Below are 258,959 nucleotides of genomic sequence, written 5' to 3'. Positions count from 1 at the left end.
CCTGAGGAACGCATGCAGGGCGGGGGACCACCGCTGGAGGGGGTGTTTGGGAGCCAGGCTGAGGCTGCTGCCTCTCAGGGGCCTGGCTTGGCTTTGGTAGAATTGCTTTAAAGTCTTCAGGCCAAGGGTTATTTATTTTTTTAATTTAACTTCTTGGGTCCTGGTCTGTCGGGTGAAATTGTTCGCGATCAAGCAGGGGAAATAGCCAGCTTCTTATGAGAACAAAACCACAAAACCACTAAACAACAACAACAACAGGAGAGCCGCAGAGAGCCGGCGGCGACGGGCTGAATTGTGGGCAGATGCTTCAGTGGGAAAAGCAGGACGTGGGTGGATGCAGCCGCGGCTCCTGCGTGGGCGTCGTTAGCTGGGTTTATTATTATTATTATCATTATTATTGTATTGGTTTGAGGGCTTGAACTCAGGGCCTGGGTACCATCCTTTGAGCTTTGTGTACTCAAGGCTGGTGCTCTACCTCTTGAGCCACAGAGCCACTCTGCTTTTTGTTGGTTCTTGGAGATGAGAGTCTCACTGGCTTTCCTGCCTGGGCTGGTTTCAAACCACAATCCTCAGATCTCAGCCTCCTGAGTAGCTGGGATGACAGGCGGGAGCCACCAGTGCCATAGTTTTATTTATTTTTGCAGCAAACTCACAATTCCCTACATTTACTAAGTCCCCAAGAAGGCGGTTTAGATAATCCGGAGCTGTGTGGTTCTGTGGGCCGCTGGTGCACCCCAAAACCTGAGCCAGAAGGAGAGAAGCTGTTGGGGGCCGGGGGGGGTGCGGCCTTCTCTCCAGGCTGGGGACAAGGGACCCAGAGTCTGATGCCAGGTGGGCAGTGCAGAACAGGGAACTGCCGTTTCCCACCTGCTCACTGCAGCATCCATCCACCCATCCACCCATCCACTCATCCACTCATCCACCCGTCCATCCATCCACCCGTCCATCCATCCATCCACTCATCCACCCATCCACCCACCCACCCATCCACCCATCCATCCACCCATCCACCCTCCACCCATCCACCCATCCACCCATCCACCCATCCACCCATTCATCCACCCACCCACCCACCCACCCACCCATCCATCCATCCATCCACCTACCCACCCACCCACCCACCCATCCACCCTCCACCCATCTACCCATCCACCCATCCATCCACCCATCTACCCACCCAGCCATCCATCCACCCACCCAGCCACCCACCCACCCACCCAGCCATCCACCCACCCACCCACCCATCCACCCATCCCATCCATCTACCCATCCATCCATCCACCCCATCCATTCATCCATCTATCCACCCATCCACCCACCCACCCATCCATCCCATCTACCCACCCATCCATCCTTCCACCTATCCATCCTTCCATTCATCCAACATCCACCCATCCACCCATCCACCCATTCATCCACCACGTTTCCATCCATTGAAGAAGTGTGTATTTCCTCTCCTCTCCTCTTTTAAACCTTTCCCTAGGATAGAGGATGCAGCCAGAGCTCACAGAAGACAGATACAGGGGTGGAGCATTATCCATCACCGCCGAGCGAGTAAAGGCTGTGTGTGGAAAGAGGCCATGGTGCCCCGTGTGCTGGTCCTGAACTCAGTGCTCATCAGTGGGGTGCTGGTCCTGAACTCAGTGCTCAGTGGTGGGTTGCTGGTCCTGAACTTGGTGGGTGGGGTGCTCGTCCTGAACTCGGTGCTCATGGGCGGGGTGCTGGTCCTGAACTCAGTGCTCATGGGCGGGGTGCTGGTCCTGAACTCGGTGCTCATGGGCAGGGTGCTGGTCCTGAACTCGGTGCTCATGGGCGGGGTGCAGTGTCCTGGGGGTGGTGATCATGCTGTTCGCAGCCTGTGTCTCCCCGACTTCTCTGGCTGGAGGATGGAGGCTGTGTGTTCTGAGGAGCTGGCTGGGGTCCTGTGGGCTCCTCACCAGAGCGTCCTCCCCGGCCCCCCCAGGCTGAGCTCAGGTCCCGGCTTGCCAGGCGGGCGCTCTGCTGCGCAGCCAGGCCCCCGACCCGGCCCTGCGCCGCTCAGCTTCGGGGTGGGGGCTCGCGCTCTGCGCCCAGGCTGGCCTTGAACCGCCGTCCTCCTGTTCCCAGCCTCCCACGGAGCGAGGGTCGCAGGGCTGACCCCCAAACCCGGTGACTCCACCCTACAATCCCAGTGGACAGAGCGCACCTGCTCACATTCCTGTCACAAATGATCTCCGACACGTGCATGTTCCTACTGGTTTCTGGTTCCTTCTATTCCCCGCCCCCCTCCCACTTCGCCATCGAGGAAAAGAGGGAAGGAGTGGGGTGGGGGAGAGCTGAGCTTTCTAGAAAGATCTGAGCAGGAGTGGATTGGCAGATTATTTTTAAGAATTCTAGAAGGACAGGAGGACAGGGGAGGAGAGCAGAGGGCGGAGGCCACTGTGGTCCATCTCCCCAGCCTCCCTCCACCTGCCTCCACCGCGGCTCCGTCCCAACAGAGCAAACCCCTCTCCTTCCCTCTCTCTCTCTCTTTCTGTTTGTTAATAACAGCCATCTATTTATAGGCTTTAAATTATACATCGCCAAAGCCTCTGAGAGACACAATGTGTTATTTGGCTGCCTGAAGGAAACCGAACAGGGGGAAAATCACAATAAGAAACAGCTTCTGGGTTCCTTCCTGCCTTTGCCTCATCCTTTCTGTCCTCGGCCTGAGACACTCGCTCGCTCGTTTGCTTGCTTGCTTGCTTGCTCACAGCCGCCTGGGCCCCAGGGAGGGAGGGAGGGAGGGTGGGCGTGGGAGGGGAGGGAAGGAGCGAGGGCCAGACCGTGGGAGACGCCATGCACGGGAGACCACCTGCAAAGGGCAGGAAGATCAGGAGGTGCTCGGTACTTGTTAGATGATGAGGGTGGTGGCGATGGGTGGGAGGGGAAGAGACCAGGACTTGATCCTCCTCCTCCTCCTCCTTCTTGTGATGGGCCTGGGTGTCTGGCTTCCTGGCCGCCACTGAAGACCCGGGAAGTCCTGCCCGGGGTCTGTCCTCCGCTACCATCCCTCCCAGTCCTGAGGATGGTGGTGGCGTTCTACCCTGTCACACACACACACAAGTTCACACACACATGTATGTTCACACGTGCAATTTACCAGTTCCTATATGCATATACTTTTTTTTGGGTGCCAGTCCTAGGTCTTGAACTCGCTCTACCATTTGAGCCACGGTACCACTTCCAGCTTTTTGCTGAGTCTCACAGACTTTCCTGCCCAGGCTGGCTTTGAACCGAGATCCTCCGATCTCAGCCTCCCGAGTGGCTGGGATGACAGGCGGGAGCCGCCATGGGGTCCGGGCTACCTCTCGGCCGGCGTTTCTGACCTCTCGCCTCTGCTGAAGTAATCATTTGCTCGCTGGCTCGGGCACCAACGCTTTATTTCCCCAGGTGCTACTCGCGGTGAGGCTCCCGCCTCCAGTAAGGAACATGGTGCATTTTCCCAGAAAGAAATCAGAGGCATCCCTGCTGGTGGAGAGAGCAAGCTGGGGGGGTTATTTTTAAGGAGCCAGAGGCCCATTTCTTGGGCCTTCCAGGTTGCCTGGCGAGCAGGGCGGATCTCTGAGGTGCTGTCAGGGCTGTGTGCAAAGCCTGCTGTGCTGGCCGGGGCGGGAGGTCGGGGCGGGAGGCCAGGGCGGGAGGCCGGGGCGGGAGGCCGGGGCAGGAGGCCAGAGCGCGGGAGCAGCCCTGCGAGAGCTGTGAATTCTCACGGGCCAGGGTTTGCTCACCGACGCTGGGTTTTATAGCCACGACGCAGAGCCATAAAAGACGCTTTACTTTTTAAATTCCCGCAGGACAAATATAGTCTTTTTTATTTTTTTAATTTTTCCTAAGCTGAGACAGAATTGCTCTAATCGCCAGCCGTTCAAAGTCTTCTTCTGATCATCTGCCTGCCTGGACTCCAGAGTTCTCAGCCGCAGACAGGAAACACTGTTGTAAGAGCACCTGTGTGTGTGTGTGTGTGTGTGTGTGTGTGTGTGTATATGTCGGTCCTGGGACTTGAACTCAGGGCCTGGGCGCTGTCCCTGAGCTCTTTCATTCAAGGCTGGTGCTCTACCACTTGAGCCACAGCGCCACTTCTGGTTTTCTGGTGGTTTCTCGGAGATAAGAGTAGGAGATTAGAGTCTCATGGACTTTCCTGCTCAGACTGGCTTTGAACCCATTTGGCCTCAGAAGCCACGCACTACTACTAGCGTCTGTTTGTCACCTGATTTTGTCCTAAGGAGGCTGCAAAATCATCTGTTCAGATTCTTCAACCTGAATCTATTCACGTGAAAAGCAATCAGACAGCCGGGCTCATCTAAATTCTTCCAAATGTGAGCCAGGAGGCTGAGATCGGAGGATCATGGTTCAAAGCCAGCCCGGGCAGGAAAGTCCATGAGACTCTCTGATGCCAATGAACCACCAGAAAACTGGAAGTGGCGCTGTGGCTCCAGTGGTAGAGCGCCAGCCTTGAGCTGAAGAGCTCAGGGACAGCGCCCAGGCCCTGAGTTCAAGACCCAGGACTGAGGGGGGGAGGGCGGGAGGAGGGAGGGCGGGCGGGCTGTGCAGAGGGGCTGTGGGCTCTGAGCTGGCGTTTCCCAGCCCTGGTTTTCCCCAACCCTTCCTGTCTCCCATTGCGTGGCTCCGGGCACCGCTGCCGGGTGGGTTTTCCCCAGTGGGCCCCTGCCCTGCTCCCGGCCTGTGCGGTGGCAGGCCAATGCTCCAGCGTGGCTGAGGGGATGGATCCCCGTGCCGGCTGTGCGTCTCTCCCTCCACAGCGGGGATGGAACCCGTAGGACCCCGGGGGGCAGTGCACCCCTCCCCGGTACCCCCGTGAAAACTCACCGCGGGAGGCGCAGGGCCACACCGGGCCTGTGGCACGCAGCGCTGGCTGCTTCGGCAGCGGGATCTCGAGCGGTGGCCATCTCCGGGGAGGGCAGGGTCTGGAACCCCAGGGCGCCGGGTGCGGGGCCCCGGGCCGCGCCGGGGACTCTGGGCCCAGGGACAAGGCCCCAGGGCCTCCATCAGGAGAGCAGACGCGGCCCGGCTCCTCATAGAAAGATCTAGATCTGACTTCAGGCACACACTGCCCTCCTCCCTTCCCGGACTGTCCACCCCGCACACCTTCATCCCGAGGCGGAGGCTCACAGTCAGGGTTCGGTTTCTGAAAATGAAGCAGTGCTCCCTGCAGGGTGCTCCCCGCCCGGCTAATCGCCCCGAGAGCGGCGCAGAGATGAGTTCAGACAATTCTAATCGAACAAGAAAGAAGAAGAGAAGAGATATGCGGAAGGGTAGAGAAGCGGGGCGTCTTGGAGGGGCCCCCGTCCAGCACGCCCCCCCCCCCCCCCCCCCCCCCCCGCGGCGCTGGCCCGCGCCCGGGGCGCCGGGCTGATGTGGACTTTCCCCCTCGGTGGCTGACGCCGTCTGGCAAAGCGGACACCGGACACGGGTGAAACCTTGGCTCTCCCCACGGGCCGGGGGCCTTTCACCTTCAACCTCTGCCCTCTTTGAATGAGGAAAGTTCTGGAACATTCTAGAAAAGTTCTAGAACGTTCTCAAAACTGAAGGGAGCCACTGGCTGTCCCCATTTCGCCTGGCCTTCCGATGGCCCTGTGGGGGACAGGGAGACGGAAAAACCGCCCTGAAACCTTCTGCCCAAGACCCGGTTGTCACCCCCTCCAGCGTCCACCTTTGCCTCAGTTTCCTCTTTCTGCTGGACTCGGGTGACCCTGCCTTCACCTACCTGCTTCTCAGCGTGACAGACTTCCGTCTGGGGGTGCCGTGGGTCTGTCCACGCCGGTGCTTCTCGTGTTTGGGGGTGACTCTGGGTTCACGAGGTGGGGGTCAGCTAATGGAAACCCCCAAACCCTCTCTCCGCCTCTCCTTTCCCCCTGTGCACCCCATCTTTCCTGGGCCTTAGTGCTCTTGTGCCTATGGGGGACCCCCCCTGGCAGGTTCTCCCAGGAGGAGAGGGGGGGGGCCCCGAATGGGTCTGAGGGACGCGGGGCTCGTGTCTCTGCCGTCCACACTCAGAGCTGTGTGTCAGTCCACGCGTGAGCTGGGCTGCGGGCCGGGGGGCCGGGCCGGGAGCGCGGGGCTGGGATGAGCACGGCCATGGTGTGTGGGGGGTGAAGGCTGGGGCTGGGGGGCCCCTCGCTTTCCCACGAGGTGGTGGCAGGGCCGCGGACACGGAGAGACCCCACGCACCGGACAGCCGACCATGGCCTGGAGAGCGGCTCCGATGCCAGGGACGGAAGACTGTGAAGGCCAGGGGCGAGAGGGGGGAGGCAGGCGGGGGTGGCGGGGGTGACAGGCCACACTGTGCACACAGCCCCCTCCCCCCCAGTCCCACCTGGTGTCTGCCCTCCATCCCCCATGCTGCTCCTGAGGGAGCGAAGCGGGCCGCAGGGTTTGGATTTCTGTGGGAGCCACCAAATTATATTATATATTATTATTATTATTAATGATTATTAATTGAGCATAGATAGCTGCTTCCTGCCGTGTGCCGTGTTGCGGTGTCAGGAAGAAAGGCCGGACCTGAGCTGCACCGGTGAAGCAAGCCCCGAGTTCCCTAGAGGGGGGTCACAGTGGCTGGCGGCTGGTTGGTGCTGAATTAGAAGTAACTCTGGGTCATCCTGCACCGGTGGCTCACACCTGTCATCCCAGCGACTCAGGAGGCTGACATCTGAGGATCATGGTTCAAAGCCAGCCCGGGCAGAAACATCCGTGCAAACCTGCTGTTCTGTAACTAACACACTGCAAGAAGGTAAATATACATATATATATATAATATATAATATACTATATATAATAAATACACATAATATATATTTATATATACTGCCTGAATAAACTTCAGAAGCAGAGGGTGGTGTGGAAAATCCACGGCTTAGGGTCTGACCCCTCTGGAAAAGGACACTACGTAGGAGGGAATAAGAAGCTCAGTTAATACACAGCGGCCCTAAGGGAAACATGGATTTTTTAAATGTCCTGACAATATCAAACCTTTGTGTTTAGAAAGGCAGAGGGAAGGCTTCGCTTCAGGATGGGGGATGGGGAGGTGTGGCTGGGAAAAGACGGGCTGCCAGCTTCGCTTCCTAGTTACGAGAGTTGCGTGTTCGATACTGGCCCCGTTGGCTTTTTGAATATATTAAATATTGTTTTCCATCTCGCAGACCAGTCGGTAGTTACGTAATACTTTAGCTGTGTGCCAGTGCTTCGCACTGCAATCCCAGCTCATCAGGAGGGCAAGAACCACAGGAACGTAGTTCGATGCTGTCCTCAGCATCGAAACCCATCAGTCGGGAGTCATGGCTCACGTGGTGGAGCACCGGCTGTGAGTGAGCCAGGCTCTGAGTTCTAGCCCCGTGCTACGCATGCACACACACACACACACACACACACACACACACACACGAGCATGCGCACGCGCGCACGCACACACACACAGAATCCTTTAAGTGTTGTTCTTTGGTCATGATAATTATTTAAACTCCTCCGACTGATAAGGGAAAGGCTTTGGCCTTGAGTCTCGGGGAGCCCCAGCTCCGTTCCCAGGGACCCTCTCCCCAACCCTGCACACAGCACCCCCAAAAGCACACGGAGACCAAGAAACCACTCCGATCCTGGATTATTATCATCATTATTTTTTTGTACCCTGATAATTTGTGGTAGGTTTCTTTATTTTTTTTGAATATAAAGTGACAGAAATAATTTTGCCATTAGAAAAGAGAAAGAATCTTTGACTATTTACAGCTTTTATACATCACAAAGTTTTTCTTGTTTTTCTGTTGTCTGTGGTTTTGTGTGTGTGTTTTAAATTCATATTAATTTTTTTTTTGTGGTTGTTCCTGCATCGTTTTGAACAAGTCCAAACTGGAAATCTATACAGCTCACAAAAATCCCTCCGCCCAGCTCCCTCCCGCTACCCCCCACCCCGTGAGAAACAAAAGAACCGAAAGAATGAAATCAACCTCTTTCTTTTTTTTTTTTGTTTTTTTTAAAGGTAAGTCATTTGCTTATATATATACTTGTAAGTATGTTTTTTTTTTTTTCAAGTTCAAACATCAAAATCCAAGAGAGAGAGAGAGAAAGGAAAAAATCAAAATAAAAAGACCCAGTCATCCGCCCGCCCCCCCAACTCCAGAATCTCGACCGGTCCCTGCATGTCCAAAATAAGAACTTTATATTTACAGAAAATGAAAAACAAACAAACAGAAGACCTAGGAGGTGGATGGGCTGGGGGGAGGGGTGGGAATGTGAGCGAGGGAGGGAGGGAGAGAAAGAAGGGAGGGAAGGAGGGAGGGAGGGAGGAAAGGAGGGAGGGAGGGGGATCCGGCCATAGAGGTGAGCTTGGGTCAGGGTTATATCTCCTGCTGTCCACTGGCAGGGGACATCTGGGAGCAAAAGCCGTGACCATTTGCTCCTTTGAGGCCCAACATCCTCCCAAACACACACACACACACACACGCACACGCATGCACGCACATGCATGCACATGCATGCAAGAACACGTGTACGCCCGTCGCTGTGGCTCCGTATGTGGGACCCGGCTGTGATCGGCCCCGATCGGGTGCAAAGCGATCGATCTGTCCCGGGATTCGAACTCCCCTGGCTCCCCGCTCCCCCGGCCTGAGGGAAGGAGAAGCCGCGCTGTGGGCCTGCTCACTGTCACCTGGCTGGACGTCCCCAGGTCAGGACACCAGCCAGCCCCAGCCTCCCTTCGCCTCCTCCTTCCTTCCCACAAGACCCTCCCGGTCCTGGGTGTGTAAATCCGTGGATGGCCGTGAGCAGGGTCTGATGGCGGCGGTGGGGAAGAGCGGGCTGCCAGGCGGGGAACCCAGAACCAGCCGAGCCATGCTGCACCAGCACTGCGTACCGACCCCGGCCATCCGGAGAGCGGGCCACCGGCGCCCCAGAACCCCCAGGGGCCCGGAGATGGGCCAGGGTGGCCATCACGGTCGGGGGCCAAAACTCCCAATACTGAACGAGGATCCGCTTTCCCTTCCCCTCAGCCTCCCTCGGCCAAATGGTTTTATTTTTCCGGGTGTCCTCAAGTTCTCACCCCCTTGTGCCACTCCAGATCCTCTCCACAACCTGCTCCTCGTCCCCCAAGGTGCTGCCAGGCTTTCAGAGACCCTCGTGCCTCTCCGTCCACAAAGACCAGAGGAAATAAGATGGCCGTCAGAGGAAATGTTCGTTTGGTGTGGTCAGGCGGGAAGCAAAGCTGCTTCAGGTGTGTGTGTGTGTGTGTGTGTGTGTGTGCCGCGCGTCCTGGGTCTTGAACTCAGGGCCTGGGCGCTGCCCGTGAGCTCTTCAGCTCAAGGATGGCGCTCTACCATTGAGCCACAGCGCCACTTCTGGTTTGCTGGTGGTTCACTGGAGATCAGAGTCTCAGGGACTTCCCTGCCCAGGCTGGCTTCGAACCGTGATCCTCTAGATCTCAGCCTCCTGAGGGCGCACCAGCCACGGGTGAGGACCTCACTACCTGCAGGGCCGGTCCCGCCCCCACGTCCTGGCCTTGGCTCCGCCCCCCCCTGCACACAACCTCTGCTACTTATAAAGACAAATCCTCACGACCCCACGCAGACGGACAGACGGAGACCCCGAGACTTATTCCTTCACTGGAAGTCGTCCCGACAAACGCGCCCCACCTGAAGGTTTTTCTGGCATGAGTGGGATTATTTTCCTCCTCCTCCTCCTCCTCATCTTCATAATTAAGCAGGATCTCAGGTCTGTCATCCACGAATGGTCCCTCTGGTGTGAACGGGTTGAACATTTGGGAGGATTCACACCCGTGTCGTCCTCCGTGGGCGTCTGAGGCCGCGTGCTCTGCTTGCCTTCTGGGAAGTTCCGCGAATCCTCACTCGGGACGAGGCCTGGCGGGGAAATGTCTGTCTGTGGCTGCACCTGCCCGCTGTTCCTGGCGTGGCGGCCGTCGGGTTAGAAGCCGGTGTTTCCTGGGGCTCCGGGAGGAGGTATAATAATCGTAATTAAAAGATTTTTTTTTTTTTTTTGTCTTTCAGCGGTGACTTGACTAGATAAGCCACAACCTCACGCATAAAGAACATCAGGTCACAATCGCACCAAGAGACTCTTCCACGCGGGACACTGGGCTGGAGGTGGGAATCGGCCCGTGGGGGCCGGGTGTGTGGCTCAGGGCCATTTTTCCGGGGGAGCCCTGCTCATGCCAGGGAGCCAATGCCAGTGCAGCTCTTCCTTCTGCAGGACGGGGAGCCACAGGGCGCCTCCCCTGTGCCCCGACCTCTCCATCCTGCCCGGCTCCTCTCTGCCACTTCCCGGCTCAGAGCTCAGAGCCTGGGTCCCGGCCGGGCCTGCTGTCCGCTGGCCACAGGGCCCCCGTGGCCATGCGGTGGCCATGCGGCTGCCCAGTGCAGAAACTGTCTCCTCCTGAGCCGAGAGTGGAGGGCAAGGTCTCATCCCCAGCACCTCCCCCATCACCTAGATCTGTGCCCTGGAGAGAGAGAGAGAGAGAAAGAGAGAGAGAGAGAGGCCGAGAGGAAGAGCCTAGATCTGTGCCCTGGAGAGACAGGGAGAGAGAGAGACAGACATGGGGGTCTCTAGGGAACCCGGGCTGGAGCGCATGGCCGGTGGATGGCCCCGGGGTGAAGCCTTGGACCCCGGCTTGCCATCTGTCCTGGCCTCCTTCCCAAGAAGAAATGCTGAGGAAACCATGAGACGTGCATTCCACCGCCCAGTCCTGGAACCACTGCGTAAGCCTCCACCAGAGCCGGGGTCGGTGCGGGGGGCGGCAGAGGTGGGGTGGGGAGGAGGAACTTCCCGCTGTTCTCCACGATCAAAACCCACAGTGATGGCTGAGGCAGATATTTTGATTCATTTCCCGCCACAGTGATCACGCTTTCTGAGCACTGAAGACGCCGTTCGTGTGGACACAGCGGCCGCAGGAGCGCGCCGGGCCTGCTCCTCTGGGGATTCCCGTCCGGGCAAAGCCAGGAGGCTGGGCCTGGAGCCGGTGGCCGATCCCAGCTCGGGGCCAGCCAGCCATGCGGTCAGCAGGACCACGTTCCCCCGTCCACAGCTCACGAGACACAGCCCAGACTCACACTGGCTGGGCGCACTCCCAGACACTGCCCTCCTGGCCCAAGGTACTAAGCACCAGCACTCAGATCTACTCCAATGAAGATGGTACCCAGAGCATTATTTTTTTTTTAAATAAAGAGAATCTCAATTTGACTGCTGGTCTTTTCTTTGCTAGATATTGGCTTTTCTTCCAGAAGCTTCTTCTGTGAGACTTCGTTGGGCTACACCACAGATCACTATGTCTGTGGGTGACCTTTTTTTTCTTCTCCATTTTGACCTTCGTGTTTAATCTTTAATTATTTAACATTACTATGAAGTAATAAAACTAAATAACTTTCTGTGGCCCCCCCCCACTCCACAATTACTAGTTAATGGGGTGATCCCAACATTCTCAAACCACCTTGTGTCTTAGTCTTAGAATTGGGCTGGGTTTGAACTTGACTCTACTAGAATGAGATTCTCAAACCAGGAGACGCTGAGACTGGCCTCGACCCTCTGAGCGGACCCAAATGACAGACATCTCTGGAGAACTGTGACACCTTGCACAGGTTCCTAAGGCTCTTTAATTCTGGAAGACATCACCTCGCCTTTTCTTGAATCTTTTATTCACACCAATTGTGTTTTATATAAAACAATTTAACTAATAATAATTATTCACAATGTCTTGGTCCCACAAAACTCATTTTTATTTGGCTTTCGTCCTTACAGACACTTTTCTACCCCCTCCTTTATTTTTCCTCTTCGTCAAAGTCCTGCTTGGTTTTCTTCCCCCTTTTGACTGGTCTCTGGGTACTTCATGTGAATGTGTGTGCATGTGTGTGTCCACTCACGAGTGTGCTTGTGAGGATGAGTGTCTGGGAAGAAAAATTTCATGGTAAAGATTCGGCTAAATCAGCTACCTGGCTTTTGTCATTTTTGTTGTTCAGTTTTAGGGTGCTGAACACTTCAGACTGAGGAGGAAAGGTATGATTCCCTCCGCGTGGGACTGAGGGTTGGAAATTCAGACCAGTTTTGGTTGCCGCAAGGATCTTCGGGAGCACCTTCCCACTTCTGGTTCACTCTTACTGGCCTTGAGCTTCGTAAAACACTCGGTCCTGAGAACGGTCACCGTGGTTCCATATGAAAGAAGGCATGCAAAGATGGACGCCAGGCGAGAGGAAGAGATGGCGGGTGAGCGAGAGGTGAGGAAAGGAGGAAGCCTCGGTGAGCGGCGGGGTGAGTCCGGGACGTCGGGGCACAAACCTGTCGCTGAGCTTTTCTCATCTGCAGAAAGATACCCATGGAACTTGTGCCCGCGGCAGGACGTGGCCAAGACTGTGTGGCGTTGCTTTCTCGCTTTGGGGGAGTGGAGAGACGACCCGATCTGAACTTGCATCTGCGGTTAGGAAATGCCTACCGGGAAGAGTCAACTGACACATTCACTTTCGGAGGAATGATCGATGCACCAAGGATGAGGGGAGGCTGGAGAAGCCTCCCGGGCGTGATGGGCGGGTCACCCGCATGCCCAGCGGGGACACTGCTGGCCCCTCCTCACCCCCCCCCCCATGGCCGGAGAGGAAGCAAACACAGCCGATGGACCCCAGGGACCAGCAGGAGCCCCGGAGGAGAAGGCGGGAAGATACAGAAAACACGAGGGGGTGGTGAAAAAGGCGGTTTTGAACCCGTAGCTCTGGGATGTGTAAAAATGTCAAAAAGAAGAGATCTGGGCTTGGCTATGGTGTAAGAGAATGGAAACTCGGTGTCTCACCAAACCAGCAAACATCAAGCCCACAGGTGTAATCCTATCCACAGACGCACACCTGCTCACCTAGGATCCCCACACGTAACGCACACACATCGCATACGGAGGCATTTACGTATTCTACGTAATACGTCTAAAAACGTATTCATCAGTGGACTGGGACCACCCTGCCTTCCAATGACACATAGAGAGAGCTTTGGTGCTAAGTGAGGAGGCCACACTGCTCACCCTTCACCACGGGCTGACGGCTGCACTTCTGAAACCATAATCACCACGCTTCTTTGCCGGAGAAGAGACTGCGCACCATGAGAAACTCGACTCCTCCACCCCGCCCGCTCCCCACACGGGCCTCCTGACACGCATCAAGCACACCAAAAAGCATTCAGCGCAGATTGGCACCAGCACTTTGCCCTGTGGCAACTGGGAGCTAAGTGTCCCCAGCACCATCCATCTCCCCAAAGCTTGATGGTAGCAAGGACTTCCGTGGACTTTTGTGGCAGCCTCTGTCTCTGGACTAGATGGGCGGTCTGTTCTGAGTCGAAGGACTACGGATGGCAGTCATGGGAGGAGGGGGGTGGTCAGTGCGGGCAGAGGTTCAAGGACATCTCGGTGAGGAGAGGCGGTGAGGGATACGGGACAACTTGGTGAGCCCAAGAATCTAATGGAAGCCAGCCAGGAAATGGCTCACCCGGGTCACTTTCAAACCATGCTGTCGGTTCAGCTCTGCCTTTGTGGCCACCCCTTCCGGTGCCCTGGGATGGAGAGACCTCAGCCTTCCACTATCTACAGGAAGCGCCACCGGCCCTCCAAGGCCCCACGCAGGACTGGGACGCCTCGGCCCGTACGGGGCCTGACCCTGTCTCCCCAGCCCTCGCCACCCTGGCCCGCGTGCCCCCGGACCTCTGAGCATCTTCCCGGGAAAAGCAATGAGAATGCTAATGTAGTTAGGTGTTTCAATGTACAAATCCCTAATATGGCTTAAAAAACGTCGCTTTTCCCAGGAGGACGTTTGTCGTCCGCAATGGCTGAGCCTGCGTGTGGGGTGAGCCCGTGGAAGTCCCTGTGAGGATCGGGAGATGGGACCACGGACACCCCCCACCCCCAGCCGGCCACGCCGGGGCCACGTCAGCAGGATGGCCACGCGTGCACACGGTCACCCCAGGGGGTGAGGCGGGGCGGGGGGCACCCTGGTGCACATTCCTTATATGGCTTTGAGTCCAGAGAGCAACAGGCAAGGTGCACCCCTGACGGCACTGGCCCACAACACCCGCACCACCGCACACCCGACTCACTCCCCCCCCACGAGCACAGACCCGCGGGGGTGCCACGCAGGGCCGGGGCAGAGACACGGAATTTCAACGTGAGAGAGAGAGTGTTCAGGAACAGCTTTTCCAAAGGTGATCGCTCTGATCCTTCCGTCCTTTAATCTGAAAGGAACCCTAAGCAAACCAACCAAACAAAACCCCCCAAAGGCAGAACAGAAAGAAACGAGAACCCCGGTTCTCGGGCGCGGTGTGCGGGTGGCCAGCACCAGCACGCGGGGGGTCCCCGGGCGTGGACGCCCCGTTTGTCGCGCCTGGCACACGTGCTGTGGGTGTTACGGACGCCGCCGGCGTCGGATGGGGTCATACGGGGCTCCTCCCCCTCTCCCCCCAAATTCACGACATGGCTGCGGCCAGTTCAGGGTGTGTGGGGCTGGCGGGGGGGGGGGGGGCGGAGACAACGTGAAGGGCGGTTCTGGGCTCTGGCTGAGGAGACACTGTGAGAAAGTTCCGGAATGATGGGCTACTGTACAACCATCCCCCCCCACCCCCCACCCCCTCCGGCGGCCCAGGTCGGACTGCAAGAGACACACCCAGGACCAAGGGGAGGCAGGAGGAGGGAGGAAGAGGGGAGGCTAGAGCCAGGGAGCGAGGGAGGGAGGAGGGGAGGAGGGAGGAGGGGAGGAGGGAGGAGGGGAGGAGGGAGGAGGGGAGGAGGGAGGGGGGGAGGAGGGAGGGAGGGGAGGAGGGAGGAGGGAGGAGGGGAGGAGGGGAGGAGGGAGGGGGGGAGGAGGGAGGGGCAGAGAGCGAGCGGGAGGGGGGCTCCTGAACGCCTCCTCCCTGGGCCTCCCCTCCCAGCTTATTCTGGAAGGGACAAGGTTCACCGCCCCCCACATCCCGTCTTAGGCCTCGTGGGTTGGCCTTGAACCTCTGACTCCTCCCAATTCAACCATCTGATGGGGGGGGTGCAGGGAGAGTGATCGGTTGGGACCAGAGAGATGGGGGCGTCCTGGGGCTGGATGGGAATCACGGCACGGGTGTGGGGCGTGGGGCGCGGACCTCACCCTGTGGGAGGGGAGAGAAGACAGGATGGAGAGGAGAGGGACAGGGAGAGGAGGAGGCGAAGGAGAACAGCGTCGAGGAGGAAGAGGAGGGGTGGGGAAGGGAGAGGGGAGGGGAGAAAGGCCACCACACCACACCGGGCCAGCAGTCCGGCCAGAGGCATTCTGCGTGTCCAGTTAGTCCGACGTCAGGTTTCGAACACCATCCTTGGGGCCCACAGGCAGTAACGGGACGGGCGGATACAAAGTCGCCCTCATTGAGGGTCCTCGCGTCCCCCCCCCTCCCCCGTGGACCAGAGCAGCCAGCCGTCTTTTCTAGAAAGGCGCGCACATCTTCACCACACATTCCTGGACACAGAGGCCATCCACACCGTGACAAAAAGCCGAGTGGGTGGACATTTTCCCCTCCTACCTAGAACTCATTAGAGGTGAGAAAGGGGTGTGGCGGGGGGAGCTGGGGACCTGGGGCATGGGGGCAGGAGGGTTCTTGTTCGACATCAGGGAGGCTGGGTGGGAGAACCCTGCAAGGACGAAGCTTCCGGAAATTTCTCAGCCACGCCAAGAGCGGATGGGAGGCGATTCGACGTCATGTCCGGTTTGCAGCCCTGTGCGGGCGGGTTGTGACCCAGCTCCCGCTGTCCATCCGTGGTCCGTCTACCGGACCGGGGTCAGCCAGGGTGGGCGTCGGGCCATGGGGTCCCCCCCTCCCGAGGCCCAAGGTTCACGGCCAGTAGGAAGACTGTTTTGGGGTGCGGGAAAGATGGACGCCAGAGACTCTGCCCTGGGTTTTAACCCCAGCGGCTTTCGTGGACGTTCACGTGTTTTGATTTTCCCCAGACACTCGGAGGCAAAGGCCACGCAAACAATTCTCCCAGGGGGAAATGGACCAAAAAAAAAAAAAACAAGAGAGAGAGAGAAAACCCCACAAAGGAAACACCCCCTCGTGAATGAGAAACGCTTGGTCGCCCTCGGTCCCGTCCCCACCCACCCTCCACTCGAGCACTTACAAGAGAACGATGTAGCTATACAAAAGAAATCCATTAGAAAACAGAAATATTTACACAGGAAATAAACACCGTCTCCCTGCCTGTCACCCGCGGAGACAGACGCAGCCCCGTGTGCGTGTGCGCGCGTGTGTGTGTGTGTGTGTGCTGGGTGAGTGGTTGGGTGTGGTTTTTATTTTGAAAGGAGTGAGTGAGGTAAGAGGAGAAGTGAGGCGTGAGCCCCCCCGCACCCCGGCCCGGGTCAGGGTGAAGCAGTGTTCCTACGGCCCTTTTCGTCCTTCCTCCCGGAGCGGCCTCGCGCCCGCCGTCCTGGCTCCGATTCCCCGACGGCCACAGCCCTTTGCCCCCACGCGCGCGTGTGGGAAGAAAACACGGCCTTCGGTCGGCTTGCAGATGGAGGGTAGTGGAGGTAAAGGTGAGGGGGAGGGGGGCGGGGAGGGGAGGGAGAGGCGGGAGGGCGAGCTGGAGGGCGTGGCGGCTGTCTTGCGGGGAAGGGGGGCACCGTTCTGGCTTGCGTGTCCTGTGCGTCACATGGCGATCCTGCCATCCAGCGTCCACAGTGCCCCGGCCCGAGGGAGGGCAGGGCAGCGCCCAGGGGGTCTTTCCCAGAGGGGTCCTGCCTTCATCACCACCCTGGTCTCTGGAGCTGCATGGGTGCACGCACGCGCACACACACACACACACACACACTGCACGCACGCTCATGAGTATCGACTTGCAAGGGGTGCAATCAGAGAGCGGAGGGAGCTGTTGCTAGAAGGGTCACGGGCTTCTGCCAGGAGCGGGCCCTCCCAAGTTGGGGGTCCCTCCTATCTACTCCCCTCCACTTCCATATCTCCCCGCTCTGTCCCTGCCTCTTGCCTATTCCCCCCACCCCCCCGTCTCTTGCTGTTGGTATTTCTTGGGGAGCGCTCAGCCTGCTCTTCCAGCCCCAAGTGGAGTAAGAGGGGGTGAAGGCAGTGTAACCCTGACACCGATGACAACAGCCTCCATCCTTGAGACCCCTCCCAGAGCTTGGCCTTTGACCAAAAGCTTGAGAATTATCTAGAATCCATTGCTCTCAAGAATTAAAAGCTGCTGAACTCTTTCCCCTCAGCTTCCCGAAAGTTCTTAAATCAGCTGCAAGTACTGGCATGTCACTAAAAATCAATCAATCGATCACGCTCACACCTTGCTTTTGTGGGACCCCCCCCCCCCCAACCCCGGAACAATCTTCTTCACATGTTCCTTCCCCACTCACTCAGAAAGGTGGCGGGGAGAAACCCACAAAACTCTGGGGAGACGCACACACACGCGCACACACACACGCGCACACACACACACGCGCACACACACACACACACACGCGCACACACACACTCTCCCTCTGTACCCTGGGACCCAGTCTCAGAGCAAACTTTCCTGACTTGTTCCGGAATCCCCACCTCCACTGCGGCCTCGCCTGCCTGGTGGGTGGAGTCACGGCAAACCCCTCCCCGTCTGCCTCATCTGTGAACAGCCCACCCGGCCCTGGCCTGTTCCTCTTGGCCTCTGTGCCCTCCCCCAAACAGAGCGCCCGAGCCGCGACGCCACGTTCTGTCGCTTGGTCTTTTGCCCAGCCCCCATGGGAAGGTCAGTCTGGGAAAAACTAGTCCTATGTGGAAGCGGCTCCTTTTCCTTTACCCCTGGGAACCTCTCTGTGAGCTCTTCCTTCCTAGCAGGCCACCCTCAGCTTGGGAGAATGTCCATTTCTGTCCTCTCCTGGGAACAGGGATGGAGGAGGGAGGGAGGGAGGGAGGGAGGGAGGGAGGGAGGGGGGAAAGATGGCACCTTCATGGGCTGCCAGGACCCCGCACGCACCCACGAGGGAACAAGGAGACCGAGAAAGGAGCCGACGGGCAGCGAGCTCACTCCGGACCCGCCCCCCCAGGCCTTCACATGCACCCCGACGCCCCTGGCCCCGTCCCTCCCGTACCCACCTCTCCGCCCTCACTCACACATCAGACTCAATGCTAGACAGTTTTTCGTACACATGACCGTTGCTGGAGCCATTGAAAGCCCTGGGGTTTTTGTTTTTAGGCACGCAGGGGTTGGACTGGTTCCCTATACACATGTCCTTCTGGAAGTGACCGGCCGCCACCCCCGGCTTGCCGGCCACCAGGCCGCGGAAGTCCGGCCTGGCTTTTGCCGCTGCCCCGGCCACCGTGGGCTGTCGGAAGAAGTGAGATTTGCTGCCGTGGAGCAGGCACTGGTCATCTCCGAACGTGGGGATGAAAGGGTTCTGGGTGACCCGGTCGGGGTACAGGGACTTGCTGAGCATGTAGCCGCCGCCGCCGGGGTTGTGGTGGTGGCCGGCGGCGGGCACCGAGGCTTTGCTGTTGGCGAAGCCCCCCTCGCCGGCCGCCATCTCGAACATGTGGGCGTAGGGGCTGCCGTCTAGGAAGCGGCTCTTGTCCTTGAGGCTCACGCTGCGTGGGGCCAGGGCGGCCTCCTCCTTCTGGAGGTCCACGAAGGTGTCGTAGGAGTGCTGGCGCCGCAGCCGGTTCCGGTTCTTCTTCTGGGCCTTGGCGTTGGTGGGGCTCTGGGGGTACTTGGTGGACGGGGCGGCCCCGGCGGGCACGGGGGTGGGCCCGGGCTCCAGGTCCTGCAGGGAGTTGTCCTCGCTGATGTCGTAGAGGTTCCCGGCCTTCTTGCACGCCTCGCAGCGGATGCACGGCTGTCGCCCCGAGCTCTGGCCCGGCACCACGGCCGTCGCGTAGTTGTGCAGCTTCGACGGGCAGCTGCGGCAGAAGTTCCCCGTGGACCGCTCGTCCCAGTCCACGGAGCTCAGGCTCTTCTCCCACGGCGCTGGCACGCCACCCACCACGTGCTTGTCGCCGCCACCGCCGCCGCCACCGCCGCCCGTCGGATGTTTGACGTGAGGCCTGTTGGGACACGAGCCGCCACCGCCGGTGCTCACCGAGTCTCGCTTGAAGCCGTCGCCGCCCCGTTCCTTGTAGATGTCGGTGAGGTCCACGTGCTCCCAGTGCGGCGAGCTCTCCTTGGGCCGGAACTGGTCCAGGTAGAAGTCCCTCAGCCCCTCCTTGTCCCTGAAGTAGCGCTTGTGGTCGGGCGAGCGCGGCGGCCGTCGGCGGTAGGCCAGCTCGATCTCGTCGAACTCGCGCCGGGACTTGGCGGACGCGGGGCGCTTCTTCAGGCTGTCTTTGTACTGCTGCTTCCGGCGCTTGGCGGCATTGCCCTCGATGTTGCCGTAGGTGACGGTGTGCGTGGAGATGTCGGAGGCGTCGGAGCGGATCAGGTCGTCGTGGCCGTAGCGGTCGCTCTTGAAGGAGAACTTGCCGTACAGGTCGCCCAGCTGGCCGTGCTTGGCGGGCGGCGGGCCCAGGTCCAGGGGCTTCTTGCCGAGGGGCCGGGGCTGGGTGGTGAAGGGCGGGTTGTCGCAGTCGTACAGGCCGTCGATGGAGCTGGTGCTGCCGATGCTGTGCGGGCGGTGGTGGTGGTGGTAGTGATCCTGGTACACATTGCTGTCCTTCAGCTGCAGGTTCCCGAACGTTCGCTCCACCTCGCTGATGTAGTCGCTGAACAGGTTCTCCTCGCAGGGCGGGTTGTAGGACTTGCAGTCCGAGTGCGTGAAGCTGCGCCGGTGCTCCGAGATGTCGTAGACCGACGACTCGCGGCGGATGAAGTCCAGGGCGCTCTGCGGGGAGCCGTTCACCCCTGACAGGTTCGCCATGTTCTTGGCCGTGCGCAGCAGACGCAGGATGTTGGAGTGCGTGTTGTTCATGGTGGCCGTCGGGGAGTTCATCACCGACTGGCGCTCCTCAATCGCCACCCCGTGGATGCAGCTGTAGATGCCCTGTGGGTGGGTGGGGGGAACATCAGAGAGGATGAGTTAGGTTCTGGAAGGTTCTGGAAGGTTCCAGAAGGTTCTGGAGACCAAGAACTGCCCTCTCCCGCTGGGAACTGCCTGGCTGGGGAGGAGAACATCAGAGAGAGAGAGAGAGAGAGAGAGAGAGAGAGAGAGAGAGAGAGAGAGTGTGTGTGTTATGGTCCTGGGGCTGGAACTCAGGGCCCAGGCTCTCTCCCTGAGCTTTGCTGTTCTTCTAGTGGAACCCTGTGGTGCAGGGGCTATGACCCCCCCCCCCCCGCCCCAGTTCCCTTCTCCACGTGGCCTCAACCCATGGCACAGCTAAGACAAGACGTGGAGGGCCGGCTCTCCACTGCAAAACCAGCCCAGGCCCAGAATGCATGAATCTGCTGCCCCGGTCTCCCGAGAGCTGGCTGGCAGGGCCTGGGCCACCGCGCCTGTCTGACAGGCTTTTTTTTTTTTTTTTGACTCCCTGGACTTCATACATGGTTAGAACACAGGCGGAATGAAACCACCAACAATATACCTCTGCACGTTACAGCAAGAGAGCTAGCCACAAGAAGCGCAAGCGTCTGAAGGAGGACATGATTAATGCGGCCTCCGTGGAATCAACTAGTGCTGATGAAAAGCACTGGGGACCAAGCCAGGATTTCCGTTCCCTAGACCTGCCAGTTCTTGTTGAGCACCAAATGTTCCCGTCCCACACTGTGCGGGGCTTATCTCCCTCTCTCTGAATAAATATGAAATATAATATCACCCACTCTTTGTTTTTTGGGTCAGTCATGGGACTTGAACTCAGGGCCTGGGCACTGTCCCTGAGCTCTTCAACTCAAGGGTGGCGCTCTACCACTTGAGCCATGGCTCCACTTCTGGTGTTCTGAGTGGCTTATTGGAGATCAGAGTCTCACGGATTTTCCTGCCCTGCCTGGGTTTGAACTGCGATCCTCAGATCTCAGCCTCCTGAGCGGCTGGGATGACAGGTGTGAGCCACGGGCACCTGGCCTATCACCCATTCCTGAACCACTGGAACCACATCACACGTGCTCCCAGGGAAAATGCATGCAGCAGCCACGCCAGGCCAGCGCTTGCGCCCCCTAGGAGCCGGGTGTTCTCATGGTGTGGGGCCACGCTGCCTGGGGAGCCCCGGGCATTGACCCGGAAGCACTTACTCTGCTGATGGAGAAGACCATGCCGGGCTTGCCAGAGCAGACGCCCATGAAGCAATGGCGGAACTGCCAGTAGAAGAGGTGCTCGCAGATGAAGGTGATCAGGCTGAGGGCCATGGCCGCCCCTAGCATGTAAAAGACGCCCGCCATGTTGTCGATGTCCAGCTGGCTGCTCATCACCTCGTTCTTCTCATTGTGACAGATGCCGGTGAGCCACAAGGCTTCCAGCTCCTCCATCTCCCCTGAGGACCGGGCGGCGGCCGGAGAGACAGACAGGGAATGAGGGACCATGGGAGAGGGGGAGAGGGGAAGGGGGAAACAGAGGGACACGGAGGAAGACAGAGAGAAAGATAAAAACATGAGAAAAAGCCAGGGAGACACAGAGGAAGGAATTGCGTCCACACTCATTTTATTACCATTAAATGTGACTCAATATTTTTGTGTGTGTGGCCAGTCCTGGGACTTGAACTCAGGGCCTTAGCACTGTCCCTGAGCTTCCTTTGCTTACGGCGGGTGCTCTACCACTTGAGCCACAGCACCACTTCGGACTTTTTCTAGGTAGCTAATTGGAGGTAAGAGTCTCATGGACTTTCCTGCCCTGGCTGGCTTCGAACCGTGATCCTCAGATCTCAGCCTCCTGAGTAGCTAGGATGACAGGCATGAGCCACTGGTGCCCGGCTCACTTGGTCATTTTATTAATATGGTCATATATGAATCCATCAGCGTGTCCAGCTGCTACTCCATGGAAATCTAAGAGGAACCTGCGGGCAATGTGAAGAAATGAGAGGTGCACACTTCCTCTCTGATGTGGTGCAAACAGCTTTGCAAAGGACCGACACGGCTGAGCTCTTCGCCATGCAGGTAAGAGGCCCGGCCAGTGGGGATCATTGTGTGGCTAGTGTGGTCAGTGGGTGTCCAGGAGGGACGGGGGCCTGGTGAATGGGTGGATTTTAATTTCTACTGCAGTGGAAAGTGACAAGAAGAGGACAGTCAAGGGGGAGCTGCAGGCACACATAAGGCTCGCTGAGGGGAAGGGTGGAGAAGAATCCGGCCAGGTAGCAGTCTGCAGATGAGGTTGAACAGAAACGCTCCTTTAAACAGATTGGGTCAGGGAAAGACAGACAGAGAGGCGGAGGGACGGAGTCCCTGGATTGCAGGAGTAGGCCTGGATTAAGAGCCAGCCCACCCAGACCAGACCTTTCTCTTTTTCTGCCAGCTTTGATGGCTTCCGTTCGGCCGGGTTTCAGTGTCCTTTGTGCACTTGGGTGGAGCTGGGGACGTCAGAGGCAAGAAGGAGACGGAAAGGAGCAGGTGCCATGGGAGAACTCCGAGGAAAGAAAATCATCTCACGAGGAAGGCTGCCCATGCCGAGGGTTCCAGTCAGGTTAGAAACTTTGGATGCACAATCCGATAGGGGTCCCTGCCCCCCAAGGCGTTCGCGAGGCGTCTCCAGCTCGCCGGTGACCTTGGTAAAACCACGGAAGGGCTCACGGCAAGCTGACTTGTCACGTCACCAGCCGTTTCCCTTACTCTTTTTGACATCAACCCAGTCTCTTTCTAACTCCTGTCTTTGATCAAACAATGCTTTTTGTTTTACTCTCTCTCCCTTCGTCCAAACTTGGGCAGCAGCCACTTCACCTCCAATCTGGAAGGCACCCCGGGTCCTCCCAAGAGCCACGTGCGCGCACACACACACACACACACAAGATGTCAGAGTGAAGAGAAATGCGGAAAACCAGAGCACAAGCAATCAGGAGAGATGACTTCCTGTTCTGTCTTCTAATGGAGAACATGGGAGATTCTTTCCTTTTTGGTGTGTGTGCCGGTCCTGGGGCTTGAACTCAGGGCCTGGGCGCTGTCCATGAGCCTCTTGGTACTTAAGGCTGGCACTCTACCACGTGAGCCACAGTGCCACTTCAGGCCTTCACTGAGCGGTTTATTGGAGATCAGAGTGTCATGGACTTTCCTGCCTGGGCTGGCTTTGAACCACGATCCTCAGATCTCAGCCTCTCCTGAATAGCTGGGATGACAGGCGTGAGCCACCAGTGCCTGGCCCTGTGAACACTTAAGATCCCAGACTCCAAGCCTCCAGAATTACCAGGCGACAACCCCAGGCCATGTAAGTCGCCCGGCTTAAGGCCGTTTGTCTTGGCAGCACTAGGAATCTACCCAACACCCCCTCCCCCCCCATCTCTGGTCAACTAGGGTGACAATGAATTCTAATTGATTTATTGATTGATTTGGAAATGCACAGATTGGAGGCAGGGATTGGGAAGGCCGGGGTTCCGGGCCGGCCCCGCCTGCAGTGCAGGCCCGTGATCCTGTTCTTGGACTCACCGTCACCGAACAGCTGCAGGATGGCCAGGTCTATCTGGCGCTTCCAGCCCGAGTCCTTCTGGATGGCGATGCCGTAGCCGGTGGAGGCGAAGACCTTGCCACTGCCGATGGTCACCAGCTTGCAGCCCTCATCCCGACCGGCCATGTAGTTCAGCACCGCTGCGTCGTAGATGAACGCGTCTAGTTTTCTGCACGAGAGAGAAGCAGAGGGGCCGGGTCTAGAGGAGGTGTTTGACGACCAAAATGACCCATGGCAGGGGGAGGGCAGGAGTGGGGGAGGGAGTCATCGGGAAAGCTACAGGCAGGGCCCAAGGGGCTGCTCTGTTCTCTGTGGATTCTGGGTGAAGAGGAGGGGTGAGAATTCTATAAATTTTTTTCTTTCCATTTCTCAGCTTATTACAGCCCAGGGTGGGGAGAAGGGTGTGGGTCCTGGCTTCAATAGGTGCTATTATTATTATTTTGTGTGTGGGTTCTGGAAGGTTCTGGAAGGTTCTAGCCTTCTGTGCTGGGCGGGGATGGCGTAGGCTTGCGTAAGGGGCAGACACGAGCCATCACGAGAGAGGGAGAGACTCAGAGCTCGCACACCCCTGTGTGTGGAACTACATGGGGAAGGTGGGCATTGAGGGCGTGCTCAGAGGCCAGGCTGCAGGCAGGCGCCCCGCCCAAGCCCAGCCTTCACCTCAAAGCCACGCACGCAGCAGACAGATTCGGGGGAGCACGCAGCAGGCAGTCTCCCCAGATTTCCACGAGGTCAGCTGCTTGGTCATGAGGCATGGGTGGATCTCTTATACAAAGGGCACAGCCCAAGTCCCCAAAGTTGCTTTCTTGGGTGTCTGACTGGAGATGAGTCTCACAGACTGGCTAGGATTTTCAGGCAGGAGCCACCGGTGCCCGGGAGCCGCAGAGCACGGGCCGGCTACCCCGGGAAGCGTCACCCAATTGTGTGTCCAGGTCCAACGTGGGCCTGTCTCAGTGGAATGGTTTTAGGGCACCAGGTGTCTGACCCGGTGGGCACCGGGCTCCCCGGGCTCGGGCCGGTGCTTACCCCGTCTTGAGGGAGAGCAGCGCGTCGTCCACGCCCCTCTGGTTGAACTTCCCCATGTAGGCGTGCATCTCCGCGTAGTTGTTCCGGATGTTCCGCTCCGTGCTGCCGTTCGGCACCGTCCCGAAGCGGAAAGGGGGTGAGAAGTCATTGGGTCTCTGGAACTGGGGGGAGAGAGGGGGGAAGGGAGGGGGGAGAGAGAGAGAGAGAAGGGAAGAAAGGAGAGAGAAATCCAAGAGGAGGGGGAAGGCGAGGGGGGGGGAAAGGAGGGAAAGAAGGAAGGAAAGGGAGAAATCAGAGAGAGAGAGAGGGAAAAGAGAAAGGGGGGAAAGGAGGAGGAGGAGAAAGCCGAGGAGGGGGGGAAGGAAGGAAGGAGAGGGAGAAATCAGAGAGAGAGGGAGAGGAAGAAAGGAGAGAGAGAAAGCCAAGAGGAGAAAGAGGGAAGGGGGGGGGGGAAGAAATCCAAGAGGGGGAAGGGAGGGGGAGAGAGGAAGGGGAGAGAGAGGGGGGAAGGAAAAATCAGAGTGAGAGAGAGGGAGAGAGAGAAAGGGGGAAAGGAAGGAGAGGGAGAAAGCCAAAAGAGAGGGGGAAGGAGAGAGGGAGGGAGAGAAGAGAGAGCGAGAAGGAGGAGAGCTGTCAAGTTGGTATGAAAGTCAGTTTCTCAGGATGGGCAGGTTCTCACCAGAAATGGGCTTGAAGTCCACTTCATACACATTGCTAGAAGTTTCTATCGGCCCAGCCCTGGACCTCCGGCGACGAGCCCCGCGTGCGCGTCTGGGCTGGTGGCACGATGCGGAGGGAAGGCACTGAGGGCCGCAAGGCGGTGCCATTCGTGTCCTTTCTGGAAGTTGCACCCTGGCCTCTCCGCCAGCGGCCGGGGCGCGGCCTCTGCGCAGCGAAGGCCCGGGGCCCCGGCGGTACGAGCCGCACACACTGGGCCCCGGAGGGTCACGCGTGCTTCGCTAACGAGTTTTCTCTGGACCCTGACACAAGACACAGACAGGATCTGCTGCCACACCAAATAGGACTTTAATTGTGTGCCTCCCCTTGCTAAAATACTCCGTAGATCACAAACGCCTGCCATGAGACACTGAAATCTCTTGAATTCTCACCCCTATGATCTCAGCATTACTTCTTTGCTTTTTGACCAGGACTGGAACTCAGACTCTGAGGCTTTCACTCACCGGAGGATGCTCTACCGCCTGAACCATGCCTCCCGCTCCCCAGGTTTCTCTCACAGATGATAATCTGTGGCCAGCAAGTCTTAATTTTGCTTCTTTGTATCTCCCAAGTCATGCGTGGTCTGTCTCCCGGCACAAAGTCACCTTTCCCTCCAGGATCATTCACGACCTTCATTTGAACACGTGGAATTCAGGCCGGTGGTTTCCCTGGGGGACTTTCCGTGGATTCTCTTTTCGATCGCGTTTATCCCAGAGTGACCAGGAGGTGGCTCCTACTGTGGTTTCCACCAGGTCCCAATCCACGTGGCCCACTCGGTCCCTCCCACCAGGCACTGACTCGACGGTAAGCACGGACCTCCTGTGTGATCAGCCAGGTTGGGCTTGAGGTTGAAATGGACAGGGCTGAACATCAAGATGGACACACCCTGGGCTCTGTGTGTGTGTGTGTGTGTGTGTGTGTGTGTGTGTGTGTGTGTGTGTGCGTGTGCCACCTGCCACCGTCCAATGTAACACCCCAGATATTTTCAGCTAGCCATCCTCCTGATCACAAGCAGAATCCGCCGCATTGCAGGCAGCGATGTTTCTGGATAAACGCCCCTTTGGATTGGTTGAGTTCCCGCTTTGCTGGGACAATGGTGCCGGATGCTCTCAGAGCCAGAGTTCTCTCCGAAGCGTCAATGGAGTTGTAATCATGTCCGATTCAGCCCTAAAATAGACGGCTATACTCTAATCTACTCATTTTTTGGGGGAAAAAATTGGCGATCTACACAAGGTATGTGACGCGCTGCTTGATTAGGCAGATGGAATCTCAGAGACCAGGGCGGCACTTCCTGGCCGAGCTGCGTCTATAGATTCCAGATGCTGAGTCAGGAAGATCCAGAGAAAAGGCGGCTTTGGAAAATGAAAAAAACAAAAACAAAAAACCCCACCGTGTGAGGAACTTCCAGAAAGCCACAGGGAGCGGAGCGCGGTCCCAGGGATCGGAAGGTCGTCGGGTCCCCAGTAGCCCCCGTGCCGGGCACAAGGGTGGGCTCATCTCCAACAGACGCCGTGTATGAAAAGAGGCCTTAGTCCACTCTCACGTCGGCACAGAAATCAACCCCACACAGACCACAGACCCAATGTCACGCAACGCCAAAGACGAGCCAGCCCAGGCAGGAAAGTCCGTGAGACTCTGATCTCCAGTGAACCACCAGAAAACTGGAAGGGGCGCTGTGGTTCAAGTGGTAGAGCGCCAGCCTTGAGTGAAAGAGCTCAGGGACAGCGCCCAGGCCCAGAGTTCAAGCCCTAGGACTGGCCCTCACCTTCTGACATATCAGGGAGGTTTGATGACAGGGCTCTGGGGATGCTGGGGACCCATTCCCCAGGCCTGCCCACCGAACCCCAGCAAGGAGGAAGGGAGAGGCCGCAGGGGAGGGAGGACTGCATGCTGTTTCATTATTCAGTGAGTGCACGTCGATTTTTCAGATGTAGAAGGCACTACGTGTTCATTAACGATAGACGCTGCGTGTGAATCGAAGTGCATCAATTCACTTGGCAAATATTTACCGGGGCTCAACTGGGAGAGGACCGGGTTAAGATAGGAAAGTCCTGCGAGCTACTTCATTCTGCTCTCCATGCGTGAACATCCCCTTGTTCCTCGGCTCCTGCACCCGCCCCCTTGCCTGCGCCGCCGGGGGCGATCAACGAGCATGTATCGGTATATAACCGCACAGACAAGAACCTGGGTGCCAGGTGCCCAAATGCCACCCTGCCCTTCCAGGCACCCAGGGGAAATGTGGGAGCCGTACGTCGGACATCTGGGTCTGCACAAATCCCTGCTCACTCGTCCACTGGCCTGACAACACCCTTGCCCCTTTTGTCAGTTGTGGGTCTTGAACTCGGGGCCTGGGCGCTGTCCCTGAGCTCTTTTGCTCCAGGCTGGAGCTCTACCACTTGAGCCACAGCGCCACTTCCGGTTTTCTAGTGGTTCCTTAGAGATCAGAGTCTCACAGACTTTCCTGCCCAGGCTGGTGGCTGTGGAGGAGTTAATTTGTCCTCAGGGCATTTGAGGGCAAGCTTCTCAGACACATTTCCCTCCTTCCCACCCTCCTCCCCCTCCCTCCCTCCTCCCCCTCCCTCCTTCTCCTTCATAAACTCTATCTGCCCCGAGCTCTCCTGAGAGCCTGTCAGGTTTGGGACTTGACAAGGCGTGTGAACATTTCTTTGGCACCAAGAGTGTGACCGTAGTCAGGGGCGATTAGGAGGCCGTGGAGGCCGTGGGCTGGTGGGGGCGGGGGGGGGGGCCGCCAGGCTGTCCACCCCGTCCACCCATCCCTCAGCCACGTACGGCCCAGCCGCCTACTTGTGAGCAAGGCGCTATTGTACCTTCCCTGCCTCTCAGAGTCCCAGGACAGTGCAGGAGAATGTTCCAGATTTTTTTTTTTAAGCTGTGGGTGGGAGTCAGGAGAAGGAGGCAGTAGACAGATGGAGGTCTCTCCCTGGGGGTCCTGGGGAGTCAAGCCCCGCATTGCTGCGTGTGGGGTCTTCTGTGGGGGCTGGTATGGCACAGGCTCTGGGGAGAGCTTAGTGGTCGCTGGTTTCTTCATTTATTTACCTCAGTCATTCCAGAGATTGTTGATGTCACACACCGGCTTATGCATGTTATCTATCTATCTATCTATCTACCTATCATCGATCCATCCATCCTACCATCCATCCATGCACGCATGCATCCATCTGTCCACCATATCCTACAGTAAAGTGCATTTATCAGAGCACAGAACACATAAGAAATCAGCTATCCTGCTACGCGCCAATGGCTCATGCCTGTCAGCTGCTCAGGAGGCTGAGATCTAAGGATCTTGGTTCAAAGCTAGTCCTGGGCAGGAAAACCTGTGAGACTCTTATCTCCAATGAACCAACAGAAAATCAGAATTGGAGCTGTGATTTAAGTGGTAGAGCACCAGTCTCGAGCACAAAGCAGGTCAAATATGGTGCCTAGGCCCTGAGTTCAAGTCCTGGGGCAGGCGGGCACACACACACACACACACACACACACACACACACACACCACACACACACACAACACACACACACACACACACACACACAGCCCACAGAAACTTTGAAAAAGAAATGTTATTCTGCACGCACTGGACTGTCCTGCACCATGCCCATGTCACTGGGGCTCAGCTTATGTCGGGGTGACGATGCTCTGGGGGTTCCTGCCCATGCCCAGGGCCAGAGCTGGCTTTCCCTCTGCCTGATACCTCCTCAGCTTCTCGCGGGGCCTCCTGGGCTGCACTTTGTCTCATTCGGCAGTGGGGCGGAAGGCTGAGTCGTCCTTCTGTGTTTGAGACTCGATCTGCGGGAGGCCGCTCACGTGGATGGCAGGGGGAAGGGGTTTGGACGTCACTGGTTTGCAGTTGCTTTGAAGCGCTTGCAGAAGGACTTGAGGAAAAGGCCAAAAATGGCTCCATGTCCTGAGATGAGGCCCCACCTCTGCACGTGTGCGCATGCGTGTGCGCATGCGTGTGCGCATGCGTGTGCGCATGCGTGTGTTCTCCACTCCCCAGAGCTTCTCTCTCCCGGAGGTCCTGGGCCGCAGCATCTTGCTGTGAGCCATCTTCTTCAATGGCACTGGTGCCAGCCTCAGAAATCACGGCGCTCTCTCTTCAATACCAAGATGATGATGCCCAGCCCAACATCGCTTTTGATTCTGAGCCAAAAAAAGGCTGCTTGCAGCTGTCTCAGCGTCTTGCTGGCAATCAGCAAAAAATGCCCCCAAACAAAAGATCCTTTAACTTTATTCAAAACTGGCTGCAGAGCTAAGCCAGGAAATGCTAAGCCAGGAGATGCATGCGCATATCAGCGTGGCCCAGAGCTCAAGCCTCCGGGCAGAAGGTTCTCGGGCAGTGGGCATGTTGGCTCCTCACAGGGTTTCCCCGGCATGTCCTGGCCTGGGTTCCCTCCTCTTGTTTTGTTCTATGAAAGGGAAGGTTCTCGAATGCCCAAGCTGCGACTCCCACAGCATCCCACGTGCCTCCTGCTCATCCCTCCGGGCGGCAGATACTAAACAAGGAGCTTCAGGACGGGGCCTCGCCAGTGGGGATGACGCTGCTTCCCCCGGCCCAAGGTCGCACACCTCCTCCTCCTCTTCCTCCTTGCTTGCTCTTGCAAGGATCTTGCTGGCTCTGAGCCAATGCCTCTGACACCGTGAATGGATGGAGGGAAGGCCGGAGGCTGCGGTCTAGCAGGCTAGAAACGGCTCCCCACGCCCCGGGCTGGGACATCTGCACGTGGAATCACAAAGGAAGCAGTCTCTCCAGACTCAGTCCCACGTGGCCTCCACGCCCAGTCTGTCACGAAGCTTTCCCGCCCTGACATGGGGCTGAGATGGAGGGCAGTGAACCCCATGGAAGCCCAGGGCGGCACCGCATGCACCACACGACGCCCTGGAAGATGGTGCATTGTAGGCCAGGTCACCTGCCACGTATAAACGCTCACACCACGTTCATTCATCTCCAAGGAGGCTGCTGTAGGGGCCTTGAATGAAACGCAAGTTCTTAATACACTCGAGGCCTGCACATCAGGATGGAGAGGGGTCGAGGCCTGGTCTCCGGGGACTGGCACTCTTGTTTACGACTTTTGGCTTTCATCAAGATGGAAGAGGGTGACGGGAGAGCTCTCTTGTTCCTCTCTGATGTAAACAAACTGCAGAATGGAGACTTTACCACAGATGCATAAATAGAATACCTGGTTTTTCTAGAGCCACAGACACAACTGTAAGAAGACACACTCGGAACACAGACACACCCAGATCTAACAGCTCAGAGCAGGGGGCCTAGAGCACTGAAACCCTCCCCCATCCAGAACACCGAAGCCCCTTCCACACCTAGAATACCAAAGCCCCTCCCACATCCAGAACACCAAAGCCCCTCCCACACCCAGAACACCAAAGCCCCTCCCACACCCAGAACACCAAAGCCCCTCCCACATCCAGAACACCGAAGCCCCTCCCACATCCAGAACACCGAAGCCCCCCACACCTAGAACACTGAAGCCCCTCCCACCCCTAGAACACCCCAAGCTTGACAACTGCATCCCACAATACGCCCTGAATTCTGTTAACTAAAATAGTTTGCTGCTTGTTGCCGGTTCTCAGTTTGATGGACTTTCCTGCTCGGGCTGGCTTTGAACTGCAATCCTCAGACCTCAGCCTCCTGAGTAGCTGGGGTGGCGGGTGAGCCCTTGGCGCCTGGCTCCGGCTTTATTTTCACAGGCCCAACTTCTCTGTGTGTTTCCTCCTCTCCTGTGTTCACTCTTCCTGCTTTTTTCTTCTCTAATGAGACACGGAGGTCAGGTCCAGCCTCCTTCCTGGTAATCCGGGCTGACCTCACCTCGAGATCTAGTTCTGTGTCCAGAAACCTTTGTTTGAATCAGGCTACCATTTCCAGAGTGTTCTCTGTGGGGGCTGTGTCTGTGGGGTGCCACCTTCCAGGCCTTGGAGGACTCCAGAGGGGTGGGCAGAGCGCATGCGAGGTCAGGACACAGGTGTTCCTTACGAGGAGGGAGAAAGGGGCACAGAACGGAGAAAGAGGAGTACTGGAGCTCAGAGCTCAGCGTTCAACATGGGTGGATTTTCAGCCGGGCCTGGAGGGGTACACGGCAGAGCCCCCCAGGTACTGACTGACCAGAGGGGACCCGGGAAGTCCTGTGCTACAAAGGAACCAGAGAGGAAGCTGTAACAGGTGACATGGTGTTCAGACCGGGCCGGCCAAGGCCCCGGGGGAGGTCTGCTCGATGGCTGGGGCCGTGTTCCATAGAAAGGGCCAGATCTGTTTTGCTAATTCATAATTTTACCAAAAGGAGCCAGGCGCGTGGCTCACGCCTGTCATCCCAGCAACTCAGGAGACTGAGATCTGAGGATCACGGTTCAAAGCCAGCCCTGGACAAGAAAGTCTGTGAGACTGATCTCCAATCAACTACCCACAACAAGTGAGAAATGGAGCTATGGCTCAAGGGGTTGAACACAAAGAGGGCTCACGGACAGCATCCAGGCCCTGAGTTTAAGTCCCAGGATGGGCCCCAAAAAATAGAGGGAAAAGGGCTGGTGTTTGCTGGCCTGACTGTGTCTAGACACACCTAGGGTTCTAGAAGTTTTACTGTCCTGCCATTCCCACCCATCCTTCCTTGGGTCAGCCATTTCCAAAGGACACAGCTCTCAAGAATCAAAGTGGCCTGAGCCCCGGTTCTTTGTTGGGCTCCCTGGATGTCTGACCCCGGCCCTCGCGGTGGGTCAGCTATGCACTGGATTCAGACGTGTGTTCCCTGCCAAGCTATCTTCAGCGATCTGACCAAGAGGACCTGGGCCCAGCCCCAGGCGTGACGACGGGTCGGGCTGGAGGTTAGTGGTGTTCCCACCGACTTCCAGCCCAAAGTTAATAGGGCAGAGAAAACACGTTTGTGCAGCCGAAACCCTGGCCCCGTTTTCCTCCCACGTGCTCCCGTGGCACCCACGCAGAAAGGAACTCGGGTGTAAGCTGTCACGCAGCGTTCTGATTTTGTACCTTGACATAAATGACATCTCGGCCACAGCAACTAGAAACCCTGTTTTCACAAGCCTGGACTCTACTGCTCACGCCATGGTACTGTTCCCAACCCAGGGCCTGGGCGCTGTCCCTCAGCTCTTTCACTCAAGGCTGGCGCTCTACTACTTGAGCCACAGCTCCACTTCCAGTTTTCTAGTGGTTCATTGGAAATGAGTCTCTCAGACTTTCGTGCCCAGGCTGGCCTTGAACCGTGATCCTCAGATCTCAGCCTCCTGAGTTACTGGAATTACAGGCGTGAGCCACTGGCGCCTGGCTATACTTTCTAAATCTTAATGAAAGGAACAGTAGATCTACTGTAAGTGAGCATCTCCTAAACTTTAGGCTCTGAGCTTGCTTTCCACAAAGACAGCTCCTCGATCTTAGATCTTAGACCACCCTGGGTGCCCCAATTTCAGGGGCCAGACTGCCGTGGGGCGGAGGCCCCCGTTGGGTAGATCTAGAGAATTGCAGGTATTTACAACAAACTGTTCTGTCCTCATTGGGAACAGAGGGCGACCTCGGTGCAGACGCGACCCGCCTCCTCCTCAAGCACCCAGCCTGTGCCCGGGAGACGGCGCGCTGCCCTTGGCACAAGCAACTCAGCCGTAAGCACCACGCAGGGGGAGGGTGCAATCGTCCAGCTAAGCGACAGTGGCTTCCTGCTTCCTGTGAACCATCGACCCTGGTGCGCATGCGTGTGTAGAGACACTGACGGTGAGCCCATGGCCCGGGGCCACGGGGCCGACTCCAGGCCCACGCTGCTCAGGTCCCCAGCGCAGGCCCTCTACCCACATGCCCAGCAGACAGCCGGAGCCAACGACCACCAGCCACCGGCCACGTGCCGCCAGAAGCCCGGGGTGCGCCCGCCCCAGACGCCTGACACTAGGAAAACCGATTCCCAGGCCTGTCCAGGCTGGAGATGGTGGAAAAGGGGGCGGGTTCTCAGCAACCGACAATCAACCTTTCCACTGTGGCTGGGCGCAGGGCAGAGGGGAGGATGGAGGGGATGGAGGGGAGGACAGAGGGGGATGGAGAGGAGGACAGAGGGGGACGGAGGGGGGCAGAGGGGGGGACAGAGGGGGAAGGAGGGGGATGGAGGGGAAGACAGGGGGGGACAGAGGGGGAAAGAGGAGGGGGACAGAGGGGGACGGAGAAGGGGACAGAGGGGGACGGAGGGGGGGACAGAGGGGATGGAGGGGGAAGGAGGGGGATGGAGGGGAGGACAGAGGGGGGACAGAGGGAGAAAGAGGAGGGGTAGAGGGGAGACAGAGGGGGACGGAGGGGGAAGGAGGCGGGTAGAGGGGGGACAGAGTGGGATGGAGGGGGGGCGGAGGGGGGACAGAGGGGGAAGGAGGGGGATGGAGGGGAGGACAGAGGGGACGGAGGGGGGCAGCGGGGAGGATGGAGGGAAGGACAGGGGTGTATGGAAGGGAGGATGGGGTCGGAGTGGGGATGGAGGGGAGCACAGAGGGGAAAGGAGGGGGGCAGAGGGGGACGGAGGGGGGGCAGAGGGGGAAGGAGGGGGGCAGAGGGGGATGGAGGGGAGCACAGAGGGGAAAGGAGGGGGGCAGAGGGGGACGGAGGGAGTGGCAGGGAGGACGGAGGGGGACAGAGGGGTATGGAGAGGGGCAGGGGGGATCAAGGGGGGATGGAAGGGAGCACAGAGGGAAGGAAGGAGGGGAGGACGGAGAGGGGATGGAGGATGGGGGACGGAGGGGGGATGGAGGGGAGGACAGAGGGGAGGATGGGGGACGGAGGGGGGATGGAGGGGAGGACAGGGGTGTATGGAAGGAGGATGGGGGGTGGAGGGGGGATGGAGGGGAGCACAGAGGGGAGGATGGGGGACGGAGGGGGGATGGAGGGGAGGACAGGGGTGTATGGAAGGAGGATGGGGGACGGAGGGGGGATGGAGGGGAGGACAGAGGGGAGGATGGGGGGTGAGGGGGGCTGGAAGGAGAGGAAGGGGACGGATGGAGAGGGGACGGAGGGGAAGGTGGGGGGGGTCAGAGTGGGGACGGAGGGAAGGATGAAGGCGGAGGAAGGGGACAGATGGAGGGGGGCTGGAGGGGAGGATGGAGGGGGGAATAGAGGGGAGACGTGTCTCTTACCTTCTTATCACTCAGCCCAGAAACCTGGTCCACATACTCCTCCTGGATCATGAAGGCGGCGAGGTTGGCAGTGTAGCTGGCCAGGAAGATGACGGCGAAGAAGGCCCACACGGACACCATGATCTTGGAGGTGGTTCCCTTGGGGTTCTGTACGGGCACGGAGTTGTTGAACACCAGGCCCCACAGCAGCCAGATGGCCTTGCCGATGGTGAAGGACGGGCCGCCCGGCTCTGGCGTGGCACACGGAAGAGGGGACAGGGTGTCAGACCCGGCCCCGGCTCCCCACGGGGGGAGGGGGGCAGTCAGGAGCCAGAGCCTGCCAGAGTCTCCCACGGACCCCCCATCACCCGAGAGCGCCCGGCCTGCCCCGGGGCCCGAGGAAAAAAGGAGGAGTGCTGGGATGTGTGTGCACGTGTATGTGTGCACGTGAGCGTGCATGTGTGTGCACAAGTGCATGCTCTTTCCCCCACTAGTAGTCCCTGCCTTCATTGATACGTAGAACACCTGGTGTGCGTGGAAATGGCGACCTAGGGGTGCATCCTGTGACTCGTGGAGGGTTTTGTTTGCTTGCTCGCTTTGTTCTTCCTCCTGGAGCCCCTGGGGTGGGAATCTGGGTCACTGCGTCCAGCTGACCTCAACGGACCGTGGGCATGGGGCTACTGCTCCCCAAAACACACACTGAACAAGGCCGGTCTGCGCCGGGAGGCCCGTGGGCGCAGACAGGCTTGGGAACCCGGTGGAGGCTTGCGGGTCGCTTAATATTATTTGTTATTTATTTATTGTCAGTGGTACGCTCAGCTCCATCGAGACTCAAGTGGATCAGAAAACGAGGCTCTGGTGGCTCAGTCCATAAAGTGTTCCCTGGGTCAATCTTTCTAGCTGCCAGGGTTATTATTACTCTTTTGTCTTGGAAGTATAAGTCTGGGGGAAGGCTGAAAGGAGAAGATGAATAAATCTGTATTTTTTGCCCATCCTGGGGCTTGAACTCAGGGCCTGGGTGCTGTCCCTGAGCCTCTTTGTGCTCAAGGCTGGTGCTCTACCACTTGAGCCGTCGTGCAAGTTCCGGTTTTCTGGTGGTTCCTTGGAGATCAGAGTCTCACAGACTTTCCTGCCTGGGCTGGCTTCGAACTGTGATCCTCAGATGTCAGCCTCCTGAGTGGCTGGGATGACAGGCGTGAGCCATGGTGCCTGGCAGCCCTGAGGTTCTTAATGAAATTTTAGAGGCTCTGTTTACCAGTTAGGGCCACGCACCCCACCTTGGGCCATTCTGTGAGTGACCAGGCCGTGTGAGCTCAAACGCTGGCAAAGTTCAAGCCCCTCTCGCCTGGCAGCTCAGGAACTCGGACCCCTGTGTGTGAGTTCTCCTCCGGGGCCGACTGATTTCCGTTTATTATTCTCCAAGCATCTGTCTCCTATGAGATCTTGTACTTCAGTAGGGACTCAGTCAGTGACAACCACCAGCAACAGCCTGGAGGAGGGGACCCGTGCTCCCTTATTCTTGGCTTGACTTGGCTCTTCCCATGTAGATGCGCGGACACACGTGGGACATGCGGACACAGCTCTTTATCCCCTGCTGTACTTCTCAGACCCGGATCCTGGCCCACATGGCACAGGCTAACACGAGCACTTTTGTGGGAGTCTTTGTTAGGTGTTACTGAGCTGCTGGCCCCAGAGACACATTAAACCACAGACAGGGAGAAAGAGGGGGAACACAGAGAAACGAGGATCGTGCCCCCCAGGCCTTACCTCTGCCGTCCGCCAGGCACCGGTTGTAACCCACGGGGCTGAAGTACTCAAACACGAACACGGCCACGGCGGACACGATGAGCAGCATCACGAACATCATCACCCACACGTCCGCGCTGAACGGCTCTGCGGGGGGAGGAAAATGGCAGTGGGGTCAATGCGGCGCGCCGCGCTGAGCAGAGATGATCGTCACGCGAACACGCGAGAAAGGCTGCTTTGGGTTGGAGCCCCCCCCTTTCACTACCAGCTATGACGTGATGATGATGATGAAGAAGGGGCAGGCAGAGGGGGCACTGATTGTCACTCCGTCCTTTGAGGTGTGTAAGGAGACTGTGTGCATCGGCCCCGTTATCTGGGTCTCTGAGCCCAAGATACAAGGAGAAGACCCAGCAATGGCGGCGTAAGATGATTTCGTCCCCGTGTTCCGCTCCATGCTCCATGCCCTAGCCGTTCATACCACAAAGAAGCAGCCTCCAGGAGTCACGGCTTCATGGCCATGTTAGCTTTCAACAGACTCGGTGAGCTCTTTCCGAGTTGTGCCAGTCCTGGGACTTGAACTCAGGATCCTTGGGTACCATCCCTTAGCTTTTTTTGTTCAAGGCTGGCACTCTACCACTTGAGCCATGGCTCTACTTGCCTATCTGGGCATTGAATTAGTTGGCAATGATTGAAAACCGACTGAAAACTGGCTAATAATTCCCCCCCGCCCCCAGCCCCATTTAACCTTCCTTAAACTCCTCAGCAGAGATTGATTCCTCCAGCCTGCTCTGTGTGATGTCAGACACCATGAGGAGACAAGAAAGTAAGTCCATGTTTGGTTTTCTTTTTTTTTAACGCACAAAATGACAACATAAATGCCACCAGGTACTAGTGCTCATGCCTGTAATCCCAGCTACTCAGGAAGCTGAGATCGGAGGAGGATCGCCATTTGGAGCCATCCAAGCCGGGCAATCGAACCCTGGGACTCGTGTCTCCAATGAACCAGCCAAAGGCTCAATGTAGGGGCGTTGTTCAAGTGGTAGAGTCCCAGCTGTGAGCAAAGTGGTAGAGCAAGTGTGTGACCCTCTGTCCTCCCCAGTTGTGAGTTAACACAATTGAAAACATGCCCGGTACAGGTCACACGGCTCCTGTTCAGAATGTTTTGACTTCTCTTGTTCCTAACACAAGCTGACTGACGCGTCTCCAAACACAGCCATGGAACATTCTGGGGCTCACGGGTCTTTTAGATCAGAAGCTAAGGTCAGTGTGCATCTGGCAGAGTTCGGGATCCACGCGTGTGTGTCTCTTCCGGTGCCAATCATCCTTTGAAGGAGAATATGCAAATATATTGCATCCCTCAGATTCGCACGCACAAGGGCCGGCTGACAGTCGCCCATGAAATCACCAAGGACAAAAGTGTCTTTCACTATGAATAAGAAGACCGGCCAATGGGACGGAGTAAATTTATAGGAGAGAAAAAAATTCCACTCTGTGTGCATCCACTGAATTGATTCTTCCGCAGATGCAATGTGAGCTGGTGTCCGCCTCTGTCCGCTCTGATGCCATCCACATTTGAAAACAAAGATGCCGGGGTCCTTCAGAGAGACCGAGACTCATTTAAGGACCCAGGAGTTGGCTTGCGACCAACCAGCCCCGTGCTGTGTCCTCAGGGTGATGGTTTATTCGTTTCGCCCCCACTTTGTGCCACAGCCCCCGAGGGAGATAACTATGGGGTGTGAGCCCCCCACGATCTCATCTAATTGAAGTTGGCCCAGGCTCATGCCGTGGTCCGTGGGCTCTGAGGGTTTGGTGTTTAAGATGGCCGGGGGGGGCCAAGTGGGAGGGTGGCAGGGGGGGAGAAAGTGGCAGATCGCAGCCTCAGGAGACCCCCTGCACCCCGTTTTTTTTGGTAGTGCTATAACTCAACTCCCAAGGATAATAATAAAAAAGCAACCGGGTGTATTCCATTTCTGACGCCGGCCATGAGAGGTGCTGGTGGCAGGAGGCGGTCCTTGGGCCACCCCGTGGAGATGTCTTCTTCGTGGATGAGGAAACCGAGTGTCAGGATGGAGCACAGTTGCTCCCCATTAGCTGACGTGATAAGGAAAGGGCTGCAGCAGGCCCCCCGGCGGCCCGTCCGGACACTGTGGATGAGGTGTCGCCTTCTTGTTTCTCTGCGTGTTCTTCCATCTCCATATTTGGGAGGAATCAACACTGAGTCACAGCCAGGTGGACCTCCGGGACCAGCTCCCTCCGGGCAGGAAGGACGGCCGCGGGCCACCGCCGTTCTGCTGTTCTGCCCCCTCCCCCCCGCCCCCCCATCTGCCCACCCCACATCTGGGCAGCGGCAGCCGCACCACTTCCTTACCCAGGAAGGCGGAAGGCGAGACGGTGCCGTTGCTGCGGGACACCATGACGCTGATGCCGGTCTCGATGAAGGGCACAGAGAAGTCCACCACCTCTGAGCGCTCCTCATTGATGGTGAGCGAGCCCACCGCCATGTAGGCCCTCTTCATCACCACCTGTGGGGAGAGCAGTGCCGTGGTCAGAACATTCTGGAAGGCCAGGGCCACCCCAGGGAAGACAGAACATTCTGGAAGGCAAAGGCCACCACCAGCAAGATAGAACATTCTGGAAGGCAAGGCCACCACAGGGAAGATAGACCATCCCAGAAGGCGCAAGGCCAACACCAGGAAAATGGAATGTTCCAGAAGGCAGGGGCCACCACCAGAAAAGTAGAATATTTTGGAAGGCCAGGGCCACCATCAGAAAAACAGAACATTCTAGAAGGCAAGGGTGATCATTAGGAGACTAGAACATTCCCGAAGGCCAGGCCTCCACCAGCACCCTGGTGGGCCTCCCGGGGTGGGAGTGTTAGCTCTGCTTACTGTTTGGTGTTTGTGGGAGCGAATGTGTGGCCGCGCGGAGCCCGAGTCGGGGCGGGTGCGGGCCGCGGGGTGCGTGCGGGGCTCCCGGGCTCACCCCCAGCCCGCCCGCTCACCTCGCCGATCATGCCGTTCCAGGTGCCGTTGATCTTCTTCCCGTGCTTGCCGTTGGTGACCAGGTAGAGGTCATAGGTGAACTTCACCGACTTGGAGATCTTCTTGAGGATGTCGATGCAGAAGCCCTTGCAGCACTTCTTGATGTAGCCCGGCTCCTCGTCTGTCTTATTCCTGGCCGCCAGTTACAGGAGAAAGAAGAGAGAGAGAACGACACAAGAAGCGCCATCTTATGCCAGGCCCGACGGCGGACTTAAGCCGGCCCAGAAAAGCCGCCATCTTACTGTGATCGAATTGCACTCGGTCCCATTTCCTCACACATTTTTTTTTTTTTTGCCAGTCCTGAGCACCGTCCCTGAGCTCTTCAGCTCAAGGCTGGCGCTCTACCACGTGAGCTACAGCTCCACTTCTGGCTTTTCTGGTGGCTCATTGGAGATCAGAGTCTCACAGACTTTCCTGCCGGGGCTGGCTTTGAACTTGAGATCCTCAAGATCTCAGCCTCCCAAGCAGCTGGGGTGAGGGGTGTGAGTTACCTGCGCACAGCTCCCAGAGGTTTCTTAACCCTAACTCCCAACAGGTGTTTCATCCGTCTCCCCAAATCGTGCTGGACCCTCAGACTGGGGGCCCTGCTGGCTCAGCACCCACAGTGACCTGGAGCCCCCCAGGAACTTGAGGCCAGGCAAGGACGGCGGTGGGGACCTTGGCGCAATCGGCGCCCGGGCCACACGCCCCCCCGCCAGCCCCCTGCCTGCGGACCACGTACTCGGAGATGATGCGCTTCTGGCAGGGGACCGTGTTGCGCATGCAGGTGCCGCTCAGGGGGTCCACGCTCTCCACGATGACAAAGGGCGCCTCCTCCAGTGTCACGATGCTCAGGTGGTCGTCCTCCTGCTCCTCCGTCTCGGGGCACATGCGCGGCCACACATAGTACTTCATCTGCAGGGACTTGTCTTTCCACTTGCCCACCTGCGTGGAGTGAGATGGGGGGGGAGGGCTCAGGCATGGGATGGAGGGGGGAGTGAGGCGGGGGGAGGGGAACGAGCCCCCCCCCTTCCCCACCCAGAGCTCACACTGGGTGAGGAAAGCAGGGGTGCAAGGGTCTGTTTAGGGCGCATGGAGCTGTGAGGAAAGCTCATTCTACCTCGCCGAGGGGGCCGGGGGTCCCACCTGTCTGTTCCATTTCACCTTAAGACGCAGGAGAGAGAGCAGGGTTCAAAATCTCCTGCCCCCTCTTTTAATTTTTATATTTAGTCGGTGGTGAGACTTGAACTCAGGGCCTGGGCACTGTCCCTGAGCTCTTTCACTCAAGGCTGGCACTCTACCACTTGAGCCATAGCACCACTTCCGATTTTCTGGTGGTTCATTGGATATTGGAGTCTCATGGACTTTCCTGCTGGGGATGGCTTTGAGCCGTGATCCTCAGCTCTCAGCCTCCTGAGTAGCTGGGATGACAGGCATGAGCCACCGGTGCCTGGCTCTCCTTTTTTTTTTTTTTTTTAATTATGGTGTATCGATGTGTGGGTATACCACAGCGCAACACCCTTGCGTGGTTAATAGATGTTGATAAAAAATTATTATTATTATTTTTTTAAGATAAAGAGCCTTGAGCACAAAGAGGCTCAGGGACAGTGCCCAGGCCCTGAGTTCAAGCCCCAGGACCCGGGACCCGCACAAAAACCAAACAAAACCCACGAAGATCAGATGCTGGTGGAAGACCCAACCCAGGTTGGCGGGGAACGTACCGTCCCGGCAGAATTTGGACCAAATGTCTCTTGGCATTCTTGCCAGCAAGATAAATGACCATACAACCTACTGTGTACATGGACAGATTGAACAAGGGTTTAAAATCTCTATCTACCCCCCTCCCCAAATAAAAAGGAAAGAAAAGGTTATTTAACACATTAGTGCTGACACTAAAGGTGCTCTTTTGTGATCCAGCAGAGGGTCTTTGTTTTGTTCACAGCAGTGACTGCAGAGAATGCTTTAGAAAACAAAACAGGGGTCTAGCTGGCAGAGAGCAGACAGCCCAGGGCTGAAGGGAAAACATGCTGGGCTTTGGATCCACACTTGGGGGATGCTGTGGGTGGGGGTATGGGGGGATGTGGCCGTAGTTGTTGTTAAGGATAAGCATTTGGATTTTTCTTTTGCCGGACCTGGAGCTTGAACTCAGGGCCTGGGCGCTGTCTCCAAGCCTCTTTGTATCAAGGCTGGCGCTCTACCACTTGACCACTTGAGCCACAGAGTCACTTCTGGTTTTCTGGTGGTTTATTGGAGATCAGAGTCTCACAGACTTTCCTGCCTAGGCTGGCTTTGAACTGGGATCCTCAGATCTCAGCCTCCTGAGTAGCTGGGATTACATGTGAGCCACTGGTGCCTGGCTAACATTTGGATTTTTCAAGAGCAAGTTCCTGTTACTAAATAGGAGATGATTCAGCAGTCTATAAAACAATTATCACAAAAGGCAATCTGTAGACAGACTGATGTCTGTGATCAACTTTGCTTTGTGTTCAGCACATGACAGCTGGAAAAAGAGGTTCTGAGCCCATAATTCTGGAAGCCACTCATTTATTTTTGGTGCCAGTCCTAGGGCTTGAATTCAAGGCCTGAGCACTGTCCCTAAGGTTTTTTTGTTTTTGTTTGTTTGTTTGTTTGTTTTTGGTCAGTTGTGGGCTTGAACTCTGGGCCTGAGTGCTGTCCCTAAGTTTTTTTTTTTGGTGGGTCATGGGGCTTGAACTCTGGGCCCGAGCCCTGTCCCTCAGCTCTTCAGCTCAAGGCTAGTGCTCTGCTCTACCACTTGAGCTATAGCGCCACTTCCCCTAAGTTTTTTTTTTTTAACCTCAAGTCTAGACTCTCTCATTTGAGCGACAGCCCCACTTCTGGATTTTTGCTGGTTCATGGAGATGAAGAGTCTCACCAATTCTCCTGCCCAGGCTGGCCTTGAACCGCAGTCCTCGGACCTCAGCCTCCTGAGAAGCTGGGATGACAGGTGTGAGCCAGCGGGCCTTGGTGAAGGGCTTGTTTCTGTGCAAGACTCGTGTATTGTAAGCTGTTTTTCTTTTTCCCCGTTTTCTTGGGGATGACGAGGCGAGAAGGAAAGTTAATAAAATCTATAGATGGCTAAGAGGAGAGATTTTGTTTTGAACTACAACAAAAATCCACTACAAATATCAGGTCCATGCCGGTGGCAAGGAGGCGTGGCGTTGGAGGCCACACTGGGACGGGCTTTTCTCTCGGTCATTCTTGCTGTTTCTCTTTTGCATCGCTGGGGATCGAACCCTGGGTTCGGCATGTTTTAGGCGCACGCTACCCCTGAGCCATGCCCCCGCCTTACATCTCTACAGATTAAAGTAGGTTACAAATAATAAAGAGCTGACGAAAAGGAGGAACGTTTACATAGAAAGAACCCAGCCTACTTGACAAAATTCTTCCTTCGAGGGGAAGGAAATATGGCAAGAATATTACGCATGGAAAAGTCTGGAAGGACAATGAAGAAGAGTCACTAGAGAAAGAGCAGCTTGAGGCGCAGAGAGGAACATTCCAGAACATTTTATCTATAGAATATAGGATCCTGGAAAGGTAGAGAAGGAGGAGGAAATGAAGATCAACAGGGAAGAGGAGAGACGAGAGAAAAAAAAGTGTGGAAACAGAAAAATCAAGTGAAGAACGTTTAATCAAGTGGGTAAATTTATAATCAAGCGGGTGAACTTACAGTCGAGTTTAAAACACGATCAGGGGAAACCAACCAACCAGCGAAAAGTTAAGACAGAACAGGGAGAAATCAACGAGTGTGAAAACACTCGTACCTCCTGGAAGGTGAACGCTACGCGGACTGAACGTCAGACCACAGACTCCGTGGAGGGGGGAAGGAGGGAGGGAGAAGGAGGCTTGTGCCCCGGGGGGGGGGGGGGGGAATCATCAGCAAACAGTGCTACTGCGGCTCCGTCCTTCCCCATGGTGTTTTAGTGCCTGCGCTCTGCCCAGAGCTGGGCAGATTCCAGAAGAATCTGGAATCCGTGGAAGGACAGAGCCGCTGGCTAAGTGGCGTGTGGTGAAAGGGGGGGTCACAGCTTGTGGCGGAAGAAACAGATGTAAGAAGAGTGCTGGGGGGCGTGGGGGGGGGAGGACGCCTGTTTACAAACACGGCTTAATTAATTAGCCAGCCAGAGGAGGCCGCGTGCAGGTGTCAGGCCGAGAATTAATTAACACCCGGACGCCAGCCCCCGGGGCGGTGTCCAGAGCCACGTGGTCAAGTGCCATGACTGAACTCGCCAGCAGCGCTGTTTACTTTGCCTAAGTTGCTCTGGTGGCCTGATGGAAGCTACTGGACTGAGAAAATGCTAGAATGACCATGGGCTTGGTGGATCGCAGTGGGGAGAGGCCGCTGTGTGTCAGGGAACGCCGAGGCCTGCAGACCCGTCACCTTGATCTTCTGAGGGTCCTGAGGTGTGAACTCAGGGTCTTACCCTGGCCAGGCAGGTGCCCTACCCCTTGAGTCACGCCCCACCCTGCTTGGCGCCCAGGCGGCCTCAGACCTCCGTCTTCCCATCTGGACTTCCTTCCTGTGCAGCTGGGATGGCAGGCTGCTCCACATGCAGCTGACTTATTGGTCAACATGGACTCGGTCTCTGGAGCAGTGGTTGGGATTACAGGCGTGAGCCACCCTACTCAGCCTTCTGCCTCCGCTGACTGCTTCCTTTTGTTTCAACGGGCAAAAGGGCTGCTTGAAAAGACGCAGCAGATGCCATCCCCCGCCCCCAGTGGAAAATATACACAAGACGGTGAGAAACACAGCCGGATGGAGTTGGCCGGCCTGGGGGAGGGAGGAGCCAGGGCCAGTCTTGGAGGAAAGGGGTTCTCGCTCTTTGCCCCTTGTGGGCCTTGGTGAGGGAAAAGTGACTTTCAGGGCTGGCTGTTAACCGTCTCCGTTTGTCACGCGTGCGTTCTCTAGCGGGTTCCGAGTGCGGGCGGTGTGGAGGCTGTCCCGGCCACATCTTGGGGTGGGGGGGTTAATGGAGCGGAAAGTGACTGTGGGTCACACTGTAAATAGAACGCAGCAGCAGGGCGGCAGGGGTCAAGGCAGGGCACCGGGGAGGCCGGAAGCCGGGCAGAAGGACGCGTGGACACGGGGACAGACACGGGGTGGGGGGTGGAGAGTCGGGGTGCACCACTGCTGAGCAAGCTGCTCGGACCAGAATCACATGTGAGAGAGGAAAATGCTACTTCCGGTCTTGCTCCAGAAGCATCTGCTCCAGAACGTCTGCTCCAGAACACCTACTCCAAACGCCTGCTCCACAACACCTGCTCTACAACGCCTGCTCCAGAAGCACCTGAGCCAGAACACCTGCTCCAGAACACCTGCTCTACAACACCTGCTCCAGAACACCTGCACCACAATGCTTGCTCCAGAACACCTGCACCACAATACCTGCTCCAGAACACCTGCTCTACAATGCCTGCTCATGAACACCTGCTCCAGAACACCTGCTCTACAATGCCTGCTCATGAACACCTGCTCCAGAACACCTGCTCTACAATGCCTGCTCATGAACACCTGCTCCAGAACACCTGCTCCAGAACACCTGCTCCACAACACCTGCTCCAGAATATCCACACCAGACCATCTGCTCCAGAACACCTGCTTCAGAGTCTTCACACAGGCTCCACCAGGAGAGTCTCTGCATCTCCATATGGAACATCCATTGATAGGAACTTTCCTTCCCTTCCCCTCCCCTTTCTCCCCTCCCCTCCCTGCCCTCCGGTCCCCTCCCTCTTCCTTCATTGTTGGCAGTACTGCAGGTTAGAACTCAAGTCTAACGCTCACAAGACGAGTGCTCTGCCACTTGAACCGTCGTACAAAGTCTTTTTTGATATATATATATATATATATATATACATATATAGTAAAGATACTGTACAGAGAGTTACAGTTACATGAGCAAGGTAATGAGTCCATTTCATATTGAGCATCATTACCCCCTCCTTTGTTTTTCCCCTGCCATCCCTCCCCTCCCCACCTCCCACAGTCTTTTTGCCTTAGCGATTTTTTCACTTCCTGACTTGGCTAGGATTTCAGGAGCCCACCACTAGGGCTGGCTTTAAAAAAAAAAAAAAAAAAAGAATTGGTTGAGACCTCTTGATCCCTCATTGACCAAGCTGGCCTAGAACCAGAATCCTCTTGCTCTCCTCCTGCACCCCCTGCCCCTACCACAAGTAGCTAGGATAGCAGGCTTGAGCACTGTGCCCAGCCAGCCTCTGCACGAGTGCAGGAAATACAGCGGGAATAGCTATACTCTGACGTTCTGAAATCCCAATGCACCAAGCTCTTGAAAAGTTCTTGAGTATGGACACGGATGTCAGGAAAGGGTTGCTCCGGCTGCACCCCGGCACCTGCGAGGGAGACAAGGGGTGAGGGAGAGATGGGGTGAGGGAGAGATGGGGTGAGGGGGGCATGGCTAGAAGAGGAACGTCACCATGTCCCTCAGGTGGCTGAGCTCACAGCTCCGAGCTGGGGTGAGGGAGGGGGGGCGGGGGTCTTGCCAGGCTGGTGGCTCCATGCGGGCTCAGAAGAAAGGTTGTTGAGAGGGGACAGAGGGGTGGCGTGGGGAGAGAGGAGGGGGTGTGAGGGGAGGAAGAGGAGAGGACAGAGAGAGGCGTAGGAGAGAGGAGGAAACAGAGATAGAGAGAGGAGGAGGCTAGGGAGGAAGAGACAGCAAGAGGAGGTAGCGGGAGGCTCTTCTCTTTGGGGACTGGGGTCACCCACAAGCCCAGTGCCAGCCAGAGTCTATGCGACCCGGCCCCCTCCGCCTCTCCTTCCTCCACGTGCCTCTCAGAAAAAAAATGAAAGAAAGAAAGAAAAAGAAACACCAAAGCTACGGCTGTGTTCTAGAATTTTCCTCTGTGACCCCGAAGCAGAGAAGCCGTGGAGAGAGAGAGGGGGGCTGCCTCACAACGCGGCGGGGCTGGGAGGAGAGTCCGGAGATGACTGATGTTATTTCTGGGGTTCTGGTGATGTCATGGGGGGCAGGGACTGGGGGGGGGGTGAAGCCTGGCCCCCCTGGTTTCTTTGCAAAGCAGCTCCAGGGAGAGACTGGAAAACCCACGCTGAGAGGCGAGCGGAGAACCCCTGCGTGGAAGCCACGGATGCCGGGTGAGAGGGCCCAGCCCCGGGGCCGGCAGGGACACGCGTGGAGGGCCCCACCCCGTGGGTTGATTGGTGCGTTTTCAGCTAGAATACACTTCTGGGGAAACAAAGCAAAACAAAACAAAACCCAAGAGAGGCTGGAAGGGACTGGGGGAGCTGGTGTCTGCCGTTTTGAAAGACCCAGGATGAGGAGTGGCCGGGGACACGCGTGGCACTGTCACCTTCGCATCTGCGTGCCCTCTGTGGGGACGCGTGTCTCCTCAGCCTCGTCTCGTAGAGATGGATTAGAATCCATGGAAGGAATGGCAAACCAGACCACGAGTGTGTGTGTGTGTGTGTGTGTGTGTGCGTGTGTGTGTGAGACAGTACACGAGTAACACAATCATTTCCACACTGGGAAGGGACAAAGGAAAAGGCCCCACAAAAGCCTGTCTCAAAACGACGTGACCTTCTGAAGAAGCAGATCATAGGCAGAGACCCCCCCAGCCCTCAGCGCCCCAAGAAGCTGGGGTGACAGGTGTGAGTCCCCTTTCCCCCGCCCGGCTTCTAACCCCCATTCCTCCCTTTTATAGTTATGGAAACTGAGTCAAGACAGCTCACGACTCACCCATCACCCCCCAGATTGACGGCAGAGCCAAGACCCCCGAAGTCCCATTTCTGGAGCTCAGAATTCAGCAAATGGCTTGTTCAATGCGCCACTGGAGGGGTGAGGCAGAGAAAGAAAGCGGGGTGCTTCGCTTTGCGAAGACTCAGAGAATGCTGAATCCCACGATTGGAAAAGGGACACGTGGACGGACAGAGCCACAGAACCCACCAGGAAAAACCCACAGGGAGGCGCCGAGAACACAGTTATGAAATGGTGCCTTGGGGGTGGAGGACGCTGGGAGCCAGCCTGGGGGGCCAAATCGCCTTTTCATGTTCTACAAAGTTCTGGATGCTTCCTCCGGGCGGGAGGCCTGCGCTCATCTATTATTGAACATGGTTAAACGGCGCTGAGGAGGAGTGCAGGGAGACGGATCAGATCAGCAGCCGCGGATCACTAGGGCTGCGTGTGCTCGGGGCCCTGTGCACGCCCCTCCCCAGGGCCACCAGGACATCAGAGATTAACAACGCTGCCCACCCACCATCCACGTGGGCCCACGCACTGCGCAAATGACCACAGGACCCAGCAGCCTGGGTATGGGGCTGATCGCTTCCTGTCTCAGGGCTTTTCTGGGTCAAAAATCCAGATGCTGTCGGATGCTGTGGCTCACGCCTATCATCCCAGTGACTCAGGAGGCTGAGATCTGAGGATCGTGGTCCAAAGCCAGCCTGGGCAGGAGAGTCCATGAGACTCTGATCTCCAATGAACCACCAAAAAGACAGAAGTGGAGCTGTGGCTCAAGTGGTAGAGCGCTCACCTTGAGAACAAAAGCTCAGGGACAGTGCCCAGGCCCTGAATTCAAGTCCCAGGACCAGCACACACACACACAACAAATAAACAAAATATATACAGGCATTTTTTCCAATGAAAAAGTCTTATCCCTGCCAAATTAACTCACACACAGCCGCTCTTGGCGAATGTTGAAACCACTACTAGATGGTGCTCTGCTTTGCTGAATGTTTCTCCATTCCCATCTATGAATATGAAATATATACATTATAAATAGATATATTTGACTTTATATTTATATATATATATTTAACTTATTGGGCCTGCTTGGATTAATCTGCTTCTGTGTGAGATCTTCAGCCTCTTTTCCCTCAGCTAGTGGAGTTCATAAAATATTTGGTGTACTGTGTTCCATATAAAAACAAAGTTAAATTTTCATGCCGCCGTCCTGGGAAGATTTAAGGGCTGCTATTTTAAATTCCCTGCAGTGCACTGGCATCTAGCTGCACCTCCAGCCGATGCCTGGTGGGTGCCCGGTTGGTAGGGTCTTGGGGTCGCGTGGCTGTGGCTGTCGGACGATGGTAGAAGCTTTCCGAGAGGAACAGAGGCTTCTTGAAAACCCCGTGTGAGGGGCCTCAGACCTTTGTCATCCGTTCAAGGCTGGTCCAGGCAGACCTTATCTCAACAAACAAGCAGGGTAGGTGGTGCACTCCTGTAGTCCCAGCTAGAGGGACATAGGGAAGCGGATCAGAGCCAGAGTGAGAGTCCAGCCTTGGCCCAAAACAAACCAACAAACTATCAAGCAAAATCCACCACCACCTCCACAACAAAACACAAGATCCTATCTGACAAGAACCTCAAGAGATAAGGGCTAGGGCGTGGCTCAGTTGATAGAACACCTGCCTAGCGAGTGTTAGGCCCTAAGTTCAAATCCCAGTTCCCCCAAAAATGGAAGTGGGGGGGGGGGGGGAAGGAAAGATAAGAGGAGATTAGGCTCCGTGGACAGTGGCTAGGGCTCAGAGTTTGAGCCTTACGACTGGCAAAAAATAAAAAATAAATAAAAGCCTTGGTTTTGTGTTTTCTTGATGGTGTCCATTCCATTTGATAAGAAAACTGTGACAGGGGTCTGCTGGGAGGGGGAAGAGGAGGAGGAGGAGGAGGCGGAGGGGAGGAAGGGAGGAGGAGGAGGAGGGAGAGAGGGAGGAGGGGGAGGGGGAGGAGGGGGAGGGGGAGGAGGGGGAAGAGGAGGAGGAGGAGGAGGAAGAAAAGGAGGAGGAACAGCGGCTGCGCCTTGGTTGGGTCGCACGCCCCTGAGCTTCTGAGAAGGGCGGGCTCTGAGCACTCGCTGAGCAGCCCTGGTGTCTGCAGTGGCTCTGTCTTCCGCACCTCTCTTTAGCCAAAGACAAAGCTCCCTCTTGGTCTTAGGTGGGCTGTTCTCCTGTCTGGGGAGGAAGCGGGCGGCGCAGGGCCAGGCTGCCTGAGGAGCTCTCCTGTGGACGGAGCACGAGCCGCCCTCACCGTGCTGCCTCTGCCCTCGGCCAGGTCCCAGGCCTTCTCCACGGCCGCGCTCTCCAGCCTGAGTGGAACGGAGCGCGAGCCCCCCAAGATCAAGGCTGGTGCCCTGGACAGCCACGCTGGGCCCGCACCGCTCCTGCCCGGCCTCGCTGGTGTCCCTGGCGGGAGAGAGGCCGGGTGGACACGGCGCCCAAGGGTGGATTCCGGCTGTCACCCCAGCTGCCAGCCCTGGCTGAAGTGCCTTCCCTCAGCCCGACTCAGGGGAGGCGCAGGACGGGGTGCGGTGTGAACAGGCGCAGAACGGGGTGCGGTGTGAACAGGAGCAGGACAGAGTGCGGTGTGAACAGGCGCAGGACGGGGTGCGGTGTGAACAGGAGCAGGACGGGGTACGGTGTGAACAGGCGCAGGACGGGGCGCGGTGTGAACAGGCACAGGACGGGGCGCGGTGTGAACAGGCGCAGGACGGGGGGCGGTGTGAACAGGCGCAGGACGGGGTGCGGTGTGAACAGAGCAGGACGGGGTCTGGTGTGAGCAGGCGCAGGACGGGGGGCGGTGTGAACAGGAGCAGGACGGGGTGCGGTGTGAACAGGCGCAGGACGGGGTGCGGTGTGAACAGGAGCAGGACGGGGTCTGGTGTGAACAGGAGCAGGACGGGGTCTGGTGTGAACAGGCGCAGGACGGGGCGCGGTGTGAACAGGAGCAGGACGGGGGGCGGTGTGAGCAGGCGCAGGACAGGGCGCGGTGTGAACAGGCGCAGGACGGGGTGCGGTGTGAACAGGCGCAGGACGGGGTGCGGTGTGAACAGGCGCAGGACGGGGTGCGGTGTGAACAGGCGCAGGATGGGGTCTGGTGTGAACAGGCGCAGGACGGGGTGCGGTGTGAACAGGCTCAGGACGGGGTGCGGTGCGAACAGGAGCAGGACGGGGTGCGGTGTGAGCAGGCGCAGGACGGGGTGCGGTGCGAACAGGCGCAGGACGGGGTGCGGTGTGAACAGGCGCAGGACGGGGTGCGGTGTGAACAGTAGCAGGACGGGGTGCGGTGTGAACAGGAGCAGGACGGGGCGCGGTGCGAACAGGAGCAGGACGGGGGGCGGTGTGAGCAGGCGCAGGACGGGGCGCGGTGTGAACAGGAGCAGGATGGGGTCTGGTGTGAACAGGCGCAGGACGGGGGGCGGTGTGAACAGGCGCAGGACGGGGGGCGGTGTGAACAGGCGCAGGACGGGGGGCGGTGTGAACAGGCGCAGGACGGGGCGCGGTGTGAACAGGCGCAGGACGGGGTGCGGTGTGAACAGGCGCAGGACGGGGCGCGGTGTGAGCAGGCGCAGGACGGGGCGCGGTGTGAGCAGGCGCAGGACGGGGGGCGGTGTGAGCAGGCGCAGGACGGGGCGCGGTGTGAGCAGGCATCCACAGGCTCCCGTGTGTGCACGTGTGTGCACGTGTGTCTGTCTCACCTGTGTGTAGGGAATGTGCACACACACATGCATTTGCGTGTACATACATATTTGTGAGCATGTGTACCTGTATATGTCGGTGGGCGGGTGTATGTGTGCAAGGGTGCACACGCATGCGTGTGTGTGCGTGTGTTCCTGTGCAGCGACTTCTACACACAGAGAGCAGCTCCCGGTTTCCTCCCTGCCGCCAAGGCTGGTGTTCTCTCCCTGGTGTTCTTCGGTGGTCGCTCACGGGCGCTCTCTCGGACGCCCCGCCCCTCCACGGTCGCTCACTGGCGCTCTCTCGGACGCCCCGCCCCTCCACGGTCGCTCACTGGCGCTCTCTCGGACGCCCCGCCCCTCCACGGTCGCTCACTGGCGCTCTCTCGGACGCCCCGCCCCTCCACGGTCGCTCACTGGCGCTCTCTCGGACGCCCCGCCCCGTCCCGCCCCACCGTGGTCGCTCTCTAGTGTTGTCTCGGAAGCCCCGCCCCTCCACGGTCTCTCACTGGCGCTCTCGGACGCCCCGCCCCCAACGGTCGCTCACTGGCGCTCTCTCGGACGCCCCGCCCCCCCACGGTCGCTCACTGGCGCTCTCTCGGACGCCCCGCCCCTCCACGGTCTCTCACTGGCGCTCCTGGACGCCCCGCCCCCCCACGGTCACTCACTGGCGCTCTCTCGGACGCCCCGCCCCTCCACGGTCGCTCACTGGCGCTCCTGGACGCCCCGCCCCTCCACGGTCTCTCACTGGCGCTCCTGGACGCCCCGCCCCTCCACGGTCTCTCACTGGCGTTCTCTTGGACACCCCGCCCCGCCCCTACGTGGTTGCTCACTGACCTTCTCAGACGCCCCGCCCCGCCCCGCCCCTCCGTGGTTGCTCACTGGCGTTCTCTCAGATGCCCCGCCCCACTCCTCCGTGGTTGCTCATTGGTGTTCTCTTGGATGCCCCACCCTGCCCTGCCCCTCCATGGTTGCTCATTGGTGTTCTCTCGGATGCCCCGCCTCACCCCGCCCCGCCCCTCGGTGGTTGCTCATCGTTCTCTCGGATGCCCCGCCCCCACGTGGTCGCTCACAGCGAGCCCAGCGACGGCGGCAGGAGCAGACATGCGTTGAAGGATCACAGGTGAGAAGAAGGGTTTCTTTCACCTGGATGGCCATGTCTGCCCTGGCACCCAGTGCATCATCACCTCATGCCACATGAAGCGGGCGCCGAGGCCCACGCCTGCCATCCCAGCTACAACGAGGGCTGAAATCTGAGGATTGTGGGCAGCAAAGTCTGGGCGACTCTTATCTCCAATGAACCACCAAAAACACCCAAAGCTGAAGTGGTGCTGTGGCTCCAGTGGTAGGGCACCCACTTTGAACACAAAAGCTCAGGGACAGAGCCCAGGCCCTGAGTTCAAGCCCCAGGACTGACACCCACACACCCACACCCAAAATGGTGCACACAAAGGAGGGTGACTCACAGTCCACATTTGCTGAATACTGACCATGGCCTGATCACTATATACTGGCATTTGCTTCTAAAATCTCATTTAGTATTTACAATGAGCAGCATTATGAAAACCCCATTCTACAAAGGGGAATGGACTCGGGTCATGTCTGTCCAGTTTTCGCTAAGTGTAATGCAGGAAGCCCTGCCCGATTCCCGGATTCCCAGAACCAGACACCACATGGGTCAGACGACAAGTCTTTCCAAAAGAACCGGTTCCAATCCAGTAGCGCCCACCTGTAATCCCAGCTGCTTGGGAGGCTAAGATCCAATGTTCCTTCACATGGAGGCTCTTCAGTAGAGTTGTGAATCCCTGGATGCTGAGCTCTTGACGAATTCCCCAATGTCAGCACTGAATCACAACCCTCCCCGTACCCCCAAAACCCCTGGGTGGCGATCTCTGCCCTCATGATGCAGGAGGGGGACGCGGCCAGGTGTGGCTACTCATGCCTGGAATCTTAGCTATGTGGGAAGCTAAGGGCAGGAGGAACACAGTTCATGCCCGCCCTACGAGGAGGAGCTAGGGAGACCCCATTTCAGCAAACAAGGTGGGTGTACTGGAGGGAGGCTAGGAGAGGACGGAGGCCCGAAGTCAGCCCGGAAGAAAAGTGTGAGGCTTCGCCCAGCCAGTAAGAAAATACTCCTCCATCTCAGCCAGTCCACGGGCGCTTTCCCCATATACCAACTTCCTTTAGTAGATTCCAATGGGGACCTGTGCAAATTCATTCCACATTAAAAACGTGTAGCCGGGCGCCGATGCTCACACCTGTCGAGGATCACGGTTCAAAGCCAGCCTGGGCAGGAGAGTCCGCGAGACTCTTATCTCCAATAAACCACCAGAAAACCAGAAATGGTGCTGTGGCTCAAGTGGTAGAGCACCAGCCTTGAACAAAAAACAACTCAAGGACAGCGGACCAGGCCTTGAGTTCAAGCCCCAGGACTGACAGACACGCAAACAATAACAACAAGCCTGGCGCAGTGACTTTTCAAAAGTCAGCGCGATGCTCAACCCGGGCGTCTGTGAAGTCACGTCCACGCCCCCCCATGTGTGCGACTACACCCCCCTCCGCCCCTCCACCACGCATGCTGCTGGTGCACCTGCACACTCCCAGTCCAGCCAGCTCAGGACCCGAACGCCATCGCCACCACCGAGGCTGGGGCGCACTCCACGGAGAGCTCACCGGAGCGCAGGGCACACATAGTCCCTGTGGGGAGAATGCACTCCCAGGTCCCCCCCGCCCCCCAGCCTGGCCTGGGAATCGGGGTGATGATGTCCTACCCGCTCCCACTTCCTCTCCTTGTTGAGCAGGATGATCACCAGCTTCGGGTGCATCTGGTACCCATCCTCGCTGAACGACAGGTTTCTCCCCTCGAACGTGACGTTGATCAGGTACCTGCAGAGACACAGACGTGCGTGTTAAGGAGCGCGAAGCAGGTGGAATGGGGCTGGGGTGGGGGACCCGACACGCAGCCATCACGGGGGAACACACCCGCCCAGGGGGAACCGAGGAATCCGCATCTTCCCCATCGCGGTGGGAACCACAGCGGGAAGAATTAATACAGTAACTGAAAAAAGAAAACACAGCACTAGGTTGGGGTTCTGTCTACAGCTCCGAGTTTGGCCCCCACTACTGCACACTGGAAACCTCAGCATCCCCCCCACCCCGTGTGCAGAAAGTGGGGTGATAAGGAGAGAGGCTTCCACAGGAAGAACTAAGTTAAGCACTCATCACGGTGCTTGGGACGTATAAGAGCTAAGTTAAGCACTCACCATGACCCATGAAGCGCTTGCTCACAATTCTTTTTTTTTGGGGGGGGGGAGGTCCAATTGTGGGGCTTGAACTCTAGGCCTGGGCGCTGTCCCTCAGCTCTTCAGCTCAAGGCTAGCGCTCTACCACTTGAGCCACAGTGCCACTTCCGGCTTTTTTTCTTTTTGCTTATGTGGTGCTGAGGAATCGAACCCAGGGCCTCATGCATGCAAGGCAAGCGCTCTGCCACTGAGCCACCTGCCCAGCCCCTCGCTCACAATTCTTAACTCCAAAGAGGTGAAGGGAAAGAAAGTGAGCGTGCACCCAACCAACACAAGCACACACATCTACCTGCATGCACACGCGTGCACACGCAGGCCACATGCACACACATGCACACGCAGGCCACATGCACACACACGTGCACGCCCCACTCTCTGAGAGTCCGGCACAGCCCCTATTCCTAAGCAGTATCAGAGGAATTCGCTGCACAGACCAGATTCCACTGCACAGACCAGAGTCCCGAGGCCCTGCCCTCCCCCTGGGGAACAGGAAACCCCTGGGGGTGGGAAAAGGGGAGGGAAAGGGGCCATTTCTGGGGGGCTGCAGGCATAAATGAGCAGGAAGAGGGAGATCAGTGCGGTCTCTTTTGGCCAGCCGGAGTCCCATACCCAAGCAGCCCAGTGAGCAGTGCGATGTGAGCGAGGCCCCTCCCGGCGCCCGCTCCCTGGGGAGATGGTCAGGGTCATCTGCCTGGGAGCCGCGTCTCTTTGCTAAGCTAACAAGCAGGGGGTCGGGGGGCTCTGATAACGGCTTGGGGGGTTTCCCAGGGACATGGGAGCTTCCTGGGTTCCTCCAGGTGCTATTAGGTTAATGGAGGTCAGGACGCTGGAGACCCCCCCAAAGGGGAGAGAGCCCTAGAACCTTAGGACGGACAGACTTTGGCAAGCACCTGGCTGCCATTTGTCACTGCTAGAGACTTTCTCCCTTCATCTTGAGTACTTCCCTCCTCAGGGCTACTCAGCACAGCACCCACCCTCAAGGCAAAGCTTCCCATAGCCAGGCGGCTTGGTCTCACTTGAAAACTGGGTTCTACTTTCTACTCCTCTGGAACCTTTTGGTCCTCGTTTTCCTCTTTAGATAGCTCGTAGCCTTGGTGAAATTCCTTCTTCCACAAGAGAGTTCTTCAAGCATCTGAAGACACTGATCATGTAACCCTTATAATTTAAGTGCCAGTCCTGGGGCTTGAACTCAGGGTCTGGACAGCACTGTCCCTGAGCTTCTTTTGACTCAAGGCCCTACCATTTAAGCCACAGTACTACTTCCAGCTTAAATTTTTTTTTGTTTTGTTATTAATTGGAGATAAAGAGTCTGACGGACTTTCCTACCTTGGCTGGTTTCGAACCAGCAACCCTCAGATCTCAGCCTCCTGAGTAGCTGGGATGACAGGTGTGAGCCACCAGGCTCCCGGCTTCACCACCTATTTTGATTTGGAAAGAAACTTCAAGCACCAAAGGGTTCAATTATTTGTCCCATGTTCCATTCCCAATTGGGATTAGAGGTGACACTTAGCACAGTTCCCAGTTCTCCCCTACCCACCCCCCACCGGGCTTCTTTCTGATCACGTGGGTTCCACATCCATTCCTCCACCTGGACCCCAGTCATGGCCTCAGGTCCCTCCTCACCCCGAACACCCCCAGTCCATAAAGCATGGCCGCCCATATTGGGCCTGGAACCCCGGCCCAGGAGTCTCCTGAGCTCTCTGAGAGACCTTTCACCCCGAGATCCCAGCCCAGCATGAGCTGGAAGGAAAGGACCCAAACTCAAACCGAGAGCTCTCTAGAACTCAACCCAAGAAGCATAATCACCAGAGTACCAGACATTTTAAACTAACAAACCACACTTTGAGGTGCTCGGTGCTTTTATCTTGGAAGAGATAATGGCCCTGGCGCTAACAGTAATGGACTGTGTGGAATAATTTCTGGAGCTCTTCAGAGAAAGGTTATAAAACACAGAAAAGAATTCAGCCTCATCTCATTTTTTTTTTGAATGAACAAAAAGAAGACAGAAGGAGGGTGGAAGTCAAGAAGGAAAGAGGGAAGGCGAAGGAGGAAATGAAAGAAGGAGAGGAAATGTGTTATCTGGGCTAAACAGCCCAGCTCTAAATAATTCTCACTTGATCAAACACATTTAAAAGACACCGTGCGTGGCAGAAGGCAATGGATTGGTTGCAAGAGAGAAGTTTCGATCAGTGGTGCACACGGGGCGTGTATGCGTGTGTGGAGGGAGGCGCGTGGCATTGGCGCGTGGAGGTTGAGAAGTTTGAGAGTTGAGGAAATGCAGTACCCTGGTGGTTCTTGTTCTAGAATGCAGACACTGTCCTTCGTTCTGGAGTGTCCTCCACCTCCCAGCTCCGTGAGGTCATTCCCTCATATCCAAACACATCTCAGAGTATTTTAAACTTAACCGATCTCTAGGTACCATCTCCTGACGACGTCCAGGACATTCTTCAGCAAAGCATCTTACAGTGTTTCTACCCTTCGGCAACAGACAGATTAATCATGCACAGTGTTTTTTTTTTTTTTTAAACTGAGTGATTAATGTCCTGTGATATGACACTATTTAGCTATTAGTGAAGAGCCTGAAAAAAAATATATGTATTAGCCTTGGGCAAGGATGCCCTTCCAAAAGTAGAACAAGCCAGCCCAATAGCTGGTGAGGAAGACTGGGCAGCCGTGAAGTGGAGGAGGTTACTTTTCTCGTTTTTGTTGGTCGTGGGGCTTGAACTGGGGGCCTGGGCGCTGTCCCTCAGCTCTTCAGCCCCAGGCGAGTGCTCTACCACTTGAGCCACAGCGCCACTTCCGGTTTTCTGGTGGTTCATTGGAGATCAGCGTCTCACGGCTGGCTTTGAACCGCGATCCTCAGCTCTCAGCCTCCTGAGTAGCTGGGATGACAGGCGTGAGCACCTGCTCCCAGCTGGAAGTGGTGACATCTGGATGTGAAACGTTGGCCCTGCATCTCAGAGATCTCTCTGTTGGAGGACGATACGGTTTCACTCTCCCTGCCTTGATGACCAAATGAATGAAAGGATCCTGGAAAGAGTACGTTGGCATGACCTGAGTATCTAAAGAACAGAAACTGACTTCGTTTTGAGCCTTGGTGAGCGAAAGGAAGTACTGGAGAATGGGGTCCCTGGACGGGGAGGATGCAAACGTCATGCTCATCCACTGAACGTTCCAGAAGACCTGGAAACAGCCAGCTGTACTTAGATCTTGCTTTACTTGTGCAATTTTGAACATTCAAGTCACAAAGCTGGGTGTGGGTGGCTCACACCTGTCATCCCAGCTACTCAGGAGGCTGAGATCTGAGGATCACGGTTCAAAGCCAGCCTGGGCAGGAAAGCCTGTGAGACTCTGATCTCCAGTGAATTAACAAAAAGCCAAACATGGTGGAGCACCAGCCCTGAACTCAAGCCACAGGATTGGCACAAAAAGAAAGAGGGTGGGGAGGAGAGAACATGCACAAAACGGTATGTAAATTGCTGAATAGAGTTAAGATCAAAAGCCCCCCTGGTAGTTCTGCACTTCTGTGAACACTTCTTCCTCCCGTGCACAGAAGCTCTAGCTCCCGAGGACACAAGTTCCGCCCAAGCACAGATTCTGAAATCTTCCCACCACGGAGCGGGAGGGGAGGGCAATTCTCCTGGACCAGTTCTTTTCCAAGGGAAAAAGGCCCAGGCTTTGCAGTTTTACCAAGATGCGATGACAGGGCCAGGAAGAGATAGGCCCCACTCAGGGCCCTACTACGGTGGCGACTTCCACAGCTCCCCTTCTTGGTTTTTTTTTTTTTAGCTAGTAAAAGTTAACTGGAAAAGGATCAGGGCTCTAGGAAGGTGGATTGAATTTGCCACCCTCAGGTTACAAGATTTCTGCCTCTAAAGAAAATGTCTAACCCTGATTCTGGGTGGCATCTTGGTGTAGGCCTTGGAGGCTCGTATCTGTGAAATGACCAGGCTGGCTTGAACCATCTCGTTTGTCTGACATGAGAAGCAACAGGGAAGCTGTTTTGACTCATTGTGTGTGTGTGTGTGTGTGTGTGTGTGTGTGTGTGTGTGTGTGGTCCTGGGGGCTTGAACTCAGGGCCTGGGCGCTGTCCCTGAGCCTCTTCGTGCTTCAGGCTAGCTCTGTACCACTGGAGCCACAACTCCACGTCTAGTTTTTTGGTGGTTAAATGGAGATAAGAGTCTCGCAGGCTCTCCTGGGTGGGCTGGCTTTGAACTGCAATCCTCAGATCTCAGCCTCCTGAGTAGCTGGGGTGATAGGCGTGAGCTACCAGCGCCTGGTTTAAATGACTTTTTATTGTGTGCAGTTGAGGCGTACAACATGATGCTATGGGTCATGTACAAAAAGCTGAGCACAGGAAGTTCATATATCTGTCAGCTCTCCTCTCTTCTGGTTAATACTGAGGTAGTTATTATGTTACTGAGCTCCAGCATCTGGTAGCAAGCCCAGGAATCTTTCTCTTAGGGAAGAGGGGGCACGCCGGTAGACACTACAATTACTTATACTCCTTTTCTCTGGAAACAGCAAAGACAATTTCCCCTCTGGATGGGAAATGATAGCCTTCAAAAAACAATGTTTGAAGCTACCTAATTAGGGACCGGTGTTAAAGGAAAGAGACGCGAAGTCATTTTATAAATTAGATGTCTGATGCTATGGTTTGCGTCTGCCATTAGAGACGTCCGATTGTTTCCGAACTTAATTGATAATTACCAAGATGAATCCTACATGAGCAACACAGCGTACCGATGGTCAACACAGTGGGCGATGGGGGAGTGTCTGGATTTCCTGATGGATTCTTCTAGAACCAAAGCCAGGAGCCGGCCCGGCCATCAAATACCCTGCATTGGAACTGATGAAGAGGCTGAGATGCCTTAAAATGCCAGAAGAAAATAAGAACAGAATAAAATAAAGCAAGAAGAGAAGAAGACACACACACACACACACACACACTAGTGCAGTACCCTGTCTATGAGTAACAGCTCTGGTCATGTGACCTCTGGGCTCAGGCGCTGGGCCTGTCATTGGCTCAGGTGCGTGTGACAATCTTCCCATGGCGATGAATTATTTGATCTTGTCTCTCTGCAGGCGAAAGGGATTTGGAGGTGATTTTAAATATTTCCTTTGAGGTGTCATCCGTAACCAGCATTAAATCATACGTGAGACAAAATAATTAGAAATACTAGGTTGTTTTTTTTTTTAAGCTGTTCTCTTATTTTAGGCAAAATGACATATAGTTGAGAAGCTGGGGAGAAGAGACTTAAAGGGCAGACTGCAGGATTAATTTAAAATTACTTGAGACGGATTAAAAATAGTTTGTCTTCCAATGAGTTAAGCCTTTCTGGCTGGAGCGGTTTTGCTATCGGCAATTTATTTTGCAAGTCATTCCCCATACATCACAGAAGGTTCCAGTCTGGGCCGGTCCATGTTGAGTTATTCAAGTTCTAAATTAGCGGAGTTACGTTAATGAGATATTGAAGTGTCCTGAAAACTGACTAATAAACATTTCAGATATTGCTTCTCCTGCTAGTGAGGAATGCATTTCACTCCAGGAAGATGGGCTGAATTGTATGTGTGTGTGTGTGTGCGTGTGTGCGTGCAGGTCCTGAGGCTTGAACTCAGAGCCTGGGCACTGTCCCTTACCTTTTTGCTCAAGTGCTCTACCACCTGAGCTACCGCACCTTCTGGTTTTCTGGTGGTTCCTTGGAGATAAGAGTCTCACAGACTTTCCTGCCCAGGCTGGCTTCAAATTGTGATCCTCAGATCTCAGCCTCCTGAGTAGCTGGGATGACTGGTGTGGGCCACAGCACTAGCTGGAATTGCATTTCAAGGGCTGTGTGGTTGATGTGTCTGTCGATTCACCATTTTTTTTACAGAGGAAAAAACCCTCTTCAGTCTCCTGGATCTAACAATGAAATATTTTTTTCCCTAAGAGTGCTAACTTGCCTTCTGCTTCATGAGTGAATGGCTTGAATCCATTTTACTGGAAATGAGAGAAAATGGAGGATTTTTTCCCCTCTTTTGACACTCACCCAGCAAGCTTAGTTTGGCACACATAAGAAGGCAGAGAATTCGCTTTCCTCCAGAATGACAGGCCCCTAGCCGGGGGACAGGGATGTTTGGGGTCCCCCACACCCCCCAGAGGTCCATCTAGGGTCAAACCCACTGGTCAGGCCTCTTACACAGAAGAGTGCAGAAAGGCTGGGCAGTACCCCGAAGGCTTGGGAAAGCAAAGGAGAGACAGAGCGAGTTAAGTGACGGGTGTGTGTGTGTGTGTGTGTGTGTGTAGGGTGGCTACAGAGGGCAGAACACACACATATACACACACACACATGGCTACAGAGGATAGAACTCACACACATGTATACACATGCTCACACACATGGCTAGAGTATAGAACACACATGCACACACGCACACACATGGCTAGAGGGTAGAACACACACATATGTGCACTAATACACACATACACAGGTGCACACACACACACACACACACACACACACATGCTCAGGCAGTGCAGTGGTGCATTGCTTCCGAGCCAGCTACCACTGAGATCCCCAGTTCGAATCCTGCATCAACGCAGCTGTGTGACTTTGCATGGTGTTTAGTCTCAGTTTCTCTCCTCCCCTCCCCTCCTCCTCACCTTCCCCCTCGTCTACTTATTTATTATTTATTCACTATCTTTGAGTAGTTGTACAAAGAAGTTTCAATTCAACATATTGGTTTTTGTAAAACACAAAAAACAAAGTAACTACAACAACACAAAACAAATAAACAAGTGAAGCCAAGCACCAGTGGCTCACACCTGTCATCTGGGCTACTCAGGAGGCTGAGATCTGAGGATTGCAGTTCAAAGCCAGCCTGGGCAGGAAAGTCCCTGAGACTCTGATCTGTAATGAACCACCAAAAAACCAGAAGTGGCGCTGTGGCTCAAGTGGTAGAGCACTCGCCTTGAGTGAAAGCCTCAGGTACCAAGTTGGAGTTCCTATCTCCGGCCCCCCCCAAAAAAAAATTCCAGGCAAGTCGAAGGTCAGCTGACCACCTACCAGGCAGGACATGGCACCTTCTTTGCGCCTATGAGAAACTTTAGGGTACAAGCGTCTCTGCGTGATGTTCATTTTTGCTCCCGGGTTGCCAACACCACTTGGGAGTTCTGCCAAAACCGGCTGAAGAGCAACTGGCAGAGATTTCTCTAGAACATTCAGCTTTGACCAGACGCCTTCCACCTGTGAACTCTCAATCGTATTAAAAGAAACCTTGCATGTGTATACACCTTGGCGGGAAACCAAGGGCCCTGGGTCCAATCCCAAAGAAAAGAAATAAGGACCTTTTCCTCTTCACTTCCATCTTCTGCTTTCTCAAAATGCTGCCTGTCTAGACATTTTCCTCCCAGCCCCGTGGCTGGCTGACCCTTGGGAAGTTGGTTGGTTTGCTGTTTCCTGACCAGGGAAACTTTCATACAGATAGCAAAGGTAAGCTCACATTTCCCTCCCATCTCAAAGAGCCCCCATTACCCCATTCCTCCCTGGGGAGCCGCTTTCTACTCCTCCTCATCTCATCAATAAAATCAACACGTGGCAAACACCATAGCTCCGACCCTCTTGGGAGCTATTATATGCTAATGTCACAAATTCTCCCTAAGACAGCACTACTAAAGTGGAGGGGGAGGGGCAAAACGCGGTGAATGGTTCTGGGGTGAGTGACAGCTTTGGTCAGGGAGAAGGAGTAGACACCTGGAAGAACTGTCCCTCTGGGGAAAGGGCAGTTATAGCCCGGTCTTCTGGTAATTGGTAGAGTTCTTCAAGAAGAGATTCCTAAGGGTGATTACAGGGCAGGTGGAAAGCAAGAGGGGAAAGGGAGGGGGAATATTCCAAGGGCAAAACAAAGTTGTCCCCAGAGGACCCAGGATGCCCCTCGGTGTTTAGAGATGGCGCCACAAATGCAGGATAACACGAAGGACTTTCTCTGACGGAAAACCCAGTCTCTGAGATAGAACACTCGTGTCAAGCACACAGAAGACCAAGGCTTTGAGCCTCAGTAGGACAGGAAATACACCTCTGAAAGCAAAACTTAAGTCTTTAGTCAGGAGCCTAGGATCCTCTAGGATCCCAGGACAGACCAGGGCAGCCGGCAGGGGAAGCATCGAGGGCGAGTGGCCCTGAAGAGTCTGCACGTGGCTTCGCCAGTATCGTGTGCAGAATGGGTGAGGACTCATCTCCCACTCCAGGGCTGGGCCTCAGAGGCCAGGGCAGGAAAAGGGATGGACTGAACTGGAAACACTGAGCACCGAGCCTACAGCACCATAGTTACACAAGCAAAGGTGCCCAGAGTGCATTGGCCAAAGCCTCGGGTTTCCGGAGCCTCTGAAAGAAGCCTTGTTTGAAAGCCTAGTCCATTACAGCACCCTGTCCCCAACCGGATGCGCGTGGAGAGAGAAGAGATCAGAACGCTCATTCATTTACTTGCTAGGTTCAAGACACCCATCGACTTCCCCCCCATATTCTATGGGTGGTTGGTGTTTTCTTTTCCATCCCACCCCGCAAAAGACAGCCCTGGACCCCAACCCTTCTTCACAGGGAGGTGGAAAGAAACACGTAATCCTGCTCCTTGCAGGGAGAGGGAAGGTAGAGCTCAGCTGTTCCTGATTAGCCATGGGATCCTGAGTGTTAGGGCTTGGCTGGTTTCTGATTGGTCACAGCCAGGGGCTAGAGTTGAGCTGGGTTTTGATTGGTTTGGGTCAGGGGCTAGTTTCTAATTGGTCGGGGGACTCTGGGGTGGGGGAGCGGCTAGAGCTAGGCTGGTTTCTGATTGGTCAGAGAAGGGCTTGGCTGTTCCTGATTGCTCAGGGTTGGGGGCTAGAGTTGCGCCGGGTTTTGATTGGTCTGGGTTGGGGCTAGCGCTGGGCTAGTTTCTAATTGGTCAGGGTCAAGGGCTAGAACTAGACTGTTTCTGATTGGTCAAGGGACCTGGCTCTTTCCCTCCCTCTGTAGGTTGATGTTTCCATGGAAACCAGCTCTTTAATGCTTCTGAAATTACTGTATTTTATGCCATTAACTCTTTGTTGACCAGGGACAGTTACAGAGTTTTTTTTTTAACTCCTCTGAAGAACAGTTCCATTTTCTACCTGTTCTTAATTCTTAAAACAGAATAACTGACCTAGGCCGTCTCTATTTTCCCACCAGACACACTCCTTCGTCCAGGTGATCTTGGCTTTTGCTTCTGCCTTTCTACTGAGACTTTTCACAGCATCATCCATAATCAAAGCAAAGTCACCAGAACAGAAATCAGGAGTATGTCGCCCGTCACTACTCGTGACATTGTACAACTTCAAACAGCAGACACTCCCAAGTTTATTGGCCACTCCTGTCCCTTCCATGCGTGAAAGATGACGCGCTGGTTTTCCTCCTAGACCTCGGGTCAGCCCTCTCTTTCTGTTCATTTAAACTCCATCTTCCCTAATTTGAGCCCATCAGGACTCAATCTGGAGCCCGAGCTTCTCTCTGAGTTCTTATCTGGCAGCCACAGCATCCGTGATCATCTTCCAGGTCAAGAATTTGACAGCCCTGAGCAGGGTCCTAACCTTCCTCAGGCCCTTTGGTTCAATATTTCTAGACTGTTCTATCATAATGTTTTGGTATTGAGTCAAACTTAACCATGTGGGGTCTAAGCTGGGTTCCTCTGTCTGTTGCCTGATGCCTCTCGGAATTCTGGTACAGTGTGACGCCTCCCTTTCTGCTGTAATGTCATCTGTAACACATGAATGAAAGGAGACTAAACTTTCTGCTCCCAGAACCAATCTGTGAAAAAGTCAACAACACATTAGCATTATCCACAAAATATGCTGAGCGACATCTCTCTCCTACTCCCCAGCACACAGCTCCCGACTCTGTCTCCCCAAGGTGAACGAGGCTCACAGCTCACTACCACATCTATGAGATGGCTTAGAAGTCGTATTTCAGCTCTGCCCGCATAGTAATAATAGTAATAATAATAATAATAATAATAGGAAGAAGATCTCCAACAACGCTTTCACCCACTCAACATTTGCTGAGCTCTGTTCTGGGTATTTTACATGATTTTAAATCCTCATAGCAGTGCTATAAAATAAAATGAGAGTGTATGCTATGATGATTATGTAATAGCTATATCAAGGCGAACTCCCGGCTGTCAACCCTGGGAGGTGAAGCCACACCTATTTCTGATTGGCTCTGAAGCTGTGTCCCCTCCTTCCACAGACTTCACTGCCAAGAGAGGCCCACGGTCGTGGGAGAGGAGAACCCCCAAGACCCGTGGATTTCTAGTATGGTGGAACTAAAACTCCAAACCCCAGCCCAAAGGCCTCCAAACCGGGGATCACGATCGGTGCTTGCATTTCTATTTACCAACCAGGGTTCCATCCACTGCTTTTCATCCTCCCTTGGGCCCGGCAACAATGCCGAGGTCTGCGAGGAAAACACACTAGAGCACACGTTCTCTCTGTGGCCCCAAGAGAGAGACTGACCCCACGCTGCCGGTCAGCAGAGACACTCACAGAAAAACAAAACAAAACAAGAAAACCCCCTCCTCCAGGGGCTGCTGGCCTGTCATAGTTCACAGGGATCAGTCCCCCAGAAGTGAAGAAGACATGGAATTCATCTGCCTTATAGGGAAACCAAAGTCAAACCTTGTGGGACCTAAGTAGTAAGCTGACCGGACTTACAGAAGAATTAGCTCTCAGATCACACTTGGGAAGGAAATCACTTACAGAGTTATAATCCTTGTGAGAGGCAGAAAACAACAGCTTGGATGTTTTCTTTGGCTCCGTTAAGAGTTTTTAGGAGGGCGAGGCGAGTTTATCTTGGTTTGGCACAGAATGCCCAAGTTTATTCTCCGGACTTAAAAAATACAAAATTAAGCCGGGTACTGGGGGTTCATGTCTGTATCTTAGTGACTCAGGAGGCGGAGATCTGAAGATCGCGGTTCAAAGCCAACCCAGATGGGAAAGCCCATGAGACTCCTATCTCCAACGAACCACCAAAAAGATAGAAGTGGAGCTGTGGCTCAAGTAGTAGAGCACCAGGTGTGAACACAAAAGCCTAGAAAGAGTACAAGGCCCAGAGTTCAAGCACCAGCACGTCGGTGTATAGATAGATACATATTATCTATGCATACATAGAATGTACACATAGTGAATATAATGACGTCGATATACAATAAACACAATGCCTATGATACATAAAATATATTGCATGCACATGCTAAATTAATGGATGCTTTAGCGCTCTTTACCAAGGTAAACCCCCTTCATTTGGGAACAAAAAGCAATGGAACTTGTTTAGTTTCTCACACTGAGATACGATAACTCTTTTCAGAAAAGAAGCCAGGGCACACGAAGGGGTCCGGTATGGATTTGTTTCCTAGATCCTTTTTTTTTTTTTCTTTTTCATTTTTTGAGAAAGGAAAGAAACATCTCTCCAGAGAGGGGGGAGGGAGGGGAACGGCTTTCTATGGTCGAGCCGCCCCCCAGCCCCCTCCCCCACCCCGGGGGGGGGGAGGTCCCCACATCTGGCCTAGTCCTGGAGAGCCTGGGTGGCAGTTTTCTGAGGCCTACCACCAATCATTTCCTGGATGATCATGAGGGTGGGGGGGGGGGGGAGAAACGGGTCCAACTCCAGTTTGCAGGGAACGCCTGGACACGGGTGGATGGATGGATGGATGGACAGACGGAGAGCCAGTCTGGGTGGAAGCCAGAAAGGCGTTGCTAATACATCTTTCCGAACCTCGGCAAAGGCTTAATCCCCGGGAAAGTGTGGTGGAGTTAATTTGATGAGCGCCTGCTTGACTTCCCTCGGATTCCTGGGTGCCTGGGCAGAGCCAGGGGTAATTAGCATTTGAGGCCTTGTCCTTGCCCATCCGCACCCCCCCCTCCCCACCAGGCGGCTGTGATGATAGGAAGTTAAATCTAAAATACCCACATATTCCTTGTAATTGAAGGAGAGGGGTAGAAAAGTAGCTGGAAGAAATGCCACGTTTGGTGTCTTCCAATTATCAAAGGGGTTGGAGGAGGGGGGGGGGTAGATCAAACTCTGGGCCGCCCGCCCGCCACAGGCTGGGTGCCGTCTCCATGACAACCCCCCAGCACACTCAGAGAACAGCCAAAATAAGTCAAGATCCAAGCAAGTAGGTGTTGGTGTTGGTGGAGGAGAGCTAGGCCTGGACAGAGAGCGGCGGAGGGGAGAGGCGTTCTCTCTGGGAGAGGGTAATGCTCTCTCCATTTTCCTAATGCACAGCTCCAGCTTTCTGAGCAGGAAGCACCCAGTACCCAGCACCCAGCACCTAGCATCCAGCACCCAGCTCTGGGCTGCTGAACAACTCCTGTGGCACCCAAGTAGGGTCTTGGGACAGTTGGGGGTCAGTGAGGCCCTGATTAAAGCTAAAAAAACATCTGAGTGGGTAAAAAACCAAAAACGTGCAAGCAAACCAAACCCCCCAAATGTTCCCCTGTATCCATTAGCTGATTTCCCCCAACTTCCTCTCAGCCATTTGTACAAAAAGAAGTAACACGGGTGTTCATTTCCGGGTCACTGGGGGAAGGAAAGGGAGGAAGGCAATGGTGACCAGGCATGCAGGGACATTCTGTGCGGAGAGACCACGTGGACGGGCTCCATGGCCCACTCCTGACCTGGGTCCCTGTCACACTGGAGATGTCCTGGGGACGAGGCCAAGCGGTTCAAACTCCGTCTGTCCTGAGACATGGAAGGCACGGGGAAGTGGGGAAGTGGGAACGAGAGCAAATGAACTGTGTCCGCACCGTCGGGGGGGGGGGGGGGCCCTCCCACAGCCTCCTGTGGGGCGGAGCAGGGCTGAGGGGAGAGGGGCAGACAGGGAGGGGGAGAAAAGGGGGAGAGGCTGCCGAGGATCCCCTGTGGATCCTAGAAAATGAAGGGGAGGGAGGGCAGGGGAGGGGGAGAGGAAGGGAGAAGGGACGTGGACCAAGACACACTGCCTTCATCAACCGCTTCATTCAATGGAACTCTTTGTGCAGCTACTTAAAAGGTACTAATAATAACGATGGTAGAAAGTGTGGCACACCACCGTGACTCCTGCCCACGCCTCACAGAGACCAGGACCGCAGGCTGCTGGGGTCCCCTCGCCCCCCTAGGTGACACCCAGAGACTGAGCAGGGCCTGTGGAGCCTGGGGAAGACGCCACTCTCTCTCTCCTTCCTTTTCCTTCCTTCCTTCCTTCCTCCCTCCCTCCCTCCTTCCTTCCTCCTTCCCTCCCTCCCTCCTTCCTTCCTTCCCTTTCTTCCTTCCTTCCTTCCCTCCTTCCTACCCTCCCTCCCTCCTTCCTTCCTCCCCCTTCCTTCCCTCTTTCCTTCTTCCCCCTCTCTTTTTTCTGTCATTCTATCCCTCCCTCCCTTCCCTCCTTCCCTCCCTCCCCACCTCCTTTCCCTCCCTCTCCTTTCCCTCTTGTCCCTCATTGTCTGCCCTCCCTCCATCCTTCTCCCTCTCTCTTCTTCTTCCCTCCCTCCCTCCCTTTCTCTCCTTCCTTTCCGGCCTGTCCTCCCTCCCTCCTTCCTCCTTCCCTCCCTCCTTCCTTCCTTCCTTCCCTTTCTTCCTTTCCTCCTTCCTTCCTTCCCTCCTTCCTACCCTCCCTCCCTCCTTCCTTCCTCCCCCTTCCTTCCCTCTTTCCTTCTTCCCCCTCCCTTTTTTCTGTCATTCTATCCCTCCCTCCCTTCCCTCCTTCCCTCCCTCCCCACCTCCTTTCCCTCCCTCTCCCTCCTTTCCCTCATCCCTCATTGTCTGCCCTCCCTCCATCCTTCTCCCTCCCTCTTCTTCTTCCCTCCCTCCCTCCCTCCCTTTCTCTCCTTCCTTTCCGGCCTGTCCTCCCTCCCTCCTTCTACTGTCCCCGCCACTGTGTCTCAGGAATCCAGTTAAGCCCGAAATGACCCCCAGGGTCAGAGCACAGCCCCCCCCCCCCCATGGCTATGGTTTCAGTACTGGGTCAGTGTACAAGAAGCGGAAGTGGAAGGGAGGGTGGTGTGGCGTGGGACACGTCAGATGTCGTGGGGAGGAGCCGTCCCAGTGGGGCCAGGAGAAGGGGCAGGCTGTGGGCAGCAGAGCTGGCACTGGGGTGGGTCTGCCAGGACTCTGGGGTTGCAGGGCCAGGCCAGGCGGAAGGCAGCTCAGCAGAGGCTCAGGCCCCAAAGAGAGGAGGGGCGGCTCAGAGACCCGCCACCCTCGGCCTTATCTCTCTGAGTGCGCATCTAAGGAAAGTTTTCCAATAGGGCAGATAAGTGATCCAATTAATTTTCTAATTAATTTCCTGTTGTTGTGCAGAGATGTAAGAATGCTCAGCCCAGAGGCAAGTTGAAGGACTCCAGGTCCAGATAAGACACGGCGCGAATTCAAACCATCAAACGTTGTGGTGGGGTGGCAGCGGAACGTCCAAGGGGAAAACACGCGTGGACGGCGAGCGGAGCTGATGGCGGCTATGCCACGCACCGGCTCCTCTCAGTCAGGATCCCACACCGGCTCCGCTGCGGCCTTCGGGCTACTGGGGAGGACTGATAAAAACCAAGAAGGGAGCCGGGCACCACCGACCACGCCTGTCATCCTGGCTACCCAGGAGGCAGAGATCTGAGGCTCGAGTTCAAAGCCAGCCTGGGCAGGAAAGTCCATGAGACTCTGCTCCAATGAATTAGCAAAAAGCTGGAAGTGGTGCTGTGGCTCAAGTGGTAGAGCACCAGCCTTGAGTGGAAAAGCTCAGGGACAGTGGCCAGACCCTGAGTTCAAGTCCACACACACACACACACACACACCAAGACAGGCTGTGCCACACTCATTTTCTATGTTGGGGGCACAGCAGAGTTCAACACTCCCCCTTCAAATACGCAGCAGAGGTCATGGAGCGACCTCGGGTCTGCAGGTGTGCAGCCTTACGACCTCTTGCCGGAGTCGTTTATCTATTCTTGTCACTCTTGCTCATTAACTCTCAGGCCCACCTCCATCTTTCTGCAGTGAGTTCTAAGATTATGGCAATATCTGTTTCCCCCAAACCATCCCTTGAACTTCTCTCAAATGCTGGCCTGAAAATCACCTCAGGTGATGCTAGAACCTACTCTGATCACACTGTCACCTCAGCTGACCTGGTGTCACTCGGTCGTCACCTTGTCCTCTGACAACCGCTGGTGAGGGGAGAGAAGCCAGCCTCAACACGACTTGTCAGTCAGGTCCTGTGGGCGCAGGGTCCCCATGGGCCCGCAGCGTCTCCTACACCTGGCCGGATGAGGACGGGGGGGACCCCACCTGCCTTGAGCTGCCCCCAGGCCTCCCCCACAGGTCAGATCCTCCAGCTGCCTCCAAGCCTCCCAAGTGCTAGGAGTTGAAAACTCCTCCCGCTGCACCCAGCACACCGCACAACTTCAGGTCGTCATGGGTCTTCATGCCCACTATTCCTCAGTGACAGGTGGAAGTCCTGCTGGCCTACAGGTGGAAGTCCAGGTGACCTACAGCTACAGGTAGATGTCCTGACAACCTACAGGTAGAAGTCCTGACAACCTACAGGTAGATGTCCTGATGACCAAATGGTTGAAGTCCTGGTGACCTACAGCTACAGGTGGAAGTCCTGGTGACTTACAGGTAGATGTCCTGATGATCTACAGGTAGAATTTCTGGTGACCCACAGCTACAGGTAGATGTCCTGGTGACCTACAGGTGGAAGTCCAGGTGACCTACAGCTACAGGTAGATGTCCTGACATCCTACAGGTAGACATCCTAATGACCTAGAGGTTGAAGTCCTGGTTACCTACAACTACAGGTAGATGTCCTGACAATCTACAGGTAGATAGATGTCCTGACAACCTACAGGTGGAAGTCCAGGTGACCTACAGGTAGAAGACTTTATAATATACAGGTAGAAGTCCTGCTGACCTACAGGTAGAAGTCCTGGTGACCTACAGGTAGATGTCCTGATGACCAAGTGGTTGAAGTCCTGGTGACCTACAGCTACAGGTGGAAGTCCTGACAACCTACAGGTGGAAGTCCTGGTGGCCTACAGGTAGAGGTCAGGGCAAGCTGGAACATGACCTGTGCAAGCTGGAGGGGTGAGTGACAAACAGGAGACCTGGGCAGCACAGAGTGGCTAAGAGTGGCCCCCATGATGGGGTGGTGGGAGCCAGGCCTGGCTGGTAAGGCTGACCCCCCCTGGCCCAGAGCAAGGAAAACCAAGCCTCCCACCAGTTCACTGCAGGATGCACATTCTGGGTCACCATGAATGATACCACCCAGGGGAGAGGAAAACAGTGGCCAGCACCTCAGTGTGTGTGTCGTGTGTGTGCACGTGCTGGTCCCGGGTCTCGAACTCAGGACCTGGGTGCTCTACTCCCAGCTTTTCAGTGGTTAGAGATACCAATCTCACAGATGAGCCAAGTGCTGGTGGCTCCCACCTGTGATCCTAGCTACTTAGGAGGCTGAGATCTAAAGATCAAGGTTCAAAGCCAGCTCAGGAGGAAAGTCCGTGACTCTTATCTCTAATAAAATGCTCAAAAAAGCCATAAGTGGCGCTGTGGCTCAAGGGGTAGAGCGCTAGCCTTGAGCTGAAGAGCTGAGGGACAGCGCCCAGGCCCAGGGTTCAAGCCCCAGGTCCAGGAAAAAAAACAAAAAAAAAGGAATCTCACAGACTCTTGTCAGAGGCTGGCTTTGAACCTTGATTTTCAGATGCCAGCTTCCTAGGTAGCTGGGATTACAGGTGTGAGCCACCAGCCCCTGGATGGTTCTGTTGTCTTCAAAGACAACATTTTGTGGATAGAAATTTCCTTCTGAGGTGTAACCTTGGACGATCTTTTCCCAGTGAGAACTGGGGAGTATGAGGGAGCACAGCCTCCCTGCCCAGGACATCCCCTCCTGCCCCACCCTCCCTCCCTGTGCCCTGTCTGCACAGCGTCACTGTTAAGTGAGGTGAATCCCCCTCCAGAGGCAGAGCTATCCAGAGGAGAGAGCCAAAAGAGGTCTGGAAGTGGGTGCTGCCCCAGGCTCCTGGGTGGGGAGGAGGGGGAGGAAGAGGAGGAGGGGGAGGAAGAGGAGGAGGAGGAGGAGGAGGAACATGGCTCAGCTGTGTGCTAATTGCACCATCTGTGGCTTGATAGGCACAATAGACTGTGCTATTTTTTTTCCTCTCTCACATTTAGAGACAAGCTGCTTCCTGAATTGGCTTCATTTTAAGGCGATGGTGACACATTTAAAACGTGAACAGGGAGCTGGGATCGGTGGCTCATGCCTGTGATCCTTAACTTTAACTCGGGAGGCCTTAGATCTGAGGATCATGGGTTAAAGCCAGCCTGGGCAGGAAGGTCTATGAGACCCTCTCATCTCCAATTAACTGGCAAAAAAGCTGGAAGTGGAGCTGGGGCTCAGGTGGTAGGGCACCAGCCTGGAGTATGAGAGCTCAGGGATTGTGCCCAGGCCCTGAGTGCATGCCCCAGGACGGACACACACACACACACACACACACACACACACACACCCCAAGTGGAAAGGCAAGCCAAGGTTCAGAGGAGCAAGGAGACCCCTGGGAGGCTGGCTGTTTCGCCGAACACATCGACTCTTCGCCCTACAGAACACAGCTCGGCAGTTCTCGGGCAAATACTTTCAGTGGTTCACAGAACTTCTGAGACGCGGCTACAGATACAGGCATCAAGAGTTGACCTGATGGGTCTTTTGTGATTTCTGGATCTCTCTCATCTCTCATCATTTTCCCTCACTCACAATCAGGAAACACTCCCCACAGGACCTTCCTCCTCTTCCTTCCTCCATGGCTGCCCCTCTCTTCACAAAAAGGCCTGTGACATGATCCGGTATTAAGCAGGTCCACTGGGATCTCAGCCTGGCACTTCACATGCTGCCCAAGTCCCAGGAATCCTGCTCGGCCCCAGAAGACTGGTGACATCTTTTCTTTTATATCCATATCTATATCTATATCTATGAAGACGTTACATACACCATACACACCTACATACATACACAGATACATATGCAGATACAAGACTCCCTGTCTCTCCTTCTGTTCTTGGCTTCCTTAGCTCAGACACATTTGCGCTCAGAAGAGATGAAGAGATCTAGGCTGGAAACTCTCCTAAGTGGCTCTCCACTAAACCAAGAAGCAGGTCGGCTGGGTGGATGCCGCAAGTCTGGTCACAGGAGCATGTCCTGTCCGTCTGTCCGTCCATCTGTCCTCCTCAGCACCTGGTCGTTCTAGCTCAGGAGGCCGAGCTGTGGTCAGAGCAGAGGCTGGGCAGTAGGAAGACTCTGAAAGCCCAGCCTTCACCTTCCATCTTGTTTTTGCCTCTTCACTCATGTTCCAACTCCCCCCCCACCCCCCCTCCGCCCTCTCCAAACTCATCATCTTCTCTCCCCTCCCATCACAGGGCTTGTGTCCACAGGAACTCGCCCTCCTTGGACAGGAAGCAATGTGCACCTTGCAGATCTCCTCAGACGCCGCTCCCTTGTAAGTGGTATGGCTGCCTCAGTTTCCAGCACCTGCACAGGAAGTGCCTGGAGGGATGATCTATCTCTAGTCTGTACAAAGCTGCCCAGCGGCCTGGCATATTCAGGGAGCCAATTCCACATGCATACGCCCACAGACATTTATCTCTCTTTGCAAATCAATGTGTGAGTGAGCACAAGTATTAGGAAGAGGTTTTTGTGCCACGAGCAAGCTCTTTGTACTTGAAACAATTTGGGTTTTTGTTGTTGCTGTTGTTTTAATTGGTTCTGGGGCTGAATTCAGGGCCTGGAGCTATCCCTGAGCTCTTTCACTCAAGGCTGGTGCTCTACCAATTGAGCCACAGCTCCACTTCCAGTTTTCTGGTGGTTCATGGGAAATCAGAGTCTCACGGACTTTCCTGCCAGGGCTGGCTTTGAACCCTGATCCTCAGATCTCAGCCTCCCGAGTAGCTGGGATGACAGGTGTGAGCCCTGGTGCCTGGCCTGTCCTACAGTTTTTGTTTCGCTCCTTAGCCTTGATTCCCTAATGAGATGGCAAATGGAGTCTCGCAATGCCCGCCAAGCACCCCTGCTAACCAGGGTCTCGCGTGCCCTCCTACACCAGCCAGAAGAGCAGATCTGACTGTGGAATGGAATCAGTCACCCAGGGACAATGCCAGCCCGACCCGGTCCTTCCACCCTCGGGGGAGAGGAGGGCACGTGTGGCGTGTGGCGGGCTGCCTGCGACCCCGTGAGGGCCAGTGCGCCCTCCTCTCGTGTACCATGGCCCTCGTGTGTCCCTGAATCTGCAGCTCAATGATGCCCAAGAGTTAAAAGCGGAGCCACGCAGAGCCAGAGCTGCCCGGCCGCGGCTGGTTTATATAATCTGCATGGTCCCCATGAATAGGAGGGTCCTTCTACGCCGTGCTGCGGGCTCTGGTCCGGAGATTGACCCGTGCGTGGAAGGAGGCTAGTGCAGGAGGTCTACTAAGAACATCCTCAGGCACAGGGCTGTGTCTAGCTCATCCCCACAGGCGTGGACCGGAACTGATGCGTGGAGGGAGAAGTTTCAGAGGCCAGAAGGAACAGGGCGGGGGTGGGGGGGCTGGACCCTAGACAGTGGTGAGATTGCAAATCATGAGCGATTTGGGGGTGTCACCCGGGAGGCCCGCTGCAGAGACGTCCGCGGTGAACAGGCGAAACTCAGAGAGATTGGTGGTTGTTTTCTACAATGTCACCTTTCCAGAACACTTTCGGGCCTCTCTGACCATCAGGGAAGCCAATGTTTTCTATCCATTTTTTGTTGCTTTTTGCCAGTCTTGGTGGGTCTTGAACTCAGGGCCTGGGCGCTGTCCCTGAGCCTCTCTCTCTGCTCAAGGCTGGCGCTCTACCACCTGAGCCACAGCACCACTTCTGGCTTTTTCTGTATATGTGGTGCTGAGGAATCGAACCCAGGACTTCCTGTGTACGAGGCGAGTGCTCTACCACTGAGCCACATTGGGCCCTAAGGGCCAGAGAACACAGGAAAGGGGCCATGGGTGATTTTGTTTCACTAAATCCTCGCCTCTGCGGGTGCTGACGGGTTCAGCCAGGGGCATCCAGTGTGCGCTCTCCTGTGCTGCTCAGCCTGCCACATCCCGGGCAGGCTGGGCCCATGCCCGCTAGAGGCCCAACCTCTGTCCCGAGGAAACAGAGAATCAAATTATCTCGAATGTTATCTGAGTAGCAGTCCACACACATATTCGTCCACGCAGCAGTCAGCCCCCATCTTCCCCACAAAAGGGCCGTTCGTGTTTGTGAGCTAGCCCTGACAGGAGGCGTGCCAATGGGTGGTTCCTTCATGCCCCAGGAAAATTCTAGAAGTGGGCAACCCAGGATCTAGTTTGTTTGGTTTGGTTCCTGGGGCTTGAACTTGAACTCAGGGCCTTGGCGCTAGCTTGAGCCACAGCAGCACTTCTGGCTTTTTCTGTGATTCTTTAACTTTCCTGTCCGGGCTGGCTTTGAACCAAGATCCTCAGATCTCAGCCTCCTGAGTAGTTAGGATGACAGGCATAAGCCACTGGCATCTGGCTCTTCCTTCCTTTCTTTCTTTCTTTCTTTCTTTCGTGCTCTATCGCTGGTGTTTCCTAAAGGTTCCTTCACTTCCTTCTGCGGGCTCACGAGGTTGTTCTGCGGTGGCCCCAAGCGGGTGTGATTTGGCTTCTTCTCTTCTGCTTTGGCAAGGTGGCCCGCCCTTCTCCGGGGAGGGGTGACTCCAAGAGCCCGCTCCTCCCATCCCCCCTCCCTCCCTGAGCCACCGATGGCTGATGGATTGGAGATGTCGGCCTGTCAGCTCGCATTGGGTGCTACCTGATGGGAGCCCGCACGGAGGCAGAAGAATCTGTCTGCCGTCAGCTCCGTTAGTAAGTCCCAGAGAACGGGAGGCAAGCAGATGCGCTGGTGAGGAGGCTTCCTTCCCGGAGTCCGGGGGGAGGGAGGCACGCTGGAGAGGAGGAGACTTTCCTTTTTTTAAAGTCATAACAGCAACACTAAAACTTCTTTCTGTAGATGAATGGCAGAGCAATGGTCCCCCGGGGATCTGGGAGTGTAGGAAATAGTACATTTCTGTGTTCATGATTCGGAGCTGGTCCCAACGCCGGCTCTTGGAGAGCCAGGCTTTGTATTGTCTACGAAGTGGTCCTCATTTCCTGTCCGGTCCTCAGCATCCTGCAGGTTCTGAACTCTGATGGGTCACGTTGACACTGCCTTTAATCTCAGCCCAAAGTGGACTCTAGCCTCCCACCTGTCCTTGCCCTCCTCCCCCAAAAAAAAGATGACAGGAGAGACAAAAGTGCTGAGATTTTCATGTAACTTCACATCCTCAGATCTTCAGAGCATCAAAGCCTCTGTGGAGGCTCCGGAATGATAAATATAGGCACCTTTGAATCATCCCAACCATGTTATGAAGTCCAAACTCGGTGCCTGGACACAGTGGTCCATCTTTTCAGGTAGTACTTAGCACCTAGAACCTAGCTATAGTTTTGCAGAGGTGCTGTGTGCTCAGTACTGCTGAGTGATGGTTGCGGTGGTCCCCAGCAGGTATGGTGTGAGATGCTTTGGAGAAAGCTGTGAGGATCGTCAAAACATATGAAAAGGATGCAGAATTTGTCAAAAAGGACAAAAGTCACAGGGTGGGAGGAGGGGGAGGGGTGAAGGGGAAGAAACATAGGGAGATGTGTTTGATGAATGACATCCTCCCCCTCATTTCCTGTTGGAGGAGGGGACTGCCCTCGGCTGGGAGGGGCTGGGAGTCGCCATGCATCCCTGCCATCCCTGCTTGCTCCAGCGGGCCCTAGAACCGTAGCCACGGCTCCTCATGACCAAGGGAAGGCCTTTCGACCCTGACTACCCTGCCCACCCAATGGGGCGAGATGTGAGGCTCTGCTCCCTCCATTACAATAGCAAGAATGCAGAAAACCCCTAGATCTTGTGCAACCATGGAGGAGGAGGAGGGGGAGGGGGCAGGGGAGGAAGAGGAAGTGGAAGAGGAAAGAAGAAGATGAGGAGGAGGAGAAGGAGAAGAAGAGGAGGAGAAGGAAAAGGCAGAGATAAGAAAGAAGAAAGACAGACAGAAACAAGGAGAAGAAAAAGAAGACAACTCATCCCAAGAGGGCTGGCATTTCCTCTTGGGTCCAAGCCTCTGATTTGGTGACACGTGTAGATGTCTGGGATGCATGTAGATTTCTAGGACACCTGTAGACGTCTGGGATGAGTATAGACGTCTGGGACGTGTGTAGACATCAAGGACTCGTGTGGATGTTAGGGACGCGTGTGGATGTTAGGGACGCGTGTGGACGTTAGGAATGCGTGTGGACGTTAGGGACGCGTGTGGACGTTAGGGACGCGTGTGGACGTTAGGGACGCGTGTGGACGTTAGGGACGCGTGTGGACGTTAGGGATGCGTGTGGATGTTAGGGATGCGTGTGGACGTTAGGGATGCGTGTGGATGTTAGGGATGCGTGTAGGTGTCAGGGAAGTGTGTAGATGTCTGGGATGTGTATAGAAGTCTGGCACGCGTACAGATAGATGTTCGTGCAGACATCGTGGAAGTTCCCTCCACCACTGCGGTCAGCATGGAGGCGGATGGCATCCTGGGAGAGAATCAGCCCCTACACAGCGAGGAACTCCAGCCCCACTGGAATTCACAACCCAGATCTGATTGATCCCCAAACACACCTCAGTCGGGAGAAGAGGTGACGCAGGGTAATAAAAGAAAACCCGATTTGCAATAAAAGCAACTTGTGCAAAACAATGACAAGATAACAACTAGAATCAGACTCGAAATCCCCCGCTTAGAATACCATCTCCACTCCACGGCAGGGAACCCACCCCAGACCTCAGCTCCTCCCCTCACAAAGAGCCACACTGGCCTGGCGCTGGTGCTCATGTCTGTCATCCCAGCTACTCAGGAGGCTGAGATCTGAGGATCGTGGTTCAAGGCCAGCCCAGGCAAGAAAGTCCCTGAGACTCTTATATCCAATGAACCACCACCGGAAGTGGAGCTGTGGCTCCAAATGGTAGAGTGAAAAAAGCTGAGGGACAAAATGCCCAGGCCCTGAGTTCAACCAACCAACCAATCAAAAAAAAGCCACACAACCATAAATGCAGCACCATTCTGAATATGCCTAACTATGCACCTGGGGAGCAGGGAACAGGGGGAAGGGGAAAGGGGGGGGGTCCTGGTGTGGAATCTGCACCCCAGGGGCATTCAGTACATATCTGTTGAATACTAACACGCTAGACATGGAAGAACCCTCAGGAACCAGTGGACGGAGGTCTCCTGCAGACAATTCTGGCTCTGTTCTCCTCCCCTGGGATGGGGACCCCCAGCTTGCCTTGGGATAATGGGGTCTCCCCCCTCCCCAGAAGGGAGGGATCCAGTCCCTTGCTGGGGAAATCAAAGCACAGACGAGGAATTAGTCAGCAGATGGTACAGCTCTGAGTATAGGGAAGAAAGGAAGGAGGGCAGGGAGGAGGTGGGAGGGAGGGGAAGGAGGGGGGAGCAGGGCAGTGGGAGGGAGGAGGGGGAAGAGGGGGAGGGGGGCCCAGGGCTCCGGGTTTTGAGAGGTGCACGCGTTTTATTTCATTTCACCGTCACTGTGCATTGGAGAAATGTTCTCCGGGCACGGACGGCAAAGCCGGGCTCCTGAGCCTGTATTAGCAACCTCTCCCTTTCTTCCACATTCGTCCAGTCTGTCAGGTGCACAGGGAGGCGGCATCCAGACCCTTCCATCCATGTGAGCCACGCACCTGATCCGACTCAGCCTTCCCTCCACTCCCTCCCCCTTCCCAAACCCACCCCCCTACCCACCCCCTCGCTCTTCCATCTTTCCACCTTCACACACAGATATTAAGCATTTTGTCCACTCTTCACTCCAACACCACAGACTGGGCCTGCTTTATATTTCTGCTACGTTTTTGTCAGTTATGGGTCTTGAACTCAGGGCCTGGGCACTGTCCCTGAGCTCCTTCACTCAAAGCTGGTGCTCTACCACTTGAGCCACAGCGCCACTTCCGGTTTTCTGGTGGTTCATTGGAGATCAAAGCCTCATGGACTTTCTCACCCAGGCTGGATTTGAACTGCGGCCCTCACAGCTCAGCCTCCTGAGCAGTGGGATGTCTGGTGCCTGGCTCTGTCATTCTTTGTTGTCATTCGGGGACTGTGGCTCCCACCTGTCATCCCAGCTACTCAGGAGGCTGTGATCTGAGGACCAAGGTTCAAAGCCAGCCTGGGTAGGAAAGTCCGTGAGACTCTTATCTCCAATAAACCACCAGAAAACCAGAAGTCGTGCTGTGGCTCACGTGGTAGAGCACCAGCCTTGAGGCTGAGGGACAGCGCCCAGGTGCCCAGGTGTAACTGGCCGTCCCTGCACATCCCTGCGTGGCTGCGTGGACTCGATTTCATGCTGTATGCCCATCGGATCCGGACTGTGGAAGCGTTTTACCCTGGGCTGTGGGGGGCTTTGCCGTGGGGCGGTGCGGGCTCCAGCTCTTCCTTTCTTCACTGGGAAATCAAGGCTTGTTCCTTTCGCTCTGCCCGAAGCCCCGTGGTTACCTGGGGGGCGGGGGGCGGGCACATGACAGGGTGCACATGCACCTCGTTATTACAACGATGATGGTGATTAGTGCTCAGGTTTGTGAGCTGGAAACAAGGGTAGAGACTCAGGCGGCCATTGTGGAGAGATGGGGTGGCCGGGGCGCTGCTTCGTGCGCGTGGGGGTTGGGGGGGGCTGTCTGGAGGAAGGCTTCAGAATATTCGACTGCCCCCCTATTTACGAACAGCCGGGAGCCGGCACAGCACAGGGCAGAGCTGTAAGAACGAGGGACCGAGGTGGGCAGGAGGAGGAGGCCGAGCCCCGCGGGGGTCTCCTTCCTCCCTCCCGCCACTCCCCCCCCCCGGGCTTTGGTAGAATGCCAGCGTGGCCCCCGTCCTCCTGGCTCTCGCCACCGCCTGCGGTGGGTGAAGCCCGTGTGAGAATTCACCAGCTGTGCCCGTGCCGCCTCTGTGAGTGGAGATTATGCACCAGGAAAAGCTCTTCCGTCTCCACTCGGAGCAGAGCCAGCGGCACGGGGAACAGTCGTTGTTGATGAACGAATGAATGAACGAATGATCCTTCTGGATGAAATCATTTTGCTCTCATTCATCAAGCTGGCTGAATCTTCCTCAGAGAACAACACACTTAGCAACCTCCCCCAGGCCTTCAAGGGTACGGCTGGCTTTCCAAAACAGCTCCCAATGGGAGACTACCCACCCTCACCCCAGCTATTTGGAGGCTGAGATCTGAGGATAGCAGTTTGAGGCCAGCCTGGGCAGGAAAGTCCGTGAGACTCTGATCTCCAACGAACCACCAGAAAACTGAAAGTGGCACTGTGGCTCAAAGCGGTAGAGCACCAGCCTTGAGCGAAAGAGCTCAGGGACAGTGGTCAGGCCCTGAGTTCAAGCCCCAAGACCGGCACACACACACAACAAAGGAGGAAAGAGCTGAGGACGATGGGGATGGAGGGAAAAATGGTGACTAGTGAACCCCAGAGAAAGGAACGCAGGAAGACCAGCCCAACGGGGGAAAGAGGGAGGGGGGGTGCACGGATTGGCCGCTCATTAAAACCTCCAGAGACTTCGGGAGCTATGGGCAAGGGGTTTGAGAAAAGTAATATTCTGTTCTGTGACAAGATCCTTTTTTTTTTTCTTCTTCTGAAGGGAAATAAGCTCCAAGAAGAGAGAGAGAGACAGAAAGAAAAGCAGGAGCAGGGTGGGCGAGGGAAGGAGGGAGACATATGGGGGGGGGAGGAGAGGGGCGAGGAACAGAGAACACGGCGAACGAGCCGCCCCCAGACACAAAATGCCAGCACGTCTGGGTGGAAGTCTCAATTGTCAGTGCCTGCGTCTCTGCTCATCAGAGCAGTCTTTCTGCTTTTCTCCACCAAGATGGGTCTCTATCCCAAAGCCAGGGACAAAAAGAAAACCCTTTAAGGCTGGCGCCGGGGACTCATGCCTGTCATCCCAGCTACTCAGGAGGCTGAGGTCGGAGGATCGTGGTTGGAGGCCAGCCTGGGCAGGAAAGTCCGTGAGACTCTGATCTCCCATGAATCACCAGAAAACCAGAAGTGGAGCTGTGGCTCAAAGTGGTAGAGCACCAGCCTTGAGTGAAAGAGCTCAGGGGCAGCGCCCAGGCCTGGAGTTCAAGCCGCAGGACTAGCACACACACACACACACACACACACACACGCGCGCGCGCGCACGCACGCACACACACACACACACATATGCACGCATGTATGTCCTTAACCTCCAACAACAGAACCCAACTTTGCCTCATGGATCCTGTTCTGAAACCCAGAAAAACCTCTGTGTGCTTAAAAACTAGAACCACCGGACACAGAATAGCGGGGTGAGGACAGAATGAAGGGCGAATGCTCGCCTCAAGTCCTTTCTGGTCCACACCCGAGCAGTCAGCCCCATCTTAGAAGCTGCTTTGAGAACAGCCCGGTGGGTCTCATGGAGAGGAAGCCAAGTGGTGATGATGGAAAAAGGATCAGCTCTCCCACACCCCCTTATGCCATCAGCCCAGGGTGGCAGAAGCCGGGGTCACGGCCCTAAGGTGGGATCTGGCCTCAGAGTTGCCCCCTGCTGGCCGGGGCGTGGAGGCTCACAGCTCCAGGCCTCCATCACTGAATGAGAAGGCGGCCATGTTGGTCGATGGCTGCACGCGGAGAACGCGGTGCTGAGCTGATGGCCACCGAATCGTTTGTCATCACTGCCTTTGGTGAGATGTAACCTGGAGGATCTGCCGTGGTCCTCCCCACAGACAGAATCCACCGATTCTCCCCTCCCTCCCTCCTGTCTTTAATTAGGAAGATGCGCTGCCCTATTGGGAAGCAACGCTATCATTCCTTCTGCGTGTTTTTCCATAGGGGTCTGCAGCTAGGCTTCGAGTGTGCGGCCAAGGCTGGGAACCCCCCCCAAACCCCAGAAATGCCACACATGATCAAACCCACTCACCCCCCACCCCCTGGGGCTCCAAACCCGCTGCCCCGAAGGCGGGCGGCTCCCTGCTCCTGGGGCGATCGGCGCAAGGTGAGGCCGGGTCCCCACTGTCTCTCCCCCTCCCTGCGGCCTCCCTCCTCCCCGCCCCCCATTTCTTGCTCATTCTGAACACCACTCTCCCCTTCCATTCTGCAGCACGTCGGGGAGCAATCCCATTAAATATAATAACAGTGTGGTAATACAAAGCAGGCCATTTTCCAGCGCTAATAACTTGCATTTCAAAACCACTTGTGTGCTCCGAAATTTAGAAAAGCATCAATTTCTCATCAGGACCTGCGCGCGCGCTCATTGAATCGCAAGCTTTCAAGTCTGTGATCGGGGGTGCTGGGGGGTGAGTTATAAATTACACAGAGAGGAAAGTGAGGTGCTGGGGAGAGAGTCAGGGCGTTGTTATGGGGGGGGGGCTGGGGGGAAGGTCCGTGGCTGGTAATGAATAGATTCTCCAAGGAAACATTCACCTCCGTTCTGAGGCAGGCTGGGGAAGGAAGTTCCCCGCCCCCTCCCCCTCCCCCCCCCCCCCCCCCCCCCCGCCCCGAGTGCTGAGTTCAAGTTTACACATCAGCGCCATGGTCACCTTTGAATCTGTCTGGCTTCTGCGGGCCAAACAAATGTAGCCACACCCATGGCAGTGGTTCAAACCCACGGAGGGCCCTGCAGGGTTGGCTTCTCATCCCCACTAGTGTCTGGGCCTCAGTTTCCCTTCTCAGCCCAATGAAACAAGAATGTGTGCAACAGCCCCGGCTGTTGACATCATGACCACATAGGAACATTCTAAAAGACCTTTTTTTTTTTTTTGGCCAGTCCTGGGGCTTGAACTCAGGGCCTGGGCACTGTCCCTGAGCTCTTTCACTCAAGGCTGGTGCTCTACCACTCGAACCACAGCTCCACTTCCAGTTTTCTGGTGTTTCATTGGAGATCAGAGTCTCAGGGACTTTCCTGCCCGGGCTGGCTTCGAACCACGATCTTCAGATCTCAGCCTCCTGAGTAGCTGGGATGACAGGCGTGAGCCACAAGCACTTGGCTCCTAAAAGATTTTTTTTAATCTGAAAGAGAACATTCAACTTCTGAAGATCATAGCAAATCTCTCTCTCTCTCTCTCTCTCTTTCTCTCTTTCTGCCAGTCCCAAGGCTTGAACTGTCCCTAGCAACTGTCCCTGAGCTTTTTTTTATGCAAGGATGGTGCTCTACCACTTGGGCCACAGCGCCACTTCTAGCTTTTTGGTGATTCATTGGAGATAGGAGTCTCACCGACTTTCCTGCCTGGGCTGGTTGATCCTCAGATCTCAGCCTCCTGAGTAGCTGGGATTTCAGGTGTGAGCCACCAGGCGGGCCAAATTGATTTATTTGGGTCACTTCATAAAACTCTCCCTACGGTTCTCAGAAGATGAGAGGGGTCTTTGGGGGCACAAACGTGCTCTGCGGATTCCCGTAGATCAACATGTGTGCTTTGTGCACACAACAGGTCCCAAGTGACTCTCTCGTGGCACGGGATGCTGGGCACCTTCAGACGGCCCCTGGACCCACGTGGGCTCCTCCTGGCCGGGTGGGGAGGCAGGGAAGGAAGCGGAGCCTGGGGGAGCTGGGCCACTAGAGGCCGCTCCGGGACAGCGCTGCTCCCTGAAGGTAAAAGGCACGGAGCGGAGGAGCACGGTTGCTAGGTAGCAATGGGCGTCATGGCAACCAGGGCTCCTATTTTTAAAATGTGTTGGTGAACACAGGCACACATGCATGTGCGTGGGGGGGGGGGAGAGGAGCATTCCTCCGTGACGTTTTGGGGTTTGCCACGGCGGGCGGGGCGGGGGGAGAAGATCAAGGAGCTGGCTGATCTAGAAGCTATTAAATCTCCTCCTCCTCCTCCTCCTCCTCCTCTCCCCATCACCTGTCACAAATGAACCACTGAGACCACACAGCAGGACTAGAAGGCAATTCTGGCTGGCTTCCTTTGAGCGTCATCAGCCATGCTGGCCTTGACTCCTGATCCGTGTTCTATGGATGTTTCTAGAAATCTGCCCGGCCAAGTGAACCTTCCCAGGTGTGCCCCGCCTCTCTCTCCCCACGAAGTCCAGGCACTGCTGGCACCCCGGTTCCCCATACTGGGTCAGAGACACCCACGGGTCCCACGCCTGCCGTGGGAGCGGTCACCGACGGGGCTGGGGGCCCTGTGGCGTTCTGTGAGGTGCAGAAAAGCAGCCGCCATGTGCCGCCCGCTCCTCCCCCTCCCCACGGACCATCTCCTTTCCACAAATCCAGAGAATGAGTCTTTGACACACAGAGAAGGAATAAAGAAAAAAAGAACTCATCCTTCCTAGAAGTAGAAAACCAGCCAGGCGCCGGTGGCTCACACCTGTCATCCCAGCTACTCAGGAGGCTGAGATCTGAGGATCGAGGTTCAAGGCCAGCCTGGGCAGGAAGGTCCGTGACACTCTGATCTCCAATGAACCACCAGAAAACCTGAAGTGGAGCTGTGGTTCAAGTGGTAGAGCACCAGCCTTGAGCTGAAGCGCTCAGGGACAGCGCCCAGGCCCTGAGTTCAAGTCCTACAATGGACCAAAAAAAAAAGAAGAAGAAGAAAAGGTAGAAAGACAAGCAATGGTGCAGCCGGGCACAGCAGGTGATGGGCATTTCACACAGCGATACGCCCGTGGCTGGCGGGTGCTGGGCATTGGTTCCCAGGCTGATTTGGGCTTTAGCCTGGTCTCATCTTTGAGGGAAGAATTTATCGGAGATTCTCTGAGAGGTAGGTGTCTACGGCAGGGCCTGGCTGCCCCAGGGTTAACGATGTTTATAAACATCAGCGGGGCTCACCAACACAGACTGGGGAAAGCCGGTCTGCAAGCCACTGCTTTGGCAGTGCTGGGATTAGAACTCAGGGCTTGGCCCTGGCTGGGCTGGCACTCTACCACTTGAGCCACTGGCACCGTGGACACCGGTGGTCACTTGTGGCCACCAGTGCAGCTTTCTTTCTGGATCTGCACAAACCATCGTGGTATGTCCACAAATCTCTGTTCCTACGAGGAATCCCACAACAGCCCTTCCGAGCTCCTGAGACACAGGTGGGAGTCTCTTCACCCGTGGTTCTGTTCCCAGCCGTCCACCGCCTCTGAGCCTCCACCTTCCCAGGTGAAAGGCATGAGGCCCACGTGAGCATGCGCAGAACTCGCTCACAGAAGGCGGCCGGGCCCTGGGCGGCTGGGAGGGGGACCAGCCGGGCCTTCAATCATCATCTACGGGACACGTGCGGCCTGTCCACCCCCTCCACAGACGGCGAGGAGGAAACCGCATCCGTTCTTAAACAAGTCGACAAGACAAATGATGGTATTACTGTAGACTTCCAGTGTGCTGACGTGACCTAACGTTGCTGGCAGACTTTTGTTCGGGGAAGGGGGGGGTGCAGAAAGGGAGAAGGGAGGGAGGGAGAGAGGGAAAGGAGGGGGAGGGAAGGGAGAGGAGGAGGAGGAAGAGAGGAGGAAATAGGAGAAGGATCTGGAAAGGCCATGGGAAAATGAAGGAAGCAAGTAGCTGAGCTTTTTCTATTTCCATCCAGCACCCTTCTGCACAGTAAATGTTTACTAATAATGATAATAATAATGATGATGATGATAAACTCCACCCTCTTGATACCGACTCAGTGGGATATGGAGGAGGAGGAGCTGTGGGAAAAGCATCCACTTTGATTTCCTGCATCCTTGGCCCAAAGCACGTGGAGCTCTGCCGGTCAGACTTCATGTCCTGCGTGTTCTGACCCACGACCTCTGACATACGACCCCTCTCTGACCTCTGAGATAAGACTTTCTCCACCCTCGGGGCCCTAGGAAGGACCAGGCATTGGGACCATAGCTCTGTCCTCCCAGTGTGGCCTCCACCATGTCTTCTGAGCTTTGCCAGGAAGAATGTTTCCCTAGGAGGAGACGGCGAACCTTGTCAGAGATCTAGAGAGACAGCTGGCCAAAGGAGCAAAGTACTCCAGGCATGGGGGTGGTGTTGGTGGCTCACTGCTAGAACTTTCTATGGAACCTGAGGCCTGGGCTGAGAACAAAGCAACTGGCCAGTGGAAAAGCCCTCCTGGGCAAACAGCCAGCTGTTTACAGGTTTTCTTTTTAATTTGTTTTGTTGGTCCTGGGTCTTGAACTCAGGGCCTGGGAGCTGTCCCTGAGCGCTTTAGCTCAAGGCTGGTGCTCTACCACTTGAGCCACAGCTCCACTTCTGGTTTTCTGGTGGTTCATGGGAGATCAGAGTGTCACGGACCTTCCTGCCAAGGCTGGCTTTGAACCGTGATCCTCAGATCTCAGCCTCCTGAGTAGCTGGGGTGACAGGCGGGAGCCACCAGTGCCCGGTTACCTTTCTATTTTTTTTTTTTTTAAGAAAGATTGTTTCGTTGTTATGATAAAGGCAATTGCTGAGGGGTGACAGTTACGTAAGTCAGGTTGTGAGCATGACCCCCTTCCTTTGCTCTCTAGTTCTCTATTTCTTAAGCAGGGTGGCGGGTGTGTGGGCACTGCTCCTGGATGCCTTTGGTACAGTTCAATATTCCTTAAAGTAAGTTAAAAATGGACTCTCTCTCTCAGTCCAAGACTGGGACTCAAATTCAGTACCTGACGCTTTTGCGCATTGGTTGGTGCTCTACCAACTGAGCCACACCTCCAACCCCCGGATTCTCAAGACAGGCGATGAAACAAAGCCACGCTATCCAGTATCAAGTCTGCCAAAGTCTCCCTTGTGGCCTGGGATGGATTCACACCCACCCTGACACAGACACAGGGAGGTTTCTAGAAGGAGTTTCATGATTTCCCTGAACAATGCTCATTCCTACCTACTTGGCGGTGAGACCACTGTAATTTTCTTGAGATAATCGGAATTTTTACAAAGTACCTGCGTAAGTGCTTGATGAGAAAATAAGACCACATAGACCTGGGATAGAATCTTCTTGAAGCAGTCAATGAACACTCCCAAGAGAGCCACGCAGACAGAATGGGAGGCCATTAGGCAAAGCGGCTTCACACAGAGAACACGGGCCATCCGGGTGGTGGCACTGTCTGGGGGTGGGAAGGGGTGGCTGGGTCTCTGGTCCCCTCCTCCTCCTTCCTTCCAGCCCATCAGGAGGCCAGCAGCCTCTCACACTGGTCAGCGGGCACGTTTGCTCAGAACCCACAGAACCAAAGACGTGTGGGCACTGAACACCCCAGGGAGGTGGAGGAGTGTCTGAAGTTGTTTCTGGCATGTACATTGTCATGGCAACAAAGTGATTGACAGGAACCACCCTGTCATGTTGTTATGGCAACAAGGTGATGGACAAAACCTCCCCAACATGTTGGCATGGCAACGAGGTGGCTGACAGAAACCACCCCAGCACGTTGTCATGGCAACATGGTGACAAAGTAACTGACAGAAACTTCCCTGGTATACTGTCATGGCAACAAGGTGACAGAAACCTCCCTGGTACACTGTCATGGCAACACGGTGACTGACAGGAGCCACTCTGACCTCTGGCTGAGCCTGCAACCCTCCTGCCTGCCACCTGGCCTCATCCCCGCCCCCAGGGAACACCTTCTGTGTCCCCACGCTGTCTGTGGACTGGAACTCTCATGTCCCTAAGCCTACCTCATCTGAACAGACCCTCAGGGACCTGAAAGGCCTGGGTTTGAGTCCACATAGATCCATGTACCTCCCGATTTCGTTACTGTCTGCTGTCCATGGGGAAGGTGGGGGAGGGATGAGGTCAAGTACTTGGGCACCCGGGCACCGGGTGCTGGCCCGGGTTTCCTAGAACAAGTGCAGGGCACAGTCAGGGCTGGGCCCTAGTGATCGCCGGCCGCTGGAGGCTGGCCTTCCTCCTGCTGCCTCCTCCACCACTTCTGAGCCTCTGCGGCCAGGCCTCTTCCAGGGCCTCTATGCGCATGCATGCACACATGCACGCATGCACGCGCCCTCCCCTGCGCGTGCTCCTGCGCATGCCCCAGCAGGCCGCCCACACCCACACTCACCGGTTGAGCATGTTGGACTGGTAGATGCGCTTCTCATGCGTGTTGTAGCAGCTGCTCTTGGGCTCGGGGATGAAGCTGTGCTCGGACAGCATGTCCGACGCGGCCGTGGTGATGATGGCGATGCCGTCGCGCACGCGCGCAGACAGCCCGTAGTCCCACTCGTCGTACGAGACCGAGATGAGCCCTGTGGGGAACTCGGCTGGCACCGTGTCCGTGTCGCCGGCCACCAGGCTGGGCACGATCCACGTGTAGCCATAGCCCGTGAGCCCCACGGAGTGCGCCACCTCGAAGATGTAGGTGGCCTCCTCCTTGGTGCAGTAGAGCAGGATGATGGGGGTCTGCAGCTTCTTCAGCTGGTTCTGGATCTTGGAGTCCCCGTCGTCCAGCGACATGTCCAGCAGCAGCACCTCCTCCAGCTCCCAGCCCACGAAGCTGTTCTCGATGGTGCTGCGGATCTTGTTCACGAAGTCCTGGTACCCGGGGAAGTAGGTGGTGACAATGGAGAAGATGTACCAGTCGTACTCTTCCATGATGTTTAGCATCACCGAAGCCTGCTGCTCGATGGACGGCCCGAACTGGAAGAACATGGACGAGTCATCCTGTAGGGAGGGTGGGAGGGAGAAAGAGGGAGAGGAAGGGAGGGAGAGAGAGGAAGAGGTAGGAAAGGAAAGTGATAGGGAAATGGAAGGAGGAAGGGAGGGAGGGAGAGAGAGGTCAGTCAGTCTTTGGTGGCAGTGCACACCGAGCTTCCTGTCCATCAGCATTTATTTTCAGGGCGACTGCTTTCTTTGGCTTCCCCTCCCCCAGCAAAGCTAAATCACATACATGTATGGGACTGGGCTCCCACGCGTGTCTCCTGGGGAGGACAGAGTGGGAGGTGTAGCCTAGCAAGACCCTATGTACAACCTGCACACACACAGATGTGGAGCCGGGCGCCCATGGCTCACGCCTGTCATCCCAGCCACTCAGGAGGCTGAGATCTGAGGATTGCAGTTCAGAGCCAGCTTAGGAAGGGAAGTCTGTGATTCCCCATCAAGATGCTAGAAGTGGAGCTGTGGCTCAAGTGATAAAGCACCCGGCTTGAGCAAAGAAAAGCCCAGGGACAGCCCCTGGGCCCTGAGTTCAAGGCCCAGGATGGGCATCAAAATAATACTATTGATAATGATGATGAAGATGGTGATGATGATGATGATGACGACGATGATGATGATGATGGTGATGATGATGAGTGCCTGGAGTGTGAAGCCGGCCTTTCCCAGCTGTGGGTTCTAGTGAGAGGAGGGAAGGTGGACAGAGGGGTAGAGGAGGGCAGATGTGATCCCCAGGCTCTAAGTCCTCCTGGGAGAATGGAAGGGTGGAGCTGGGTGGGATGGGCTGGGGAAGGGGGGAGGAGGAGGGAGGAACGCGGGGTGAGTGGACCAGGCGCCTGGTATACAGGGGTGCACACGTCAGAATGAAGCCTCCTGTGCAACTGACTGATGTGACCAAAGTATGAGTGTGTGCGCACATGTATATGTACGTGTGTGTGTGCGCGCGCGTGCGTGTGTGTGTGTGTGCGTTTTCTCTCCTAGGGTCCAGAAAAAATCAGCAGAGCAATACGTGGGGTCTGGGTGGGGGGGAGAGGCTGGGTGTGGATGGAGGGGAGAACAGCGGGGCAAGTCAGAGCTGCTGACACATGTGCGTGCACACGTGCACACACACACACACACGGTGAGAAATAACCGACAGTTCCCACAGACCTTGGCCAGCCCTCAGCTCTGCCCAGCTGCATTTGCTACTCGTTGCCTGAACCCTGCACAGCCTGTAGGCTGGCATGGATGATGCCAGGCAGAGATCCCTGGGCGTCTGGTCCCATAGGGACCACCAAGAATGAGTAAGTGGCCGGGCACCGGTGGCTCACGCCAGTTATCCCAGCTACTCAGGAAGCTGAGAGGTCTGAGGATCAAGGTTGGAAGCCAGCCTGGTCTGTGATCTCCAATGAACCACCCAAATTCTGAAAGTGGAGCTGTGGCTCAAGCAGTAGAGCACCAGCCGTGAGAGAAAGAGCTCAGGGACAGTGCCCAGGCCTTGAGTTCCAGCCTTACAACTATAGAAATAAGCAGGTGCTGAGGGCAGAGTTCCTCCGGTCAGGTGTGGACCAGCCAATCACCAGCAAGCAGGGCCTCACCAGACACCCCAGGCTGGCCTGGGATGGGTGAGCGGCGGGGTACCCAGAGCCCAGGATACACACCCAGCCTCTGCACACAGTGGATCTGTGTGGCTCCCATACATCGAAAGCACCCGCTTCTAGAAAACCCCTGGTGAGTCTTCTAATGAGAGTGAGCGAACCTGACCCTCTTCGGTCCTGCTTTTTCTTAGTTCCTTTCCCCTGTGGTGACGAGTGACCTTGTCTGTCTCCAAGCAAGAGAATGCCAGGGTGCAGTAGAAGTTCAAAAGGAGACTATGGAGGTGGGTCTGTCCTCTCCTTCCCCTCACCCCCCCCCCCACCTGATTCAGCACCATCTCACCCTGTTCCGACCCCCTGCGTCCCCCTCGACAGCTACCTCCACCATCCACTAAACCAGGGAGCCCCAATGGCGCTGGGGTCTGGCACCCAACTGAGTTGATGGAAGCCAAACAGAAACCACGAGACAAAAGCTGCACGTGGGTGGCTCATGCCTGCCACCCCAGCTACTCGGGAGGCTGAGATCTGAGAATTGTGGTTTGAAGCCAGCCTGGGCAGGAAAGTCCATGAGGCTCTTATCTCCAATGAACCACTAGAAGAGGCATCAGGGTCAGCGTCCAGGCCCAGAGTTTAAGCCCCAGGACTGGAAAAGCAAAGAGAGAGAGAGAGGAGTTATGGTTTCTCAGCATAGCGAGGACCCCAGCCTTACGCATTTGGCCAAGGCTGAGCCTGAAACCGCTTCTGGCTATCCATTGCAAATGGTGACAGGCTGGGCAAGCGATGACTGCAGCCACAAATCTAGGCACCATCTCCAGGCACAAATCTAGGCGCAATCTCCAGGCGAGCAGAGTGGAAGGCATTGGTGGTCAAACACCTATCTTGACAGGGGACCAAGGACCAGCAGCGTCCCCTGCTGGTGTTACAAAACGGTGTCTCAGAGCAGCAGCCAGTGAGTGACCAAACCCGACCAGGCCGAGGGCAGGGACGGATTCCTGATCCCAGCTGGCCCCCGAAACCTTGCCGTAGCCTGCCCCAAGAAATGGCTGTGCTGGAGGGAGAGGGGTGATCAGCCCGGGGCAGATAAATTTCTACGAGAGCCTGCAGCCACGTGCCACATGTGAGCTGTGTACTCTTGGGACTTTGATGCCCATAGCGTGTGTTCACTAAGAAGGGAGGGGAACGGCTTTCCCTCCTGTTATCCTACTGGCAGTGCACGAAATCGGCTGGCTCCTCGTTCCCATTTCCTGCCGATCCACAATGTCCCCCAACCCCACAGCGGTAAGATCCAGCTCACCCCACTTCCGAGACTGTCCCTCACTTGAGAGGGGGTCATTTGCCCCAAATCACGGCCACTTCCTGGGGTAAATGGTGCTGAACTGTGGGTGGCAAATGGTGGCCAAGCCCTGGTGATCTAGTTTCTTTAACTGTTTTGTTTCCTTGGCTGGTCGTAGGGCTTGAACTTGGGACCTGGGCGCTGTCCCTGAGCTTCTTTTGCTCAAGGCTAGCACTCTACTACATGAGCCACAGAGCCACTTTGGACTTTTTGCTGGTTAACTGGAGATAAAGGGTCTTACAGAGTTTCCTGCGCAAGCTGGCTTTGAACAGCGATCCTCTGATCTCAGCCTCCCAAGTAGCTGGGATGTCAAGCGTGAGTTCCAAGTACCCAGCTCCAAGGTGCTTTTAGGTCAATGCAAAGGAATAATAGGTAGAGAAATAGGAAAAAAAAATTGCCCCCCCCCAAAAAAAAAGGGAAATGAAATGGATCAAGAGAAACAGTGTGAGCATTAAGTTAGCTACTGATTAGGGAGAAGGGTTATCAATAACAATCAGGCTCTATTCATGGAGGCAGATGCGTACAATCATGCACACTCCACGCCGCCAGAGAGAAAGGCATTTGCAGGATGAAAGAAGAACGGATCCGTAACTGAGACCGAGGTGCCGAGAGCAGGCAGCTTGCCGAGTATCAAGTGAGAAACACTAAAACCTAAGCTGTGCGTGCTGTCAAAATTCCCCGGTTCATGACGGGCCGAAGAGTGAGAGCCTGCGGGGTGGAGAGCAGGTGGAGGGGAAGTGCTCAGCGGGCCGGCGGTGGCTTTCTTTCAGAGTAGCAAAGATGATGACCTGTGTCTTGGATATAATAAATATGTATATGTAATAATATCAAATTACATTATAATCATAGGTTAATATTCAATGGTATCATCATCGATGGTAAATTAATGTTATATGATAACTAGCTTAACAATAGGTTAATATTCAATTGTATTATCATCGATGGCAAATGAATAAGTTATATGATAACTAACTTAATAGGTTAATATTCAATTGTATTATCATTGATGGCAAATGAATGAGTTTTATGATAACTTGATAATAAGTTAATATTCAGTTGTATTATCATCAGTGGCAAATGAGTGTTATGATAACTGAATTAATAATAAATTATGTTATCATTAGTGAATTAAAAATTAATAAATTAGTAATACATCTTCCCGTGCCCATCTGAGCGGATCACCGAGTTCGCTGATGGAAAGGTGTGGTGGAGAGGAGCTCTGAAGGGGGGTGCTCAGAGCGTTTTGCTATTTGATTCACCTGCAGGGCTGTCCCCTCCCCCCCCTGGAAAAAAAGAGCAGAGAGCCACTGTTTCCGGAAGCAGTGACAAGATCTGTCCACGTGGGGCTCACCAAGCGATCCTTGGTAAAGGGAGATATTCCTCCGTCGTCCCTGCTCTGGGCAGAGCGGAAGAACGAGGGGGGCTCGGGTTCCTTTGGCCCCGGGTTCACAGCCCTTGGCCCCACGGTGGCCGAGTCCAGGGAGAGATCTCCTGAGACAGCACTGAACTTTCCCCCACTCAGCATCAGCCATCGGTTCCCCGGGGGTCTCCAGGTGGGAAGAGCGGACCCCGTGTACTGGAATGCGGTAGGAGCCCCCAATCAGAACGACGGCGACTGGATTCACCACTCCCCAAACCAATCGGTCATCTGCCCTCCAAAGAGACAGGCGTGTCCCCAAATGAAAATAAAATGGCATTAAGGAGGATTTGGAGGAAATAAAATGTTATCTACCGGGGAGTGCAGGCTGGCGCTGGCCCACGTGGCCTGCCGGGCAGAGCACAGCTCTCATTGTAACTTGGCCTCGCCGGCTGATGCCAACACGTCCGCCTTCAGAGGTGCAGCTGCAACTCTCCCTGAAATCATGCCAGCCTCAGATCTCAGGGTAACCCAGGACCCCTCCCTCCCAAGAAACCAAGGTGAACGAGGGCCAGGTTGTTCTCCACATCTTCCAGAGTAACCACACCATTGTCTTCACTTACTTAGTGGAGCCAGCAAGCTCTGCAGGCTGAGGAAGTGCATCCGCCTGTCTATACACAGTCCCTCCTGCTGTCCATGAGGCCCTGGGTTCTCTGCCCTCTTTGATGAAAGGCACTGAAGTGGCCATCAGAAGCATCATCCAACTCCCGTCTAGATGGATAGCTGTCGTAATCCACGTGCCAAGTCCACTGCGAGCTAAACAGCTCCTTTGCTATTTTCATTTTTGTAGGTCCTGGGGCTTGAACTCAGGGCCTGGGCACTGTCCTCAAGTTCCTTTGCAAGGCTGGCGCTCTACCACTTGAGCCACAGCTCCACTTCTGGTTTTCTGGTGGTTCATTGGAGATAAGAGTCTCATGAACTCTCCTTTCCAGGCTGGCTTTGAACCGCAATCCTCCAGATCTCAGCCTCCTGAGTAGCTGGGATGACAGGCGGGAGCCACCACGCCTAGCCTCTCAGCCAGTTCTGAGAACAAGCAAAAGGTAAATCCACAGGTATGAATAGTTCCACCAAGTGCCAGATGCCAGCTGGAAACCCATGTAACTCTGGGCCTTAGCAGTGAGCCGTAGCTTCGTCCCGTGGTGGACCAGGCCAGGGCTGGTGGACAGGCCGAGTAGTTTCCTATCCAAATCCCACCTGCGGTCTACTTGAACTACATGCCCATCTTTTTCCTTGATCTGACCAGCCTTTTATTTTCAATTCCAAACATTAGATCAGGCTGGTGGGAGTTGTCCTTTATGAAGTCAGATTCTCTGATTTTAAATAACTAAAAAAATCACCCTCTTCTTCAAATGATTGCACATTGATTTTGTTAAGATTTCAGGTTTCCTTCAGAAAATCAATACTTATCAGCTACCCACACTCATCGCCAAACTTGCCCGCCGGTATTTAAGTGCCATTGGTGTAGCTTTGGGCTGCGCTGAGAATTACTATTTAAACAATGTATACAAAAGCAGCCGGATGCCACATTTTCTTCCTTGGGTTGAAACAATTCCTGTGGTCACTTAAAAACGCACAGAGGTTGGGCTGGGAAGGTGGCTCGGGGTAGAGCGCTCGCCTAGCATGCATGAAGCCCTACATTCGAGTCCTCAGTATCACACACACAGAAAAAGCCAGAAGTGGAGCTGTGGCTCAAGTGGTAGAGCAAAAGAAGCTCAGGCCCTGAGTTCAAGCCCCAGGACTGGCCTAAAAAAAGGAAGGAAAAAGAAAACCACAGAGGAACAACTCCTAGCTCTCAAAACCCCCTATCAAAGAAGCAGAATGACGTTTTCTTACTAATCCAGGACTTCTGTGGGGTGGAGGCTGGGACTTAGGGTCTCACAAACTCACTCTGCTTTGTTTGGGGCAGGTGCTCTACCACCTGAGCCACATCTCAAAACTGCCCCTCTCTCCCACAGGGTGCTGGACCCCTGGCTGGCTGCTGTGACTTCCAGCCGTGAGATCTAATCTTGTCTCCTTCTTGGTCCCCTGAACCTCCCTCCAGCTGCTGGCAATGTGGCCAGCGTCTCAGGGACGCTTCCTGTGCCCACCCGTGGTCGTGTGCGGCTATGACCACCGTGTGGGAATGACCCACAGCTGGTCCCAGTTCCGGGTCTCAAGACAGAGCCTTCTCCAGACTAGGTCCTGGCTTCAAAGGCGGCTCATCCGCTCATTCGCCAACCTGGCAGATGGGTGACCTTGATGGTTCTTCACCACCAGGCTACTTCACCGTGCCAGACACAGCTCACTAGCACTGCCTAAAAGGAAACTAGCCTTTTCTTCACAGGTCAAAATTGAGAGATTCACCAGGTGCTGGTGGCTCACACCTGTCATCCCAGCTACGCAGGAGGCTGAGATCTGAGGATCGTGGTTCAAAGCCAGCCCAGGGAGCGAAGTCCACATGACTCTAATCTCTAATTGACTACCAGAAAACCAAAAGTGGCGCTGTGGCTCAAGTGGTAGAGCACCAGCCTTGAGCAAAAGAGCTCAAGGATAATACCTAGGTGCTGAGTTCAAGCCCTAGGACCAGCACACACACACACACACACGCACGCGCACGCACGCACGCACACACACACACACACACAGAGTAAGGGTTCTGTATATCTGAAAGGACTGTGACACAGCTGTGTCAGAGGCTCCTAACGGATTTCTGTCTTCTTTTACAGATGAATCCCGCAAATCCCACGTGATTCCCAATGTGGTACAATCCCAGCTGAGGACCGACATTCTGGCCCACAAGCCCTGCCTGTCACCTCCACCCAGAAGTGGGCGGAGTGGGGGGAGTGAGGCCATAGATCTGCTTGTGGGGGGATTTCAACATCAAACACTTACAGAGCAGGAACTCTTGTTTGCTTGTTGGGGGGGGGGCGGCGTGGGGACAGTAATAGAGCTACTCCTTGTCTCTCTCTCAGGCTGGGCCTGGAACTCATGATCCACCTTCCAGGATGCCGGGATTACAGCTGTGCGCCACCATTCCCTACAGTAGTGGGAAGTTGGGGGGTGATCTCATCCCAGGGGGGTGGAGGACATTGAGCTGAGGGCATGGTTAGACCCGCGGAGGGACCGACGGCTCCTCCCGCCTTCCCACCTGCAGATTCCCACGCTGTGGAGAACCCAAGGCTCCACACTTTCTCTGCTTCCAGACCTACATTTTTTTCCTGGATTTTTCTCACTTTTCATTTCTTTTTATAAAACGTGGCCCGAAATGGCTCGCGGGACCTTGGCTGCGAGTTTTACCATGCAGGCATTTACAGAAAAAAGAGGGGGGTGCTCCCAGAAATACCATTACACACACTTTGCCTCCCCCATCCCCAGTAAAACCAGGCTGACCCCCCACACCTCACAGCAGTAATGTCTTCGACGTTCGCGAATTCAATCAGCAAAAGGACAGGGATTCGTCCTGTTCAATTGCAAGTTAGCTGTCCAAAGGGCTTCTGCCACTGGAACTCTCTCTAGCTTGTACATTCCCAGCGTGGACTGATGTGTGTGCTCAGGCCTGCACTAACACTCTAATACTCTCTTAACCTTTCTCCTGTGTGTGTGTGTACGTATACATACATATAAAACATCAGTCTCCCTCTTTTGTAATCATATTACTATTAATGATTGTTATTATTGTTATTCTTCACGTTACTTTTGTCATTTGTGGGGTTTGAACTCAGGGCCTGGGCGCTGGGACTGAGCCTCTTTGTGCTCAAGGCTGGCGCTCTACCATTGAGCCACAGCACCACTTCCAGCTTTCTGGAGGTTCGTTGGAGATAGGAGTCTCACTGACTTTCCTGCCCGGGCTGGCTTTGAACCACAATCCTCAGATCTCCTCCTCCTGAGTGGCTGGGATGACAGGTGTGAGCCACCGGTGCCAGCTTGTTATTCTTTTTTTAGATCCAGATTTCCTTCCCCCTCCCTCGCTCTCTCTTCGTTGTCTTTCTGTTCCCACGCTTAGGGTCCAGTCCGGCTCTGGCTGGTGTAATTCCAAGAAGGCCACGCAGAGCCGGCTTTTAGACGGGCAGTGGCTTACCCTCGCCTGTCCTCCCTCCCTCCCCCTCCACTCGCCGTTCACTCATTTCCCAGCTTGCTGGTTGCTGCTGCTTTCATTTAACTAGGTTCTCTGCTCCGTTCCCGGCCTCCACCCTCGTGTTGCTCCTGTCTGATCTGTGTTGAGATGAACACCACAGAGCCCGGGACCGACGGGGGGCCTCTCCTCGTCTCCCGTGGAGCCCGTGGGCACATGCGAGCGCTCACGACGGGCCATCAGTCTCACATTTTTGTCCCCGCACACCCCGTTCTATTCTGGTCTCCCACCGCAACGCCCGCGTACCGTATGCTGGTCCCCCTCCCCCCAGCTCCCCTCCCACCTGTGCGCTTCTGTTCTTATGATCGCCTGCCAATCAGAGCCCTCTGGAAACCACCCACTCCCAGGAGCCACCGCACTGTCCACTCCATCTCCGTGATGATGATTAAAACCAGGACAGAGGGGGAAGGCCAGCCCAGCCGCCAGCCCTTCGTCATCGTTTGGGGTGTGTATGTGCAGGTCCTGGGGCTTGAACTCAGGGCCTGGGCACTGGCCCTGCGCATTCTTTTGCTCAAAGGCTGGCAACTCTACCGCATGAGCAACAGCTCCACTTCCAGTTTTCTGGTGATTCACTGGAGCTCAGAGTCTCATGGACTTTCCTGCCCAGGCTGGCTTTGAACTGCGATCCTCAGATCTTAGCCTCCTGGGTAGGAGGGATGCCAGGCGTGAGCCGCGGCGTCCAGCTGTGTGCATCATTTTTTGATCGTGATATTGATCCAGCAGTATATAACGGCTTTCTGCACATTTTATGTCAGCAAAGGGACACACAAAAGGTTAAGCAGTCCGGAGTCGCCTGTCCGCTGAGGGGCGGAGCTGGAAAGTGAACCCAGGATCGGAGGACGGCGCGCGAGGTCTGTCTCACACTCATTTACACTTCCCACGTTTGGAGCAATGAGCAAACAGAGTGAAGCACGCTGCCCGGGTTTCAAAGCTACCAGCAGGGCTGGACCCCCAAAGGAAGTAGCTGAACCCCAGCTCCACAGCGGTTCTCTGCACACCGCTGCTGAGCTGAGCGACCTTCCCAGAGGCTCGAGGGAGCTCCCTTGGCCCTTCTGTCTACTTTTTAAACACTATTTTCTTCTGGAAAGAATGCCTAAGCCAAGCTAAGCAAGGAGACCCCACTGTCCCCAGCTGCTGTAGCCCCCACAGCTGTCCAGCCAGAGCTCCAAAGCCACAAGGAGAAAGTAGGTCTGAAGACAAGACAATTTGGAGCCCTAATTTAATTCCATGTGTCAGAAAAAGTTGACCTATTAAACTCTATTCCTACACAACACAACTAAACATTATAGACTCCCAGTGTGGTCATCTCTGTGGAGAACCGATAGATTGACTGATGGATAGACTTAGAGAAACAGACAGATAGGTAGGTAGGCAGGCAGGTACAGATAGATGTATGATAGGTAGGTAGGTAAATGAATAGCTAGGGAGAGAAACTGACCAGATACACAGATGACAGGTAGATGTAGCTAGGCGATACCAGATAGATGGTATCATATAAGACGCTTGGACAGAGAGACAGATGACTGATATAGACAGATATGTTTGTAGATAGATGACAGACAAGATATATAAGGCAAGATAAATTTAGATGGATAGATGAACAGAAAATATTGATATAGACAGATGATAGATATATAAATATGAGTATAGATAGATGTAGGTAGATAGATGATAAGATAAATGAACGAACAGGGAGAGAAATAGATATAGCCAGATGATAGATAGATGATAGATATAGAGAATGGCAAGATGGATAGATAAGATAGATGACAGATGATGAGTGGATGGGTAGATGATAGATAAAAAGATGGATGGATAGACGGATGGATGGATGGATGGATGGATAGATGATAGCTAGATAAGATGGATGGATAGATAAATGGATGGATGAATAGATGGATGACAGAAAGTTGAATGGATAGATAAATAATAGATGGGTGGATCGATACAGACATATAGGATATTGACAGATGATAGATATAGAGATGACAGACAAAATAAGATGGATAGAAAATAGACATTGGTATATAGAGAGATGATAAATGTAGGTATGGGGATAGAGAGATATGGAAGATGATAGGCAGGTAGATATAGATAAGAGAGAGATAGATAGCTTGATAGATCGTAGACATATATAACACAGAACTACAGATGATGGTAGATAGCAGATAGATGGATGGACGGATAGATAGACAGATATAGTGGATAGATGCTGGCTGGATAGATAGATGATGGATAGAGAATAGATGATAGAGAATGAATAGATAGATAGAGAGATAAGACAGACAGACAGCTGCTCTGAGGCCTTCACCGAGCTAATCTCCTTCTGCCCTACTTGGCATCCAGCTCCTGTCAGCTCGCCAGGTGGCTGGCCAGCCTGGTTTTCCAGGAACCGCACATGCGCCCAGTCACACAGGACACCAGGCGGGACCATCCCCACCCTGGGGCCGTGTCTCCACGTGCATCCTCAGAGCAGAGCAGAGTAGAGCGGAGTGGCATCTCGAAGCCAGGCTCCCTGCAAGGCAGGGCCAGCCGCACGCAGCCCGCCTCCCCCGGGCCTCGCCTAGGAGCAGCCACAATTGAAAGCTGCAGCCCGGCTGACTGCAAAGCCAGCCCGGTCCAGCCACCCCGCGCTGGCCGCCTGGAAACAGTTCTCTGAGTGACTCAAAGGGGCATCAAGGCAGGCAGCTGGACGAGGCTTGTTCTGCCCAGAGGCCTTGTGTCTGAGTCCATGCGGAGCCCCGCAGGTGGCTGGCTGCGGAGGAGGAGGGCTGCGGGAGGAGGGGGAGGGTCTATTCAAGAAGGCCAGGCCTCCCTGCGGGACATGCTCCACAAAAGAGGGACAACAAATTCAGATTTCAAAACCCCTGGGGAACCCTGTAGCCCCTTCCCTTGCCCCCCCTCTCCCTGTGGACCCCGCCCAGGCTCAGCTCAGAAGCTGTCTTTCATACTCTTTCTCTCCTTCTTTACACCTATTAAAAACAGGTAGGATCTGATGCAAAAGAGTATCTACTAGATATTATAAGAAAAGAAAGAAAGAAAGAAAGAAAGAGAAAGGAAGGAAGGAAGGAAGGAGGAAAGGAAGGTAGGAAGGAAGGAAGGGAGGGAGGGAGGGAGGGAGGGAGGGAGGAAGGAAAGAAATATGTATATAGAGAGAGGGGGCGGGGAGGGAGAAAGGCAGGCACTGGTGGCTCATGCCTGTCACCCGAGCTACTCAGGAGGCTGAGATCTGAGGGTGGAGGTTCAAAGCCAGCCTGGGCAGGAAAATCCATGAGATTCTTATTTCTAATGAGCCACCAAAAAGCCCTAAGTGGAACTGTGGCTCAAGTGGTAAAGCACCAGCCTTGAGTGAAAGAACTCAGGAACAGTTTCCAGGCCCTGAGTTCAAGCCCCAGAACTGGCACATAAAAAAAGTATATACAAATATATACATATATGCACACACACACACACACACACAAAGTCTGAAGATATAATTTAGGTGAATGGGTGCATCAGGGCTCAGAAATATTCTAAAAACCGAGGTATAATAGCATGCAAGGACATTCGAAGGACTGCAGAAGCAGCTTCTCTCTCTCTCTCTCTCTGACTCTGCCCTTCCTCCTTTTTCTTGATCATCTTTTTCCCTCCCAAGCAGGCCACACAAACAAAGGAACCCTCTTCTCAACGTAGATCACAGAGTCTAGAGTCCCTCTCCTCCAAAACCAACCATTAAACTTAGAAACAATGCTCGACTTTTCCTTCCTCCTTACCTGCCTTCCCTTCTTCCTTTCTTTCCTACTAGTCCTGGGGCTTAAACTCAGGTCTTAAGCACTGTCCCTGACTTTTGTTGCTTAAGGCTGGTGCTCTACCACTTGAGCCGCAGCACTTCTGGTTTTCCAGTGTTCATTGGAGATCAGAGTCTCACGGACTTTCCTGCCCGGGCTGGCAATCCTCAGATCTCAGCTTCCTAAGTAGCTGTGATGACAGGCGTGAGCTACAGTGCCCGGCCAGCTACCTTTCTTTATGAATAGCTGGTCATGAGAAAGTCTCAGACATACCTTGTCTGATCATAGGTTTAAGACCCTCATTCACCTGAAGTCTGGAACTATCCCCATGGGGAAGGAATGTTACACAGAGGGAAAGAAGATTCTGATGCACCGCCCGCTGGGCTTTTCCCATCTCATCTGGTCACGGTTCTATACACGTCCACCCAATCTCAGAGTCCAAAGTTGCCTTTGGCCTTCAATTCGAATACACTGCTGATTACAGGAATGCACTGCACCCTACCCTCTAGAAACCCCTCTTCAGTCCCGGGGGTGTCCACAGCACATGGGCTGGGAGACATCGCAGCCTCCCAACAGTGTGGTGGGATCCAGTCTCACATGCAACTCATGCTTCCAAAGAAAACACCCCCATGTCTTCACCTCCCTGACTTGGCTGGCTGGCCTTCAGTCTATCCACATCGCACAGGGCAAAAATCCATTCTTGCCAGGGACCGGTGGCTCACACCTGTCATCCCAGCTACTCAGGAGGCTGAGATCTAGAGGATCGAGGTTCAAAGCTTGGGCAGAATAGTCCGTAAGACTCTGATCTCCAATGAACCACCAGAAAACTGGAAGTGGTGCTGTGGCTCAAGTGGTAGAGCATCAGCCTTGAGCAAAAGAGCTCAGGGACAACGCCCAGGCCCTGAGTTCAAGGCCCAGGACTGGCACATCAAAACCCCCCCAAAAAAACTAAAGTCACAAAGGGAAGGAAAATGGAAATAACTCCCAGACCCTTAGACACTAAAGTCACCCAGCGCCCGCGGGGCCACGGGGCGAGGCGTGAGACACATCTCCTCCTAGGAGGCCATGGGCCTGCTCACAGGCCGGAAGTGGGTTCCTCTGAGAGAAGGACTCAGCGGCTTTGACTCTAGCACCTCCAGACAAACTCTGAGGGCCTGCCTCCACCCCCCCCCAACTCTCTTTGCCCAGGCGGAGGACCAGCAATGGCGCTAAGCCCCGCCCACGGGACCTTCTGTCTCCCACCTAGAGGAAGGAAAGGAACTGGCATCCCAGCCGTCCATCCGCAGCCTGCTAAGGGCGAACTCACCTAGCGGGCCTGCGGCTGACCAATTGCCCATTTCCACATTTCAAGGCCACCCCAGGGAAGCGCCTGGGGATGCTTCTTGCTTCTTACAATGTCCTGATTTTTTATTTATTTTTTGCCTTCCTCTCCTGCACACACTTAAAAACCTCATTAAGTCAGAGGCAGTGTCTTTAGACCAGCCAGGTGGCATGTGACCCCCCAGCCTTGCGAGCTGGAGGTGGTGAGCTCTTGATAGCCAGCGGCGGCCTTCCAGAAGCCCGGTGCTGGGGGACACCGTGGTGCTGAGTCCTGCTGACACCGCCCTGTTGTCCACCCAAGTGGAAGTGGCCATGATCACCACCGATGGCTCATTAAACCAAGTCACCTGGCCTTCCCGGGCCCCAGGGAAATGCCCAAGCCGGCCAATGCCTATGGCAGCTGGACCAGGGAGAGGGGTGGGGCAGAAGGGCCTTGGGTTAGGCCTGGACATCTGCCCAGGGGTCATCACACACACACACACACACACACACACACACACACACACACACACACACACACAGAGGCACAAGTATCTGGAGAAAATTTAACCATCACTAACCTTTACGGCTTCCTCCATGGGCAGGGGGAGCATCTCAGAGGAAACTGGTGGCGAGGGTCAGATGGATGGGGTGTCCTGCACTGGGACCCCCCAGAGTGAGGACTGGGACCTAGCCCCCCGGGGAGTGCTGGCCACCGATGGGATAGGGTTCCCCATCGTCCCTGTACCCGCCCACAGGGATGAGAAACTGCTCCCTGGAGTGAGATGGAGGGAGGGGTCGGCGGAGCTGGGGTGGGAGAGGGGGACAGACTGAAAGTGAGGAGAGCAACCCTTGGAGCGCTCTGGAACTTTCTTCAGGCCCCAGAACTCCAGTGACAGGGTGTTCTTGTGCACTGCTCAAAGGGTCCCCACGTTGGGTGACTCAGAAGGGGTGTTCACGGTGCTTGGCCCTGTGTGGGGTTAAAGCATGCACGCTCCCCACTACCACCTCCTGGGCCAGGATTCTGGAAGCATCTGCTGGAAATAGGTTTCCTCTGATAACTGGCCCAGGCCTCTGTTCTAACCTCTGATCTCTTGCGGAACTGGGGGTACAGCCCAGAATGACACCCACCTTCTGCGGATGCCTCTCCAAACTCCAGCCCTGAGTCAGGGACCCATCTTCTCAGCAGCACACCCCCCCATCTCATGAACTGACCTTTGACCCCGTGTCCCGAGTGCTTCCGCCCCGCAGTCCCCCCCTCCCCCCAAGTCATCTCCCTCTGAGCTCACCACTTCTGCTATTCAACAACAAAACAGACATACCCAGAGACCTGACCCGGAAGGCCTGCTTCTCTCTCCCCTTCTGAGAGCCTCAGACATGAGGAGAAGATGCACAGATGTCGGGAGTCAGCAATACAAGTCTCTGAAACTTTGAAGCCAATTCTACTTTATAATTCTTATCTCCCACCAGTCCTCCGGGCAAAGTCATTTCCACTTTCTCTTTTTCTTTTTTGGTGCAGGTCCTGGGTCTTGAACTCCGGGCCTGGGCGCTGTCCCTGAGCTCATTCTACTCAAGGCTGGCGCTCTACCACTTGAGCCACAGCTCCACTTCCGGTTTTCTGGTGGTTCATTGGAGATAAGAGTCCCATGGACTTTCCTGGCCAGGCTGGCTTGGAACTGTGATCCTCAGATCTCAGCCTCCTGAGTTGCTGGGATGACAGGTGTGAGACTCCAGAGCCTGACAAAATTCACAGAATTTTGGATGGCACGAAGGGTCAGAGGACTGTACTGTGGGCAGTGTGTTGGGCACAAGGTCTCCAGACCGTGTGACTGAGCTCTAAGAACCCAGCCTCTGTTAGTGTTTTTCACTCGTGCCACTCGCTTCGGAGGCAGGAATTTTTAAATTTTTATTTGTCAACTCAGATGAAAAAATGGGGAAACGGCAGGTGGGAGATGTCAAGGGCTTTCCCAGGGGGCAGGTGAGGCTGGGGCGGGATGGTACCAGGCAGAGCCGCAGCCACCCTGCTCCCTCCCCAAGGCCGCCTGAGACACTGAGGCGCTCCCTGGGCGAGAAGGGCTGGAAGGAGCCGAGCTCAGGTGACGGGCATGGAGGACAGGGCCTCTTCCCCAGCCTGGCCTGGGGGTCCAGGGGAGGGGGGGTAGAAGAGGAGGGAGCAGACAGAAGTAAACACAGAAGGAATGGTTTTAATTCAAACTATCATAGCTGGTAAGGCAGGATCAGAAAGATCTGGAAAGACTGCATACTGTTAGCCAGGCGCTGGTGGCTCACACCTGCGATCTTTTGCTACTCAGAAGGATCTCAGTTGAAAGCCAGCCTGGGGAAGGAAGGTCCAGGAGACTTATCTCAATGAGCCAACAAAAAAAAGCTGGAAATGAAGCTCTGGCTCAAGTGGTAAGAGTGCTAGCCTTGTACACAGACGGCTCAGGGACAGGGAGCAGGCCCCAGGATTGGCCACCTATTAAAATAATAATAATAACAACAATAATAATAACAGTGCATTCCATTACTGGGCGTGCCCACTGCTGCCCCAGCTTGCTCTTCGCCGGCCACGTTCAAAGTGGAGTATGGCAAGAGCTTGGGGATGATTACTGGTACCCTCCGGGAGGCAGGCTTCTGGTGGGAGGAGGTCCATGGGTGCCAGTCAAAGGCCAGGGTACGTAACAGGAATGGCCACCATGTCCAGGACCAAGTGATGCCCACCAGAGGCTCTGAATAGAGACAGCTGAGCCCCCAGGAGCAGCCTTGCCAATATGGCGGCTGTCAGCCGTACGCCATCTTGGCCTCTCCTTCCTCCCTTCACCAAAAGTCCCTTTCCCCTGGGTCCATCCTCACCACAGGTCACTGTGGGGACAGGAGAGCCCTCCAAGTCCCGGGGTCCTCCCAGATCCTTTGCTCTCTGCTCTGTCTCCTTTAGTCTGAAGGGGAGGTTCCGGCCCCACCCTGTGGCTTTTGCACCGGCGCACATTCATTAGCAAGTTCTCCTGTCAGTCAAGCTCTGATGGGGGGGAGGGCGGGACTTGGGCACCTTTGAAATCTGTGTCTTCCAGGCCTCACTAGAAGTAGGGAGGGGAAAAAGTTAAAGCAGAGAGTGGGGAGGGGGGAGAGACAAGGGGGTGTGGCCTCTGTACGTCTGCTCTCTGCGCAAGGACCATCTCTGTTTCTATGGGAACAGGCCAGCAGCCGTCGCTAAGCAACGGATCCATTTCAAGGCATCGTCCTACAAATTAGAAGCTCAAGGTGGATGAGCCCCCCCCCCCCCGTGCTCCCCCTCCCAATGCACTGTCCATCAGCCCTGGCTGATTCCAGCCCCCTCCCCAAATCAAGCGAACAAAACCTGGTGGACAGCATGCCTAGAGTCCATGGTGTGGGAGAGTAAACCATTTTTGCCTTAATTCACCTCCAGCCAAAAGTAAAATCAAATCCTTTCTTGAGAGTCCAACAGAGACCTCCTTCTGTTTTTTGCTTCTCCCTCCCTCACCGAGTAGTCGAAAGCCCCTGAATAATCTAGAAATGAGTAACAGTAGGCCTGGCGCAAGGTACCATCGCTGCACAAATCCTTGGCAGGTGCTTCAAGTCCATCAAGCACCCGATGCGCGTTCTGCTCAGCCATGACCACTGAATTCAGGCTTCGTCCTCCTGCGTCCAGATGGCCACCGAGCCACCCTGTCTCCGTCCCGGGCACGGAAGCCAGACTGCACTGCGGGTGCGTGCCGCCATCGCCTGCGTCTCCGCTGCCAGCTCGCCTGGCACGAGAAGAGCCGCCCGGTGCCCAAGCCAGGTCCCCAGGGCAGGCGGATGCCAGCAGCCCCAGCTTCATTCCTCAGGATGCTCAGACTTTGCAGGACTTAAAGGAACCGTTGGCCCAGCTCTGCCCACCTCTGGGAAGCCAGGATGGACGGCCAGAGCGCACAACTTGGGTGGCTTAGCCGTGAGACGTGTGCAGGAGGGATTTGAGATGGAGCCGTTCCCTCCGGGTCTTTTTCTTTTTTGGGTCCTGGGGAATCAAACCCAGGACCTTTTCCTTGCTAGGCCAGCGCTCTGCCGCTGAGCTTCCTCCCAGCCCAACATTTCTTTGGTTTGAAAGATAATGGGAGGGTAGTGGTGGTGCAGATGGCCATGGATGGATGAAGGAGGCGATCGTCATGGGAACACGGGGTTGAAAGAAGCCAGGGTGGTGGGTCGTCGTGAGACCTTCCTCATCGCGGACTCCATGGGTCTGCGTGTCCTTCGATGTGAACTCCAGGAGCCTCCGTGCGTGTGCCTGAGATATGGGCCCAAGAATCAGGCGCAGGCGCACTTCTGAAAGAGTTGCACGAATGGAGGCCTGCGCTATGCAGCGTGTGACAAAGCCAGAGTGGCCGGACTGTGGAGAAAGCCTCGCCGTGGGACGGCTGGGGACTGGGGGCGGGGGCAGGCCGGGCGCTCTGACACAGGGTGTTTTTTATCCCACTGGGAGCCCTCAGCCAGACACCTGGGGCAGGGCTTGCCCAGGCCCAGGCCACGCCCCCACAGCTGGACCCACACACCGTCCCACAGGCCCATCCCCAGCCCACAAAAGCTTGGGGGTCACTTGAGATGAAAAGGTCCATTCACCTTGAGAGCGGGCAATTAGCAACTCAGATATCAAGATCCATTCATCTATCTATCCATCCATCTATCTACCAATCTACCTAATCTACCATCTGTCTATCTACCATCTATCTACCTTCTCTCTACCTACCCATCCACTATCTACATATCTATCTACCATCTATCTAATCTACTACCTACCTACCAACTATCTACCTATCTCACTATCTCTCTATATCAACTAGCCAGCTAACTACCTACTATCTACTATCTATCCATCTGTCTGTCTGTCTATATACCAATCTACTTTATCTACCATCTAACTACAATCTCTCTATCTACCTATCAATCTACCACCTGTCTACCTATTTCCCTATCTATCCACCATCTATCTGCCTATAATCTATATATCTATCATCTATCTACTTATCTCTATCATCTACAGACTTAGTATCTACTAACATCAATCAATCTATACAGATATATATTGACATATATAGATATATCATCTCTGAATGAAAAAGTCGCCATCTGCAAACACCCTTGTGAGACACACAGGCTTTGCACCGGGAGTCTCTGTCTGTCTCTCTGTCCGCCATCTGACTCTCTGAAGGTTTTAGAACATGACCTCCAAGACCTTAAAATCTGTCTGTCCTGCCCGTCTTGCAGGAAGAGCTGGGGACCCAAGGCCCAAAGGGCTGAGTACCCGCTGCAGAGTGCACACTGGAACCTCGCAGGGGGGGCTCACACAAGGCCTGAGTCTCCTCACCCCAAAATCATACCAGAGCCCCGTACATCCATCACCTCTGCTTCCGTCTAATCAGTGCCAGCCCCTCAAAGGGACAACTCGCCCGGCACTGTATCCGTGTGTGTGTGTGTGTGTGTGTGTGTGTGTGTGTGTCCTGGGGCTGGAACTCAGGGACTGGGCGCTGTCCCTGAGCTTTTTTTTTTTTTGGGTCCGTTGTGGGGCCTGAACTCTGGGCCTGGGCGCTGTCCCTCAGCTCTTCAGCTCAAGGCTAGCGCTCTACCACTAGAGCCACAGCTCCACTTCCGGCTTTTTTCTTTTTGCTTATGTGGTGCTGAGGAATCAAACCCAGGGCCTCAGGCATGCAAGGCAAGCGCTCTGCCACTGAGCCACCTGCCCAGCCCTCCCTGAGCTTTTTCACTCAAGGTTAACACTCTACCATTTGAGCCACACCTCCATGTCTGGCTTTTTGCTAGCTAACTGGAGATGAAACGTCTCACACTTTCCTACCTGGGCTGGCTTCAAACCGCGAACCTCAGGTCTCAGCTGCCTGAGTAGTTGGGATGACAGGCGTGAGCCGCCAGTAGGCTGCCTAGTTTGGAGATTTTTTTTTCTTTGTTAAATAAAATACTGCTTCAGTCCATGTGGGCTACTTTCACGAAATGCCACAGGCTGTCTCTTCGAAGCAGCACAGATGTGACTCTGGCAGGTATTTGTTTCCAGGGTCTGGGAAGTTCAAGGCCCTGGTCCTGACAGAACCCATGTGGCAGACAAAAAAAATCCAAAGAAATCCCTATTACCTCTGAGAACACAGGGAACCCCAGCTCCTCACGCGGCTGAGATCTGAGAGCTGTGCTTCGAAGCCAGCCCAGGGCAGGAAGAGTCCATAAGACTCTTATCTCCAATGAACCACCAAAAAGCCAGAAGTGGTGCTGTGGCTCAAGTGGTAGAGCACCAGTTTTGAGCACAAAAGTTCAGGGACAGTGCCCAGGCCCTGAGTTCAAGCCCCAGGGCCAGCACACAACCAACTCTCTGACTCTCTCTCTCTCCAGTCCTACATCTATCTAGGCCAACAAAGCTACGTTTAGCACCGTGTTTATGCTCTATAAAACTGAAATTCTTTTTCATGGAACATCTGGTCACTTGTATTCCCTTCCTTGGACAAGTAGGGCTTCCAGAGCATTCCTGAATGAACCTGGAATGCCTCTTCCTCCTCCTCCTCCTCCTCCTCCTCCTCCTCTTCCTGAAAATCTCCGCTCGGAGCCACTTGCCGTCCCAACGTGGAGACGTTGAGTTTAACAAGCTGCTTCATTTCCCAGCGGCCCCTTCCTTCCGCTGACCTCAAAGTCGCTGCCACACTCACTGCTGCTCGATAAATATTCATTGGACGGGCTGCGTGCATATCCGGGCTTGACATTTGTTAAGTCCAAGGAAACACGGCCGAGCCGGGAGTCAGGGGCTGGCAGCCATGGCCGCTCTTTCCTTCGAGAACAAGGTGATTTGCTGGGCCACTGTCTCCATCCCGCCCACCCCCTTCCTCTCCCTCATGGCATCTGTGTCATGGGACGGGGGAGGGGGGGGTCCGGGGAGAAGAGAGGGGATTTCTAATGTGTGTCTTGTCCCTTAAGAGTTGAGGCAACCAGCTGGGCATAGTGGCTCATGCTTGTAATCCTAGCTACTCAGGAAGGGGCTGAGATCTGAGTTCAAAGCCAGCCCAGGGCAGGAAAGTCCATGAGACTCTTTTTTTTTGGGGGGGGGGGGGTCCAGTCATGGGACCTGAACTCTGGGCCTGGGCACAGTCCCTCAGCTCTTCAGCTCAAGGCTCAAGGCTAGCATTCTACCACTTGAGCCACAGCACCACTTCCGGCTTTTCTTTTTTTTGCTTATGTGGTGCTGAGGAATGGAACCCAGGGCCTCATGCATGCAAGGCAAGCGCTCTACCACTGAGCTACCTTCCCAGCCCCCTCCATGAGACTCTTAACTTCAATGAATCGCCAAACAAAAAAGCTGGAAGTGGAGCCATGGCTCAAATGGTAGAGCACTACAGCTTTGAATGAAAATTCTAAGAGCTGGAGCCCAGGCCCTGAATTCAAGTCCTAGTGTCAGCGTGCATGCACGTGTGCGCACACACACACACACATACACACACACACACAATTGGTTAAGCAATAGGCGAGTGAACAAAATGAGCATGGGAGGCGGGCTCCTGGCAACCGCTGTCTTTCGGGCCTGGCTGGCCCCTGCAGGCCCTGTCTGTCCAAGAGGCACGTCCTCACCCCAATGACCTCAGATCTCGGGATACATCGCTAACCCTGGCCTCTGGGCAAGACCCGGGGCCTGCCTCTCTAGTCCACGGCCGAGCGCTTCAGGTGTTACTTCCGTCCCGGCTGCCTCCGCAGGCAAGATAAACAAGAAAGTTGGTTATATTTAAACTTCCAAGAGAGGCACTGCTGTGCCATTATGGGTCTATTTAAAATCCTCCGGGCAGCTGCGGTACATAATAACAAATCAGTGGGAAGGAGGGACGGAGGGAGGGAGCGAGGGAGGGAAGGAGGGAAGGGAGGAGAAGGGAAGAAAAAGGAGGAGAGGTGATCAGGGGCCTCCGATTGTTCTGACTGTAGAAAGATGGCCGGGGGAGAGTTGGAAAGATGCACTCTGAGGGAGCACTGAGCACTGAGCACTGAGCAGGGCTGAGGCAGGAACTAGAACCTTCCTGCTGGTGTGGAGGAGGCCACGGATCCACGCTTCCTAGGTTCTCCCGAGGGTCCCTACGGAACGACACGCCCTTCATCCTGCCCCGTTCCAGAACAAGTGTGGATGCCATCGGAGCCCCTCTTAAGTTTCTCCTCCCTTGGGGTGTTAGCTAAACTGAGCTCTTCACCACTACTTAAATCTCCATGAATTGTTGGAAACAGCACTCTAGCTCTCCTCCTTGGGGCGTCTATAAAAAATTAGCTTGTCTAAACTCAAAGCCCTCTGATAACAAGGAAACGCGATCTCCCCGCGTGCGCGGCGTGCGTTACAATGAAGAATGAGATTATTCAGTTCCCTATAAACGCGTCCCTGAGGCTGAGCCGAACCAGCAACACGAGTGACAAACCTTCACCCAGAGCTCGCGCATCCACAACGCGCTGATAAACCAAAGACCTCGCGTTACCACGGACAGACGCTTCACATCCGATCAAACTGTGTAAGGATGCGAGACACAAAGTCCTTGTTTGTTCCTTTTTGGCCTCAAAGAGAATATTCCAGCAGATCAGCAAGTGTTAACAATTTGTACTCTTAAGAATAAGTTCTAAACCGGGTGCTGGTGACTCACGCTTGTCATTCTAGCTACTCGGGAGGCTGAGATCTCAAGATTCATGGCTCAAAGCCAGCCCAGGGCAAGAAAGTCCCTAGGACTCTTATCTGTAAGGAGCTAACAAAAAAATGCCAAAAGTTGGAGCTGTGGTTCAAGGTAGCATGCTAGCTAGCTAGCCCTGAGCAAAAAATAAGCTCAAAGATAGCGCCCAGGCCCTGAGTTCAAGACCTGGGACCAGCATAGAAAATAAAAATAATAAAACAATAAACCTTTTGACATCGGGTGAAAGGTCTACTACAAGGACGATTTAACACTATCTCCACCAGGGGAGAAGCAGGCAAACAACTCACACAGTTTGTAACACTCAGCCAAACTCTACCATGTCCATGTAGAGAGGTTATAAAACAAGCCAGAGAGAGACAGACAAAGAGACAGAGAGAAATAGACAGAGAAAGGGATAGAGAGAGAAAGAGAATAAGAGAGAGAGCACTGCACTAGGAGTCCCAAGGACTGAGCAGCGACGATCAGGCCACGTCCTTCCAGCCAGCCCAGGAGACCCATGTCCAGCCAGGGATAAGAAAGGAAGCCATCTTGGCCAGACCCAATGATCTCTGCAAAAACAAAGGCCACTCACCCGCTCTGGGACGGGGTTGAGCCGGGAGCCCACCGCCGCTCCCCACGGTCCACTCACGATCCCCGCTAGTGGGTACCCGGCCATTAACACCCGGTTTCCTGCTGGACATACAGATCAGCCATGACCCTGCCCCACAGGAGTCTGAAGTCCAGCCAAAGACACCAAGAGACAAAGGAAGAATCAGATCCCCGGGCCACGACGGACAGCGACTGTTTCCAAATATCCAAGCCTGGGGGCCCCAAGCTCCAATGTCAGTAGTGCAAAAAAGAAAAAAGAAGAAAAAAGGAGGAAAAGAAAATGCTTCCATATCATGTCTGAGAACATAGCCAAACACTGAGGCAGGAAGTCGGCCCTCAGGGGGTGTGGCATTCTCCCTGATAAGCCCAAAGTTTCTGTGTCAGGACAGCCCATGGCCAGAGCCCCTGACCAGAACCCATCGCCAGAATGCTGCCCACCGCTGCCTGCTGTGCTACTCCTTGCCTATTTTCTTCTTTCTCCACACTACTAAATCCACCTTCTTTCCCTCTCTTCCTTCTTTCCTTCCTTCCTTCCTTCCTTCCTTCCTCCCTCCCCCTCTCCCTCCCTTCCTTCATCTCTCTCAGACATGGGTCTTGAACTCAGGGCCTGGGCGCTGTTCCTGAGCTCTTTCACTCAAGGCTGGCGTGCTACCACTTGAACCACAGCACCACTTCAGATTTACGGTGGATCATTGGAGATGAGAGTCTCACAGACTTTCCTGCCCTGGGCTGGCTTTGAACCGCGATCCTCAGATCTCAGCCTCCTGAGTAGCTGGGATGACAGGTGTGAGCCACCGGCGCCCGGCTCAGACCTGGCCTCTGCGGGCATGAGCGCTTCCGGGAGGTCCACTCGAGGCTGGCCAGGCCTCCACCTCCCCTCCGGCCCCCGGGCCCCCGTGGCTCTGCAGAGCTCCTCTCCTTTGTGCCAGCGAGATCTCATTTCTCCACCAGGAGCCTTTTCAATGCCGCTTTAATTCCCCGTGGCCCGCTTGCTTGCTTTTTGTTTTTGATTTCAAACTCAACACTATGTTACCTACATTTCATTAAATCTATTTCCACTCTGCCCTTTTCTTCCCACCTGGCAGGCCCAGGCTTTATGATGTTTTGTTGGTGTTTCTTGGGGGGGGGCGGGGAGGGCAGGTTCTTCAGCTTTGCCTGTGTTCCTAGGTTATGTGGGGTTCTTCCCAGCCTAGTCCTACCTACTTCCATCCGCCTCCTACACCTATTTTGGTGCCAGTTGTGGGGCTTGAACTCATCTCTGAGCTTTTGCCCTCCAGGCTGGTGCTCTACCACTTGAGACACAGTTCTACTTTCAGCGTTTTGCCGCTTTTTGGAAACAAGCGTCTTCGTGCCTGGGCTGGCTTCAAACCTGGTTCTGGAACACAGGAGTCACGTGCTGATCTCCCCCAGCATGCTGCTCTGGCCACACCGTGCAAACCTCCCCTGAATCCATGCACCTAGCTCCTCCAGCAGAGAGAAAGGCCATGCACACCGGGTTCTAGCTGCTCTCCTCCAGGGCACTCTAGAGCCATGAGTTCTAGAAAGGCACTTTGCAGCAATAACAATGTTCTCCATGCTAGGTCCCAGTGGCTCACGCCTGTCATTCTAGTCATGCAGGAGGCTGAGATCTGAGGATCGCAGTTCGAAGCCAGCCGGGCAGGAAAAGTCCTTAAGGCTCTGATCTCCCAGGAACCAGCAGAAAACAAGTGGCGCTGTGGCTCAAGTGGTAGAGCGCCAGCCTTAAGCTGAAGAACTGAGGGACAGCGCCCAGGCCCTGAGTTCAATCCCCATGACTGACTAATAATCATAATCATAATCATGATCATGATCAGGGACTTTATAAATATTTTGAAGTGACTGAGCCAACACATCCAGGTTTCATCAAGACCCTGGTCAGAAGAGCTGGAATTCCCACGGATGCCGGTGTCTCACATCGTGTGGATCTTTCTAGATCGCCCAGGAAGGGTCACAGATTCCTGGAGCATTTTGTTTTATCACATACACATACATATATACACACACACATATGGCCAAGTGTGTGTGTGTGTGTGTGTGTGTGTGTGTGTGTGTGTGTGTGTTTCTCTCATCTTCCAGGGCTCGATCAGCTCCACGTGGGAGCAGAGCCGCCCTCCCCGCAGAGGCCGTCCTTGGCGTGGACCAAGGTGTCACCTCTACTGGACCATTAAGAAGCTGGAGCCCCAAAGCGCCAATGACTCACAGAGGGCTGGCACTAAAGCCTGCAGCTACTCGGCCCTCCCTCCTCCAGCTCTGAGGCCGCGTGTAGAAGACCCGAGTGGGTTAAATGTTCCCGTGTTTATTCCCTTTTCATTTTTTTCTTTCCTTTTCTCTAATGGAATATTTACACCTTTATGGACTACAATGCAGTGGCTTTATTATTGTTCTATTATTACTATTACTATTATTATTATTAATTTACTTGGTTTATGTGGCACAGAAGCATCGAACCCAGGGCCTTGTGCATGCTAGGCGAGCTTTCTGCTGCAAAGCCACTCCCCAGCCCCACACGACGGCTCCATCTACATGCGTGCTGTTGTACGTCACTCTTACAAACCACACCATGAGCTCTCCCCCCACCGAGCGGAATCCTAGACTCCTTCACCATCACGCCCCCCCCCCCCCCCCCCCCCCCCCCGGCTGCACGCCAAACCTGTCGTAAAGCTTCCATTCTTCTCTCTGCTTCTGGGTTCGGCTGATCCCGCTGCATGGATTAAGCGAGGTCACCAGGTGCCCGGCTTGCTTTCTCTTAGTATGATGTTCTCCGGGTCCACTCTTGATTTCAGGCTGTCCCAGCACCCCCTGGGGCAGTGCCAGGCACCCCCACCGCCCCCTCCCCAGGCCCTCGGACGCCCAACATCGACGCGTCCGCCATCTGCATGTTTATTATTTTTTAAAGGAATGTCTTCAGCCGGGCACAGTAGCTCACGCCTGTCATCCCAGAGACTCAGGAGGCTGAGATCTGAGGATGGCGGTTCAAAGCTAGCCCAGGGCAGGAAATGGAGGACTCATTACCTTACTCATGTAACTGTAACCCCTCTGTACAGTATCTTAATAATAAAAAATGTTTTTTTAAAAAGAAAGAAAAGAAAAGGTAGTGGGGAGAATGTCCCATACTTTCATTCCCTTGATGGAACATTCTAGAACAGTGTGGGGGAGGGGGGTACTAGGTGGATAATTGCACGAAGGTCCCCAGAACACTTCATGTAAGGGGTGAGAGGAAAGGCCCGCAGTGAGACCTCCGTGCTAGAATCCCCCTGCTCCTCCCTCTCCTCCCCCTCCCCTCCTCCCCCCTCCCCCCCCTCTCCCTTCTCCCCCAGTCTCCTGGCCTCCCCTCTTCCACAGCCGCGGGAGAACTTTGCCAGGCAAGGACAGAAATCTTACCACCACCACCACTGGCCTCAATTTCAATCAGCAACACAGAGGGGGGAAAGGGAAAGAAAGAAAAAAAAAGTGTCCAAATTAAGCTGCTTGATTGCGGAAATTAATCTTGTCACTTAGCACGGGGCCCCAGAACAGAGCTCTGATGAGCCTCCTTGTTCCCGCCACTGCGCAAAGGGGCTGGGGGGGGGGGAGGGGCGGTGGTGTTTGTGGCCAGGGAGGGCGGGGGGAATCAGGGGACCAGGCGCTTCCAGCCAAGGGCATCCAGGCCAGGACCCTCCCCCTGCGTCCCATCCTCATTCCCCCCAACACCAAGAATGTTCTGGAATCCCCACCCACCCAGCCTTTCTGGCTGGCCAACTGATTCTGGGATGCAACTTTAAGAAGCAGAAAGAGAGCCAGGGCCAGCAGCTCATGCCTATAATCCCAGCTGCTCAGGAAGCTGAGATCTGAAACTTCGGTGGTTTGAAGCCAGCCCTGGACAGACAAAGCTGCAAGACTCTATTTCCAGTTAGCAATCCAAAAGCTGAAGTGGAGGCATGGATCAAGGGGTAGAGTGCCAGCCTTGAGCAAAAATGCTAAAGGACAGGGCCCCAGCCCTGAGTTCAAACCCCAATATTACCAGGAAAAAAAAAAAAAAAGCAAAAATGGTTTCCCTAGTTCCTTGTGGAGTTAGAGTTCATCTTCTGAAGGAAGCAGGGGTGGAGGGGGCCTAGGCACTCAGAGAAAGGCGGAGTTGAGACACTAACGCTGCCCAACAGGGTCATAAATCCCCAGAAACTGCACGCAGAATTTGGGAAATGGTATTTGCTTTTCTGGAAAAAAAAAAAAAAGGAGGGGGGGGGTTTCCTAGCCAGGCACCTGTGGTTCACTAGGCTGAGATCTGAGGATCGCGGTTCAAAGCCAGCCCGGGCAGGAAAGTCCATGAATCTCTGATCGCCAATGAACCACCAGAAAACCAGAAGTGGAGCTGTGGCTCAAGTGGAAGAGCACCAGCCTTGAGTGAAAGAGCTTAGGGACAGCGCCCAGGCCCTGAGTTCAAGACCCAGAACACGCCATAAAGAAAAAAAAGGGTCCAAGGAGAGCATGCTTCTTATGTCTGTTGATGATCTCCATCATCAGGGACCCCTATTTTATGAGACTTGCAAAAGAAAAAAAAAAGGGCAAATGTCTACGAACTCAGCCACAGAATCAGAGTTTGATTCTCGCATTAGCTACTTGATTCAAACGCAATAAAGATCAATTCAACAAACATGCACAAAGCCCCACACTATGGGTAAGACACCGTGGCAAGACCTCAGTGCAGATTTCTCCAAAAGGTATATTCTCCACAAGGTGAAGATGTGCAGCTCGGAGACCACAAACCAGGCGACGGGCCCACAAACCAGGTGACAGCCACAAACCAGGAGACAAGACCTCACACCAGGCGACAGGACCCTGTGGTGACCAGCGGCTTCCTAGGGAGCCCCAGCCCCTCCCCAGCTCCCAGCCTCTTCCACCTTCCCACGCATCACTTCCTAAGGAGCTTCTGGCTCCCTCAACCTCCATTTCCACCCATAATCCAGTCCCCTAGGCCTTTTATCCGTCCAACAAAGAAGAGAAACACCCCAACACCCGCGCTGTCCCAGGTACACTGGCTCCCCGCAGGTGCTCCACCCCCGAGCCACACCCCCCTGTCCAGCTTGTGGCTCTAGATCCTTCCAAATGTATGTCTCACACAACTGGAAATCCATTTTTAACTTATTTTTGCCGGTCCTGGGGCTTGAACTCAGGGTCTGAGTGCTGTCCCTCAGCTCTTTCACTCAAGGCCACAGCCACAGCGCCACTTCCGGTTTTCTGGTGGTTCAGTGGAGATCAGAGTCTCATGGACTTTTCTGCCCGGGCTGGCTTTGAACCTCGATCCTCAGATCTCAGCCTCCTGAGAAGCTGGGATGACAGGCTGAGCCGCCACTGGGCCCTGGCTAATTTTATTCAATTTGAAGTCATTGAAATTGACATTGGAAAAGTCACACACAGCCAAGGTCTTCTCTCTTGGTTTTCGAGCAACAAGGGACCTGGATTCTGATTTTCTGGGTCTCCCTGTCAGGGAATATTACTTTCAACTTTTCTCTCCACTTCCATCTCTTTGGTCTTCTAAATCTGTCTTTAAATGTCAGCTGTGGTTTTGGTTCTTTTCCCTCTACATTCTGTGTGTGCTGGACTTTCATCTTGGGTTAAATTGAATCACAGTGCCCTCCTCCACGTCGGAGCCCGTGGCCGACCGCGGCTGGGTTCTCTACAGCTTCGGGCATGGATCTAAACCTAGGGCAGAACTGGGTGAGCAGGCAGCGTCGGGGCCAAAGACGTAAAAGAACGGACACTGAACCCAGCGCCTCTGGCTCCCGCCTGTCATCCCAGCTCCTCAGGAGGCTGAGATCTGAGGGTGGTTCAAAGCTGGCCTGGACAGAGAAATCCAAAAGACTCTTTCTCTCTAAATAACTCAAAAGATGCCAGATGAGCCCTGGATGGGCTCTGGGTGGATGTGTGGCTCAAGCCGTGAAGCGCCAACCCTAAGCCAGAAAGCCAAGCAAGAGGGTGAGGCCCTGGGTTCGAGCCACAGTATTGGCACAAACACTAAGCAGAATGCTGAACGCCGGCACAGTGAGCAGTAAAGCACCCTGAGGTGATCTAAGCACCTCAACATGAGGTGCTCACGTTGAAATTAAATCACAGAGCCACGACGTCTCAAATAAAAGCACCTGAGAACGTGGTTCAGACTTGAATGAGAAAGGAGAATCAGAACCACAAGAAAGCATTATTATGATAGTCAGCCAGGGACAGGTGGCTCACACCTGTCATCCCAGCTACTCAGGAGGCTGAGATCTGAGGATCATGGTTCAAAGCCAGCCTGGGCAGCAAAGTCCATGAGACTCTGATCTCCAACGAACTACCTGAAAACAGGAAATGGAGCTGTGGCTCAAGTGGTAGAGCACCAGCTTGAGTGAAAGAGCTCAGGGACAGTGCCTGGGTCCCTGAGTTCAAGACCACAATCAGCAAAAAGAAAGGAAGGAAGGAAGGAAGGAAGGAGGGGAGGAAGGAAGGAAGGAAGGAAGGAAGGAAGGAAGGAAGGAAGGAGCTGTCATAAAAATATATAAGAACTTCTGACATCATAACTATAAAACAATTGCTGGATATTCGGGGATTTTCAAATTCCTTGAGCAGAAAATGATTTAAAATTAATTATGAGTGGGTTGGTTTTTGAGAAGGGAGTGGGGTCGTTAGGGAAAGGAGATGTGGGAATATATTTAGATTTAGTGAGAGGAGACAAGGAGGGGCAGGGAAAGGTGTATTCAAGGCACAGGAAGGGCTTCTGGGGCTGTGTTAGGCAATATCAAAACAAAACAGAACTTCTAGATTTTTAAAGCCTATTCAAACCAGCTCTTGTCTTTCCTAAGAAGTGGAAAGGTGGAGATAAAACATGCATGCAATTTTCCTTCTCCCAAACATTGTGGCTAAAAGGTGGGCTTTTTGTTTCTTTGGCGGGGGGGGGGGGGGTATTTTTAAAAAATTTTGTTCTGGTGCTTGGGATTCATGAGGTTCATTGGCTGTCCTTCTTCACGAAACAATCGTCCCATAGCAAGAATCCAAGGAGATAATCATCGCAAAGCAATCACCCGCCTATGTTAGGAGACGTGCATGCGTGCGCAAGCACACTCGCGCACACACCTGCAGTTTCCCGTGAGTGGAATGAGGCCACAAGTCTACCGCCCGCAGGGAGACACGGGAGACATCTGCAGGATGATGGCGAACCAACAGTGATTCATCTGCGATCTTTCCATCGCTCCGCATCTGTGGCAAGCAGACACCTGCCCTCTAGCTCTCTCAACAGGCTGCTCATGCACCCTTAGCTCGCCAGAAAGAACACCATGTCCACACGAGGCTGGCCACTCCAGCCAGCACCGTGGGACATGACACCCACTATAAATCGGAGCCTGAAGGCCAGCTACTCAGCAGGCTGAGACTGGAGGATGGAAGTTCAAGACCAGCCTGGGCAGGAAAAGTCTTTGAGATTCTTATCTGCAATGAACCACTAACAGGCGAGAAGTGGCGCGGTGGCTCAAGTGGTAGATCGCCAGCCTTGAGTGGAAGAGCTCAGGGACGGCACCTGGGTCCCCGAGTTCAAGCCTGGGAACTGATGCACAAAATGAACACCAGAAAAACGGATGTCACACTGTGCTGCTTCTTGCACCCCTCTTCGCCCCCTGCTCCACCCCTGCTGGAAAAGGCACTGCCGTTCCAAGCTGGGGTCTTTCTCCCTGTGATTTGCACTGGGGTGGCGGTGGCTCTGTGGTTACCAGTGCTCAAGGAAGCACAGCAGTCCCACCCCTGGTTGCCATGGCAACCGGTGATGTTCGGCCTCTGGGGCCCAGGGAGGCTCCGCCCCTCTCCTGCCTCCCCTCACGACGCCCCCGGCCCCCCCCCTCACAAAGGTGGATGGCTGCAGAGAAAGGAAGCGGGGGGCCCAAACACATATTAACCTGGTTATGGAAATGCACAAGTGACGGCCTTGAAAGAGACACACCAACATGCACACACAGGCACACGCGCGCACGCTTCATTAGGAGGGATGAAATCTCTACACTTCAATTAGAAAAATAAAAACCCTTTGCTAAGCCGTGCATTACAGAGCTGGGCCTCCTCTCTCATTTGCGGGCTCTTTTGCTCCTCTTTTCTGCCTGGGATGTGAATTATTTAATTATCCAGCAGCACATCCAAAGAGGCCCTCCCTCGCCCTCCCTGCTGATGACCACAGAGGGCTTCCTAGGATGGTTTCTTTTTCCCTACCCCATTTCCAGCTCTCTGTCATGATGGCAGGCGCAGTGGCAAAGGGGCCTTCTAGAAGGAGCTGGAAGATTCCCATGGAAGAAAGCACCGACTGGAGCTTTAGATCCGGGTGCTGTTTGCTTGGTGGTTCCCAGGGAATGGGAGCGAGGTCAGCCAGGTGAGCCAGCTGCCTGGGCCAGGCCTGGAATCTGCTGGGCAGCACCAAGCTCCCGGCTGAGCTGGGGCGGGGGGGGTGGGGGGGTTGTGAGGCTCAGTGGAGGCAGGGAGGCTCGCCAGTGGAGGCTTGCCAGAGGTCAGGATGCCTGCAAACCAGCAGATGCTTGGGCTTGTGAGAAAGTGCTCCTGGGCTGGTTGCCCGCCCGCGGGGGGCAGGGGGGCATGGAGCTGCCACCCTGGTTCTGTTGGCAGTTCTCCCCCCACCATCAAAAGAAGTTATGCATGGACCCTGGAGCAGTGCGGGGCGTGGGGCCGGAACCAGCAGCGGCAAGGAGCACCCACACCAGACAAGGGGACAGACCTGGACACTGCTTTTTATCTCGCCTGTGAGATGCATGGAGGGCGTGTTTGTGTGCAAGAGCATGCACACCCGGGCCTATATGTGTGCGTGCATACTGGTGTGTGTGTACTGTGTGCATGAGTGTGCAAATGCACACCAGCATGTGTGTGCATGTGTGCACAGCACGTGTGTTTGTATGTGTGCGTGCACGTTCTGTGCTGTGTGGAGTGTGTGTACCTGTGTGCTTGTGTACGTGCACACGTTTGTGAGTTAATGTATGTGTTCGTGTGTGCATGCGTGTTTATATAGGTACATATACAAGCATGTGCAAACTGTGTGCAACAAGTGTGAATGTGTGTGCTTGGATGTTTGCGTGCACACGTGCACGTGTGCTTGCGCATGGGCTGCATGTTTGCGAGTCTGCATGCGCAGGTGTGTGAAGTCAGATGGGGGTTCCTGCGAGCAGCCAGGGCGTGGGGCCGGCTTTGGTGGTTCCCCGTGTTCGTGGTGAGCGCGGGGAAGGCCGCGCAGCCGTCGCAGTGAGACAGGAGATCTGCATTATTCATTTTATTTATGGATTGTGGTGGCATTGTTAACAGCTTTTTTATTTCCCCTCGATGTGGAAATTGTAAAAGGCAGCCTGAATAATTCAGCATGACTCAAGCTCTCCAACGGTGCTGCTGCGGTGTTATCCTTAACTTGAGCCGCGTCGTGGGGTTGATCGTTTAACTAACCACACATGTAGGCCCAAATAAATCTGACCACTGGCCCTGCGTCCTGAGGTCCGGTCGGGATGGGAGGGGCAGGGAAGGGGCTTGGTCCCCCCCCGAGGCCAGGGCGCAGGCGCCGAGCTGCAGACCCGACCCCTTCCACTGATGTGGGCACTGAGGCCAGGCGGGACTCCTGTTTGAAAGGGGGGTGCCATTCAGTCCGGGGGGGTCACAGAAACACAAAGTCAATCTCTCCTCATCCCCAGAGACTCACAGGTTCGAACCCAACGCTGCCACAGTCACACCCAGGCTGGCCAGTGACGGCTGCCTCCGGTGGCCCCTGGGAGGTGACATTGTTACGCGGTGCCATCGGGGCCAGGCCCTGGTCTACTGGGGCGTAGGAAGAAGAGACGCGGGCTCAGAGATGGGGAGCGCCCACGGGAGGGGGGGAGGCCGTGGGAGGGGAGGCCGCAGTGGGGGGACACACAGCTGTAAAACGAGGGCAGAAGTAGAGGAGGCATGGAGGCTGGCTTGCTCGTCCCCTCCTCTGCTCCTTGGCCATTTGCTTCTGAACCTGAACGCGGGAGCTGGGTCTGGCCTTCCCGGAGGAGGAGAGGACCCCCCCACCCCCACCCCTGCTTCCATCCCCCTCACCTTCCCACCCTCCAGTTCTCCCTTCCTCTTGCTTCTTTCCCTTTCCTTCCTTTTGCTCCCTCCTCCCCTTCCCTCCCTCCCCTCCCTCTCTCCCACTTTTCTCTCCCTTCCTCCCCCCCCCCCCCCAAGGCTTCTGCAAACTCATCCTTGCCATCCAGGTGGTGTCCTCCGACCTCTTCTGCTCTCGGGAGGGTTTGGGGTGAAGTCAGCACTTCATTTAGGCCAAGCCCTGAGGGGCACAGGGCCAGCCTGGCACAGGGGACTCCTGAGGGGTGGGAAGGGGCCGGGCCCTCCTCCCAGGAAGGGGGAATGAGGAGGGGGGGTGGGGGGCACTCAGTTCTAGGACAAGCACTTAGCTCAGCCTCCTCCTGGGGAGAGGTGGGGGGCAGGCTTTGAAGCAGAGGAATTATGGGGGGCACACCATGCAAAAAAGAAAAGAAGGAAAAACCCACCGTGCACAGCCAGGGATGGAGGAGGAAGAGGAGGAGGAGGAGGAGGAGGAGGAGGAGGAGGAAGAGGAAGATGAGGAAGAGGAAGAAGAGGAGGAGGAAGAGGAGGAAGAAGAGGAGGAAGAGGAGGAGGAAGAGGAGGAGGAAGAGGAGGAATGGAGGATGGAGGGGCTAAGCCAGCCTTCAAGGCAGAGTCATCCGGACGGGGCGGGGGGGGGGGGGGGGACAGTGCAGATGGCTGACCTGAATGTGTGTGCATGTGTGTGCGTGAGTGCAAGTCTGTGCGTGTGCATGTGGGCATGTGTGCCCACCAGTCCTGGGTCTTGAACTCGGGGCCTGGGCGCCGTCCCTGAGCTCTTTCACTCAAGGCTGGAGCTCTACCATGTGAGCCACAGCGCCACTTCTGGTTTTCTGGTGGTTCATTGGAGATCAGAGTCTCACGGACTTTCCTGCCCCTGACTGGCTTTGAACAGCGATCCTCAGATCTCAGCCTCCTGAGTGGCTGGGATGACAGGCATGAGCCACGGCACCCGGCTCAGGGGGTCAACTTTAACCACCATTCCGTGTCTCCTACCTCATGGGATTACGGGAAAGTCAGAGCCGTCTCAGGGATGCAATGTTAGTCAATATAATGAAATTAAGGAATGTGAGTTAATACAGTGCAATTCATGTGAATTAATATAATGCACTCAAATAACACAATGGGTGAACGAAATGGGGGAGAAGGCAGCCAATAATCCAGTGTGGATCCAACAAAATGCAGGAGAGTGAGGGCAGGGGTGGGGAGGGCAGGGGTGGGGAGGGCAGGGGTGGGGAGGGCAGGGGTGGGGAGGGCAGGGGAAGGGGGCACGTGGGTCAAGACGGCACAGGATCTATCAACTGCTTCATCCGACGGCAGCTCCTTTGCACTATTGCTGATTATTTAAAGGAAAAGCAGGAGAAAATAACATGACGAGAGCGCTACAACACCCAGTATGCAGAAAATCGGAAGTTACATGGCTTCCCACCGTTTTACTGTCCTAAAATGCCCCTGGACATTTCCCTATTGTTTTTTCCTTCTTAGTTATTTTTGTGGTCCTCGAACTTGAACTTGGGGCCGGGACGCTGTCCCTGAGCTGCTTTTACCCAAGGCTGATGCTCTCCCATTTTGAGCCACAGTTCCGCATCTAGCTTTTTGGTGCTTCAATGGCGATCAGAGTCTCATGGACTTTCCCGCCCCGAGCTGGCTTTGAACCGAGATCCTCAGATCTCAGCCTCCTGAGTGGCTGTGGTTACAGGTGTGAGTCACCAGCATGCGGCCTTATTAATATCTCTGAAACAATTCTACGTAGCTGAGTTTTGGTTTTGATAGGCTTCATTTTCATATTATTCTCTCTCTCGGAGCCTACAGTTGTTTGCCTTGACATGTTTTCCTCACAAATTTCTAGAAAGCAAATCCTTTCAGCTTGACTCTTCCAGAAAAAAAAAAAAAAAAGCACGAAAAAAATCATTCCCCGCTATGGTGTGAATAATGCCCTATATTCATGCGTCTATTAAGTAATCATAGTTTTCCTCTGCTGCTGTTTTTTTATTTTATAAATAGGCATCGGGGTGGCATGGGGTGGCGGCATGGCAGAGCGCTGTGCGAATCTTCCCTCAAAGCCAAGAACCCCAGGGGTTCTTGACCTCAGCAGCCCGGATGGACAGGGCCCCCAGAGGCATCTTAACCCCAAACAAGAGCTGAGGCTTTTTGGGGGGGCTTGGATCCCACAGATGAGCAGACGGAGACCCCATGAAGGAAATCATTCCCCCAAGCCTAGTCTGCTAGCCAGAATGGAGCCAGAAGTCTCCGCCAGCATTACTTTTTTTTTTTTGGCCAGTCCTGGGGCTTGAACTCGGGGCCTGGGCACTGTTTCCAAGCTCTCTGTGTGCAAGGCAATCGTGGGGGCACAGCTGGGCCCACACCGCCTCCAGCAGCCATGACAGACCCGAGCTCCCGCCATTGTCCCCCAGAGACACAAGCACGTTGGCAACCGTGTAGTCCCGCCTCCCGGCAGCGCCAGGCAGATCTGATTGGAAGCATGGCCCTTCACACCGTAGTCCCAATGGCCTTCTTAAAAATTCATCATCATCACCATCATCATCATCACCATCACCATTACCATCAGCATCACCATCACCATCACCATCACCATCATCATCATGTGAAGTCAGACGCCAGTGGCTCACACCTGTAATCCCTGCTTGTGGGGGACGGGGGGCCTGAGGCCAGAGTTGGAAATCAGTGCCAGGGCAGAGAAAGTATGTGAGGTTCATCAATTAAGCACCCAAAACAAAACAAACAAACAAAACCCCTGTGGTCGGGGCTGGGAAGGTGGCTCAGTGGTAGAGCACTTGCCTTGCATGCTCGAGGCCCTGGGTTCGATTCCTCAGCACCACGTAAGAAAAAAGCCGGAAGTGGTGCTGTGGCTCAAGTGGTAGAGCGCTAGCCTTGAGCTGAAGAGCTGAGGGACAACGCCCAGGCCCAGAGTTCAGGCCCCACGACCGGACCCAAAACAAACAAAAAACCCATGTGGTTCAAGGGGTAGAGCACTAGTCTCCAGTGACAAAGCTCAGGGACAGAACGTCAGGTTCTGTCAATAATAACGTAATAAATAATAACAATAACAACAATAATAAAAATGTGCTAGTCCCTGAACAGTTCAAGGCTAGAACTCTACCACTTGAGCCACAGCACCACTTCCAGTTTTCTGAGTAGTTTATTGGAGATAAGAGTCTCATGGCCTTTCCTGCTTGGGCTGGCTTTGAACCAAGATCCTCAGATCTCAGCCTCCTGAGTAGCTAGGGTTACAGGTGTGAGCCACCACGCCTGGTTTTAAATGTGGTAGTCTATTTAAAAGACAGGAAAAGTACGATGACTTGGTAGCTGCACGAGCAGTGGGTTGCACGATCAAAGTCCGGCTGAGCGTGGAGAAGCTGGGCGCTCTCCCGCAAGCCGGCCAGGGCAGGGGCTGCCTTGCGCTCTCTGCCTCCATCTTTCCTAGGCTTCTACCCGCTCTGGATAACCAGGGACTCGGTGCCCACAGCCCTGCAGCCTTGACCCCGCGTCTTGTGAGAGAGGCCTGCGGCGAGCCTGGCCACCAGACCCGGCAGCAGCCCACGGTCCCCACAGCACGCGAGTCTCCTCGGAGCTGAGATGCGATCGAGTCACCTCGCCCACCCTCACCAAACCGCCTGCAGGCTCCACGGCCTCTCGTGCCTCAGACTCGTGAACTGGGTAATGAATCCTGGACCATTTCCAGGACTTGACTATAGGGTAACTGGATAAAACGTGTGTGTGTGTGTGTGTGTGTGTGTGTGTGTGTGTGCGTGCGCAAACAGGCTCACGTGGAAGGTGAACCTCCACAGCTCGCGATGGAAACAGGGAGACAGCAAGGTCCGAGAAGGTGACAGTTTTCATCCACACAGAAAAGGAAGCTGGGCCTGGTGGCACCTGCCTTTAATACAAGCCAGGGAGGCCAAGGCAGGAGGACTGCAGGGCTGAGGCTGCCTGGGCCATGCGGTGAGTTCTAGGCCGGCTGAGGATCAATGAGGAGACAAACGACTGAGCTCAGGGTCTCCACACCATTTACCTCCCATGCCCAGCGGGCGACGCGTCCGTGTTCAAGGCCTGGTCCCACCCCACGCCTGCCCAGCTACTCGTGGAAGGCCGGAAGGCTGTTCTTACTCCTGGCCCTGGGAAACACTGCCTTATCGCTTTAGAAAAATACATTACAATACGATCCAGGTGGCGGTGGCTCACATCTGTCATCATAGCTACACGCGAGGCTAAGAACAGGAGGATGACAGTTCAAGGCCAGCCCCAAGGACACGCAGGAGACACGCCACCAAGCCACAGCCCAGCTCAGGGTCATGTTCCTGACGTCCCAGAGGCAGACAGGCTCATGGGGCGAGGACAAGCCCATGAGATTCCTCTCGCAAGAAAGAGGGCGGGTGTGGTGGCACACACCTATAGCCCCAGCAATGAGGGGAAGCAGAAAAGAAATCACAGGCCAGGCCTAAGCCTGGGGGGGAAAACGCAAGTTCTTATTGCAAAAGTCACCAGTGCAACACAGGGCTGGAAGCATGGTTCTGTGGTCGAATGACTGCCTAGCAAGTGCGAGACACTGTTCAAACCCCAGAACCTCCAAGTTTTTACCTATGTGTAAACTTTTATATTCATATAAAATACAAAGTACATATAATTTATCTAAATAGATAAATATACATAATTTTATACGTATACTTTAACATATAATTTTATATATAAGCATATTAAAATATACGATTTTATGTTATTTATACACACATTCATAATGGGCTCAGGAGAAAACATCTCGAAAATTCTCCTTTGACATTTTTTATGTTCTCCAGAATCTACAGTACACAACACACACACGCACACACACGCGCACACACACGCACACACGCGCACACACGCACACACACACACACTCCAGTCATGAGCATACACATGAACACACTTCAGATGCGTGGGACACTGCAGATGCGATCCTGTATCTGCATCAAATGTGTCTGGGAGGGGAGGGAGAGGGCGGCACTCACTTTTGCTGTGGTTTTAATAGTTTTCTTTTTTTTCTTTTGGGGCGGACAATCAAATCAAAAGCTACTTCAAAGTAGAAATTAAATACACTTTTCTTTTAAAATGTCTGCACCTTCAGGCACTGGCAGGATATTAAATCTGTGGGACGGGACCTTGGGAAACTAGGCAGGCCAGGAGGCAGCAAGAAATTATTTAATTCTCAGGGCGCCCGGGAGTTGGTAACTATTAAACAGCCAGGAGACGTCCATTAGAGCAGCAAGCACTGACAGCCCCAAAAGTCACCCAAAACAGTTATGTCTGGTTTTGGGGGTTTTATTTATTTTTTGGTCAAAAGAGACACTTAAAAAAAGAAATATATATATATATATAAAACATTATATGTTTATATATACGTACATATATATATATATGTATATATATATATATATATATATATACATATATATATATATATATATGAGTAGCAAGTAGCAACCCTATCAAGATCCCCTTATTTATAAAAATCCAACTGGACTCATTTTTTTTTTTTTTTTTTTTGTCAGTCGTGGGCCTGAACTCTGGGCCTGGGCGCTGTCCCTCAGCTCTTCAGCTCAAGGCTAGCACTCTACCACTTGAGCCATAGCACCACTTCTGACTTTTTCTGTTTATGGGGTGCTGAGGAATCGAACCCAGGGCCTCATGCATGCAAGGCAAGCTCTACCACTGAGCCACCTGCCCAGCCCCACAACTCAGATTTCTTTGATATTCCTTTTTTTTTTTTTTTGTCGGTCGTGGGGCTTGAACTCTGGGCCTGGGCATTGTCCCTCAGCTCTTCAGCTCAAGGCGAGCCCTCTACCACTTGAGCTACAGCGCCACTTCCGGTTTTCTGGTGGTTTATTGGAGATAGGAGTCTCACGGTCTCTCCTGCCCGGGCTGGCTTTGAACCGCGATCCTCAGATCTCAGCCTCCTGAGTAGCTAGGATTACAGGCGTGAGCCACCGGCGCCCAGCTTCTTTGATAACTCTTTTGCCATGAATTCCCACGTCTCTCTGGAAGGTGCCAGAAGGTGCTGGGTTCTGCGGGCCTTGTGTGCTTGCACACTCTCTACACACCCAGCAGCGTAAAGTGTGTTTAATGCCCTTTTTAAAAAAATGTTAGTGTGAAATCTTTTTGTTGTTGTTGTGCCAGACCTGGGTCTTGAACTCAGGGCCTGGGCACTGTCCCTGGGCTCTTTCACTCAAGGCTGGCACTCTACCACTTGAGCCACAGCTCCATTCTGGCTTTTTGGTGGTTCACTGGAGATCAGAGTGTCACGGACTTTCCCACCCCAAGCTGACTTCGAACCGTGATCCATAGCTCTCAGCCTCCTGGGTAGCTGGGATGACAGGCATTAGGCACTGGTCCCTGGCTAGGAAATCTATTTCAGCTGACAGGAAACAGGTCGATAAACCAAAGAAACAAACGAAACAAAAGACAAAACCCAGGGCATTTTCTCTCCATTATGGCCTCAATAACCTGGTTCTGGTTCCAACCGGACAGAACTTAATATCAACACTGAATGAAAGGCACAGATGTCCCCCCAGGACAGGCTGAGGGGCTGGGCCATGGGCTGGGCATGGCGGTCCCTTGTGGGAATGGCTCCGTCTCCTCGCTCACTAAGCTGAGGTTCACAACCTAAGTGGTCTCGGTGGTGATTTTCCTCTGATTGCACATAAAAGCCCTCATCCGGGTCCCCAAGAATTCCCCTGCGCAGCCCGTGCATCATGGGAGATGCCCCCCCTCCCAGCCCACATCACAGAATAACGGTTGTCAACCCTTCACGAAGAAACCATGCCAGACTCAGTTTCCCCACTGGGACTTGGGGTGTGTTGCAAGTTAAGATGAAGGAGGTTAAGTCTGCCTTGAAAACCGGAATAAGGTGTCGGAAAACATCATCCGTGGCTTTTCCTTTCTTTTTGGTTCTGGTCCTGAGGCTGGGGCTCGGGGCCGGCCGCTCGCAGGGAGCAGGAGGCGCTCTACCGCTTGAGCCAGTCACAGATCCACCTTGGGCTTTTTTTGGTGGCTCGTTGGAGATCAGAGCCTGGAGGACTTCCCTGCCCTGGCTGGCTTTGATCGACGCCCCCCCCATATGCGGGGTCCCCTGCTTTATTAAGTGGTGACTGCTTTTACCCCTATGTGACGCGTTAGCACACAGCTGTCCCAATTTGATTTGATTTGCCTGTGCCCCGGCTCTAGTTAGAGAGAGAGAGAGAGAGAGAGAGAGAGAGAGAGAGAGCGCTTGCTTTGATCACATTTATCTGCTAAACCCGGAGCTACTAGAAAGGAGGGCCGCTTCTCCGAGGTTAATGTCCTGCACAGCGCGACCTGGTAATGCGGAAAATCGGGTCAGCTCCTGGAGAGCGCACGCGTGGCTCCGGGCGAGGCGCTCCATCTTCGCTGGCCTCGGTGACAAAATAAGGACACCGGGCCCGTCCCCGAGGTTCCGAGTGGCATGTGCGCGCGAGCGGTCCCGGCACAGCGCCGCGTCGCAGCCATCCGTGCGGGGCCGAGGGGGGGCGCGCGTGCCTGAGAGTCCACCGCACATGTGCCTCACAGGCTGCCTCCCCCCGACCCGACTCTTAGAAATCCTACTGGAAACTTCGAGAGTGAATTTGCAATCCCAAGCCCTTCCCGGGCAGATGGAGACAGAGAAGGCCCCAAGGGAGGGGCTGGCATGGGGCGGGCGCTGGGACTCGGGTGACACGGTGACCTGCCCGGCCGGCCGGGGGCTGTTCAGGGTTGTAGAGAAGAGGTGGAATCGTGTCTTTGCTCATCAATAATTAAGAACCACAGTACGTTGTCCCGAGAAGCCTCAATGAATGACGGGGGGGGGGGGGGGGGTTGGTTCTGATTAGGAAATCGATGCCAAGGAAGCAAAGACTGGATGAAGAGGAGGAGGATGATGATGATGATGATGATGATGATGATGATGATGATGGTGATGGCAGAGGTGGGGATGGAGAGCAGGCGAAGGAGTGGAGAGAGAGGAAGGTCTCAGGGATCCTGCTGGCGCTCCAGACAGGCAAAAAGAGCCAGCCACTGCAGCGCACGCCTGTCATCCCAGCCACCCAGGAGGCTGAAATCCGAGGATCACAGTTCAAAGCCGTGAGACTTTCATCTCCAACGAACCACCAGGAAACCGGAAGTGGCGCTGTGGCTCAAGTGGTAGAGCGCCAGCCTTGAGCAGAAGAGCTGAGGGACAGCGCCCAGGCCCTGAGTTCAAGTCCCATGACTGGCACAAAAAAAAAAACAAAAAACTTTTTTAAAGCTGGGCAAGAGAAACCCAGCTCAGAGCTGGGGAGCAGAGCAGAGCAGAGAGGGCAGAGGGAGGGAGGGAGGAGGTTGGGGCGCAGCTGGTCCTGCTAAGGAAACCGAGGCCCAGATTGCTCAGTAAGAGAGGGTCTGGATCTGGTGAGAAAGATCCAGAAGCAGACAGAGCTCATGGGTCAGGGTCTGGGGTCCGTCTGCCCTCTGGAGCGCCGGCGCTGGAGACCCGCGTGGCCCCGCCTCCTCCCTGAGCACCAAGCCCATGGGGGGGTGGCCATGCGTGTGGCCGTGGGCCCATCATGGACGCCAGTCCTTGGCTGGCCTCGTTAAACGCCCGGTTCTGACCCTCGGACCCGAACGGCCACACACCGGCTCTCCGATGTGGGGCAGCGCCCCGAGCTGGGCCGAGGCCGGGGGGTGGGGGGCGGCTTTGAGCAATGTCAGGTGTAGGGGGGACACGGCACTGCCAGGATGGAGCACGCAGGATGAGAAAGGACAGAGGAGTGTGAACCAGATTTGGGGTGGGGAGGAGGCAGAGGAGGCAGAGGAGGAGGGAAAGGAGGACTCAGATCCAAGAGAAGGAACATCGGATGTAGGCTGAAGATGGCATCCCAGTCTCCCCCCTCCTCTTCCCCCCCTCGCCCCCCTCTTTCTCCCTCTCTCCCTGTCAGAACAAGAGTTCCAGATCTACTCCAGAGTAGCAGGAGCATTCCCGCCCCAGCGCCCGGAAGTGGATGGTTCTGGTGTGTCCCTCGGCTGCAAGGCTTCCCAGCGGAGCCCGGCCTTGTGCCAGGATTGAGGTCTTACTACACAGTGCAGGATGGCCTTGAACTTGAGGAAGAGAAGAAAGAAGGTAGTAGAGGAAAGAAAAGGAGGAAGAAGGGAAAAAGAGGAGGGAGAGAGAGTCAGAGAGACACAGAGGGACAAAGGAGACAAGAGAGTGGCAGAGGAGGAAGGAGGAGGCAGAGGAGGAGGAAGGGAAAAAGAGGAAAAAAGAAAAGGGAGGGAGAGTCAGAAAGAGACAAAAGGAGTTGAGAGAGAGACACAGAGGTAGAGAGGAGGAGAAGGAAGAAGATAGAAGGAAGAGGAGGAGGGAGAAAGGGTGGGAGAGGCAGAGAGGAGGAGGCTGGGGACGCTGGGCGGCCGTTCCCATCATGCTCCGTCCCCCTCCCCCGCTGCCCCCAGGGGCCCCTCAGCCATTGGGGTTATGTGGGGATCCCAGCCCTCCCCCCACCCCACCCCCATCCACTCCCTTTAACAAGTGAGCTTGTGCCTGCTAAGGGCTGGGGGGGGGGAGGGGGAGGGATGGCAGGGACAGCCACGCCTCCCTCAAGGCCACAGAGGCCACGCCTCCCTGAAGGCCACGCCTCCCCGGCCACCTATGCCTTCAGGACCTGGACGGTGCACACTCACAAAATGACTTGTGAATGAATGAATGAGTGTGTGATGAATGAATGCATCAGTCATCAAAGGAAGATCCACATTCCCTCACTGTTACCTCTCAGGAACTGAATGGCACTGATGAAGTTTGACCCATCCTATTAATTCCATGCCACTCTTTCTAGAACTTTCCACCAGGCTCAGTTATTGCTCTCTGATCCCTCTTTTGGAAGAGGACTGCCAATGTCAAGATTATCACTGCCACTGGGGGCCGGAGGCTCATGCTGGTCATCCCAGCTACTCAGGAGGCTGAGATCTGAGGATCACAGTTCAAAGCCAGCCAGGTCAGGAAAATCCATGAGACTCTTATCTCCAATGAGCCACCAGCAAACTGGAAGTGGCGATGTGGGTCACGTGGCAGAGTGTGAGCCTTGAGTGAAAGGACTCAGGGACAGCGCCCACGCCCTGAGTTCAAGCCCCACGACCAACAACAACAACAACAAGATCACCACTGAACAATGGCGTGTGTGTATCCAACACAGCAAAGCAGCTCTGCCGCTGAAGCCTGCACACCTGGCCCAAGACCGCCCTACTGCTGCCACGTCTGCCTGATGGAAACAAAGTGCACGCTGAGGATCCTAACACTGGAAACAAGAGGCGGGCAGATTGCTGGTGCTGGACCAGATGTGGGGACAGGAGGGTGGAGGGGAGGTAAGAGGCTGCGGGAGTGGGGGGGGGGGGGGGGAAGGAAGGGCGGGGGCCAAACCTGCCAATAACCAGATTAATCCTATTACCCGCCCTTTCATTTGGGTTTTCCAACAACTTGCCTCTTAATTGCAACTGCCATCTTCTGCCCCGAAATAATTAAATCATCCACACGTCCCACTAAATATGTATTAAAGGCTCGCCCTGGCGGCCAGATGGTTCTGGGGGTGTGAGGAGAAGGAGGAGCCCGCTCTGCTTGTAGAGTCTGGCCTCGAGGAGGCCGGAGAGCGAGTACACACGCGGCAACAATTCATCAGAGTCGTGATGGACACACCACACCACGGAAGGGGATAAGGGAGGGGGAGAGAGGCGCGCCTTCTGGTTTGGGAGTGAAGAGGATGGGGGGGAGGGGTTCACCCAGATTGCACCTGCAAAGGTATTTCCAGAAGTGACAGCATCATGAGCGCAGACCTGATGAACAGTTAAAGCACTGACTCCAAACCTGAGCGGAACCTCGGGAGGCAGTGGGCCGTGGGACCAGGGCCTGGGCGGGAGAACCAGGGTGCTTCCCTGGGGGGGGCAACAGCCTGCCCTGGTCCCCCATCCCCACCAGCTCCCCTCCGATTCCTGCCTGCCACGCTGTAACCTTCTCCTCCAGACCCCATGTGCCTCAGTTTCCCTCATTCATGTATTGGGTGTCGCCTCAAGAAAATAGGCTCCCACATGCCCCGTATTGCTGTTTTATGGAGGAGGAAAAATCAAGGCTCAGAGAGGTGGAGTCATTTGGCCCAGATCACACAGCCACCACTGTTTACTTCCAGGAAACCACCAAGGCAATGAGATGAACCTCACAATGCGGTTCCTTGAACCTCCGGTGCGTGCGTGTGTGTGGAGGAATGCTGGGACAAATTCCCAAACATGTGGTGGCTGGAAGCACATCACGAGGTCCCCGTTTACACTCCCCCAGACCCGTGACAATCGGAACACTCTGCCATCGCAGCCTGGGGCCAGACACGAGCCAGGTCGACAATCACCGTGTGCAGAGGTGGAGAATGACTTGCAAGCCCACCGAATCCAGGTGAGAGACGAGAACTGAGGGCCGCAGCTTCCAACTCCCCTTCCTAGACGGAACTGTGTAAAGGGGGCGGGGTGGGGGGGAGATGAGTGGAGGAAAATGTTCCCATTCACTTGTCTGTGTGTGAGTGATCTCAGCGTGCTAGGGCCACAGAGATCTTTTTGTGTGCATGTATGTTGGTCTTGGGCTTGAACTCGGGGCCTGGGCGCTGTCCCTGAGCTCTTTCACTCAAGGCTGGTGCTCTACCACTTGAGCCACAGCGCCACTTCCGGTTTTCTGGTGGTTTATTGGAGATCAGAGTCTTATGGACTTTCCTGCCCGGTCTGGCTTTGAACCTTGATCCTCAGATCTCAGCCTCCCGAGTAGGTGGGATGACAGGCAGGAGCCACTGGTACCCAGCTGAGCTCTCCCCCCACCCCCAGTGGAGATACAACTGGTATTTGAAGTAATGCTATCCTTGGCTGGTGACAACAAACAAGTACTGCAGGCCATGCTCCGGTCTCTAAGTTGCGAGAACTTGCTACCTCCCCCCCCCCATATCATGACAACATCCAAAAGACCATCTCTACGCATTCCAAACTTCTCCCAAGGCTTCCTAGTAGGGAAGGCTCCGGAAAGGGGGAACACCTGTTCCCCACACAGTGGGGAAGGGTCTCAGGGACCAGCCAAGATCGCAGCTGTGGAGAATGGAAGCGGGGCTCGCTCATGGTGCCAAGCGCCCTCACTACGGAGGGACGCTGAGTGGACAAATACAAACGGCCTCTTCTAGGCTCGGTTCTAAGGGAGAGGGTGTTGGGCCAACCAGAAACACAGTCTTCCTCGGTGGAGGAATGAGGAGAAATTGGTTATTATTTATTTTTTTGCCAGTCCTAGGGCTTGAACTCAGGGCCTGGGCACTGTCCCTGAGCCTTTCTCACTCAAGCCTGGTGCTCTACCACTTGAGCCACACCTCCACTTCTGGCTTTTTGGTGGCTCCCTGAAGATAAAGAGTCTTGTGGACTTTTTCTGGCCCAGGCTGGCTTTGAACCGCCATCCTCAGCTCTCACCCACCTGAGTGGCTGGGACGACAGGCGTGAGCACCGGCACCTGGCCTCTCCCCACACACTTTCCTTGCCTCTACAAACACATTTTCTCATGGGATCCTGCGGGGTGAGGGGGGGTGAGGGGGGTGGAGGACAAGGAGGAGACAGAGTAAAAGAGCCACAGATCTTCCTGGCCCATCCTAGTGACCTCAAGAAGAGGCCTTTTGCGATGGAAAGGGAGAGAGTTCTTCCTAGCTCCCCTCCCCTCTGAGCAGCTAAGAGAGGAGAGGGGAGCCACCCCCCAAACACCCGCACCCATGGGAAATGATTGATGTCATATGAGCTGCCAGCCCTCCTCACCTCAGCCCTGGTCCTGACCGCCCCCCCAAGTGTGCGGCTCTAGAGATGGCAAATGGCTTCTTTGGCCTGATCTTCTGGGCACCTCCATCCTGCTTCCTGCCACTTGCCCCAGCCACGCCCATTGCCCAGGCCACCCCCCACTGTCCTGGCCACACCCACTGCCCCAGCCACCCCCACTGTCCAGGCCATGCCCATTGCCCCACCCACCACCCTCTGTCCAGACCTCGCCCACAGTCTAGGCCATGCCCACTGCCCAGGCCACACCCATTGCCCAGGCCACACCCACTGTCCTGGCCACGCCCATTGCCCTGGCTGCCACCCACTAGACAATGCCACTCTGCCATATTCCCTACCACATTTATCTACAGTCTCTGCACAGAACTGTCCCCAGTACTTTAGTGTGTATGTATCTCAGTCATTGGACTTGAACTCAGGGCCTGGGTGCGTCCCTGAGCTTCTTTCGCTCAAGGCTAGTGCTCTACCACTTGAGCTACAGCACCACTTCTGGAGTTTTCTGAGAAGTTTTACTGAAGATAAGAGTCTCTCGGACTTTCCTGTCCAGGCTGGCTTCAAACTGTGATCCTCAGATCTCAGCCTCCAGAGTAGCTGGGATGACGGGCACAAGCCAGCGGCGCCCGGCCCATTGACAACACATTTCCACAACTGTTTGACTCAGTTTTTATCTCCCAGATGCTCTAAGGTGGGATCACTCAGTCTCTACATGCAATGAAGATGCATGATCTGTTTCGGAGCCCACAAGTGGAGACAGGTCGGTGTGTGGCAGAACTGTATTAAGAAAAAAAATAAAAAATAGAAAGTAAGTCTGGGACTTCAAAAGAGATCGTCTGGTGGCTCTGAATCCCAGTCTCATCTTGCTCTGAGCGTTGAGATCCTGGATTAGTTACTTAACCTCTCTGAGCCAACAGGGGAAAACCCATGGAAGATGTCAGCCTATCAGGGGGAAGTCTCTGGAAAGAAATGGAAATGTGTCTAGCCTTCAGTTCATTACTTTGGGCTCCGATGGGCACCCGAAATCCAGGATCTCAGGGAGAATAAAAGCAATTATAACACGGCGGAGTAAAATAGGTTCTTGATTCTCAGGTGGGGAACTGCCAAAAAAGCACTTCATACATTTTTTAAAACATGCCTTGTTACTATTCTGAACTGTCTTCCGCCCCGAGCGCCCAGTTTCCCTGGTTAAAATCCTGGAACCGAAGGCATGGTTCTGGCTGGGTCTGCTGTCTAGGTTCTAATGAGCCTCACTCTTCGTGGTGGAGAGAGACCAAGACTCCAGCCCCAGCCTCAGTTTCCCCTTCCACTGGGCTCTCTCCATTTCAGAGCCGTCCACCCCACTGGGGCTGACATGGTTCCATTCCCCATCCTCTCCTGGGGCTATGGAATCGGCTGACTTCCTTCAGCCTTCCACACATCCACTGAGAGCCGGCCTGGGCACATTGGGCTATGCATCATCTCATTTAATCCCCCATGACCAGAGGCCCGACATATTGTCCTCATTGCATAAGCCAGAAAATCAACCCTGGGAGGCAGAGTTGATCGCTGGGCCCAAGTCCCGCACAGGAACTTAAGACTCCATTCTGGGCTTTGAACCCCTCTTGTTCACCCCTTCCCCTGTATCTTCTTGCCACAGAACAACACGCATTGTCTCAGCAGGAAATTGGAATGCCCATGACGTTTGTGTTGGTCGGCTGGAGCCCAGAAAAAGTGACCACACACTATCAGACCAGATTCTCAAGTATTGATCTGATGGTGCCAAAGGCTTTGTGACAATGACATCTTTCCTCTACCAACATCTCCTTGGAGCTGGAAGCCAGTGGCTCACACCTGTCACCCCAGCTACTCAGAGAGCTATGAGGATCGCCGTTCAAAGCCAGCCCGGGCGAAAGTCCATGAGACTCTGATCTCCAATAAACCACCAGAAAACGGAGGTGGTGCTGTGGCTCAAGTGGTAGAGCGCCAGCCTAGAGTAAAAGAGCTCAGGGACAGTGCCCAGGCTCTGAGTTCAAGCCCCAGGACCAGCAAAACAACAAAAATATCCTGTGAAGGGTTCTCTTTCTCCTATGCGGTGGACTGTGATGATTTATATGCCTTTGTGAGACACCTCACAGTCTGTGAATTTCACTCTCCAGAAAACTTCCAGAAATCTCGGTGCCACCAAGACCTCAGCCCTGGGGGAACCAAATGCAGTCTTCACTGTGGCCACCGGGCAAGCACCTGATGCTTGGTGACCAGCCTCTGACCTGCTGCCTATCCGGCCTCCCTTCCTTCCTCCCTCTCTCCCTCTTCTCCCTCCTCTTCGCTTCCTCACTTGTAGAGACTATTTGGGTAGAAAGCCAGCTATGCCTTTTCAGGCTCCTGTGGGAACCTTGTCTCCCCCTTTGTTTTCTGGATGGGCTGGGATGGGGGGACCCCGGGCCCTGTCCTGCCCCTGTGGGCGCAGGGCCGGGGTGCGGCCGGGCAGGGCAGATGTTTCTCCTGACAGCCGCGATGCGTGCGCGCAGCCGGTGAACACCAGAAATGTGTGTCTCCTGTGGTCTCAAGCTTCTGCCCAGGCCCGGGCCTGTCCTAGATCTGCGCAGAGGGCGAGCCAAGGAGACACCAGCCACGGCCGACTTCCGTGATGGGTGGGGACAGGAGGCTGTTCCTCAACTCGGCCTAGGGCCGCGTCAGGAATTCGGGGCCTTGGACTCGCAAGGGGCATGGGCCGAGCCCGGAGGGGCTGACAAATGCCATTAACCTCGTAGCGTGTCTCTGAAGAACAAAACCAGGGGCAGAGTTGAAAACATGGTGAGGGCCAGAAGTGGGAGGATGCCGTTGCTAGGGTTAGAGACCATTCTAGAAATCCCAGGCGATCGCGTATGCATGCAACATACCCACACACGTGCACGCACACACACGATGCTGCGGTGAACTAAATCACCCCATGATGGGACAAGGGCCGAGGGCCGCGAACGGGGAGGTTCAGTGAGTGGTAATCCATATGCCCAGATGGAAGGGGGTAGGGTGGGGGGGGCAGGAAGGAGGGAAGAGGGGGGGAGGGGGGGGAACCAGACACTGCACACAGGAAAACAAAACAGAGCCAAGTACAAGGCCCTGGCTCGAAGCCAACGTCGCAGCCGCCAAGACGATCAATCCAGTGGGAGAGGGAAGGGCTGGGGGGGAACCACTGCCTTCAGATCTAACACCCCCGGAGTGGGGGGGAGCTCGGCCAAGGCGATCCCAGGGTCTGCAACCCAGGCAAGGGCGTGGATGGATGGACGGGATAGATGGACGGATGGATGGACGGATGGACAGATGGGCGGTGTCGTCTCCATGGAGACCAGCAACCCGCCTCCAGGTTCGTTTTTATCTTTTTTAAATTCTCCTAACCAGCTCGGAAAGAGAGCCTAAACCTCCAGGCAAGAAGAGAGCTCTGCTTCAACGAGGCCACCGAGCCCCACGTCAGAGCTACCAGGTTCACTTCCAGACGCACAACATGGAAGGTTCTAGAACCCAGCATCTGGTCTCCGCCCAAAGCTGACAGCGCACCCACCCGACGCACCCTGAGCCACTTCTGCCAGCCGGCACTGGTCTGAGCCCTGGGCCACGCAAACCCAGGCCCCACCCACCTAGGCCCCACCCCCTCACTCACCTTATCCGCCATGATCATGGAGGAGCCGCCGTGGATGCCCAGGATGGGGGTGAGCGTCTGCGCGGAGATGAAGTCGAGGATCTGGGCGATGGCCTCCTGGTCCGTGTCGTCGGCGAACACCACGCCCTGCACCTTGCGGTCAGACATGAGGTCGCAGATGCGCGTGATGATGCTCTTGGGGTCGGTCTCGTTCATGGCCACGAGCTCCACGCGGGGCACCACGGACAGGTGGTGGAAGTCATCTTTCTCGTGGGCGTCCTTGATGGCCACCTCGTCCGAGGTGCCCACGAGGATGACCGCGATGCCGATGCTGGGGGAGCTCTTCTGGGATCGGGCCCGGCTGCCGGACACCGCCAGCACCGCCAGCACCAGCCAGAACTTGGGGGAACAGCACTCGGTCCGGGCCTTCATCTTCAGCTTGTCGACTCCCTGTGGACACAGGTGGAGGAGGAGAGGGAGAAAGGGAGAGATGGGGGGGGGGGGGGAAGAGACAGAGAGAGAGAGAGAGAGAGAGAGAGAGAAACACACGATTATACATGGCCAGAACTACGTAATACCCCAAGTCTTGTCCTCCTGTCTACCAGTGACCTTGATGCCTTCTAGAGGTCACCAAAGCCAACTTCCATATCCAGCCCTGTCTCTTTTTGTCTTTGTCAGTCCTGGATCTTGAACTCAGGGCCTGGGCGCTGTCCCTGAGCTCTTTCCCTCAAGGCTGGCGCTCTACCACGTGAGCCACAGCGCCACTTCTGGTTTTCTGGTGGTTCATGGGAGATCAGAGTCTCACAGACTTTCCTGCCCGGGCTGGCTTCGAACCACAATCCTCAGATCTCAGCCTCCTGAGTGACTGGGACGACAGGCGTGAGCCACAGCACCCGGCTCAGCCCAGTCTCTCATCTCTGGTACTTTCCTGGCAGACTTTTGACGGCCACCCAAAGAGGCCACTGCAGAAACCACAGAGGCAAAGGAGGAGAGCTGGGATTTGCGATGCCAGGTGCACATGCAGGAGTCTGCGGGATGGGGGGGGGGGGTCTCCCTATGGCTGGGGACACCTGGATGCATCTGTTAGAAACCATCTTGAGGCTGCTCTTGGCCAGGCCAAAGGAGCAGCAGAGGCTGGAGACAAAACCTGGCCCTGAGTTCAAGACCCAGTACTGGCACACACACACACACACACACACACACACACACACACACACACACAGATCAGAGGTCCTCAGATCCTTCAGACAGACAGCAAAGCACACTAATGACTCCAGAATAAGATGCCAGGGACATTCGGTGGCGGAGGAAGCTCAAACCCCAGTTCTTGGCAGAAAACCTCCTGGAACCCTTCTTGCTGTGGTCAGTCGGCCAAGGAGGAGACCTGCATCGATCGCCCGTCTGGCGCACAGACGAGACGCGTGGCTCGGTGGTTCACACCAGGGCAGTCTCTCCACGTCTCGGTGCAGCTATGGAGTATGACCACAGTCCCGAGAGCCCTGTGGACGGCCTGCGTGCCGGCCAGCAAGGAAACCAACGCTGGACGGCCGCGTCTCAGAGTTTCAGGAAAACACACACAAAAATAACCCAACACCGAACTGAACAGCATTGAACTGTCAGTGAAAGACAGCTGGATTCAGTGCCTTAAAGAGCTGGGGAGAGGAGAAAAAAAAAAAAAAATATATATATATAATATAGATAAAATAATATAAATATGTAATGATATAAATAACATAAAACATATAATAAAAATATATAATATAGCATATAAAATATATATAATATTTGCTAGCTTCCAAGAACTGGTTCTCGAAAAGAAGCAAAAGATTTAGAATCTGGCCAAAAAAAAAAAAAAAGTGACAGCTCACTTCGTTCCCAGGGGACTGTAATCCTGCCGATCCCCGACGCCCGATTACATTCCCGCACCTGTCAAAGCGGGGCCGCTCTCTGCCCCGGCGGCGTGTGAACGCTAATGGCTCCCTCCCGTCCGCAAGGAGGTTTTTATTTGCTCTCTGGAAACGTTCCCGGAGTGTGTCTCCACACACGATCTGCTCACTGTACCCGTGAAACAGTGGGGGGCCCACAGGGACACTCAGAAGAACGGGTCTCCCGCACTTTTTTACAAGGCAGCGTTTTTACAAGGCCATACATTACGGAGTCTGCGGTAATGGGATGGCCGACAAACCAAGAGGTCGCGTTGAATACAAACTCCATTTCAGACAGGAGGAGGTGGCTGAGAGATAGCCTGTAGTCCAAGACAAGCGTGGGGGCAACGCTGCCTTTCAGACTGTGTGCACCCACTTCCAGAAGCTTCTCCTCTCCGCTCCCCTGCCTGTTATGCTCCTCCAGGAGAGCTGACCATCGTAGCCTCTGGGCCAGCACCAAAGCCTGCACATATCTATCTACACAACTAAAACTCGCCGGGCCCTGTTGGCTCACGCCTGTCATCGCAGCTACTCGGGAGGCTGAGATCTAGAGGATCGCAGTTCAAAGCTACCTAGAGCAGGGAAGTCCATGAGACTGATCTCCAAGGAACCACCAGAAAACCAGAAGTAGAGCTGTGGCTCAAGCGGTAGAGCGCCAGCCTTGAGTGAAAGAACTCAGGGACGGCGCCTTAGGCCCCCAGCTCAAGACCCATAAATGGAAGAGAAAAAAAAACAAGTCAGTCATAATTACACGCTCCCATAGCTGCCTACCATCCTGAGGACCAGGGACTCCTCAGTTCACCGAGTGTTTACTGAGCATCTATTTGTCGGCCGACATTACAGCCTCCCCCACCCACCCTACTATGAAACCCAGAGACTCGGGCATGCTAGTTGGTTAGTTCCACTGCTGCGCTACATCTGAGCCTGGGACCTTGCTGTGGTATTGAGGAATACACTACAGGGCCTCCATCTCACAGGACGCGTGGCTGCCCAGAAAGGAAAATCTCGCCCCATTTCTCTTCACTCTTGGGGTCTGCTCTGTGGGAGGGGTGGGCTGGAGGTGTGGCTCAAGTAGTAGAGCACCCACCTAGCAAGCCCGGGGCCCTCAGTGCCAGCCCTGGCAAGGCCGGAAATTTAAATACATAGTGTCTTTTAAGTAAAGCTAACCAATAAGGAACATCTTGTCTCATCTCCATTCGCTGTCTTGGGGTCTCTAATTAATTCATGAATTAATAAGAAATATCTCATTTCCCACTCCCTCACTCGGAGTTCATACTACTTTATAATAAGTTGATTAATTAATGCGATAAATAAGGACAGACTTGATGCGTGGTGCTCAGTATGAATTTCTACCCTGAGGCTGGATATATAATATTGCTGGCCTAGAACATTCTGTCCATAACCATCTAGTCTACATGTTAGGTGATTTTGCATGCATTATTAGATCTTTTTTTTCTTTTGGGCTGGTGCTGGGTCTTGAACTCGGGGCCTGGGTGCTGTCCCTGAGCCTCTTTATGTTCAAGGCTAGTGCTCTACCACTTGAGCCACAGCACCACTTCTAGCTTTTTCCGAATAGTTTACTACAGATAAGAACCTCATAGAGGGGCTGGGAAGGTGGCTCAGTGGTAGAGTGCTTGCCTTGCATGCCTGAGGCCCTAGGTTCCATTCCTCAGCACCACATAAGCAAAAAGAAAAAAGCCGGAAGTGGCGCTGTGGCTCAAGTGGTAGAGCACTAGCCTTGAGCTGAAGAGCTGAAGGACAGCGCCCAGGCCCAGAGTTCAGGGCCCACAACCAGGACCCCAAAAAAAAAAAAAAAAAAAAAAGAACCTCATAGACTTTCCTGCCCAGGCTGGCTTTGAACTGTGATCCTCCGATCTCATTCTCCTGAGTAGCTAGGATGACAGGCGTGAGCCATCAGTGCCCGGCTAAATCTTTATTCAAACATACAAACAAACAAAAAACAAAAAGCATAGTAGGTCATCATTTGTCCTGATCTGACACACAAGGAAGGGGACCAAGGTTAGGTCCACCTCATGGTCACATGATTATAATACAAAGGATGATATGCAGGTTCAAACCCAAATTTATCATCTCACTCAAAAAAACCTTTTCTTTTTTCCTTGTGGGTCTGCCTCTCTGCACAGGTGGGTATGTGCGTGCATGAATGAATGGTTGGGTGAATGAATGAAGTCACAGAATGCCGGCCTCTTCCCTCGGAGGTGAGGTTAGGGTACCCCTCATCTCCATGATGGGAGGGGCTGGACGAGAGTGGGGGCCCAGAGGTTACGACGGGACCTTGAGGGGGGCAGGAAACATCCGTTCCCCCCCCACACCCATCCGTGCACGCAGACAGGGTGTGGTCACCGTGTCTCAGGTCCAGCTTCCTCGAGTTCCAATGCTGACCAGACACTGGGCACAGACTTCTCACACGCAGCCCCACACAGTATCAAGTCGAGCGGGGCTGCGGGAGCCGCAGTTTGCATGTTAGCAGAATTCTGATACCAAGACAATATCAAATGCAAGGGAGTAGATGTTGAAAAAGACCGTGAGTGGTGTCATGTGCTACACAGATACCCTAATCGGGAATTCATCCCAGCCTACAAGTTGGCATTAGACCGGTATAAACTAAAAAATCAGGGCTGGGAAGGTGGCTCAGTGGTAGAGCGCTTGCCTTGCATGCCGGAGGCCCTGGGGTCGATTCCTCAGCACCACATAAGCAAAAAGAAAAAAGCTGGAAGTGGTGCTGTGGCTCAAGTGGTAGAGCGCTAGCCTTGAGCTGAAGAGCTGAGGGACAGCGCCCAGGCCCAGAGTTCAGGCCCCACAACCGGACCCAAAAAACAAAAACAACAACAAAAACAAAAACAAAAAACAACAACTAGCTGGGTGCCAGTGTCTCACACCTGTCATTCCAGCTACTCAGGAGGCAGAGATCTGAGGATCACGACCAAAGCCAGCTTGGGTAGGAAAGTCCGTGAGACTCTGATCTCCAAGGAACCACCAGAAAACCAGAAGTGGAGCTGTGGCTCGAGTGGTAGAGCCAGCCTTGATGAAAGAGCTCAGGGATGGCACCCACGCCCTGAGTTCAAGCCCCACAATTGACAAAAACAAAAACAAATCAGGAGCCGGTGGCTCACACCTGTAATCCTAGCTACGCTGAATTCTGAGATAGAGAGGATCACTGTTCAAAGCCAGCCAGGGCAGAAAAGTCCAAGAGATTTCATCTTCAATGAATCAGCCAAAAGCAGGGCTGAGTGTGTGTGTATGGTTCAAGAGGTAGAGGCGTGAGACTCTGCCTTCAAACCCTGGGACTAAACTAATTAATGAATTAGAGTGAGTGAAATCAAATTTTTAAGAAAGGGAAAAAAAACCTAAAAAAATGTCATGGAAAGAAACAGAAAATGCCAATAGACAAAGAAAATTTCTTAAGACATAAAGCCTTTTTCAAAAGCAGGAACTATAATTCAGATATCTAGAAATACAAAGAAGATAGACTAACATACACAAAATCTACAAGTATACACCAGCCAACATAAAAATTAAACAAATGTCATTTTCTGTAACATGATTAAATAAGAAATGAAAGTTTTAAAGACACTAAAAACACTACATATTCAACAACTTAAAAACCTTATGATTAGTTAACTCTAAGGTTAAAGAGGGCATCATAAGGCAAACTAAAAAAAAAGTCTCTAACAGAGTAACAACAAAAACACTAAATATTAGAATTTCTAGAGCATGACCAAAGCCGTTGAGAGAGAAAATTATACCTTTAAATGTAAGAAAGTGAGGGAATGAAACATGGCTGAGCACAATTAACTAGTCAGTTGTTGAACACTTCACAGAGTCGGTCATGAGTGGAAGGAAACAATGAAAGAATGAATGAACAAAACACAAGATGATGGAAAGAAAAAGCAAACACAGGACTGAGCTCTGAAGAGACACAGTTCTCTGAGGGGACCAGGCAAGGAGAAGACAGGTCAATGCAGGCAAAACACATGACCACAGTAAACCCACACGCACTCGTGGACAGCTCTGTCAGCTGGCAACTCCTCTGTACAACGACATACAGATAATAAAATTAAATGAAACGATAGCATAGGCAACAGAAATTCAAAGTAATAAGAGAATATTCTGAAAACTAGCTGCTCTTAAATTCAATGTGTAATAAATTCAATGTGTAATAAATAGCCAGTAGGGAAAGGGGCTCAAAAGAAGGTAGATAATAACAATAAACTAACCACTGAAGAAAGAATGCGAGTTATTAATCCTCTAACTCAAATTCCTTCCCCCAACTCCTCTACTTTCCTCCCGACCATCTTACCTCAACCCTGACAAAAATGAAAGGAAATAAAATGGGCTCTGATGATGTTGTTAAGTACAACGAACTGTACGACTTAAAGGTACAATGAATTTTTTAGGGACAAAATGAGCCTTGTCCATAGCAGTTAAGCAAAATAACCAAAGAAAGTGTCATTCTAAAGCCAGACAAGTGTGTACAACAGAAAAAGGATTATCATAAATCCTTTCCACTTATAAATATAAAGGCTGCTAGACACTTACTGGCTCACACCTGCAATCCTAGCTACTAAAGGAAGCTGAGATCTGAGGATCACGGTTCAAAGCCAGTCTAGGCAGGAAATGCTGGGAGACTCTTATATCTTATTTAACCACCAGAAAACCAGAAGTTGCACTGTGGCTCAAGTGGTAGAGCGCTAGCCTTGAGCAAAAAAACTCAAGGACAGTGTCCAGGCCCTGAGTTCAAGCCCCAGGGCTGACACACAACGAAAGAATAAAAATACAAATAAATAAATACAAGCATAATAAATAAACATAAAGGCAGAACCAAAATGATTAGTGAAGCCAAACACACAGCATACGCTCAAAATAATAAGAACAATCAAATGTGGCTCCTATCAAGAATGCAAGGATGGTTTAAATTCAGGATTTATATACAAAAAAAAATTCACATCAAAAAAACAAAAGGACACCTGGAAAAATAAAATGACAAAGACATATTTGGCTAATGGGAACACTTACACATAGTGGAAATGGCAGAATGTTTTAACAAGGGCTCCTTGTTGGCAGAGTCTGAACAGAGAAAATTGATACAAACTCCCCTGGTGGTCAGCCTTTACCTGGCAAGGCTGTACACAATGACAAAGGTCTGCACTACCATCTTGAGATCACACATCCTCCAACGCTGAGGAAACCCAAAGCTAGTCTTCTGCATGCTACTGGAAATTCCGACAAAACAAGTCATGGAAGCGAAAGGCTGGAGGGCGGGAAGACACAAAGGACAACCTCCTTTTACGAAGACACGGAAAAACCCAGCAGTATTTAAGAATTATTTGAATGAACACGGGGTCTGTATTTATGTCATCCTCTTAGAGGGGAAAAAAAAAAATCAACACATTTCTTCTAAAACCCACTAGAAAATGCAATCTTCAGAATAGCAACATCAACTGAAAAGATAATGACTTAGGAATTAATAAAGAAAGACCATCCCAGGAACTCTAGAGAGAAAAACTTGAATGCTGTGTCTCAGGAGCCAAACGCTATCCTTGTGTCAATCACTCGGAAAAGCTGGCCTGAACCAAGAGGTATAATGAACTTGACTCGGCAAAACAGATCCAAAATAATTTTGCATTCATATTGTTGCTTTTGTTTGTTTTTTAAGTTCCAAGTCAATTTGGGAGGGGTCTAAGTTATGGTCTCTAAATTCAAATACAGGAGCAGGGCCAATATGGAACTGAGCAGCTCTCCCCGAAGTGGAACATATAGCGTGAGCAACAAATGTGTGGACCGGCCACACGAGGCAGGCCTCAAGGGTGGTGGGCAGCTATTTGGGGAGAACAAAATCTGTCCACTATCTCATACCACTATGAGGTCAAAGGCCAGACTTCCTTTGGGGAAATAGAATGGCCCCGCTACACATCCTGGGATCAGGGAGACACCATTTCCATGGACTTTCCTGCCCAGGCTGGCTTTGAACCTTGATCCTCAGATCTCAGCCTCCTGAGTAGCTGGGATTACAGACAGGAGCCATTGGTGCCTAGTGAGAAATCTTCATAAGTCTAGAAATGGTGAACAGCTACCAAGAGCTTTGCTCCTTAAGAAAACAAATGAAGAAAGCGATGTCTACCTTGGCATGTTCAAATCTGTTTTGAATCTTGTGGCAATAAACGAGACTCCTGTCTGTGGGAGATATTCGCTTATCTGAATCCTTTCTTAGGGAAAGAGGATCTTAAATGCACTTGGCACAAATCACAGCCACAACGAACAGTGAAGACGGAAAGTTGAAGAGAGCAAGGGTCTAAGCCAAATTGCTTCTGAGATCACATCTGATCAGAGAAGACCACAGGGAGCAAGGGAAAGATACAAGCAAAAAAATCACAAAATCCAGAGCCAGGTGCTGGTGGCTCACGCCTGTCATCCCAGCGACTCAGGAGGAGGCTGAGATCTGAGGATCACGGTTAAAGCCAGCCTGGGCAGGAAAGTCTGTGAGACTCTGATCTCCAATGGACCACCAGAAAACTGGAAGTGGAGCTGTGGCTCAAGTGGTAGAGCAACCAGCCTTGAGTGAAAGAGCTCAGGGACAGTGCCCACCACACACACACACACACACACACACACACACACACACACACACACACACTACCTAACAAAGGTTATAAACCCCTTCAACGTGTGCATCTTCATAGAAAATGACCAATTCTGACAAGCCAGCCAAAGTCCCACAGACAGTGACTAGCTCTTCTCTTTGGTATTCTGCAAGAGCCAACACTGAAAGCATTCAATGTTTCTCCGATAATACCAGCAGCCGGTTCTTAATCACCACAAACCCAGCTGCTCCCTGGAGGGCGGCGTGGACAGTGAGACACTTGCTAACCCTGATTCTGGTGAGGGCTGTGTGGCAACAGAGGAGAGCAGGCCGGTTTAACAGTGACACCACATGAATCTCTGTTCCTGGCTACGCGGATGGGAACAGACAGGGGAGAGAGACGAGAAGCGGAAAAGGAGGAGTCCAAAAACCGGGCTGGAGGAAGATCGCAATGAGGAACGGAGGTCAAGGAAGATACTGTTGGGAATGGAGAGAGCTGGGGCAAGGCGAGGATCGCCACATGGAACGAAAGTTGTCTGGGAAGCTGCAGACTGATGGCCAGAACACTTCAGACACCAGCGAAGCCCACAGACGCCACGATGCCACTGGGGTGGAGACAGAGAGCGGATCTGAGATAACCTGGCCTCTCTGTGAGCTTCCAGAAGGTTTCCTCCTGGGACCCTCAGCCTCTTCATCTCCCAGTCACTGAACATGGAACTCGGGGACCAAGGTTCACTGATCATTCCCCCCGTGTCAGGGAATATGTTGGGAAAAGAGATCCAATACAGTATGAGAAGCAGTCTACAAGGGGCCTTGAGCCAGCCAGCCATCCAGCCAGCCAGCCAGACAGACAGACAGACAGACAGACAGACTGACTGAATGACTGACTGACTGGAAGCCACAGAGCCACATGATCGGAGCTGCAGCCCGGCTCGTCTGATGAGTGGAAGGATCACCTAACTCCACCTGGGAGACAGAGGGGAAAATGGCTAAGTGTCCACCGATGGGCAAGAAAATCACAGAAAATGAGAATGGCAGACTGAAACCATTAAAGTAACAGAACATTCCCACGTAGACTGGACACAGTGAGGAACGTCGAAGGCTGGCATCCAAAATAGAGCCACTGAAATGAAACCTGGACCTTCACCTGTGTCGGGAGGAGGAGGACCAGGTGTCATTTCCTGCTTAGAAAACAGGACTCCAACTCCTCCCCCTCCAAGCGGCTGAGAATATCAAAATAATTCACCCGAAACCATCAGGCAAGGAGCAGGTGGCTGAGATTTCTTCCTGGAATTTTTTATCTAAGAGGCAGGTTTTTATTTAAGAGGCAGATAAGGACCTTCTTTTGATTTGAATTACTTGAGAGTGGAGTCAGAAGGGCTTCTTCAGACCTGCCTTCCCCCTCTAGCTTGGGCCTAATTTCTGCTGACCTTAAAAACAGGCTGCCTAAGTCCTGAGGGGCAAATTTATCGCCCTCAGTGCCCACATCAAGAAAATAGAGACAGACCAAGTAAATAATCTCATGTTGCAATTAAAACAGCTAGAAAAACATGAAAAAAATGGAACCTAAAGTTACCAGACGGAGCCAGATAATCAAATTAAGAGTGGAAATTAATTAAATAGAGACTAGGAAAATCATAGATAAAATTAATAAAACAAAAAGCTGGTTCTTTGAAAAAAATTAATAAAATTGATAGACCTTTGGCAAGATTAATTAAGAAAAGAAGAGAGGAAACCCAAATGAACAAGATCAGGGATGCCACGGGAAAAATCACAACAAGTACCCAAGATATCCAAACAATTATAAAGGACTATTTTCAAAAGTTATACTCTCTAAAGAAAGAAAACTTCGCAGAACTGGATGCACTTTTAGAGAAATACAAGTTGCTCAAACTGAGCAAAGAAGAAGTAAATCAATGAAATAAGCCAATATCTTACAATGAGGTACAGGAAGCAATCAGAAGTCTTCCAACAAGGAAAAGCCCAGGACCAGATGGATTCACAACAGAATTCCATAAGACCTTTAAAGAAGAACTAATACCCATACTCCTCAAGCTCTTCAGAGAAGCAGAGAAGAAGGGAGCTATCCCAAACTCATTCTGTGATGCCAATATCACACTCATCCCCAAACCAGGTAAAGTCCCAACCAAAAAAGAGAAATACAGACCAATCTCCTTGATGAACACAGATGCAAAAATCCTTAACAAAATTCTAGCTAACAGAATCCAGAAATAGATTTAAAAAAAAATCATACACTATGACCAGGTAGGCTTCATCCCAGAGATGCAGGGATGGTTTAACATATGTAAGTCAATAAATGTAATCCAACACATCAACAGAGCCAAGGTCAAGAATCACGATTATCTCCACAGATGCAGAAAAGGCCATTGATAAAATTCAACATTCGTTTATGTTAAAAGCGCTTGAGAAAATAGGAATAGAAGAAACATTCCTTAAAACAATGAAAGCCATATAACACAGACCAATAGCCAATATTATACTTAATGGGGAAACACTTCAACCAATTCTCCTAAAATCAGGAACAAGGCAAGAATGCCCAGTGTCTCCACTCCTCTTCAATATAGTCCTGGAACCCTTAGCCAGGGCAATAAGGCAAGAAAATGACATTAAAGCGATCTGCATAGGGAAAGAAGAAGTTAAACTATCCCTTTTTGCAGATGACATGATACTATACCTTTATATCCCAAAAACTCCATCCCCAAACTCTTAGAAATTATAAATCACTTTGGCAAAGTAGCAGGATACAAAATCAACCCACAAAAATCAGTTGCCTTCCTGTACACTGACAATGTACAAGCAGAGAGGGAAATAAAGAAAGCAACCCCATTCACAATAACCTCACAAAAAATAAAATATTTAGGAATTAACCTAACCAAAGATGTAAAAGAACTATTTAACGAAAACTACAGAAACTTAAAGAAAGAAATTACAGAAGACACTAGGAAATGGAAAGACCTTCCATGCTCTTGGATAGGCAGACCTAATATAGTGAAAATGGCAATACTGTCAAAATTAATATACAAATTCAATGCAATTCCTATTAAAATCCCAATGACGTACATTTCTGAAATACAGAAAACAGTTCAAAAATTCATATGGAACAACAAAAGACCTAGAATAGCCAAAACAATTCTAGGCAAAACAGACAACATGGCAGGGATCTCAATGCCGGACTTCAAACTCTACTATAGAGCCATAATAACAAAGACAGCATGGTATTAGCACAAAAACAGACCCGAAAACCAATGGAATAGAAGACCCAGAAATAAATCCACATGCCTACAGTCAGCTGATAGTTGACAAAGGAGCCAAAGACATAGAGTGGAAGAAACACAGCCTCTTCAACCATTGGTGCTGGGAAAACTGGGTGGCCACATGCAGAAGACTAAAAGTGGACCCCAGACTATTACCATGCACCAACATCAACTCAAAATGGATTAAAGACCTTAACATCAAACCTGAATCTCTAAAACTACTGCAGGACAGAGTAGAAGAGACACTTGAACTTATAGGCACAGGCAGGAACTTCCTGAACAGAGTCCCAGGGTCAAACAAATTGGAGAAAGACTCGACAAATGGGACTACCTTAAAATAAAAAGTTTCTGCACAGCTAAAGCTATAGCAACCAAGCTAGAAAGACAACCAACTAATTGAGAAAAAATATTTACCAGCAATATATCAGACAAGGAGTTAATATCCAGTATATATAGGGAACTCAAGTAACTAATCCCTCCCAAACCTAACAAACCAATTACTAAATGGGCAAGGGAACTAAAGAGAGACTTCTCAGAAGAAGAGATAAAAATGGCAAAGAAACACATGAGGAAATGTTCACCATCCCTGGTTGTGAAGGAAATGCAAATAAAGACAACTTTGAGATACCACCTTACCCCAGGCAGAATGTCCCGCATCCACAAGTCAGCCAATGACAAATGCTGGAGGGGATGCGGAGAAAGAGGAACCCTATTATACTGCTGGTAGGAATGTACACCTACACAACCACTTTGGAAAGCAGTCTGGAGGGTCCTCAGAATGCTAAACATTGACCTCCCTTATGACCCAGTCATACCACTTCTAGGCATCTATCCTGAGCAACAGGAACCAGTATACAAGGATACATGTACCTCCATGTTTATTGCAGCACTGTTCACAATAGCCAGAATATGGAAACAACCCAGATGTCCTACCACGGATGAATGGATCCAAAAATTGTGGTATCTTTACACAATGGAATATTATGCAGCCATTAGAAAGTACAAAATAATGGAATTTGCAGGGAAATGGATGGAGCTAGAAGAAATCATGTTGAGCGAGGTAAGCCAAGTGCAAAGAGACAAATGGCACATGGTCTCCCTGATAAGTGGATGCTAAATCCAAAATGTTAGGTGATACGACAAAATTAACAGGACTTAAGAAACAAAGGACTTCCACTCATCTGGCCGAATCACTACTAAATAACCCCATGCTGCTGATCACATGTATGGTGTATATATGCACAACGATGGGAAACCAGGAGGAGGACACAGAACTAGAGGGAATCAGGGAAAAACATACAACAGCGGGACCCATCAGCTGCACTGGACATTGACCAAAATGAACTAAGCAACTCAATGGCAGCGATGGGAGGGAGGGAACAAGTGGGAAAGAGGGAACAGCTGATGCTATGCAAAACAAAAGAAATGTACACATCACACAATGTGGAAGAAATAACTATTGCAAAGCTCATAGAACTCATAAATGTTATAGACCATGATAGACAATTTGCCCCATGAAAGTTAGAATGTGTTTGTGACTTTAACTGACCATCACTATCCCACAATACTGTGAAATTTGGGAGATTATGTAACCACTTAATCACAATAAAAAAGTTGGGGAAAAAAAACCAGGCTGCTTAGTATGAAGGTTCCTCAAAGACTAAACACAGAGCTCGCCTCTGACCCAGCCATTCCACGCCTGGGTATTTATCCAATCGACCACACACCAGGCCACACTAAAGCCACCAGCACAACCATGTCCACTGCAACATTTTTCACCATAGCCAAGATAGGGAATCAGCCCAGATGCCCCTTGGTGGATGAACGGATCAAGAAAATGTGGTGTAGATGCACAGTGGAATTCTACTCCTCTATCAGAAAGAATGATATTGTATCATTTGTAAGGAAATGTAAAACCTGGGGGGGGGGGGGAAATCACATTAAGCGAAGTAAGCCAGACCCAGAGAAACATAGGTTTGCATGGTTTCCCTCCTGTGTGGTAACTAGAATGTCTGTAAATCTACTAGCAAACATGTGGGATGGTAAAAGACAAAAATAAATAAATAAATACACTGGGACCTGATAAGTTATATATAGGGATCCAGACATTCCTACAGCGAGGCTGGTCCCCCTGGCAATGAGACCCAGGACGGTGTCTCTGTTCTCTTTCTGTCTTCCCTGGGCCTTGGAGAGCTGGTCCTGTCTCTATCTCAGCCGTCTTGCTTTCCTGACTACTCTACAATCCTTTGATAAAGCTAGAGCTTCACCTTGCACTCCGGCCGGCTGGGTCCAGATCCCCGAGCCAGCCCAGGCCCCACAACTTCCCTGTGAGAGATGGGGTCAGGTGTGGGCCCTGCAATTTGGGATGCCCCACATCCATCTCCTCCAGAAGGGCTCCCATGTTGCCTTCACCCCATGGCTGTGGATGGTGGACTTTCAGTCATAAACACGCTGTCCCAGCGCTGATGAGGAATGGGTGTAGCAGGCACTGGTGGCTCACACCTGTCATCCCAACTACATGGGAGGTTGAGATCTGAGGATCGTGGTTCAAAGCCAGCCCAGGCTCTTATCTCCAATGAACCCCCAGAAAACCGGAAGTTGCACTGTGGCTCAAGTGGTAGAGCACTAGCCTTGAGCTGAAGAGCTGAGGGACAGCGCCCAGGCCCCAAGTTCAAGCCCCATGACTGACAAAAAAAAAAAGAATGGGCGTGCCCATGCCTTTATTGCCTGGACACCACCACCTTAGCTAGATCCAGGCGTATGCAGCTGCCCCGGGCACCTCTGTTCTCGGGGGGCCTCAGCTTTGCACCACTAAGGGTCCCCACTTAACCATCACCCCTGGGGAGCAAATGATGTCATGGCACACTCTGCATCTCCTCTTGGCTGCTCTGTGATGTCCAAAAGCCACGGGAGTGACTGGTGAACCACAGAGACCAAACTATTTCTCCCACCTGACTATCCACAGCTGAGGGGAGGACTGTCCCTGCCACGCCACGCCACGCCACGCCTGCCAGTGGCCTCCAGTGGGGAGGGCAGCTGCCAAGCAGAGCAGAAACCAGATGTGCTATTGTGATGGGTCATCGCTCAGCCCAGCATGCACTCCGCCTTCACCTGGCGTGGCTGTTTATGGGGGTGGGGGTAGGCTTCAGGGTTCACTCACTCTGGTGTTTAGATCTCCAGGCTGGGACACGGAAGAGCCTACGGGGATGGGCTCTCTCACCTCTGCCCAGCCCAGAGAGGGTTCAAAGGAAGCCAGCGTGTCCTTCTTCCACCCTAGCAGATGTGGAGACTGGTACCATGCGCTCTGGTCCTGGGTCTTGAACTCAGGGCCTGGGCACTGTCCCTGAGCTTTTCCACTCTCGGCTGGTGCTCTATCACTTTGAGCCACAGTACCACTTCCAGTTTTCTGGTGGCTCATGGGAGATCAGATTCTCACGGACTTTCCTGCCCAGGCTGGCTCTGAACAGCAATCCTCCAGATCTCAGCCTCGAATGGCTGGGATGATGGGTGTGAGCCCCCAACTGAGAACGTGGTTTTTGTTTGTTTTTTGTTGGTTGTGGGGCCTGAACTCTAGGCCTAGGCGCTGTCCCTCAGCTCTTCAGCTCAAGGCGAGCGCTCTACCACTTGAGCCACAGGGCTACTTCCGGCTTTTTTCTTTTTGCTTATGTGGTGCTGAGGAATCGAACCCAGGGCCTCAGGCATGCAAGGCAAGCACTCTACCACTGAGCCACCTTAGATGTGCTGCGCATCTCGTGCTGATAGCCAACAGGAGCACACTATTTATCTTACACCTCTGACGAGGGTGGCAGCGTGAACCTGCTTTGTACACACTGGAGAGATGCGAGTGTGGGCCTCCTGTCAAAGCGCTGACACTTCTCTCCTGACGGGATGGCGAGCGAGGCTCTAGGAGGAAGCCCCTGCTTGTGCTCCGCGTCCTCCTGCCCTCGGGGTGCTGACCGGCTTGTCTCCGGCATGTAGCTCCATCAAGAGCTCCAGCCCAGGGCCGCTCGGCCCCCACTCCCACCCATCAGGGTCAGCGGGGCGCGTCAGCTGCCGGCGCGGGCACAGGGAGGGTCCCCCGTGGTCCGTGACAGACTCCTTAGCAGTGGCATTTACACACTGTCACCCACGCAGACATGCAACCTTTCTCGAGAAGAAAACAGGAGTGCACGGAGCTGCAACGTGGACTGACGGGGGGTGGGGGAAGCAGACGCAGAGCAGGGGCTGCGGCAGACACTCGCTCAGCCTCAGGATGAGAACCTTGCACTGCGGACCGGGCCCCACACCCTCACCACCATGGCCGCCACCACCGCTACCACCACCACCATCATCACCATCACACCACCATCACACCACCACCATCACCACCATCACCACTACCATTACCACCACCATCATCACCATCATCACCATCATCATCACCACCATCACCACCACCATCACCACCACCATCACCATCATCACCATCATCATCATCACCATCACCACCGCCATCACCACATCATCATTATCACCACCATCACCATCACCACCAACATCATCCACCACCACCACCACCAACATCACCACCACCACCACCATCACCACCATCATCATCACCACCACCATCACCACCATCACTATCACCACCACCATCACTACCACCGCCATCATCATCATCACCACCACCATAACCATCATCATCACCATCACCACCACCATCACCACCATCATCATCACCACCATTATCACCACCACCATCATCACCATTACCACCAACATCATCATCACCACCCCACCATCACCACCATAATCATCACCATCACCATCACCACCATCATCATCACCATCATCACCACCATCACCATCATCACCACCATCACCACCATCATCACCACCACCAACAACACTACCATACCACCACCAACACTATCACCACCAACAACAACACCATCACCACCACCAACAACAACAACACCATCAACAACAACATCACCATCACCAACAACACCATCACCACCACCACTATCATCACCACCATCACCAACAACACCATCACCACCACCACCGCTATCACCATTACAACCACCAAAGTGCAGGCAGTCAAAGCACTCAAGCTAAAAAAGAAGCCTATCCAATCAACCATCCTTCCTTCACCTGCTCGCACCGACGGCAACCTAGAAATGAAGACACAACCCGCTCAGATGACCACTACACGATGAACAGGTGCTACCCGCTTTGGACAGCGCCTGAGCCCAGGGCAGCCGCGCTGGCCCACAGTGACCTCGCAGCTCAGAGGCCACAGAGGCCAGGCTCGAGCCCACAGACCCTTCTGTGGACGCGCCCGCCGTGGCCACGCTGAACGCACACAAGCTGCACATGACCCCGTGAGCTCCTGACCGCTGTCCCCACACGGGGCTAACAGGAGAGACGGGAGTGAGAAGAGAGCTCTTCTGCCCAAGGCCCACTCGCAATTTGTACTTCACGCTTGTATGTCAGACTCCATATAACACGCTCGCCGTTCTCCAGCCTCTATATATGCTTCTAGGTAATATTCTTCATGTATATGCTAGCCTTCTTCACATACTCTATTATATTCTTTATACTCTTCCTTATGTATTCTCTATATAATATCCTTCATATGTAAATATGTGTAAACATTTGCATGAAGATGATTGTTTTTTAAACTACTGTAACATCTCGTGATGAACGATCACACAGGGTGGATTTACCTTCCCTGTGACACTCGCTAAAGGACCTGGGAGCTGGAATCGTGTGCAAACCGAAGCCCTGCCTGCACCCCCTCCCCATTCCTCCCCATTCTCACCACGTGATACCCAGTCTACTGGCTCCGAAGCAAGGCAGGGCAAGGGGGGAAAGTGCCACCTCACGCCGGGCCCTGGTAGCATAATCACTAGCTACTCAGGAGGCCGAGATCTGTGGATCACGGTTCAAAGCCAGCCTGGGCAGGAAAGTCCATGAGACTGATCTCCAGTGAACCACCAGAAAACCAGAAGTGGAGCTGTGGCTCAAGTGGTAGAGCACCAGCCTTAAGCAGAAGAGCTGAGGGATGGTGCCCAGGCCCTGAGTTCAAGACCAGGACCTGCAAGCGTATGTGCACGCGCTCACGCATGCATGCACGCGCACATACAAACACACAGGAGAAACCCCAGAGTCTCTTCCTGAGTTGTTCTGGGCTCAGGTCAGCATGCAGACAGACTCACGGGGCTGTGGACTGCGGCCAGTGCCTGGCCGGCATTGAGGGGTTTCATGTGGGCTTTCCTGAATGGTCCTGAGTGGCTCTGGTGTCCTGGGAGAACAATCCTGTTTTGGAATGGCAAACACGGGGTTTTGCCAGTGACCCACGCCGACTTCACGTCGCGTGGCCGACCACGGAGCCACGAGGAACGCACCGGCACGAGAGCCATCATAGCTGATGGCCCAGGAGATTCCAGCAGCAGCAGACCAAACCCCTTGGGTCCTGAGCGGGAAAGGCAAAGACCAGGGGTGACAGGACGATCCCTGAACAACAGATCCATGGCGGGGGGTGGGGGGGTGTCACTCACTCAACACGGCCCAATCACCATTCACTGATGCCAGATGATGGAAACTTAATAAAATTGCCAGGAACCTCCCTCCACCCCCCCACTCCCCCCCCAACCGCTGACCCCCTAGAAACCCATGGAAAGTCTGTGTGAACATATCTCACTTTATCTAATGGGCCAAGATTCCAAACCAATCTGGGGCAGAAAAGCCTATGATACTCCATTCCTCTCCAGTAAGCCAGCCAAAAGCTAGGCTGGAGCCTTGCTCAAATGGTAGAGCACCGGCCATGAACAAGAAAGTGGAGCAGGCAGAAGGCCCTGAGTTCAAGCCCCAGTACTGAGGGGCCAAAGCTGATGACATACATAGTTTAGTACAACACGTATGATCCGGTATGACGGGTGATTCAGCATGACATGTATGGTGTGGCATGACACACATGATTTATGTGACATTTTAAAAGCAACGAGGCTCGCATTCATTTTTGACTTTACAGGCCGATGGCACATGATCATGTCCACACACACAATAAAGAATTCACAATTTCGGGGCTGGGAAGGTGGCTCAGTGGTAGAGCGCTTGCCTTGCATCCATGAGGCCCTGGGTTTGATTCCTCAGCACCACATAAGCAGAAAAAAAAAAGCCGGAAGTGGAGCTGTGGCTCAAGGGGTAGAGTGCTAGCCTTGAGCTGAAGAGCTGAGGGACAGCGCCCAGGCCCAGAGTTCAGGCCCCACAACAAGACCCCCCCGCCCAAAAAAAAAAGAATTCACAATTTTGGTGCAGACGTGAGCAGGGTAAATCATGAGAGAAACCGCAGACACTTCAGAAGTGTAGATAATCGCTCGGGCTTGGCTCTGATGACAGCGCATTTAATTGTTTACCTCCTAAGTCATACTGGATGGATTTCTCTGGGAGGAGGAGGAGGAAGAGGAGGAAGAGGAGGAGGAGGAGGAGGAGGAGGAGGAGGAGGAGGAGGAGGAGGAGGAGGAGGAGGAGGAGGAGGAGGAGGAGGAGGAGGAGGAGGAGGAGGAAGAAGGTGGTAGACCAGGTTCCAGGGGACCCCCAGCCCCCCCTCAGTAGAATGAAGAAGCCATTTGGGCTTCGTGGATCTAGATCCTCGAACGCTAGCCCACCTTTGACCTTTGACCCTGCAATTCCACCTCTGGGAATCTGTCCTCAGGAGACATTGTGCACTACAAATGGAAGAGCTGAAAACACCCAAAACATCCATGCCAGGTCGTCTGTAAGAGTGAAGAATTGAGAGTAATTAAGTAGCTGACAGTAAGAAGGTGGCTAAGAAAATTGAGGCGATAGCTTGGTGACAGAATGCTAAGTAGCCTCAAAAATTATGTTTACTGAGTTTTTAATAGCATAGGGGGATAAAAAAAAAAAAAAGCCTTTATGCTCTGGCTAGGATGTTCAATCAAAACGGCTGCGGGAGCAATACTAGCGAAGGCCTGCGTCAAAACTGGAAAATGCTGGAATCATGGGCACCCTCCCAGCTACTGTCTTCGTTGGAATCTGAGTGATTTCTTATTTTCCACTCCCCCCCCTCAAATATTCCACAATAGACATACACGACTTTCAAAAAAATGGGGGGGAAACGGGGAAGTTATATATCTACTCCTGATCATTTTAGGGGCCGTTTAATAGAGACAGGTGAAGGACGGAAGAGGAAGAAGAGAGACACGGAGTCATGCACTGCCAGCCTCTACCTGTCCCTTCCACAGGATGCTCTGTGTGTGTGTGTGTGTGTGTGTGTGTGTGTGTGTGTGTGTGTGTGTGTGTGTGTGTGTGTTCAGGTCCTGGGTCTTGAACTCAGGGCCTGGGTGCTATCCCTGATTTTTTTCCCCTCAAGACTGGTGCTCTACCACTTGATCCACAGCACCACTTCCAGTTTTCTGGTGGTTCACTGCAGGTCAGAGTCTCATGGACTTTCCTGCCCAGGCTGGCTTCCTTAGATCTTGGCCTCCTGAGTAGCTGGCATGACAGGCCCCGGGCATCCGGCATTTATGCAACTCTTTTTTAAGACCATGTGTTCTAGCGAATGGATCATTCCAATACAGAAAGTCTGGAACCCCAGCCGGCCGGCTGGAACACACTCAAGTGCAGATTGACCTGTCCGGGGTCTCGCACTGCCTACCTGGACTTCAAGAAATCACATAATGTGAGTCGCTGGGGACGGGATTATTTCTGCGGAGCGTGAGTCATGATCTAATTTTAGGTTCCCGGGTTTATTTCTAGCGCCTGCTCTCTGCCTTGCGTGTATCTGAAGGCTGGGCACCACGTGCGACCGGCCCTCGCGACGCGTCCACCCATCCGTGGATGAGGGGCCCCCCGAGTCACTCTAGTACTGACTGGGTCCAGCCCCCTCTCTCTGCAAAAGGGGGAAACTGAGGCCCAGAGGACTGATGAGGCTGGCTTCCTGGGCATCCGCTTCCCGCTGGTTTATACTGCTGCCTGAACTCCGGCCACCACAGCTGTAGGGAAGGGATGAAGCTGCTCATCTCCCATGAACCACCAGAAAGCCAGCAGTGGGGCTGTGGCTCTAAGTGGTGAGCGCCGGCCTTAGCAAGAAAAGCTTAGGGACAGCGCCCAGACCCTGAGTTCAAGCCCTAGGACTAGTGCGCGCGTGTGCGTGCGCGCACACACACAGAGTAGAAGTTAGGCAGGGTGCAGTAGCACATGCCTGTAATCCCAGCTACATCGGAGGCGGAGAGGGGAGGATGGAGGTTTGAGGCAAGATAGCAAAGCTCTGTCTCAGAAGACAAAGCACAGGGGTTCACGCCTGTAACCCCACTAAGTGGGAAGCAGACATGTGGAAATATAAACAAACAAACAAACAAACCCAGCACAATAAAAGAAAACTAAAGCAAACAGGCCTGGGGACGGGGCTCAAGTGGCAGAGGGTTCACGCAGCAAGCCCAAGGCCCTGAGTTCAAACCCAGTACCCACCACACACACACACACACACACACAGACACACACACACACACACACACAGAATAGAAGCCAAGGCAACGTCTGCTTCTGATGGTGTTCAAAGATCAAAGCCTCTTGGACCAAACCGTAAAAGGTCAAGCATTTCAGAACTGTGCAGAACATGAACTCTACCACGCGTGGGTGGGGACAAGAGGGGGAAAACGGGGGACACAGCAGGGGAAAGGGCGACCCGGTCCACACAGAAATGCACTCATGACCGGACCAGTGTTACTGTCAGCCCTCTGCACATCACCTTCATCATAACAGTTTAAAATGAAAAAGAAATGATCTCAGGAAGATGGGCGTGGTGGTGCAGCTCCGGGTGGAAAGCGCCAGCCGGGGCAATGTCCTGGGGTCAAGCCCCGGGACTCCCTTCCACACACACACTTTGTCCTCGGAGAAAGAACCTTGCTATCCTGCTACATTAGAACCCCACCCTCCCCCATCCGCCTCCCACACGGCCGGAACTACAGCCATGCGCTACTGCACCCTGCCTAAGGTCTCGCTTGTTTCTTTGTGTTTTGGATGCCAGTCCTGGGGTTGAACTCAGGGCCTGGACATTGTCCCTGAGTTTTTCTATTTTATTTTTTAATTTTTGTTTACTTTATTGTTATTATCATGGTGGTATACAGGGGGATTACAAAGAAAAGACCGCTCTACACACACACACATTCACACACACACACAACTAAGTGGAAAACCTCCAGCACCGAAGTGTGTTCCATTCTCCTGACTCTCGCTGGCTGAGAGGAATATCAAAGTTTCCCAGGCAATTTTGTCCTAAGCTTTGGGACTGTGTGCACCAAATGCCTTGTGTCACATTTCTACCACATCCGTACAACGTTGCACAACGTTGCACACGTAAAACACGCAGGATACGGACAGGGCGCCTGTGTGTGAGGCCCCCCAGAGGCCCTGCCAACCGAGAGGCTCCCTCGACTGGCAAGAAAGCTGGAGGTAAGCCGGGCCTGGCAGCGCCAGGGTCCTGAAGAAGGGAGGAAGGCGGGGACAGAGCGAGGGCGCATGGGGCTCGGCACTGACAGGCCGAGTGAGGGGCCGAGGTCAGAGACCAAGGCAGGCCCAAAAGAGAGCCCAGAGCCTATTCACCCCTGGCGAGTGAGTGTGTACAAGTCCAAACACCTGCGGAAGTCAAGAACAACGGGCGAGACGGCAGGCTGGGCAACTCCACACGCGCCTCCCACAGGAGCCTCATGCCCAACGCCATGGCGAGATTCTCCAAACCATAAACAGACGCACACACAAAACTGCCCCAGCAGCCGGGCACCGCCGCTCACGCCTGTCATCCCAGCAACTCGGGAGGCTGAGATCTGAGGAGTGCAGTTCGAAGCCAGTCCAGGCAGGAAAAGTCCGTGAAGCTCTGGTCTCCAAGGAACCAGCAAAAAGCCAGAAGTGGCGCTGTGGCTCAGGTGGTAGAGCACTAGCGTTGAGCTGAAGAGCTGAGGGACAGCACCCAGGCCCTGAGTTCAAGCCCCACGATCGACCAAAAAACAAAATAGACTGATGATAGATGATGGATAAAATTAAGATAGAAAACTGAGCGATGACAACTATATTATGAAAACATGTCTTAATTGAACTCATAAAAATGACTATAACGTATTACGGTATGTAATATTATACGCAGTATATTACATATAAGTTAGTGTCTTACAACCACAGTATATTACAGGTAACATAGGATATAATAAATGGTTCAGAGCACAGCTCTCCTGGGGCCTGTCGGGGGCCTGACTGTCTTCACCACTGGGTTCCGACTGGGTCCCGCCCTTCCTCCCACCGCTGCTACCATAGCAGAGAAGGACCTAACGCGGCACAAAGCCAGTGTCGCTGCGCACGCCTGTAATCCCAGCACAGGGGAGGGTGCGGCCAGCCCAGCAACCCCCCGATACTCGACCTCCAAAAACACAAGATGGACAAACACGAGGACCAGCCAGGCTCTGCCTTTCAACGAGGAAGAAACAAAGAGCAAGACAGAAGAGAGCGGGCACCATCTCCCTCCGCAGAGAGCCAAACCGGCCGCCCGCGGCTGCGGGGCCGTCGCGTCGGAGAGAGGCGCAGAGGTTTTCTAGGTCATTCCTTCTGGCTAGGGCCTCCCCGTATTCGTGAGGAACAGAACTTGGGGAGATAAGAATGCCGCTTACTGCACGATTTACACGCACACCTGCACACTTCAGGATGTCACGTTTTACACACGCACACGCACTTTGCTGTGCCATGATTTACACACACCTGCACACTTCAGGGTGTCACGTTTTACACACACGCGCACTTTGCTGTGCCATGATTTACACACACCTGCACACTTCAGTGTCACATTTTACATGCACACACACACTTCGCTGTGCCATGATTTACATGCACACCTGCACATTTGCTTGTCACGATTTACACACACCTGCACACTTCTGTGTCACCTCTTACACACACACCCACACACTTCACTGTGCCATGATTTACACATACACCCACTTTGTTGTCACGATTTACACACTTCAGTGTCACATTTACACGCACACCTGCACACTTTGCTGTGCCATGATTTACACGCACACCTGCACACTTTGCTGTGTCATGATTTACACACATGCTGCTATGTCACAGTTTACATACACACCTACACACTTTGCTGTGTCACGATTTACACACACTTCACTGTCTCGCGGTTTACATGCACACCTGCACAGTTTGCTGTGCCATGTTTTACACGCACACCTGCACACTGCTTTCACAATTTACACACACGCACACCTCACTGTCACGATTTACATGCACACCTGCACACTTCACTGTCATGATTTACACACACCTGCACATTTCAGTGTTGCAATTCACACACATATTTCAGTGTCACGATTTACATACACCTGCACACTTCGCTGTGTCACAATTTACACGCACATCCACATTTCATCATTGGAGGTTTTGGCCATGGGGTCCATTGCTTCACAGAGCCTGACAGGAAGAGCAGAGGAAGGATTCGAACCCAGGCCTTCCTGGTTCTCAGCCACAGGGGTGGCCAACTGGCTAGCGGTGGGCCCCGAGGACCCAGCTGCTGGCCTCCTGGAGCAGGATCTGGGTGTGCAAGGCACGGAGTGGGGACTGGTCCCGCCTCGCCCTCCTCTATGTGCTCTGGAACCTTCCCTGAGGCACGCCATGGCGCCAGTCACGGTCCCTAGGCCTCAGGACGTGGCGTGGACGCTGATGGGCGGCTTCTCCCCACCAGACGCCCTGCCTCGGCTTCGGCTGGAGTAAGAATCATTTTCCTCGTGTGACAGGTGAGAAAACTGATCAGCAGCACCCGCAGCTCGGCCCGGCCTCTGCGGTGCAGCAGATTTGCACTGTGACTGAACGCTGAACAGATGCCGGGCTGCCGCGCGGGACCAGCCACGCGGGACCGGCGGCGCGGGACCAGCCGCGTGAGACCAGCCATGCCACGCGAGACCAGCCGCACGGGACCAGCCACGCGAGACCAGCCATGCCACGCGAGACCAGCCGCGCGGGACCAGCCACGCGAGACCAGCCATGCCACGCGAGACTGGCCGCGCGAGACCAGCCATGCCGCGCGAGACCAGCCACGCCGCGCGAGACTGGCCGCGCCACGCAAGACTGGCCACGCCACGCAAGACCGGCCGCGTGAGACCGGCCACGTGAGACCGGCCGCGCGAGACCAGCCGCGCAAGACCGGCCACGCCACACGAGACCGGCCGTGCCACGCGAGACCGGCCACACGAGACCAGCTGCACGAGACCAGCCACGCCACGCGAGACCGGCCGCGCGAGACCAGCCACGCCACGCGAGACCGGCCGCGCGGGATCGGCTGCGCGAGACCAGCCACGCAAGACCAGCCACGCGAGACCGACATTGGCTGGGACTCGAACCCCCGCCAGACTCCACGGGTTTCCAAGCCAAGAAGAACTGAAGGAAGGAGGAGGAGGAGGGGTGGAAACAGAAGGGCAGGAGGAGGAAGAAGAGGAAGGAGAAGAAAGAGCAGGAGGAAGAGGAAGAAGAGGAAGAGGAGGAGAAAGGGGAAGAGGAAGAGGAGGAAAAGAGGAAGAGGAAGAGGATGAAAAGGAAGAGGAAGAAATAGAAGAGCAGGAGGAGGAAGAGGAAGAGAGGAAGGGGGAAGTAAAGGAAAAGGAAGAGGGGGAGGAGGAAGAGGAGGAGAGGGAGGAGGAAGAAGAGGGTGAAAAGGAGGAGGAGGAGGAGGAAGAGGAGGGTGAAGAGGAGGAGGAAGAGGAGGGTGAAAAGGAGAAGGAGGAGGAGGAAGAGGAGGGTGAAAAGGAGGAGGAGGAGGAGGAAGGGGAGGGTGAAGAGGAGGAGGAAGAGGAGGGTGAAAAGGAGAAGGAGGATGAGCAGAAGGAGGAGGAGGAGGAGGAGGAGGAGGAGGAGGAGGAGGAGGAGGAGGAGGAGGAGGAGAGCTGTAATCCCAGCTACTCAGGGAGCTGAGGTCTGAGGATGGAGGTTTGAAATCAGCCTGGGCAGGAAAGTCTGTGAGACTCTCAACCTCAATTAACCACCAAAAAAAAAGCTCGAAATGGAGCTGTGTGTGGTTCAATTGGCAGAGCACCAGCCTTGAGCAGAAAAAGCGAAGGGAGCCGGGCCCTGAGTTCAAATTCTGGCCCGGACACACACATCCACAAACTCAGGCAAGCACAGGCTCCCCCGCTCACAACGGTCCCATGACATCAATCCCAACTACACCTGCTGAGGCTCTGCCCATGACCGGACCTGGTGTGTTCCGAGGGATCAGCCGCCTTATTGCTCTGCTCAGGAACATCACTACGAGTGGACGCATGCGCAGACCTCCCGAGGGGTTAAGTCTAAAAGTTCAACACGGCCACGCGCTCCCATGAAATCCAACTCTGTGATCAGGACCACGGGTGACCAAGAAAATGGCTACGGAATTCTTCCTTTAAAGATAGCGACGCTAATAAAGATACAGACGCTGGGCTGGGAAGGTGGCTCAGTGGTAGAGCGCTCACCTTGCATTCATGAGGCCCTGGGTTCCATTCCTCAGCACCACATAAGCAGAAAAAGCCAGAAGTAGCGCTGGAGCTTAAGTGGTAGAGCGCTAGCCTTGAGCTGAAGAGCTGAGGGACAGCACCCAGGCCCAGAGTTCAGGCCCCACGAATGACAAAAGAAAAAAGAAAAAAGAAAGATACCATTGCTGTCTCATTTCAATCATCTCTCTTGCGTGGATAATATTCCACGAGGAAAAGCAAGTGACAAGTGCTAAGTTCAAGTCCTGGTCTCAGATTAAAAAAGAAAAATATGCCAGGCACCGGTGGCTCATACAGTCATCCCAGCTACTCAGGAGGCTGAGAATTAAGGATCACAGTTCAAAGCCAGGGTGGACAGAAAAGTCCGTGAGACTCTTATCTCCAATAAACCACTAGAAAACCGGAAGTGGAGCTGTGGCTCAAGCGGTAGAGTGCTTGCTTTGAGCTGAAGAGCTGAGGGACAGCGCCCAGGCCCTGAGTTCAAGCCCCAAGACTGACTAAATAAATAAATAAGAAAAATAGAAGTGAATAGCTCTATCCTAGAACATGTTGATTTTTGCATGGCTTTGGGCAGAAGGGGTATGTGTGTGTGTGCACACGTGCGTGTATGTGTGCATGTGTGTGTGAAAGAGAAAGAGCGCATGCACACCAAACACAGAGACAAAGAGAGGCCATGTACTAAGATTGAGCCCGTCAGAAATCAGTTCCACTCTATCAATCATTTCCGTCTTTCCAGTCACCGGCAGGTGGTGAATTTGAACTCAAGACCCCGATCCCAGAGCAGATTGTCTTGTGAAAACTCGGGCAGGTCCCAACGCAGGATGAACCGAGCCCATCCCTCCCCGCCTGGCTCACGCCCCCCTGGTTTCCGTTCCTTCCCGGTGGCAGCAGCCCCGATGCGTGCAGACGCGCGCTCAGGTCCTGCCCGGGAGTTTTGTTCGCCTGGAAGTTAAATAACACTGCTGCTTCTTGCCGCGTTTGCTGTGAATTGCTTCCAGACGTCGTTTCTCCGTTATGATCACCCACGCACAAGCACCCCAGGGTACTGGGCCCTGGCCCCGAGTCAGCGAAAGTGGCCTGCAAATGACTGATAAGTGAACCGCACAAAGCACCCTTGTGCGCTGTCCGGGAGAGGAGGAGTACTTGAGCAGGATTGACAAACGCCTTGGTGAGGGCGAGAGGGCAGAGCGGGGGCCCCTGGGACCCCAAGTCCACACTCCACGGCTCTTACCAAAAAAATAGGCCTCAGTGTTCCTCCTGTCCGTCTCCAGCCTTCCTTACGCTCGCCAAAGCACTGATTTTTTTTTTTTTAATTTGTGCTCATCCTGAGGTTTGAACTCAGGGCCTGGGCACTGTCCCTGAGTTCTTCAGCTCAAGGCTGGTGCTCTACCACTTGAGCCACAGTTCCACTTCCGGTTTTCTGGTGGTTCCTTGGAGATCAGAGTCTCACAGACTTTCCTGCCCAGGCTGGACTCCAACTGTGATCCTCCCATCTCAGCCTCCTGAGTAGCTGGGATGACAGGTGTAAGCCCTGGCGCCCAGGGAAAGCAGGGATGTTTGAACCACACCTCAGGGAACATGTCAGCCTCCGAATTCTGCAGCCCAGGCCAACCTGGCCCTCTTTGGAGGTCACAGCTCAGAGCCATGTGGAAATGTGAAAGGGATCGGGCCGGACTCAGAGCCCGCCGAGGAGAGTGGCCTTGCAGAGATTCATGGGGAAGTGATTTTCTCCACTTCCTGCCTACAGAGGAAGCCACTGTTTGTCCTAGGATGCGGAGAAGCCCAGCAACGGGGGGAGGGGGAGGCACAGGAAATCCTGACCCTTGCTCCAAACCCAGAAAGCATTCTTGCCAAGCAAAGCCAAGCTGGATGTACCCTGGCAGAGATGAACACGGGGCTCGCGGCTGACAGCCAGGACTGCCCCTGTCCCGAGCCTGCAACACCTGCTCGGCCGGACGTAAAGCCCTGCGAGAAATAAATACAGGAGCCAGGTGGCTGACGCCTGTCATCCCACTCAGGAGCTGAGATCTGAGGACTTCAGTTCAAAGCCAGCCCGGGCAGGAAAGTCTGTGAGACTCTTATCTCCAATAAACCAGCAAAAAGTTGGAAATGGAGCTGTGGTCCAAATGGTAAAACTTCTTGCCAAGAGCAAAAAAGCCAAGCAAGAAGAGTGCAAGGCCCTGGGTTCAAGCTCCAGTATAGGAAGGAAGGGAGGGATGGAGGGAGGGAGGGAGGGAGGGAAGGAGGGAGGGAAGGAGAGAAGGAGGAAGGGCAAGCAAGACAGATAAGAAAGTTAATAGGAAAAAAGAGTTAAAAACTGACAGTAGAGGAAAGGGGTTTCATTGTCCAAAAAGAAATGTCATGATTACTTGACTTATTCAACTGTAACCCCTCTGTACGCCACCTTTATAATAACAATAAAAAATAACTTAAAGGGCTGGGAAGGTGGCTCAGTGGTAGAGCGCTTGCCTTGCATGCCTGAGGCTCTGGGTTCGATTCCTTAGCACCACATAAGCAAAAAAAAAAAAGCGGGAAGTGGCGCTGTGGCTCAAGTGGTAGAGCGCTAGCCTTGAGCTGAAGAGCTGAGGGACAGCACCCAGGCCCAGAGTTCAGGCCCCACGACTGGACCCAAAAAAAAAAAAAAAAAAAAACTTAAAGCTGAGTGCCAATGGCTCACACCTGTCATCTCAGAGACTCAAGAGGCTGAGATCTGAGGATCGTGGGTCAAGGCCAGCTCAGGCAGGAAAGTCCATGAGACTCATCTCCCATGAAGCACCAGAAAACCAGATGTAGCGCTGTGGCTCAAGTGGTAGAGAACCAGCCTTGAATGAAAGAGCTCAGAGACAGCACCGGGGCCCTGAGTTCAAAACCCAGGACCGACAAAAACAACATTTTTTTTTAAGCAAAGCTCTCAGCAGTCATTGTGTTTTAGAGATAGATCAGAAGCACACGAATTTGAACACATCACTATGTTGGACTGTTCAGAGATTACCGGACAGGCATCGATGATCAATTCTGTTAACATGCCTCCTGCTTTTTGTGTTAAGGAAACGGTATCCCATTGTGTTGAGAAGCAATGGCACCCATTCAACCAAGCGGGACTGTGACAGCTGGCGGCGGAGCTGCCCTCGGTGGCGGCGCGGCCCATGTGTGTGTGGGAAGTTCTCTTACACAACCTCCACTGGACCACACTGCTTCCCAAGCCGATACCCGTCACGCACGCACACAGTGCCGGCCCCCAGGGCTCACATCTGAATCCACTGAGCCTGGACACCCACAATCAATGACAACCCCCCCCCCCGCCGCATCTCCAAACCCCAAGTTAAGCATCACCCTGGCCAAGAGGACATTTCCCAAGCCCCCTCTGGCCCATCCCAGACCCCCCAAAACCTCTCGATGCCCTTACATGAGACCCCACAGATGCCCAGCTATGAGCACCAGGCCCAACCTCTGTCTCCCCGCCTCCAGCGTGAGCTCAGGACTCACGGGAACACCAGGTAGTGGAAGCGCTTGTCTCTTTGTGCTCATGGTAGTAGGAATTGAACCCACAGCCTGGGGCTCAACCACTTGAGCCACATCCTTCCAGTCCTTTTAAAAAAAAAAATCTTGCCAGTCCTGGGGCTTGATGCTGGGCGCTGTCCCTGAGCTGCTTTTGCTCAAGGCTGGCGCTCTACCACTTGAGCCACAGCGCCACTTCTGTTTTTTTTCTGTGTAAGTGGTACTGAGGAATCGAACCTGAGGCTCCATGCGTGCTAGGAGAGCACTCGACCACTGAGCCACCTGCCCAGCCCTTTGTTATTTGTTTTGTTACTGTTGTTGACTTTGGAGACAGGTTTTCACTCCCTTTCCCAAAGTGGACCTGGACTTCAGGATCCTGCAGCCTCTCCCTCTGAGTCGCTGAGATTACAGGTTTGCGCCGCCACACAGCTGACCCTACTTTTGAACTAAAGGAATGATACAGACAATACTTCCGCCTGAAGGCCTGGAGGGAGGGAGGCTCAGAGGAGGCCGGTGTCCCTGGGCCGCAGAAGCCCTGTTCCCCTTGGAAGGCATTGGCTCCCGGCGTTGGCATCAGCTGGTAACCACAGATCCTGGGTTCGAGGTGTGCAGCAGCCAGACTGGCTGGGAACAGGGCGGCCTGCGAGCCCTCCTCCCTCTGCTCTGCGGCCCTGCCGCCTTCTCCACACCAGAGAGGCCCTAACCTGCAAGGGTCAGAAGCTCCCAGCAAGCCGGCCCACCTCTGCCCTCGTCCCTGGGCGACCTCTTCGAGGCTGGAATAAGGCAGCGGGGTGCCCGGTCCCTGGCACGCATGCGTGTGTCCCCTGGTATCTAGCAGGGTCCCCTTTAAGCCTAAGCTACTCCATCTCCGGCGCGTCACAGAAGCGCGGTGGCCTCTTGGCTTCCTTGTCCCACGGGACTTTTCCACCGTGGTGGCGCGGCAGGTGCCCTGGTGACTGAGCAACCGAGTGCTGACGTCACCACACTGCACGTCAAGCTGATGCACGTGCCCAGCGACGAGATTTCAGAGCCTCAAAGGCTCCTCCGGTTCAGGCCGAAGTAACACCTGCGGTCAGGCTGTCAAGCAAGACATCCCCAAAAGCCTTTGGGCACCTCCATTTTGCCCCTGGTACTTCATCCAGGCTGGCCTGGTGGCTCAGAACGAAAACCGCCGGCGGTGATTTCCAACGCCCCGCCATCACCTGCAAGGAGGCGCGCGTTCTGGAAAATGCAACGGACTCGCGACTTCCCTCCGCTCGCCACACGTGGGGACCTTGCCACTGGACGCCACTTCAACGCCCCCAGGGCCTCCGCATGCTGTGACTCCAAAGGGTGGCTCAGGAAGGGCAGAGGTAGCCGGGCGCCGTGGCTCACACCTGGCATCCCAGCGACTCAGGAGGCTGAGATCGGAGGATCGAGGTTCAGAGCCAGCCCCGGGCAGCAAAGTTGGTGAGATTCTTATTGCCAATGAACCAGCAAAAAAAAAAAACCAAAAAACTGGGAAATGGAGCTGTGGCTCAAGTGGTAGAGCATGAGCCATGGTTTACAGAAGTTTGGGAATGGCACCCAGGCCCTGAGTTCAAGCCCCAGGTACAAAAGGAAGGAAAGAAGGGAGGGAGGGAGGGAGGGAAGAAGGGAGGGAAGAAGGGAGGGAGGAAGGGAAGGAGGAAAATAGGAAGGAACAAACGAAGGAAAAGAAGATAGGAGGAAAGGAAGGAAAAAGGAAGGAAGAAGGTAGGAAGATAATAAGAAAAGGAAGGAAGGAGAGAAGGAGGGAGGGAGAGAGGCAGGAAAGAAGGAAAGAAGGAAGGATGGAAGGAAAGAAAGAAGGATGGAAAGAAGGAAGGCAGGCAGGCAGGAAGGGAGGGAGGGAAAGAGGGAGGGAGGGAGGGAAGGATGAAGGCAGGAAAAAGGAAAGAAGGAAGGATGGAAGGAAAAAAGGAAGGGAGGGAGGGAGGAGGAAGGACAGAAGGAGGAAGGCAGGAAGGCAGGAAGGAAGGAAAGGAAGGGAGGGAGGGAGGAAGGCAGGAAGGAGGAAGGCAGGCAGGCAGGAAGGCAGGCAGGCAGGAAGGCAGGAAGGGAAGGAGGGAGGGAGGGAGAAAGGGAGGAAGAGAGGAAGGCAGGAAGGGAGGGAGGAAGGCGGGAAGGAATGAAGAAGGCGGGAGGGAGGAAGGGAGGGAAGGAAGGAGAGAAGGAGGAAGGCAGGAAGGAAGGAAAGAATGAAGGATGGAAGGAAAGAAGGGAGGGAGGGAGGGAGGGAGGGAGGAAGGAAGGAAGGAAGGAAGGAAGGAAGGAAAGGAGGGAGGGAGGGAGGGAGACAGGCAGGCTGGTGATGGGAGGAGGACGGGGTCTTTCTGACAGTTGGATTCGTGTCATTTCAGTTTTACTCTGTGAAAAATTCCACAAGAATCCTCTTGCCTCGCGAGGTGGTTTTTTCATTAGTCTTGCCAAGATCGGATTCCAAGAAGCAATAAAGAATATTAAGTTAGCTTTCATTTCAAATGAGGGAGTTTGTTAGCTCTGAAGTCATAAACAAATCACCGTGGGCTGCCACGCTGAGCTCAGCTCCTCCACTCTGCACCCCTCGTCCCCCCCCACCTCCCCACGCCCGCCCCTCATCCCCCCCCACCTCCCTGCGCCCCCCCCCCCACCTCCCCGCCCAGCCATCACCCGGGTCCTAGGCCAATTAAGGAAAGGCCGGGGTGGAAGGTCAGGTGCAGCTGAGCTGAGCATTTGAAACATCCAGTCCTTGCGCTGGGACGGCCTGGGCGGTGGCAGTCACACCCAGCACACACACATTCAGCTTGCTCACCGCAAACCACCAGAGAGGCGCGGCTCAGCTGCTAGTGCACCCACCAATGAGCAAAGGGTTAGGTACGAAATTCAAGTCCCACCCTCAGAAAAGGGGGTGGGGGGAAGAGGAGGAGGTGGAGGAAAAAGAGGAGGAGGAGGAGGAGGAGGAGGAGGAGGAGGAGGAGGAGGAGAAAGGAGGAGAAAGGAAAAGGAGGAGGAGGAGGAGGAAAGAAGAGGAGGAGGAGAAGAAGAAAGAAGAGGAGGCTCTACATCAACGGCTCATGTCTGTCATCCTAGCTACTCAGGAGGCTGAGATCTGAGGATCGTGGTTCAAAGCCAGCCCGGGCAGGAAAGTCCTGAGACTTATCTCCAATAAAAAACACCAGGAAACCAAAAGTGGCGCTGTGGCTCAAGTGGTAGAGCTCTCACCTTGAGCTGAAGAGCAAAGGACAGCGCCCAGGCCCGGAGTTCAAGCCCCACGACCAACCAAAAAAAAACAAAAAAACAAAAAGAGGAGGAGGAGGAGAAGAAAAAGGAAGAGAAAAAGGAGAAGGAGGAGGGAGAGAGGAGGAGGAGGAGGAGGGGGAGGAGCAGGAGGGGGAGGAGGAGCAGGAGGAGCAGGAGGGGGAGGAGGAGCAGGAGGAGGGGGAGGAGAGGCAAGTAACACTTCCCAGGGGGAAGTCAGACACAAGTTCCCGGAACATACCCAGGCTGGGGCTTGGGGCCATGAAGAGAGGCGGGGCACAGCCATAGAGAACGTGGACAGGACCACGCCACAGGGGAGAGGACCACACCACGGGGGAGAGGACCACGCCATGGGGGGAGGACCACGCCGAAGGGAGAGGACCACACCGAGGGGAGAGGACCACACCACGGGGAGAGGACCACGCCGAAGGGAGAGGACCATGCCACGGGGAAGAGGACCACGCCGAGGGGAGAGGACCACACCGAGGGGAGAGGACCACGCTGAGGGGAGAGGACCACACCACGGGGAGAAGACCACGCCACGGGGGGGAGGACCACACCGAGGGGAGAGGACCACACCGAGGGGAGAGGACCACGCTGAGGGGAGAGGACCACGCCGAGGGGAGAGGACCACGCCGAGGGGAGAGGACCATGCCACAGGGGAGAGGACCACGCACAGGGGAGAGGACCACGCCATGGAGGGAGGACCACACCAAGGGGAGAGGACCACGCCGAGGGGAGAGGACCACGCCACGGGGGGGAGGACCACACCACGGGGGGAGGACCACACTGAGGGGAGAGGACCACGCCACGGGGAAGAGGACCACGCCACGGGGAAGAGGACCACGCCACGGGGGGAGGACCACACCACGGGGGAGAGAACCACGCCATGGGGAAGAGGACCACGCCACGGGGGGAGGACCACACCACGGAGGAGAGGACCACGCCGAGGGGAGAGGACCACGCCGAGGGGAGAGGACCACGCCGAGGGGAGAGGACCACACCACGGGGAAGAGGACCACGCCACGGGGGGAGGACCACACCACGGGGGGAGAGGACCACGCCGAGGGGGGAGGACCACGCCGAGGGGAGAGGACCACGCCACGGGGAAGAGGACCACACCGAGGGGGGAGGACCACGCCACGGGGAAGAGGACCACGCCACGGGGGGAGGACCACACCACGGGGGGAGAGGACCACGCCGAGGGGGGAGGACCACGCCGAGGGGAGAGGACCACGCCACAGGGGAGAGGACCACGCACGGGGGAGAGGACCATGCTGAGGGGAGAGGACTATGCTGAGGGGAGAGGACCACGCCACAGGGGAGAGGACCACGCACGGGGGAGAGGACCACGCCGAGGGGGGAGGACCACGCCGAGGGGAGAGGACCACGCCACAGGGGAGAGGACCACGCACGGGGGAGAGGACCACACCACGGGGAAGAGGACCACGCCACAGGGGAGAGGACCACACCGAGGGGGGAGGACCACGCCGAGGGAAGAGGACCACGCCGAGAGGAGAGGACCACGCCACAGGGGAGAGGACCACGCCGAGGGGGGAGGACCACGCCGAGGGGAGAGGACCACGCCACGGGGGAGAAGACCACACCATGGAGGGAGGACCACACCGAGGGGAGAAGACCACGCCAAGGGGAGAGGACCACGCCGAGGGGAGAGGACCACGCCACGGGGGAGAGGACCACACCACGGGGGGAGGACCACACCACGGGGGGAGGACCACGCCACGGGGGGGAGGACCACACCACAGGGGAGAGGACTACGCACGGGGAAGCAGGCACATCCTGCAGCTAGCCGTGGGGCCCACGGCCTGGTCCTGTGGCGGCTCTTGCTGTCCACCCAGCCCGCCTGCCTCTCTCCCCTTCCTGCCCTAGGTTCCAGCACATTGTAGGCCTCAACCCAGGCCTCGAGCCACACTCGCCACGAGAAGAATCTACATCAGGTCCCATTAACAAAACCCCACAATCTTCACTGACGCTCACGCACGTGTGTGTGTGTGTGTGTGTGTGTGAACTCAGGGCATGGGCACTGTACCTGACCTTTTGTGCTCAAGGCTGGCGCTCTACCATTTGAGCCACAGCCCCACTGCTGTCTTCTTGAGGTGGTTCATTGGAGATCAGAGTCTCACGGACTGCCCAGGCTGGCTTTGAACCGCGATCCTCCAGATCTCAGCCTCCCCAGTGGCTGGGATGACAGGCATGAGCACCTGCACGGCAGCTTCTAAGGGAGCTCCAGCACCCCCAGGTAGATGGGGGGGGGTCTTTGCAGATCAGGGGAAGTTCCTCTCTCTGTCCTGCAGACAGCCAGCCGTGAGAGGCTGGGAGGGAGGATAGACAGCACACACTTACGGGCGGGGATCACGTGGTCAGACACTGGGGCGCTGAGGGAAAAGGGACGGAACGGGAGGGGAGCAGGAGGCTGGAAGTGACCCCAAACTACAACACAACCAAGGGCGGAGGAAGGAGACCTGGGCTGGCTGAGAAACTCAGGGTTTGAATAACACTGATCTTCTAACACCAAAAAACAAAACCGCACACAGGAAGCAGCCGGAACCCTCCCGAGGGGGGAAATAAAATAAAAAATACACCCCAGGACTGACTCGCGCAGATTCAAAGCCAGCCTCGCGTTGGGGAACGAAAAAGACATTGGTTTGGTGAAGGTAAGCATCGCATTTTAAGCCGCCCATTTCAAACCCCACCAAAGCTTCCGCTTCAGCTTTCTTGTTAATCGAGAGGCTAGAAAAATACAGATTTTTTTTTTCTTTTGGTAAGGGAGATTTTTTTTATTTCCTGTGCTCTGATAAAATTAGGCCACCTCTCCAGGCTTTTGGGGGCATGCTGAGTGGATTATGCCAAATAAAGACATCACAGTGGGAAACTGGCACTATCAATGGCAGAATTCAGGTCCCCAGGAACTGGGACTGAGGGAGGAGGTGAGGGAGCCCAGGACCCGGCCCGCAAGCCGCCATCAGATGGCCTCCAGCTCCGCCTTCCGCCCCCGGGTGTGTTTACCAAAGCAGGTGTCTTAATTCTTCTGCGCCTCAGTTTTTCCTCACCGGGAAAGGGGACTAGCAAGAGCGCTCGAAGATTCGGCAGAGCAAAGGCTGAGGAAAAGAGCGTATCGTCCACTGAGCTGTGTTCAGGGAAATGCTTCATATTTGAAAGCCCCTGCTTTCCAGCTGTCAAGTGTTGTTCAAGCCCCAGCACGGCTCCCTTTGGTCTGTTTTATTACTTTGTGTGTCTGGTACTGGAGCTTGAACTCCAAGTTTCTTGTTCTTGCTTAGTGTCCCCCGATCACCACCCCCGCCTCCCGAGCTGGTGCTCAGCTGGTGCTCTACCACTTGAGCCACACCTCCATTTCTGCTTTTTGCTAGGTAAGTGGAGATTGGTCTGCCTGTGCTGGCTTTGAATCGTGATCCCCAGATTTCAGTCTCCCCAGTAGCTGGGATTACAGGCGTGACCCACCAGCGCCTGGCTTTGCAAAAATGCATTTAAGACATGGGTGAAGGCCAAAAAGCAAACAAAATGGTATTAAAATGGTATTAAAAGAATGACTCTTCAGTTCCTTCCCTAAATTCTTAAGGATAACTGATTTATAAATTACCCATTACAAAGTTGGGGTGTCTTTTTAAAAATATATATATATCATTAGTAGCTCTGAAAGGATGGCTTCAAAGTCCCCCAGAATTTCTTTCCCTAACACTTGGCGTGGAAGTCGGCTGTGGACTCCGCTAACTTACTCTGATTTATTTCACTGGCATAGCCCCGCCCTTGTTTTCCCACGGAATAAAGACTGGAGTCCAGGAGTCTCAATACATAATCCAATATATACAAAGCACACAAAGTCAGCACACAAGTCAGGCACCAGTGGCTCACATCTGTCATCCCAGCTACTCGGGAGGCTGAGATCTGAGGATCGTGGTTCCAAGCCAGCCTGCACAGGAAAGTCCGTGAGAATCTCATCTCCAACAAACCACCAAAAAAGCCAGAAGTGGAGGTGTGGCTCAAGTGGTAGAACACCAACCTTGAGCAAAAATAAAGCTCTGGCACAGTGTCCAGGCCCTGAGTTCAAGCCCCAAGACCAACACACACACACACACACACATACACACACACACATACATACACACACAGGTTATTCTCATTCATTCCCAATATTCATTCATTGGACTTAAACAGCCTAAAATCTGCCAGGGTGAGTGTGATTCCATGTTTCCCCCAAGGGTCCAGAACGCATGGAGGGAGTGGACAGCCAGGCATAGCCTGGCGCTGACCGGTGGGAGGCGGGCTCGCTGGGTTTTGGGGACACCGAGGTGCTGTTTGGGTTGGGATTACAAGATGTGTAGCGAGGGCCACAGAAGCGGGCAGGGAGACTCCCTGACCTTCCCAGAGCCAGATCCCGTGGCTCGTAGAATTGTCACCCCTGCCACAAAAACACAAGCTGACAGCCGTGTGAAACGGACCTTGGAGGCCCACGCGTGACCCAAGGCAAATGGACGATTATTGATGCAAATGTATTCATGAGGAGCGGCCAGGGCGGCCTGAGCCCCTGGCGCCCCAGCAAAGCCCAGGCTTCACATCTTGGCCAACAGTGCCAAAGGGCAACACCCACGGGGCTGAAGAGGGGCACTGGGGGGGGGGGGGGCGCATGGTCGCTGCCACCCACCCAGGGGATGAAAACCTGAGTGGATAGCACCGCCCCATGACGCTTCAATGTCTCTGCCCAACTCAGAGACACCAAAAACCTACCAATCATTCCTTCTAGTAGTTTCTCTCTGGGAAACAAAATTCTCTGTGCATTCCTACTACTAAGATCCTCAAAAGCACCCTGGTCTCCTCTCCCCCCCCCCCCCATCTCTCTCCCTCCCTCTCTTCCTTACTTTTGCCAGTCCTGGGACTTGAACTCAGGGCCTGGGCACTGACCCTGAGCTTTTTTTGCTCAAGGCTAGCACTCTACCACCTGAGTCACAGCACCACTTCTGGCTTTTTCTGTGTATGTGGGACTGAGGAATCGAACCCAGGGCTTGATGTGTGCAAGGCGAGCACTCTACCACTGAGCCACCTGCCCAGCCCCTTTCTTCCATTGTTTCTTCCTTCCTTTCTTCCATTCTTTTTCCTCCTTCCTTTCCTTCTTTCTTTTCTTTCTTTCTCTTCTTCTTTTCTTCCTTTCCCCTTTGCTTTAAATAGAATGTGTTTTTCCCTCTGACATTAGCCAATGTGATTTTATCAACTGTACTACAGACCTCTCTCCTCTCCCCCCGACCACCTGACTGTGGTGAACTCTAGAGCCCCACCACCCCCTCAACCCACCTGCCCCTGGGTTATTTCTCAGTACACTTCTCAGAGTCCCCAGGAGAAACCCCGCCACAGGTAACGCACCATGTCCAAAAGTCAGTGAGAAACACTGACACTTGGGAAAAGAAATACATTCTAATGTTCACCACACAAGCCCGACCACCTGAACTTAGAACAAACGTGAGGATGGACCCCACTTTTTTCGGGGGGACACAGGGAGTCAGGTACATTGAATGTTCTCACATTCCATCTTGTTTTCAGTGGAGTCTGTGTGGCTTAGGCTAATGTAAGCCATTGCCTGCTTCGGCCTCTCAGAGAGCTGGGACTACAGTCAGCAATGGAGATGAGGGTGTGTGTGTGTATGTGTGTGTCTGTGTGTACACACACGCACGCATGCACACCAGTCCTGGGACTTGAACTCAGGGCCTGGGTGCTGTCTCTGAGCTTTTGTGTTCAAGGCTGGCACTATACCACTTGAGCCACAGCTCCACTTCCAGTTTTCTAGTGGTTCATTGGAGATCAGAGTCTCATGGACTTTCCTGCCCAGCTGGCTTTGAACCACAATCCTCAAGATCTCAACCTCCAGAGTAGCTGGGATGACAGGTGTGAGCCACCAGTCCCTGGCAAGAATGGATTTTTGAGCCCCACATGCCCAGCCAGATGAAGTTCTTCACGTTCTGCCCTGCACAGGAGGGTGCGGGCGTGCTGAGCAGCAGCCGAGGCTGCTATGTTTAAGCTGCTCACTTTAAAGAGGGCCGAGGACCAGGAAAGCAGAGAGAAATGGAACAGGGCTTGAGTTTCCCTGGAACCTCCCGTCTCGTGGGCCAGGTCAGAGTGGGGGGGGGGCATCGCTCAGGGATATGGTGTCAGAAGAGCCCCAGTGTCCCGATGGAGGCCACAGGAGAGTGGGGGGCGGCTGCAGCTCCCCAAATGTTAGCTGGGAGACTCCTCAAAAATCAGGGCCTCCTCTGCCACTGTCGTGTGGGGAGAGGAGGCTGTGCATCTCCCCGCTGCACCTCCGCCTAGGAGAGGGGATGGCAGGTCAGTGAACCCTGGTGCTCCCTCTACTGTGTAATCCTCCCCCTACCCCTGAGCTCCTGGGTGAGGGGGAGGGGAGCCTTAGAAACCAACCGGGACCCCCCCTCAGCCCCTTGGGGCACACAGACGTGAGCCCCACGAGGGAATTTTCCAGCTGGGAAGGCATTGGGGGGGCGGGGGGTTGGCGAGCTGGGTGAAAGTCAGCGCAGATGACCCAGCGATGATTTTAATGTTGACAAGAATGGCCGCTGTCACCATCCAGAGGGACCGGCCTTCACGCGCAGCCATTAACTCGCCTGCCCTCCTCCTTCTCTCCCCAGCTAAAATAGCAGCAGCCTTTCCATTTGAAGAGTTCACAGATCAAGAAAACCGAGGTTCACAAAGAGAATGCGGCGGGGGTGATTGACAGTTAGAGAAGGCAGAAAAGAAAAAGGAAAAGGAACAAATGTTTGGAAGGGCAGGGTAGGCGCAGGCAGGGCTGAGCCGAGGGCCGGCTCCTGTTTTAGGAGGCCAGGTGTTCAGCAAAGAAAAGACTCCAACTGGAGCATGCGCAGAGCAGGGGCAGGGGAGGGGGAGAAGGCAGGGGCTGGGGGGAACCCCAGCTGAGGGGCAGGGGGCGCCTCGCATCTTCAAGTGAGCCACTCCAGCCTCCCCAAAACCCACGTGGTTGCAGAATGCAACACCCAGGCCTGGTTGGTGTCACCCCCAGAATCTTCTTCCTCGCTCTGCGGCTGGCCTGCTGGGACGGCCTAAAGCCAGTGGCTCACCCATGTCATCCTATCTACTCAGGAGGCAGAGATCTGAGAACTGGGGTTCAAAGCCAGCCTGAGCAAGAAAGTCCATGGGGCATTGATCTCCAATGAACCACCAAAAAAAAAAGCCGGAAGTGAAACTGTGGCTCAAAGTGGTAGAGCGACAGCCAGCCTTGAGTGAAAAAGCTCAGGGACAGCGCCCAGGCCCTGAGTTCAAGCCCTAAGAATGGCACCAAGAAAGAAAAGAAATGAAAAGAGAGAGGAAGGAAGGGACAAAGGGAAGAAGGGATGGTGGGAGGGAGGCAAAAAGAAAGGAACCACAACTAGCATCAAGAGCCAGGTACCAGTGTCTCATGCCTGTAATCTAAGCTACTCCAGAGGCTGAGATCTGAGGATCAGTTCAAAGCCAGCCCAGGCAGGAAAGTCCATGAGACTCTTATCTCTAATAAACCACTCAAAAGCCTAAAGTGGCTCAAAGTGGTAGAGCACTAGCCATGAGCAAAAGAGCTCAGGGACAGCACCCCAGCTCTGAATTTAAGCCCTAGGACCAACGAGAAAAAAAAAGAAAAGAAAAGAACTGGTAGCAAGGCAAGATATATGAGTTATACGAAATTTCCATTATTGAGGCATGCTGGGAACTTAATTCTTTCAAAACAAGGTATCTGATTTTTCCTTCCAGAAGGCTAAGGAATCACTAGAGAGAGCTGTGACCTGGGGTTTAATTCTGCAACTCAAGGAAGCCCCAGTAACAGAGCTGGCATCTTTTTTTCCCCTGTGAAGTGGAAGCTAGTACATGCTTTACACTTTGAGGGCCACGTGGTTGGTGGCTCAGTTACAGCAATTCAGCTGTGTCTCTGGGGAGCAAGAGCCACCGGGGACAATGCGAAAACAAATGAATGTTGTCTGTGTCAATAAAACTTTATGCATAAAAAACCCAACAGGCCGCCAATGGCTCACGCCTGTCATCCCAGCTACTCAGGAGGCTGAGATCTGAGGATCACGGTTCCAAGCCAGCCCAGACAGGAAAGTCTGTGAGACGCTTATCCTCAATCATGCACAAAAAAAGAGACAGAAGTGGAGTTGTGACTCAAATAGTAGAGCAAAGCCTTGAGCAAAAAAGCCCAGGACAATGCCCAGGCCCTGAGTTCAAGCCCCAGGACCAGCACGCGTGCGTACACAAAATAGCCAACCAGATTTGCCTACAGTTTACAATCAGCACGTGGGAGAAACTGCACCCCACTAGAGTTTATACCAATGAAGGAGAAAAAGATGTGAAAACTAATGATAAAACTTCTGGAAGAGCCATGCACTGGTGGCACACGCCTGTCATCCCAGCTACTCAGAGGCTGAGATCTGAGGATTGGGTTCGAAGCCAGCCCGGGCAGGAAAAGTCCATGACACTCTTATCTCCAATGAACCAGAAAAAGTTGGAAGTGGCACTGTGACTTAAAGTGGTAGGCAGAGAGCCAGCCCTGAGTCAGAGGCTCAGAGACAGCGCCCAGGCCCTGAGTTCAAGCCCCAGGACCAGAAAAAAACAAAAACAAAAAACTGGAAGAAAATAAAATGGCAGGGAGAATAAATATGAGTCCCTGGGCACATCCCAAAAAGACAATGGGAATGAAGAGACATGTGCATTTAAATGATTCCATTTTGACCATGCCATGGTCTTCACAGAACATAGTTACAGAAGTCGACGCAGACATCTGGAACATTCTGCGCTAAAATCAGATTACGTAACCAAAAAAAAAAAAATGTACGGTAGGTAGGAAAGCATGTACTCTTAACATCTAAAACAGGACAGGATAAAAATACAAGGGTAAACTTGTAAGGAAAGGAGCTAGAACTTAGGGGGGGAAATACTGAAGGCTTGTGAGAACCGTGTTCAAAAGAAAATGACCCAGGAAGTGAGGAGAGGCTTTTGTGTGCCGGCGTAAAGTTAAAAGATGACAGAGAGAGGTAAGTACTTGGCTTTTATCTTCCTTTTCATGTCTTCCAGCCAAGAGGACTGATCTTTACCCCAAAGAGGACCCAGAAACACAGTTAAGATGAAACTGAGCCCCTACATAGGAGATGAGTGGTAAGAAAAGAGTCCAGCACTGAACAAATCTTATCAGGCCAGGCACCAGTAGCTCACACCTGTAATCCCAGCTACCCAGGAGGCTGAGAGCTGAGGATCACGGTCCAAAGTCAACCCAAGCAGAAAAGGATAAGAATCTTAGCTCCAAGAAACCACTAAAAATAAAAACAAACTGGAAGCGGAGCTGTGGCTCAAGCGGTAGAACACTAGCCATGAGCAAAACCAAAAAGCTCAAGGACAGTGCCTAGGCCCTGAGTTCAAGTCCCAGGACTTGCGTGAGCAATAGAATCTGGACCCAAAACAAACCTCAGCAAGACAAATCACAAGTGGAGACGCAGCATGGAAATGGAATGCATGGTTCAAGACTGAGAATTCTTCAACGAGGACATAATATCAATCAAAACTTAAATGTGCTTGTCAGGAAAAGAAACGCAATCCATCTCCAGCTTCGAGAGCACAGAGTTCTTAGAACGAGGAAAATAATGCCCTCGATGGGTCTCCCCCGGGACAGCACCCCCTCCTCCCCCCGCAGCCATGCAAGAAATGATTCAGATGTAGCTGGGATTGAGTGGAAAAATAAATGAGTAAATAAGACTAAAACAATGTGGAGCTGAAAGTGTCGTTTGGTGGTAGAGTGCTTGCCTAGTCTCTGGGAAAAATGAAAGAAAAGGTAAATAATAATATTCCAGAACCAAGAAGTGCCATCACTGAATATTTTTTAACCACTGTATGAACTTCATAGCGAACTGGAGATGACAAGGGTTGGTGAACTTGCAGACAGATTAATAATACCATTGATCGATCCGTCAATTTTATTCTCCCTGGCTCTCTGCCTGGAGAGAATTTCCTGACTGCAGTATAAAAAAAAAAAAGTGAAGAGTTCAAGCACAGCACAGAAATAAAGAAAGAAGGGTAAGAAATGAAGGAAAATTGGAAGAGCTGCATAAATCTAATTAGAGTTCCAAAAGACAGTAATGGGGGGAGGGGAGATTAAAGCTATGACAACTAAAAACTCAAATATAATGAAAATACACAGACTTCAAGTTCCAAGAAGCTTGCATGCCTCAAGAAATTTTAATATAAGCCGCGCACACCTAGTTAACATCATCAGATTTGGAAGTGACTGCTTCTTCAACGGAGCCAGCATCAGCCGTACAACATTTGCTTTTCCTGCAAGAGGCAAAAGGAAACTGAGAAACACACAAACAAACAAAAGTATTAAGTGCCGGGGAAATAAAAGGTACAAATAAATTCAAATAAGAAGAAAATGGAAGAGCATCTCTAAAGTGCTGGGGGAAGAAAAAAAAAAGGAAAATACTGTCAATCCAGAATTTACTAAAAGAAACAAAATTCTTCAGGAATGACAGTAAAGGAAGGGTGTTTTAAGGTAAGGAAAGCTGACTGTACGAACAGCCCGCAGGCTGAAGGAAAACAGTATCAAATGAGAACTCGATCTACAAGGAGACACCACAGTACAGAGAAAGAAAAAAGAAAAAATGAATGGCAAATGACGACATACAAGAGGTTATGTATTAGTCTCCTCCCGGTCTGGCAGACAGTATCACCATTTATGACAGCATAACTGGCTGATGGCATAAGAAAGGATTTATAGCCAGGTGCCGGTGGCTCACGCCTGTAATCCCAGCCACTCAGGAGGCTGAGATCTAAGGATCGCAGCTCAAAGCCAGCCCAGGCAGGAAAGCCCCTGAGACTCTTACCTCCAATGAACGACCAGAAAACTGGAAGTGGAGCTGGGCTCAAGTGGTAGAGTTGCTAGCCTTGAGTGAAAGAGCTCAAGGACAGCATCCAGGCCCTGAGTTGAAGGCCAGGATTGTCAAAAAAAAAATCAAATTGTGATGATACTGTAACAAAAATGGAGAAACATCTCCCAGAGCAACACCAAGCTAGACTCCAGAGTTTCCAGGGTGCAATCCCATCCGTACGCACTTCTAGAACAGACAGATTGTAATGCTCAGGGACCTGGCTCGGACGGATGGCTGCCTGGAGGGTTGAGTCAGACGGTGAAACGGGACACAGGGGAGTTGGGAATGCTCTGTCTTGGTTCGTGCAGTGGGGACGCCATTACGAACATCTGTGGAAAGTCACTGACCTGTGTATGAAAGAAATACCTGACTTGCATTTGACGGCACTGGGATTTGAACTCAGGGCCTTGTGATGGCTGGACTGCATTCTGCTACTGAACCACACCTGCAGCCCCCCCTTTTTTGCACTGATTATTTATGAGAGCGGCTCTTGCTTGTGGCAGATGCCTGGACCTTGATCTGCCTATTCACCACTCCCCAGGAGCGCTGGGTTGACAGCAGCACACCGCTGTGTCCAGCCTCTGCCACCGGGATGGAGTCCTGAGGACTTTTCCGCCGAGGCTGAGACCACAGACCTCAGGACCTCAGCCTCCCATGCAAATGGGAGGACAGATAACATGCCAACACGCCGACCCCTGGTGGGGAATGGGTCCTTAGGGCTGGCCTCAAACCTCAATCCTCCTCATCTCAGCCTCCTCAGCAGATAGGATTGTCATCGTAAGCCACTGCTACCTGGCTCCTTACATTTCTGTAAACAGAGGCCATTTTGCCTTTTTTTTTTTTTTTTTGCCATCAAAGTAACAAACTTTACCAACTGGCATTCATGTAGGGAAGGCCGAAGGTTAAAGACGCAAATGAAGTAAGGGCCTGCGTCACTGGGTGTAGGCATTCCTACACACTCTGAGCACAGACCTCCAACAGCCACACCGGCTTTCTTAAGTAATTGCTCCTCAATTTTATCGATCATCCATGAAGTTCAATGATCTCAAAGTCTGGTTTCTAAAGTTCTCTTGGAGATCTGAGGAAGTTGGTTTTTTTTTTTTGGCGGGGGGGGGGGGGGGGGGACAAACAGACACACACACACACACACACACACACACACACACGCATGCGCCCACAATGATCTTTGCTCTTATTCCCATCCCCTGAGGTGCTCAGAACGCAAGCACAAAAAAGACTCAGGTGAGCCTTCGTGTTCAGGGCAGTGATCGAGAACCATCCACAGCCACCAGGAAACCCAAGTGGTCCGTCCAAATCCACCCATCCCGTCCGTCAGCTTTACCTGTCCCTGTCCCGGAGATAGTTCATTTTCCCGTGAAAAATAAACTCTGGCCAGAGCACGGGGCGGTGGGGCCTGTCCCACGATCTCCACCCATCTCACGGCTGACTGGGGGGGGGGGGGGAGCGGGCCTGCACCCTCACCATGATCTGTGGAAGGACTCGAGGAGATACCCCCCGGAAGGACCTGGAGCCCAGCCAGCCAGCACCCCAACCCCGCAGCGCGTTTGCTTTCTGCTCACCTTCCCGTGTGCCCTTTAACTCATCCCCTTCACACACACACACACAAGGATGAAGTTCCAAACTACGAGATGGACGCAGCGGGATGAGGGGTTTAAGGAGGAGATAATGGGGTGAGAGCGAGCCAAGGGCCGTGCGGACTGAGAATGAGAACACACAGAAACTCGGCGGAGCGTGGAACGGGCTCCCAAGAGACGCGGGGCAGCCACTGCGGCTGGAAACCACTGAACACCGCCATGCAGAAAGGAAAGGCCGTGGCCTGCCCAGGTGAGGGGAGAGAGAAGCAGAGAGAGAGACTCGATTCACACACACACACACACACACACACACACACACACACACACACACACACACACGGTCCACCCTCTCCTCTCCATTTCCTCTCAGCCCCCACCTCCTTCCATCCACCCTTCGATCCGGGGCCACGTGGCTCTCTGGGCAGCCCCAGCCCCAGTCAGGAAGGGCAGACACACCCCACAATGAGCTCCTGGGAGTGAGGGGGCACTGGCGGGGGTGGGGGGAGGCAGGGGAGATCTGTACCCTCTGGTGTTTGGAATAAAGCCAATCCGATCACACCCCCCCCACCCCCAAACAAATCCTCCAAATGGTATCACCAGCTAGTGAGGATGATCTCAGTGTGATCTCTTCTGTTTGAGGACTTTGGGGTGCGGGGCTGGGTCAAAAGGCAGCTCGGGACTCTTACCAAAAGTTGTGGCCAACAAGTTTTTAACAGAGGATCTGAGGACTTCAGGCCAAGGGCAGGTGGCCACATCTCCCCACCGGAGACAAGAAGCAGGAAGAAAGCGCAGTGCGGGTCTCCTGGCTGGCTGGCCCTGGGGCCTAGCAGGGACCTCTGGCTTCTGCAATCGGCAGGAGGACAGGAGGCTGTGAACCCGGGCAGGGAGATCTGCCCCTGCAGATCTTAGAGAGAGGGGAGGCCAGGCGTGTGGCTCCCACCTGTCATCCCAGCTACTCAGGAGGCTGAGATCTGAGCATCGCGGTTCAAAGCCAGCCCCTGCAGGAAAGTCTATGAGACTCTGATCTCCAATAAACCACTCAGAAAACCGGAAGTGGCACGGTGGCTCAAGTGGTAAAGCACTATCCTTGAGCACACAATTAGGAACAGCATCTAGGCCCAGAGTTCAAGCTCTATGACCACCCCATCCCCCCAAAAAAGGAAAAAATTAGAGGGCCACCACAGTGACAGAGAAGGAATCCACCGTAGTCCACCCAGAAACCAGACCACTGGGCAGTGGAGAGGGGGACATACCTGGGTACGGTGTGCAGCTCGGCGGGGGTCAGTCTTCAATCCCCTCTTTCACAAGCCTGTTACACGGACGGTATCCTGACCGGTCAGCCACATAAACGACCACCCTCGTTCTACCTTCCCACAGTCACCAAAGGCTTTCCCATCACTGGTGACCTGGGAAAAAGGACTATACCTGGCCCCTGGAAGTGGGTCCAAGGGCCTCGAGAGAATATTCTAGAACTTCAGAATATGTCCATTGAATATACTTTCTTTCTTCTTTCTTTTTTCGTTTTGGTGCCAGTCCTGAGGCCCGGGCACTATCCCTGAACTTTTTCATTCAAGGTGAGCGCTCTACCACTCAAACCACAGCTCCACTTCTGGTTTTCTGGTGGTTCATTGGAGATAAGAGTCTCACAGCAGACTTTGAACTGTGATCCTCAGATCTCAGCCTCCTGAGTAGCTGGGATCACAGATGTGAGCCACCAGCGCCCAACTTAAGATCTACTTCTTAAGCAGCAAACCCTTTCTTTGTTTATCTCTCTGTAGTTAATTACTCATCTGGACCTGAGAAGTTTCTAGGTCTCCACACACCAAGTAGTACACACCTCGACTCTCTACACACTCAGGTCTCCCAATCAAACTTCTACAACCACCAGTATAATTAAATCTCATTTATTTGTAATTTTTAAGGCCTGAGTATCTTGTCAAAACTAATAAGAACCCAGATCTTTGGGGAGCAATTATTTTATGGCTTGGCTGTACAAATAACATTTTAAACGATGGCACAGATGGATTGTAAGTAAAATTATAAAAAAAAAAGAGGCAAATTAACCATATTCTGATGGGGCTAAATTAGGTAATCATCTATTATATATATTATATATTCATATATATATGAATTATATATGAATATATATATGAATCCTCAAGTAGGTTAACTTATTTCCATCTCTTCCTTTCATATAATGTAGAAAGGTCAGCTGCAAACTCATATAAACGAAGGGAATCTAAAATCCACAGACACATATAACCCGCTATTTTGTCAATCGCTTGAAAGGGTGTATGTATTTACCCCAGCCAGCGGAAGGCCCAGCCCCACATGCCCAGGAATAGAAGACAGACACATCGTCTCGTCTCCCCCATAAAGAGAATCCCTAAATCATGAGAACCGCCAGGGTCCCCCAGCCTGGCTTGTGTTTTGATGGTGCCTGTGGCCCCTTTGGTCCCTACAGAAAGCTTCTGTACTACACGGGGGGCGGGGCAAAGCTCCCTCTGAAAACCCATGGTGTGAGATGAGGGGCAGCTGGCCCAGATTCCTGTCCTGAAGCAGTGAACCCTCCGATCTTATTACCCCATCCATGTAAGAGATGTACAGGAAATGCTGGCTGTGGTGAAATCTCACCGAACATTTCTGCCTGGGCTGGCTATCAAACCACGATCCTCCGGATATCAGCCTCCGGAGTGAGTTAAGATTCACAGGTGCAAGCAACCTGCATGGGCCGGGCCGCTCTCTGGTCTCTTACAGAGGTTTAATTGTTCCTACCTCTGCATGATGAAGTTCACTTGTAGAGGGTTAGTAAACTGTGGCGTTGTTGGTTATAGCCGTGTCTAGACAAACAGATTGCTTCTCCCTTGTCCTGTATAGCTCACGAATACAGTGGCTCAACACAGTTTCTAATACACTAATAATAATAATAGTTTCTAATACACTAATAATAATATACTAATACACTAATAATAAGAGACTGACGATTCACGAAGGCCTAGGGACTAGAGGCACAGGGAGGGACAAACCAAAATGAAGCCATGGGCCACAAAGCGAAGCATAGCTTGGTCCACACCCCGCCACGGCTGTCCCACTGGAGGAACGTGAGGGGTGGATGGCCAGACAGCAGCATTTTGGAGAGGGGGGGGTTAGACTATTTGAACTAACCGGCCCTTCCCTGTCCAGATGCATTTCCAGGATCACCGCCCATTCTTCCTACACCCCTGGGAGCGTGGCTACGTCTGCATGGAAGATTCCTGAAGATCGGGCGTGGCGTGTTGGCCAGGAGGACAGGTAAGAGATAGAGGAGCCGGCCTGTCCAGGTCAGAGGAAGGGCAGGTCATGGCCATCTCGGGAAACTGAGTCAGGAAGGACCAGAAGCATCCAGCTCTTCACCTGGTTGATTCCAAAAGCACAGGGCTGAGCCACCGATGGCCATGCTTCACTCTAAGGAATGACCACACAAGCCGAGCCCACCAAACCACAACTACGAGTCACCAGCTCGGCACTGGGGAAATGGCAAAGGCCTGGGCCCTGGTTTAGGTGATAAAGCTCTTCCTTAGCAAAGGCAAGGCTTTGAATCCCAAGTATTTCGTACTAAAAATAAATAAATGCCAAGCTATTATTAGACATCTATCTCTTAATAAGCCCAGTTCAGAAATAGTTGATGGGGCCTTGATTAAAAGATGTTCCTCTAAGCCGGGTGCTGGTGGCTCACACCTGTCATCCAAGCAACTCAGGAGGCTGAGATCTGAGGATCACAGTTCAAAGCCTAGGCAGGAAAGCCCAAGAGACTCTTATCTACAATGAACCACTAGAGAACCGGAAGTAGAGCTGTGGCTCAAAGGGGTAGAGTACCAGCACAAAAGCTCAAGGACAGCACCCAGGCCCTGAGTTCAAGCGCGCACACACACACACACACACACACACACACACACACACACACACATACACACACCTATGCTTCCTCTAACACCAGTATTTCTTATTATCGTTTTCTATGACCTTAGGAGCATTAACACCTTGGGACTAGCTAGGTAGTGAAATTCTAGGTAAATGAGAGACACCCTCTTCTTTTGACATGTAAGAAAAAGTCACAAAGGGGAGAGGGGAGGGCTGGCACTGTCGCTGGCAAGGGAAGACAGGCGGGAAGGAAAGATCTGGAAACTAGAACCTTCCGATTGCCCGCACCTTCACACTCCTTGCAGAGCCGGGGGTCCCCGCAGGTCCTCTGCTCTCTACACTGGAGGCGGCCGCAGTGGCTGCAGACCGGCCGGGCTTCCAGCGAGGCCAGCGTTCACCTCCTCGCTCTCCGCCATTCCCTGAGCAAGGAGAGGCTGCGGTGCCCTCTGCGAACCTCGCCCTGGGGTGATGCCAATGTGGGCCGCACTACTTTCCTCTCCTCTTTATCTCCCAGTAGGAGGGAGCTGACAGCTTGGCCCAGCCAGCAGAAAACCTGTGAGCCAGGCTCCACTAGACAAGCAGGCCTTCACCTCCCTGAGGACTGGGGACCTGAGAGAGCAGACGCAGGCGGACATTTCCCCCACCGCAGCCAGGGCAAAGCTGTCCATGGCTGGGCAGATGGCACCATCCCCATGGCCCTTCCCTATCTTCTCTTCTCAACGGTCTCTCCCATCCTCTCCTTTTCCACACTGGTAGCTCATGCCTGTCATCCCAGCTACTCAGGAGGCTGAGATCTGAGGATTGAGGTTCGAAACCAGCCCAGGCAGGGAAGTCCGTGAGACTCTTATCCCCAATGAACCACAAAAAGCTAGAAGTAGAGCTGTGGCTCCAATGGTAGAGCGTTACTCTTGAGCAAATCAGAGCTCAAGGGCAGCACCCAGGCCCTGAGTTCAAGCCCCATGACCGACTTAAAAATAAAAATTGGAAAAAAAATTGAAAAATCAAGAGAGTCTTCCTCCAGTCAGAGAGTTTTACCTAATTTGAGGACCACACCCCAGCTTCTATCTTCTCATGGGATAAAGTCCAACACAACCCACATTTTGGTCTCATCCAAAGTCCCGGCTGTGACCTCTGCTCCATCCCCTTCTCCTGCTGCTCTCCCCACACTAAGCAGCAAAGGTGGGCATTAAATGTCCTTTGAATGCCAGCTAGCTTGAAACACATAAACGCATAAGTGATGTTAAACAAAATCCCTACGAACAACGACACGGCATTAGACCATGCCTGTGGAGAATGTACACCTTGGCAGAGAAGCAGAGAGAACACTGAAATAAAAGGTGGGGGGCTGAGAGGGTGGCTCAGTGGTTAAAGCGCTTGCCTTGCATGCCTGAGGCCCTGGGTTCGATTCCTCAGCACCACATAAGAAAAAAGCCGGAAGTGGCGCTGTGGCTCAAGTGGTAGAGCGCTAGCCTTGAGCTGAAGAGCTGAGGGACAGCGCCCAGGCCCAGAGTTCAGGCCCCATGACTGGACCCAAAAAAAAAAAAAAAAGGTGGGGATCTGAGCCAGGCGCCAGTGGCTCACACCTATCAATCCTAGCCACTCAGGAGGCTGAGATCTGAGGACCGTGGTTCAAAGCCAGCCTGGGCAGGAGAGTCTGATGAGAGTCTTTAGTTCCAATGAACCAGCAAAAAGTCAGAAGTGGAGCTGTGGTTCAAGTGGTAGAGCGGCTGGTCTTGAGTAGAAAAGCTCAGAGCAGCACCTAGGCCCTGAGTTCAAGCCCCAGGACCAGCACACACACAGACACACAGACATACATACACACACACACAGACACACTGACACACACACACACACACTTCAGCCCAGGCCAAATCCTCTGTTAAGGCCTCGACGCAAGAAAACATGAGTTTTACAAGTACGGCGTTTATTTAGGCACGAGAAAGCTGACTCTACCTCAGCTCCCGATGGACACGCTGACACTAGTCAGAGGGGCCCTGGGGCCTCGTCTGCATGTGACTCATGGCTGACCTCTCTGAAGAGCGCTGGGCCAGCGCCTGCAAAGACACCAGAGTAACACGCGCAGCTACAGAGGCAATCCTCGGGGGCGGGAGCCTCAGGGGAGGGGGGCACTGCTGACCCGGTCAGACACTAGGGAGAGGGCTCCAACCAAGAGCCAGCGCGAAGGTCACCGCCATGGAGAACCAGCAGACAAACTTCCTGGGAGGAAGTCTGAGGACATGGAGAACGTTCCAGATGAGCATCTGCGACTCCCTGACTTACATGTCCTGCCAAGATCTCAGAATAGATTACACCCCCCCCCCATTAAAATGGAAGCACCTGGTGGCTCACACCTGTCATTCCAGCTACTCAGGAGGCTGAGAGCTGAGGATCAAGGTTCGAAGCCAGCCTGGGCAGGAAAGTCCATGAGACTCTGATCTCCAGTGAACCACCAAAGGCCAGAAGTAGAATTGTGGCTCAAGTGGTAGAGCGCCAGCCTTGAGCAAAAATAGTGCAGGGAAAGCGCACAGACCCTGAGTTCAAGGCCCAGAACCAGCATAATAAATTTTTAAAAGCCACCATGAACTTGATACATGGCTCAAATGGTAGAGTACCTTTACTCCACTTAATTAATTAATGAATTACTAATTTATTAAAGTATCACTTTAATAAACTGACTTTTATAGACAGGAAGCATAGCTCAAGTGGTAGAGTGTCAGCCAGGAGAGAAAAATCTGAGCATGAGCAGAGGAGGTCCTGAGTTCAAGCCCCAGTACTATCACACACACACACACACACACACACACCCCAATTGACTTTTGGTTGTTAAAATTATGATTAGAGAAGGATAAGGTGACATCTAATACTAGTACCCAGACAATCATGCAAAATGTCAAACTGCTGTTGAATGGAAAGGAATAAAGAATGATATTCTGGGGCAAATACAAGCACACTGTCTCCAAGGAAGGAAAAGAAGGAGGGGAGGGGAGAGAGGAGAGAGGGAGAGGGGGAAGGGGAGAGGGATGGGGAATAGAAGGGGAGGGAAGGGGAGGGAAGGGGAGGGAAAGGGAGGGAAAGGAAGGGAAGGGGAAGAGGGGGAGAGGAGAGGAAGGGAAGGGGAGGGGAGGGGATGATGACATGCTATCAGAGGACCCATCTGCCCCTTCCTCTAGGTTGAAATTCAAAAATGTTCCCAGAAAAAGAACAGAGTCTTGTTCAGCCCGGAGGGGGGAAGGCTTGGGGGAAGGGGGTGCTACAAGGCGCCCAGGGCAGTCTCAGTCCCCCACCACACCCAAATAGCACCGCCCCACACGCATGGCCCCATAGATCCTGCTGTCTTTGGATGCCAGACACTGACCCCCCAACCCGGCTGGCAGGGGAGGCTGCGGACGGAGGGGCCACGTCCTCTAAATAAACAGATACCCAGGGGACCCACAGGTTCTCAGGAAGGATAGAGCTCATCCACTGGCCAAAGAACCCACATGCTCCCAAGAATATCGGGAGAGACAAGACATGAAATGTATCGGAGATGCCGCCAAAGCTGCTGGCTGCATTGGAGAAATCTCAAAACAAAATACAGTCATAATACAGCAAGTGTATTATATACACCAGGTAATAATACATCAGGTGCTGGTGGCTCACACCTGTCATCCCAGCGACTCAGGAGGCTGAGATCTGAGGATCATGGCTCAAAGCCAGCCTGGGAAGGAAAGTCCCTGAGACTCTGATCTCCAATGAACCACTAGAAAACCAGAAGTGGTGCTGTGGCTCAAGAGGTACAGCACCAGCCTTGAACTCACCATACAATTCTGTACTGCCACCTACACACTTGGGAGACCTCAGCCTATCATGATCATGGGTGAGCAAGGAAGCCATTCCGTCCCATGGATTTGCAGACAATGATCATAAACCCCACCGCACACTGATGGACGATGGGGCAGATGACAGGTGGAGACAGCTTGAAGCCAATCACCTTTAACTTGTGGCCAGGCTACAGATATGTTTGAAAGTACAGGGGCCCGAAGGAGACAAACCCATCAAATTCAAAGTTACTTTGAGTTATGACAGGGACGAGGTGTGGGAATCTCCTTGTATTATTTGAGGAGAAATGTAAAAGGCAGCCCCAAAATATAAAAATAAAGAAGAATCACGATGATTAAGAAATCCTCCAGCCCTTGAATTAATCCTTTGACCACCACAGGTTGATTTACACAAGCCCAGAGGAAACAGATTGGGGGAAGGAGGGCAGGAAGAAAAGGACAGCCAGCACTTCTGAGGGGAGCTGTGGTTTCTACTCTGCGGGGGGAAATCGGTGTATTTGGGGGGGCAGACTGTCAAGACGGGGTACCACGTACTACAGGAGGCTACAAAGGATGCTCCTTGTCACAAATCATTACAACAGGCTAGATCAATCCACCCAGGAGTGTCTCCTGTTTTCCCAGCCAGGCTCAATGTCATCCAGGGCCCAAGCTGGGGTTGAGAAAGAGGAAACTCTCTGATGGGGTCAAAAACCCAGTGTGAGCCAGGCACTGGGGGCTCACACCTGTCTCCCAGCTACTCAGGAGCTGAGATCTGAGGATCACGGTTCAAAGCCATCCTGGGCAGGAAAGTTATGAGACTCTTATCTCCAATAAACCACCAGAAAACTGGAAGTGGCGCTGTAGCTCAAGTGGTAGGATACTCACCTTGAGCTGAAGAGCTAAGGGACAGCGCCCAGGCCCTGAGTTCAAGCTCCACGACCGACAAAAACAAAAGCAAAACAAACCACAAAAAATCCAATGTGCCCTTTTTAGGCCAAACCACTGGTTCATGTTACCTGACCTCTTTGCGATGCACCCCCCCCCCACACACACACACTCTTCCTTTGAAAAAAGAGGATCACTTTCCTCAGTTGTCATGAGAAGTGGCGTACATCCCGGCGCCCGGCACCACACACAGGAGCTGCTCAGTAAACAGCTGCTGGGCTCATTGCTTATTTGGGGCTCTCACTGTCTGTCTATAAAGGGGGCTAACCCAGCTTGTCCAGTTCAACCCGTCCACAGGCAAGTCATGAAGAAACAAACAGGACTTGGGGGGCGGGGGTGAGCGAGCTCCCCACAGGACCGTTAGTGCCCTGCACCCACAATCATAGCCTGTGACTTGCACTTTGGCACACTTCATTTATGTCTTTTTCTTGCCTTACTCCTGTGGCTAGGAATTACAGAACAATACTGGACAGGCCTGGAGAGAGTGGACGTCCTTGCCTTGATCCTGATTTTTGGGGAAATGGCTTAGCCTTTCACAGTTCAGCAGGGTGCCATTGGTCCCTCATATATAGCCCTTATTATTTAAAGATCAGGATTACATTTGTGGTTTCCTAGGTAGTGCTGGGGTTTGAACTCAGAGCCCCGCAGCTTGCTAGACGAGCATTCTACAGACTGAGCCATGCCTCCCACCTCTGACCCACACTTGGACACAATACTTTTTTTTTTTTTGTCAGTCATGGGGCTTGAACGCTAAGCCTGGGCGCTGTCCCTCAGCTCTTCAGCTCAAGGCTGCTGCTCTACCACTTGAGCCACAGCACCACTTCTGGTTTTCTGAGTGGTTTATTGGAGATAAGAGTCTCACAGACTTTCCTGCCTGGGCTGGCTTTGAACTGCGATCCTCAGATCTCAGCGTCCTGAGTAGCTGGGATGACAGGCGTGAGCCACCAGTGCCCGGCTTGGGTACAATTCTTATAAAGCGTTGCCCCGCTTCACACTTACTGAGCAAACCAAGTTTCTGGTCCAATATGCCATTGGTAGAAATGGTTCAGCCACCAGCCAGAGCTCTGCTAAAGATGACCCCCATCTCTGTCAAATGCTGCCAGGCCCCACCACATGCAAAGTGGAAGAGTTCTGAGATGGACCAGAGAAGAGAAATAGGAAGGCCTACTGCCAGCCTCTAGAAACATCACGTCCAGGGGTGCAAGTTTCAAATACCCCCCCCTCCCTTGTAAATACTGCACGAAGAGAGACACAGAAGGGGCAGGGCGCACTTGCCAATTAAAATACAACATTCCTGGTTGGACTTGAACCTCTAGAGTGGGAAGGCAATAAGTATTTTTAGCATAAGAACATAAATATTACAAGTTGATGCTTTAAAAGTATCACAGGCCAAACGCTGGTGGTTCATGCCTGTCATCCCAGCTACTCAAGAGGCTGAGATCTGAGGATCGCAGTTCAAGGCCAGTTCCATCAAGAAGGTCCATGAGACTATCTCCAACAATCTACCAAAAAGCTGCTTAGTGGAGCTGTGGCTCTAATGGTAGAGCATTAGCCTTGAGCAAAAAGAGCATGTGTGCACACGCACACACAGAGACAGACACAGACAGACACAGATACACACAGACACACACAGACACAGACACAGACACAGACACACACACACACACACGGTCATTCCTAAAGTCTCTGCCTGGTGGTTAGACTGGAAAGAATTCATTCCCAGGTCCAATAGGAAGTCTGTTGGTTGAATAAGGAAACCCGTGTGGAAACACACACAGCCGGAGTGCAAGGGTGGAGAGACCTCCTTGGGCAAAGGAGCACGTCTTGTTAACGGGATACTGGAGCCAAAGGAGCTGCCTGCTTGCAGAAATCCTACTGAACTCCCAAGCCAAGCAGATACAGATAACTCACGGATGGCAGAGCTGTGTAATTACCCGCATTTGTCAAAACTCTACAAAGACTTCAAACCACACAACTCCAAGTACAGCCAGCCTCGCCCTTCCTCTCTCTTCTACTCTTTCTTCCTCTCACTTCCTCCCTCTTTTCCTCTTCCTCTTTTCCTTCCTCTCCCTCTCTTCCTCTCTCTATCTCTGGCTCTGCTTCCATCTCTCTCTTCCTCTCCATCTCTTTCTCCCTCTTTTCTCTCTCTCTTCCTCGCTCTCTCTGTCTAACAGCAGAGACGGAGGCTCACTTTTCTTTGAAACCACAGCCCTGCCACAGAAATACAGCTGGTTAACCTGCCTGCCTTCTGTGAGGGAATCTGTGAAAAAAGAAGGTTCTAGACTGTATTGCAAATAAGTCAGAAAAGGAAAGGGGGTGGTGAAAAAACTTCTTATCAATGAGTGTCCTTAGATTAGCTGTTTATCTGCACCGGTTTTATACAAAATGCACTTAATTTCCACAACAGAAGGGAGGGAGAGAGGGAGAGAGGGAGAGGAGGGAGAGGAGGGAGAGGAGGGAGAGAGGGAGAGGAGGGAGAGGAGGGAGAGGAGGGAGAGGAGGGAGGGAAGCTGGCAAGTGGAAGAAGGAGGACTGACCCATCGTGGAGAGGGAGCTCTGTGGGAGACACTGGTGTGGGGAAGGTCCTGCAGATGGGGGTGGGGGGTGGGGGGGTTGGAGGGGGTGTCTTTGCTGGTCGGATGGCGCAAGTCCACCGCACTAAAGAGCTTCTTCAGGCTGGGCACCGCAGCTCCCGCCTGTCATTCCAGCCACTCTCGGGAGGCTGAGGTTGGAGGATCACAGCTGGAAGGAACGAGTGCTCCTTTGTGGCCTCATATCCTCTCCCTTTCACACATACGCGCGCGTGCACACATGCATGCACGGGCATGCATGATCACAAACGCGTGTGTGCAAGCATGCACGCATCCACACACATTCATGGTGTGTGCATGGGCATGCATGTGAGCTCCCTGTGCACACATGCGCACACACACACACACACACACATGCTCGCCCAAGTGCACGGAGCTGGCTCTGTCACACAGTGAGCAGCATGGAGTTCAGCTTGGCCCTGGCTTCGTCCTCCACCTGCTTCTGGGCTGCAGCCCAAAGGGCACGGAGGGACAGATGGGGAGGGGGGCAAATGGGGGGGACAGATGGGGAGGGACAGATGGGGAGAGGGGAAAACGGGGGGGGACAGACGGGGAGGGACAGATGGGGAGGGGGACAGACAGGGAGGAGGACAGATGGGGGGAGGACAGACGGGGGGGGTCAGATGGGGAGGGGGACAGAGAGGAGCAGAGCTGGACCCCAGGAATAATTCAAAATCCATTTCCATCCACCATTCTGGACCGCACCATGTCTGCCCGCCCTTCCCGGTCAGCTCTTGGCCATCGCTGCCGCTCAGCGGACAAGGCGATGGGGCAGATGCCTGCCAGTGCCACGCGGGCAGCCGGACCTCCACCAAGAAGCCGCACACGCTCCCGGGGTCTGGCCCGCACATCCCGGCCAGGGCAGACCAGCTGTGGCTTTCTCCTTCCTCCCATTGCCAAGGCCAGCTGCGTGGTCAGAAGGGGCGGGGCAGAGCAGGGACAGGACAAGACCAGGCAGGGCAGGGCGGGCCCCGCCCTTATTACCTGGGACACCTGTTTGTGGCACAGCACCTTCCAAACCTCCCGGCCCGGGCTGGGAAGGTGGCTCAGTGGCAGAGTGCTTGCCTTGCGTGCATGAGGCCCTGGGTTCAATTCCTCAGCACCACATACACAGAAAAAGCCAGAAGTGTCGCTGTGGCTCAAGTGGTAGAGTGCTTAGCCTTGAGCTGAAGAGCTGAGGGACAGCGCCCAGGCCCAGAGTTCAAGCCCCACGATCGACAAAAAAAAAAAAAAACAGCCTCCACCTCTGCCCTCTGGCCCACCGCCCCTCAGATCTGAACATAGAGGTCCCAAGCCAGCACAGGGCGAGCAACCAGAGCCCATAAGACTCTTCTGATAAAGCCAGAAGTGGAGCTGTGGCTTAAGAGGTAGAGCACCAGCCTTGACTAAAGAAAGCCAAGTAAGCGCCTAGGGCCCTGAGTTCAAGCCCCAGTACTGGCACACAGAGGGGAAAGGCAGGGAGGGAGAAGAGGAGAAGGAAGAAGGGAGGAAAGGAAGATTTTGGAAATCTGCACAAAAGTGTATTTTTCTGGGATAAAGACTCAATGTTGTTGTTTGTTTGTTTTCAAATCTGTTAACCAAGTGTAGATGTGTCTCAGAACTCAGGGTGGAAGTGAGGGATGACCACGGTGTCCGGGAGGAAGTGAGAAGCCACACACACACACACACACACACACACACACACACACACACACACACACACACACACACACATGTCCCCTGCAGCCTGCTGAGCTGGCCCTCCCTACAGAGGCACAGGCACAACAGGAATCATGTTGAGCGAGGTAAGCCAAGAACGAAGAGACAAACGGTACATGGTCTCCCTCATAAGTGGATGCTAAATCCAAAAGGTTAGTGATACGACAAAACTAACAGGACTTAAGAAACAAAGAACTCCCGCTCATCTGGTTGAACCACTACTAAATATCCTCATGCTGCTGATCACAAATATGGTATATAACATGTGAACACTGTTATATATTACAGACTGTGGTAGACAATTTGCTCCAGGGAAGTTAGAATGAACTTGTGACTTTGAAATTATGTAATCATTTAATCACAATCAAAAAAAAAAAAAAAAAGAACCTCGGGGAAGGGAGGGAGGGAGGGGATGGTAGGGGGAAAACAATGGAGGGGGTAACAATGTTCAAGAGGAAGTGTACTCATAACCTCACTCATGTAACTGTAACCCTCTGTATAGTAGCTTTACAATAAAAAAAAAAAAAAAAAATGAAAAAAAAAAAAAAAAAAGAAAGAAAGCCATTTGTTGTTGTTCTTGTTGTTGTACAGGTCCTGGGGCTTGAACTCAGGGCCTGGATGCTATCCCTGAGCTCTTTCACTCAAGGCTAGCGCACTACCACTTGAGCCACAGTGCCACTTCCGGTTTTCTGAGTGGTTTATTCGAGATAACAGTCTCATGGACTTTCCTTCCCGGACTGGCCTTAAACCCTGATCCTCAGATCTCAGCCTCCTGAGTAGCTGGGATGACAGGCATGAGCCACTTTCAGCCGGCTTAGAAAAATAATGCAAGGGCTACCATGTCCTAGTGTCTCCAAGGTATGGAGAACTATCTGCTTCAATATTTTTCCAATATTTGTGTTTATAACTTGGTGATTCCCAGATACCATCTCTTCCTAAACAGATGATAGATAAACCGGCCCTCAGCTGTCGTCTGAAACCTGGGTGATATTTGCACCAGGCAAGCATTAGGCCTGTAGTGTGTCTGCTGATGTGTTAAAAGCATTCTGGAATCCCTCATTGAGCCCAAAGCTGTTTATTATTTTCCTTGCAATTCATGTGTTAAAAATCCTACTGTGAAATAAGCTCTGTGTCCTCAAACTCACGCTCCAATACAAATTATGTGCTCTCAACATGTGATATTGTGTGAGCCACCAGTCCCTAATTTATAGTGCATGGTGTGCATGTGTGTGCATGTACACACATGGACGTGTACCAGTCCTAAGGGCTTGAACTCAAGGCCTGGATGCTGTTCCTAAGCTTTTTTTTACTCCCAACTAGAGCTCTACCATTTGAACCAGAGCTCTACTTCTGGCTTTTTGGTGGTTCACTGGAGATAAGAGTCTCATGGACTTTCCTGTCCAGGCTAGCTTTGAACCTATGATCCTCAGATCTCAGCCTTCTGAGTTGCTGGGATGACAGGCGTGAGCCCCCGGGTCCAGCTCCCCACTTGTGTCTCTGAGAAATTAAAGACAGTTCACCCCTTATTGTCATGGAGACCACCCTAGCACTTTACCTTTCTTTCGTTGCTGATATAACATTCTAACTTTTTTCTTACTTTCCCAATCATCTTTTCTAAATTTGAAAGAAAACAACAATTTTTAATCCTGTCTTATACAAGTGTTGGATGGAAAAACCACAGGAGTTTTCCCGTGGGAGAAGATGGTCATGTCACATTTCCTTAGCTCACTGGGTGACCTCTAAGCCTTCTCCTTCCCGCTCCCAAGCTGCTTCTCCTAAGCCAGCCCGAGACGCAGGCCGGGCAGGACGAGCCCAGGGCCTGAGATCCAGATGGCTTGCAACTTGAGTCTCAGCTCCATCTCCTTCCTGGCTGCGCTATCCGGGGCACACAGGGGAGAATTTGGCACCTTGGTTTCCTCATCTGTAAAATGTAGGTAAGAATTCATGTCCAGAATCCCTGCCTGGTGTATTTTGTGTGTGTGTATGTGTGTGTGTGTGTGTGTGTGTGTGTGTGTGTGTGTGTGTGTGTGTGTGTGTGTATGCTAGTCCTAGGACTTGAACTCAGGGCCTGGATGCTGTCCCTGGGCTTCTTTCATTCAAAGCTAGTAGTGCTCTACCACTTTGAGCCACAGCTCCACTTTTGGTTTTCTGGTGGTTCATTGGAGATCAGAGTCTCATGGACTTTCCTGCCCAGGCTGGCTTTGAACCGTGATCCTCAGATCTCAGCTTCCTCCTGAGTAGCTGGGATGACAGGCGTGAGCCACCAGCGCCTGGCTTGGCCTTTATTTTATTCTATTTTTTCCTTCTCTTGCCTAGTATGTTTTGATGATGAGACTCTCAGAGAAGTCAGCATTGGTCTAATTCTGGGACCCACCTTCTGATACGGAGAGGACCCCAGACAGCTGGCATGGGACTAGGCAAGCTGGCTTCTGCCATCCCAGGTGGCCCCGGGGCCCACACTGCTGCGAGGCTGCCCGCTGGGGTGGTGACAGCAAGCGCCATCGAGGATCAGAGAGAAATGACTGCCTCGTCTCACAGCCACTCCGGCAGCCAGTGTCACAGACACCCCCACTTGATAGATAAGAAATCCTGGATCGCAGAGAAGCAAAGCCCTTTTCCCAGCGGACTCATAAGGGCCAGAGCATGAACCCTGAGAGCCCGGCTCCCGAGTCTCCTCCATCTGCCAGCATGGGATGACACAGTAAGAAAGGACAGAGGGGACAGAGGCCAGGAGAACAGTGAAGAACTCCAGTGCCAGTTGAGATGGCACCCGTGGTCACGCTTGCCCGGCTACTCAGGAGGCTGAGATCTAGAGGATCGTGGTTCAAAGCCAGCCCAGGCAGGAAAGTCCGTGAGACTCTTATCTCCAATGAACCACCAGAGAACCAGAATGGAGCTGTGGTTCAAAGCAGAAGAGCACTAGCCTGAAGTTTGCTCAGGGACAGCACCCAGGCCTTGAGTTCAAGCCCCACGACCAACAAAAAAGAAACCATTCTAATGGCGATAACTGGAAAGAAGTACAAGTTCTGAAAATACAACCCACTTCGCCCTCTGCACTGCTGAAGAACCACCGCTTCTAAGCCTGTCCTGGGTTCAGCAAACGACCACACCAGGGGAACAAGGGCCACAGATGTTCACGCCAACCCACAGTCCCAGACACCCCTCAAGTTCAGCCACGCACCCTCTCCCATTCCCCCACTCTCTCATTATGCAGGACAGGGAACACATGTATGCCTTCCAATCTCTGACTGTGAGTCACCCTAAACACTGACGATACACCTGAAGAGCAAAGGGCTTCAGAGCGTGGAGCCCCGCCGGGCGCCACACACCTGTGATCCCAGCTACTCAAGAGGCTGAGATCTGAGGATCGAGGTTCAAAGCCAGCCCAGGCAAGAAAAACCATGCCACTCTGATCTCCAATGAACCACCAGAAAACTGGAAGTGGTGCTGTGGCTCAAAGTGGTAGAGCGCCAGCCTTGAGTGAAAGAGCTCAGGGACAACACCCGGGCCTTGAGTTCAAGCCCCAGGACCAGCAAAAGACAAGAAGCAGATGACACACCACAGAGCCTCATCTACCACCCTCCCCCCCACCCCCGGGCTACCACAGGGCTCCCTGCCTCTCCCTTCTTGCCTTGGGTTAATGCAAAGCTGTTGAAAAGCATGCAGATGGCCATTCTAAGGACCTGGGCACTACGTGATGTCCTATTCTCTCAATAGGAGAATAAGAGCAGAACTATTATACGCTTAGCTTATCTCAAGCCATCTTCTGAGACGATAGTGGGCATGATAGATATCTGAAACAAAACCAAAGCCTTAGTGTGTGCACGCATGCGTGGGTGCACATGTGTGCATGTGTGTGCCTGTATTACTGCAGTTTCAAACTCAGAGCTCTGCACTTGCTGGACAGCAAACTCTACCTTTGTGACCCTGTTAGCTGTGCTTATTTGTTGAGATGAGGTCTCACGTTTTCCTCCATGACACCCGGGTGGCAATCTTTCTAGGTACACTTCCCTCTATGGCTGGAATGGCAGGCATGAACACCCAGGCCCAGCTTTTTCCCATTGAGATGAAGTCTCTTGAACTTTTTTGGGGGTGGGGGAAAAGGGGGAAGGGATCAGTCGTGTGCCTTGAACTCAGGGCCTGGGCGCTGTCCCTTAGCTCTTTTGCTAGAGGCCTAGTGCTATACCACTTGAGCCCAGCTCCATTTCTGATTTTCTGGTGGTTCATTGGAAATAAGAGTCTCGTGGACTTTTATGCCTGGGCTGGCTTTGAACCTCAATCCTCAAATTTCAGAGAAACTGGGGTTCCACGCATGAGCAATCGGCACCTGGCTTCTCCTGAATTTTTTACCCTAGCTGATCTAGAACCTCGATCCTCCCAATCTCTGCCTCAGGAGTAGCTAGAATGATAGGAGAAAGCGACCACACTTGGCTTCACATCCTTTCTGGAAAGTTCTTTGAAAGCAACAATGATTAAAAAACCCATCACTGAAGCAGCACTCCCGCCGGCCGTTCTCGAGTGGGGAGAATCACGGTCAGTCTCCACACAGAGTCTGAGTTCACAGACAGAATGCAGGCAGAGACAGGCGCAGGAGAGTAGACGGTCTCCCAGATGCACAGGGGGGCGCTGGGGACGTATGGACTGCAGGAAAGGGGAAGGTGGAGAGGACAGCGGCCAGAACTCAGCCTTGTGGGAAACGGGATCACCACGCGCGTGGCAATTTCCCGCCCTCTTGTCCTCCACAAAGTACATCCAGACCGGGAAATGGGCTATTTTGCAGGAATTCTAGTCATCTATTTGAACCAAATCAGCCTTGTGTGATGTGGGAAGAGAGAAGGCTCTAGAAGGGCACTTTGGGGGACGTCCCAAAGCCAGTGCAGCTAAGGAGTTCCTTCGCTTACAACGTGAACCGTGCCTTCCACCCCCAGCGGGCCACGCACCAGGAGCTCGACTCCCAGGAGACCTACTTGGAAACCTGGGTGGTATCAGTGCCACCCCGAGTTCTGCAGCCCCTGCCTCTGTGCCTCTGAGGGGCAGCAAGAATCACACAAGGCCAGTCTCCTGAGGCCTCCACGTGTGAACCTGACACAGAACGCCACGGGCCAGCCACGAGCCTCCAAGGACATCCATCCCATCAGCACCGTAGCTGCCGGAAGTCACCACCAGCAGAGACCAGTCACAAGTCCCGATGGGAGACTATCCTATCAGATTCACACCAAAGGCCTGTAGCACCTTCACCCCGCCCTTTATTTTTTTATTTTTTCAAAACCACTAATGATCTCAAGCTCCCTCATTCTAGAAACCTACTTGTGTCTTCCCTTAACTGCTCTCATCTCGCTTTCTGTAAATAAATGTAGATTCACCGGCAAAACAGACTCCAGGAGAAGGTTCTTGAAAGGATCGGGTGTGTTTCAGAAGTAACCTTCTGGGGTTTTTCTTCTTGAAACCAAAGCACCTTTGTAAAGCACCTTTGTAAATAGGCACAGAATAAATTTTAATCTAAGAAAACAGCTGGGTGCCAATGGCTCATGCCTGTGATCCTAGCTACTCAGAAGGCTGAGGTCTGAGGATCATCGTTCGAAACCAGCCTGAGCAAGAAAGTCCCTGTGAGACTCTTATTTCCAATGAACCACTCTAAAACCAGAAGTGGCGCTGTGGCTCAAGTGGTAGAGTGCTAGCCTTGAGCACAAGGAGGCTCAGGGACAGCGCCCAGGCCCTGAGTTCAAGCCCCATGACTAACTAAATAAATAAGAGACTGGGAAGATTAAGGAAGTAAGATCGTGTTTGTTCCAGAAAATGGACAGAGAGAGGAACTGGGATGACAAAGGGGTGAAAAACCCTCATAAGACCTGACCCCAGAACCACTTAGGAAAAATGCTAGGAACACAGATGAGGACAAGAGTTCGAGGACAGACATGCTCAGAGCTTATTTCCAGCTGCGGAGAACAATCGAGAATTGCAACGGACAGCCCCTTTGGGGTGCAACTGGAGGAGAGAAGAGCTTTGAAGTGGAGTTGGAGGAATTTGGGGAAACAGCATCCCCACAGAAGGATGAAGCTAGATGAAGGCCGAATGACCAACACAGGCGCAATGGGTTCAGCCCTCCTCCTACATGACTACAGCTAGACCGGCAAGGCCTTCCCTCCCTTCAAGTCTAGTCTCCGTCTCACTCCAGCAGATTCTGCCCTATGGTAGGGCACCTGCGGCCCAGAGCCCTGGGTTAGGCCGAAGTGGAATTGTTCTCAAGTCATTTCCAGCAGAGATGGATGCAAATCAAAGCAGACAGGGACCCTTGAGTTTCAGCCACAATTCCTGGAGTTTCTAACAAGGAGAAACACACACACACACACACACACACAACCAAGGCTCCCACTCCAGGGGCACACCTGGCCTGCCTGGTAGGAACTCCCAACCATGGTCACTCATTTCCATCTGTGATCACGGCCCCCGCCTAGGTGGAGCCCACCAGCCGAGGTCTGAAAACACAGATCCATGGGGCGTGGCTTGATTTCCCTGAATATTGTAGAGCCCGCCACACGCCCCCGAAAACCCAGATTACACTCACTACCGCTCCTCCCCAGCCCACCTCCACCAACAGGCATCCAGAAGAAAGACAACAGAAAAGAACAAGGTAAATAAATGAACGCACCGGGCTTTGTTCAGGAACACAGATCCATAAATCTTGATCTTGATTGGCTTTTTTTTCTTTTTCCTACCTCTGTACATCTGGGTTCCCATTTATTTTAAAACAGAGAAAGGAGAAAGCCAAAAAAGGTGGTTGTGCAAAAACGACGAAGCCAGCCAGGCTAACCATCAGTGATTAAAGCCACAGTCAGGCGAGCAAAGGTGTCTCTTAAGGCTTCCTCCTCCTCCTCCTCGCTCTTCCTCCTCCTCATTCCTCCTCCTCTTTTCTTTTTCTCCTCTTCTTCCTCTCCTTCTCCTCCTCATTCTTCCTCCTTCCCCTCTTTACTCTTCCACCAATCTCTATTTTGACATCTGCATGACCCGATGGGGCCCCAGAAGATGGGAGGAGGGAAGTGCTTTTATCTCCAATGAGCCAGCAGAGAGGTGGGAAGTAGAGCTGTGGCTCTAGTTCAAGGAAGCTCTCACCTACAACTCTCTCCCACCCCCTTACAACACCCGGAAGTCCAGTGAAGCATTCTGCCCACCATGTCCGCCTCCCACCCCCAGCCAGGCCTGACATCTATAGATCCACCTTGGCCTCTCCTCAGTTCCCCTCCCGCTCTGGCCTCCAAGGCAGAGTCTTGTGCCTCTGCCTCCAGGTGCTGCCCTTCAGAGGCCCCTAGAAATTCATCCCCAACAGTTCCAGCCCCAGAGTACCGCATCTGGCCTTCAGGCTGAAGGCCGGGTATGAGAGCTTGCGCCTGTAATCCCAGCTATGCCAAAGGTATACATGGGAAGATCACTGTCTGAGGCCCCCTACCTGAATTAAAGCAGCTAAAGCAAAAAGGGCTGGGTGCCCAGATAGAGGGGGGAAGCGCCCACCCAGCGAGCGAGCGAGCGAGCGAGCGAGCGAGCGAGCGAGAGAGAGCGAATGAGAGAGCAAGTGAGCGCATCTTCAGCCGAGCCTCGGTTCATTTTTGTGAATTGTCTTTCTGAATGCAAACCACAGCGTGGAGATTGGAAGGTGAAAAATCAATTTGGGGGCGGCGTCTGTCCAAACCACAACCCCAGGGGCTGGGTGATGCAGTGCGTGGGGTCTCCCCCCGCCCCTTCCCCTGCCCACAGTGAGGGGGTAAGTGCTACAGGATCGGGCCACGCCCAGGGGCTGTCCTGGGCACCCCCCTTCTGCCCAATCCCCCCCACACACCCCTCACCCAGCCTGCTCTGCACCCCCAGTGAAAGCGGCCAGTGTGTGCACGGCGCTGCCTTCGCCACTCCAGAAACACACGGGCCCGGGCCGGCCCCTCGCTGCGAGCAGCCGGGCCTGGGCCCCCATCCAGCTCTGTCCTTGGCCGAGAGTCAACCAGCAGCTTCCCTTTCTTCCTCCTGGCCAGCAAGAAAGCCAGTGGCCAGGGAGGAAGCTCGCTTCATGCGTCCTTTGCTAGCCCCTCGGCTGGACAGCTCGGGTGCGGCTAGATCAGGGAGCCGGCCCCCTTCCCACTGGCCAGAGAATACACGCGCGCCCCGCATGTCTCCCTGAGTGGGGGTGCGGAACACAGAGGGCTGGGCCCCTACCAGCTCCTTCTCCCTGTGTCCTTCCTCCTCCTCCTGAAACCACTCTCTCCTCCTTTCCTGCAATTCATCCTTCAGGGGGAAACTGAAATATGGGCTGGGGGCCGGTGGCTCCGGCCTGTCACCCAAGCTGCTCAGAAGGCTGAGACAGGAGGATCGTGGGTCAAAGCCAGCCTAGATAGAAAAACTCTGTGAGACTCATCTCCAAGGCACCAGCAAAAAGCCAGAAGTGAGGCTGTGGCTCAAATGATAGCGCACTAGCCTTGAGCAAAAAGACAGTATCCAGGTCCTGAGTTCAAGCCCCAGGATCTGCACCAGAAAACAACCAACAACAAAAAAGGAAGGGGGGGCACAGCAATGAGGGGACAGAGGGTGAACAAAGGCAGCCGTGGTCCTCACGGGACACCAGGTGGAGAATGAACTCTACCACTCGTGGGTGGGAACGGGAGGGAGAAACTGGGGGAGAGCGCGAGGGAAGGGGAGCCATGGTCCACAGAGAAATGCGCTCACGACCCGACTGATGTCACTGTCACCCCTCTGCACGTCACCTTTATCGTCACAATAAAAAAATTAATTGTAATATGCACTATCCCTCTCTCCCCACACCCTCTTCCCGAGATACCTCACCCGGCCCTGAGGTGGTCTCCAAGCACTCTGTTCCCACAGCGCTAGAAGGCAGAGAACAGAGTCCAGCCCCAGTGGTCACCCCGTGTTTGGCAGATCTGTCTGTAGCAGGTATTTATTGATAGCTGAATAGAGAAATCACACACACACACACACACACACTTAGAAAAGACAGGAGCTGGGCACCAGTGGCTCACACCTGCAATCCCACCACTCAGGAGGCTGAGATCTGAGGGTCAATATTCAAAGCCAGCCTAGGCCAGGAAGGTCTGTGAGACCAAAAAGCCAGAGGTGGAGGTGTGACTCAAGAGGCAGAGCCGCCAGCTTTGAGCAAAACCAAAATTAATTAATTAAAAATTAAAAAAACTCAGGGGCAGCGCTCAAGCCCCACAACTAGCACCAAAAAAAAAAAAAAAACCTAAATAAATAAAAGAAGACAATGTGAAAGAGAAGAGACACCAAAATACCAAATAAGATCAATTATAAAGGGGGGGGGACCCAAAGAAAAAATAAGAAGGCAAATCACCCATTAAGAGAAAGACCCAGAGAACACGGAAGATAGAAACAGAAGCAGGAGGCCAACGCATGAACACAGCATGGAGACGGGAGAACTTCAATCTACAGGCCGACAGCTGATGTGTGCAAGCACAAGGCTGAGGCTCTGGAGATCCCAATATTCGAGTCTATGCCAGACTGCTGTGCCCAGGGGCGTGGATATGGCGGTGGTTTGGCCCTGTGATTCCAGTACAGCAACTCTGGCACGACCTGGGCACTTCTCAGAGCCGCAGAACGCCAGGCCACACCCCAGACCAGAGCGTGCGCTGTGCCTGGGCTGCCCAGAGCCTCTGCACACGGGGCCACCTGAAATCCACCCACAGCTCCTTCCGGTCTCCTTCTGGTCAGTGGTGCAGGGCACCGGACCTGGGTACTGAGGAGCCCCCAGCCCTGAGGCAAATCAATCTGGAGACCCTGGGTCTCAGTTTCCCCTATCTCTTAAATGAGAAGCCAGCAGTGGACATCTTTCTAGCAGATCAGAGCTAGAAAGAACATCTATGTTCCCGGTTTCCTCTCATCCACCAGACCAGACAACCCCTGCCCCCAGCTTCATTAACTCATTCATTCATTCACTCAGTGCACACGTGTGCATTTCATTAGGTGCTACTAGTCACTCAACAATGTTAAGTACAAGTGCTGAATTGAAATCTCTCTCCCCGCCCTGGAGAAGTTCACACGCTTCCCCTTCTCCAGCCGGGTGCGTGAAAAGAATTTCGGGGCACCAAGTACACCCAGAATCCTGAGCAGGTACCGGTGGCTTCAAGAAGGCCCGGAGAAAGGCCACAAGGCCACTAACCTGGGAGGAGCATGGACATCCAACCACGAGCGCACCCTTCCAGCTCACACCACCACTCTCCCATCCCTGCCCCCCGGAGCTGAGGCACCCAATGGGTTTTGTGCCACCGCCAGGGCCTGGGCAGGCCCTGAAGCCCACCCCTCTCTGGACTGCCTGCTGCCGGCCCAGCCCCGGCCTTCTGGAAGAGGCCATCAATCCCACCACTAATCTCCTGTCTCTGGAGAATCCCCTGCGGTTGAAAGAGGAGATCCACTCTAATAAAATGTGAACAATTCATTAGACCCATAACTCCCCTTTTGATCTCTATTTATTTACAGAGAGGGCGGGGGAGGGGGGTGGAGGGACTCCACGAGGATGGGGCTGTGCACACCCAGTGGCAGAGAAGGGGAAATGGGAGTCAACTGTGAGGAAGAACTTTCTAGAATTGTCAGGGAAGCTTGGAGGATGAGGCTGAAGAACAAAACAAAACAGAAGAGCCGTGCCTGGCCAAGACCATCCACACCCCACCCCCTGGGTCAACCTCCATCTTTGTAGTTCAAAAGAGGAACTGCAGAGGGAAGGGGGAGGGAGGAGGCGTGGCTCCATTGATAGAGTGCCAGCCAATAGGGTCAGGGACCAAGTTCAAGTTCAAGTTCAAAACGGAGAAAGGAAAGAGAAGCACACTAGCTTGGAACCACCACGCCCAACCACACACAGCCACGCGGCCAGTTCTCCTCCCTGCCCCGTCCTCACACCCAGCCTCAGACAACTGAAGGGACGTCAGCCCACAGAGGCGAGCGCAGATGTCATCGTCAGTCGATTCTTGAACAGCGAAACATCAAATGCCATCATCATCTTCCCCGTCCTCTCCCGCCCCCATCCCCAATTCCAGCAGAGACGAGAAGGATCTGGAAAGATGTCTTATGATGTAAAAAACATGCCGAGAGCCAGATCCACTCAGCCCGCTTCTCCCTGCCGAAGATCACTTTCTCCATCTGATTTCAGCCCGGGTGCCGTTCCCCACCAGGCCTCCTCTGCACCAGGCCCTACCCACGGGGGCCACGAGGCCAAAAGCCAAGAGGACCGGCAAGAATCTGCCGCCATCTTTCTAGAGGCAAAGCCCTACAGTCCCCTCCTCCTCCAGTAGGAGGCGCTCTTCTCAACCAGACTAAAATAAAAAAAGGAGGAGAAAGAGGCCAGGCACCAGCGGCTCACACCTGTCAGCCAAGCTACTCTGGGGACTGAGATCTGAAGATCGAGGTTCAAAGCCAGCCCGGGTGGGAAAGTCTGTGAGTCTCTAGTCTCCAATAAATTACTGGGAAAAGGTTGGAGGTAGTGGTGCTGTGGTTCAAGTGGTAGAGCGCTCACCTTGAGCTCAAGCGCTCAGGGACAGCGCCCAGGCCCACAGTTCAAGCCAAAAAAAGCACCTGGTATGCAGAGGGGGTGATTTTTCGAGAGGGATTTTTCTCCTCCCTTCCCTCTCCTGCCATTTATCCTCACTTACTCCTCTGCCTGCTGCATCACCCCTAAGAAAAAAAAAAAAAATCACCCAGTAGCAGAGGCAGACTCTGCAGACAAGACAGGCTTCCTCGAGCCAGGGCCAATGAGTGAGAAGAGGAGGCAGGCCGGAGCCCACGGGCGGCCGTCCCCATGCGGGGACCCCAGCCCGGCACCCCAGAAACACGGGCCCCGGGGGGCTGGGCCTCCTCGCTTCGCAGCACCACCGAGCCTTCCTGGGAAGTCTTGGTTTCCTATTAATTTCTTGTCTTAATTGCATACCACGCGTGCTCCTCGGTTGCTATTAAAGCTGCTCTTGCTCCCACCAGCAACCGCGTCACGCATGCGGGGGGGGGGGGGGGGGGGGGGGAGGGGGCAGGAGGAGACAAAAAGCCAACCCGACCGGCAATTCATGCAGCCAGGAGAGGAGAACAAAGGCTCCCCCTCACCCCGACCCCTCGCCTTGGGGGTCCCCCCCACCCCGCAACAGCCCACCTGTGGCCACTCCCCCAGAGGCCTTGGCCAGTCGGAACCCCCCACCCCCACTCGGGTCCTTCCCCTCCACAGCCTCCTCACGCCCTTTCTCTTCTCTTCCTCTGCACACACCTTCTGTCACCCCTCCCTCCCCATTGCTGGTGGGTCCTGGGGCCCACGCATGACAGCCTGAAACCTGGCTTTGTCCCACGGGGTGAGTGGGGACGGAGGGGGGCTGAGACCCCGCCAATCACCCCAACCCACTCCACGCCAAAGGTACTCGCCTGCCAACTCCACCTGCAATCACGGCCCGCCTCACCCCTGCCTCTGAGCTAGTCTGAAGTAAGATGAAGAGTTCTCCCACCCCTCCCCCTTCCTGGAGCAAGCAGGTAGGGAAGCCAGCTGAGGGACCTCCAAGGTGAGCAAGCACCTCGAGGATGTGTGGATGCGGTGGGACTCGAACCTCTCACTCTGAGACACCTCGGGCACAGACTGGAGTCTAACACACACACTCTGAAGCAAGAGGAGACGACAGGGCATCTGGCTGACATCCATCCACCCTTTCTGGCCAATTCTTTTTTTTTTTTAAATAATCATCTACTAGAGGGTTGAGGGACGAGCGCCTTCCGCCGCCCCTCCATCTCAATGGTTCCAAAGCATTGCTGCTTTGCTTTCTTAAGACCAGAGAGGGGAAAATAAGCAACACACATAAAGAAGGGGATGAGCTATCGGGAAAGCATTATTGATGATTCTGCTCTAGATTCCTTCCAGACCTTGATCCCCAGCTCAGGCTGCTGTGTGCCTGTTCCCCGAGTTTGCAGCTGTCTATTGAGCGAGGCAGGAAGGTGGGCCCGGGAAGAACGGACGCTCCAGCTGCCGCCACCCCCCCCCACCCCCCAGCCGGGTCGTGATCCCATCTTGTTTTTCCCTCAGGAGTTACCTTGGCTTGCCCAAGTGGCTCATAGAAGAATCATTTCACTAAGTCTTTACCATTTCTTCCGCTCTCCTCCCCCCGACACACACACATGCACACACACATTAAAATGCTGCCGAACCCACATTTTGCCATATTGTGAAAATGGATGAGAGGGGGAGGTGGGGGAAATGGAAGTATCCATGCGATTTTCAGGGCTGGTAAGACACACACACACACACACACACACACACACACACACACACGCACGTGCGGGGTCAGTACCATCCCTTTGTTCAGCACAAAAGCTCCCTCACGTGTGGACTCCCTTCCCACACGCCCGGCGTTTTGAACTCAGGGAGAGAGAGCCATTTGCAACCGCGGAGCTCCAGCAGTTTGCCCCCCCCAAAAAAAGGGGGGGATGGGGGGGAGGGGGGAGGAATGTGTGGGTATAAATAGATGTGTAGACACAGGAGAAATTTACAGCTCAGAGAGAGAACACTCGGCGTGGAGGATGATTGAAAAACATAAAGAAATAAAGAAATCTCCCCCCCCCCACAAAAAATCCAAATGAAAAAGCGGATTACAGACACAGTCCCTCCTTGCCTGGCTCAGGATTTTAAGGTCTCCCTCAGTGCCCCCCCCCCAGGGGGGAACCTGGCAATCCTGCCTCTCCAGCCAGCCTGGGCCCCTGGGCGACTGGGCCTCCGGGGACGGGAGGCAGCGCGGGCCCAGCAGTCCGCCCTCGGGATGGCGACCCTCGCTGTAATCCTCCCTCCTGATTTTTAATGTAAGGGTGGAGAAGATCATTAGGATGGGGTGGAAAGATGGAGCCAGGAGATGGGGGTGTGGGGGTGGGGGTGGAGACATTAGGCACAAGGGGAGAAGTGGGGGGGGGGGATCTAGATAGCTGGAGCTCCGGGCGAAGAAAATGGCATTTAACTAGAAAATCATCATTCACCCCGACACCCACCCACCCTCCCGCCTGCCCCCTCCCAGGATCCCCCCAAAAAAACCTGTTTGATGATGGAGGGGAAAGAGGCTGCCTTCTTTGTAAGAAGTCTTCCCCCCCCAAAAAAAGCATTATTTTTCAGATCCTTTTTTGGGGGGGAGCAACCCAAAAATAAATGAATAAAGATCCACTTGAAGGGAATGAATGGTAGAGACCCCTTTTGTGTGTGTGTGTGGTCCGGGGAGGGGACGGGGGTGCGGGGAGCCCCTCGCCCCGGGTGAGGAGCGGGGGTGGCGGGTGGCAGGGGGGGCACGGCCGGCGCGGGGCTCACCTGGGTGGGTAAGAGCCGAACCTGTAGCCGGGCCGGTCAGGGCAGCGGCCAGCATGGTGGGTGGCTCCGGCCTCGGGTGCTGGCTGTCATATCCACCTGGGAGGGAGCCGGGGAGCTCGCGTGGAAATCCGGCCCCGGAGCGCGGACGCGGCCGGGGCGCGGGGTCCGGGGGCGCGGGCCGGGGGGTGCGGGGCGCGGCGGGGCGGCCCCAGCATGGGCGGCGGGCGGGCGGGCGGTCCGGTCGGTCGGTCGGTCGGTGGCCCCGGTCCCCCCCCCGCGGCCCGCTCGGTGGGGCTCCCGCGGTCGGTGGGGCTCCGCGCCCGGCTCTTCTTCCTCCTCGCCCTCCTCTTCCTCGCGGAGGCTCAGCGGCGGAGGCTCGGGGCGGAGCAGCGGGGCGCCGGCTGTGTCCCCCGGCGGCGGCGGAGCATGGCTGAGCCCGCGGCCGCCCCTTCCTGGGGGGGGGGGGGGAGAGAGAGAGAAGCGGGGGTCAGGGCGGAGGGGGGCGGCGAGGGGAGGGGAGCGCGCTCCGGGAGAGATCCGGAGTGGGTGGCAGGGGAGGGGGAGCCCCGCACCCCCGAATGTGTGTGTGCGTGTGTGCGTGTGTGCGTGTGTGTAAGGGGGGGCTGGAAACCGCCGCCCCGCACCCCGGAGGGGGGGGCGCTGGAAACCGCCGCCCCGCGCTATAAATAATTCCGGGGAGGTCTGGCCGGGCCCCGCCGGGCAGCGCCGGGACGGGCGACCCGAGGGGCGCGGAGGGCGGGGGCGCGCGCGCGGGCACGCGCACGCGCGGGCGCGCACCGGCAGTCACTCACACTGGGAACGCGCCGGCCGGTGCGGCCGAAGCCCCGGGCCGCGGGGCTGACAGGTCGGGGGCGCCCGGACCATAGCTGCGCTGGCGGCGGCGGGGCCTCCTCCTCCTCCTCCTCCTCCTCTCCTTCCTCCTTCTCCTCCTGCCTCCTCTCCTTCCTCCTCCTCCTCCTCCCACCCCGGCTCGTGCCGACGGCTCTGCCGGTGCCCGCGCCGCACCCGGGGCTCCGCTCGCAGGGCGCGCGCTGGCTCGGGCGGACGCACGCCCCCGCGCACGCGCGCACGCTCAGCCCCGCGCGCCCCCGCCGTGCCCCCCCCGCGCGCGCCCCCGCCGCCGTCTCACACCCCCCCCCCTCCGCGCACGCGCACTGCCCCGCCGCCCCCCGCGCGCGCCCCCGCCGCCGTCCCCCCTCGCGCACTGCCCCGCCCCCTCCGCGCGCGCGCGCGTCCTCGCGGGCTTCACCTGCCACGCGAGCCCCGCGCCGGACCCGGGAGGAGGGGGGGGTCCCCACGGCCCAGCCCCGGCCCCCGCCCCCCAAACCCGCAGAGAACCACGACGAGCACCCCCCCGGGATCCCCTCGATCCCCAAAACCCGCAGAGATCGACGGCGAGCCCGGGGTCCCCGCCCCTGACCCCCAAAACCCGCAGAGATGCACGGCGAGCCCGGGGTCCCCGCAGCCCAGCCCCGCCCCCCGCGGGCCCGACGCCGGGCGCTCACCGCGGCTCCGTGGGCGCGGGCGGGGGTCGGGGTCAAGGGTCGGGGGTCGGGCCCCCTCCCTCCCGCGGCAGGTTTACCTCAGTCGGTCGGTCGGCGTCCGGAGCACTCTGGGAGGAGCCCGGCCGGCGCGGCAGCGCCCCGGGACCGCACAGGTGGCCGGGCCAGGGCTGGATTTGGGGTTCACACCCCCCCAGACGGGTCGTGCACGCGCACACGCACACGCACACACAGCACACGCAGGCGCGTGCCCCCTCCCCGCGGGCCTGCGCCCCCGCCTCCGCCCCGCCGGATCGCGAGCACCCTGGCGGGGGCGGCGGCCCACGTCGGGCGCCGGGCACGGGGTCGAACTGGGGGATACCCGAGGCCGAACCCCGAGTCGGCGGCGCCTCCTGCCGGCCGCTGAGGCGAACGAAGGGGCCCAGGCCGGGGGCGGGGCCCGGGCCGGGGGCGGGGCCGCAGGAGGGCGGGGCCGCGACCCGGCGCCTCTGATTGGCTAAACTCCTCCATGGGGGCCTCTGATAGGTCGAGAGGCATGATTGACAGGCGGTAATTTGCATACCGTGGCCGGGCGGCCAGGCGTGCGCTCGGCTCGGTTCCCGCCTTCGAGGAGCCTCAGCGCGGTCGGGGGCCGCCGCTGTCGCCCCCGGAGCCCGTATCGGAGCCCGGGCCGCGGGGTCTGCGGGGTTCTCCCGAGTTCCAGCTGACCAGCACAAAGCCCGGAGTGGAGCTGTGGTTCAAGTGGTGCAGCGCCAGCCTCGAGGGGAAAGGAAAGAAAATCAGGGAAAGCGCAGCCTGCGGGCCCGGAGTTCGAGCCCCGGGACGGTGCGGGCTGAGGTAAGTGGGAGCGGGATGGGGGCCCGGGGCGCCCCGCAGGCCCACGCAGGCGCCGGCCTCGCGGACACCCGAGCTGCGGTCACGCCTGTCACGCCTGTTCACGCCGTTCACACCCGCTCGTTCGCGCGCTGGCCGTCTGTCTGGGCGGGCGCTCTGTCGCCGGGCCAGGCCCCGGCCCGCTTTGCGCCGGCTTCCTGTGCAGGGCCGAGCTGGACTGCGGCCCGCCGGTTCCAGACTTCTTAAAATCGGAATGGCGGCCCGGCTTCGTCCGCGGGGGACCGTGTCCAGCCGACTTTGCTGCCCCTTGCTCGGCCTCCAGATCTCAGCCAGGACTCCAGACACGGTCCTCCAGATCTCAGCCTCCTGTGTAGCTAGGATGACAGGTGTGAGCCACTGACACCCGGCTACTTTTACACATTTTTACAAACAACTTGGCCCCTGTGAACCACAGACCTTTCATTAAAACTACGTCAGGAGCCAGGCAGCATTTTCAAATCTGAAACGCCATTCCTTCATGTGGCAAATTATGATGTCCTGTCATACCTCCTCACAGCCCCAAAGGAAAGTGCGTTCTAAGGAGACAAGGGGTCTGACTGTATCCCCCAACAATGCTTATTGAGAAAAACAAATTCTCACTGAGGACTGAGAGAGAGGCAATGCCAGATAGATAGATAGATAGATAGATAGATACATACATACATACATACATACACGCATACACACATACATGCAATACACGGACAGAGTGGCTCTTTCTGTATGTCTATACTGTATATGCATACGTGTTAGCTTGTATTAGTATTACAGGTGTTTCATTTTGTACATTTCCACACAGATTAGCAATATATTGCAGTCCCACCCTTCTAGCACTTTCTCCCCTTCCCAGAACAATTTCAACAGGTTTCTTCCTTCCACTTTCACAGTTGCCAGCAATCTACTTTAACTCGTTTATCCCACAGCTTCGCATCCAGAAAGAGCAAGGAGATGAACTGGGCAATTGTGACTTGTTCTTGTACCAGAAAGTCTTTCTCTTCCTGGGGCAAGCTACCAACAACCTAAGTCTCTAAGGAGCTGATTCAAGCTTCATAAATAACATCTCACTAAACCCAAGTTTCCAGTTCAACTTGCGCTTGCATTCAGCTTCATCTCCAAAGTGCTCTGCATCACTCTCAAAATACCCAGCCAAAGGAGCTGGGGGTGGGGCCGGGGTGGAGAAGGGGGCGGAGAAAGCTAGGGTGAGGTCACCAGGGATCATGATTAAAATATGATCCTTAGGCCAGGCACTGGTGGCTCCCGCCTGTCATCCCAGCTACTCAGGAGGCTGAGATCTGAGGATCAAGGTTCAAAGCCAGCCCAGGCAGGAAAGTCCATGAGATTCTGATCTCCAATGAACCACCAGAAGCCAGAAGTGGAGCTGTGGTTCGAGTAGTAGAGCCTTGGGTGAAAAAGCTCAAAGACAGCGCCCAGGCCCTGAGTTCAAGCCTCAGGACCAGCATATACCCCAAATATACATAAATGTATAAGCAAAAATCAATAATGACCATTATTGACCATGATTCATTATATAAATCATTACTCCCTGGGGATGCCCCACATAGTGAACAATGTGAAACAAAAGGTTTTCCATGCAAGTCATAAATGCTGAAGGAATGACAGGAGAAAATTGCTAATTTCCAACCTCACGTGTAATAATTATCAGTGAATGCTAGTAAATGCTTTTCCGATGATAGCCGTAGGCAAGGCACAGTTACGTGAGTCGCTTTTTTTTGTTCCTTCTGGATTAGCATAAATTAATTGCACATAGGGATTTCATTGTCATATTTACATCTATGTGTCTAGTGTACTAGCATCAAATCGCCTGAGCTTTTTCATTCAAGGCTGGCACTCTACCACTTGAGCCACAGCTCCACTTTGGGTTTTGTTGGTAGTTCCTTGGAGATAAGAGTCTCCCGGGCCTTTTCCTGCCCAGGCTGGCTTTGAACTGTGATCCTCAGATCTCAGCTTCTTGAGTTGCTGGGATGACAGGTATGTAACTTTTTTTTTTTAATTCAATCATAATAAAAGGCTAAAAGGACCCAAGTTCAAGTCCCAGTACGGGCACAAAAAAATTAAAAACTTTAATTTTCCCAGTGTATAAGAATGTGGGGCTTTCTGACAATGGACATTTCCATGCGTCTTTAGTGATTTTTTTCGTTGTGGTTTCCATTTCACTTTTTGGAACATTTTTGGTTTCTGAGGATGCTGCTACACTCCTGGGAAGAGATTTTCCTTGGCTCCTTGTCCTGTGCCCCCTTTATCTGGGTTTGAGTCTGCACTAGCACTGTCAAGCTGAACGTAGCCCGTCCTTCCTCCTGAACGCGTTTATTCAGCATGGTGTTATCTTTTCTGAAGGCCTGATAAAATTTACTATTGACGCCAGCTGGCACTGGGGTGGCACTGTAGGAAGATTTTTAATTACTAATTCAACCTCTATGTATTTCAGACCTATTTAGATTTCTATTTCTTCTTGGGAATTTTTTTTTTGAGAATTTGTATCCTTCCGGAATATTAACTATTTCGCCTAACTTGCCTAATTTGTTGCATTAAATAAAAATAGCTCTGAATAGAGCCAGGTGCTGGTGGCTCACACCTGTCATCCTAGCTACTCAGGAGGCTGAGATCTGAGGATCGTGGTTGGAAGCCAGCTCAGGCAGGAAAGTCTGTGAGACTCTGCTCTCCAATGAACCACCAAGAAAAGTTGGAAGTGGAGGTGTGGCTCAAGTGGTAGAGCACCAGCCTTGAACCAAAGAAGCTCAAGGACAGCACCCAGGCCCTGAGTTCAAGCCCCAGGACTGGCACCAAAGAGAAAGGGGGGGAGGAAGGGGAAGAAAGAGAAAGAAAAGTAAGGAAGAGAAAAAAAAAAGACAGACATGGGAAATCCACTTGGGTCTTTTGTGAGACTGATAGACCAAGTTTTGACCTAACTAAGCGTGGCTCAATTGTGCCAAGATGTGGAGCACAATTTAGTGGCCCTCCTGTGGTCATTCAAGGCCCGTGGCTTTTGTGCCTCAAGTACTAGGATGTTCCCTGATGCGGTGCAGTTCAAACAGCCACAAACCAGCCAATAAGCCCCATTGCAAGGCAAGACAAGGCCTCTTAGAATCCTTCCCTGGGCTGATGGAACCCACTCACAGGGCTGGGGGGTCTGTCTGTCCCCTGTCCTCTTGTCCCTGAGGGAGGGGCCAGCTCACATCGATCCTGAAAAGGCCCAGTTAAGTCCTGCTTTCTGAGCCTGGCCGGGCGCTGAGCCGCCTTTGTGGAGGCCGCTGCTGGAATGCGTGTTTGCAGAGAATGGAAGGCAGCGGGGCGCGCCTGAGCTATTGTGTCAGAAAAGTCACCAGCCAAGAAAGCAGGACACACGCCCTCGACAAACACGTCCAAGCCCTGCGCCCAGCAAGGCGGCCGAGAGCTGGGAACAGCTGGGGACAGCGGGCAGCCGCAGTGCACCAGCACGGAGAACATGAAGAAAACCCGCGGGGGACACCATGGACAGCAAGGCGGCCCTGGCCGGCCCCAGGGACGGATTTGCTAACCTGTGCTCTTCTTCAGTCCAGGCTGGCCCAGCGAGAACAAGAACTGCCCTGTAGTCTGTATCTTCATCCCAGCCACTCAAGAGGCTGAGATCGGAGGATCGTGGTAAGAAGCTCAGCAGGAAAGTCCTTATCTCCAATGAACCATCAAAGCCAGAAGTGGAGCTGTGGCTCAAGTGGTAGAGCACCAGTCTTGAGCACAAAAGTTGAGGAACAGTGCCCAGACCCTGAGTTCAGGACAGAGGACTGGCACTCTCTCTCTCTCTCACACACACACACACACACACACACACACACACACACACACACAAAGTTCAAAATATCAATTTTGAGAAACCCAGTTAAACAGCACCCAGGACTTGATACTTCCTTTGGCCTGAGGAAGTTCACTGTGAATCTCTGAAATCGCACAGGCAGCTTTTGTGATGCTTCTGACCCCTAACCCCAGGAAACCATCAGGATCTCATGAAATGGTGATGTTCTTCCCAGATGCAGAGTGAGGCCCAGTGTATGATCTTTTCTCTTTTTTTCTTTGTCGGTTGTGGGGCTTGAACTCAGGGCCTGGGCATTTCCCTGAGCTCTTCTGCTCAAGGCTGGTGCTCTACCACTTGGGCCCTTTTTTATTTTATTTTTTATTTTTGGTGGTTCCTTGCAGATAAGAGTTTCATGAACTTCCCTGGCTCAGGCTAGCCTCAAACCTTGATCCTCAGATCTGAGCCTCCAGAGTAGCTAGGATGACAGGCAGGAACCACCAGCAATAGGCTGTGATGATTTCTTAAAGCAACAATAGAAAATGGATAACCGAAACTCAGGTATCTTCCCTCTGCCCCTGCCCATCTGCCCTTTTGACACTTGTGTCAACATAGAACCATCTGGAATCAACCCTGAGAGTAGCTGAGCTATGTATTCTGTCCACAGCTCCTGTCCACGGTTCCCGTCCACGGCTCCTGTCTACCTTTTGATGCCTTGTATGAATCTGAGACAGAATAATGTTAAATAACACGTTGGGTGGCCCAGAAAGAGACCCGTGCCATTAGTTAATGAGAAGAGATAGTAACTAACGAAGACAACTAATTGAGTTTTTGGATCCCTGTGGAGTGGGAGGAATCCAGGAGAACTGACCTACACTACACAGATTCACCAGAGACTTAATATGAATCAAAATGGCAATTCATCGCGTTAAATGTAGGGCATATCTTCCCAGTGATTAAAGTGTCTGTGTCCATAAGCAAGGAAGCCTTCCTGTGATCAGATCAACTGGTAGATTTAATTAAATAGGCCTACAGCGACTAGTTGGGCGAGGATGGGAGCAAAAACGGGTGATCGCTGCGGGTGTCATTGGCTGTGCTGATCAGACCCTGCCAGCTGCCCGGCTCCTCACTGCCCTTGCAAGAATTCTACAAGCCAGGCACCGGTACTCATGCCTGTCATCCCAGCTACTCAGGAGGCTGAAATCTGAGGATCACAGTTCAAAGCCAGCCCGGACAGGAAAGTCCGTAAGACTCTTGACTCCAATAAACTACCAGAAAACCAGAAGTGGCACTGTGGCTTAAGTTGGTAGAGGGCTCGCTTTGAGCAGAAGAGCTCAGAGATAGTGCCCAGGCCCTGAGTTCAAGACCCATGACCACCAAAAAATGGAAAGGAGAACAGCGGTCTTACAGGATTGACATGCTTGTGGGACCAAGTGACAAGAAGTGTTCCGATCCCACACTCCTGTGTGAACTTAGAGCTCTAGAGACTTGAGCCATGGCGTGAGTCCTCCCATTCCACTGTGTGTGTGTGTGTGTGTGTGTGTGTGTGTGTGTGTGTGTGTGCGTGCGCCAGTCATAGATCTTGAACTCAGGGCCTAGGCGCTGTCCCTGAGCTCTTCAGCTCAAGGCTGGCACTCTATCACTTGAGCCACAGCGCCACTCCTGGTTTTCTGGTGGCTCATTGGCAATAGAGTCTCATGGATTTTCCTGCTCAGGCAGGCTTTAAACCCTGATCCTCAGATCTCAGCCTCAGACCCTCAGATCTCCCCAGATCCACACCAGGAGCCCGAGCCACCACTGTGCAATAGCCCAGTGCTGTCCGCATCGACCTTGCTCAACCTTGAGGAAGACTGGTCGCCCCTGGAGCTGAGGAAGATGCTGGAATCAGGGGCCTGGGGCAGGGCAGTGGCTGCCGTGTGCTTTCACCCACGTCTTGACTCCTATCACCTTCCACTGGCCGAGACAGCGATCACAAGCACTCAGGCAAACAGAGTCCTCCCTCTCCAACAAGGTGCTGATTCTCAGTCCTGGGAAGCCAAGCCCCACCACCTTCAGTGGGATCACTGGTCGGTAGATGGCTGTGGGAAAGGGAAGGGGGAAGGAAGGGGGGGGGGACTCAGCCGACCCTCAATGGCTCCTGACGGAGAGCAGAGCTGAGTGGGGCCTCCCGAGCCATCCCCCCCTCATCTGGTGACTGAGCAGAAGCCAGCACAGAAATCTTTCTGTGGGAAAACTTTAAATAAAGAAGAGCTCCATCTCCTAGGAAACCACTTCCCTCCTCGTTGTGTCTCTGCTCGGAAAAGATGGCCAGCATGCTCTCTTCCCCTCCCCCCCCTCGTTCTACCCCCCTCCCATGCCATGCCTTCTCCAAAAAAAACCCCACAAAATCACCCCGTCACACAAGGCATCGCAAGCGCTCAGTGCCAACCCCGACTGTGGCCAACCCAGACCCCAACGCACCCGCGAGGCCCAGCACCCACTCGGAAAAGATGATGAGGGATTTCAGACATGCCGTCCCCAGAAGCATCGAGATCCACGGGGAACAGAAGGCACAGGAAGGAGACTGCAGCTCCACCCTCCCACCCCGCCACGATCTTCAGAATTCAGCCAAGGCCTCATCATTATTCGCAGAGCAGGCGAGGCCGGGACTCGTGTCTCCCAGATTTGGGGGCAGGGGGTTGTACCCACTCGCGTGTTCTGGTGGAATGGCAAGGCAGAGGATGAAAGGCCTACAAGGAATGGCCAGCACCCTGGGTTTAAGCGAGGAAACTACAGAAGAGGGGACTGTGGTGTTGGGGGGGAGGAGTCTCAAGAAAAGATACAAGTGGCCAGGTGCTTGGTAGCTCACGCCTGTCATCCCAGCTACTCAGGAAGCTGAGATCTGAGGATCACAGTCCAAAGCCAGCCTGGACAGGAAAGTCTGTGAGATTCTCATCTCCAGTTAGCTGCCCGAAAGACAGAAATAGGGCTGTGACTTAATGTGCTAGGGGCTAGCCTTGAGGGGAAAAAAAAAAGCTCAGGGACAGTGGCCAGGTTCTGAGTTCAAGCCCCACGACGAGCAAATAATAATCATAATAATAAGTGATAATAACCTTGTTTTCTTCACTTGGTTTAACACAAGGGCTAGTCCAGGTGACGTGGCTACGAGGTAAAATACATTTCCTTTCATCTAAATGCTCTTTGGGTGCTTTGCTTGCGAATTCAGTGCAGTCTCTAAGTGTACAAAAAAGAAAAAGGAAAAAAAAAATGTGTGAAATTAAAAGACCAAAGAGGAGAGTAATTGGATGGCTCCATTTGGGAGGGACAAGAAAGCGCGTGCAAAAGAAAATGAGCTTAAAAGCCAAAGCGAGCCGGCGTCTTTTATTTCGCCCATGGCGCGAGCATTGGACGAGCCGCCTCCTCTGCGTGGTCAGTGCAAAGAGGAAATGGTTTTGAAACAGTGGAAATGTGCCAGGTTCTGCACAGCACAATCAAATCACAGCCACCTTGGAAGAAAGAAAACTCAGGGCCTGGGACACTGTCCCTTGGCTTTTTGTTTTATGCTCAAGGCTGGCGCTCTACCACTTGAGCCACACCCCTGCATCCAGCATTTTGGCAGTCCAGTGGAGCTAAGAGTCTCATGGACTTCCCAACCTGGGCCGGCCTCAAACTGTGATCCTCAGATCTCAGCCTCTTGAGTAGCTGGGAAGACAGGCATGAGCCACTGATGTTCATTTGCTATATATTTCCTGTTGCTTCACTCTGTTCTGGTTAGCTATAGCCAGAGAATGCCACCCGTAGAGGTAGCTGGATAAGAGAAAGCCACCGGTGGCTGGGCCTTAGCATTCTGTGTGCATGGTGCCTCCCGAAACCTCAAGTGGAGACCCAGGACTGAGACCCCAGAGGACCTGCTTCATCCCCCACTTCACAGCCCAAGGCCCGGATGGAGATCTCACCCAGCCACAGGCAGGCAGAGTCAGAACCACAGGGCTCTACCTGGATCACACATGACACAGACAAGACCCAAGGAGCGGCCACGGGAGCATGCCTGGTGTGGTTCACTAGGCTTCTCTGCTGCTTCTTTGCTCCTGTCCCAACTGTCCGCTCCCTACTCCTTCCTCCCCACTGCCTCCCCTCCCTCCCACACCATCTGGGCAGCCTGGCTTCCATGCTCCAGGCTTCCAGGTGGCCCTTGCAGATCCCAGACCCCAGAGAGCTGCGTGGACTGGAGTGGGCAGCCGTGGACTGGCTGGCTTATTCAGTGTTTGCCTGCCTGCTTGGTTGGTTTGATGGTTGGCTATTTGGCTGGTTAATTCATTGGTTGGCAGCTGGTTTATTCATTCATGCATTCATTGGTGATTGGTTGACCGGTGATTGGATGTTTGGTGAGTTGGTTAGCTGGTTAGTAATTGGTTTATTTACTCATGTGTTGGCAGTGGGTGAGTAGCTTGATGGTTAGATGTTTTTGGTTAGTTTTAGCTAATTGGCTGGTTGGTTAGTAGTTGATGGCTCATTCATTTGTTGGTGGTTGGTTGGTTGGCTGGTAGTTGGATGTTTATTCTTTCATTGGTTATTGGTTAGTTGGTTGGATGTTTGTTGGGTTAGTTTTGGCTGGTCAGTTGGTTGGTTGGTAGTTGATGCTCATTTATTTGTTGATGGTTGGTTAGTTGGTTGTTTGGTTGGTTAGTTGGATGTTTATTCTTTCATTGGTTATTGGTTAGTTGGTTGGATGTTTGTTGGGTTAGTTTTGGCTGGTCAGTTGGTTGGTTAGTAGTTGATGCTTATTTATTTGTTGGTGGTTGGTTGTTTGGTTAGTTAGTTGGATATTTATTCTTTCATTGGTTATTGGTTAGCTGGTTGGATGTTTGTCTGGTCAGTTGGTTGGTTAGTAGTTGATGGTTCATTCATTAGTGATTGGTTAATTGGTTGGCTGGTTAGTAGTTGATAGTTCATTCATTCACTCACTGATGATTGTTTAGAATGAATGATGGCTCATTCATTCATTGGTGATTGGTTAGTTGGTTAGTAGTTGCTGGTCATTCATTCATTGGCGATTGGCAGGTTCATTCATTCAACGGTTCTCTTCCTCTTCCTCGGGGGACAAAGCTTCTAAACTCAGCAAAATGAAGCTTCTGCTCAGCCTCATCTTCATGTTTCTTTCCTGCATGGGAACTGTCCTCTGAGTTCTCCTGGGCAGTGATCCTCAGATCTCAGCTTCTTTAGCTGGGAAGACAAGCATGAGCCATTGATGCTCATATGATATATGAACAAGGCAGTGGCACCAGCTCCGTACTGCTGTGCTAAGCTTCCCGGCTGCGAACCGAGTGAATTAAAACCATGGTGGGGGGGGGGTGCAAGGACAAAAAAAAGTCCAAAAAACGAGAATCAGCCCTATATTTCTGGTGCTAGCTTTCTGAGGACAATCGTTCTTGAGGAAACCGTAGCTCGACAGTGGAAACGCACAGCTCACTTGCGGTCTGCAATGCAATGTGGGATGGGACGACTTGGGGTTCCGGGAGCCAGTTGGAGGCTGGTGTGGGAAAGGGGTTTGGAGAGAAATTGACCACCGAAAGATTTTTCTGGGGGCTTGCATGAAGATTTGAACCTAGAGCCTCATTCTTCCAAGGCAGAAGCTCTACCATTTGAAACATAAACTCCAATGCTTTTTCCCTTAGGTTCTTTTCTTTCTTTATTTTTTTTTCCAGAAAGGGCATCATGCTTTTGCATGGACCTGCCTCAAACCTTGATCCTCCTACCTACATCTCCCGTCTAGCTGAGATTACATACATGTGCCACCATGCTCTTTCTATTGAGGTGGGGGGTAGAGCAGGCAGTCTCACTAACTTTTTGCAAAAGCTGGCCTGGAACCATGAGCCTCCTCGCATAGCTGGGATTACAGGCATGAGTCACTGGTGGCTGGTGATGCAGAGATTTTCTATCTACCATTGGTTGGACCATAGATGTGGCCCAGGTGAATATGGAAGGCTGGCTGTCTTTGGTTTAGGGAGGTCATGCAAGGTTTATCAGTGAAGTCTGACCTCATGACTCTTCTGTGTGTGTGGGACTGGACCACAAGCAATGTTTAAATCCCCTGAGAGTCATGGCGGTGACCCCCTCAGGGAAAACATGACCCCTGCCCTGACAGAACGAAGAAATCCCGGACCCAGACGCATCAGATATGCGGCGATATGATGTCCTTTTCCTGACATTGATGTCCGGCTTGCTTGCTTGTCATAAGAACCATTCTGCGAGGGTAAATGGCTTGAATTCTTGCAGCAATCAGGAACGGAACACTTACGGTAATTGACATAATTAAGGCACCGAACGAGGAGGACAGAAAGGTCCGTGAAAGATCTCCAAGGGGAAGACTTACTTATTTATTCAGTCTTTATTGAGTGTTTACTGGGTTGTATATGGTTTTGTTTTTTTTTAATTTCACCAGGCAACTGATGGACCAAAATAACTCAAGAATGATCCCAGCTTCTAAGGTGGTCAGATTTGTGAAAAGAAAAAAAAAATAGTGAGAGACGTGCAAACAGACATTCACAATCAATTATAACAACTGGCAAAGGAGGGATTTCGAGGAAGACAGTTTTTTTAAGGGAGTCTTTAAGAATTTGTATTTCAACTTAGTCACAAATGAGAAGCTTGAGTTATCAAAGAGAGGGGAGGAAAAAGGAGAGGAAATCAAACTGTGAGATTTATTTTTTTTTATTTTTTATTAGTCCTGGGGCTAGAACTCAGGGCCTGGGCGCTGTCCCTGAGTTCTTTCACTCAAGACTGGCGCTCTACCACATGAACCACAGCTCCACTTCCGATTTTCTGGTGGTTCATTGGAGATCAGAGTCTCATGGACTTTCCTGCCCGAGCTTGAACTACAGTCCTCAGATCTCAGCCTCCTGAGTAGCTGGGATGACAGGCATGAGCCACTGGTGCTTGGCTTGAAATCACTTTTTGAGACTCAAAATGAACAAAGTATTTACATTTTAAGGAAAATATTTAAATTTTAAAGCAAGAGCCAATCAGACAGCAACACACATAACCACAATTTTTATTCAGCATCTGGGAGATTGGGGGGTGAGGGATGGGGTAATGGGAGGTCAAGAAATCTTGACATAGGACAATTCAGCATGAAACATTCACTCATCAACTGACATTTCTCTGTCCCCTTAAACCTGGGCTACAATTGACAAGAAAAATCTTTGAGCATTCATGGACCCCCGGGGTAAAGAAGCCAGAAGATGGCGGCTGCAGCTATTCACAGAGGGAATGCTCTATGCTAATAAAAAATAAACAAACTTTGAGCCAGGTGCCAGTGGCTCACACCTGTCATCCTAGCTACTCAGGAAGCTGAGATCTGAGGATCTCAGTTCAAAGCCAGCCTGGGCAGGAAAGTCCATGAGATTACCTCCAGTGAACCACCAAAAATGCCACAGTGGCTCTGTGGCTCAAGTGGTAGAGCATTAGCCTTAAATACAAAAGCTCAGGAACAAGCCGGGCGCTGGTGGCTCACGCCTGTAATCCTAGCTACTCAGGAGGCTGAGATCTGAGAATCGCGGTTCAAAGCCAGCCCGGGCAGGAGAGACCGTGAGACTCCTATCTCCAATAAACCACCAGAAAACCGGAAGTGGCGCTGTAGCTCAAGTGGTAGAGCGCTCGCCTTGAGCTGAAGAGCTGAGGGACAGCGCCCAGGCCCAGAGTTCAAGCCCCATGATCGACAAAAAAAAAAAAAAAAAAAAAGACAAAAGCTCAGGAACAGCACCCAGGCCCTGAGTTCAAGCCCCATGACCAGCACGCACGCGCACGCGCACACACACACACACACACACACACACACAAATAAGATAAACATTGTCCAAAAAGAAATGTACTTTTTATCTGACTTATGGAACTGTAATACCTCTGTACGTCACCTTTATAATAACAATTTTTTTAAGTAAAAATAAACACGTAACATAAAATAAACCACTTTAGATTTAGACATCGCTTTTAGCTTCAAAATTGCACAGAGCAGCTTCTGCGAGAGAACCTGCTGGAAGAAGATGATCAAATGCTCGGTAACCCAAATGTTTTTTAATGGCCCAACCCACTAAAATTAAAATTAAATGGCAAAAAAAAAAAAGCCAACCCTGATGCCTGTGTGTGTGCGGCCGCGGAGCCGGCACCCGGGAGGAGAACGGATTTACTTAGCACTACTGTTCTCTGCGAGCCTCTTACGAACATGGGGTAATTAATGAAGTTTAAATTTCCCTAATGATCAGTCTTCGGCTCTGCCTCGGCGGGAAGCAGATGCTGACATCTGCGTTCTTAATCGGGAACTTAAAAAGCAAGGAAGTAGCCAGGCAAACGCCTGTCATCCCAGAGACTCAGGAGGCTGAGATCTGAGGATCGTGGTTCAAAGCCAGCCTGGACAGGAAAGTCTGTGAGACTCTTATCTCCAATAAACCATGAGAAAAGCAGAAGTGGGGCTGTGGCTCAAGGGGTAGAGCGCCAGCCTTGAGCTGAAGAGCTGAGGGACAGCGGCCAGGCCCTGAGTTCAAGCCCCAGGACTGGCATCAAAAATAAAAGGTCAACAACGTCATATACATATAACAGTAGCTGGGCTGTAGCTCAGTGGTACAGCACTTGCCTAATAAGCACGAAGCCCCAGGTTCAAACCCCAGCACTGGAAAACGAAAACACCATACACACACATGCACACGCACACACGCACGACAGCCAACCTCTGGCACAAGGAAAACGCTTCTGGGGCAGATACTGTACCACGCACTACCCCGCCCGTTGTCAGCACCAAAGGTGAACCTCAAAACTCTCATCGCCAGCCCTCTGGTCTGCTCCCCAGCCATGCCCTGTCATCAGCAGCCCCAGCCCCGCCCAAACCCCCAGACTTTCCTAAGAATCTCCCACAAACCAACCCCAAGGCTTACCCGGCTCAGCCCAGTCTGTGTGCCAGTTCTCGGTACCTTAGCTCCTCATCCCAGGGGACACAACAATGGAGGGAGGGAAGGAAGGAGGGAAGGAAGGGAGGGAGGGAGACAGGGAGGAGGGAGAGAGAAAGGAAGGAGGGAGGGAGAAAAGGAAGGAAGATAGGGAGGAAGGAAGACAGGAGGGAAGAAGGGAGGGAGGAAAGAAAAGACAGGAGGGAAGACAGGAGGAAAGAAGGAAGGGAGGGAAGAGGGAGGGAGGAATGAAGGAAGGAAAAAGGGGGAAGGAAGGAATACAGGGAGGAGGGAAGAAAGAAGGGAGGGAAGAAATGAATACAGGGAGGAGGGAAGAAGGAAGGAAAGGAGGAAAGGAGAGAAGGAAGGGGGAGGGAAGGAAAAGAAGGAAGATATGAAGGAGGGAAGGAAGACGGAGGAGGGAGGGAGGAGGGAAGAAGGAAGGGAAGGAAGACAGGGAGGAGGGAAGGAAGGAAGACAGGGAGGAGGGAAGGAAGGAAGACAGGAGAAGATGAGGAGGGAAGGAAGGAATCAGTTTTGCTTTTCCTGGACCGCACCCTCTGTGGACGGTGCTGTTTTTCTTCGGCTGCTTTCGAGACTTCCTTCCTTGTCTTCCCCTCCGCACGTTCGGCGTCTGGCTTGAGCTGATGGGGGTGTGGATGTCCCCTTGGGCCTGGCCTCGGCGGGACTGGCCGTCTCCTCAGGCCGGGCCTGGCCCCGCCTTCTCAGCCTCTCCTCCTGCAACTGCACTTCCAGGCATGCTAAAGCCGCCTGGCCATGATCTCGGGGCCTGAGCCGCACTGGGCCTCCCTCCCTGACCCGCCTCCGCCTCAGATTGGGGGATCACTACCGCTGTGTTCTCCTCCTTTCCACTTTAATCCAGCCTTGCACGTGTTGTACAAAGGGGTTTCGTATCTCGGCTGCATGCACCCCTCCGCCTCGCTCCCTCTCTGATCTCCAGTGAACCACCAAAAGCCAGAAGTGGCGCTGTGGCTCAAGTGGTAGAGCACCAGCCTTGAGTGAAAGAGCTCAGGGACAGCACCCAGGCCCCGAGTTCGAGCCTGCTGCCTGAGATTCAAGCTATGGCAGTCAGAAGAGGGAAAAGGCAAGGGACAGGGGCAGGGGAGAGAGGAGAACACCTATTCCATCTCACCCCTGCCACCAGCAGCACCGGATGCTTTTATTTATATGTTATTTGTTTGCTTATTGAGGGGGTCACGGGTCTTGAACTCAGGGCCTGGGAGCTGACCCTGAGCTCTTTCACTCAAGGCTGGTGCTCTACCACTTGAGCCACAGTTCTACTTCTGCTTTTCCAGTGATTCATAGGTGATCAAGAGTCTCACGGACTTCTCGGCCCAGGCTGGCTTCAAACCACGATCCTCTAGATCTCAGCCTCTTTGAGTAGCTAGGATGACAGGCCCAAGCCATGGGCACCGGGCTTGTATTATTTATTCTTGCACATTATCTCTCACAAAAGCACACTGCCATTTCCCGGGGAGGGGGGGGAGTGTAAAATAACAGCAGCCCAACCCAGGCGGCTGCAGGTGCTGAGTTCGAGCACAAGTCCGCTGGCCTCGGGAGCTGGGACCTCCAGCCCTGGCTACCAGGCAGCCTCTCTCTGCTCTCCAGGAGGGAAGCGGGGTGTGGGGGTGCTTGCTTTCGGGGAGAAGTTCCTCTCAGAAGACCTCCTGACTCCGGAAGTTGGGACATTGGGGGGGGGTTGCACATTACATAACCTAAAATCGCCCCCCCCACCGCCTCCCCCCTGCTCCTACACACAGGGGCCGGGGAGGGGGGAGGGAGGGAGGACGCTCAAACCTACAGGCAGGCAGGCGATTGCAGCGAAATGCCGCACTGGTTGCCTGGGCAACGTCCCAGCCCCACGCAGCTGCTCCTCCAGCTCTTGCCCACCCTATTTTTAGTCTCCAGACGACGCATGGAAACCGGCTCGCAAAGATTTTTCTTTCTTTCTCCCCCCCGCCGCCCCCCGTTTTTTTATTTTCCTGTATGATGAAGACAGGCATAACCTTTTCATTGGGGGCTTGATGGGGGAGACTCCAAAGGCAGCACTAGGAGGTCCAGGCCCGTGGCTCTGAAAGCAAGAGGGGCTCTCATTTTGGGGGAGCCGCGTGGTTAAGTTGAGGGGACACGGGGTGCTGGGCTTTGCTAGAGATTACGTGTGTCCACAGCACATCTCCACCTGCATGGTAAAGTAGAGAGTGAGTCACTAAAGAGATGTGAAAGATCCCACCTGTCACCCCAGCTACTCTGGAGGCTGAGATCTAGAGGATGGCGGTTCAAAGCCAGCCCGGCGCAGGAAAGTCCCCGCGAGACTCTTTTCTCTCTCGGGAACTACCATAAAAAAGAAGTGGGAAGTGGTACTGTGGTTCAAGACCCACAGCCTACAAAAAAAAAGAACCTGAATTTTGTGTGTGGGGTGTGTGTGTGTGTGCCTATGTATACGCACGCGCACACACACACACACACACACACATATACACGCATGCCGGTTGTGGGGCTTGAACTCAGGGCCTAGGCGCTGTCCCTGAGCTCTTGTGCTCAAGGCTGGCACTCTACCACTTGAGCCACTCCAGCTCCACTTCCACTTTTTTTGGCAGTTTATTGGAGATAGAGTCTCATGAGCTTTCCAGAGGAGGCTGGCCTTGAACCACGATCCTCACATCTCAGCCTCTTGAGCAGCCAGGATTACAGGTGTGAGCTGCTGGTGCCTTCAGGACTCAAGAGCCCAAATCAAGATGTATTACCACCTTCTTCCTCTTCTTCTTCTTTGTCATCGTCTCCTCCTCCTCCTCCTCCTCCTCCTTCTGTTGTGATATCTGGGAAATACTGTGATAGACTCTCTCTCTCTCTCTCTCTCTCTCTCTCTCTCTCTCTCTCTCTGATAAACCCTTCCGAGTGGATTAAAGAATCGGAACTGATATGATGCATGTTATGCCAATTACCCTGATTTGATGGCACACGTGTATTGAAATGTCACCTGCATTCTCTACATGTGTACGATGCCCAGGTGTCAATTAAAAATTCTTTTTTTTAAAGAAAAACACACAGAATAAATCACCCAAAAAAAGCCAGTTTCTGTGCGGCCAAAGATGACAGATTGTCAGGCCCCATGTCTCAGAGCAAGCCCCGACATGGAGCCGGCTCTGGGGAGAGGCTGCCCTGCCAGACTCCATGGGAAATGGATGATCCACGGAGGCGCGTGGCACCTGGGGCTGATCTGGCTGGAGGCTGGGAGACGCACCCTGTGTGGGAGGAGAGGTCCGAGCCACGGGGTGCACACGGCTCCCACAGTCTCTGGATCTGAGGCCCAGGCCGGGACTAAGCCAGTCCGCAGCCTGGCTAGTGCACAGGACCAAGTGGATGTGGGGGGGGGGGGGGGCAGAGCTTATTGATAAAGAGGTGGGTTGGGGTACATTTTGGATCAGCTGAGTTCCCAGGGCAGGAGTCCTCAAAATCCAGCATGAATGGCTCAGTGGTAGAGTGCTTGCCTTGTGTGCATGAGCCCTGGGTTCGATTCCTCAGCACCACATAAAAAAGAAAAAAAAGGAAGTGGTGCTGTGGCTCAAGTGGTAGAGCGCTAGCCTTGAGCTGAAGAGCTGAGGGACAGCGCCCAGGCCAGAGTTCAGGCCCCACGATCAGACCCCAAAAAAAAAAAATGTACGAGTGTGCCAGGCACTGGTGGCTCACGCCTGTCATCCCAGTACTCAGGAGGCTGAGATCTGAGGACTGCAGTTCAAAGCCAGATGGGGCAGGAAAGTCCGTGCGACTCTTATCTTCAATAACCCACCAGAAAACCAGAAGTGGCTTTGTGGCTCAAGTGGTAGAGCACCAGCCTTGAGTGAAAGAGCTCAGGGACAGCGCCCAGGCCCAAGTACCATGACCAACAAAAATGCACGTGTGTGTGTGTGTGTGTGTGTGTGTGTGTGTGTGTGTGTGTGTGTGTATGTGTGTGCGCATGCGCGCGTGCGCACACACCAGGCCTAGGACTTAATCACAAGGCCTGGGCGCTGTCCCTGAGCAATTTGTGCTCAAGGCTGGTGCTCTACCGCTTGAGCCACAGCTCCACTTCCAGCTTTTTGGTGGTTCGCTGGAGATGAGAGCCTCATGGATTTTCCTGACAAGGCTGGCTTCCAATCGCGATCCTCACATCTCAGCCTCCTGAGTGGCTGAGAATCACAGAAATTTACCTTATTCCGTAGGATTATCACCAAATGGACAATTATCATTTCAATGTCTCAAGTACCTGATTGTTCTGCACAGTGTGTGTATTGGTTCTGGAGCATTCTCCTCGTGTTCTTTAACGACTTTCTCTGCCTGGTGGGAGGCCTGAAGCTGACAGAACTATGGGCTTAATTTGGCTTTGTTTTTCAGTTTTCCATTTGAGAGGGCCACCGTAGTTCTGTTTAGTTGTTTTGTTCGCTTTTGCTACTGCTCATCTATAGATGCGCATGGAAATCTGCAAAGAAAATGAATCATTGTCACATACGAGGTCATCTTCAACCCATGTTCTTCTCTACATTGTGTGTGTGTGTGTGTGTGTGTGTGCACGAGTGTGAGTATCGGGATTTGAACCCAGAGCCTCGAACGCCCTCCCATGGCTTTTTCGAAGGCTGGCAGCCGGCCACTTGAGTTCTGTGTCCGTTCATGGGCTGCGTGACCCAATCTCTCGCTCTAGGAACTTCTTTGTGACGTATATGTACCATTTGCGGTGATGATGGTAGCAGCCCCAACAAAGGACTCTTTTTAGGAGGACACAATTCTTGTCTTAGCTGAAGAACATGGCTCTCACACATGATGGTGTGTTTTATCTAGCGGCTTCACTAGAGAAAACAGCCCTAGTTAGAGCTCAGGCTGACGGCTACTAGATGGTTAAATACAGACGTTGTTTGCCGAGTGTTGTGGTACATCTCTGTAGTCCCAGCTTGCCGGGGAATATCAAGTTCAAGGACAGCCGGAGGTATCCAGAAAGGCCTGTTTCAAACGCCCAAGGAGGTGTATGTACAGCACTTCCCTAGCGTGCACTTTTCCTCAACCTGAGATTTCTAGAATGGTCAGTTCCTTTCCTTGCATTTTTTATTCTAGTGGTTTCTAAATAATTACGGTATACAGCCAGGCGCCGGTGGCTCCCGCCTGTCATCCCAGCGACTCAGGAGGCTGAGATCTGAGGATCATGGTTAGAAGCCAGCCCAGGCAGGAAAAGTCTGTGAGACTCTTATCCCTCCAGTGAACCACTCAAAAAGCCAAAAGCAGAGTTGTGGCTCAAGTGGTAGAGCACCAGCCCTGAGCAGAAAAGCTCAGGGACAGCGTCCAGGGTCTTGAGTTCAAGACCCACAACCAACCAAAGATTTCAAAAAAGAGAATAATGGTCTCTTTTCTCAAATTACATTTGGGGAGTGGATAAAGCAAAAGATATAAGTAGCATTTGAACATCTCACGGTCTCATTTGGGGGAGTTTTGTTTCATTTATTATAATTATTGTTGTTATTAGTATTATGTATTTGTGCTGTTATTGTTATTGTTATTTTGCCCCCAAGCACCCATAAAGCTTTTGCATTTAAGACCTCATCCTCCAGGTCATTTTTGTTTTGTTTTTTTGGGTCTGGTCATGGGCCTGAACTCTGGGCCTGGCGCTGTCCCACAGCTCTTCAGCTCAAGGCTAGCGCTCCACCACTTGAGCCACAGCGCCATTTCCAGCTTTTTTCATTTTGCTTATGTGGTGCTGAAGAATCGAACCCAGGGCCTCTGGCATGCAAGGCAAGCGCTCTACCACTGAGCCACCTTCCCAGCCCCTCTAGGTCATTTTTGACATGCACTATACAAACCAAGCTTTGCAGCGTGGCGAGGCTGCCTTGCCCCCAATTCTCCTGATGGTGAGTTTGCTGGGCTTTAACCAGGGCCCGTGTGCGGGCGGCTGACCGCTCTGAGGGCCCCGCCTCACGCCTGGCTGGTTGGAGGACAGCGGGGGAGATGCAAAGGAGAATACACACTCGCTTTTAAGTCAAACAACATTCTACACGTGGAGACCATGGACGCCTTCCTAAAGGCTACCAGGAACTGGAGAATGCTCTCTGAGGAGCCGTGTGTGTGTGTGTGTGTGTGTGTGTGTGTGTGTGTATGTGTGTGTGCATCCCCTTCCACCCAGGGGCTATTCCCAGGCCAAAGACCCTGGTGTGTGCTGCTGGGGGACCAGGGGCCACTGCACTTCTCCACACCCCAACTCCATCCACACACGGGGCCAATCCCACATCAGCCTCTCCTCAGACATCTGGAAAGCTCCAGAACCTTCCAGAAGATACAAAGATTCAAGCCCACTTGAGCAAAGACTTGGAGATAGATAGATAGATAGATAGATAGATAGATAGATAGATAGATAGACAGACAGATAGATCTAGATCTGTAGATATTAGATATAGACAAATACAGATATCTATATAGATATAGGTCTATAGATATATATACACATATATGTATATATGCATATATATGATTATATTTAAATAATATAGTAAATATATTTAAATGTATACTATATTTAAATAATATATAATTTAAATATATCTATTTAAATATGTTATAGTCCAAATAATGTTATTTAAATATATATATTATATAATATATACATACTATACATTATACATGTTATACTTAAGTAACATATTAAATAATACACAGTATATGTAATATATTCTGTATACGTAATATATACTATATATTGTGTATGATACGGTATGTATTGACGGGCCATGTCCAGGGAGGAAGATCGTGTGGAGAAGTGTTTTTTCCAGATGGTTCGGCTCAGGTCAGACTTGGGGCTACAGAAATCTCCAAGGACAGTCTATGATAACCTAATTTTTTTTTAATATTCCCACCCTGTGAGCAATAGGTAGTGTTCTGACGTTTTACTTCTCTGTCCTTGGAGGAAGAAGGTTTGCTCCACCGGCTGACCCGGCCTGCGGAGGTGGTTGACCAGAGCTGACAGATACCGTGGGAGGTCTTTCAAGGAGTTGTTCGAGAAGGCACCAGAACACACAGGAAGGAGTCCATAGAACATCCACCGCGAGGCGCCGGGGCTGGCCGGTGGGAGGACAACTCCAGCTCACTCCTGGTCTAACGGTGCCGTGTGCAAAACACCATGGTCAGAGACAGAAGGGAAAACGATGGTGTGAACAGGCAGGAGCAGACACTGCCACTCCATGAGGGCTGAAATCTCATTGTGTGTGTGTGTGTGTGTGTGTGTGTAGTATACCTATCCTGGGGCTTGAACTCAGGGCCTGGGTGCTCTACCACTTGAACCACAGCTCCACTTCCAGTTTTCTGGCGGTCCATTGGAGATGAGAGTCTCATGACTTTCCTGCCCAGGCTGGCTTTGAACCGCAATACTCAGATCTCAGCCTCCTGAGTGGCTGGGATGACAGGCGTGAACCACTAGTACTGACCTTTTTTGTTGTTGTTGTTAAGCCAAGTGGAGAAATGAAGCCAAAATGAAGTGGCCATTTAACCACATTTTATTCTAGAAGGATCTTTGCAAAGATCTGCGGGACTGGAAGCGATTTCAGATAGAGAATTACCAACAGTAATCAAATGAATCAAATGAAGTCGGCAGAGGCTGGAGGCTGAAGGGCTCATGGCATTGCTCAGCGTCCAGGAGTCCTGGGCTTGGGGCGTGGTGGGGCCCAAAGCTGGAGGAGGGGGAAGATGAACTCACCGCAAACTCCAGTGGAGCAGAGCCGGGCAATGGGCACCGAAGGCGGGCTGGGGAGGCAGATGACTGAGGAACGGATGTAGAGGTTCTGTGGCTGGATAATTCCAGATCCCAGGGACTGGCACAGAGGTGAAGGAGAAAATGCAGGGGAAAACCTAGCCAGGGTTCGCTTAGATGCACCACCAGCCAACAGGGCCTGGATTCTGCATCCAGAACAAGATGAAGCAGGCAGGGCACCGTGGCTCACACCTGCCATCCCAGCTACTCGGGAGGCTGAGATCCAAGGATCGAGGTTCAAAGCCAGCCCCGGGCAGGAAAGTCTGAGAGACTCTGAACTCCAGTAAACTAATCAGAAAAAACTGGGCATGTTTGCTGTGACTCAAGTGGTAGAGCGTCAGCCTTGAGCAAAAAAGGAGCTCAGGGACAGCGCCCAGCCCTGAGTTCAAGCCCCAGGAAGAAAAGAGGGAGACAGAGAGAGAGAGGAAGGAAGAGGGGCGCTGTGGCTCACGCCTGTCATCCCAGCTACTCAGGAGGTTGGGATCTGAGGATTGCGGTTCAAAGCCGGCCCAGGCAGACCGAACTGACTTGGATCACCCCAGTGATCCCCCAAACACTGCTAACATAGAGGGGACGGCCACCAACCCACACATGTGTTCCTGCCTTCGAGTCCCGGACCATGTCCTCTGCAGAGCTGAGCGCGGGCAGGTGGCGCTGGCTGCGGGGAGGCAGAGGCCTTGTTTAAGGAAAAGGAAAAAATAAAGGAAAAGGGAGAAAAAGGAAATTTCAAAGCTTCCTTATGGCTTCCGTGACAGAAATAACACGGGGCAGATGTTGCTACGCCTCGTGGCACGTCTTCGCTGTGACTTGGCTTCGTTATTTCTTTTTCAATTTTCCTTTTTTTTCCTTTTCTGTGTCAGTCCTGGGGCTTGAACTTGGGGCCTAGGCGCTGTCCCTGAGCTCTTTCGCTCAAAGGCTGGCGCTCTACCCCTTGAGCCACGGCGCCACTTCCTTCCCGAAGGCCTGCTCTGAGCTTCCGCCGTCTGCTTGCCTTCACCCTGGCCGCTCCTTGCATGAGCCAAGATTCGTGTAAGGCCCCACACACCCCACACGAGCACTCTACCCCCTGCCGCCTCCTGAGAACTCTCACGTCATCCTCTTGAATCTCCATTGCTTTGTAACACGAAGACATCCACACAATGCCCAGCTCTGGGCAGTTGGGAAGATTATAGTTCAAGGCCAGCCTGGGCCCCAAAAAACAAAAAATTACTGAGACCCTCATCCCAATTGACAATGCAAGCATGGTGGTTCACATCTATAATCTCAGCCAGACAGAAGTCTTGAGTGAGGAGGAATGAGGCCTGAGGCTGGCTAGGGGTAGAGATGGGGGGCGTTCACAACCCTGTCTGGAGAGGACTAAGAAAGGAGATGGGAAGTGGGGATCAAGTTTGCGGGGCATCTGCCTAGCAAACACAGGGCTCTGGGTTCGAATCCCAGTACTGATAAAAAACAACACTTGATGCTTCCGTATTTCACCTCACGTGTGCTTTCTTCATTGCCTGCCCTGTCCAAGGCCTCCAGAGGGGACACAGGGCCGAATTCTTGACTTTTACAATACTCAAGTGCAAGCGAGTCATGGACTTATTCAAAACCACGTGGCCACTGGTGGCTTTCTGGGCAGGGAGATGGAGGGTTTGCTGTGCACACGCCCAGCTCCGCTGGTGTGTCAGTGTCCAGGGCCCTGGTCACGCCCAGAGTCCATGTGCGAAGCGCTTTCACAGAAGATGAGCTCTTCATCCACAGCCCGGTGCAGCCACGCCGGGGCCTCAAGTCACTACAGCTGGGAGGAGAACCGGGCTCACCGAGGCAGGGAGGCCAGCAGGGGGCAGCAGACCACCCCCCCCCCCCCCAGCCTCCAGACACAGCACCCACCGCAACCACCCACCCCACTGCCACTGGCAGGATCCCAGCTGCCAAACTCCGGAGTCACAAGAACCAACTCCACAGGTGACAGACAGACAGACACAGACAGGAGATGGGTGAGAGCTGGGAGAACAGAAGGGAGGGAGGGAGGGAAGGAGGAAGGGAGGAAGGGAAGAAAAGAAAGGAAGGAGGGAGAGAGGGAGGGCTGGTGGGAGGGAGGGAGGGAAGCAGATAATATGATTGATAGACTGGATAAATTGTAGATGATTGATAAGATGATACATGATTGAAAGTGGATAAATGATAAATGACAAATACATATGGATGGACAGATGAGTGGATAGATAAATGGATGGTAGATGTGTATAAGATGGATAGATGGATGTATGGATGAGTGGATGGATGGATGGTGGATGGCTCGATGGTGGATGGATGGGTGGATAGATGGGTGGATGTATGGATGAGTGGATGGATGGGTGATGGATGGATGGATGATGGATGGGCAGATGGATGGATGGATGGATGGGCAGATGGATGATGGATGGGTGGATGGATGGATGGATGGGTGGATGGATGGATAGATGAGCAGATGGATGGATGGATGGGTGGATGATGGATGGGTGGATGGATGGGTGGATGGATGATGGATGGGTGGATGGATGGATAGATGGGTGGGTGGATGGGTGGATGGAAGGTGGATGGGCGGATGGATGATGGATGGGTAGATGGATGGATGGGTGGGTGGATGGATGGATGGATGGGTGGATGGATGGATAGATGGGCAGATGGATGGATGGATGGGTGGATGATGGATGGGTGGATGGATGGATAGATGGGTGGGTGGATGGGTGGATGGATGGGTGGATGGATGGATAGATGGGTGGGTGGATGGGTGGATGGAAGGTGGATGGGTGGATGGATGATGGATGGGTAGATGGACGGACAGGGACAAGGACACAGGGGGACCCCCTTGCTTCTACTGCCATCTCTGGGGGGTCTTTCCTGGACCCAGCCCCGCCCACCCGCCGCTCCTCAGTGCCTGTGGCTCTGTCCCTGGGCAGAGGGGCAGCGCCTGTGCTGTTCCAGCGATTCGGTGCAGTGCACACGAACTGCACACCGGCCTCCTCCTCACATGACAGCCTGCATTTCAAACATGGGCCTGGGCCTGGGGAGCCAGCGATGCCTGGGCATGTGTGTGTCTGTCTATCTGTGTCTGTGTGTCTGTGTCTGTGTGAGGCGGCTCGGCCTCCACAGCCAGGGGTCAACGCCACCTGTGCACGACCCACACCCTGAGGGCTCCCACCCCCCACTCTGCCCACGGGAGGCAGATGAGACACACACATACCCCTCCCCCCGCCCCCCCAGCTTCTGATCGAATCCCACCTGGCCATGCGCTGGGAATCCACCCCGGCTTTGTCTCAGCCCGTGGGCGACCCCTCGTGGCCACAGGCGGGAAGGCACCCACCCTGGCCAGCTTGGTGTGACCAGCTTGCTGATGGCCAAATGAACACCTTAACTCAGGCAGGGTGGGTTGAAGGCTGGGCGGGGAGTGCCCACGGAGCAAGCCGGAGGCCGGCTCCAAATCCCGGTCCTGCCAGGAATACCCGCCTGCACATGTGTGTGCGCGTGTGCGTGCATTGTGCATGCATGTGTGCAATGTGCATGTGTGCCCCTTGTGCATGCGTGTGTGCCCACCCATGCGTGCACATGCACACGCATACATGCATGCATGAGGATGGTGTCTGAGTCCAGACGTGCCCGCACTGTTCCCTGGCTGAACTTCGGTGTGTCTTTCACTCACCTTGGTGAGCTGCGTGTCATTTGCTTAAAAAAGAGAGAGTAGAAATGGAAAGAGGATTTTTCTTCACTTTTGCTGCTCATCTCTGGTCTCGTGTGTGGGTTTCTCTGTCTTTGGGTGAAGGACGCATAGAAATGGGGGGACAGAAGGGGAAACCAAGGCAGCCGGGGTCCTCACTGGACACCATGTGGAGAATGAACTCTACCACTCATGAGTGGGGACGGGAGGGAAACACTGGGGGAGAGAGCGAGGGAAGAGGGGACGTGGTCCACAAAGAAATGCGCTCACGACCTGAATGATGTCACTGTTACCTCTCTGATGTCACATCATTACAGTAAATTTTTGGATGTTTTGTTTTGTTTCCAGTCCTGGGGCTTGAACTCAGGACTGCTGCTTCTGCTCAAAACTGGCGCTCTACCACCTGAACCACAGCGCCACCTCCAGCTTTTTCTGTGTATGTGGTCTTGAGGAATTGAACCCAGGGCCTCATGCATGCTAGGCGAGCACTCTACCACTGAGCCACCTTCCCAAGGCCCCACAATAAAAGTTTTTAAAGTCGATGGACTGCGAGTGTTCAGTTGAACTTTTGCAATAATTCATATTCATATCATTCATGTAATGCATGTTATTTCCTAATAATCTGTATTCTTCTTAGCTCACAAGAACAACAAACTGCGGTTATGTCTACGGTGAGCCGGCGGGCCCACCTCCGCAGGCCTTCCCATGTCTGTGCGGCCGCCACGCCAGCTCTGGGAACATGGCGGCCAGAGAGAGGCACCAGTACCGCTAACACAAGTCCCCAGGCTGCGTCCTCTACCTGGCCACCTACAAGAAAAGGCCCTCCCTCCCTTCGCTCTCTCCATTCTGCTCCTATCCATCCACCCATCCATCTCTCATCTCCTCTATATATCTCTTCCTTTTCTTCCTCCTTCCATCCCTCCCTCCTCTTCCTCCGCTCCTTCTCTTTGCTCCCTCACTTTCTTTCCCTTCCTCCCTCCCTCCTTCTCCCTCTCATCCTTCCTGTCATTCCCCCCTTTTCCCCCACCTCGTATTAGACTAGGGCTGTCTGCACCTCTGAATTTCATCTGAGACCTTTTTCTTAGGGGGGCTTCATTTTTCCTTGTTAATTATCTTCTATTTGATTTTTTTTCTTGTCAGTCCTAGGGCTTGACCGGAGCACCTGAACGCTCACCCTGAGCAGCTTTTTCCACTCAAGGCTGGTCCTCTACCACCTGAGCCACAGCTCTACTTCCAGGTTTTGCTGGCTCACTGGAGATAAGCGTCTCATGGACTTTGTTGCCTAGACTGGCTTTGAACCTCCATCCTCAGATCTCAGCTTCCTGGTAGTAGGGTGACAGGCATGAACTACCAGTGTCCGGCATCCTTTTTGTTTAATTTTTAATTTAATAATTTATTTATTGAATTTATTTATTTATTGTCAGTCGTGGGGCTTGAACTCTGGGCCTGGGCGCTGTCCCTCAGCTCTTCAGCTCAAGGCGAGCGCTCTACCACTTGAGCCACAGCGCCACTTCTGGCTTTTTCCTGCGTATGTGGTGCTGAGGAATCGAACCCAGGGCCTCATGCATGCAAGGCAAGCGCTCTACCACTGAGCCACCTTCCTATTTATTTTTTACCTGGTTGTATCCCATGATCTCTGCTTCTCTTCCTTTCTGAACCCATTTCATCTCCCTACCCCAGACCACAGTGCACAGACAACTCAGAATAAATACATTTAGAGGGGGCAAATAGGTGAATAGAAATGCCAAAGTAAAACAGATGTTCTTCCAGGGTGGGAGGAAACATCTATCTATCTATCTATCTATCTATCTATATCTATCTATCTATCTATCTATCTATATCTATCTATATATCCCCCCACCCCCACCGTCCAAGGAACACTGTCAGTATAGAAGCCTGTTGCCATGGAAACGAGATGTCATCCCGCACCTCAGCAGCAGCCACCAAATGCCCGCAGTGCTGTCCTAAGTCTACTCGCCATGGAGAAGAAAGAGCAAAAGCTCACTGTGAACAAATTCTAACCTAAAGGCCTCCCTCAGGGAAGGCCGCTTCTGCGCTCAGCACTGCCAGGTCTTGGGGATACAGAGATTAGAAAACCAAGCTCCTGAGCCGGGTACCATGGCTCACACCTGTCATCCCAGCTACTCAGGAGGCTGAGATCTGAGGATCATGGTTCAAAGCCAGCCCAGGCAGGAAAGCCTGTAAGACTCTTGTCTCCAATAAATTACAAAAAAAGCTGCAAGTGGTGCTGTGGCTCAAGTGTTAGAGCACTAGCACTGAGCCAAAGAAGCTCAGGGACAGTGCCCAAGTCCTGAGTTCAAGCCCCAGGCCTGACACACACAACAGAGACTCAGTTCCTAACCGCTGAGTTTCAGTCTGGGATGGAAGTCAGACCCATGAATAGAGACAGATAAATAGTGTGGAAATGCAGAGATGGTAAAGCACAGAGAATGTTCTGTATAACCCCAAAGTGACCAAATACAGGCCCTGAAAAGCCATGGGCCTGTGGAGGAGAGTGATCTGCTATACACCCTACCTCTAGCTGCGCTCTACCCCTCAACATGAGGCCTTCAAAGTCATAATGCCTGCCACGCACATGCCCATCATCCCAGCTACTCCGGAGGCTGAGATCTGAGGGTCAAGGTTCAAAGCCAGCCTGGGCAGGAAAATCCATGAGACTCTTATTTCCAATGAACCACCAGAAAACCAGAAGTGGCACTGTGGCTCAAGTGGTAGAGCACCAGCCTTGAGTGAAAGAGCTCAGGGACAGCACCAAGGCCCTGAGTTCAAGTCCATGATCAACTAAATAAATAAGCACATACATACATATATACATACATAAGTTATGTACCAAATCACTACCTTACCTCTCCCTAAAACCTTTCCCTGTCCTAAGGGTTAACTCTGTGTGTGTGTGTGTGTGTGTGTGTGTGTGTGTGTTGCTCTTGGGTCTTGAACTCTGGGACTGGGCGTTGTTCCTGAGCTCTTTCACTCAAGGCTGGCACTTTACCACTTGAGCCACAGCGCCACTTCCAGTTTTCTGGTGGTTCACTGGAGATAAGAGTCTCATGGATGGGGCTGGGAAGGTGGCTCAGTGGTAGAGCGCTTGCCTTGCATGCATGAGGCCCTGGGTTCGATTCCTCAGCACCACATAAGCAAAAAGAAAAAAGCCGGAAGTGGCGCTGTGGCTCAAGTGGTAGAGCGCTAGCCTTGAGCTGAAGAGCTGTGGCTCAAGTGGTAGAGCGCTAGCCTTGAGCTGAAGAGCTGTGGCTCAAGTGGTAGAGCGCTAGCCTTGAGCTGAAGAGCTGAGGGACAGCGCCCAGGTCCAGAGTTCAGGCCCCATGACCGGACCCAAAAAAAAAAAAAAAGAGTCTCATGGACTTTCCTGCCCAGGCTGGCATTGAACCGTGATCCTCAGATCTCAGCCTCCTGAGTGGCAGGGATGACAGGTATGAACCAGGGACACTGGGCTCTAATGTTTAACTTTAATCCCTGGGATCCCATCGAGGGCACTCAGACGTCCTATAAAGAAAAGTTTTTGAAAAGGGAATAGTGACTCCCTCAAGCTAGGGACGAACATGAGAAAAACTTCAACCCATCAACTGCCGGCGAGGGTGGGTGGCAAAGCCCGGGCTGAGGAGCCACGGGGCGGGGGGTACTTCTTAGATGCAGTCAGCAAGCGTGCACCCCACAGCTGTCTGGATCTGCACCCCAAGAACCTGATCATCTCAGGGCCTTAGAATCCGCAGTGCTCTGGAGCGCCCAGCAGGGGGCAGCATGGTGAAGCTAAAGCACCGCTGACCAATACTTTCCTCAAAGTTTTCACCACCACTGACACAACGAACTTCCTAATGAGGGTAACTCTGCATGTGTGCATGTGTGCACACGTGTGTGTGTGTGTGTGCTGCTCCTGGGTCTTGAACTCTGGGACTGGGCGCTGTCCCTCAGCTCTTCAGTTCAAGGCTGGCACTCTACCACATGAACCACAGCTCCACTTCGGGTTTTCTGGTGGTTCATTGGAGATCAGAGTCTCACAGACTTTCCTGCCTGGGCTGGCTTTGAACCTTGTTCTTCAGATCTCAGGTTCCTGAGAAGCTGGGATGACAGGCGTGAGCTTTGAAATAACTTTTTAAAGCATAACAAGTCCTAAATAATGACGTCAAGTGCAGAAGCTAAATTATTGTCAAGCAATTCTGTATTTCCACGAAGGTGGTTTTGGTGATTTCGGCCACTTGAGCCAATGCCTCCAGCTCAATATGATCTCTCTGTCTGTGTCTCTCTCGTCCCCCCTTCCATTCCTCCTTCCTTTCTTCTTCGGGATGCTCTACGCTCAGATCTGAACGCAGGGCCTCCCACTTGCTAGGAGATTGTTCTCACACTCAACCCACATCTCTGGCTTTCAAGTCGTAGTTTTAAAGCCAACCCAGGCTCTGTAGCGAAACCATGTCTCAAAAAACATCAAAAGGAGCCGGACTGAGGCTGGGAAGGTGGCTCAGTGGTAGAGCGCTTGCCTTGCATGTCTGAGGGCCTGGGTTCGATTCCTCAGCACCACATAAGAAAAAAGCCAGAAGTGGTGCTGTGGCTCAAGTGGTAGAGCATTAGCCTTGAACTGAAGAGCTGAGGGACAGCGCCCAGGCCCAGAGTTCAGGCCCCACGACCGGACCAAAAAAAAAAAAGGAGCCGGACTGGATGTGGTGGCTCAAGCCTGTAATCCTAACTACTTGGGAGACAAAGATTGGAGAAAGTTATGGTTCAAAGAAGAGAACAGGGTCTCAAGACACCATCTCAACCGACTGGCTGGGGGGCAGGGGGGGGCTTGGTGATGTGTGCTGTTCCAGCTATGGGGGAAGCGCATGGCTGGGGGCAGTGAGCAGAGGGAGTCAGGATGACAGGAGGATCACAGTCCCCGCTGGCCTGGACATAAAGTGAGCGTCTACCTCAAAAACAGCCAACGAGCCAGATGCTGGTGCTCACGCCTGTCATCCCAGCGACTCAAGAGGCTGAGATCTGAGGATCACAGTTCAAAGCCAGCTTGGGCAGGAAAGCCATGAGACTCTAATCTCCAGTGAACCCAGAAGTGGAAGTGGAGCTGTTCACTCCAGCCTTGAGTGAAAGAGCTCAGGGACAGCGCCCAGGCCCTGAGTTCAAGCCCCAGTATTGACCAAAAGAAAGAAAGCAGCCCCAGTGTGTCCCCTCAGACCTCCCCTGGCCCCCCCCTCTTTCCTGCTATCTTCAAGGAAGTGCATTTTCTTCTCACACGCGCTGTATCTCACACGTGTAAGGACAGACGTGGTGCACACCCTTTGCTTCCTTTGGGAACTGATTTTTGGTTTGAGGGTTTTTCTTACCTCTGCCTTCCCAGGCCGCACATGCGTGCTCCTTTCCTGCCTCTGGTTTCAGATGGGCAAGCGCGGCCTTGGCCATGGGCACGCATGCGCATTCCTACCTTACTGCCGAGGCCGCAGGCACGCATGCGCGATCCCCTCCCGCCTCACTGCCCAGGCCGTGGGCACGCATGCGCATTCCTACCTCACAGCCCAGGCCGTGGGCACGCATGCGCTTTTCCCTCCCGCCTCACTTCCCCGGGCCATGAGCACGCATGTGCATTCCTACCTCACAGCCCAGGCCGCAGGCACGCATGCGCATTCCTACCTCACTGCCCAGGCCGCAGGCACGCATGCGCGATCCCCTCCCGCCTCACTGCCCAGGCCGTGGGCACGCATGCGCATTCCTGCCTCACTGCCCAGGCCGCAGGCACGCATGCGCGATCCCCTCCCGCCTCACTGCCCAGGCCGTGGGCACGCATGTGCATTCCTGCCTCACTGACCAGGCCGCAGGCACGCATGCGCATTCCTACCTCACTGCCCAGACTGCAGGCACGCATGCGCGATCCCCTCCCGCCTCACTTCCCCGGACCGTGGGCACGCATGCGCACAGCCGCAGCGCTCCACGGTGCGGGCCTTGGTGCGGGGTCGAGCCATCCTTGCCTTCCTGCCCCGGCTGGGTCGGCGGTGCAGACCCTCCGCTGTCTACTCCAGGTCCATTTGCTGCATGCTGTCTGCGGGCTGCGAACCCGCGTCCTCATGCGCGGGAGAGCCCCCCGCCTGCCCTCTGCGCAGCCAGCCAGCTCCTTCCCGGGTCCCGCCCTGTCCATCGTATCGGCTTCCTCCAAAACCCGTGAAGCAGGGTGACCAGGCCGATCAATCGCCGGCTGATGTGAGACCAGGCTGACCAATAGCTGGCCGATATGCACCCAGGCCGATCAATCACTGGCTGATGTGCACTGAGGCCGATCAATCGCCGGCCGGCTTCCGGCCAGGCCTGTCCCTGGCTCTCTTAAACCACAGCCAGACGCGCTTCCTGACATTTTCCAGTAGGTTCCAGTGAAAGATTCATCCCAGCCCCTCCAACAAATGAGGGCCAGGGACCTCGCCTCACCTCACCAGGCCCGGGATGTAACCCCAGGCCCTGTGCACAGACAGGAACAGAAGATCCCACGCTCGCAGTGTGGAGATGGCTGGAAGACTGCTTTACATGGAGACGGCGGTGCTTCTGTGTGGGGAGGACCCACAGGATGAGGACCAACAGAGGATGAACAGGAGGACGGACAGGAGGACCAACAGGAGAAGGACGGACAGGAGGACCGACAGCAGGACCGACAGGAGGAGGACCAATAGGAGGCCGAACAGGAGGAGGACAGACAGGAGGACCAACAGGAGGAGGATGGACAGGAGGACCAACAGGAGAAGGACGGACAGGAGGACCGACAGCAGGACCGACAGGAGGAGGACCAATAGGAGGACGAACAGGAGGAGGACAGACAGGAGGACCAACAGGAGGAGGACGGACAGGAGGACCAACAGGAGGAGGATGGACAGGAGGACCAACAGGAGGAGGACCAACAGCAGGACTGACAGGAGGAGGACCAACAAGAGGACGGACAGGAGGACCGACAGGAGGAGGATGGACAGGAGGACTGACAGGAGGAAGACCTACACGAGGAGGACAGACAGGAGGAGGATGGACGGGAGGAGGACACACTTCGCTTGAAGCTGGTTTGTCTATAGATAGAAAGCAATCGCCCTGTTTCTGGGTTCAGAGCCCCAGGGGGCTGCGGGTGGGTCTTGGGCGCCTTGGATATGGGGTTCGGTGCAGAGGTGTCCAGAGGTCTTGGATGTGGGGTTCGGTGCACAGAGGTGTCCAGGCCCCGGGCAGACCTTTCCCAGGTCTGACTGGCGTCATCTTGTGTCCTTGGTGGAGAAAGGTAAAGGCTGTTCCCAGGCGCTGTCCCCCAATCCCGTACCCTGAACCCCGAGGCTTTCCATCTCCCTGGGACCCCCGTTTCCCAGCCTCCACCCTGTTTAGGCCCCGATCAACTCAGCGCCACTGCACCAGGCCCCCTGTCCAGCCCTCTCCCCCAGGTCCCAGGCTATCCATCCCAGGCCCCCTGTCCCAGGCCCCCATGGCGTCCCTCCCCTCTCTCCACTGGAGTTGATCAGGTTTGTTGGGATGTTTTTCCTGTTCTTCCTTTATTCTGCCTCCCTCTGTGGCTCAGTTTCCTCACTGTGTTAAGTGCATTTGAGGTCGCAAGTTTTTGGGGAGACATGAGTCCACTCACCATCAACAGCCTTTTTTTTTTTTTGATAGGTCATGGGGCTTGAACTCAGGGCCTGGGCGCTGTCCCTCAGCTCTTCAGCTCAAGGCGAGTGCTCTACCACTTGAGCCACAGCTCCACTTCCAGCTTTTTGCTGGTTCTTTCGTGGTAAGAGTCTCACAGGCTTCCCTGGCTGGGCTGGCTTTGAACCGGGATCCTCAGACCTCAGCCTCCTGAGTAGCTGGGGTGACAGGCATGAGCAGGCTCCTCCTCGCCCTTGAAGGAGTTAAACCAACTTTGGCTGGGGTGATCTGACTGGACGGACAGGCTCGGAGGAATGCGGCCACGCAGGAATCCCGGCAGCCCTGGGGCTGGGAGTGGAGACAGATCACCAGGCCTGGGAGGTCGAGGGTCGTGGAGGGTCAGGTCAGGCATCTCTGAGTTGTAGAATTGAGGCTGGCGAGCGCGTGGCACTTGGGCACTTGGTGGTAGCAGGAAGCGGTTAGCAGAGTTTGTCCCAGCCTCCCTGGTCCACATTCCTTCTGGAAGCTTCCCACCACTCCATCCTTCCTACAGCCAATCACAGCATCCTAGCTGTGGGAGGAGGGGGTGGAGGACCAGGAGGGAGGGAAGGGGGAGGGGAAGGGGGAGAGGGAAGAAGTAAGCAGGGCATGAAGGAAGAGAGAGAACTCATTCCTCTCGATTTTGGGCAACTCCCTATTCTCAGCATTACAACACAGCACAATGTGTCCCCACCTTTTAAAATATGCGCCCTGGCTCACGCCTGTCACCCCAGCGACTCAGGAGCTGAGATCTGAGGATCACAGTTCCAAACCAGCCGGGGCAGGGAAGCCCTTGAGACTCTTCTTTTTTGGGGGGGAGGGGGAGGGAGGCCCGGTCGTGGGGCCTGAACTCTGGGCCTGTCCCTCAGCTCTTCAGCTCAAGGCTAGCGCTCTACCACTTGAGCCACAGCGCCACTTCCGGCTTTTTTCTTATGTGGTGCTGAGGAATCGAACCCAGGGCCTCGAGCATGTAAGGCAAGCGCTCTACCACTGAGCCACCTTCCCAGCCCTGCCCTTGAGACTCTTATCTCCATTAACCACCAAAAAGCAGGAAGTGGCGCTGTGGTTCAAGAGGTAGAGCACCAGCCTTGAGCAAAAGAAACTCAGGGACAGCGCCCAGGCCCTCGGTACAGGGCCCCAGGGTCCTCTAGGCCTGGTGGGGTGAGGGGAGAGGGAGGGGCAGATAGCAGGAGGGGAGGGGAAGGAGAGGGAGGGAGGAAGAGGAGGGGAGAGAGAGGAGAGGGCCCTACCCCCCAGGGCTGGGTTGTTTCTAGAAAGAATCATTCCCTTTGGTTACTGCTGTACTTGGGTGGCAGAGACTGTGGGGTTTCCTCTGTGTGTATGTGTGTGTGTGTGTGTGTGTGTGTGTGTGTGTGTGTGACCTAGGCCTTGAACTCAGGGCCTGGGTACTGTCCCTGAACTTTTTTTGCTCAAGGCTGGTGCTCTACCACTTGAACCATAGTGCCACTTCCTGCTTTTTGGTGGTGAATGGAGGTAAGAGTCTCAAGGGCTTCCTGCCCTGGCTGGCCTCGAATCTCCATCCTCATATCTCAGCCTCCCGAGTAGCTGGGATAACAGGCATGAGCGCCAGGGCCTGGCCTGCAGAATCTTTTCTAGGGCTGTGAGGAGCCGGGCAGCTGGCTGGCTGGATCAGGGAGGTCAGCGACTCTCCCAGCCATCTCCTGTCTTCCTCCCGAAGGTTCTTCAATGACAGGTGTGAGACTCTGGCGCTTGGCTATTTTCTTTTTTTCTTGTTCCTTCTACCTCAGCCTCCTGACCCCACTATCCTCTTCTTCAAAACCACACAACCATGCCCCCCCCCATACGTGGGCCCTGTGTGTCCTAACCCATGTCCTGTGGAGAATTGGGTGTGGGGGGTGGGAATGAACAAAGCAAAAGGCCCAGGGCGGAGAAGTGTTCTGTGCTCTACAGTCAGTGTCTTAAGTGTTGTGGATTGCTCGGCGCTCCACAGTCAGTGTCTTAAGTGTTGTGGACTGCTGGTTAAACAAATGCCGATCAAGGCGTTTAAACACAATAGAGGGCGGACCAGCCGACACCCAGCTGTCCACCAATCAAATTCGTTCTGAGGCCGAAGGCAGAGTGGCCCTCCCTCCCCCCCCCCTCCTGCCCCACCCCCACCCCCAACTCTCCCAGAGCTTTCTAGAAGCTAATTTGCCTAGGAAAAGAAATGGCCAAAAGAGACGCAGTGGGTGATCGGCCTCCCCTGGAAAGTCCTTAGAGACACAAATTGTCTACACAGTCTAGAACTTGTGTGTGTGTGTGTGTGTGTGTGTGTGTGTGTGCGCGCGCGCGCGTGCCAGTCCTGGGACTGGAACTTGAACTCAGGGCCTAGACGCTGTCCCTGAGCTTTTTCACACAAGGCTGGCGCTCCACCACTTGAGCCACAACTCCACTTCGAGCTTTTTTTTTTCTTTTTTGAAAGTTAATTGTAAATCAGAGTCTAAAGGACTTTCCTGCCTTTAAAACCGCAATCCTCGGATCTCAGCCTCGAGAGGAGCTGGTATTACAGGTGTGAGCCACCGGTGCTTGTCTGTCTAGAACTTTTAAGCCTTTGTCTGTACAGAGCTGTCTCTGGGCAGCGGGAGGAGGTAGGAAAACATCGGCGAAGGTTGGCCAGAAGAAACACCATGTACCAAAGTCCAGACTGAGAATTCAGAATCGGGGCCCAGGCACCGGTGACTGGTACCTGTAATCCCAGCTAGTCTGGAGACCGAGATCTGAGCATGGGCTGTTCGAAGCCAGCCCTGGGCAGGAAAGTCTGTGAAATTACCATCTCAAATTAAGCAAACACACAAGGCAAAAGTGGAGCTGTGGCTCAAATGGTAGAGCACTCGGCAGCCTTGAGCAGACAGAGCTCAGGGACAGGATCAGGCCCTGAGTTTAAGCCCAAGAATGGCACCAACATGTGTGTTGGTGTGCACGCGCACACACACACAAAGGAATTCAGAAACAGGGTGCAGGCTTATTTCAAGAGTGAAATCAAAGACTACTGCTGAGAAAAGGGAATTAAGTGATGGTTGTTTTAGGGGATAAAACACAAGGATGTACTCCACCCTGCCGGCAGACAAATGGGGACCCAGAGCTAATCATGGTGAGGAGTGTGGGGGGGGAGGGAGGGGGTGGGGTGGGGGTGGGGAGGAAGGGGAGACCATGCCATGGTCACGTGGTCTGGAGGAAATTTGGAGTGGAGCCAGAGAACCGGGATTTCAGTTTCACTGGTCTGCCTAACAATACTCCCTGCTTGCTTGTTATTTTTGCCAAGAGCTGGTTAACACAACCACAATCACCATTTAGACAAGAATGAAGGGCCTTTTCTGGGGGAGAGGGGGGGTTGAACTCAGGGCCTGGGTGCTGTCCCTGAGCTCTTTCACGCAAGGCTGGCGCTCTACCACTTGAGCCACAGCTCCATTTCCAGTTTTCTGGTGGTTCACTGGAGATCAGAGTCTCATACTTTCCTGCCCGGGCTGGCTTTGAACCGCGATCCTCAGATCTCAGCCTCCTGAGCAGCTGGGATGACAGGCGTGAGCCACAGAGGACCAGCAGAATCTGGGATCTCTGAGCCCCAGCAGTGACAGGACTCACCTCCTATGAAAGCAGATTTGGGGATCCACTGCCCACACCCCTCCCCCAGGGCTTCCTTAAGACTTCTTGGAAATTCAACATTTAAGCCAGCAAGCTCACTATGGATTTTGTTTGTTGGTTCACGGAGGAGAAATCACAGTTCTTGGTTGTTGCTTTCTTCTCGGTGCTGATCTTTAGGGTGCTGATCTTCAGCGCGAACCTCTCCTGGTTCAGCGATAGTTTAACCCCACGCCCTGTTCCTGGCAACCCATCCCCACCTCCCGGCCTCTGGGTGGCGGATGAATAAGATGGGTGGGAAATAACCCAAGAACCCAGAGGCTGGGACGCGGTGACTCAGCTTAGGCTGGGAGCCTTGTCCCTCGCTGACCGGCCAGCAGAGGGAGCCCGAGAGGCCTCGGGGCCACAGGCGGCCAGCCATGCCGGCTCCACCCCGCAGACAGCAGATCTCAACATGAAAACACTCATCCTGAAAACAGTCCTCCTCCTCCTCCCCCCCCTCTCCCTCCTCCCCTCCTCTTCCCTTCCTCCACCCCTCCTCCTCCTTCCCTCCTCTTCCTTCTCCTGTTCCTCCTCCTCTTCCTCCTCTCCTCCTCCTCCTCCTCTCCTTTTCTTCTACTTCCTCCTCCACCTCCTCCCTCTTCCTCCTCCTCTCCTCCTCTAGCTCCTCCTCCTCTACCACCACCTCCCCATCCTCCTCCTCCCCCTCCCCCTCATCTGGAGATGAAGCAGGCCATCTTGCAACGTGTCTGGTCTCTGCCCCACTGCCCAAAGCCCAGAATGTTCCCGCCCTGGCCCCACCCCCACCCTGCAAAGCCACAGGGATCTGGGGCTCCTAAGTACAGTTGCAGAAGAGAAATAAATGCGCAGTGTAAGCCCCCTCCCTTCAACCCCTCCATGTCTTTTTCTCCATTCTGTTTTTGTGCCCGTCCTGGGTCTTGAACTCAGGACCTGGGCGCTGTCCCTGAGTTCTTTCACTCAAGGCTGGTGCTCTACCACTTGAGCCACAGCTCCACTTTCAGTTTTCTGGTGGTTCACTGGAGATTAGAGTCTCATGGACTTTCCTGCCTGGGCTGGCTTGGAACTGTGATCCTCAGATCTCAGCCTCCCGAGTAGCTGTGATGACAGGTGTGAGCTACTTGGGAGGCTGAGATCTGAGGATCGAGGTTCAAAGCCAGCCCAGGCAGGAAAGTCTGTAAAAACTCTTATCTCCAGGAAACCACCAAAAAGCCGGAGCAAAGGGTGGAGGGCTAGCCTTGAGCCCAAAAGCTCAGAGACTGCGCCCAGGCCTTGAGTTTAAGCTCCTTGATGGACCCCTCAACCACCCCCCCAATAAAGACTTTTGGGGTACTATGTCCTTTGAGCAAAACCAAACTCCATGGTGAATACAACAAAAGCACCAAGTTTACAACCTAAGCCCATTTAAAAGAAGAAAGAAGGAATTGGAGGGGCTGTGTGGTGGGGGCGGGGCGGGGGATGGGGAGCCTTGGGCCCAGAGGGGCCAAATAAATAAATAAATGAATAAACAGTAAACTGGGGCGGGGAGGGGAGGGCGGGAGCCGGAGGGAGGGCCAGGCCCTGGGAGGCTCCAAAGGCCCTCACCACAAAAGGCTGAAACCAACACAACAGTCACCAGATCCAGTTCTGGGCGGTTTGAGCCGGTTTCTGAGCTGGGTGGAGAACAACAGCCAGAGGCTGAGTGGGTTTGTGTCCCCGCCCTCTTCCCTCCCTCCTTCCCTCCCTCCCTCCCTCTCTCCCTCCCTCCCCCCTCCTAGGGTGGGGGTGGTGGTGAGAGGGAAAACGCGGACTGGATTCTCCCGGTGGTTATTTATGTTTGTGTTCCATTGTGTTGTTTGTATTTGTCTGTGCTCACCAGGAAGTGGGGCCTGGCGCCGAGCAGGCTGGAGCCTCGAGCTATTTCCTGGAGCAGCAGAGCCGGCTGGAAGATCAGGTCTGGAGCCTGGCCTCGCAGAGGCCAGGGGAGGAGGAGGAGAGACGGAGGCCCAGCCTCCAGCCCAGATCCAGGCCAGGAGGCCACTGCGCCCGCCCCTGACTGCCCTTGTCAGGGGAGAGGGCGGCCAGCGCCCCAGGGCTGGGCCCTCTGGGCTGGGGGGGAGGGCTGGCCTGCTGGTGTGGGGGGGTGCTCTGTGGGTTCTGGGTGTGGGACAGGCCTGGGGCTTGGAGACCAGCCCCAGCGTTTCACACCGCCCGTCCACACCCGTCTGACTGTTGCACAACCTTGCACACCCAGCCCTGCAGCTGCCTCCCGCCCCACCCCTGGGGGGGAGGGGAGAGTGGGGGGCCCTACCCTCACCACACACCCACAAACAACCCTTGGTCCACGAAGACACACTGTGGGGCGGGACACCCCCCCCAGGGCCCCTCCCAGCCTCCACCACACCTGGGAGGCCCACTGGGCCTCAGTCCCGCGTGTGATCACGAGATTGGCCCCAGTCCAGGCTGACCACATCCTGAGGCCAAGGTGGGCCCAAAACAGCAGCAGCCCGCCCTCCGCCCTGTGTTCTAGACGCTGTGGACAAAGTCCAGGTCAGCGGGGGACAGGGGAGAGGCTGGGCGGAGGCCGGCGTCCTTTCCCTCCCTCCCAAGCGTTCACTCATGTTTAGAAGCCAGGCCACACTGCCCACGGCTCACACCCATCGTCCCAGCGGCTCAGGAGGCTGAGATCTGGAGCATCACGTTTCAAAGCCAGGAAAGTTCACGAGACTCCTATCTCCAGCGAACCAGCAAAAAGAAAATTCCAAAGTGGAGCTGCGGCTCAAGTGGTAGAGCGCCAGCCTTGAGTGAAATGCTCGGAGACGACGCCCAGCCCCGGAGTGCACGCCCCAGGACCAGTGCACAAGCATGCACGCACACACACAAGAATTTTCAGATTGCAGGGTTTCTCAAGACCTGAGCCTGTGGGGGCGACAGGAGGAGCCGTGGAGCCGGTCAACCTTCCCAAGGCTTTGGCGGGGAGGAAGGTTTTTAGGGGTTCAGAGATGCCCTGGGGGAGAGGAAGGGGGTTCCACACTGTTTCATTCTGTGTACCACCCGTGGGCAGTGGGCAGTGGACCGGGCTCTGAACACACAACCAGAGACGTGTTTGCTTAGGTGTGACTTTGAGGCTCCATTGGCTACAGGCACGGTTCCGGTTGTTGCTCATTGTGCAACTTATTAAGGAAGTTCTTTCCATGAACCAGTAGGCCTGGGCAGCCGTGCACCCCGCCGGGGCCTCTGTTGAGTTTGTGAAAGTCTCTCCACGTGAAGACCCAGTGAACTGAAAATCACAGTGATCCTGAGAAGATTAAGTCTGAGCTTCAGATAAACACACTAAAAATTTCACATCATCTTTTTGTAATATGTGTGTGTGCCCGCGAGTGTGCATGCACCCACGCGCGCGTGCATCTCCTAGGCTTGAACTTGGGGTGGAGGCTCTGTTTGAGCTTTTGTGCTCCAGGCTGGAGCTCTACCACTTGAGCCACAGCTCCACTTCCGGCTTTTTGCTGGCTCATTGGAGATGAAAGTCTCATGGACTTTCTTGCTTGCGCTGGCCTCCGCCTCCGGGGTAGCTGGGAGGACAGATGTGAGCCACCGGTGTTTGGCTAACATTTCCCGCCTTAATCGACTTCATTCCTATGGATTCAGGGCAATCGACCCCATTTTAGAGATGTGGAAAATGGAGATTGGGAGAGTTGGTTTCTTCCTTACTTTACGGTAGGCAGGGCAGGGCCCAGCCCCTGGGACCCAGTCCCTTACTGGGGTGACCCCATCCCGGGCCCTGTGACCCCGTCCCTCACTGGGGTGACCCCTGCTCTCCCCAGGGCCCTGTCCCTGCCTTCTGCCAGCTTGCAGTCCCGTCAAGTTTGTGTTTTTCCCTCAAAGTAACTCAGCACCAGCTGGCCTGGGGCATCTCCATCTTTCCTGCCTCCCTGCCGTCACCATGGCAACCCCGCAGGGGGGGCGCGCCTCCCTTCCCCTCTCCAGCCAGGGCCCCAGCTCTGCCTTTTGCAATCCACCACCCCAGCGGAGGTTGAGGGGGTGCTTTTGTCCCTGAGAAAGGGATTCCTGAGCTTCCTGTGCGTCTTTCTCTTATTCCTTTTTGCTTCTGATTCTCTGTGGCCGCGTCCCCTTTGCACCCATTTTACAGATGGGGGAACTGAGGCCAGGGTCGGGGGTGGGGGGTGGGGAGTGGATTTGATCATGGTGGCCAGACCCTGCTGATCCTTGGGCTCTCTTTTGCAATGACCCCTCCCCCCCTCGCTCTCCAGCCCTGCCCCTCCCCCCACCACAGGGGAGGAGGAGGAAGGGAGAAGGAGGAGCTGGAGGAAAAGGAGGGGGAAAAAGAGGAGGAGGTAGAAGGAAAGGGGAGAGGAGGTGGAGAGGAGGGGGGAGAAGGAGGAGGAGAGGGTAGAGGAGGAAGAAAAGGAAGAGGGAGGAGGAGGAAGGAAAAGGAGGAGGAGGGGCTAGGAGGAAGGAGAAGGAGGAAGCAAGAGAGGAGGAAGTGGAAGAGGAAGGAGAGCACTTGGCCTCCAGCTCCGCCCGCCAGCCTCCACCCCGCCAGCTCAGAGCCTCCTCCCAGGACCCCAGCTGGGGCCTGTAATCCCCACAGCTTTCCCGGTGGCTCAGCCCTGGGCCTGCAGAGTTGTCCCCAGGCCTGCCTAGCGTGCCCCCCCAGGGGTCAGTGTCCACCCCCCTCCCCACCATGGCTCCCGCCTGTCATCCCAGCTGCTCAGGAGGCTGAGATCTAGAGGATTGCCGTTCAAGGCCAGCCTGGGGAAGGAAAGTCTGTGAGACTCTCATCTCCCATGAATCTGGTTCTGTGGCTCAGGGACAGCGCCCAGGCCTTGAGTTCAAGGCCCAGGACTGACAAATAAAAAGAGGGAAAAATCAAAGAAAGGAAAGCAGCGGGAAGCAGAGAGGCTGGTGCGGCTGCATCTCCCTGCTTTCATCGGCCCAAACTTCAACTTTTCCGCACAGAGCCAAAATCCTACAGAGCTTCCACAGCCGGCCACGCAAGAATCACTAAATGGGACCATGAAGGGAACAGGAGGGGGAGGGGCAGGGAGGGGGAGGGGAGGCTTTGCTGCAGCCCCTGAGGACCAGGCTAGCAGTCCACTGGGAGCCCAGGCCCCGCCCCAGAGTGACTGGCATGGACGCTAACCAATGAGAAAGGCAGTTGGTCAGCAGGCCTCATTAACCCTTTCCTTGGGTCTGGCTTTGGACAGGCCTGGGAATGGAAGGGGATGGGCAGGGGTCAGGAGAGGGAGGGGACAGGAGAGCTGGGCGTGGGGTGCTGGCCCCCACCTAAGGCTCTGGAAGTGTTTTATAAACCAAGCAGGGCAGTCGGGTACGCGGCAGCTCACGCCCATCATCCCAGCTACCCAGGAGGCTGAGAGCTGAGGATGGTGGTTCAAAGCCAGGCAGGGCAGGAAAGTCCATGAGACTCTTGTCTCCAAGGAACCATCAAAAAGCTGGAAGGGGTGGTGTGGATCAAGTGGTAGAGTGCCAGGCTTGAGTCAGAAAGCCAAGTCAGAGCATATGGTCCTGAGTTCAAGTCTCAATGTCATAGAAGGGAGGGAGGAAAGTTGGAATGAAGGAAGGAAGAAAGGAAAGGAAGGAAGGAAGGAAGGAAAGAGAAGGAAGGAAGGGAGAGAGGGAGGGAGAGAGGGAATGAAGGAAGGAGGGAGGGAGGAAAGGAAGGAGGGAGTTTCCAAGCCTGAATAACTTGTTAATTTGCTTTCCCAAATCCTTTTCCTCCTCCCCCAGAGCCTTGGTTGGGAACACTGCCTTGTAGGACACATCGAGCTGGTGGTGGTTGGCCCGTGTAATTTCTTCTTTAACTTTTTTTCTTATTTTATTTATATTTTTTAATCTTGTAAGTAAGTAATACATCAGAAAATCCTGGTTCCAAAGTTAGCCCGGGCTGCTACGCCCTTCCCCGGAATGAGTTGGCCTCTGGCTGTAAAAGAGAACAAAGAATCTATGCAGAGCCGGCCAGAGGCTCTGCCCTTCCCCCCAAAAACACAACTCACCGGAAGTAGCTAAGACAAAATGGGTGCTCCTCTCCAAAAAGAACACCCTCCCCCCCCCCCCCCAGAAGATTCACTGGAAACAGAGAAGAGCCTCACCTGGAGTTTGGGGGTGGGGAGGAAGAGTTGGAGTCTAGGGATGGGCTAAAGTCAGGAGCTGGGGTGGTGAAAAGGAGGTTCAGAAATCAACATCCCAGGAAGCAAAATCCCAGAGCAGAAGCTGAGGTGGGTGGAGGCCAGGGGTGGAGGCTCAGGGAGGGAGCAGAGGCTGATGGAGGCCAGGGGTGGAGGTTTGGCGAAGCTGGATCTCATCAGAGTACTGCGCCCTTCCTCCTTTGTTCTGTTTTTGGTGTCAGTCCTGCGGTGACTTGAACTCAGGGCCTGGGTGCTGTCCCTGAGCTTTTTCACTCAAGGATGGCGCTCTACCACTTGAGCCATAGCTTCACATCCAGTGTGGTGGTGGTTCACTGGAGATAAGGGTCTCACGGCCTTTGCTTCCCCAGGCTGGCTTTGAACCGTGATCCTCAGATCTCAGCCTCCTGAGTAGCGGGGATGACAGGCGTGAGCACCAAGGCCCAGTCTGCCTAAGATGTTTAACAAAGCTCTGGACAGGGTGTCCTCATTCTATCCGTCAGGATACAGAGTGGACTGATGCGGGCCGGTCTTGTTCTTCTCAAAGCAATATTCCAGCTCTCGAGAAGCCTCCAGGAACAGGAGGAAGTGTCACGTTTATTCGAGGCAGTCCTGAGTCCGGCTAACACTTGGAAAAGACAAAGTCTGGGTGAGAGGAGCAGCTTCAGCCCTCCCCTCCCTCCCTCCCTCCCTCCCCAGGAGTCCGTGGCTGGGGCGGCACCCAGGTATCCCCTGGTCACAGCCTCCTGCTCCCCTTCTAGAAACTCCGCTGGACAGCCAGTCATTGTATTCATGGGCACTTGTCTTTCTGATGGAACAACTCCAGGGGGAGAAGGACTTACCCTGACTCCTTGCAGAGATTTCCACCAACTGCAGCGGGGAGAACGTCGAAAGGAAGAGTATCTCTTATCATGGTGGCCAGGAAGCAGAGAGAGAGAGAGAAAAGTGGGGAGGAGAGGAGAGAGACAGAGGAAGAGAGAAAGAGCAAAGGAAAGAGACAGTGGGGAGAGAGGGAGGACCCCCTCCCCTGCCCCCAGCTGTTTCTCCCTTTCCTTTGACTCCACCCGAGGCCCAGCCCTTGCAATCTTTCCGACTGGCTTCAGCGCCATCTCCCCCCATCTGCTGTTAACCTACTCCGGCCGCTAGGTTTCGGCTTTTGCAACGAGACTCTAGTGGTTGGTTGTTGTTCTTTGCTTTCCTGTTACTTTAGTTTTTTGTTTTTGGATTTTTTTTTTAGTTATGATAAAGGTGACATGCAGAGAGGTGACCGTGACGTCTTTGTGGACCAGGTCCCCCCTTCCCTCGCTCTCTCCCTCCCGTCCCACCCACGTTTCCCACAGAGTGTCCAGTGAGACTCGAGTGTTTTTGTTGTTGTTTCTTTGGTCGGTCGTGAGGACTGAACTCAGGGCCTGGGCGCTGACCCTGAGCTCTTCAGCTCAAGGTGGTGCTCTACCACTTGAACCACAGCACCACTTCCAGTTCTCTGGTTGTTGGGTCTTCGTCCGGGGTCCGAGGAAAGGTAAGTGCGGCCGCTCCCCCGTTCCCCAGCCTCCCTTAGCCCTGGAGGCAATCAGACGCAGCGGGGAGTCAAATCAAGCAGGAACTCGTTTATTAACAGGGAGCATCCCCTTTTTAAAGCAAAAGACTGCGTGGGAGGGGAGGAAATGGAACCAACCAATCACTGTAAAGGCCGCACCCTATCATGTACCTAAGCTTCCCTGAGTTGTTTACACACTGAACCTAAACAAATCCCGCTCTGCCCACTCAACTTCCTCTCAGGGCCATCTTTGCTGCCTGTGTTCCCCACAGATTTCCCCACATCTGGTGGTTCATTGGAGATGAGACTCTCATGGAATTTCCAGCCCAGGCTGGCTTTGACCTGCGATCCTCAGATCTCAGCCTCCTGAGTATCTGGGATGACAGGTGTGAGCCATGGGCACCTGGCTAATTTCTAGGCCCAGTACTATATTCTTAGATGTAAAACCTACTGCTAGATACTCAATCTTGTGCACACGCGCACACGCGTGCGTGCACACACACACACACACGTGTTCTGGGGCTTGAGCTCAGGGCTTTGAGCTTTCACTCAGTTTCTTTTGGCTCAAGGACACCGCCCCACCATTCAAGCCACACCACTACTTCTGGCTTTTTGTTGGTTTACTAGAGATAAGAGTTGCATGGATTTCTCTGTCCCAGGCTGGCTTTGAACCGTAATTCTCAGATTTCTTCCTGGGTAGCTGGGCTGCTGGGCTGCGTGCCCAGCAGTGCTTTGGTGGGGGTAGGAGGGGAGACACAATAGAACTTCCCTTTATTCTGTCATGGTTTCCCGCCCTGATTTAGTTCCTCCTGTGGATGAACAAAAGAATTCATGAGGTGGGGGGAGAGAAGGAGAGAGAGGGAGAGAGAAAAAGAGAATCATTGTTTGTCTTTAGACCTCAAAAGAAACATGGGACATAGGAATGCTAGGGAAGATCTTTTGGGTTATTTTTTGTTGTTGTCTTTTTATTTCCAACTCTCATTAATTCTTAGTTGGGAAGAATTACAAATTAACCCCAGTCATACAATTTGCGACCTTCAGGACCACTTCAGGGCCTGGTGCCGCGTACCTGTACTTCCAGGTTGGAACCAGCCAACGCAGAGGTAGTGAGAGTGTGTCTCAAAAAACAAACGAACAAAAACAATAAATACCGGGCTGGATGTCAGACGGTGGATCCCGCCTGTCATCCCAGCTACTCAGGACGCTGAGATCTGAGGATTGCGATTCAAAGCCAGCCTGGGCAGGAAAGTCCTTGAGACGCTTATCTCTACTTGACCAAATGGAAGCTGGCAATGGAGCTGTGGTTCAAGTGGTAGAGCGCCCAGCCTTGAGTGCACAAAGCTAGGGGACCACAGCCCGACCCTGAGTTCGAGTCCAGGTGCTGACGCAATAAGCAAACTCAGCAACAGACACAAAAAGGCGTGAGGACACATCTCAGTTGTCGGGGTCCTCGAGCAGTAGGTGGAAGGCTCTGGGTTCGATTCCCGCTCCCGACTTGCCCAATGGTGTCAGGAAGTTTTCAGATCAGGAGAGGGTCACACGGTGGGTGGAGGGGAGGAGGAAGACGCCACCTTGGGCCTCTGCGGGTGGCCTTGCACTCAAATGACCTCTGGCTTGGCCAGTCCAGGCAGCGTTGGGTCCTCTCTTATCCAAGGTCTTCTTCCGTTAGCCTGATGCAGTCGGCCTTGAAGAAAATAAAATAATAAGGCCACCCAGTGTTCACAGTACTGCCCTCAGGAGCTGGAGGAGAGACTGAAGAAGACCAACAAATGCACAGATGATAGAATCAAATCGTAAAATTCCCCTACAACTTCCCCCTTCTCATGGGCCTCGGTACTTTCCGTTTTAAATGCATAAAAACCAGCCGGGTGCCAGTGGCTCACACCTGTCATCCTAGCTACGCAGGAGGCTGAGATCTGAGGATCACAGTTCAAAGCCAGCCCAGGTAGGAAAGTCAGTGGGACTCTTTATCTCCAATAAACCACTAGAAAACGGGAAGTGGTGCTGTAGCTCAAGTGGTAGAGCGCTTGCCTTGAGCTGAAGAGCTGAGGGACAGCGCCCAGGCCCAGAGTTCAAGCCCCACGACCAACAACAACAACAAAAAAGTCCAATGACAGCGTGAGATCCTGAATTCAAGCTCTGGGAATCAACACAAAAAGGAAAAATTAAGAAAAAAAAAAAAAAAGAGAAAGAAAGAAGGAAAGAGAGAAAGAAGGAAAGGAAAAAGAGTTGTTCCATTAGCTTCGTTGTCCATACTTTAGGCCTATATCTTCCCCAAAGATTTTAGAACACGTTTGGAGTATGGAGATTAAAATCTGGTATTTGGCTAGAACGCAAAATGGCGCTATTTAATCATACAGTTGGGCCGGCTGGGGCTGAAGCCAGTGGCCATTACGAAGCGCACGCGATGGGTGTTGTAACTCCTGCACGCTGGTGGTAGAAGGTAAGAGGAAGATTGGAGAAGTAGGCACAATAAGGCTTCACTTCAGAACCCTGTGGTTCTGGCTTCAAAAGCGACAGGATCTGGTGTCTGACAATCATCTTCAGCTGGAAGACAACACAGGGTGGGTGGTGGAGAAGCCTGACAGGCCATTTACAGTGAATTGAGAAACACTGGATTAATGATGCCTGACTCCTGGGTAACCACAGTTAGGGCTGGAGAGCTCTGGACCCATGAGTCTCTCACCGATGGAGCTGTGGGAGGCGGGGCCTGGCTTTGCCCTGTGCACTTCCTGTGACTGTTCCACTCTGCTTCCTGTCAGTCCTGAGGTGAGCAACTCCACCACACCCTCTCCCCTTCTCCGCGGACATCTCTCCTCCCTTGAAGTGGCATGTAGAAATGTCTCCCCGACGCAGGAGGCCAGGGCAGGGTGGGGACCCGTGGCTCGGGGGTTGGTTGGAGGGTAAAGGGCTTGTAGAACTTAAGGCTTGGTCAGCTCGTGGACATCTGGGATGGAGGAACTCGGGTTCTGAAGAGATGAGCCCCATGACAAAGGATCCAAGGCCTTCAGGCTGGGGGGTGGGCATCGCTGCGTGGTCGAACCCCAAGTCCTGTGGTCCAGAGGGGGTACAAGAATAAACTCGTTCATAAGAATTTCTCTGGCGCAGAGAGCATGACCCTGCTCATCTAGGGTCACATGATGTTGTGTATCCCTAGGACTCATTTTACAGTGCTCCCCAGCCACTCAGGGGCCAACCAGCCATGGCTCAGGGTGCTCAACCACCACTTGACTGGTGTGAGTCTGACGGGTACCGCAGGCATGCACGATGGCATGAGGGCTCATCGTCAAGTCAAGGCTGTGGTGGAGACCCCAGGACATTAGAGGTGTCAGCAAGAGGGAAGATGTGCTGAGGATAAAGCCCCACAGTCAGAGGGAGAGACAGGTCATGGGGCCTACAGATAGCCGATTGACGCCCGCCCAGGCAGGGAAGTCCATGATATTCTTTTTATTTATTTAGTCAGTTGTGGGGCTTGAACTCAGGGCCTGGGTGCTGTCCCTGAGCTTCTTTTGCTCAAGGCTGGTGCTCTACCACTTGAACCACAGCTCCACTTCTGGTTTTCTGATGGTCCATTGGAGATAAAAATCTCACAGACTTTCCTGCCCAGGCTGGCTTCGAACTGTGATCCTCAGATCTCAGCCTCCTGAGTAGCTGGGATGACAGGCGTGAGCCACTGGCTTTCAACCATTTGTGAGCCAACCAGCAAAAAGCCAGAAGCTCAGGTGTGGCTCTGATAGTAGA

At 53.9% G+C, this 258,959-nt stretch overlaps 1 protein-coding gene across 1 annotated transcript; it reads right to left on the bottom strand.

Annotated features, from left to right (window-relative positions):
- Window positions 1-18,104: 18,104 nt before the first annotated feature.
- On the bottom strand, window positions 18,105-137,274 carry Grin2b (glutamate ionotropic receptor NMDA type subunit 2B). The gene is made up of 12 exons (XM_042671561.1): window positions 136,864-137,274; window positions 86,899-87,497; window positions 53,338-53,452; window positions 39,873-40,075; window positions 39,112-39,283; window positions 38,479-38,632; window positions 36,132-36,257; window positions 34,386-34,615; window positions 24,528-24,688; window positions 23,483-23,670; window positions 21,149-21,387; window positions 18,105-19,967 (listed from the first exon to the last, which is right to left on the bottom strand). The coding sequence occupies exons 1-12, from the start codon at window positions 137,272-137,274 to the stop codon at window positions 18,105-18,107; spliced, it is 4,461 nt and encodes a 1,486-aa protein (XP_042527495.1).
- Window positions 137,275-258,959: the final 121,685 nt, after the last annotated feature.

Source organism: Dipodomys spectabilis, unplaced genomic scaffold (genome assembly GCF_019054845.1).
Source record: "Dipodomys spectabilis isolate Male_0828 unplaced genomic scaffold, ASM1905484v1 ptg000644l, whole genome shotgun sequence".
NCBI classification, from domain to species: Eukaryota; Metazoa; Chordata; class Mammalia; order Rodentia; family Heteromyidae; genus Dipodomys; species Dipodomys spectabilis.
This window is presented reverse-complemented; position numbering and strand designations above follow the sequence as displayed.

What these genes read in the sequence shown, in the direction of transcription:
- Grin2b (XM_042671561.1), bottom strand. Translation starts at nt 137,274, where the DNA reads ATGAAGGCCCGGACCGAGTGCTGTTCCCCCAAGTTCTGGCTGGTGCTG. An exon ending in AGGAGAGGAAGTGGGAGCGG is followed by an intron (nt 40,076 to 53,337) that starts GTAGGACATCAT and finishes CACTCCACGCAG; the next exon opens with GTGGGCAAGTGGAAAGACAA. An exon ending in CTGGGCTGAGTGATAAGAAG is followed by an intron (nt 24,689 to 34,385) that starts GTAAGAGACACG and finishes CTCTCCCCCCAG; the next exon opens with TTCCAGAGACCCAATGACTT.